We start from the raw sequence: 288,358 nt of genomic DNA, 5'->3' as shown, positions 1-288,358 counted from the left end.
AAATATCTGAGCAGGGCAGTTCAAGATTGATGACATGGTATGCAATCAAATTGCTTTTGCTCCATTAATATTAACACTTCAGTGGCAGAGACCAATTGTTCTACTTCAGCTCTGTCAGTGTTAGGAAAAAGTGAAGACAATGAAGTAATTTTTTTGCAATACTTTGGATTTTTTTATGGATTGTAAATGAAGTCATCTGAATTATTTTGACTAATAAGAACAGATAAATGACCTTCTAAGATGAAAATTTGTAAGATAATGAAATCAAAATAATTATGTGGGTTAAGAACTTTGAGGACCTAACAGTAAGTTTCATTTGTCCACAAAACTGTCTGTATTTGATTGAATGTTTGTTTTGTAATTGAATCTGAATCATGGAATGCAATTAAGAAACTGAACTATTTCACAAGTGATGGAACAGTTGATGATGCCAAAAAAAATCGCTTCTACATGTTTAACTTCTCAGGAATTTAGAGTATTATGAGATTTATTACTGATGAAACACAGCCCTGGTAATCCTTGGTTCGTGAACAATGTCGCACATTGTCTCAGCCTGCGAGGAACTATTCTCAACTGGCATGTGCCAACAATACCATGGATTAACCTCTCTTCTGCAGGCGTTTTCAGCATTATTCTGTTCGCTTCTGGGGAAGTGTGTACACCTGTTATTTTCACCGTTAAATATCCACTGCAGATTACCCACCATCTTATTTTACATGATCTGTGTTAAGAGGTATCCCCTTCAGGAGCATAGGCTCTGTGCCCTTGGTGTAGTTGGATGGGAGTTTTAAAGCTATGTGTTACATGTTGGTGTTACTCATGTTGACTGACAAAACCATGGAGGGTATCTGTTACTGTTGGCTATACCTTGATACAGGGGAACCATGTCAAATATTTACGATGAATGATTGTGTGATTTCTTAGTTTTCTTCAAATCAGTCTGATTTGTAGGATGAGATTGGGGTGAGTGCGTATTGTTTTCAGTGGTTTGGGGAGTCTTACAACAATTTACAAACAAGATAGGCATGTTTTGTTGTTTTAAACCTTAGTGAGCAATATTACAGTGCTGGCCTGTAACATTGTATAAAATTCCACAAAATTTCAGTCTGACAACTGGACTGGCAGCATTGCAAAGTAACTAGACCAGATTAACTACTGCCAGTCGGGAATTATCAAAAGGGTTAACATAAAAATAGTACTGTTTAATGTTAGGTTTCAGAAAATAAAAAAAACCTTGTGGATTGTCAGCGTGTTAATTTGATTAAACTCCCGACATTCGGGCATGCAACTTTTCAAAACTGATCTTCCGTCAGTAAAATAGACCATCTTGGACTGTCGGGCATGTGGATATTTTTAACACTGGCTGTAAAGAAGCTGTTCTGTGTCACACAAACCAGTAGTTGATAGCAGGATCACCATCAAATGCCCTCAGGTCACGATGACACGATCAGCCGAGTCACAGAGCCTGAACTCCTGATTCCCACTCACGTCATTGAGTGAGCTTAGTTTTCACAGTTTCAGCTGGAATCACAACAGTATGCATGACAAGACTGCAGTCGGTGAGACTGGTTTTCACTAGCCTGTTCACACCTGTTTAAATCCAATGGTTTGTCTGCACACGCACTGTTGACTAAAGGGATCGAGGGTATAGCCTAATAATTGGGTTGTTATATAAGAACCTGAACTAATCACCCAGGTACAGTGTGTGCCACCATCTTTTGATGGTTTCACTTGGTTCAGTAGTAACGCTAAAAGTAGTGTAAAAGCATACACAACCAAGAATCATAATCAGGGTGATCTGAGATTGACCCATGATAATAGGATTCTGGTGTGCCTAGGGGACACAACTCTGCACAGTGAATTGTGGTGCCCTAGACGACTGATCCACCCTTGCCTCTTATGAGATATTCACTGAAATATGAATGGCAAAGTATGTTTTAGAGGTGGTTACAATAGCTATGGTTTTCATTTGATATTTATATTTGTCATCAATATATACGATATATATGATATCATAGATGCTGGATAATATAAGAAGTATTACTCATATTCAAGAGATACTAGAATGGTCATGCACGAATGAACATACTGGTATGTTATGTGAACCGACGCTCATGAACGCATCACATGTCACGTCATAGATCCATTACTCGAGATGCGCCAATTTTCTTGTGCATGATTAGCGTGTAAAGTTTGGAAATCACATGCAGCATATCGTGATGAGTCATGATGACTTTGTGGCTGATTGTTAGTTTTGTCATTACTTGGTACACATTAAAGATAGTCCCGTGAAGATCCGGGGTAGAATAGGTCTTCAGCAACCCATGCTTGCCGTAAAAGGTGACTAATAGGATCGGGTGGTCAGACTTGCTGATTTGGTTGATGCGTGTCATTGTATCCCAATCGTGTGGATTGATGCTCATGATATTAATCACTGGATTGTCTGGTCCAGACTTGAATATTAACAGACCACCATCATATAGCCGGTGCGACGTTACACAAAAACAAACATTGGAATCATCTGTTATTAACTAACATACTTCTCCATATGTTTCCATAGTTCACGTTTCTATTGGTGGTGAGTATATTTACCCATAGGCCCCATTGGGTATTCTGGAACAGTATAGGCCCCCAGCAGCCTCTGCTGGTTGTAGAACAATGAAGATCCGGGGTAGAATAGTTCTTCAACAACGAATGCTTGCCGTAAATGCTGACTGTGCTTGTCATAAGAGGCGACTAACGGGATCGGGTGGTCAGGCTCGCTGACTTGGTTGATGCATGTCATCGATCTCAATTGCTCATGATATCAATCACTGGATTGTCTGGGTCAGACTCAATTATTTACAGACGGCCGTCCTATAGCTGGAATATTGCTGAGTGTGGCGTTAAACAACAAACCAACCAACCAACCAACTGCTGGTTGGTACATCTGTACGTACTTGTAGATAAAAGGTCAGGTGAGATTTATCACAGTTATAGATTTGTGTGTCAAAGACCATGGAGAATTCATGACACAATTTGTTTTATTTTTTGGTTGTGAAAATAGACATTCTTGAATACTTTGTGATGTTTATACTGCATTTTAGGTCTTGTGACTAATATATAGTATGCTGGAATTTAGAAAAATATTTACTGACCTAGGCTATTAACTCAACTAAAAGAGCCTTAAAATGCCTTGCATTTTGGTGTTCCATATCTGTATGAACCTTGCAATTGTCACATAACTACAAAACATAAACCTGAACCATTTCTTTACTTGGTATTGTAAATGACTGACAGATGTTGACAGTGACATGGAACAAAAGAGTGACATTTATGTCGTTATAGATGCAGGAATAGCAGGTAACTACACCTGTCTGGGTTCGTCTTCCCCCCCCCAACCCCCCAACCCCCATCACCTCATCTCACCTGTCAACTGAATCGACCCTACATTACTTCAGGGTTCCGTACAGAAGAAACTGTAGGCTTAGCCCATCATTATGTCAACATGCGATGAAATACAGCATCTTGAGTTTGTTTTTTTAAGATATAAAAAACATGATCTTGTTACAAATTGCTACATAAATACAGGGTTTGGGTGTTTATCAGACTTAACATGAGATTTTGGAATTTGATTATTCATTAGGGTAGTGAACCTAAAGATGAGTTTCCCAAAAGATAAGGTTCGGGGATTGTTTTCTAATACTTTTGAAATTTATATCAGCTTTATAAACTTAAGAACTCCACTCTGCAAAGGTTTATTTTTTTCCATTACTAAGCGACCTTGTTTTTGAACTTCATATTTTCTTACAGCTTACACTTGAGTTTGTGTTAAAGATGTTTTCGTGTAAGTGTCGCCATTTTGTAAGAGTAGATTGTGGTGTACATGAAGAATATAGGGAAGAATAAGAGAGGCCTTCTATAATTTTCATTGATACCATTTTGACATGTAACTATGGTCCTCTAACTGATTCAGTGCGTTAAACAAGCGTGAAATCAATATCAATCTCAGATCATGACTAGGCAGACCTATTATCCTCTGTGGGAAAACTGTGTATTTATTGTTAACCTTTCTGAAGGTCAAGTGAGCTTATGTCGTGGCCTACTTCTCCAGTGTCTTCTATTATCTTTGGCGTCTCTAAGCATCTTCTCCTCAAACACCACCTGGCCAAGCTGGAACTTGTTCCTACCAATGATGACCTCTGAATTTCTTCAACAGGTTCAATTCTGAATTTCAATATGGCTGCCATGACAATCATAATAAAACTTGTATATGGTCCTAATTCAGCCATTTTTGTTCAAAACATAGTGAAATTTTGGTATATGTGTATTTAGTCAGGGACTTAACACACGTTATATATTTTGTGATATTTAAAATTTTTTGACTGTGATTTCCTCATGTCTTTTCCAATGAAATTATCAAACTGAGGAGTGAGTGAGTGAGTGAGTGAGTGTGTTTTTACGCTACTTTTCATAATATTCCAGCAACAGCACGGCGGGGAAATCAGAAATAGGCTTCACACATTTTTATCCATGTGGGGAATTGAACCCAGGTCTTTGGCGTGATGAGCGAACGCTTTAACCACCAGGCTACCCCCACTGAACTTTAGCTATGTGTTTGCATGTATGTTTCTTTTGTTTGATGACATCATATTTTGTGGAAATATGTAGAATGTAATGTTAGTTTTTAGTCATTATTTATGCAGGAAATATTTGAACATAAACGCTGATAGCAACTTCTGTTAAGTGGTCTTTGTTTACATGTGAAAGTCTTGACTTCATATCCAGGTGAGCTGCATGGCACTAATGTTTGTTCAAGAGAGAGTATTTTCCTGGTGATTACTTCAATACAAACATTTCAATAACTTATGAGGACAAAATATATTGTTCATCTGTGACTTTTGTTTTCAGCATTTCCCTCCAACCTTTTACTTATTTTCCACAAAGATGTGCAGAAGTATTTTTCGTTTTCCTGTGCCAAAATGCAAAGAAGAAACAAATTATTGGTCAAAATTTGAAAATGTATATAATCCAAAATGTTTCCTTTACTTAGAAAGTAAAAGCAAAGACTACAGTGAATATGAGAATTTTTCACCCAGAACTACCCAAAACTAATTAACATGGAAGGTATTCAACTCCTTTTATAGTTTTTCTTATATCTTGTAGATTATTAAAGAGTTGAGCAGTCAAGTAAGGCTGTTGTGGTTCATCCACTCAAGTTTCCCGGAAGGTCATAATAACTTGATTATTGCACTTTCATCTCCACCAACACCTGCCTCAAATCATGTCCTTGTCCACAAGTCCCGCCATATGAGGGACACTGATATGTACGTGGGTTCCCTGTTTCCTTTACTTTACGATATGCAGCACATACAAAGTTCTACCAAAATTCCATTAATGTACACAGATGCCATGAACAGGTTTTGTTTTTAAGAAAGAAATATCTAAAAAAATATGATATGTACCATGCAGCCTCACATTTTTAGAAATAGTTCATTAAAATCTGAAAATATTTTTTGTAGCCTGACATGTGATTCAGGCATGGTCTAAAATTAAAAATGCTTCCTTGCAGTCTAAGGTCTAAAGAAATTAATTGTTTCATTTCTGTATTTAATTGCAGCTGTCATTTCAAAATGACGACAATATTGTACAGTTGCTAAAATTTAAAAGAAACTTTTGTTTCATATATGATCTACATATTTTTCCAACCTGTATTTTACTACCTGTAACTAGACAAATAACTTTATAAGACCTGATCATTAATGACACAGGTGTATTTATTACATGAGATTAATATTGCACTCAATCATGAGATTAATTATGTTGTATTCAAGTTTATGAGATTAATGACAGTGCATTCTTTCATGGGACTAATAATATTGTACTTGTTAACAATAATTATAATACTGCACTCATTTACAAGATGGATATTATTGCACTCATTCACAAGATGGATATTATTGCACTTATTCACAAGATGGATAATAAAGCAATCATTCACAATATTGATAATACTGCACTCAATCAGAAGATTTTTGACATTGCATTCATTCACAAGATGAATATTATTGCACTCATTCACAAGATGGATGATATTGCACTCATTCACAATATTGATAATACTGCACTCAATCAGAAGATTTTTGACATTGCATTCATTCACAAGATGAATATTATTGCACTCATTCACAAGATGGATATTATTGCACTTATTCACAAGATGGATATTACTGCACTCATTCACAATATTGATAATACTGCACTCAATCAGAAGATTTTTGACATTGCTCTCATTCTCAAGATGGATATTATTGCACTTATTCACAAGATGGATAATATTGCACACATTCACAAGATGGATATTACTGCACTCATTCACGATATTGATAATATTGCACTCATTCTCAAGATGGATATTATTGCACTCATTCTCAAGATGGATATTATTGCACTTATTCACAAGATGGATATTATTGCACTCATTCACGATATTGATAATATTGCACTCATTCTCAAGATGGATATTATTGCACTCATTCACGATATTGATATTATTGCTCTCATTCACAAGATGGATATTATTGCACTCATTCACAAGATGGATATTATTCCACTCCTTCACAAGATGGATATTATTGCACTCATTCACAAGATGGATATTATTGCACTCCTTCACAAGATGGATATTATTCCACTCCTTCACAAGATTGATATTATTCTGCTCATTCACAAGATGGATATTATTCCACTCCTTCACAAGATGGATATTATTCCACTCCTTCACAAGATGGATATTATTCCACTCATTCACAAGATGGATATTATTCCACTCCTTCACAAGATGGATATTATTCCACTCATTCACAAGATGGATATTACTGCACTCATTCACAAGATGGATATTATTCCACTCCTTCACAAGATGGATATTATTCCACTCCTTCACAAGATGGATATTATTCCACTCCTTCACAAGATGGATATTATTGCACTCATTCACAAGATGGATATTACTGCACTCATTCACAAGATGGATATGATTGCACTCATTCACAAGATGGATATTATTGCACTCATTCACAAGATGGATATTATTGCACTCATTCATGAGATCAATAAGTAAGATAGTATGTGAGAGGGAAACTATAGGAAATTCAAGAATGCTGAAGATTTTTAAGAAGGAAATAGAAAATATGTGGGGGTAAACAGAAGCTGGAACAAGTTCCTTCTTTCTTGCAGCCATCCTATGGCAAGTTGTCGCACATCATGTGTGTTTATATACAGAAGGGCAGCTGAAGAACTGAATATGGAGGAATGTAGTGAAAATACATGGCAAGTGGAAGTATAACATGCAGTTTTAATATATACATATATTTGTTGTATTAAATTTATACTGGTGCCATGTGATCTCAATTCTGCACCAGTGTAGACATGCCTTGTACAAACTATTAAACTGAAATCAGATCTTGATTCAAAACGATAAAATATTTGTTTTAAAGGGACCGCTCCTTGATGAGGGATGGGCAGCTCTTGGTGTCATTGCGTACCAATATGTGGGATATATATGGGTTGTTATTGAACACTCGTATGACTAACCTGGGATGGGGGCGAATAGTAATTGTGTATATGACAAATATACGACTGTAGAAATGTTATTGCTTCCACATGTACACCAACATGTTATGTTTCTACATACACACTTTGATGTATTTCATTGGGTATAGATTTCACAGGCAGATGGTTACTTGTGAATGCTTGTCTTGATGTGAGTTGTCCTGGTCGGAACAGATCAGGTACCATCTTATCATGTTATTTCAAAGACTATGGTTTACAGCAGGCAACTATTTAGTAGCTGTCTTTATTTCAAAGAAAACATTTTCTCAATATAAAAATAGTTATTTAATCTTGTTTGGATGTTGGATTTAGAAATCCCCTGAGGTCTCTTGGTAACGTTACATGCTTTTGGGAATATAAACATCAGTCCCCTGGATGGGAGGTTCAGACGTGATGAGGGAGCATCTGGTTCTAGGTGGCTCGGCTCTGTACCACTGTCCTGTACAATCACACACAATCACTCAAGTCAGAGAGGCGGACCACCCAATCCCCACTTCAGCTGGCTCTTGTAGCAAACCTGGGGATCCTAGGTTACACACAACCAAATGTTTTCCCCATAGACTTCTATAGTAACGTTTTATTTTTAAAAAATTAACTAAGCATTCAACAGCTATAATATGTACGTGTGTGCACAGTTTGGCCTTAGAGCAGCAATAAAAACAAAAAGAATAACTAGCTTAGCTAGCTCCTTTTCAGAGTACAGGAAGCTAAACACACCACCCCCAGTTCCGTACCAAATGTCACCAACTTGAAAATAGCTGTGGTCACATTCAGCACAAGTCATCATGTTGAAAAAGACAATACTAAATATAGAAAAACATGGTCAGTTTTAATAACTGAATGGATGTACATTTAAAAGACATCAAAATCTTACACAATATCCTCCAATTACAGCCTGCAGATATCTCTCGATAGGCACTGAAGGCTTCGAATGAAAACGGCACTGTCCCAACTGTTTCTGAATACAAAACCTGCCACAAATCCTGTATTTTGGTTGTCATCACACAATAACAAAATCTTCAGATTTTCAACAGAAGTCCTCTTCACTGACAACTATCCATAATCAGTTGTGCAAGTAATAGTATCTTGCTGCTGAGATCTCTTGCACAGGCGCAAAGCAGGAAACCACACTTCTTTCCAATACATGTATCAGCTAACTAGATGCAGATAATTGGGGAGGTGGGAGGCATGACAAAACCTCTATCACATCACTGCCAGAGTGTACCGGAGGCATTGGTGGGTTTTGATAACTAGTAAACCCTTAGGTAGTTAGTTAACAGTCGTTCCTGTGTATCCATTTGATCCAAATCCCCTCTATACTGGTGTCTTGATCAATAATCGGTATACATATATTTTGTTTGTGTTTTTTGTTTAATGTCACACTCAACAATATTCCAGCTATATAACGGCAGCCCATAAATAATCAAGTCTGGATCAGATGATCCAGTCACTGACATCATGAGCATCGATCCATGCAATTGGGATACGATGATAGACAACTACCAGCGAGCACGATCACCCGATCCTCTTAGTCTCCTCTTACAATAAGCTTGGGTTGCTTAAGACTAATTCTCACCAGGATAGGTATAAGTTGAATTGATGAGTCACCTCAAATGGACTAAATTTGGAAGAGTGTGTGTGTTGGCTGCGTGGAACAGTATTCCAGTTCTATCACGGCGTGTCAGCTTGATGTGGGAGGAAAGCCCAGTGTGTTGCATGGGTATGGTGCTGACAAACCTAGAAATATAATTGGGGTGAACCATGATTCGAACCACAATCATAAGTTTCTCGCATGCCAAAGGGACACAATTCTGCACAGCGATTTGCACTGCCTTAATCGACTGGGCCTCCCGTGCCCCCAAATTCAGAGGAATGTCAAGTCAAGTAGGTCAAGTTGACTAATCAAGTATGTGATAAACTTCTATAGAACTACCATTATATCTGCTTTTATTTCCCTCTTGGGAGATCACCAGGTGCTTCAATTAGTCTGATCGTTTATGACTCACTTCCAACTCTAATGACGTCACTTCCTGTGCTGATGATGTCACTTCCGATGCTTCAATAATTTGTTTTTTTGTTACAGCGTAGGGGCGGTCGGGTAGCCTAGTGGTTAAAACGTTCGCTCGTCACGCCGAAGACCCGGGTTCGATTCCCGACATGGGTACAATGTGTGAAGCCCATTTCTGGTGAGCCCCGCCGTGATATTGCTGGAATATTGCTAAAAACGGCGTAAAACCATACTCACTCACTGTTACAGTATAATGACAACCAAATTACAGGATGTATGGCTGTGATGTAGAGGTAGTATTTTTAGAATTATTAACAATTATAACTATAACCCATATTCATCTTTTCATTTATTCATGCTCTATGTGTACATTCTGTTTCTTGTTTATACTTCTGTTTTGTACAATTTTCAAACTGTTTTGCTGGAAGCATAGCTTAAAAGCTAATGTTCTTTGTACTATGATATTCGATGTTAAATGAAGCTTCTTATCATACCTCCATGTCAGAATGATGTGACATAGCACAAGTGTTAACCTCAGCTCAATCGAACAGCTATTTCCTATCAATTTTGAATTTGAGTTAATTCTTTTACAGTGTCACAGTAAAACATGTTGGTAAGATAAATTTGTTGTAGCAGGATCACGAGGGCTACGTGGGTTTTTATGTGACATTGGGTTTTATGTGGTTTTGTCCAACTTATATTGTATCTTTGGCAGTAGCGTAAATAGTCTCCCTCAAATCTATGGCAGTGGGATAAATAGAAGAGTGAATAGTCTCCCTATAAATATTTGGCAGAAGGGTACATTGGTAAGGTCGGATCTAGAGGGAGGATCCAGGGGGTCCGGACCCCCCCTTTTGAAAACCAAATGTAGTATGTTGTAGGCACTAAAATTAACTGAGAGGGGATTTTGATATTTTGGACCCCTCCCTTTTATAAATGCTAGACCCGCCCTTTATCTTCTCCCTCTTCCACTCTTAAATCCTTTAGTCTTCCTTCATAAGCCTTTAACATTTCAGGTATGTGAGCATCGTAATGAATCCTCTTGTAACAGAATGTATACACCGGTGTATAAACTGTAAACATTGTCAAACATTGTAATCAGTTGCTTGGATAAACTCCTGTCCGGGAGAGATTTTGTATCTGCCATTACTGTCACCATGATACACAAATCTGTGCAGAAAGGACATGTAGATCTGAAGTGGACATATACATCATGTCATAAAAATATTTGTTTCAAATTATAAGTCTGCCTTGTATAGTGATGTGGGCTGATATACCAGCTGTACCATCTGTGAGAAGGTAACTTGTTCCCAGAGGCATATTTGACTTTTGTATGTATTATTTTGATAAAAGGAATGAATGGCATTGCCGTCATAAGCAAGAGCATGTCATGATCTTTGAACGACCATGATTTACAACTATCTAGTTGCTTTATTTCAAGGAAATATTCACCAGTGTCCAGAAGAGGGGTTTCTGGATTAACAGAGTATGAAGGTTTCACTGTATGTAATGGAAGATGACTTGACAAGGCATGGAAGGAGCATGCGTGGGAGCCTCCCTGTTGACAGGGGCACATGCAATTAATTCTGGTTTCAAATAGTGGAGATGCTATTCAGCATGATGAGCCTGTGCTGAATGAGGTGTACATGTGTGTGTCTGTATAATGACTGCAGTGTGCAACATAGAGCCATGTTAGACAATCCAGTGCTAAGGGGGCAGTGGGGTGGCCTAGTGGTTAAAACTTTTGCTTGTCACACCAAAGGCTGGAAGGTCCAAGAATCTCCCCAGGTATACTTTGAAGTGGGGGGGTATACTTTCAGACTTTACACTGGGTTTGATACCCACATGGGTAACGTGTGAAGCCCATTTCTCGTGTCCACTGTGATATTGCTGGAATATTGCTGGAATATTGCTGAAGGCAGCGTAAAACCATACTCACTCTAATGGTAGTATTTTGCACTGATCATAAGAGGGCTGTGGTATTTCACAATACAGAGAGATTATTAGCTAAGTGTGTTTCCATGTCACAAATGTCATAATTATTAGGATAACAATTATATTATGCAAACCTAATACAGATATATTATTCTTTAGGAATGATATTTACAATACAGAAACACACGAGGGTAATAAGCTCTTTTCTCTATGATGTCTTTCTTAAAATAATCAATGTTTAAGACGTAATTTCGCCCAGTGAAGTAACTTGGAGAAACTTTGAGAGTACTGTCCCATGTATCTTACAGTGACAATTGATTTGCTGCCATGTTTGTGTACATAATCACTAACACATCAGGATACCCCATTGTAGACTTATTGGGAACGTTTGTAGCTTATTGAGAAAGGAGACATTGAATAAATGCGAATAAATCACTGAGTGTTCCCTTCTTTCTATGCTGGTGGCGTGGGTGGCCCAGTCGTCTAAGGCGCCGCAATTCGCTGTGCAGAGTTGCATCCCTTGGTTGTGGGTTCGAATCCCGGTTCGCCCTGATTATGTTTCTAGCTTTGTCAGCACCATTCCCCGTGCTCGTGGGTTTCACCGAAGTGGTAAACGTCTGAGACCTGCATCACTTTGTGCTTTCCTCCAAATTAAGCTGACAAGATGTGATATGACTGGAATCCTGTTAAAAGCGGTGTTAAACACAACTCACTCACTCACTCTTTCTATGCTTGATGACATGTACTTTGTTACATACAGTTCTACCAGACATTAATATTTCAGTTGAATCACAACCATGAATTGTTAAGGTGCATTTACTTTGAAAAGTATGTTTGGAAAAGATAAAAAAAGCAATGCCAACACTGCTCACACTTTCAAAGAAATTGTATCAAATCTTTTCTCCTTGTTCTTCCTTTAATTAAGAATTTTTTTTATTCTCATGAAAGAATTTGTGAACACTTTTGAGTTGAGTCATATTTATTTAAATGTGGAACATTTTGTGACTAAAGTCTTGTGTTTTGTTTTGATTTGCTAAGCAAATATTCTTGGTTCTCAGGTATTTCCTGGTTTAGCAAAAAACACCCAACATGAAAGCTAGTATTTCATTGCTTCTGAAAAACATTTTCAAGAGCATTTTTTTCATCTTTAATGAGTGCAGAGAGTTTCAAAACAAAAAAATCAATGTTAGAGAAGTTGGTTGACTTATATGGTAAGGGAAGTTTTATATTTTCAGTTGGTGTTGGTGACTGTAAACTTTCTACAATTTACATTTTTTTTAACCATCTCTTTTGATTGATGTAATTTTATCCGACTTTGTGTATATGTCCCGGGCCATGAATATGTTCATGGCATTAAAGTAATACGATATGCCTACCAGACGGACATCTTTCATTTTCTAAAAGAGTCTTTTTCTTAAAAAGAAAATTCTTGTAGGGTTGAAACTTTGTGTGATGTTTAACAGATGTATTATGTAATTGTTGAATCTTGAAAACAAATATTGCCATTTGTGGCCATTTGGATAACTGCTGCTCTGCTATTGTTAAAAACAGTATAAATCTAGATTAGGCAGTGGTGTCTCTTACTTCTGAAAGATAGCCTCCTTTCCTATGCAAACTTACACCATATGAATAGCTGTATTTCATGACAATATCAATAACATTTGATCAAAATTTGGTTAGCAGCTTGATGATTTCATTGTTTTAGTGCATGATGAGTTATTTTGACGCATTTTTATTAGGTCAGTTGAACAGAATTGGCCTAATTTAAATTTCTCTAATTCCTGTAAATGGGAACCAAAAGGAAATGAAACTTGTCCAATAGCTTTTCTGAGTATAAGTTTATTTACTTATCAATTTGACTTTTTATGATTATTGATGAGATCTGCTTCCTTTTGCCTGGATGGATTTCAAATTTCTGTAGTTCCCATGAATTTACCTGTATATATATAAACTGGCGGCCAAAGGAAACTTTACCATAGTTTTAAATCACTCTAGTTTAAAAACCACAAAAGATAGATGCATGAAGTAAAATGTATTTGAAAAGATGAAAATCTCAATGAAATCAAAATTTAAAATTTCTGTAGTTCCCATGAATTTACATGCATATATTTAAACTGGCAACCAAAAGAAACTTTACCATAGTTTTAAATCACTCTAGTTTAAAAAACACAAAAGATAGATGCATGAAGTAAAATGCATTTGAAAAGATAAAAATCTCAATGAAATCAACATTTAAAATGACAGTAATAGAGCATCCATTATAGGCCTAATGCGGTGGCGTAGCAATAACAAACAAAAACAAAGGGTACACACATCGAAAATCGCTCACGTTTAGTGACACTTCACATTAAAGGCGTGTATGCAAAAACAACCCCTGCTGCAAAAACTTGCCAGAGAACAGAAAAAGTCAGTCTTCTGGTGACGTCATGTGGGATACGTTGCTGTTCTTCTTGGTGGGCCTGGATCAGTTCTTGTCGGTTGGCTGGAGGTTATTGTTGCTGTCAAACATGATGATCCATGACATCTCAGAGGTCTTCTATGGGACACATGTCTGGGGAGTGAGCAGCCCATGGCAACACGGTTGATGTTGTTGGCTGCAGGGAAGTTCTGTACGATTCGGGCTGTATGGGGTCTGGTATTGTCATGCTGATAAAAGAGACCACATGGTAGCTGTTGTAGAAATGGTAGGACAGTACTAGTCAGACAAATAATGTCATCCATGTAACACTGTCAAATTTCCATTAGTGAGGACCAGTGATGTTCTCTCCTGATCACAAAGTCCTCCCAACACCATAACACCCCCTCCACCATGTGGCATGACCTCATGAACGCAACATACAGCCATTCATTCTTCCCTTCTGTGGTAATCATGCTATTTTCCATCAGTTCTGAACCTACAGAACCGGCTTTCATCACTTGAAAGAATGTATAGTCCTGGCCCATCTCAATCTCTGACGACGATGTTGCGCTGTAAATAAATTTCCTCGGTAAGGTCTGTAAACCCTGAGATGCAAAGTATGCAAGTATCGGTCTTCATTGGGCATAGTTACCCTTGGTTCTTGGAATTTCTTATGTCTGTAATGTTGCATGAGGTTAGTTACAGCAACGTGCGCAACCAAAGGTCCTAGCAATGTCCCATTTGTATCATACCCAGGGCCTACTCGCATTGATCAGGTGTTAGTAATGGCATTTCTCTGGTGTTTTTTTATCAGTGAGAGTGTCTGACATGCTGTAAGTATCATTTATGTACCCTTATTGCACATGTAGTATCGGCTGCCCAAGCTGCACATGTTTTTCACTTTTTTGCATTTTCTACAAAAACGTGCCATAGACGTATGTCACTTCCTGCATAGAGCATAGTTGTGTTTTACATTGATGTAGTTTGAATTTGTTGCTTGAAAGAATGAAGTATCCTTTAATTCTTTTCAAATTATTGTTAGTGTCACATGTCCCTTAAGTCTGGATTAGGATGAATCTTAAAGTGACTGACCTTGTATTGATTTTATCCGAAACTCACTTAGGATGTGACAGTTTATTTAAATATTTGAATTTTAAAATATCACATTCTGTTTGACAAAACATAGAAAAAGGAATAATTGGGGATTTCAATTAAACCCAGAGGGGCTAAGGGCAAATTTTTTGTACTTGATTTATGACATCGGTATGAAAAAACATCCTGGAGAGCTTTTAAATAACGGTGAATTAAATGTATGTTAAACAGAGTTAATACAGCGATCAGTATCCTTATCCCTGACACGTGGCAACAGCGATTAATCACTGACGTGTGTCTGGGGACGAACCAGGGGCAGATTAGTGTTTTTGGGACCCCATGTATGGTGGTATGTGTGGTAATCTGTGTGGTAATCTCTCGGTCACCTAGCTGGCTATGGTTTCATCCTGTGCTATAAAAATGTGCTCTATCACATGAACTTTACCAGACTACTGGAGTTGATAGAATGTCAGTTTCGTTTTTATCTTGATATATTTTTTGTAAACTTACAGTTTAACTGGGTGATTGTTTGTGAAAAATAACTTTTATATTTAAGCATTCTAAATTTGAAAACAGAAATTTAAAAAAAATGAAATGAACTCAAATCAGGTCTGACATTAAATAATTTATATTTCTTTGTTTTGTTTCCTGCTTTTTATCCCCCGCCGCGCGAAAGCGCGAAGCGGGGGATATAGTATTCACGACCGTCCGTACGTCCGTCCGTACGTCCCACCTGTTTGTTGCCGCGATATCTCAAGAACTAAACACTGGATTGTCTTCATATTTGGAACTATGGTGTATATACAGACTCCGCAGACACCAGTCGGTTTTGGTGACCTTGACCCCATTTTCAAGGTCACAGCAGGCATATCTGCTTTTGGAGTTGGAAAACGGTGTTGCCGCAATATCTCAAGAACTAATCTCTGGAATGTCTTCATATTTGGAACTATGGTGTATATACAGACTCCGCAGACACCAGTCGGTTTTGGTGACCTTGACCCCATTTTCAAGGTCACAGCAGGCATATCTGCTTTTGGAGTTGGAAAACGGTGTTGCCGCAATATCTCAAGAACTAATCTCTGGATTGTCTTCATATTTGGAACTATGGTGTATATACAGACTCCGCAGACACCAGTTGGTTTTAGTGACCTTGACCCCATTTTCAAGGTCACAGCAGGCATATCTGCTTTTGGAGTTGGAAAACAGTGTTGCCGCAATATCTCAAGAACTAATCTCTGGAATGTCTTCATATTTGGAACTATGGTGTATATACAGACTCCGCAGACACCAGTCAGTTTTGGTGACCTTGACCCCATTTTCAAGGTCACAGCAGGCATATCTGCTTTTGGAGTTGGAAAACAGTGTTGCCGCAATATCTCAAGAACTAATCTCTGGATTGTCTTCATATTTGTAACTATGGTGTATATACAGACTCCGCAGACACCAGTCAGTTTTGGTGACCTTGACCCCATTTTCAAGGTCACAGCAGGCAAATCTGCTTTTGGAGTTGGAAAACAGTGTTGCCGCGATATCTCAAGAACTAATCGCTGGATTGTCTTCATATTTGGTACTATGGTGTATATACAGACTCTGCAGACACCAGTCGGTTTTCGTGACCTTAAATTAATTTTCAAGGTAACATTAACTTAATTTTCAAGGTAACAGACTCCGCAGACACCAGTTGGTTTTGGTGACCTTGACCCCATTTTCAAGGTCACAGCAGGCATATCTGCTTTTGGAGTTGGAAAACGGTGTTGCCGCAATATTGGTGACCTTGACCCCATTTTCAAGGTCACAGCAGGCATATCTGCTTTTGGAGTTGGAAAACGGTGTTGCCGCAATATCTCAAGAACTAATCTCTGGATTGTCTTCATATTTGGAACTATGGTGTATATACAGACTCCGCAGACACCAGTCAGTTTTGGTGACCTTGACCCCATTTTCAAGGTCACAGCAGGCATATCTGCTTTTGGAGTTGGAAAACGGTGTTGCCGCAATATCTCAAGAACTAATCTCTGGAATGTCTTCATATTTGGAACTATGGTGTATATACAGACTCCGCAGACACCAGTCGGTTTTGGTGACCTTGACCCCATTTTCAAGGTCACAGCAGGCATATCTGCTTTTGGAGTTGGAAAACGGTGTTGCCGCAATATCTCAAGAACTAATCTCTGGAATGTCTTCATATTTGGAACTATGGTGTATATACAGACTCCGCAGACACCAGTCGGTTTTGGTGACCTTGACCCCATTTTCAAGGTCACAGCAGGCATATCTGCTTTTGGAGTTGGAAAACGGTGTTGCCGCAATATCTCAAGAACTAATCTCTGGATTGTCTTCATATTTGGAACTATGGTGTATATACAGACTCCGCAGACACCAGTCAGTTTTGGTGACCTTGACCCCATTTTCAAGGTCACAGCAGGCATATCTGCTTTTGGAGTTGGAAAACGGTGTTGCCGCAATATCTCAAGAACTAATCTCTGGAATGTCTTCATATTTGGAACTATGGTGTATATACAGACTCCGCAGACACCAGTCGGTTTTGGTGACCTTGACCCCATTTTCAAGGTCACAGCAGGCATATCTGCTTTTGGAGTTGGAAAACGGTGTTGCCGCAATATCTCAAGAACTAATCTCTGGAATGTCTTCATATTTGGAACTATGGTGTATATACAGACTCCGCAGACACCAGTCGGTTTTGGTGACCTTGACCCCATTTTCAAGGTCACAGCAGGCATATCTGCTTTTGGAGTTGGAAAACGGTGTTGCCACAATATCTCAAGAACTAATCTCTGGAATGTCTTCATATTTGGAACTATGGTGTATATACAGACTCCGCAGACACCAGTCGGTTTTGGTGACCTTGACCCCATTTTCAAGGTCACAGCAGGCATATCTGCTTTTGGAGTTGGAAAACGGTGTTGCCGCAATATCTCAAGAACTAATCTCTGGAATGTCTTCATATTTGGAACTATGGTGTATATACAGACTCCGCAGACACCAGTCGGTTTTGGTGACCTTGACCCCATTTTCAAGGTCACAGCAGGCATATCTGCTTTTGGAGTTGGAAAACGGTGTTGCCACAATATCTCAAGAACTAATCTCTGGAATGTCTTCATATTTGGAACTATGGTGTATATACAGACTCCGCAGACACCAGTCGGTTTTGGTGACCTTGACCCCATTTTCAAGGTCACAGCAGGCATATCTGCTTTTGGAGTTGGAAAACGGTGTTGCCGCAATATCTCAAGAACTAATCTCTGGATTGTCTTCATATTTGGAACTATGGTGTATATACAGACTCCGCAGACACCAGTCGGTTTTGGTGACCTTGACCCCATTTTCAAGGTCACAGCAGGCATATCTGCTTTTGGAGTTGGAAAACGGTGTTGCCGCAATATCTCAAGAACTAATCTCTGGATTGTCTTCATATTTGTAACTATGGTGTATATACAGACTCCGCAGACACCAGTCAGTTTTGGTGACCTTGACCCCATTTTCAAGGTCACAGCAGGCAAATCTGCTTTTGGAGTTAGAAAACAGTGTTGCCGCGATATCTCAAGAACTAATCTCTGGATTGTCTTCATATTTGGAACTATAGTGTATATACAGACACCGCATACACCTGTCAGATTTGGTGACCTTGACCCCATTTTCAAGGTCACAGCAGGCAAATCTGTTTTTGGAGTTGGAAAACGGTGTTGCCACAATATCTCAAGAACTAATCGCTGGATTGTCTTCATATTTGGTACTATGGTGTACAGGCGGGGGATATTTCGTCACTCTGTGACAAATAGTTGTTGGCATTGTGACCAAGGCAGTCTGTAAAAAATGATATTGGAGTGGTCTGGTCAAGGCTGGAGTAGACTAGTGGAGAAGATGTTCATTCCTGCCAAAGGCCTGGGTTTGATTCCCCACATGACTAAAAAATGTGAAGCACATTTTTAGCATCCTGCTTCCCCTATGTATTGCACTCATGAAGTCTTTATGGGTAAGAATCTAGCTGCACATAATATACAATATTTAATTTGTCTTAATATACAACCGGCTTCGTGATCTAGTGGTAGAGCGTCCGCCCGGAGAGCCAAAGGATGGGGGTTCCCGGCTGCGTCATACCACAAGACATTAAAAGATGGTACTTATTGTTACCTTTCCTGGTTCTCAGCATTAAACACCATGATTTTGACATGTGGATATTTTCCACCCAACTAACTTTTCCATTTGTTTTACCACTGCCAGCAAACTATTCATTTTGGGAGTTGTGTCGAACTCGTAGAACCTGGGGCAAAGCTTGAGTTATCTGGGGTTCAAGACCACCAACAAAGTGATTTTTCCAATATCCAACATCATTTTATCAGACATTTTTACTAGGTTTGGACGCAACATTAGATCAGACTTATGTAAATGTAATTCAGTGCCCAGGCTGCACAGGCGAATCTTTCATCTCGCTAGATTACTGTCATTGTTTTAGTCATATATCGAACAATAGATACACTAACATAACCTTAATCCGTTTTACCCATTTGTCATCATATCCCTCTTCAGCAACAGCAGCAACATCTCTGATTCCCCACAAGCCACAGAGGTCATCACATCCCTCTTCAGCAACAGCAGCAACAGCTGTGATTCCCCACAAGACACAGAGGTCATCACATCCCTCTTCAGCAACAGCAGCAACAGATGTGATTCCCCACAAGCCACAGAGTACATCACATTCCTCTTCAGCAACAGCTGTGATTCCCCACAAGCCTCAGAGGTCATCACATCCCTCTGCAGCTACAGCAGCAACAGCTATGATTCCCCACAAGCCTCAGAGGTCATCACATCCCTCTTCAGCAACAGCTATGATTCCCCACAAGCCTCAGAGGTCATCACATCCCTCTTCAGCAACAGCAGCAACAGATGTGATTCCCCACAAGCCACAGAGGTCATCACATCCCTCTTCAGCAACAGCTATGATTCCCCACAAGCCTCAGAGGTCATCACATCCCTCTTCAGCAACAGCTATGATTCCCCACAAGCCTCAGAGGTCATCACATCCCTCTTCAGCAACAGCAGCAACAGATGTGATTCCCCACAAGCCACAGAGGTCATCACATCCCTCTTCAGCAACAGCTATGATTCCCCACAAGCCTCAGAGGTCATCACATCCCTCTTCAGCAACAGCAGCAACAGATGTGATTCCCCACAAGCCACAGAGGTCATCACATCCCTCTTCAGCAACAGCTATGATTCCCCACAAGCCTCAGAGGTCATCACATCCCTCTTCAGCAACAGCTATGATTCCCCACAAGCCTCAGAGGTCATCACATCCCTCTTCAGCAACAGCAGCAACAGATGTGATTCCCCACAAGCCACAGAGGTCATCACATCCCTCTTCAGCAACAGCTATGATTCCCCACAAGCCTCAGAGGTCATCACATCCCTCTTCAGCAACAGCAGCAACAGATGTGATTCCCCACAAGCCACAGAGGTCATCACATCCCTCTTCAGCAACAGCTGTGATTTCCCACAAGCCTCAGAGGTCATCACATCCCTCTTCAGCAACAGCTATGATTCCCCACAAGCCTCAGAGGTTATCACATCCCTCTTCAGCAACAGCAGCAACAGATGTGATTCCCCACAAGCCACAGAGTACATCACATCCTTCTTCAGCTACAGCAGCAAATGCTGCGACTCCCCCCCCCCCCCCCCCACACACACACACACACACAAGTCACAGAGTACATCACATCCCTTTTCATGTTCAATCTTTTATCAAACTAACACTGTGCAAACATTTCACAAATATTTGGAAGCATATGGACTAGACCTTTTCCTCTTCATCATATGAAAAATATCTGCTGCTTGATTTACAGCAAGAATTTCCTGTAGGATTAACTTTTTCTAAAACCATTCCATTTTAAGAATTTTTGTCTCGTGTCTGGGAAGAGGCATTTCATCAAGAATTATTCCTTTATTTGATCTTTACCAAATCAGAAAGGGGTTGACAAATATAAGAACTTTTTCTTTGTTGTGAAATAAACATTGAATTATTTAATTTATTATCCTAGTGAGCATAAGTGGAACCCAAGCGTGTACGTGTAGTTGGAGTCTAGGCCTTGTAGAGGAGTATAGGTGCAATCTCATTAAAATCAGATCTTAGTTCTCGCTACCGCTAAACAAAGATCTGAGGACATCCCATTACGGGTCACGTCAGAATGACCTTTCGCGAATTTTGACCGACCAATGAAGTGACTGACAAGAAATCGACATTAGCCAATCAGAAGGCAGCTTTCTCGAACTTTACGACACTACTGTCAAACATATTTTGACGTATTCTCGATTAAAAAAATTAAAACTGATAAGAAGAACACTCTGGAATGGCTTATAGATGGCCTAGATTGTATGGATATAATCATAAAACCTGTAACTGTTATTTGGAATACCTCGTGTTAAATATTTCGTGGTTGCATGATAAGAAAACACATTCTGACTGTGACTTTCATGACCTGGTAAGCGATGTGCTGATTGGTCGGATGAAAGGTCGTTCTGACGTGACCCCTAATGGGATGTCCTCAGATCTTTGTTTAGCGGTAGCGAGTACAAAGATCTGATTTTAATTCTTGTATGTACGGGTTAGATATTTGAAATTCTATTTATATATTCATCCATTTCCATGTGTTTGTGTGGCGTACATATATGATGCCTTTATATAATAAGCATCATGGCAAGGTATTTTGTTAACAGTTGTGATTTTAAGTCTGCAGCCCTTAAGACATGGGGAACTTATTTTAACCATTCTACTATAATTTGAACCATGCCATTTTCACTCTAATACAAAGAATTTTGAACATGTATTTCAAGCCCATATTTGTTCCACTTGCTAGACCAATTGTTTTCTTTTTACTAAATTTGCATGGAAAATATCTTACTGACGCCAACAAACAGAATAAGATAAATTACTGTTTGAATGAAAGTATGCTTATATGAACCTCTATGATTTAGCAGTTATTTGAGCATTTTTATCCTTGTATTAAATAAACCTTTTCAAAATAAATATCATATTCCTAAGTTATTGCCTTCATAAGCTAGACCAATTTATTTCTTCGTCACAGATTCCGAATTGCTATTCAATACAACCTCTTTCGGCCTACTTTGTGGCAGCTAATCTGAAAACAAAGAAAAGAAAATGATCTGGATCTTACAACATAGTTTCTTTTAGGATATATTCTGTATTGTTTTTAAATATCTATATTCAGCATGTACAAATATTTCAATTTTCAGAGAACCACTCCTTTGAGTATCTAGTTTTACCTGACTTGTCACTCCAAGCCTATCATGTGTCACATGGTGCCTTGCACAGTGATGAAAACACAACTAGTCATTTCCTATCTCTGAATCATTGCAATGTGCTTCCTTTCTGTGGAGTACAAGTGTATGTTTTGCAGCAACTGGAATCTTCCAATAACATTGAGGTGGAAGTTCTCTTGAGACAGTTTAACTTTAGAATTGTAACTAAATGATAATATTTTTTTATAGGTTGTCTTTCCATGTTCCTTGTTTTCTCATTGAAAATTTGGAAAACAATTCATATCCTATGGTTAAGTGTATTTTTTTCTGGTGATGTGTTTTTATGCAAGGACTGTGGTGATACACCTCGTTACTGTGGTGATACACCTCGTTGCTGTGGTGATACTCCTCGTTACTGTGGCGATACACCTCGTTGCTGTGGCGATACACCTTGATACTGTGGCGATACAACTCGTTACTGTGGCGATACACCTCGTTACTGTGGCGATACACCTCGTTACTGTAGGCGATACACCTAGTTACTGTGGCGATACAGCTCGTTACTGTTGTTATACATCTCGTAAATGTGGCGATACACCTCGTTACTGTGGCGGTACACCTCATTACTGTTGTGATACACCTCGTTACTGTGGTGATACACCTCGTTGCTGTGGTGATACACCTCGTTACTGTGGCGGTACACCTCGTTACTGTGGCGATACACCTCATTACAGTGGTGATACACCTCGTTACTGTGGCGATACACCTTGATACTGTGGCGATACAACTCGTTACTGTGGCGATACACCTCGTTACTGTGGCGATACACCTCATTACTGTAGGCGATACACCTAGTTACTGTGGCGATACAGCTCGTTACTGTTGTTATACATCTCGTAAATGTGGCGATACACCTCGTTACTGTGGCGGTACACCTCATTACTGTTGTGATACACCTCGTTACTGTGGCGATACACATCGTTACTGTGGCGATACACCTCGTTACTGTGGTAGTACACCTGGTTACTGTGGCGGTACACCTTGTTACTGTGGCAATACACCTCGTTACTGTGGTGATACACCTCATTACAGTGGTGATACACCTCGTTACTGTGGCGATACACCTCGTTACTGTGGCAGTACACCTCGTTACTGTGGCGATACACCTCGTTACTGTGGCAGTACACCTCGTTACTGTGGCGATACACCTTGTTACTGTGGTGATACACCTTATACTGTGGCGATACACCTCGTCACTGTGGTGATACACCTCGTTACTGTGGCGTTACACCTCGTCACTGTGGTGATACACCTCGTTACAATACAATAGGTATCTTGGTAGGTCATGATATGATACATTAAATTAAGACAGCCTTATCAACCATTTAAGGATTCCAACATCTCTATCTGCCAACTCTGCATCTATATACAGGGATATATAGAACAACACCAGCATCTATATACAGGGATATATAGAACAACACCAGCATCTATATAGAGCAACACCTGCATCTATATACAGGGATATATAGAACAACACCTGCATCTATATACAGGGATATATAGAACAACACCTGCATCTATATTCAGGGATATATAGAACAACACCTGCATCTATATAGAGCAACACCTGCATCTATATACAGGGATATATAGGGCAATGACTGCATCTATATACAGGGATATATAGAGCAATGCCTGCATCTATATAGAGCAACACCAGCATCTATATAGAGCAACACCAGCATCTATATAGAGCAACACCTGCATCTATATACAGGGACATATAGAACAACACCTGCATCTATATACAGGGACATATAGAGTAACACCTGCATCTATATTCAGAGATATATAGAGCAACACCTGCATCTATATACAGGGACATATAGAGCAACACCTGCATCTATATACAGGAACATATATAGTAACACCTGCATCTATATTCAGAGATATATAGAACAACACCTGCATCTATATACAGGGACATATAGAGTAACACCTGCATCTATATTCAGAGATATATAGAGCAACACCTGCATCTATATACAGGGACATATAGAGCAACACCTGCATCTATATACAGGAACATATATAGTAACACCTGCATCTATATTCAGAGATATATAGAACAACACCTGCATCTATATACAGGGACATATAGAGTAACACCTGCATCTATATTCAGAGATATATAGAACAACACCTGCATCTATATACAGGGACATATAGAGCAACACCTGCATCTATATACAGGGACATATACAGTAACACCTGCATCTATATTCAGAGATATATAGAGCAACACCTGCATCTATATACTGGGACATATAGAGGAACACCTACATCTATATTCAGAGATCTATAGAACAACACCTGCATCTGTATGCAGGGACATATAGAGCAACACCTGCATCTATATAAAGCAAAATCTGCAACTATGTACAGGGATATATAGAGCAACACCTGCATCTATATAGAGCAACACCTGCATCTATATACAGGGATATATAGGGCAATGACTGCATCCATATACAGGGATATATAGAGCAACGCCTGCATCTATATAGAGCAACACCAGCATCTATATAGAGCAACACCTGCATCTATATACAGGGACATATAGAACAACACCTGCATCTATATACAGGGATATATAGAACAACACCTGCATCTATATAGAGCAACACCTGCATCTATATACAGGGATATATAGGGCAACACCTGCATCTATATACAGGGACATATACAGCAACACCTGCATTTATATTCAGGGATATATAGAGCAACACCTGCATCTATGTACAGCGATATATAGAGCAACACCTGCATCTATATACAGGGATATATAGAGCAAAGCCTGCATCTATATACAGGGATATATAGAGCAACACCGGCATCTATATAGAGCAACACCTGCATTTATATACAGGGGCATTTAGAGCAAAACCTGCATCTATATACAGGGATATATAGAGAAATGCCTGCATCTATATACAGGGATATATAGGGCAACACCTGCATCTATATACAGGGATATAGAGAGAAATGCCTGCATCTATATACAGGGATATATAGGGCAACACCTGCATCTATATACAGGGATATATAGAGCAAAGCCTGCATCTATATACAGGGATATATAGAGCAACACCTGCATCTATATAGAGCAACACCTGCATCTATATAGAGCAACACCTGCATTTATATACAGGGGCATTTAGAGCAACACCTGCATCTATATACAGGGATATATAGAGCAACACCTGCATCTATATACAGGGATATATAGAGCAACACCTGCATCTATATACAGGGATATATAGAGCAACACCTGCATCTATATAGAGCAACACCTGCATCTATATAGAGCAACACCTGCATTTATATACAGGGGCATTTAGAGCAACACCTGCATCTATATACAGGGACATATACAGCAACACCTGCATCTATTACAGGGGCATGGTGTTTATATATTATGCTATTTGATAAGATGTATCAAGAAGAGATTTGAAACCTGATGAAAGAAATCCTACAACGCAGTGACTTGTTTAGAGCTGATTGTTTAGGAATGGCAGCTGGTAGTCTCAAAACATCATCAGGACTTCATGCATATTATACATCAAATGATTTCTCACAAGGCCATCCCTGCTTGTGTAACCCATAGTTTTGTAAAACACAGATTTCCATAACCCATTCAGCTGTAAATAATGAATTGTACAAGATATTTCATGAAATGTGTTAGTCTTCATTACAGTTAGTTGTGTATTTATTATCAATCATACCCTCACCACTTTCTGAACTATATTGCATAGTTTAAAACTATATTTGATTGATTGTACATACAAGTCATCAAAGGATTATAACCAGGAAGCATATGTAGTGATTTTATAGAATGACTAGAGGTAGTTCCTTCTGTGTCTTATGTGTGTATTTGGCCCAGATTTCGATGTGGGGTAGTGGAGTAGCTTAAGCTGTGGCCTTCTCACTCACTCACTCGTCAACCTTCTCTCTTCCGCGCCTCCCCCATCTCCTGTCTCCCACCTCCTTTCTCCCCCACCCTCTCACTTCCCACCCCCTCACTTCACTACCCCATTTCCCTCACTCATCTCTCCCCCCCACCTTTTGTCTCACCTCCCTTCCTTCCTCCCCCACCCTCCCACTCTCCAGTGAAGATCCGGGGTAGAATAGGTCTTCAGCAACCCATGCTTGCCGTAAAAGGCGACTATGCTTGTCGTAAAAGGTGACTATGCTTGTCGTAAAAGGTGACTAATGGGATCGGGTGGTCAGACTCGCTGACTTGGTTGATGCATGTCATCGATCCCAATTGAGCTGATCGATGCTCATGATGTCAGTCACTGGATTGTCCATTGGATGGTGGTCTGTAAATAATTGAGTCTGGACTAGACAATCCAGTGATTAACATCATGAGCATCAATCCACTGAATTGGAATCGATGCTCATGATGTCAGTCACAGGATTATCCAGTCCAGACTTGATTATTTAAAGATGGCCGTAATATAGCTGTGCAGCATTAAACAACAAACAAAACAAAACACTTTGCCCTCCATCACTCTCTCCCACCCCACCTACCTTTCTCCCTCACTCATCACCCGACCGTCTCTCTTCCTCACCCCCCATCTCCTTTCCAATCTCCTTTCTCACCCACCCTCTCAACCCATTCCACCTCCTTTACCCCCTCCCTCTCACTACCCATCCATCTCTCCCCACCCCGCCCCACCCTTACTGCACCCCCCCATCTCTCCCCCCTTAAAGATACATTAAATACCTTGCATCCAGTTTTAAGATAAGGATGTCATTATAACAAGTTCCACCAGTCCAATGTCCTCTCCTCTCCCCCACCCCCTCCCCAAACTTTGCCTACTGAATGGAATAACTGCGTAGTTGCCCCTCCTCCTCCTGGTCCACCAGCTGTACCCCATGTGCGGAGGAGGCCACCGCGCTGAGCCCCGTCAGCCCCGTCCCTGGGTCGCGCTGACATCCGCTCCTATCTCGCCTTTCAATTGTGCATCATTGGAAATCTGGGGGTCATAACAAAGTAACATGTTTTTATCAACTGTAGATCAACAGCAAAAATAGTTTACCCAAACAGATTTGCTTACTTCACTGATTTTCATGTTTTTAAAGGGATTATGTCAAATTCCAAACATTGTATAGTGTTTTCCTGTCTTGATATGTAGCATATGTCTTGTTTTCTGTAAAGATTTCATAATGCCTAGAATGTGTTTGATTTCACTTTTTAGGAAAAAAATGAAATTTGAGAATAAAGTTTATATTAGACTTTTTGTTTGTTATTGAAACTAACTTCCCTGTGAATATTTTAATGAATTAAGAAGATATGTTTATGTAACACATGTCCATGCTCTGTTTGTTTATATGTCAATTATGTGTTTGACATAATAAATAAACAATGTTGTAGTAATCATGTATATCAAATTTCATGAAAGAAATTAAAAAATATATTCAGTTACATCAAAAACATACAATTCTTTAATTCAACCTTTACATAAGATACCACAGACAAATTCAATAGACAGATTTAAGTTATCAAATGCATCATAAAACTGGTAGAAGATTTTGCGTTATAGGAATCTTTTGTTTCTAAACAAAATAAATTGGGTGAGCAAACTGCATAATGACAAAAGAATGGGATTTGTGATCTAGGCGAAAAACATACTGTGTTTTCAATGCAGAGCAAGGTTACCTGTAGATTTAACAGCATTAATTTGAATTTGGAACTGATTGAACCATGACAAAATTAAGCAGTGTTTCAGCAGTTTAATCTGTGAAGGACAATGATGTGGCAGTGTTTCAGCGGTTTGATCTCTGAGGGACCGTGATGCTGCAGTGTTTCAGCAGTTTCATGTCTGAGGGACTTAGTGATGATGTGGCAGTGTTTCAGCAGTTTGATCTCTGAGGGACCATGATGTGGCAGTGTTTCAGCAGTTTGATCTCTGAGGGACCGTGATGCTGCAGTGTTTCAGCAGTTTGATCTCTGAGGGACAATGATGTGGCAGTGTTTCAGCAGTTTTATCTCAAAGGGACAATGATGCTGCAGTGTTTCTGAAGAAATTATTATTTTATCAGGAATAATATATTCCATTTACTTGTTATTTTAGTTGCAGCTTTCAGAAAAGATATTGAACATCATGAGAACGATAAGCGTAGGAACACTTTGGAACAGTTGATGGCTATTGCTGGATATTTTTCAATTTGACCAGTCCTCCGATACATGTGTTTCGATTGAGAAAATGTTATGTTGACATAGAATTGTCAAATTCCCACAAATATGCCTTTTAACCAGTCAAACTATGGCATTATGATAGATATATCCAATCACTGACAACTAAGGGTCGTGTCAAGGCAACAATAGCAGTAATCTGATCAGGGTTGCTGTAAGTGGGCCTAACAGAAAGTTGAGTCAGTCAGACGATCAGTTCACACTTGATTTCTCCCAAATTAATGTAAACAATATTGAATGAAAATTTGAATCAAATTGATAAAATATGTTTTAAACATAACCCCAGATATTCCATGAATATGTTTTTTTATAACCAGATAGTGTAATAATAGGATTAAATTGTGTACTTGTGTACAATTTAGAATTTGTTGACTGGTATTTCTGGTGTTGTTACATGCTCACAGTTATCAGCTGATAATGTTTTTTTATGATGGGGAAAACAAATTGTGTCAGTGTAAAACTTGAGTTTATTTAAAATGTACATAAATTTTGATAGCCATGCATTGCCGCAAGCAGAAACCTAGTTAGCCTTATATTGAAGGGCGCAATAGCGAGGGAACACTGTAAATCTTGACATATTTTGTAGTATTTGGTTCACAAAATGAAAAACATTGTGTTCAACCATTATTTGATATTTATTATATTAAAGTTAATTGTCAACTTTGTCATATCAAAAATGAAATATTCAGTTTTTTTATCCTTTGTACGAAGAATTATATGTTAGCTTTAAAGATGTAATGATATGTGCTGTTAAATTGGACTTCACTTGCTCTGCAGCACTTTTAGCATGATGCAACACCATTGCTGATGTAATACAGACAGAATTCTTTTTGTTTTGTGATGTCACAATAGTAAAGACATCACAGTGTGCCATTGTTGCCATGTTGACCCTGGTATCTTTTCTACAAGGTTTCAAATACAGAAGATGCTACATTTTCATAAAGATGTGGATAATGAAATATGATTACTTTTGTGTGTGTCCCACTGATTGTACAAATCTCACTTATACATGTATTTACAAAGTGTATCATCACACCTGTAATAATTGACAGACCTTAACTCAGTGATCATCTCACCTGTAATAATTGACAGCTTTTAGCAAGATTCCAGCAATATCACGGCAGGAGACACCAGAAATGGGCTTCACACATTGTACCCATATTGGGAATCTAACCCGGGTCTTCGGCGTGACAAGCAAACACTTTAACCACTAGGCTACCCGACCACCCCTCATCTCACCTGGAATACCTGACCAACCCCAAACTCAGTGTATCATCTCTTTATTATCAGAGACATGGATTGAAAAATGCTTTCAGTCTCTCCATGAACTCCTACACTTGAGTTTGCCCATGTTCAGGAGTAGCATAATCCAATCCTATGCTGTTATGGTTAACATTTCAACATTAAGATGCACCTCCCAAGATTCTTCCGGATACCAAAAAATATGTGAATTTCAGGAATGTGAGATATTACGAGAACCTTTGGCATCTGGCACAATCTCATCCACCTGTAAGGTCTCAATCTTGTGGTTTTCAATTCTCAGAAAGTAGAAAACAATTAATGTCGGAATCCAATTCATGAGCAACAAGATGGCCTGGAGCTGATCTGCTTCAGCTAAAAATATAAAGATGTGTCTGTTTGCGTACATGGTTTTTATCGCCCACTAATTTGTTTGATTTTCTTGGTTTGCCAGCAGATCTACAGGGAAGTGTTAGAAATGGAGGTGGTGTTTGGTGAAATAATGTTTATATCCCGTGCATAAGACTGCTACATGAATCGCATGAGTGGAGCACCGCTCCAATGTGTGTATGTGTTCCTCGTCGTCTCCTCTATACAGAACCATTCTGAAATAAGGGTCCTTGATTGGGTTACTTGACGAGTCATAGAGTATCTAAAACCATTTTTGAAAGTGCTTGATTTTAGGAATCTGCTTTCTTCTTTCAAGTTTGAAGTTGATACCGACACATGTTTATGCATTCACCCTCCTATAAATGTCTAGCCATTGAAGGTACCACTAATGCACCCATTGTTCATTCTATCTTTGCTCCCACCTTACCATCTGTTCTGTTTGTGTTTCAATCTGTCTAACTACTCACCCATCCATTTGTTTGATTGTTGAATACTGTTGAATATACCTTTTGAATTTTATGAGCCAACAAAACCAACGGGTTCCGCTGTAGAATAGGTCCCCAACTTATTCTGGTTGTATAAGGTGACTTAATGGATGAGGTGGTCTGACGGGCTAGGTGACTTGGTTGATGTCAACATACCCTGATGGAGTGAATCATTGCTCACAATATCGATCACTAGATTGTCTCCCCCCAAATGCTGTTTTGTTTGTTTGTAAGTGTCAAGTAAACTGTAATATTTATAAGTGTCAAGTAAACTGTAATGTTTAAAGTGTCAAGTAAACTGTAATGTGTGTAAGTGTCAAGTAAACTGTAATGTTTGTAAGTGTCAAGTAATCTGTAATGTTTATAAGTGTCAAGTAAACTGTAATGTTGATAAGTGTCAAGTAAACTGTAATGTTTGTAAGTGTCAAGTAAACTGTAATGTTTAAAGTGTCAAGTAAACTGTAATGTGTGTAAGTGTCAAGTAAACTGTAATGTTTAAAGTGTCAAGTAAACTGTAATGTTGATAAGTGTCAAGTAAACTGTAATGTTTGTAAGTGTCAAGTAATCTGTAATGTTTATAAGTGTCAAGTAAACTGTAATGTTTATAAGTGTCAAGTAAACTGTAATGTTTATAAGTGTCAAGTAAACTGTAATGTTTGTAAGTGTCAAGTAAACTGTAATGTTTATAAGTGTCAAGTAAACTGTAATGTTTATAAGTGTCAAGTAAACTTTAATGTTTATAAGTGTCAAGTAAACTGTAATGTTTGTAAGTGTCAAGTAAACTGTAATGTTTATAAGTGTCAAGTAAACTGTAATGTTTATAAGTGTCAAGTAAACTGTAATGTTTAAAGTGTCAAGTAAACTGTAATGTTGATAAGTGTCAAGTAAACTGTAATGTTTATAAGTGTCAAGTAAACTGTAATATTTATAAGTGTCAAGTAAACTGTAATGTTTATAAGTGTCAAGTAAACTGTAATGTTTGTAAGTGTCAAGTAAACTGTAATGTTTATAAGTGTCAAGTGAACTGTAATGTTTGTAAGTGTCAAGTAAACTGCAATGTTGATAAGTGTCAAGTAAACTGTAATGTTTATAAGTGTCAAGTAAACTGTAATGTTTATAAGTGTCAAGTAAACTGTAATGTTTATAAGTGTCAAGTAAACTTTAATGTTTATAAGTGTCAAGTAAACTGTAATGTTTATAAGTGTCAAGTAAATTGTAATGTTTGTAAGTGTCAAGTAAACTGCAATGTTTATAAGTTTCAAGTAAACTGTAATGTTTATAAGTGTCAAGTAAACTGTAATGTTTATAAGTGTCAAGTAAACTGTAATGTTTATAAGTGTCAAGTAAACTTACAGTTTCTGTGAGGGAAAGAAACTGTAATTGTTTTGGTATATTATTACAAATAGGGCTCTGTTTCCTAGCTTCACATTCTTGTATATATGGGTCAGCCTACAGAAGTAGAATCTGGTCAGCTGACTGGTCAGTGCGGGGCTATAGCTGCCTGCCTGCCTGCAGCCTGTACCAGTTATTTGACACATTCAGCCAGTCTAGATGACCTTGGCTGAGTTGGGAGTCACATTGAAATCTTTGCCCTTGTAATCCAAAATACATTCCACTTAGTGATGGAGGTGTGGCTGGATTCTATTTTAGTTTTATCTTGTGTAATACCTCAGTTCAACTTCCAATATGTTGTTTTTTGATAGGAGGAAAGTGTCTTTTGACTCTTTGTATTTATCAATGTTGGCAGTTGGTTTTGTTAGTTTGAAGAACAAAATTTGGGATATTTTTGTTGAACAATATTGTATTCTACAGCTTATCAATAATCAATGCGACCTTGGTTTCCTCTGCCTTAGCTGGAATATTGCTAAAATGGTCAAGGACTGCCCTATATACTCTGGTCAGGCACTCTGTGCCTGCAGTGACATGGTCAAGGACTGCTGCATATACTCTGGTCAGACACTCAGTGCCTGTAGTGCCATGGTCAAGGACTGCCCTTTATACTCTGGTCAGATACTCATTGCCTGTAGTGCCATGGTCAAGGACTGCTGTATATACTCTGGTCAGACACTCAGTGCCTGTAGTGCCATGGTCAAGGACTGCCCTTTATACTCTGGTCAGATACTCATTGCCTGTAGTGCCATGGTCAAGGACTGCTGTATATACTCTGGTCAGACATTCAGTGCCTGTAGTGCCATGGTCAAGGACTGCTGCATATACTCTGGTCAGACACTCATTGCCTGTAGTGACATGGTCAAGGACTGCCCTTTATACTCTGGTCAGACACTCAGTGCCTGTAGTGCCATGGTCAAGGACTGCCCTTTATACTCTGGTCAGATACTCATTGCATGTAGTGCCATGGTCAAAGACTGCTGTGTATACTCTGGTCAGACACTCAGTGCCTTTAGTGCCATGGTCAAGGACTGCCCTTTATACTCTGGTCAGACACTCAGTGCCTGCAGTGACATGGTCAAGGACTGCTGCATATACTCTGGTCAGACACTCAGTGCCTGTAGTGCCATGGTCAAGGACTGCTGCATATACTCTGGTCAGACATTCAGTGCCTGTAGTGCCATGGTCAAGGACTGCATTGTATACTCTGGTCAGACACTCAGTGCCTGTAGTGCCATGGTCAAGGACTGCTGTATATACTCTGGTCAGACACTCAGTGCCTGTAGTGCCATGGTCAAGGACTGCCCTTTATACTCTGGTCAGATACTCATTGCCTGTAGTGCCATGGTCAAGGACTGCCCTTTATACTCTGGTCAGACACTCAGTGCCTGTAGTGCCATGGTCAAGGACTGCCCTTTATACTCTGGTCAGATACTCATTGCATGTAGTGCCATGGTCAAAGACTGCTGTGTATACTCTGGTCAGACACTCAGTGCCTGTAGTGCCATGGTCAAGGACTGCTGCATATACTCTGGTCAGACACTCAGTGCCTGTAGTGACATGGTCAAAGACTGCTGTGTATACTCTGGTCAGACACTCATTGCCTGTAGTGCCATGGTAAAGGACTGCTGTATATACTCTGGTCAGACACTCAGTGCCTGTAGTGACATGGTCAAGGACTGCTGTATATACTCTGGTCAGACATTCAGTGCCTGTAGAGCCATGGACAAGGACTGCTGTGTATACTCTGGTCAGACACTCAGTGCCTGTAGTGACGTGGTCAAGGACTGCTGTATATACTCTGGTCAGACACTCATTGCCTGTAGTGCCATGGTCAAGGACTGCTGTATATACTCTGGTCAGACACTCAGTGCCTGTAGTACCATGTCAAGGACTGCTGTATATACTCTGGTCAGACACTCAGTGCCTGTAGTGCCATGGTCAAGGACTGCTGTATATACTCTGGTCAGACACTCATTGCCTGTAGTGCCATGGTCAAGGACTGCTGTATATACTCTGGTCAGACACTCAGTGCCTGTAGTGACATGGTCAAAGACTGCTGTGTATACTCTGGTCAGACACTCATTGCCTGTAGTGCCATGGTCAAAGACTGCTGTATATACTCTGGTCAGACACTCAGTGCCTGTAGTGACATGGTCAAAGACTGCTGTATATACTCTGGTCAGACACTCAGTGCCTGTAGTGACATGGTCAAGGACTGCTGTATTTACTCTGGTCAGACACTCAGTGCCTGTAGTGACATGGTCAAGGACTGCTGTATATACTCTGGTCAGACACTCATTGCCTGTAGTGCCATGGTCAAGGACTGCTCTATTAATGGTAAGGCAATTTCGAGCAGTAGTGACATGGTCAAGTCTCTATGACCTCTCATGTCAACCTGGACTCTACAGTCAGCTTGACAATGATGTGGAGATTTGATCTTTCCCTCTGAGGCCAAGTAGCCAGCCGCTGACTTTGGGTCATGGTGTGTAATTACAGCGGTTCCTGTGGAGCTGCCAACTGCAGGATACAACACACACAAGTAGCTAACAAGAAGTAATTAGATAAAACACTTGGAGGCCACTTCAAGATGTCATGTTTGTTTTTTCTGCTGATTAGTTTGTAAATAAAACATCTTGTTTGTGGGCAACAGCTTCTTCATATCTAATTTCAACTCACTTCAGAAGTGAGCAGGGTTCACCAAGAGGTATCGTTCATTTGTAATGTACTGATGTTGTGCTACAATCATGCAACACCATGCTGAAAAACTGTGGCCCTGCTAATGTGCAGAACAACATTCAAGACAGGTGTTATCACATCAGACATATATGTGATACAATGGGGATACAATAAGATCCTGATTGATGTGTAATGGCATGTCACATTACTTTTCTTGTGCCTACTCTTGTCAGTTTGATTATCTTGGCAAATGTCTGAAAATATCACTCTCATTCAATTCATCTTTCTGTATCAACATTTGTTTGAGACATTTCATAAAATTAGACATTTAAGTGAAGCCAGATCACAGTCTAGGTCTTGACACTGTTATATGCAACTTGTGAGTGCATGACTATGACATTATTTTGTGAAATTGTGATATCAGACTGGTAAACAACATAAAATATGAGTTGCCAGACAGATGGTTTGGAAAGACCTGAATCATTGAAGACAGTCCATTGGCTATGTGTCCCAGTACATTAATCTTTAGTCCTGCACCATGACCGTGGAATTTACTTATTTTATGAAAAAAACCACAATCTAGAAACGCATACAAAAGCAAGTCTAGCCAGCTCTAGCCAGCTCCAGCCAGCTCTAGCCAGCTCTATCTTAAATCAGCATCGGGGGAATTTTTATTTTTTTATTTTTAGAGTCGAGAAGGATTTTGTGTAATATAAAATTTCATAGACTAAATGTTAGTCAAATTAATCTTAAACACATCTGAATATTTTTGTGAGTTAATGTCATGGATGTTTTCCTTCAATCTGTTACTTGTCTGTCATAACCGCTTACCCTATTTCACATTTCTTCTGAAACTCTTGTGAAGACAGGTCACTTTGCTTCTTCAGGATTGAATGATTCTTCCTCATTGACTTACCTGGCTGTGTGTTCACAGGCCAAATATCAGGTGAAGATAACCTGGCTTCTGAGAGTTTTTGGGCCTTCGGTCCTTCTCCACACTGAAGCACATGTAGCACACATGACATCTGGTGTCTCCATGGGCAAGTGACTTTGTTTGAAAGACGCCTCTGTTCACCTGGCAGTGAATGGGTATCCTGTAAAGTGACTGTCAGACTTCTAGCGCCTCACAGGCAGCTGGGGTCTAAGTCTATCTTGGTCTAAGCAAATTTGAGCAGCTAAAAATAGGAAGGTGTACAAAACAAATTCATGATATAATATATATTAATGAATTGCCAAGAGTTGTGTGGCACCACTAAACTCCATGTACCTGAAGAGAAGGGTTGATTGTGCTCTTGTCTCAGGCTTCATACTTTGTACTCCCGTGAATTAGGTTTGCAACAATCCATGCTTGCCGAAAATGGCCACTATGCTTGTCGTTAAAGGCAACTAACGGGATCGGGTGGTCCCAATTGTGTGGATCGATGTTCATGATGTAAATCACTGGATTGTCTGGTCCAGACTCGATTATTTACAGATCGCTGTCATATAGCTGGAATATTGTTGGCTGCTGCGTAAAACAACAAACCAAACCAAAATCCTACTTTGCAGCTTGCCCAAGTGCATGGTTCCCATGTCATGAACTGTTTCTATTTACCGTTGCCCTCCTCGAGTTAAGTATATTAGGGCTGCAACGATACAGTAGGGTCACGATAAGATACATATCTTGATATTCTATTCACGTTACGATGCGTATTTCGATACGCAACGATAAAAAAAACCCAGATAATAGTACTCCAGCTTTTATTATATTTCTCGTATACTAACGCAATAACAAGGGAACACTGTACTTAAGATTTGCGTATCGTAGTGTTGCGTATCGATATATAGGCCCACATGTATCTTTTATCATATCGTGTGTCAAATATTGCAATGCATTGGAATATCAAGGTATGGTTTTGCCCTTAATGTTAATACTGTAAGTCAAACTTACTAAGAGAATTAACATAGAACTCCTGATATGAAATTATGTGTGGTATGTCCACCAAAATTCAATCACTGTATGCTAAGATTTGATCTCCCATGAGGATGGAAGCCATTTTTCTATTCTAACAGGAACTGACTGCTAATACCACAAGGCATGCATCACTAATTTCAAACCAAACATTATCATCTGGAGAGTTTATTAGAAAATATTAATGACTTCTGTTTTGGAAGTATCTTAAAATATACATTATATGTAAATATAGGTTTTCCTTGAACAAACATCCCTTTTGTCAGCTTCCTACCATCGTGTTTGTCAATGCACAAAGGAGAAAGAGGAGGATATTACGGCTATTATTACACTAGAGAGTTTTATCAGATCTTAACTATTGGCTTGTTTTCTCCCCATTCACTGTTAACCCTCTCACTGTTATCAATAGCAGTGTTTCATATATGTTCATTTTGGAAGAGCTTTCTTTACAACAATGATCAAAGCATTCTTGTGTCTGAAACAGTGTTTAACCTGGTTAATCCGTACACCCCACCTCTTAGCGATTTGACAAGCAAAAGCTTCAACCACAAGGCTATACCACTGCCTTATAATCACCTAGAAGGTGGGGTAGCCTAGTGGTTAAAGCGTTTACTCATCACACCGAAGGACCAGATTCACTTCCCCACTTGTGAAGCCATTTCTGGTGTTCAAAAATGTGATATTGCTGGAATGGTGCCAAGAGTGGCATACAATGTTATTCACTCACTGTGGATGATTACTGCTTTGATTATTTACATGCATACAAAGTGACATTAGTCAGTATTTATCAGGAAGTTTGTGTTAGTCCAGTCCATTTCACACGGAACACTACCAGATAAGGACATTTTAGCAATTTTTGATTGACTGTCGTTGCCGGTTAATAAGTGTTTTGTGGAAGGAGGCAAATGATGTAGAATGATGTAAAATCTTCTTTTCATCCTTCGGGTACATGGGTGGTCTGGTTTTCTTACACACCTGTGGGTGAGAAACCCATTTGAGATCACTGGTATCAAACATATACATGTGTGAGATCAAATTCCAGGCCAGTGATTGGCTACTCCATGTTGATGACCTGAGGTCAGATAATAATTGACGACTTTCCAGATCTAAGTCATTGATAAGTTGCTTGTGCTTCTGTCGAATGTCCACCTATGTCTGTGTTGAACGTAATGGTTTAAGAGTGTTAATAGATATATATTCCCGCATTACGGGTTTTTGGATGCTTAAGAAACATTTACTAATCACAAGAACAGTAAAACATCTCATTCACTTATCAAAGACAGCTTTATCTAAAAATAAAACCATGATCTGAGTTTTAACAATGTCTGTCGACACTACAACCCACGTTATAGCAGGAGTAATTCGTGATGAACATGGCCGTCTGAAAACGTTTGATGTTCGAAAACATATGATCAGCTGATATATATATATGTCTCTCCTCTTCAACCCATACTTTGAAGTTGACTAAAATTCAAAATACATCACGCACACTAAACGTTTTGAATTCTGTTGGAAATTCCCTCTTCTGTGATATCATCCACTGTCATTTTAGGCAAAGCAATATTACTGTGTGTTTAGAAATCTAAATATCAGATATTTAGTCGAAGGACTGAATTTCAAAAATAGCATATTAGTATTCGAGTGCCTGTTAGATACCATTTAACTTGTTGTTTCAAAGCATTTCTAACTTACTTTTGCTCGTTAGATATGTTATGAAACAACTCGTAAGATAAATGGTATCTGACAGGCACACGTGTAGTAATCTCTATGACTAAAACACTGCCTATTTCTTAGACTTGCACAGGTCTCTAAGGCAATGATTAGTAGTTGGAATCATGATTTCCAGATTATATATGCAATGTACTATCCGCTTATCCAGACTATTACAAAGATAGATTAAATAGACATCCTTGGACTTGGAGCAAGGCCACATTTAAGTATGCAGTGTTTGGTCCTTACCGATGCCAAGCATTTCTCGTCATGGGTTCAAACCCAAGATTCACCACAATCATGGTCCTTGGTTTGTCGACACATACCCATGCATGCTGATTCATTAAAGTGGTAAGCATGTTCAGCTTGCATCAATCCAGCATTATGTTGTCATGCTTAAATATGTCTAGAGTACCAACCCAATCACTCACTCATGCAATTTTTGAAATCTAATGAGGTAGATGGGGACTAAAATCTAATATATTAAACTTAATTTTATACAAATTTAAAATGATTAAAATATGATTCTGTATATTACCAGCATAGGCAACCCTAAGTATACTCATTGCCAATAGAAATGCGAACCATAGAAGGTGGGATGAAATGGGGTTTAACGTTGAGTCCAAGGTGTGTGTGTGTGTGTGTGTGTGTGTGTGTGTGTGTGTGTCTGCTTGTACTAGTCTGGACTGATGCCAATTTATAGTGCTAGCCCACTGAGATACCATGACGCAGTTTAGCATGAATACCCACTCAGACACTGTATACTGACTCCGAGCCGACCAGTCCTTGTTTTAGCCCCTTAATGCCGAGCGCCAGACAGGGTAACAACAAGAACCATCTTTCAACATCTTTTGTTATGATGCGGCTAGGGGTTGAACCCATGACCTTCCGCTCTCTGGATGGACACTCTACCAAAAGACCACAGATGCGGTTCAAACCATAGAAACATATAGAGAAGTATGAGATGTTTCCAATGTGTACCACTTAATGACAAAACTAACATTCAGTCAAGTGTTACCTCAGAGTGACTTTATTCTTATCACGATATGCTGCACGTGACTTTCATACTTTGCATGCTAATCCTGCACGAGACAAATGGTGCATCTCGAGTCATGGATCTATGATGTCAATTGTGATGCATTCATGAGCATCGGTTCACACAACATGCCAGGATGTTCGTTTGTGATCGAACCAATCTAATATCTCTTAAATATGAGTAAGTCTCCATATATTAACCAACATGTATGGTATTCATGTTTCTTTTGGCTGTGAATACACAATGTCTTGGGTGTCACAATTTGTTGTGTCCCTTGGTCATGCCAGAAACCTAAATGATCATGTGTTTAAATCCCACATTCATCCTGATTGTGTTTCTAGGTTTGTCTGCACCAAAGTGATAAACAACGACCTTTATCACTTAAGGCGTTCTCACACATCAAACTCTGATTCACTGAAATACCGTCCAAGCGGCATTAAACCATACACTCATACTGTTCCATTCCACAATGTTCCACAAAGTTTGACAAAATCAGACAAGGTTCACCCCAAGACTGACTGGTTGATGCTATGTCCTTGCACCAGTAAGGACCAAGGAGTTCACTTAACCACAGAGCATTGGAACAAGTGTTTGTTGAACCGCCATGGAGTGAGTGAGTGAGTTTGGTTTTACGCCGCTTTTAGCAATATTCCAGCGATATCACGGCGGGGGACACCAGAAATGGGCTTCACACATTGTACCCATGTCGGGATTCGAACTCGGGTCTTCGGCGTGACGAGCGAACGCTTTAACCACTAGGCTCCCTGACCGCCCGAACCGCCATGGACGGTGCAAGGGAAGGGAGGTAATCCTCAACAATGGAGATAGAGTTACTTAACGTGCATACCACTAACGATGTTGTATGATAATTCTGTGATGATGTAAGATGGTTCTACAAAGATGTTAAACTAAACACAGTATTGTTTAAAGATATTCATCTTACCTAACACATAAAGGTCAGATTCTGATTGGCTGAGACCCATATAGTATTATTTTCCATGCATTCCGCTTATATGTAAGGAACACTTCTCATGTTCCCGGAATTGCCAAATTGTTGGCATTACATTTGCAACATACAAACCAAAATTTTGTGTCTTGAATTAATGATGTAAGATGCGTTTCTCTAGATATTAATGTTATTTTCCAAATGAAATAGATGAAGGGGGAATCACTCTATGTTTATTTTACGTTGTCTGTTCCTTCAATTAATGTGAAAAATGAACATAGTGGATTTATGCCTCACTGTGGTATTTGATTCAGCCTAAATCATGCGTAAGGCATACCTGCAATACAATTAGGTGTGCGGTTGGATAAATTCATGTCCGGAGGCTAAAGGAACATGAGCTAACATCAAGGGTTCATCAACCCATGTTCCGCTGGCAACTGGTGGACAACTTAAAATGTTCAGGGGAACATGGTTGATCATGATAAAGTTGTTACATATTTTTGTCTTCCTCAAGATAAATTAGATTCTAATCACTAGTTAGAACAAGCAGATCAACATCTGGTTAAAGATAATAAGTATCGTCTCAGTGATGTATGTAAATGTTAAGCAAGGGTGGGAGGTAGTCTGTCTTCCAGACCCAAGAGAATATATTAAAAAAAGTCCAACTCAAGTCTAGAATGTTTGGGCAAGTCTAGATTGCTTTAGCTCTAGGAAATTAAGGATTGTTCTGGGCTCCATTTGAATTTTACTGTTTTTCTTGTGGATATATATTTTTAAATGAGATAACTTTATTTTTCAGGGATGAATGTAAGTCTAGATGGGATGTGCCAGTGCATGTTCCTTGAGATGATGAAGTAGACGTGCCATACAATTGCATGTTATCAGAAGATTGACCCGACATTATTCAAGGTGCACATGGAAATAAAACAATGATTATTTTTCTGTGGATAAACTAAAGAAATGACTGCTGTACTCAACTGTGCATGAACATACATGGACTCCCGATCAGGTTTTGTCATGAAGCTGTCCTCGTTAAGGCGATACTGCATGTCGTGCGTCAGACCTGTTGCACCAATGTCACGGTTCACTTCCAAAATAGATTGTAGCTGCATTATGTTGCAAAGTAATGACTGGCAGATGTTGTGAACATTGTCTCTTTTTGCTTTTGTATATTTTACGATGGCGTTTTTAAGATTTGGTAAATAATTCTTCATGTTCTTATTAGATATAGGGGTAGCGGAGTGGTACAAGCACATCTCGGTGACTACCTGTTTCTGGTGTTCCTCATGGAGACATTGCTTGACCATTCTTGCTATCTCCTGCAGTGACATTGAAAAGTTGGGTAACCAAATTCTCACTCACTCTCATCAAATATATAATGTTTTATGTCGTGTAATGTATTTAAAGTATGAAGTATGAAGGTATCGACCCTGTGAACATTCAGACCTCCAGCTACCTGCAACCCTCAATACAATAGAATGTCAGAGACCGGCCATTTATTGATGAGAGTCAGTGGGCAGAGATTTTTCATCCATTTTTTTTTTTTTTTTTAATTAAGCATTCTAATTTTTGATTAGTTTGTCTACAAAACTGACCAACATTGAATCACTCAACATAGAACAAAATACATTATATATATACTGGTATATATTTCTTTCCCTACTGCCTACATTTTGTTAGCTACCTAACAAAAACTATAAGGTCAAAATGTCAACGTTGTGTGACACTCCTCAGTCACTGTTTTTTCACAACCACTGATCATGCAACATCTTCTTCTCCATGAAAGTAAAATATGTTAATTTATATAATAACAATAAACTCCATGTTTTACTGACTCTCCCCAAAATTGTGCAATTGCTCTCTCAGGGTAATCTCTCCTGGATGGCCCCTTCACCCCCACCTCAATCTCCACCCCCACCCCCAGGAGATGAGTGACCTGTCCCCCATTAGAGCTGAGCATGATTGTATTGGTCGACACAGCCTGATTTGTGTGATGTTCAGTGACATTGTTAACACTTACATACAGGATACATCTCTGCAAGCGTTGCACTTCCTGTTCATTTCCGCTAAAGATTAAATATATATAATTGTTAATGTTTTTTAACTAGTTTATGTTATTTGTAAGCAAAAGGATAATAAATATATCTAATTGTGCATTATGTTATACAGTGTTATAAAAATATAAGTACTGTGGGAGTTTCCTTCCACATGACAGCCTCGGTGGTGTCGCGGACAGAGCATCTGCCCAGAGAGCAAAAGGTCAGTGGTTTGAACCCTGCCACGTCATAAACATATGATCCGGGGTAGAATAGGTCTTCAGCAACCCATGCTTGCCGTAAAAGGCGACTATGCTTGTTGTAAGTGGTGAATAACAGGATTGGGTGGTCAGGCTCACTGACTTGGTTGATGCATGTCATCGTATCCCAATTGCGTGGATTGATGCTGATGATGTCAATCACTGGATTGTCTGGTACAGGTTACACACAACCAAATATTTTCCCATAGACTTCTATAGTAACGTTATATTTTTTTTAAAAATAACTAAGCTTTCAACAGCTATTTTCTGTACGTGTGTGCACGTAAAAAAAAAAAAAATGACTAGCTTAGTCAGCTCCTTTTCCGAGTACCGGAAGCTAAACACAACACCCCCAGTTTCGCACCAAATGTCACCTACTTGAAAATAGCTGTGGTCACATTCAGCATAAGTCATCATGTTGAAAAAGACAGTACTAAATATAGAAAAACATGGTCAGTTTTACTAACTGGATGGATGTACATTTGAAAGACATAAAAATCTTACAGAATATCCTCCAATCACAGCCTGCAGATATCTCTTGATCTGTACTGAAGGCTCCCTACGAAAACCGCACTGTCCAAACTGGTGCTGATTTGGTGTAGTAGAACCTCCAGACACGATTATTTACAGACCGCCATCATATAGCTGGAATATTGCTGAGTGCAGCGTTAAACAACAAACAAACAGAAACAAAAGACTTGGTTATAAGTGGAAGATACAAGGAGTGGTTGGCTCGAAGTTTGTATACTGTGTCTGGGTGGGGTATACATGGTCAACCCCATTTCACCTTACCACCTCACCTCACGGTCATTTCATATCCCAAAACTCACCCTGAAGCAGTGTATTAACCTCTCTCTGTCATAAAGGCTCAGTGTCTTGGCTAATATCGTGTTGTCATATTCGACAGCCTGGCTCATTGCTCATAATATCAACCACTGGTTTATTTACTGCTGCTGTCACAGGGCATACTGCTGAGTGTAGTGTAAATCTAAGAACAAATACAGTCAAGTCTTATTAATCCGACACTCGTTAATCCAACACTCGGCTTTATCCGACACTAATGATGAGAACCGATTAAATCAGTGCCATTTAGACCCGTTAATCCGACAGTCTCGCACTCCGACTCTCATTAATCAGTCTCATTAATCCATCTCAGTGATCAGTGTACTCCGTGGTCATCTCCTTGCGAGTACACAGCCCCCATGTTACTGATTTAAGACGAGGTGGCTGGTAGCTGCATGTTACCATGGCTGCAGAGATAAACTTCCTTAACAATAAAGAATTAAACTTTTAATAAACAAAACAACTGTAATGCTTGGATTACCTCAATCTCTTTAAAATCAGATACAAGTTCTCGCTACCGCTTAGGACGTCCCATTCCAGAAAAACCTTTCGCGATCTTTGTCCGACCAATGAAATAACTAACAAAAAGTCAACAATAGCCACTAAGAAAGCAACTTTCTTGAGCTTTGCAGCACTCGTTTCAAACTGGCGACTTCCATTCCAGACTATGCTTTTTAAAGTATTTTTAATCAGTCATACAGCCCATAACACAAGTTTTGTGTTAAGCTTTAGAGTTTGCATGATTCCAAAACATTTCCGCTAACAATGTAACAATATGAATATTTCATTTTTCATTTTTTATGACGTGTTTGTATTGTTATCTGTTGTGTAGTTGTCTGATTTTCGATCACGAATACTGATATTACTTAATTTTGTTTATCTGCGATACTCGTTAATCCGACATAATTATCTGCAACCAACCATGTCGGATTAACAGGACTTCACTGTATTGGATTATTGCACTGAATGATGTCACTGATTTCGTACTGTTGTCAATAGTTTTATTGTGTTAATGGTTAGATAAGCAGTCTGTGAAGTTATTATTGTTGACATATTTAATTATAAGAATTGACTTCAAGATGAATTTGCTGTTTATGGAGTTCTAAACATAAAAACTGTGCACAAAAACATGTGCTGTCCACATCCACAGTATGCACACCATTTTTTATATTTACACCTCCATAATGCAAACTACTCACATTTTCACAGTTTGTACATCAGTTTTTCTGTTTACACCTCCATAATGCAAACTACTCACATTTTCACAGTTTGTACACCATTCTTTATATTTACACCTCCATAATGCAAACTACTCACATTTTCACAGTTTGTACATCAGTTTTTCTGTTTACACCTCCATAATGCAAACTACTCACATTTTCACAGTTTGTACATCAGTTTTTCTATTTACACCTCCATTAATGCAAACTACTCACATTTTCACAGTTTGTACATCAGTTTTTCTATTTACGCCTCCATAATGCAAACTACTCACATTTTCACAGTTTGTACATCAGTTTTTCTATTTACACCTCCATTAATGCAAACTACTCACATTTTCACAGTTTGTACATCAGTTTTTATATTTACACCTCCATAATGCAAACTACTCACATTTTCACAGTTTGCACATCAGTTTTTCTATTTACACCTCCATAATGCAAACTACTCACATTTTCACAGTTTGCACATCAGTTTTTCTATTTACACCTCCATAATGCAAACTACTCACATTTTCACAGTTTGTACATCAGTTTTTAAGTTCATACCTACATAAAACTCACAGAATATTGAAGTCAATTCTTTAATATAAGACATTATTGGTAGTTTTCTGTAGCACTCTGAGACTTGCAGAGCCTGACTCTGGAATGCTTAGTGATGTCAGGGTACAATGGAGGCTTTCATGTGCTTCAATATCAATTAAATGCAGATATCAACTAGATTGGAATTTTTTACATAAATTGTAATAAAACACAACACATAATGGATGTGATATACCCTTTTCATGCAAAAATGATGATTGTGAGCCCCGAAATCAAGCAATACATATGTTTCATACGTTTCTGCTTAAATGTGTGGGCCACAGATTGAAGTAGGAAAAAATATGATGACACTACTTCTTGGAATGTTTCTGTCAAAGATTTCCACCACTTTAAGGTACCTTGGCAATATTTCGTATTCCTGACATATTTAACAGATTTGAAAGGAATGAAAAAAACTAAAAATTTATTTCCTACATTTGTGAAATTCTTTGAATCGGTAAACCATGTAAGAGAGAGATCATTTTATATTCAGGGGAAGCGGCTGGGATTTTGTTTGGAGACTTGATATTTTTTGGACTACAGATGCAAAACCAGATATATTTTTTTAGTTTAAGGAGCCTAAATAAAAAGAATTTATAGAACACCATGCATCAACATTTCAGCATAATTATTTTATTCAAGCATTTTCTGCGACTATATATTTGATTTGAAAATATCACAGTCCTCCCCTCTCCCCCAGGATATCAAATGGTCAGTCCCTAAGGTTTAATATCCTCAGTAAAAGGCCCAATGTCTCAAAACTAAATCCTCTCCTCAGTATAATGGTATATATAAATTCCATGGTGATGCTGTGGCAGAGTTGTTAGTTCCTCCGTACCCCAGGTCGTAAGAGCCGACTACATACATTAGATGGTTACAATGTGACCCGTATAGATCTTCAGCAACCCGTGCTTGTCATTGAGGCAACTGACGGGATCGGGTGGTCAGGCGTGCTGACTTTGTTGATGTCATCGTATCCCAAGTGTGTAGATCGATGTTAAGGATGTCAATCATTGGATTGTCTGGTCCAGAAATGATAATTTACAGCTGTCATACAGCTGGAATATGGCTGAGTGTGGCGTTAAAAAAACCCCCAAAAAACGAAAGCGACTTGGCTGGTTGTAGGTCATCATACCTCACATGAATGTTGTTGCTCACTCTAAGACTAGTGTTCCTTGGCTTGATTATTTTTAAGGAGTGGCTTCAGTATGTTTTTGCGTTAAAGGAAGTATAACCGTAAAAAGGGGTTGCACACTGCAAGTCTACATAGCATAGCAGTTTTATACAAACATTCACACAAAGTATTACTTTTAGTACTCCATAGACAGTCAATTCTTAGAAGTAAATATGTCAACAATAATAACTTCAGAGACTTCAAATTTAATCATTAACACACAAAACACTGTAGACAACAGTAGTCCATTCGTTTGGCATGGCCTTTTTTGTTATTTGTTTATAGAAACCTAAATGTGACCCGTGAAGATCTGGGGCAGAATAGGTCTTCAGCCACCCATGCTTGCCATAAAAGGCGACTATGCTTGTCGTAAGAGGTGACTTACGGGATTGGGTGGTCAGGCTCGCTGACTTGGTTGATGCATTTCATCGATCCCAATTGCATGGATCGATGCTCATGATATCAGTTACTGGATTGTCTGGTCCAGACTTGATTATTTACAGACTGCCGCCATGTAGGTGGAATATTGCTGAGTGCGGCGTTAAGCAACCAAAGAAACAACCAAAGAAACCTAAATGCAAAAAGAATTGCTTCGTTATCCTGTCAAATGCTATGGAAACAATTTTTTAATTTTCTGGTTGATTTGATAAATCTTGAATAACAGCCACGTGAGGCATAAAACAAAATTCACATCCTCACTGCATATTATATAATAGAATGATATGGATGTTGGATGCTCATCACTGCAAGGGTTAACACATGTGAGGGAAAACACACCCCCACAGTTGTCGCGATCATGTGACCTGATCGAGAGCCCCTTCCTGCAGGTTACCTTGGAGCTGTTATTAATGCATGTTTGTCAAGTGCTTTAATTGTTTAACTAATTGAATTTTGATTTATATCATTTAAGGTTATTGTTAGCTTTAAGTCATGGCTAGATACTCTAATCTTGATTTGCGGAAGTATTTGTGTAATTTGCTTATTTATGTGTTATCTCGCTGTAATTAAGTGTCTGTGTTTGCAGCTGACATGTTTAAATTATGATAGAAATCTTGTTGGAGGAATGAAACACATGCTATCAATGAGATGTTAAATTAATGTATTTTGCAATTATGAGTGAGTATTTCCACTAAATAACACTACAAATGAGTTTCATAAAATGCGGTGAAAGTTTGTTTTTGACATATGAACACACATAAGCTCTTTAATAAAATTTTCAGGACTTAATGCTTCAATGCTTCTTCTATATCATGGCAGCGTGTTAAAAGACAAGTCTGGCTCAGGCAACCCAGTGACTGAAAGTGTGACCAACTGAATCAGCAAAGTCACAGTACTTGACCATCCGATCCCCAGGCGTTAAAGACAAGCATTGGGTACTGGGGATGTACCATCATGAATATGTACATTATGTTTCTGTGTATATATACCGAACAATAATAGTTAGGGATCATAGGGGAATATTTTTATGAAATTGTGTGCTCAGTCTTCACTCCAAAAAAATATCGCCCACAATGTTCATGATTCCTAATGTTTTTGGTACACATCCCCAAAACAGTTTGTCATTGACAGTTGCAAATGTATAGAGGTTATCACGCGAGTGTGTTTGGGGATGGTAAATATCCTGCATTAGGAATAAACATTGTATTTAGCGAGCCTTGGCGAGCTAGATACGTAGTGTTTATTCCTAATACAGGATATTTACCATCCCCAAACACACAAGCGTGATAACCTCTTTATCATATAATGTCATTCTTTAATTCTGTGCTTCAAAATCGCTTTCCCTCTCACAAACATTACCGAAACATTGCGAGTTTTCCTGGAATGCGCGCATTAATATTTATTACGTCACAGGGTAAGTGATGTGTCAGTTGGACAGTGACAATAGCCAATATGGTTCCAACTGAAATCTGTTTCTTATACAATGGTGAAGCAACATATATGCAAAACAACAATTGTTTTTAATTGCCTTTCGCGGCAATCCATTGGTCTGTCCGCTAGAGTAACTGCCCTTTGTCAAAGAGAAGCTACTCTAACCCTAGTCTATGAGACGTCACGGCCACGGTGAGACGTTTTTGACAGTCAGTCTGTCCTGTCATAACGTTAAGAAGTGTAGTCAGATGTACACACAGCGACAAAACGAAACAAGGTAACAATTTAAACATATTTCGGCAAAATCCAACTATTTTAATTTGTGGAGAAGGTTTCAAGCTGCAGAGGTCTACAAGCACAGATATGGCTACTGATCCCGCTTGGCTAGGCCTCGTGCCCTCGCAAAATTGGTTCAAAATTTATATCTCCAAAGTTGCCCAAACCTATAAAATGCCTTAGCTACGTCGCAGTTAGACACTGATTTTCAGGATATTAGACTGTTATTTTGATAATGATAGCAATTATCCCTGTAGTTTATCCAGATTACCGATTGTTAATTCTGACTCGATCGCCGAATGACGAGGGTGACGCCATGTTTGTTTATAAACAGTGAAAGTAGTCCCTACTTGACCTTTGATATTTGCTTCTCTGTCCGCATATGACCCCAAACGGATATCGTTTTTATCCTTTGGCTTTATCCTGCCGAGAAAACTACCCCTTATATGATAAATATATGTATATCCATTATCTGTAATGCAAACTTTAATAAACTTCAATTTGTATTTTGACGATAGAATGACAGAATTGTATTGCTCTGACTTACACTAGGTGTTTAAAGTCATAGGTCAAATTAAGTCTGTTGACTATGTGTTCTCCATCGCAAATTGTCTTAATTCAAAATTTGTTATTTATTTAAACTTTACCATCTAAGAATCATTTTTCTTTCAAATGTAAAATAACAAACTTCCTCCATCAGCAGGCTTGTGTCTCACCAAAATCTCTATCCTTATACCAAATAATTGAAACTCCCAAATCAGGAAAAACTTGTGACAAATCATCCGTACGGACAATATGTGACACAAGCTGATACATCCATAGAGCACCACGCACATTCTTATTATACTTCTCATGATTCCTACTACGACGCTGAGGTCAGGGTCACCTTGGTGTCACATTTTACCGGAAAACCTGTAAAGTAGCCGAAGTGCGGGAGTCGTCACTATCTTGCGTGTTTCATTCACTCCTGATGTCCTATAGTAGCAGCATAAGAGGGCATTTCCTGTCGAGCTGTTATTAGATGCGTAATTGTCGGGAATCGTGTCTGATGACATGACTAACAAGTCCATGTTTGGTTTTAGCCCAGGATGGGACGACAACAGTGTCAAGCCGTTCACATTTAGACCTGATTGAATCATATGAAACAAAGATCACATTGTGACAGCCTGCAAAAGAGATCCTGTTTTTGTATCCATATATTATTAGCTGCATGTGAGACGGATAACCAAGACTTGTGTTTTATCAGTGAGGCTGACAGGATGCATGATTACACTATAGCACATGCATAATGTTTCCTTGTGTGATGATACACTTTATTATTTATGGATACCTATTTTCCAGATTAATTTTTTTTGTTTTAAGCTTTTGCTCAGCTGAGTTGATTAATAGAGTTAATGCAATGTTACAGCGTCTTTTGTCTGCCTTCCTGTTTTCTTATTTGACTTCCGCACAAAATTTGTTGTTATCAAAAGAATCGATTTGTTGCTGTCCCAAATTTAGGAGCTAGAGAAGGAGCGTTAGTGAACTTTATCAGGATATACTGACGGTTGTGAGTAGAAAGGAATGAAACTGGGCCCTATTGTTCCCGGAACTGTTCCTGTTTAACGCCATAAAGTACTGGCTTAGCGTACAGCCAAATACTTGAGTCCTATGAATGCCATATACATAAAGGGACCCGTGAAGATCCGGGTTAGAATAGGTCTTCAGCAACCCTTACTTGCCGTAAAAGGCGACTATGCTTGTCGCAAAAGGCGACACACGGGATTGGGTGGTCAGGCTCGCTGACTAGGTTGATGCATGTCAATTGTATTCCAATTGAGTAGATCGATGCTCATGATGTCAGTCACTGGATTGTCTGGTCCGGATTTCATTTATTCATTTATTTGACCGCTATCATATAGCTGGCATATTGCTGAGTGTGGCGTTAAACAACAAACAAACAGAATGGCCAGTTGCTGCCATTTTGTAGTCATGTGATACAGGGGAGATAACAACGTGTGAGAAAAATCACATCAGTATTTCCACCATGTTGTATATCAATTTGGAAGGGAAACATCATTTGTGAATGAATTTCTGTCTACACTTTAGGTTAAATAATACAAATGATGACAAGACTTGTTATGTATTTTTACCCAATAGACCAGAACACACAAAAATATTGCAATATGTAGTGTTTGAAAGGCGTGTAGCAGTTTCCCTGTAATACCTCCCAGTCCTGACAAGCACTCATTGGACAAAAATCTAATTGGGTTGATTAGGTAGACTTCCAGTAAAATCATCTGGATTAACACATTTCTGGGTGAATGAGCTGTGTTTGAAGTAGCATATCTTTAAGTGTATCAGGACATTACCAACAGTTAACTCTTTAGAAAGACATGCTCTCGTCGCTACGTTGCTGAAATAATTGCGATGCAACGTTAAATTTAAACTCACTCACTCACTCACTCACTCACTCACGCACGCACTCACTCACTCTCTCTCTCTCTCTCTTTAGAAGGAGGGTTCCCAGACTCAGGGGTAATTGAAATCCAAAGATGATCTGTCTGGTTTTTTTAAATGTTATAAGCAAAAAATATAGAAAATGGAGAAGTCATTGCCCTCACTGTTTTGTTAGTGATCACTTGACGTAATGCTGTAGGAAGATGATAGTGATGGAAATGACAAGTCTCCATTCCTCAAATCTGCTGGTGTTCTCTGGGGCTTTGTGTTGTCATATAATGGCACAATTAAGTCAGGAATCGTAACTCAGGGAATAATTTGGCAATCATGGCTCTCAATTAGCGGGAAGAAGAGCTGGTATGAATGCTATCAGGTGTGAGATATGAACATCCATCTCCCACTGTGGTGGGTATATTCCAGCACACAAGTCCATCATTAGTTTCTGAAGCAGGGTTTGAAGTGACAGCACTTCCGGGGAAATGTGGCCAGTGTTAGTCCATATCTTACATAATGGAACATAAAATGAAGCTATATGTTATAATGGCCTTCATCTGTGTAATGGTTGGCAAGCTCTTACTCTGAATGAGAAGGCTGTAGGAATTACAGCAACATGATGATAGCTGTTTCACTGTGGCTTACCTTTATGTTCCTTTGTATTTTAACAGGACAATTTGATTGTACTGTGATGTAGGAGATATTACTGTCATATCGGTGAGCTATTACTGTGATATAGGTGAGATATAACTAACATAAAGGGTGAGCTACTACTGTGACATGGGTGAGATATTATTGCAATATGGGTGAGATTTTACTGTGATGTAGGAGATATTACTGTCATTGATGAGCTATTACTGTGATATGGGTGAGATATAACTGACATAAAGGGTGAGCTATTACTGTGACATGGGTGAGATATTATTGCAATATGGGTGAGATTGTACTGTGATGTAGGAGATATTAATGTCATATCGATGAGCTATTACTGTGATATGGGTGAGATATAACTAACATTAAGGGTGAGATATTACTGCAATATGGGTGAGATATTACTGCAATATGGGTGAGATATAACTATGATATAGGTGAGATATTATTGCAATATGGTGAGATATAACTAACATAAAGGGTGAGATATTACTGTGATATGGATGAGATATTGGTTTAATAAAGGTGAGATATTACATGAAAAACTGCTCACTCACTCACTCACTCACTCACTCACTCACTCACTCACTCACTCACTCACTCACTAGTAGGGTGAGCAGGAAAAGCCTCTTGGCCATGGCAGGTTGTGATTTAACAATATCTCCTTTCATTCAATCAGTGCAGAAACAACTCCTGAAGAGCACAAATTCCAACAAATGGGATCCAGATGCAAAAACATATAGACAGTAGTTTAATTTACTTAATTTGAAGATAAATCTATAGAAAGGTAAATTCTTCCACATAAAATAAACTACATAAATAGGAAAAAGTGTGTTTATTTTTCAAGGCATGTAATATAAGCTAGGAGTAGCAATTGAAGCCGATCTAATCCATGTGAAATGTGTATGATGCTGTACCTGGCTGTTTACATAGGACTCGTTGAGGCGATTTATTTTTGATGGCTTGTCCTTGTACCTTCTTACATGCTTGGTGGATAGCCTTTATCTTCATAGCAGTGCCTTTATGTGCTTTAGTGCTGTAAAACTCTCAACAGAGTTCTCATTAATCTTATGTCAGGATAATGATCACCCACAAAGAAAGCGCATGATCCAAGACTGTTTTTGTGCCGCTAATCGCAGTAGTAAAAATTGTTTTTGAATAATGTCATAATGTATTGGTCCGTCAGGTGTAGTCTTTTCATAAGAAGATGACTTTGATTCTCAGCATTCGCATTAATGGGTGAGTGTGGGTTGGGTTTAATGTCACTTCAGTATTTCAGACATCTCATTGTGTGTTAGCTTGAGGGAAGGAGCTTGAAATGGTGCAGGTCTGTGTCATGTACTTTGATCCACCCCAGGATGGTGTTGTGCTGACAAACCAAGAATTGTTCTCAGGTTGAATCCGGGATTCAAACCCATGCTATGTTCTGTCCAACCATAGGGACACCATTCTGCACAGCTACTTGTGGTACCTTAGATGACTGGGAGACCCATGCTATGTCCTGTCCAACCATAGGGACACCATTCTGCACAGCTACTTGTAGTACTTTAGATGACTGGAGGCCCATGCTATGTCCTGTCCAACCATAGGGACACCACTCTGCACAGCTACTTGTGGTACCTTAGATGACTGGGAGGCCCATGCTATGTTCTGTCCAACCATAGGGACACCACTCTGCACAGCTACTTGTGGTACCTTAGATGACTGGGAGGCCCATGCTATGTCCTGTCCAACCATAGGGACACCATTCTGCACAGCTACTTGCGGTACCTTAGATGACTGGGAGGCCCATGCTATGTCCTGTCCAACCATAGGGACACCACTCTGCACAGCTACTTGCGGTACCTTAGATGACTGGGAGGGGGGATGGGTCTCCCAGTCATCTCGTAGACAAATCATTGTAAATTTAAAAATTGTAATCACACAAAAGATATTGTTCACATCATTATGTGCAAGGCTGGACCTTATTTTCTTACAGTGTTCACTTATTTTCTGAAGTTCATGAAATGTTTCTCTCAGTTTATCCTCGCACCTCCTTTTGGAAAACCAGCTCAAGGCCCCATTCCACAAAGCATTCTTAGCACTAAGATTGTAACTCCCATACTTTAACATAGGCTTACGATAATTGTAGCGCTAAGGTCGCTTTGTGGAATGGGGCCCGCAGACATATTTAAAATCAAATTTAGATAGGTCCTTATGGAGTTAAAACAACATTCTCAGAATAATCCACCATGTTTCAATCAGGTTCCTGGCACAGTGTTGTGGGACAAGGCTTTGCCCAACATCCTGATCACTTGATCCCATCTTTGGTAGGGCGTTATATAAACAGATTAAGGTGCCCTGACCAGTGTGTCCATTTGTACAAGATGGCTATCTTTGTGATAGGCTACTTAGAGCCAGGAGGAGGGGCACTTCAAGGCTATCCATCGGCCTGGTCAGGATGGGGGAACCCAGACAGGCTGCCTCTGTGTTGATTTAAACTGTGGGGGAACAGGTAAGGAGAAGTGGGTTACTGTGTTAAAGAGGAGAGTTTAGACTAACATTTAATCTCTGACATGAAATATTTTAGGATTTTTTTTTGTTATGTTGTCTTTTGATAACGGAGGCCAAAGAATGTCTTCATTTTCAGAAACTGAAGGAAACTAGACTTGTTTGGAAGGTGGATATTGTTTGTTCCAGGGCCTGTTTGAGAGTCTAGGGAGAGACAAACAGATACAAGAAATGGGCTCAGTGTGTGAAATAAAACAATTAGCCAGGCTGCCATTGGGACCCACAGACTTTAAAAACTACTGACCGCCTCCGTGGTCTAGTGGTAGAGCGTCCGCCCAGAGAGCGGAAGGTCAGGGATGCGATCCCCGGCCGCGTCATACCAAAAGATGTTAAAAGTTGGTACTTGTTGTTACCCTGTCTGGCGCTCATCATTAAGGGGCTAAAACAAGGACTGGTCGGCTCGGAGTCAGTATACTGTGTCTGAGTGGGGTATTCATGTGAAACTGCGGCATGGTATCTCAGTGGGCTAGCACTATAAATAGGCATCAGTCCGTACTAGTACAAGCAGCCACACACACACACACGGGCATGCACGTCGCTATATAAATGCAATAATCAGTACACACGCACGCATGCACACACGCACGCACGCACGCACGCACTCACGTGCCTGCTGTATAAGTGCAAGAATATTGGAAGCGACGTTAAACCCCATTTCACCTCACCTCACCTTAAAAGCTACTGGCCCTGACTAAACTCTTCAGGCCTTCATTTAAAAAACAGCAGCTTACTGTAACAAATAAATCCACATGTAAATTATCTGCAGACCAATTGACCCATACACATTTGAAACTACAGGCCCTACGCCAGACCTATCTTCCACAGGCCTTCGAGCAGGTGTTTATTTTGAAAAATGAATGGGCTTGCACACAATGTGCTCTTGTTTGGGATTAAACCCAGACCTGTGGCGTGACGAGTGAACGCTATAACCACTAGGCTTCCCACTACCCTAATGGGTGAGAAAAAAAGAGTTTATAAGGATTGAATACGTTATTGATGATTCAAACCTGGATATTTCGGATTAAACCAGGATGCAGAGACAGGAGGATTCCAGAGTAGAATTGGTATGTAGTGACCCATGAAGTGACTTATTGAGGATTGCTTGATCATCATGGATTCTTCCTATCAACCACTGGCCCAAACTTGATTATTGTCAGGTTGCGTAGTACTGACTGTAGCATCAGGATACTGCAAGGCTTTTATTCAGAGAGTTTTGCCTCATGACTCTGGTGAAGGTCCTATATTTGGAGTGTCAGTGTTTAGAGTAATGAAGGTTAACTTATGAATTTCAACTTTTTTATGCTTGATATTCAGCTATATGATAGCCTTCTGTAAGTAATTAGGTCTGGACCAGACAATCCAATGATTCACATCATGAGCATCAATCCTTGCAGTTGGGATATGATGACATACATCAACCAAGTCAGCGAACCTGACCACCCAATCCCGTTAGTTGTCTCTTATGACAAGGATCCTGTTAGTCGTTTCTTATTACAAGCGTAGTTGCCTATTACAATAAGCATGGGTTGCTGAAGACCTATTCCAACCTGGATTTTCCATTGACCAGTCAATGTATTTATTATCTGTCCAAGTCAGAACTCTTATAGAAACTGATTAAACAAGTACTAATTACATAGCCTTGAAATATTTCTATTATCAGACACATTTTTATTTTACTTTTTGATGAACAAATTAATTGTAGATGTAGACATTGAAATGATACCAGGCATGAATTATTAGAAATCCCGAATCTTACATCGCAAAAATAAGGCATTTTACACCATTACCTTGCTACTAGGAATCACCGTGTATATAAGCGTGACACGTTTGATAGAGATATCGCCCCCCCCCCCCCCCCCCCATGGCTCCACTTTGTGGGTCCTCCATTGAAGCATTTGCACAGCTCCCTAGGGGTCCCAGACAGGGATCAGTCGGGTAGGGGGAAATATGTCAGAAATCCCAACAACTTGACACCCACCCCTCCCAGTTTTTAGGGTGGTACACCCAGGCAGTTTTGTTGACACATTACATAAATGTTTGTAAACATGTGAGGGTAGGTCTCAAAGGCTGGTGTTGACTTTGTGGTAATAGTTACATTGCCTGAGATCTCTGTTCTGCTTGCTGTAGTATGTGCATACAGAGCAGGTGTGTGTTGTAGCTGGGCAGTAATCTCATAGTTTCCCCATCTTTGGCTGAGTGAGTGGGTGAGTGAGTTGGGTTTTATGCAGCTTTGAACAGTATTTAGTTACATCACGGCTTATTGTGGGATGAAAGGCCAAAGGGAGAATGGTTGATGTCTTCAACTTTGATGTAATATTTTGTTTTGTGGTCATCTACACTTAGATGTTTTGTGGTCATCTACACTTTGATGTTTTGTGGTCATCTACACTTAGATGTTTTGGGGTCATCTACACTTAGATGTTTTGTGGTCATCTACACTTAGATGTTTTGTGGTCATCTACTCTTAGATGTTTTGTGGTCATCTACACTTAGATGTTTCGTGGTCATCTACACTTAGATGTTTTGGGGTCATCTACACTTAGATGTTTTGTGGTCATCTACACTTAGATGTTTTGTGGTCATCTACACTTAGATGTTTTGTGGTTATCTACACTTAGATGTTTTGGGGTCATCTACACTTAGATGTTTTGTGGTCATCTACACTTAGATGTTTTGTGGTCATCTACACTTAGATGTTTTGTGGTCATCTACACTTAGATGTTTTGGGGTCATCTACACTTTGATGTTTTGGGGTCATCTACACTTAGATGTTTTGTGGTCATCTACACTTAGATGTTTTGTGGTCATCTACACTTAGATGTTTTGGGGTCATCTACACTTAGATGTTTTGGGGTCATCTACACTTTGATGTTTTGGGGTCATCTACACTTAGATGTTTTGTGGTCATCTACACTTAGATGTTTTGTGGTCATCTACACTTAGATGTTTTGTGGTCATCTACACTTAGATGTTTTGGGGTCATCTACACTTTGATGTTTTGGGGTCATCTACACTTAGATGTTTTGTGGTCATCTACACTTAGATGTTTTGGGTCATCTACACTTAGATGTTTTGTGGTCATCTACACTTAGATGTTTTGGGGTCATCTACACTTTGACATTTTGTGGTTACTCTCACTTATATATGTTTTGCGGTCACACCTTCTTGGATGTTTTGTGGTAAGACCCATTTTGATGTTTTGTGGTCACACCAACTTGGATATTTTCTAAATGGAGAGACAAGTATGGGGTGTTGGGGACCTACGAAGTTGGGGAGGGGGGAGACAAGAATGGGGTGTTCAAGACCTGCTGTGATGGAAACAAGCATAAGACAAGTATGGGGTGTTGGGGACCAATCCCTCCTGGAAATCCTCATTGGATAGAGATAGAGAGACAGAAGTGTCTCACCTGACAGCCTGATTTCATAGGATGGATGATGTTTGTTGAACTTGGAGCTCTTAGGTTGCTTTAGGTCTCCATTTCAGTCAGACTTGCACCGTGGATGGTGGCAGTTTGTGATGGGGGTGGATGTAAACAGAGACCTAATATTTTGAGTGTGCGTCTCCTCAAGTGGCATGAAATTCCCTGAATACATATTCTGATATACCAGCGAGATTGAGACATTTGAGTGACTGATGTGGTGAGTGTTTAAGGAGATACGAGATAATAACCACACAAAAAGCTCTCCTGACAAAGTGGTTGTGGTGGCGGCATTGAGACGTTCCCATGGAAGGCAGTAGGTGTGTTTCCAACACCGCCGACGTCAGATCATATCTCTCCATGATTTGAGAGGAAGAAATGGCCATCACCGTTTGTTAATGAGCAAGGGAATTACCAAACTATAGCTTCTTTGCTGTACGGCAATGTACAAAATGTGCATGTGCCGAGTTTACTGCAAGTGCATCTCGAACACTGAGTCGTGTGATGGGATAGCTTAAGCCATTATTTTTGTATTTGTCGGATCACTTTTTGTCCACAAAAGTCAGATGACAGAGCTTTTCTCAGGAGACTAAAGGATTTATTTTGGGGAAAGTGTGGAAGGACAAGGTTCAGAACTCCAGATAGATATATCATGGATGGAATTAGGACTGATTGATGGGAAAAATGGGAATGACAGTCTTGAGCTTTGCTGAAACCACCGAGAATCCCATAATACTTTTGCATGTGTGATATGTTGGTGAAAATTTTAAATTTATTTTTTCACTTTGGGCAAAATTAGGGAAAAAATAATAAACAAAAACTGGCCCCCCAAGTGGATATACTGTTCAATTGCCGCACAGAACACCAGGGTTTTATTGCCAGTTTGTCCAATTTGTCGAGTTCATTCTTGGGGTCCCTTGATAATTAGATGATAATCAGGGTTAAATGCAGCTTAAAATCTTTTTCACTGCCTCTCTCTCCAGGACCCTCTCTTCATCTCTTTTCCTCTCTGTCCTCCCTTTCTCCCTCATGGTGTTGAAGGTTATAAATTGAGTTTATGTTAATGCAGAGGGTTTTTTTTATTGTTGAACATATGTCTGATTATGGGGAATGCCTTCTTGTTGTGTGAGTCACTGAGAAATGCCCTGTTCAAGCTGCCTTCATTCTTAACCTAACACTCATTCATGATGTTATAACAGTCATCGGTGGATCAAGCTTCATTCAAGGCTGGTTTAGAAAGAAAATGAAAGTTGAAAATTTACATTTTTGACAATATATTATGTAAGTTTTAAGTATTGTTACTATCAATTAATATATTCATGTGTTTCATAGTAAAAGAAAGAATAATAAAAAAAATCCTGTTTTATAAAGTATGATTAAACTGAAATAGAGAAATCTATGTTTCTATTTCAACCCAAATATGTTAACAAAATCTTTGTAAAATAAATAAGCCATTAATCAGTAAGTGAAGGACATCATAATATCTTTCACTCAATAAAATAATAATGAAAACAAATCTGAAATATAATTAGTGTAAAATCTGTGAAATCCATTCAAGTTGTATGGAATGTATGTACTATCTAAAAAAAACCCAAGCAGTGATTTAATTCGTGAGCCATATCCTGTGTAAGTTTACCTCCGACGTTCCATTAGCTGTGCAGGACCCTTCCTCTGAGCAGGGTGTTATATAAGTCGGACCAACGTCCCCTCTCCCTTCAGTGAAACAGAGGCTGACTACACCACTCAAACCACCAACTCTCTGCCTCACTCTACCTAATAGGCCTTTACACTACTCTCTACTCTCGCACTGACACCCTACGCAGAGAGGGAGCCCAATACGCTATAGAAAAGGGACTCTTGACACTGCAGAGGCGAAAGCGTGTTATCCGACTCACTGCTTGTCATAGTTTGGTTTGTAATACATGCTGGAGTCGTGATAGCAGTGATAGTATTGGCTGCTTTGTCCTAAGCTGGATTGCACAAAGTTGGCAATCAGCTGATTGGAGATTTGTGTCAATTGAAATTGGATTTTGTTGTACGGTGAAATTTCTTAGGGCTGTTGATCGTGCTGAGTTAAACATGAGGAGTACTCTGAAAGCTGTCACCTGCCTTTTGTTCTTGCAGGTAAGTTATACTTTATATTGGATTCAATTGTCAACCTGACTTTGATATATACATGTATTCTTTCAGATTTCTACATTCAATTTGTAATAAAAACGGCTCAAAACCATCTCAAAGAAAAGAAAAATACTTTAAAAATTTGTTATGAAATTAAAACTAAAACTACATTGAAATTAAAATGAGAAAAAGACTAAAGGATTTGTGAAATGTTTTGAAATATTGCCCTATGGAGATAGTGATGATTTAAACCTGAACTATCTGATCTGATTTCAGGTATATATATTCATTCATACTGTAATACTGTGTAATCTATCAAAAGTCATGTTGACAAGTCCATCTATTGGCAGATAATCAGTAGGTATATAGACTGGTTTGGGTTTCACCCTGTGTGTATATAAGATGTAGGTGCTTCTTTTTATCTGTCAGCCGTGTGCTGTAGTGGGAGAAGACCTGTGCTAATATTACATAACATCAGCTGATTGTATGGCAGTGGAACGAGGATGACATACACATGTGTATACATGTATACATAGATATAGCCGAACATGTGTCATCAGTGCTTTGCAGGGAGGCAACTTAGTACAGAAAAATAAAACAGGGAAATTACAACCGGTTGAGAATCTCCTAGCAGCGGGATGAGAATAGCTGAGTGTGGGAGCTGATATGTGTACATTATCATTAGTAGGAAGGGGATTTGTATAAACAAATTTTGATTTTGTGGTTCTGTGGTTCTGTGGAGGGATGAATGGATAAATAGACGCATGGACTTGTGAATGAAAGGTTGGCTGGGAGTGAACGAGGGACACAGATTTACCAGGTGATGCTTGAAATTGCAAAGGTGGTCAGCTGCGTGTAGGTATGGTTGACAGAGGAATGAATGAATAAATTTTGAAGTTTCTACCAAGAATTTAAGCTGCATATGCAAATATCTCCATGGCTGTGTGAATGGAACTGAGTTTGGGAATGAATTGGAATGGTTGAATTATATACCGGTTAATTGAGTGGAAGGAAATTGTATGAATGAATTCGTTGGTGATGTTGGCAGAGGAGATGTAAGGAGGTGAGGTTTGATTGTCGAAGCGAAGGCAAGGGGGAGATTTCTTGGTAAAGGGACTTTTTGAAGCATTCTTTTGGGTAAAGAGGATTTTAGAAATTTGCTTGATGTTATTGATTAATTATTAATTATGATATTGTAAGCAAAAGGTGTACTTTTTTTGGAACAAAATCAGATGTGTTCCATGGAGTGGATGACCAGGATGAAGGTGTGAGGGCAGTCATCAGTAGGTTTCCACTGTAATGGAGTGTGGTATGGCCTGGTGAAGTGTCGTGGAGGCCTTGGATAGTCTGTACTCTACAGTAGGCCATGGTTTAGTATGGTGTAGGCTGTCGATAGCTTCCACCAATCAGTAGGCCATGGTTTAGTGTGGAGTAGGCTGTCCATAGCTTCCACTATTCAGTAGGCCATGGTTTAGTGTGGTGTAGGCTGTCCATAGCTTCCACTATTCAGTAGGCCATGGTTTAGTGTGGTGTAGGCTGTCATTAGCATCCACTATTCAGTAGGCCATGGTTTAGTTTGGTGTAGGCTGTAGATAGCTTTCACTATTCAGTAGGCCATGGTTTAGTGTGGTGTAGGCTGTAGATAGCTTTCACTATTCAGTAGGCCATAGTTTAGTGTGGTGTAGGCTGTAGATAGCTTCCGCTATTCACTAGGCCATGGTTTAGTGTGGTGTAGGCTGTAGATAGCTTCCACTATTCAGTAGGCCATGGTTTAGTGTGGTGTAGGCTGTCGATAGCTTCCACTATTCAGTAGGCCATGGTTTAGTGTGATGTAGGGTATGGTTAAATGTGTCATCCAGGTGGCAAAGCAGTCACTCAGAGCTAGTGTTCTGAAGAAGCGATTGGAAAAGTATTTAAAACTATATAACCTTGTGGTATAGATAGTCCTGTACTTGCACCTGGAGAGGCCATCCATGGATAGTCACTTCTCCATCATCACCTAGAGGCCAAGTCCAAGTTAACAAATTATGGTTACTGCTGTAGACAGTTTATATCTCCTTTTGACATGGTCTTCTCACACTAATACTCTCTCCTTTTGACATGGTCTTATACTAATACTCTCTCCTTTTGACATGGTCTTATACTAATACTCTCTCCTTTTGACATGGTCTTATACTAATGCTCTCTCCTTTTGACATGGTCTTATACTAATACTCTCTCCTTTTGACATGGTCTTATACTGATACTCACTCCTTTTGACATGGTTTTCTCATGCCAGATACTCTCTCCTTTTGACTCTTCTCACAATTTAATAATGAGATATCATTTAGGAGGATGGAACGTTAGGATCTGACATGTGGACATGAGTAACTACAGATGACTTGACATCATTTCCGATGGTTGTCTGGACTATAAGTTAACATGGTAAACAATACTCCTTGTTCAGTACCTTTATCTCCTGTGTCTGACATCGGTAATCTCTGTATGTCTGTGTGACGTTACCAGGGTATAGTTTTAACACAATTATACCATGCAGGTAGCGATCATAATCTAATTCTATTACATATGATTGACATGGCTTTGGAACATGACCCATTTGTTCGTATCTTGTCACCAGAAGGTCTTTTCTGAATTTTAACCTCAAATCCGATGTAGTCTCCTGGGCCCCCATTGTTGCACAATAGGGAGTCTGTTTCCTCATTGATTTTCCTCTTGTGAACTCCTACGCAGTGCTTAGAAAGTCAGAACAATGGCTTTATGGGACCATACTTGATATGAAAGAAGCTAAACATGGAGAAGGATTGAAAATCCCTTGGGCATTGTGTCGACAGTTTTTTTAGATTTCTTTTGTTGTGATTTTTCCAAGTCAGGAATCAGTTTCTTAATCACACATGTGATTTGCAATATACGAGGCGGGTGCATGCAGTTAGAGGGGGTATGGAGGGGAGACAATATTGACAGCAACAAATCTCCTTGACATGTGTTACTCAATTGTTGAAGAGATAACAAGAGATTTGTTTTGTAAAGCATAGTAGTAATATGGATTTGATAAAACTGAGGCAGATATTATAGAGGGGTGGTTCAGAATTGTTTCACCCACAGGTACTGAAATACAAGTGACTCCATACCCAGGTGTATTTACTTAAAGTAATCAAATTAAGGTGCAAATTTAGTTATTATAGCATTGGAATATCATGGTAATATTAACACTTTAAAGTATTTGTTTGTATGATAATTCCTCAATTTGTTGATTTGTTCATGTCTCCTACTGAATGTGTTATGTGTTTGCTGACCCTCTCTAGATTCTAACAGATCCCTTAGACCTTTTTTATGACTAGACTTATGGATTTTTTCTTCTCAAAACATGAAAAATAATAATATAAAAATTGCAAAATAATATGTTCTAAGGTTAGTCAATCTTGAACGTGATGTTTAAAGCCACCTCACCTCACCGTTTTTATTTTGGGGTTAAAAATCTTATAATAATTGATTGTGACCTTAATGGATGCAATTTAATGCTGGCTGAATATGAAGCACTTGACCTAATGATCAGCAGGGAAAGATCAACACAGATAATATTTATTTATTACTTCAAGTTGAATCAATCTGTCCTAATATTTTGAACAGTTTAAAATTAAAACAAGTAGCACTAAGGCGTTTTGATTTATGTTCATTTTTAGACAAATGTTCTTTTATTAAGGGCCGGGTATTGTCAAACATTGTTCATGTGGAACTACTGAATACAATGTCAAGGTGAGACGAGAGGAGAAGCATAAGAAATCTTAACCAAAGGAGTAGCATTGTTTGTCATATGTTATTTATGTCAAGTAAATAACACATCAATCAATGTCAAATAAATTTTATTTAATTTTCACAACCGCAGGATCCTTCTAATCATTGATCCTTGTAATTTGACAACATTGACCTTAACATGGCAGGTGTGAGGTAAGATGCAACAGGTAGTGCTATTCATTGACAGAAAAGCTCACTCAATTGACGTTCTATGTAATATGTAAGTTTGAGTAAGTTGAATTTAAAGCTGCTTTCAGTATTTCAGTAATATGCTGACAATAGCCCAGGGTGATGCAGATCTTAGATTATTTACTACTTCGGTGAATCCCACAAGCACAGGTCTTGCACCGAAGGGATGCAACTTTGCACAGAGATTTCCAGAACCTGAGATGACTGGGCCACCCAGGCACCCATTCCTAATATCTTTGCTTGTTTGTTGTTTGACAATGCATTCAGCATTATTATTAGCTATATGATGGCGGTCTGTAAATAATCAAGTCTGGCCCAGACGATCCACTGATTGACATCATGAACATCGATCCACGCAATTGGGATATGATGACATGCATCAACCAAGTCAGCAAGTCTGACCACCCAATCCCGATAGCCACCTCTTATGACAAGCATAGTCACCTCTTATGGTAAGCATGGCTTGCTAAAGACCTATTGTCTACACGGATCTTCAGGGGCCCAGTACACTATTGGGACATGAAGGAAACGATGCCCAAAAGGACATAACACAGAGCCAAGCAGTGTTTTCATGCAGAGGTACTTGTATGTCCCAATAACGTACTGCAGATAGTTCTCTGTCTTCCAGGGTCCTGTTCCACAGAGCTCTCTTAGCGCTACAACTATAGTAAGAGGGAATATGGATCAGTTATGATTACCTTTGCACTAAGATCGCTTTGTGGAACAGGGCCCAGGACAGAACCGCCTCCTTGGTGTAGTGGATAGAGCATCTGCCTGGAGAGCGAAAAGTTGAGGTTCAATCCTTGGCCCGGTGACCCCAGAAGTTAAAAGATGTTATTTGTTGTTCCATTGCCTGGAGCTCAGCATAAGGGGATAAAACAAGGACTGGCTGGCTCAGAGCCTGTATCAGTAGGGTAGCAGGTGGCATTATATCTTAGTGGGCTAGCATTATTAAACTGGTATTAGTGTGGATTAGTACAAGCAGCCACAAACACACATACTTGTATGTCGCTAAATATGTGCAATAAGCTTGAACGCGACGTTAAACCGCATTTCACCTCACGTCTTACTTAAAGGACAACAATATCCCATTTTGCATCAAATATGCATGCAGGACATGTCTTTTGTATCTATTTTTTTCCCTAACGACCATGATTTGGCAGAATAAAAACTGTACGCCAAGAAATAAAAAAATGTCTCGCCCTTAAGGGAGATTTATGTTGTTTACTTCCACATCATCAGCAAGAAGCTGGAACAATGGCGACAGTGAGCTGAGATGTAGGGTGGCTTAGGGGTGGAGAGCATGTAGTCAAGTGAATTAATGACTAATGCAAGTTAATGCGCTGTGCAAAGGAACACTGCTTGTCAGTCTGCATTGTTCATGCTTAATTAGCATCTGTACAAATCTTGTGTCCACACAGCCGATCGGGGATTCAAGAAGCAGCTTATGGTTAGGATAATGAAGTTATTACATGTGTAGACAATCTCATTAAGTTCAGATCTTTTACTCCAATTCCATACCTCACTATGTCAAGATCTGAAAAACCCTCCATTGGATGCGACGTCGGGTGAACCCTGAGCAAACTTTGACCTCCCAAATCAAATGAAGTATGCATGGATTCTTGAGACAATCAGTCAGCTTTAATTACTATATCGTTTCACAAATTTTGATCTGAACACAGGAAAACATGCACAAAATACAAATGTTTCATTGTAAGTACACACTTTTGAGTGTAGATGCCATGTCACTCGAAAATTGCAGGACAATATTCACAACATGTAGACTTCAGTCTTTACTAATCTCCATTCAGAACTGTCCATTTATGTTCATTTCTGTGAAATCATGTATGCTGCTCTGATTGCTTCTCTACCTTGTATCAAGAATTTATAAGGCTTGATGGCTGATTGGATGATACGAAAGTTCACTGATGTAACTTTTAGTTTTTGTCAGACCTTGGTGGTGATAGGCATCAAATCAGAATAAATGATTATATTTTTATGAGATCGATGTGTGTGTAGACAGTTGCAGTTGTAGGTGATTTTATTATCTCCCTTTCTGTCCTGGAATGCTTGAGTGAATGTTGTTTCATGCCACATTCATCATTGTTCCAGCAATATCATGGTGGTCTGTAAATAATCAAGTCTGTACAAGGCAAACTAGTGAAAGGAAGATTAACATTGATGCCCACTATTTAGGGGAAGGATGAAATGCAAACAGCATCCAGCACATTCATTCTACTCCACTCTAAAGACAAGCATGGGTCACTTGGGACCAGTGCTACCACTGGTGGCAGTGAGTAGGTGGATGGGTGACTGCGTCTGACAAGCTTGACTTCTGAGAGTTTCTAGGGTTTTGGTTCTGTCATGCACTGAAACACTGGTTTGCAAATGACTCCTTAGGCAAGTGACTTTGTTCAAAATATACATGTGTTCAACCAGCTGCAGATGGGTACCTAGTAGGATGACATGATATGAATGTCAAAACAGACTGGTTGGGTTGTATATGGCCCAGGGAACTGCATGACGATGACATTGAAATGCATATGTTTTGTGGGGTCTTGTGCTGTATAAGTATTACTATGTGTTATAGAAGTATTACTATGTGTTATATAAGTATTACTATGTGTTATAGAAGTATTACTATGTGTTATAGAAGTATTACTGATTCTATTACTATGAGTCTGGGAAACCTGCATAAGAGGAACTACTCATTATGATAACACAATACTATTGTTTAAGCCACAATAAATTCATTAGTTGATTGTACTTTCAGTTTTCAAACACCTTGCATGTCAGGGGCCCTTATGTAAATTTGTTTTACTTTGTGACCTGGTCTTTGGCTGTGTGCATTATCTCCGCCCCCCTTTTCAAAATCGTTGATCTGTCCTCGAAATATGCATGTGAGTGAGACAAGATATCAACAATTGATGACACTGATATTCACAATACTCAGATAGTTTCAAATGAAATACAAAAATACCAACACTTTTCTTTCGATTTTTGTAGTGGTGTAATGTGTTGGATTTGCTAACCAGAAATACATGTTGTATGCCATAAGGGTCGACAAGGTGGAAAAAATAAATTCAAAAATTGAAATTCTACCATCCCAAAGGATATGTTTTACTTAGGCAAGTTGGCTTGGGATAGCTGGCTGCAGCATTTCTAAAGCATCCCTGCATGGTTTTGTGACTGACATTTCAGTGTTAATTTGTATATTTTTGTTAAAACTGAAAGTGACATTCTACGTCATTAGCTCTCCAGGACAATACAATGGAGCTTGGAAATATCAAACTGAAGAAAAAAAATGGAAACATGAACTTCAAATGGGAATTTTCCCCAACATTTAGAAGGTATCTGACCGCTGCGATTTTATGGCCTGATTTAACGGTAGAGAATGTATACAATATAGGCCCAGAATGATATTTTCACCCAGTATTTGATCAACACCATATTTCAGCTTTGTGCCAATTTCCCCTTAACCTCATTTCAATTTCCTCAGCCATCAGAAAAATGTTGATTGTATTTCTTTCACCTCAGCCATGGGGTAAGTTCAGTGTTTGTGTACAAAAAAACACTGATCCTACTTCAGCCTGCTTGTTTCTGATGTCCATTTCGTTGTACATTTCAAGTATGTCAATTTCTTTATGACATACGATGGCTCTGCCTCCCCGGCCTCCATAGAGACAATAGCAGGGGAACTGTGCCAGCTGGGTCATTCATAACTAGCCAGCTTGTCAATGAAGTCTTCATAGTCGGGGCTTGATTGACAGCTGAGCAATTACTCCAAAATATATCACACTTCATGGACCCTGTTTTGAAGGAATTGAAGAAACTGTGTGACATTTCATTAATCCAGTTTGTCATAGTGGTTTTCAGATTAATTGTCTTTATTCAGGAGGTGGAGTAGTTTTAGATGTTTTTGAAATTATTTCTGTAAAAACTGTCAAAACATGCAATTCCCTGTGCTAAAGCTCGTGCCATTTACATTTCTAGATCAAAGGAATTGTACTGTGGTTAGACAAATTTGACTTTTAATCCTATTTTCTGTAATTTTTGTTGTGAACTTGTCAGTTAACCGATAAACTAATTTTGTACCTTGTTTTTAAAGGGCAATTGAGACTGGGATAATTTGACTCAAATTACTTGTTTAGGAGGCGTAATTACAATTTTCTATCCTGTAAAATGTGAAAAGTGGATAAGGCATTTGTTCGTCAAAGCACCTCATGTCCTCGAGTGCAAAGTGCATCAGAGACTTAAAAGGGAAAATGTTTAATATCACATCAGTAAAATCTTTGATATAGCGTTAAAGGTTAAAAAGCACTGACTTTCAATTTACGTATTATTTCTGTTTTCTGTTAAAATCAAATGCAAGGAACAAAAGTTTAGAAATCATAACTTTATTGTTTAGTTTGAAAACAGTGGTTATGGAAGGAAGGAGTGACGCCTATATTAACTATTGACTTTTACATGTACAGAAAACATGGCCTCCATATTGTTTGAGTGGAGAACTAACCAGACATGGTGAAAGTGTTTCTCCTGCTTCGGTCCTCTGTGTGTTTCCTGCCAGTGACCGGACCAGTGGTGGGGCAGACCAGTTGTTAAAACATCCCTTTGTTACTAGAAGACTTGGGTTTGATTTTCCCAAAAATGCAATAGTTGCTGATATTGTTGAAATATTGCAGTCAGTGCCATGGAATTTGCTCACTCACTCACTCACTCACTCACTCACTCACTCACTCACTCACTCACTCACTCACTCACTCACTCACACACTCACTCACTCACTCACTCACTCACTCACTCACACACTCACAAAGATAATTCATGGTTTATCTTCATGTCGGAATCATTTATTTACTTAATGGGTACTTAATGGGATGGATCTATTGAAAAAAACCCCCTGCATTCTGGTTTGTAGGAGGCATCTACAATGGATCTGGTGGTCCGACTTGTTTGGGAATCATTGCATCCCGATCGAGCAGGCCGCTGCTCAAAATATCAATCCAAAGCAAAAGACTTGGTTATTTACAGACCACCGAGATAAATGAATACATGACACTTTTTATGGATTTCATCTTCTTTTATTATTCTTTGTCACGACGGTTCAGAGCTACTTCCTGCTCCTTCATTAGGTGAATGCTGAGTAAGTGCATAGAGTATACTGGCGCTAGCCAATTAAAACTGTTCAATCTTACTCCACTTACTTAATTATTACTATATATATATATATAGTCAAGTCCCGTTAATCCGACATGGTTGGCTGCAGATGATTATGTCAGATTAATGAGTATGTCGGATAAACGAAATTAAGAAGTATCAACGTTCGTGATCGATAGATAGATAACGATACAAACACATAATAAAAAAATAAAAATGACATATTGTTTTGTTATATTGTTGCGAAATATGTTTTCTAATCATGCAACCTCTAAAGTTCAACACAAAACAACTGTTACAGACAGTATGACTTATTCAAAATACTTTAAAAAGCATAGTCTGGAATGGAAGTTGCAAGTTTGAAATTGGTACCAAAAAGGCTTAAGAAAGCTGCCTTCCAAGCGGCTATTGTTGACTTTCTGTTAGTCATTTTATTTGTCAGTCATTGTTCGTGAAAGGTTGTTCTGACGTGACCTGTAATAGGATGTCCTCGGTGATAGCGAAAACTTGTATCTGATTTTAATGAGATTGAGATAATCTAAGCATGTGATTTATTCTTCTTTTCTTTATTTGAAGCGCTAATTTTTTTTGTTAAGCAAGTTTACCTCTGCAGCTGTTGTAATATGCAGCTACTACTCAAATCGTCTCGCATCAAAACACAGGCAGTGTACTTGCAGGCAGATGACCACGGAGTACGCTGATCACTGTGTCAGATTAACGAGACTGATTAATGAGTGATTTCGGTAATTCATTGCAAATTAAGTATGTCGGAGTGAGAGTGCAAGACTGCCAGATTAATGGGTCTAAATAGCACTAATTTAATCGGTTCCCATCATTAGTGTCGGATAAAGCTGATTGTCGGATTAACGAGACTTGACTGTATATATATATATATATATATATATATATATATATATATATATATATATATAGACACACACAAGGTAGGATGAATGTAAAAAACAACAACAATATAATGGCAAAGTCAATGAATGTACAAAGATAACAAAATAATTCCAAAGCCAGTGAGATAGGATTGATGTATAAAAGTAACAATATAATGACAAGGCCTATGTGATTAACAGGTGAGGATCCAATGAAGCACACCGCAGGTGTAGTGATGATAAGGTGATGGCTTTTGTGATATTTACTCCATGTACTTGCTCAGCATTCACCTAAAGAAGGAGCAAGCAGTAGCTCTGAAACGTCGTCACAAAGAATAAAAGAAGTTGCTATCCATAAAAAGTGTCATGTATTCGTGTTCTTCCAACTTCTAAATGCCTATCAAAGACTTCACCAAGATAAAGCTGAAATACTGCTGAATGTGACATTACACAGCAAAGAAAAAAAAACAGTTGAAGCGCCTCTTATCTGCCATGTCTGTCGTGTAGACTTCACATCAGCTCAAGCTACTGCTTTCTTAATGCAGCCGAAGAAAAGCTGTTCTTTTCTTATTCACATAAAAATAACATTAATTACCTTTGTCTGCAATTAGAATTCTATATATAATTAATCCACATTTTTACCGTAATGACTTTTCGCTTAGTCTACACTGACTCTTAAAGCAGTTAGACAGCCCGTTTGTATGAGAGTTACATTAGACGTTTGTCTACCACAGATACCCTATGTGTCCCTGCAGTCATCACTGCAGTGTTATTTGTGGACCAAGTGAAGTCACAATGATTAACTTTGCTGATAATAAACACATGGGCTGTGCACACAGCATGCAGCTCTAAAGAGCGGCAGCAAGCCCATAATATTGTGATTGGCAAAGGACCCTAAAACCCTTGTAAAAGCTTTATTTTTTGTCCTGATCTTAACCATCTACAAGAGACCCCCTACCTTGCTATATCTGATGCATGGAGTGGTTCTTGCAATGGACTGTTTAACCTTGCAGAGATGAACAAACTTGAGGTTAGGGCTGTAATTATCAGAGGGAATATTAATTTAGGGAGGTGATGGTAATTATGATTTAAATGTTATATTAAGTGTGTTTTTGTTTCAAGAAAATCAGTTACATTTCTTTGCTTGTTTTATAGAGAACATGTGTGTGGTGGTGGAATATGTTTGACTGAATTGTTGCTGCAAAGTTAACATAAAATTCAGGAAATATGTTTTGATGGATTTGGGTACATTTTGGAGGCTACGTAGATAATACCAGGAAAAAGGCAAAGATTTTGGAGGTTTATACATTTGGGCATAATAAATATATTATTAGATTTTCTTCCTTGCACGACTCACATCATTTTATTGGTCCTTAGTCCAATCAAACGAAGAGAATCACTGTGTGTTCCTTCTTTCTCTTTTTGGATGAAATACACCATTCATATTGTAACCAAACATTCATGTGAATCACATCCGGCAACAGCTAATGTTCACACATGAAAATATTAAGAATATGATGCTTCCTGCATCACATTATATAAGAAAATGGATCAAAGGAGAAAGGTCCAGGTTTTGGAGGCTGTGGGGCGTAAGGAGAAAGGACCAGGTTTTGGAGGCTGTGGGGTGTAAGGAGAAAGGTCCAGGTGTTGGAGGCTGTGGGGTGTAAGGAGAAAGGTCCAGGTTTTGGAGGCTGTGGGGTGTAAGGAGAGAGGTCCAGGTGTTGGAGGCTGTGGGGTGTAAGGAGAAAGGTCCAGGTTTTGGAGGCTGTGGGGCGTAAGGAGAGAGGTCCAGGTGTTGGAGGCTGTGGGGTGTAAGGAGAAAGGTCCAGGTTTTGGAGGCTGTGGGGTGTAAGGAGAAAGGTCCAGGTTTTGGAGGTTGTCGGGTGTAAGGAGAAAGGTCCAGGTTTTGGAGGTTGTCGGGTGTAAGGAGAAAGGTCCAGGTGTTGATGGCTGTGGGGTGTAAGGAGAAAGGTTTAGGTTTTGGAGGTTGTCGGGTGTAAGGAGAAAGGTCCAGGTTTTGGAGGCTGTGGGGTGTAAGGAGAAAGGTCCAGGTTTTGGAGGCTGTGGGGTGTAAGGAGAAAGGTTTAGGTTTTGGAGGTTGTCGGGTGTAAGGAGAAAGGTCAAGGTTTTGGAGGCTGTGGGGTGTAAGGAGAAAGGTCGAGGTTTTGGAGGTTGTCGGGTGTAAGGAGAAAGGTTTAGGTTTTGGAGGTTGTCGGGTGTAAGGAGAAAGGTCAAGGTTTTGGAGGCTGTGGGGTGTAAGGAGAAAGGTCCAGGTTTTGGAGGTTGTCGGGTGTAAGGAGAAAGGTCAAGGTTTTGGAGGCTGTGGGGTGTAAGGAGAAAGTTCCAGGTTTGGGAGGTTGTCGGGTGTAAGGAGAAAGGTCCAGGTTTTGGAGGCTGTCGGATGTAAGGAGAAAGATCCAGGTTTTGGAGGTTGTCGGGTATAAGGAGAAAGGTTTAGGTTTTGGAGGTTGTCGGGTATAAGGAGAAAGGTCCAGGTTTTGGAGGTTGTCGGGTGTAAGGAGAAAGGTCGAGGTTTTGGAGGTTGTCGGGTGTAAGGAGAAAGGTCCAGGTGTTGATGGCTGTGGGGTGTAAGGAGAAAGGTTTAGGTTTTGGAGGTTGTCGGGTGTAAGGAGAAAGTTCCAGGTTTTGGAGGTTGTCGGGTGTAAGGAGAAAGGTCCAGGTTTTGGAGGCTGTGGGGTGTAAGGAGAAAGGTTTAGGTTTTGGAGGTTGTCGGGTGTAAGGAGAAAGTTCCAGGTTTTGGAGGTTGTCGGGTGTAAGGAGAAAGGTCCAGGTTTTGGAGGCTGTGGGGTGTAAGGAGAAAGGTCCAGGTTTTGGAGGCTGTGGGGTGTAAGGAGAAAGGTCAAGGTTTTGGAGGCTGTGGGGTGTAAGGAGAAAGGTCCAGGTTTTGGAGGCTGTGGGGTGTAAGGAGAAAGGTCCAGGTTTTGGAGGCTGTGGGGTGTAAGGAGAAAGGTCCAGGTTTTGGAGGCTGTGGGGTGTAAGGAGAAAGGTCCAGGTTTTGGAGGCTGTGGGGTGTAAGGAGAAAGGTTTAGGTTTTGGAGGTTGTCGGGTGTAAGGAGAAAGGTTTAGGTTTTGGAGGTTGTCGGGTGTAAGGAGAAAGGTTTAGGTTTTGGAGGCTGTGGGGTGTAAGGAGAAAGGTCAAGGTTTTGGAGGCTGTGGGGTGTAAGGAGAAAGGTCCAGGTTTTGGAGGCTGTGGGGTGTAAGGAGAAAGGTTTAGGTTTTGGAGGTTGTCGGGTGTAAGGAGAAAGGTTTAGGTTTTGGAGGTTGTCGGGTGTAAGGAGAAAGGTTTAGGTTTTGGAGGCTGTCGGGTGTAAGGAGAAAGGTCAAGGTTTTGGAGGCTGTGGGGTGTAAGGAGAAAGGTCCAGGTTTTGGAGGCTGTGGGGTGTAAGGAGAAAGGTCCAGGTTTTGGAGGCTGTGGGGTGTAAGGAGAAAGGTTTAGGTTTTGGAGGTTGTCGGGTATAAGGAGAAAGGTTTAGGTTTTGGAGGTTGTCGGGTGTAAGGAGAAAGGTTTAGGTTTTGGAGGCTGTGGGGTGTAAGGAGAAAGGTTTAGGTTTTGGAGGTTGTCGGGTGTAAGGAGAAAGGTTTAGGTTTTGGAGGTTGTCGGGTGTAAGGAGAAAGGTTTAGGTATCTTGTATATCTACCCTTGACAAAATATAGAAATTATGTTGAATTAACTTGGGATGAAAGTAGGAAATGGGTGGGGAGGGATGAATGTAGGAATGGGTGGGGAGGGATGATTGTGAGGAGGAATGTAGGAAATAGGTGAGGAAGGATGATTGGGGTAGTGATTGGGGGATGAATGCAGGAATGGGAGGGGAGGGATGATTGAGGGAATTAATGTAAGAAATAGGTGGGGAGGAATGATTGAGGGGAAAGGGGGATGAATGTTGGAGTGGGAGGGGAGCGGATGATTGATGGAATTAATGTAAGAAATAGGTGGGGAGGGCTGATTGAGGGGAGAGGGGGATGAATGTAGGAGTGGGAGGGGAGAGGGGGATGAATGTAGGAGTGGGAGGGGAGAGGGGGATGAATGTAGGAGTGGGAGGGGAGAGGGGGATGAATGTAGGAGTGGGAGGGGAGCGGATGATTGATGGAATTAATGTAAGAAATAGGTTGGGAGGGCTGATTGAGCGGAGAGGGGGATGAATGTAGGAGTGGGAGGGGAGAGGGGGATGAATGTAGGAGTGGGAGGGGAGAGGGGGATGAATGTAGGAGTGGGAGGGGAGAGGGGGATGAATGTAGGAGTGGGAGGGGAGAGGGGGATGAATGTAGGAGTGGGAGGAGAGAGGGGGATGAATGTAGGAGTGGGAGGGGAGAGGGGGATGAATGTAGGAGTGGGAGGGGAGCGGATGATTGAGGGGGATGAATATAAGCATGTGAGTGAGGGGGGGCAGTAAAGGAGACAAGGATGAATATAGAAGATTGTGATTGAGGGGTACAGTGAAGGTGAGAAAGATGAATATAGGAGGGGTGATTGAGGGGTACAGTGAAGGAGAGAAGGATGAATATAGGAGGGGTTGATTGAGTACAGTGAAGGAGAGAAGGATGAATATAGGAAGGGTTGATTGAGGGGGACAGTGAAGGTGAGAAGGATGAATATAGGAGGGGTTGATTGAGGGGGATGGTGAAGGTGAGAAGGATGAATATAGGAGGGGTTGATTGAGGGGGACAGTGAAGGCAGGAAGGATGAATATAGGAGAGGTTGATTGAGGGGGACAGTGAAGGCAGGAAGGATGAATATAGGAGAGGTTGATTGAGGGGGACAGTGAAGGCAGGAATGATGAATATAGGAAGGGTTGATTGAGGGGGACAGTGAAGGCAGGAAGGATGAATATAGGAGGGGTTAATTGAGGGGGACAGTGAAGGCAGGAAGGATGAATATAGGAGGGGTTAATTGAGGGGGACAGTGAAGGCAGGAAGGATGAATATAGGAGAGGTTGATTGAGGGGGACAGTGAAGGCAGGAAGGATGAATATAGGAGAGGTTGATTGAGGGGGACAGTGAAGGCAGGAAGGATGAATATAGGAGGGGTTGATTGAGGGGGACAGTGAAGGTGAGAAGGATGAATATAGGAGGGGTTGATTGAGGGGTACAGTGAAGGTGAGAAGGATGAATATAGGAGGGGTTGATTGAGGGGGACAGTGAAGGCAGGAATGATGAATATAGGAGAGGTTGATTGAGGGGGACAGTGAAGGCAGGAATGATGAATATAGGAAGGGTTGATTGAGGGGGACAGTGAAGGCAGGAAGGATGAATATAGGAGGGGTTAATTGAGGGGGACAGTGTAGGCAGGAAGGATGAATATAGGAGGGGTTGATTGAGGGGTACAGTGAAGGTGAGAAGGATGAATATAGGAGGGGTTGATTGAGGGGGACAGTGAAGGCAGGAAGGATGAATATAGGAGGGGTTGATTGAGGGGGACAGTGAAGGCAGGAACGATGAATATAGGAAGGGTTGATTGAGGGGGACAGTGAAGGCAGGAAGGATGAATATAGGAGCGGTTGATTGAGTACAGTGAAGGCAGGAAGGATGAATATAGGAGGGGTTGATTGAGGGGGACAGTGAAGGGGAGAAGGATGAATATAGGAGGGGTTAATTGAGGGGGACAGTGAAGGGGAGAACGATGAATATAGGAGGGGATGATTGAGGGGGACAGTGAAGGCAGGAAGGATGAATATAGGAGCGGTTGATTGAGGGGGACAGTGAAGGGGAGAACGATGGATATAGGAGAGGTTGATTGAGGGGTACAGTGAAGGAGAGAAGGATGAATATAGGAGAGGTTAATTGAGGGGGACAGTGAAGGAGAGAAGGATGAATATAGGAGGGGTCTGAATGACTGAAGGGACAGGAGGGAATGAAAGAGGGAGGAATGTGGGGAACTAAAGTTGTTTCATTGTTTGAGCTGCACAATGGAACACCAGTCACAGCTAAAAGTCAGTACCCAGGTGTTCGCCTGTTTACTATCCAACTTAAACAGACTTTTTGACCACTCAATCCCTTTTAAGACAATCAAAGAGAACTGTCTGTCTGTAATTCCCCCAAGGCTATACCTAGTGCGTTGTGTTGAAGGAGAACAAAATATTTGGACGTGATAATGGTTGAAGCAGAAAAAATAATTGTGAAAGAAGAACACATTTGAAAGATGACCTTGAAGAAACACTACATTCAATGCATGAGTAGGACAAGTTGCTTTCGACCTGTTTGTGATATTTGAAAGTAGAATTAGATGATGAGTGGCATTAAACAACAAACAAACATTGTCCAGAAGGTGGAGTTTCTGCATCAATAGGGTTTGAGTGGGTTTTCACTGTATTGACTTGAGTAACCGAGTTTGATTTTTTATTTATGCATGTATCCACATTTTGTTTAAAATTTTACAGTTTCCTTATTGAGCTTGTGAAAGTTACCCCTTCATTCATGTATCAGTTTACCTACATTAAGTATGCTAGGCTCATTGTTATGTAATCAAACACTGATTTCAAAGTAAGCCTTGATTCGGATAATTATCCCCATGTGTACATGTGTGCATTTTTTAATCATTTGAAATGCCAAACAATTCCTTGTGAAAGATATTATTGATATTCCTTGAAAGCAATATTCATTAACGTAACCATTGTCAGCGTCATCAATCACACCTTTTAAATTTGGCAGTCTGACATTTTCTCATTTGTCCTTATTTCAACTGAAATATGAAAATAATAACAAGCTTTGAGTGTTTCTCTGATACAATATACACCAATGTTCTTTGCATATTAGTTATCACTTATATAATATAAATTTCACAGTTTGACATTTTTCCATCGTGTATAAGTGCATGTAAGACATGGATCTGTGTATATGAAGCAAATATCAGGACAAATGAGACTCCACTTGTTTATTTGTGCTGGTATTACTGTCTTCTCTGAACATAATGAAGACAATATCTGGAGAATTGTTTGGTATTTGATTATGATTGTAAGGGTATTGACTAACGATGGTGTAAATGTTGAACGTCAATAATACGCTTGTTGGCAAAAACGTCCCCTCATCATGATTGCACTGGAAGGCTTATTGATGCCATGTGTTTCAGCTCAGTGCGACATACACACATGTATTTTCTCTTGATATATACTAGTTGATTTTTATAACATCCCCGTAGATTAAATTTTGGGTATGAAAATATACACCCCGAGTTTTGTAGAGGTAGGCAAGGTGTGTATGCAAGTGTGGTACCTTGATTGCTTCCATATATTTTTGGAGTATGCTGCCAATATGAGAGCTCAGCTGCTCTTCAGATCATGTTGTGATGCTTGTGGTATTATACAGCTTATTTAGTACAGCCACATGTTTACCATTCCAAATGTGTGAAACTTTATGAAGCAATTATAGATTCAAAGAAATCAAATGTGTGACACCAAGCGGTGATGGAATGTTTGACCAAAGCACCAATGCTTTAGATAATTGCAAGATGAAATAAGGCTAAGTGTGTGAAAGTCGAAGTGTAGTATCTCAAGATGTAATCACTCGTGTTAGGATTTTAACTTGCTTCAATGAAGACATCATTCACTAAACTTCACTTCTGATTATTTCAGCTTTGTAGTCAGAAGCAACTCTTTTTAATTACTTATAGCTCAGAAACAACACTTTCAAACACATGAGGTGAGGTGAGGTGAGGTGAGGTGAGGTGAAATGGGGTTTAACGTCGCGTCCAAGATTATTTCACTTATATAGCGACGTGCATGTAAGTGTGTGTGTGTGTGGCTGCTAGTACTAGTCTGGACTGATGCCGATTGATAGTGCTAGCTCACTTAGATACCATGCCGCAGTTTAACATGAATATCCCACTCAGACACAGTATACTGACTCCGAGCACACCAATCCTTGTTTTAGCCCCTCAATGCCGAGTGCCAGACAGGGTAACAACAAGTACCATCTTTTAACGTCTTTTTCCACTCTCCGGGCGGACTCTCTACCATTAGACCATGGAGGCGGTCTCAAACACATGAACAAATGTAAGCGTAAGGTCATACTCATATGTGTGATGTATTCAATTTATGACACTAAAGTGTATGTAAAATGTTATGCTTACATAAACTCCTTTATTAATGAGCACCATCAGTCCTGACATCACCAAATGTAGTATCTGTCACAGATATATGTGTACACGTCACTGATTTGTGTGTATTCATCACTGGTTTACACTCTTCTAAAAACGAAACGCATAGTTAAAAAATATGGATATTTATTAAGTGGATGTAAAAGTATCTACACAGAATATGTGTGAACACAATCAAATGAAATTAGACACAGTGATCGACAAAAGCATTGTCGTCATTGTCAGCAGTTCAGTCATTGCACATGTGTAGCCACAAGGGGCGTCATGGTCAGTACCTGGTCACACCACCTCTTCCAGCTGTCACTGCTCGACACCTCCTTGGCACAGATTGCACAAGTCGTCGGATTTTTGGGGGGGGAATTCTTCACCATTCCTCCTGTAAGGCATTGGTGAGTTGTGCCAGTGTGTGGGGATGCTGGTGACGTTGATGGACGCATCGATAAAGTTCGTCCCAGAAATGTTCAATCGGGGTGAGATCAGGCGATTTGGACGGCCATGGAAGGACATTTTGTTCTCATTAACAAGGAAATAAACTGTTGCACGCGCTGTGTGGGGACGAGCGTTGTCATCTAGGAACAGCTCCCTCTGGCGGTCCAAAGTTGGGAGGAGGTGAGGACGCAGAATTTGGTCTATGTGTCGGTTTGCTGTAAGATTGCCCTGGACAACCACTAACTGTGATCTGCCTGTGTAGGATATGGCTCCCCACACTATGACTTTCCCTCCACCAAATCGGTCCACCTGTCAAACGCAGTTCGGCGCAAAACGTTCATGTCGACGTCGGTATACACGTTGTCTTCCATCCCGTCACTGAAGAAGAAAACGTGACTCATCGCTGAACCAAAATTGTTGCCAGTTCCTGAGATCCCATGCCTATACTCTGTTACACCACCGGACATGTTGTTAATGGTGTAGACGTAGCAAGACAGGTCTAACTTTTGGTCGTCTCGCTCGAATTCCCACTTCGATCAGTCGATTTTTGATGGTTTGGTCGGAAATTCTTCGCATACCAGGCACATGTCCTGCAGTGTCTGTTGCTGTAGCAAATTGATTCCAAAGGTGATGCAACCGGATGTACCGATCCTGAGCAGGGGTGGTCACTCTTGGTCTTCCACTTCTGGGATGATCTTGTGTCGAATTAGTGTGGGTATATGGATCCCATAGTCGAGATATGGCGCTTTGGTGAACGTTGAAGTGTCTTGCAACGGCAGACTGGGACTCCCCTGCTTCCAAACGCCCAATGGCAATATTTCGGTCAGCTGCAGTTAATCTTGGCATTTTTCGATCTCCGTTCACATCAGAAAATTTGTAATGAACTGATGAATTTTGTACGGTCTTTTATAGTCAGTGTCTCTACTCTTGTTTCCAACACTTTGCACGTGCATTGTGCTGAAAACTTTTTCTGAAAGCAATTTCCGTGCATCCTTTGCATTTTTGCTGATAAACGTTTACAAAAAAACATTTTGAAATGTGTTTGCGTGCAATGCACAACAAACATGACATGATTAATGGGAATCAAATATAAGAATTGTCTTTATGACAATTGCTGGGGAACAAAATCTAATTGGAATTCTCAAAACACCTATGCGTTACTTTTTTTGAAGAGTGATGTGTACACATCATGGCTTTATGTGTATTCATCACTGACTTATGTGTATTCATCACTGACTTATGTGGAAGAGGTTTCCCCGAGCTCTGTATGTATCTCATCCCCTTCAGAAAGTGTCCTGCTCTGCAATGAGACATCTCTTTTGGCAAGCTGTTTTAATATTCCTTTTTTGTTCTACACCTGGTATTTCCACACAATGGAGCAAAATAAATGTAATGTTTTAGAAAAAAATTCCAAGATGAAAACATCCTTCTGGATCATGATCTATGGTGGTGAGAATGAAAGATGGCCATCTATCTGTTGGATTCGTAACTCAACTCAACACATATCTATTCATTATGACTGCCGCAACATGTTTTTTGTAGGGATTTTGGATGATATTGACCCTCATGCCTCTGAAATTAATGTACCGTAAGTTCTTTATTAAAGACCAGACCCAAATCTTTGGTGAACAAAGAAGAGCTTGGTCAAATGATTACATTTCAAAACCCCTTGATCTATTTATGGATATATCATTTATCAATAATGTATATCATCAGAGGAATCTGAAGTTGTGATTAAAATAATGAAATTGTATGTCTCTTCACGGCCAACCAGCCCTCTCTCTCACTCTATAAATACAGTGCATCTCCAAATTTGATGCAACAGTCACACATCTTGTATCATATTTCAATGAAAAAATCAATGCAAACGTCAATTAAATGGCCACACCATCTCTGTGTGAATTTAACTCTGCAACTGCTACTTTAAACACCCTCCACACCTCCTAATGGTATTTTTTGCATGATGTTACACCTACAATTACTGTCTTGTCAAAGAATCCTTGACGTGGTGATGTCCCAAGCATATCCGCACTGAACAATTTCTGCTAAACGATTCAACTTTTTTAACATTTGTGAATGCAGTCTATTTAAATGACTTAAAAATACAAATGATGATGGATAAAGAGGATGCCTTTCTAGGAATACATGGTATATATATATATACATAATGCTTTCTGACGTAACTCGGCATTTCAAGGATGAGTGTTTATCATTGGACTGTGTGTTCAGTAATTTCACACTGCTGACATTGTCAAGGAAGATGGAGTGGTGTCAGGCTATCATAGGTGTCATGGTCCTGATTGGAATCAAACTTGGTATGTAGACTGCTGCTATCGAAGTGTCACAGCAGTGGTTGCTAGCATTGTTGGGAACATTCTCAACATACAAGATGTACCATGCTGCCACTATCTGCAATGAGATAATTCCCACGATGCCAATTACGTGTAAAAATAAATGTTGTGGTTCCTATTAGTTCACTGACCCAAATAACTGAGATGACCTTCCTCTCACATATATCAACAAGCAAAATCATTTCCGGCTCATATTTAGTCTGGAATTTGAGAAAACTGCCTGCGGAGCAATCAAGTTAAAATCAGTACTGTCTTTGAAAATTAGAAAGAGTTGACTGACCAGATGATGCCATGTTTTCTTCTTGATGGCTCTGTTGAGAGTCTGACTGTGCAGAAGTTTTGACATGTAAGGGTATGTGATACAATCTAATTGGTTTGGTATGTTGTGAAAATATGTAAATAAATGTGTTTCTTTTTGTTTAATCAATCATGAAACAAATTAAAATCCTCCTGGTACAGCTAATCTCAAACAAATAATATTTCTAGGATGCACAAAGGTTATGGATAGGTAGATGCTGTCATTATTATAAAGCAAGAGTAACAGTGCCTGAGTCCAACATTATTGTCACCAACACAGTGACAGCCTGCAGGCAACCCTAAGAGTAGTTACTGGTTACACATCATCGCTGCCAACAATATCTCATTTGTTTGCATCTGTGAGCTACATGTCTCCTACACATGTCAATACATTGCACAATACAGACCACAATATTTTGCAATACAAAATTCCAGGTGATTCACAGGCCTACAGGCTAGCTAATAATCAGTGGACTTTTTCAAAATGTCATGAGATTACTGGTATTAACATCTCTTGGAGATTTTCCTCAAAGTTATACTGAGCACATACCTACTATGTCTTGTTATACTTGACCAGAGAATACTTGAGTATGGAGGAAAATAGCCTCTGCAGTCTCTAGCTGTCTATGTACAAGAGACCCGTGAAGATTCCTGGGTAGAATAGGTCTTCTGCAACCCATGCTTGCCGTAAAAGGTGACTATGCTTGTCGTCAAAGGCGACTTAACGGGATCGGGTGATCAGGCTCGCTGACTGGGTTGAAGCATGCCATTGATACCAATTGCGTGGATCAATGCTCGTGATATTAATCACTGGATTGTCTGGTCCAGACTCGATTATTTACAGACCGCCGTCATATAGCTGGAATATTGCTGAGTGCGGCGTTAAACAACAAATCAACCAACCAACCATGTACAATATGACAGCTGTAGATGGTTGTAAGGAGTGTTTATTTGAATTAAGCGCTAAAAAGAGATACATTTTTTACAGTACAAAAAATCCATGAAATGACACTGTAAATGCCTTTGACACTCCAAAGTAAACATGACACATCATAAATGTAGACGACACAACAGAATAACCACCAAAATGATACAAATTAAATATCCACAACACTACGGAAATATCTACATGACAAAATGTCTGTCAGAAGGTTCAAAATCTCTGATACGACAAGATGATGCTACAAAAGTTGAGCTAAACAACAGTTTCGTCAATGTAGAGCATTGTACACACATATAAGCCATCTAAGTTTATAAAGTTGCTTTGTGGAATATTTAGGCTCCATTTCTGACTCATCAAACTCAAGTGTTGAAATGCAACTTGACAACCCACTGAAAGCACTGCTATTGCATCCTACAGGTTAGAAGGTTTATGTAAGTACCAAGGGGAGAGCATTTAACACATTCCCGTTTTAGATGTGACAATTAGTTCTCTAACTTGTAAAATTTACATAACAGAACTAAACTCTACTGTCATGAGGATTGTTTTTTCAAGTGATTGGAACTTAAATGGCACAATTATCACATTTGCAGCTTGTATACTCTAAAACATCAATGAAATGAAAGAAACTCAAAAGTCTGAAAAGTACCCATTATATTTGTCAGATGTATTGACCGACAGCAATACTTGAAGTTTTTCAGTAGATTACCTTTTGTTTGAAGTTACATGAAAAGATTAACGCTTAACTTCCAAATGAATTCTGGATATTCAGCTGTTCACAGACACAGTAGAATGCTCACGTGTCGTCTTAACGTTTAACAAAATTACATTCACTTAGACGCCATTATGAAGAGGAAACCGCCAACAATGATGACGGAGGATACACTTTGCATACATAATACCTTGAAGGGATTTGTGCTGTCAAGAATAAATAGGGACCTATCAGTGGAGAACGCTAGATGTATTTACCAAGGTAATTGAAAAGACGCTTCACTGATAGTAGTTTAACTTCTTGTTCGCCTCCTGCCTCAAACGTTCAAGAGTGAGTCGTAATGAACAAGATGTGTACTCCAACACTTTGTCAGTTGGAAGTAAGGTCTTCTTGTAATCCACTCCTTTCCCAAATAGCTTTTAATGTTTCTTTTCAGGAAATCTGGTAGTCTGTCAATCTCCATGGTCATATGATGAAATTAAGTTTACTATTTATGACGTATGAGGCAAAGGTTTATGCACAAATGCTAGTTTTTTCCCAAATAGACTTATGTTAGATTAATAATGTATGTATATAATTATTGTACTTTAGTGCTATCAGATGCAAATTAGGATTTTGAAACATTTATTTATTGGTTTCGTGTTCACACATGTGGAATAAGATTAAAATTATGAGGACAGTCATTTTTTTATTCCTGCCAAGTCTGTTTATATGTTTAACTTCACAAAAAATACAGTTTCATGAAAGAGTATGTTTCATATGTGTGTAATAATTATTGCTAAGTGGTTTGGGACTTTTTTGCTTTGAAACATGGAAACTGGTCATGTATTATATCTTTTAAGCCTCCTGATCATACCTTGAAGTGACCTTTAATAATGTTTTTGCAATTTATTTTGATTTTGACCAGTGACTGTTTTTAAAAAAATAATCTTTAAACCAAACTTATATTAAAAACAAAGAGGCCCAAAGTGTTATGTATTTAGTGAGAGTTAGTAAAATTGTCAGGGAAGGCAAACAAACTAGGCTCTCAACAACAGCATGAACCACAGTGTTACAAAGTGTTATTTTTAATATCTAGATAGTTGTGAACATTTCACAACTTCATCAGTGGGAAGAATCAGGTCCTACTGCCTGTGGACGTTGGTAATAGTCTATATTTACAATGCGGTAAAGGTGCACTTCATTCACAACCACAGGAGTGAGCAATTAAGAGAACAATTTGTGGAATTTAGGCCCATTCTAGAGATGTACTTTGATTTAGTGAATGCCTTTGGCTGTTGACGTCCCAGAGGGCGCACTATCATGTCATTAATCCCTGCTGTGGCCGGCACACTTACAGCCAGGTACCTGACATGCACATCAATTGCTACCTAACTGTCAGGTGCAAACTAATCAAATAAATACTTTGGGGAACTTTTTTCCATTAACACAAAAGGATTTAAATTCCGATACATTAGTTAGCTGAATGATAATTAAGCATTTTATTGTACATGGATTTGTTGAGGGTAACATATGCTTTGTACAACAATCAAAAGAAGAATATGTTTGTAAGTACCGCCAAGCTTTGCTATAATTAAAGAGGAAACAAACATATGTACGATTTGTTCTGCTGAAAATCTATGAAATTCCATGGCAAATTTGACTTAATTCTGCAGCAAGATTTATGAAATTCTGTATAGAGTATTCTGAAATTTGAGATTTAAATTATGGAAGTAAGAGACAGTGTCTAGAGCAAATTGTGCATGTCATGCATAATTTAACTTATCAAGTATCCAAGATATTTGATTCATGCATGTATCAAAAACAGACATGTATATCCCTCTGTATTAATGGTTTCTTGACAGCAGGAAATCTCACAAATATTTTAAAGATTTTGAGCATACAATTTAAACATTTTTGTTACAAGCTTTCCTGAAATTGAATTAGTATTTCATTAAACTTCCTTTGTGCCAACCACCCATCCCACATCTGGCATCCTCCATCAGTCTCCATGTGTCCCACCTCCATCAGTTAACTGTCTCCATGTGTCCCACCTCCATCAGTTCACTGTCTCCATGTGGCCCACCTCCATCAGTTCACTGTCTCCATGTGTCCCACCTCCATCAGTCAGTTCACTGTCTCCATGTGTCCCACCTCCATCAGTTGCCTGTCTCCATGTGTCCCACCACCATCAGTTCAATGTCTCCATGTGTCCCACCTCCATCAGTTCAATGTCTCCATGTGTCCCGCCGCCATCAGTTCACTGTCTCCATGTGTCCCACCACCATCAGTTCAATGTCTCCATGTGTCCCACCTCCATCAGTTGCCTGTCTCCATGTGTCCCACCTCCATCAGTTCACTGTCTCCATGTGGTCCACCTCTATTAGTTCACTGTCTCCATGTGTCCCACCTCCATCAGTTGCCTGTCTCCATGTGTCCCACCTCCATCAGTTGCCTGTCTCCATGTGTCCCATCCTCCACCAGTTCACTGTCTCCATGTGGCCCACCTCCACTAGTTCACTGTCTCCATGTGTCCCACTTCCATCAGTTGCCTGTCTCCATGTGTCCCACCTCCATCAGTTGCCTGTCTCCATGTGTCCCATCCTCCACCAGTTCACTGTCTCCATGTGTCATACCTCCATCAGTTGCCTGTCTCCATGTGTCCCATCCTCCATCAGTTCACTGTCTCCATGTGTCCCACCTCCATCAGTTGCCTGTCTCCATGTGTCCCATCCTCCATCAGTTCACTGTCTCCATGTGTCCCACCTCCATCAGTTGCCTGTCTCCACGTGTCCCACCTCCATCAGTTAACTGTCTCCATGTGTCTCATCCTCCACCAGTTCACTGTCTCCATGTGTCCCACCTCCACTAGTTCACTGTCTCCATGTGTCCCATCCTCCATCAGTTCACTGTCTCCATGTGTCCCACCTCCATCAGTTGCCTGTCTCCATGTGTCCCATCCTCCACCAGTTCACTGTCTCCATGTGTCCCACCTCCATCAGTTCACTGTCTCCATGTGTCCCACCTCCATCAGTTGCCTGTCTCTATGTGTCCCACCTCCATCAGTTGCCTGTCTCCATGTGGCCCACCTCCATCAGTTGCCTGTCTCCATGTGTCCCATCCTCCACCAGTTCACTGTCTCCATGTGGCCCACCTACATCAGTTGCCTGTCTCCATGTGTCCCACCTCCATCAGTTAACTGTCTCCATGTGTCCCACCTCCATCAGTTGCCTGTCTCCATGTGTCCCACCTCCATCAGTTGCCTGTCTCCATGTGTCCCATCCTCCACCAGTTCACTGTCTCCATGTGGCCCACCTCCATCAGTTGCCTGTCTCCACGTGTCCCACCTCCATCAGTTGCCTGTCTCCATGTGTCCCATCCTCCACCAGTTCACTGTCTCCATGTGTCCCACCTCCATCAGTTCACTGTCTCCATGTGTCCCACCTCCATCAGTTGCCTGTCTCCATGTGTCCCACCTCCATCAGTTGCCTGTCTCCATGTGGCCCACCTCCATCAGTTGCCTGTCTCCATGTGTCCCATCCTCCACCAGTTCACTGTCTCCATGTGTCCCACCTACATCAGTTGCCTGTCTCCATGTGTCCCACCTCCATCAGTTAACTGTCTCCATGTGTCCCACCTCCATCAGTTGCCTGTCTCCATGTGTCCCACCTCCATCAGTTGCCTGTCTCCATGTGTCCCATCCTCCACCAGTTCACTGTCTCCATGTGGCCCACCTCCATCAGTTGCCTGTCTCCACGTGTCCCACCTCCATCAGTTGCCTGTCTCCATGTGTCCCATCCTCCACCAGTTCACTGTCTCCATGTGTCCCACCTCCACTAGTTCACTGTCTCCATGTGTCCCACCTCCATCAGTTGCCTGTCTCCATGTGTCCCACCTCCATCAGTTGCCTGTCTCCATGTGTCCCATCCTCCATCAGTTAACTGTCTCCATGTAACCCACCTCCATCAGTTGCCTGTCTCCATGTGTCCCACCTCCATCAGTTGCCTGTCTCCATGTGTCCCATCCTCCACCAGTTCACTGTCTCCATGTGTCCCACCTCCACTAGTTCACTGTCTCAATGTGTCCCACCTCCATCAGTTGCCTGTCTCCATGTGTCCCACCTCCATCAGTTGCCTGTCTCCATGTGTCCCATCCTCCACCAGTTCACTGTCTCCATGTGGCCCACCTCCATCAGTTGCCTGTCTCCATGTGTCCCACCTCCATCAGTTGCCTGTCTCCATGTGTCCCACCTACATCAGTTGCCTGTCTCCATGTGTCCCACCTCCATCAGTTGCCTGTCTCCATGTGTCCCATCCTCCACCAGTTCACTGTCTCCATGTGTCCCACCTCCATCAGTTGCCTGTCTCCATGTGTCCCATCCTCCATCAGTTCACTGTCTCCATGTGTCCCACCTCCATCAGTTGCCTGTCTCCACGTGTCCCACCTCCATCAGTTAACTGTCTCCATGTGTCCCATCCTCCACCAGTTCACTGTCTCCATGTGTCCCACCTCCACTAGTTCACTGTCTCCATGTGTCCCACCTCCATCAGTTGCCTGTCTCCATGTGTCCCACCTCCATCAGTTGCCTGTCTCCATGTGTCCCATCCTCCACCAGTTCACTGTCTCCATGTGTCATACCTCCATCAGTTGCCTGTCTCCATGTGTCCCATCCTCCATCAGTTCACTGTCTCCATGTGTCCCACCTCCATCAGTTGCCTGTCTCCATGTGTCCCATCCTCCATCAGTTCACTGTCTCCATGTGTCCCACCTCCATCAGTTGCCTGTCTCCACGTGTCCCACCTCCATCAGTTAACTGTCTCCATGTGTCTCATCCTCCACCAGTTCACTGTCTCCATGTGTCCCACCTCCACTAGTTCACTGTCTCCATGTGTCCCACCTCCATCAGTTGCCTGTCTCCATGTGTCCCACCTCCATCAGTTGCCTGTCTCCATGTGTCCCATCCTCCACCAGTTCACTGTCTCCATGTGTCCCACCTCCATCAGTTGCCTGTCTCTATGTGTCCCACCTCCATCAGTTGCCTGTCTCCATGTGGCCCACCTCCATCAGTTGCCTGTCTCCATGTGTCCCATCCTCCACCAGTTCACTGTCTCCATGTGGCCCACCTACATCAGTTGCCTGTCTCCATGTGTCCCACCTCCATCAGTTGCCTGTCTCCATGTGTCCCACCTCCATCAGTTGCCTGTCTCCATGTGTCCCACCTCCATCAGTTGCCTGTCTCCATGTGTCCCATCCTCCACCAGTTCACTGTCTCCATGTGGCCCACCTTCATCAGTTGCCTGTCTCCACGTGTCCCACCTCCATCAGTTGCCTGTCTCCATGTGTCCCATCCTCCACCAGTTCACTGTCTCCATGTGTCCCACCTCCATCAGTTCACTGTCTCCATGTGTCCCACCTCCATCAGTTGCCTGTCTCCATGTGTCCCACCTCCATCAGTTGCCTGTCTCCATGTGGCCCACCTCCATCAGTTGCCTGTCTCCATGTGTCCCATCCTCCACCAGTTCACTGTCTCCATGTGGCCCACCTACATCAGTTGCCTGTCTCCATGTGTCCCACCTCCATCAGTTAACTGTCTCCATGTGTCCCACCTCCATCAGTTGCCTGTCTCCATGTGTCCCACCTCCATCAGTTGCCAGTCTCCATGTGTCCCATCCTCCACCAGTTCACTGTCTCCATGTGGCCCACCTCCACCAGTTCACTGTCTCCACGTGTCCCACCTCCATCAGTTGCCTGTCTCCATGTGTCCCATCCTCCACCAGTTCACTGTCTCCATGTGTCCCATCCTCCACCAGTTCACTGTCTCCATGTGGCCCACCTCCATCAGTTGCCTGTCTCCATGTGTCCCACCTCCATCAGTTGCCTGTCTCCATGTGTCCCATCCTCCATCAGTTAACTGTCTCCATGTAACCCACCTCCATCAGTTGCCTGTCTCCACGTGTCCCACCTCCATCAGTTGCCTGTCTCCATGTGTCCCATCCTCCACCAGTTCACTGTCTCCATGTGTCCCACCTCCACTAGTTCACTGTCTCAATGTGTCCCACCTCCATCAGTTGCCTGTCTCCATGTGTCCCACCTCCATCAGTTGCCTGTCTCCATGTGTCCCATCCTCCACCAGTTCACTGTCTCCATGTGGCCCACCTCCATCAGTTGCCTGTCTCCATGTGTCCCACCTCCATCAGTTGCCTGTCTCCATGTGTCCCACCTACATCAGTTGCCTGTCTCCATGTGTCCCACCTCCATCAGTTGCCTGTCTCCATGTGTCCCATCCTCCACCAGTTCACTGTCTCCATGTGGCCCACCTCCATCAGTTGCCTGTCTCCATGTGGCCCACCTCCATCAGTTGCCTGTCTCCATGTGTCCCATCCTCCACCAGTTCACTGTCTCCATGTGGCCCACCTCCATCAGTTGCCTGTCTCCATGTGGCCCACCTCCATCAGTTGCCTGTCTCCATGTGTCCCACCTCCATCAGTTCACTGTCTCCATGTGTCCCACCTCCATCAGTTGCCTGTCTCCATGTGTCCCATCCTCCACCAGTTCACTGTCTCCATGTGGCCCACCTCCATCAGTTAACTGTCTCCATGTAACCCACCTCCATCAGTTGCCTGTCTCCACGTGTCCCACCTCCATCAGTTGCCTGTCTCCATGTGTCCCATCCTCCACCAGTTCACTGTCTCCATGTGGCCCACCTCCATCAGTTGCCTGTCTCCATGTGTCCCACCTCCATCAGTTGCCTGTCTCCATGTGTCCCACCTCCATCAGTTGCCTGTCTCCATGTGTCCCACCTCCATCAGTTGCCTGTCTCCATGTGTCCCATCCTCCACCAGTTCACTGTCTCCATGTGTCCCACCTCCATCAGTTGCCTGTCTCCATGTGTCCCATCCTCCATCAGTTCACTGTCTCCATGTGTCCCACCTCCATCAGTTGCCTGTCTCCACGTGTCCCACCTCCATCAGTTAACTGTCTCCATGTGTCCCATCCTCCACCAGTTCACTGTCTCCATGTGTCCCACCTCCACTAGTTCACTGTCTCCATGTGTCCCACCTCCATCAGTTGCCTGTCTCCATGTGTCCCATCCTCCACCAGTTCACTGTCTCCATGTGTCATACCTCCATCAGTTGCCTGTCTCCATGTGTCCCATCCTCCATCAGTTCACTGTCTCCATGTGTCCCACCTCCATCAGTTGCCTGTCTCCATGTGTCCCATCCTCCATCAGTTCACTGTCTCCATGTGTCCCACCTCCATCAGTTGCCTGTCTCCACGTGTCCCACCTCCATCAGTTAACTGTCTCCATGTGTCTCATCCTCCACCAGTTCACTGTCTCCATGTGTCCCACCTCCACTAGTTCACTGTCTCCATGTGTCCCACCTCCATCAGTTGCCTGTCTCCATGTGTCCCACCTCCATCAGTTGCCTGTCTCCATGTGTCCCATCCTCCACCAGTTCACTGTCTCCATGTGTCCCACCTCCATCAGTTCACTGTCTCCATGTGTCCCACCTCCATCAGTTGCCTGTCTCTATGTGTCCCACCTCCATCAGTTGCCTGTCTCCATGTGGCCCACCTCCATCAGTTGCCTGTCTCCATGTGTCCCATCCTCCACCAGTTCACTGTCTCCATGTGTCCCACCTACATCAGTTGCCTGTCTCCATGTGTCCCACCTCCATCAGTTAACTGTCTCCATGTGTCCCATCTCCATCAGTTGCCTGTCTCCATGTGTCCCACCTCCATCAGTTGCCTGTCTCCATGTGTCCCATCCTCCACCAGTTCACTGTCTCCATGTGGCCCACCTCCATCAGTTGCCTGTCTCCACGTGTCCCACCTCCATCAGTTGCCTGTCTCCATGTGTCCCATCCTCCACCAGTTCACTGTCTCCATGTGTCCCACCTCCACTAGTTCACTGTCTCCATGTGTCCCACCTCCATCAGTTGCCTGTCTCCATGTGTCCCACCTCCATCAGTTGCCTGTCTCCATGTGTCCCATCCTCCATCAGTTAACTGTCTCCATGTAACCCACCTCCATCAGTTGCCTGTCTCCACGTGTCCCACCTCCATCAGTTGCCTGTCTCCATGTGTCCCATCCTCCACCAGTTCACTGTCTCCATGTGTCCCACCTCCACTAGTTCACTGTCTCAATGTGTCCCACCTCCATCAGTTGCCTGTCTCCATGTGTCCCACCTCCATCAGTTGCCTGTCTCCATGTGTCCCATCCTCCACCAGTTCACTGTCTCCATGTGGCCCACCTCCATCAGTTGCCTGTCTCCATGTGTCCCACCTCCATCAGTTGCCTGTCTCCATGTGTCCCACCTACATCAGTTGCCTGTCTCCATGTGTCCCACCTCCATCAGTTGCCTGTCTCCATGTGTCCCATCCTCCACCAGTTCACTGTCTCCATGTGGCCCACCTCCATCAGTTGCCTGTCTCCATGTGGCCCACCTCCATCAGTTGCCTGTCTCCATGTGTCCCATCCTCCACCAGTTCACTGTCTCCATGTGGCCCACCTCCATCAGTTGCCTGTCTCCATGTGTCCCATCCTCCACCAGTTCACTGTCTCCATGTGGCCCACCTCCATCAGTTGCCTGTCTCCATGTGTCCCACCTCCATCAGTTCACTGTCTCCATGTGTCATACCTCCATCAGTTGCCTGTCTCCATGTGTCCCATCCTCCACCAGTTCACTGTCTCCATGTGGCCCACCTCCATCAGTTCACTGTCTCCATGTGTCATACCTCCATCAGTTGCCTGTCTCCATGTGTCCCATCCTCCACCAGTTCACTGTCTCCATGTGTCCCACCTCCATCAGTTCACTGTCTCCATGTGTCCCACCTCCATCAGTTGCCTGTCTCCATGTGTCCCATCCTCCACCAGTTCACTGTCTCCATGTGGCCCACCTCCATCAGTTGCCTGTCTCCATGTGGCCCACCTCCATCAGTTGCCTGTCTCCATGTGTCCCATCCTCCACCAGTTCACTGTCTCCATGTGGCCCACCTCCATCAGTTGCCTGTCTCCATGTGGCCCACCTCCATCAGTTGCCTGTCTCCATGTGTCCCACCTCCATCAGTTCACTGTCTCCATGTGTCCCACCTCCATCAGTTGCCTGTCTCCATGTGTCCCACCTCCATCAGTTGCCTGTCTCCATGTGTCCCATCCTCCACCAGTTCACTGTCTCCATGTGTCATACCTCCATCAGTTGCCTGTCTCCATGTGTCCCATCCTCCATCAGTTCACTGTCTCCATGTGTCCCACCTCCATCAGTTGCCTGTCTCCATGTGTCCCATCCTCCATCAGTTCACTGTCTCCATGTGTCCCACCTCCATCAGTTGCCTGTCTCCACGTGTCCCACCTCCATCAGTTAACTGTCTCCATGTGTCTCATCCTCCACCAGTTCACTGTCTCCATGTGTCCCACCTCCACTAGTTCACTGTCTCCATGTGTCCCACCTCCATCAGTTGCCTGTCTCCATGTGTCCCACCTCCATCAGTTGCCTGTCTCCATGTGTCCCATCCTCCACCAGTTCACTGTCTCCATGTGTCCCACCTCCATCAGTTCACTGTCTCCATGTGTCCCACCTCCATCAGTTGCCTGTCTCTATGTGTCCCACCTCCATCAGTTGCCTGTCTCCATGTGGCCCACCTCCATCAGTTGCCTGTCTCCATGTGTCCCATCCTCCACCAGTTCACTGTCTCCATGTGGCCCACCTACATCAGTTGCCTGTCTCCATGTGTCCCACCTCCATCAGTTAACTGTCTCCATGTGTCCCACCTCCATCAGTTGCCTGTCTCCATGTGTCCCACCTCCATCAGTTGCCTGTCTCCATGTGTCCCATCCTCCACCAGTTCACTGTCTCCATGTGGCACACCTCCATCAGTTGCCTGTCTCCACGTGTCCCACCTCCATCAGTTGCCTGTCTCCATGTGTCCCATCCTCCACCAGTTCACTGTCTCCATGTGTCCCACCTCCATCAGTTCACTGTCTCCATGTGTCCCACCTCCATCAGTTGCCTGTCTCCATGTGTCCCACCTCCATCAGTTGCCTGTCTCCATGTGGCCCACCTCCATCAGTTGCCTGTCTCCATGTGTCCCATCCTCCACCAGTTCACTGTCTCCATGTGTCCCACCTACATCAGTTGCCTGTCTCCATGTGTCCCACCTCCATCAGTTAACTGTCTCCATGTGTCCCACCTCCATCAGTTGCCTGTCTCCATGTGTCCCACCTCCATCAGTTGCCTGTCTCCATGTGTCCCATCCTCCACCAGTTCACTGTCTCCATGTGGCCCACCTCCATCAGTTGCCTGTCTCCACGTGTCCCACCTCCATCAGTTGCCTGTCTCCATGTGTCCCATCCTCCACCAGTTCACTGTCTCCATGTGTCCCACCTCCACTAGTTCACTGTCTCCATGTGTCCCACCTCCATCAGTTGCCTGTCTCCATGTGTCCCACCTCCATCAGTTGCCTGTCTCCATGTGTCCCATCCTCCATCAGTTAACTGTCTCCATGTAACCCACCTCCATCAGTTGCCTGTCTCCACGTGTCCCACCTCCATCAGTTGCCTGTCTCCATGTGTCCCATCCTCCACCAGTTCACTGTCTCCATGTGTCCCACCTCCACTAGTTCACTGTCTCAATGTGTCCCACCTCCATCAGTTGCCTGTCTCCATGTGTCCCACCTCCATCAGTTGCCTGTCTCCATGTGTCCCATCCTCCACCAGTTCACTGTCTCCATGTGGCCCACCTCCATCAGTTGCCTGTCTCCATGTGTCCCACCTCCATCAGTTGCCTGTCTCCATGTGTCCCACCTACATCAGTTGCCTGTCTCCATGTGTCCCACCTCCATCAGTTGCCTGTCTCCATGTGTCCCATCCTCCACCAGTTCACTGTCTCCATGTGGCCCACCTCCATCAGTTGCCTGTCTCCATGTGGCCCACCTCCATCAGTTGCCTGTCTCCATGTGTCCCATCCTCCACCAGTTCACTGTCTCCATGTGGCCCACCTCCATCAGTTGCCTGTCTCCATGTGTCCCATCCTCCACCAGTTCACTGTCTCCATGTGGCCCACCTCCATCAGTTGCCTGTCTCCATGTGTCCCACCTCCATCAGTTCACTGTCTCCATGTGTCATACCTCCATCAGTTGCCTGTCTCCATGTGTCCCATCCTCCACCAGTTCACTGTCTCCATGTGGCCCACCTCCATCAGTTGCCTGTCTCCATGTGTCCCATCCTCCACCAGTTCACTGTCTCCATGTGGCCCACCTCCATCAGTTGCCTGTCTCCATGTGTCCCACCTCCATCAGTTCACTGTCTCCATGTGTCATACCTCCATCAGTTGCCTGTCTCCATGTGTCCCATCCTCCACCAGTTCACTGTCTCCATGTGTCCCACCTCCATCAGTTCACTGTCTCCATGTGTCCCACCTCCATCAGTTGCCTGTCTCCATGTGTCCCATCCTCCACCAGTTCACTGTCTCCATGTGGCCCACTTCCATCAGTTGCCTGTCTCCATGTGGCCCACCTCCATCAGTTGCCTGTCTCCATGTGTCCCATCCTCCACCAGTTCACTGTCTCCATGTGGCCCACCTCCATCAGTTGCCTGTCTCCATGTGTCCCACCTCCATCAGTTGCCTGTCTCCATGTGTCCCACCTCCATCAGTTCACTGTCTCCATGTGTCCCACCTCCATCAGTTGCCTGTCTCCATGTGTCCCATCCTCCACCAGTTGCCTGTCTCCATGTGGCCCACCTGCATCAGTTGCCTGTCTCCATGTGTCCCACCTCCATCAGTTCACTGTCTCCATGTGTCATACCTCCATCAGTTGCCTGTCTCCATGTGTCCCATCCTCCACCAGTTCACTGTCTCCATGTGTCCCACCTCCATCAGTTCACTGTCTCCATGTGTCATACCTCCATCAGTTGCCTGTCTCCATGTGTCCCATCCTCCACCAGTTCACTGTCTCCATGTGTCCCACCTCCATCAGTTCACTGTCTCCATGTGGCCCACCTCCATCAGTTGCCTGTCTCCATGTGTCCCACCTCCATCAGTTCACTGTCTCCATGTGTCCCACCTCCATCAGTTGCCTGTCTCCATGTGTCCCACCTCCATCAGTTCAATGTCTCCATGTGTCCCACCTCCATCAGTTGCCTGTCTCCATGTGTCATACCTCCATCAGTTGCCTGTCTCCATGTGTCCCACCTCCATCAGTTGCCTGTCTCCATGTGTCCCACCTCCATCAGTTGCCTGTCTCCATGTGTCATACCTCCATCAGTTGCCTGTCTCCATGTGTCCCACCTCCATCAGTTGCCTGTCTCCATGTGTCATACCTCCATCAGTTGCCTGTCTCCATGTGTCCCACCTCCATCAGTTGCCTGTCTCCATGTGTCATACCTCCATCAGTTGCCTGTCTCCATGTGTCCCACCTCCATCAGTTGCCTGTCTCCATGTGTCATACCTCCATCAGTTGCCTGTCTCCATGTGTCATACCTCCATCAGTTGCCTGTCTCCATGTGTAATACCTCCATCAGTTGCCTGTCTCCATGTGTCATACCTCCATCAGTTGCCTGTATCCATGTGTCCCACCTCCATCAGTTGCCTGTCTCCATGTGTCATACCTCCATCAGTTGCCTGTCTCCATGTGTCCCATCCTCCACCAGTTCACTGTGTCCAAACCACTTGGTACAGTTGTGCATGTAGCCTGGATATTGGTTTCACATTCACATGTCAAGTAGTTCCTCTATCAACATAGGCGTCAATAGTAATACATACTATTTCATAACAATATTTATTCAACAATTCTGAGGGGAGATACAAGCGACCTGGCTTTATTGCTCACATGCTGACGTTACATGCAACTACACAGTTCAATTATGGAGCATTTCAAACTCATGATTAAAAGCCCCGACAACTCTCCTAATTATAATCAACACTAAAATGTGTCTGTTTGATCAGATTCCGGTTCTGTATTTACACAAGAAAACTGATAAACTCTGACAGGACACCTTCACGATGTAAATTGTCAGTTGGAAGTGTGATTACATGGTCAGATGTAAATCTTATGTCAAAATCTATTATTAGGCTATTGAATGTGGATTTAAAGTAGTTTTTATCCGTCATTGTTGGCATGTCAATTCACAGCTAAACATACTTGAGTTTGTGTTTATGTTGGCGTAGGAGCTAGACACCTGGCATGGATGTTGCGAGCCTTGGAAATCAACCTGTATATTCCCATTCATGATAGAGCACCCTGTCTCTAATTGCCTGTCATTTAATAACATGCCAAGGTTGGGGTGGTCATGGTCTCAGGGAAGATAATTCTTCATGGAACTCATGCCTGTTTGTCTAAGAACTTAATATGTGATATGTCATAGGGGATATTTTTTGTTTTGATGTGGTAATTGCACTTTTACCGTTCATGCCTGCCATAAAAGGTGACTATGCCCTTCGTAAGAGGCGACTAATGGGATCTGGGGAACAGGCTCGCTGACTCGGTTGAAGCATGTCATCATATCCCAATTGCGTAGATTGATGCTCATGATGTCAATCAGTGCATTGTCTGGTTCAGACTCAACTATTTACAGACCGCCATCATATGGCTTGAATATTGCTGAGTGCGGTGTTATACAACAAACAAACAAATTCAGAGTTGCATTCCCTGGCGTGCCAGGAACCTATATCACTGGTTCAATCCCGATTCACCCCTGATTATATTTCTGGGTTTGTCAGACCCATACTTGTTCACAATGAAGACTTGATCCATCACCCATATGGGTACAGTGTGTGAGACCCCTGAACATCCAGGTTAGAATAGGTCTGCATTAACCCATGCTTATTGTGAAAGGTGACTAATGGTTTTGAGTGGTCAGACTCGCTGATTCGGTTGATGCATGTCATCGTATCCCAATTGTGTGGATTGATGCTCATGATATCAATCATTGGATTGTCTGGTCCATACTCATTATATACAGACTGCCCTCATTTAGCTGTGATGTTGCTGAGTCCAGTGATAAACAGACAAACAAACAAACAATACAGTGTGTGAAACTAATTCTTGGTGTCACCCTCCCCCCCATCATTATATATCACTGGAATATAATTTAAATGACATAAACACAAGCGTACACTCTTCCTTCTTCCCACAGTCTTGCTTCTAGAATTCTAGAATTCAACCAACCTGGGGAGATTCTGGGTATGAATATAGGGCCCCGGCAACCCATGCTTGTCATAAGAAGCGCTGTCATGGATCGGTTGTCAGACTTGATGACCAGGTTCATTGCCTGTTATTGTATCCCACTTGTGTGGATCGATGTTCATTATGTCATTCACTGACTGGATTGTCTGGTCCAGACACAGTTATAACTGACTGCTGTCCTATAGGTGGAATATTGCTGGGATGGGAGTGAAATAAATCAACAAACTGAATTCAAATAAAGGTTCTTATCTGATGACATCACCATTTGATTATGAAATGAATGCAGTGCAGATGATATACTTTTGGAACTTGTGCATTTCATGCAACAGTGTGGTATATTGCTGTGTTTGAAGCAAGATTGAAAATATCCATGACAATGTCAATACCTGGCCGTGGAGCCTTCTTGGTCAATACCTGCCCTTGGTGCCTTCTTGGTCAATACCTGCCCTTGGTGCCTTCTTGGTCAATATCTGCCCTTGGTGCTTTCTTGGTCAATATCTGCCCTTGGTGCCTTCTTGGTCAATATCTGCCCTTGGTGCCTTCTTGGTCAGTATCTGCCCTTGGTGCTTTCTTGGTCAATATCTGCCCTTGGTGTTTTCAAGGTCAATACCTGCCCTTGGTACTTTCATAGTCAATTCTATATTGTACTTCAACGGGTCTAACCTCGCGAAGTGCATCAAATCACTTGAGCAAGTAGATTAAACATGAAAAGATAAGGGCAAATATCTGTCGATGCACAGTTGACGGTACACATGCTTTGCAAATCCTGCAGTTGACAGAAATCATTTTGTTTATGAGCACGACGTTGATTCCGTTATGTGATATTAATTGGACTATGCATAGGTTCATTAGGCCAGCCAATACAGGCCAGCTCAGAAATTCCAGCATCGTTCGGCAAGGGTGGAAATTGAATATTTATAGTCAGGTAGCTCCCTTGCTTCAGGAAGATGTGATTTAGGTGATAATGATTATATTCAATGGTTTTATATATATATATGGCTATACAACTATAGCTGTGTGTGACTGAACAGGTATATATATTCTGAAACACGCTGAAAACGTGTAATCAACTTTAACTCGAAATGAATAATGTGGTACAAATTTGGCGGTACATCTTGAAACACATCGAATGAGATTCAAACCCATACAACAACATTTTTGTGTTTCATTATCTCATGCCTAAATACCCAAAACAACTTAATTATCCCCCGCCCCAACGAAGTTTGCGGGGGATATAGAAAAATGGGTTCCGTCCGTGTGTGCGTGCGTGCGTGTGTGCGTCCCGAAATTGTTTCTGGAGCATATCTCAGAAACCGTTAAATATTTCTCTACGAAACTTTTCATGTCTATCAGACTCATGCTGAACTGGTGCCTTTTGCTATTTAGGAATTTTATGAATTTTTATTTTTACGTTTCCATGGCAACAAGTTGGACTTAGGTTCTTTAAGGGTGCTGTTCGTTTCCGGAGTGTAACTCAAAAACCGTTAAATAATTTTTTACAAAACTTTGCATGTTTACCAGACACATACTGAGCTGGTGCCTTTTGCTATTTAGGAGTTTTATAAATTTTTATGTTTTACGTTTCCATGGCAACAAGTTGGACTTGTTCTATAAGGGGGATGTTCGTTTCCGGAGCATAACTCAAAAACTGTTAAATATTACCTTGTCAAACATTGCATGTCCAGATATAAAGCACATACTGAACTGGTGCCATTTGATATTAAGGAGTTTTATAAATGTTTATTTTAGAATTTCCATTGCAGCTATTTTGTCATGGCCTAAGAGAAATGTTGGGTCAGTTACCTGGTTTGTGACCATAACGTGTTAAAATGGCGGGGTATATAGGGGGATATAGATGACTTCGTCGACTATATGCTTGTTTAAATTTGTGTCTGTTTTGCCAAATATGGCATTTTCAAAGTGTGTCAGTATGTCTGTAAACATATTTATGTCGGGCCATAATGTGTGGCTATTAGAGCTGATTTACTTTAACATATGATCACAACACATGGCCTCAGTATATGGCTATAGTATGGTCGTAATGCATGGCTAGGTGTCCCACAGTGACATTACCAGGACAATATTTTGGAACCAGGGGGAACCCACATGTTAAAGACTAGCAGAGTATTATTAGCTTTTTCTCCTTTAAGTAGTGTGGTACCGGAAGTCTCCGCCTGTGTCCTTCAGATTGGGTCGCCGTGACCCACATACTTACTGTGCAACATGACTAGCTAGCTCCAGAAGCAGTATATATATAAGATAAGCACCTATATATATAACTGGAATCTCCCCCACAAGTTATAAATTTTCATCACATTACTGGGGCTGAGAGCAGGGAGTGTGAAGCAGTGATAACTGCCGTGCTAATTGGCCATGTTGAAGCCATAATTAGTTCCTCATGCTCATGATGGAATTATTCTCCCACTTCAAGGGTATACAGTCTCTCCAGAATGCTTCCTAACCTGCTCCCCTACTTTAGATAACGCACATCACTTAGCTGGCTAATCACGTAAGGGAGGCAATCACGGCTATGCCCTCTTTTGTGTTAAGGGCACAAAAAGAGGATTTCATGTGGCCCAAGATGGCCCTGAATTCAGTACTATTATTATTTGTTATGTTATGTCTACCTCCTGGGTTCGGGGGCAAGAAAGGCCACTGTACCCCCTCTGTTGTCGATACAGCCAGCTAGAATGAGGATTGGATGGTTACAATGAGTTGCCTGGCTGATGATGTGTCATGTTACCTAGACACTGTGGATCAGTGATCATTCCATCGATAACTGGTTTGCATGGCCCAGACCTGTATTATTTAGAAGTAGCAGGATGTTGAGACCCACCAGTTGATATTCTGGGGGTTGGGATCATGGTGTTCACATTTATCAAGTGTTTGTGTTCTCATTTATCAAGTCATTGTGTTCACATTCAATAAGTCATTGTGTTAACATTCATCAAGGCATTGTGTTCACATTTTTCAATCATTTATGTTCACATTCATCAAGTCATTGTGTTTACATTCATCAAGTCATAGTATTCACATTCATCAAGGCATTGTGTTCACATTTTTCAATCATTTATGTTCACATTCATCAAGTCATTGTGTTCACATTCATCAAGTCATAGTATTCACATTCATCAAGGCATTATGTTCACATTCATCAAGTCATTGTGTTCACATTCATCAAGTCATAGTATTCACATTCATCAAGGCATTGTGTTCACATTCAACAAGTTATTGTGTTCACATTCTTCAGGCATTTGTGTTCACATTCATCAAGTCATTGTGTTCACATTCAACAAGGCATTGTGTTCACATTCAACAAGGCATTGTGTTCACATTCAACAAGGCATTGTGTTCACATTCAACAAGTCATTGTGTTCACTTTAATCAAGTCATTGTGTTCACATTCATGTCCACATTCATCAAGTGATTGTGTTCACATTCATGTCCACATTCATCAAGTGATTGTGTTCACATTCATGTCCACATTCATCAAGTGATTGTGTTCACATTTATGTCCACATTCATCAAGTGATTTTGTTCACATTCATGTCCACATTCATCAAGTGATTGTGTTCACATTCATCAAGTCATTGTGTTCACATTCATGTCCACATTCATTAAGTGATTGTGTTCACATTCATCAAGTCATTGTGTTCACTTTCATCAAGTCATTGAGTTCACATTCATCACATCATGGTGTTTCCCATCTACAGCTGATAGACTGCTGATGTGGCAATAAACAGTAGTCACCATTCAGTTGTGTACAGTTTTCGCTGAAAGAGCTTCAGTGACAACAAAATCCCCCCTACCTGACATGTTGTAGTTTGCACACTGATGCCCCTGTGTCATACAGTCTATGCTTGAAATAATAATTCAGTACAAGTGCTGGTTTCCAGTGATCAAAGTAGGATTTAGGTCTGTCTCACTAATGGCTATCCAGGAATATCATGAAGAGAACAACCACATATTTCCCTTCACAACTGACCTGGCCATTATCACAGTTCAGAAATATGTTGGTCAGATGACAAGAAAAACATCATGGCAGTATCACAGTAGCTCTGTCTATTCAAGCATAAATGACCTGTACATTAACAAAGTTCAAGAATGTGTTGATAAGATAACCAAAATAATCGGACAGTTTCATAAAAAAATATAAGTTGATGGTGTCAAATTGAGCTGAACAATTTCATATCTGTACTGGTCCTGCCTGGGTTGTAAACCCCTCCCGCCACTAAGCTAGAGTCTGTATGCTGGAGCATATGCCCCCCACCGACTACAGCTGCGAGGATAACAACCTCGGGCCGCGGCTTACCTTCAAGACATTAATGCAGTCCAGAGAGTCCCCATCACTCCTGGCTTGAAAAAAACTCCCCATCCTAAATCATGCAAATTACTCGTTATAATGGCCGAGGTGGTGTTGACGCATGCCGTACATTCACAGCATTTTAAAGCAATTTTCTTATCATGTTTCTTTGACAATAGGGAGAGATGTCAGAAAGAGATTTCAGCAGTCTCATTGCATGTGCCTTGCACACAAAGGGTATGACTAGCTCGGTGCACACTTTTCTGCATACACTGATTTTACCAGATAGTGTTGTCACTGCAGGAAACATTTTCTCACATAACAATGAAAGATTATAGCTGCACATATATCAGTGTGTTGCCCTCACTGAATTGTCAGTTTTATGTTATTCTAATAAATGTAGTTAAAGAAGAAATGTTGATTTTTATTTTTAAAAACGTTGCTTTACATATAAATTATCTTTTGCAGCCAAGTTCTGTTCATTTAAAGCAATCTCATGCATGTTGAGTTTTTAGAAAGTGTTGATCTTCATCCTGATACGGTTGTTGTCTATAGGATATGATCTAAATCCTGATGCTGTTGTCTATAGGATATGATCTTCATCCTGATGTTGTTGTTGTATATAGGCTATGATCTTCATCCTGAAGTTATCATATGTAGACTATGATCTTCATCCTGATGTTATCACCTGTAGAATATGATCTTGCACATGCACATTTACATATATCCATTTCTCAGATTGTTTTGATTTGTTTTTAAATCATTGTGTAGAGTAGTGATTTAATGTCATTACATAGTTGTTTTAGTCATGGTCTGACATAATGGCTCTCAGTAGACTGGGCCTCGGCATCATCATATTGGCCCAAGCAGAATGACTTGGCCCTCAGTGTTGCCTTGGGCCAATACAGCCTACAAAGGGCCGGGACAGACCAAGCACCTATCCCAAGGTCATTCTGTAAACGACCATATAACAACATTATGGTAGAGCACTTTGTCCTTAACAAGATATAGAAACACTGCTCCCTAGCAAGTCTTGAGTAGCATACCTGTAGCTCCTGCCAATGGAGAGTATTGCTTTACCTTGTTGCATGCTTCATTAACACACATGGAAGATCGACAGCTTATATATGCATGAGGGGAGAACAAGTACTTGAAATGAGCCAAGCAATATATAATCATTATCAAAATGTGAGAAAAGAATTGGCAAGAGACTCAGAATAGATTTGTAATGAGAAAGACTACCCTACAGGTCCTGCTACAAGGCTGTGATGCTCCATTGGGGGGTGTTTCAATGGGTGATTGATGGTAGAGTTGAAGGTTTATATGAAAAATGAAGAAAACAGATTATATGCCTTGACATATCAATTGACAAGCATAGCTTTGTAATACGTTTCTGTCATTCGTCTGAAACCTAGTTGTTAGCCTTTCTCCAAGTCTCTACTAAATTGATGGAAAGCACATGTTACACAGTTTTACTAGCTTGGTAATAAGCAAGTCTAGGTAAGCAGACAATAAAAATACCAGTCTTTTACGGGGAAAATTAAGTACATAAAAAAATATTAACTGTTAATTTTTGTAATGAAATACTTATATTGTTTTAGGCTTATTCAAGTCTAGCTGATGTCGTATACCTATGAGATGCATGTTTCTCTGCCAATGGCTTATGCTGTGGAAATTCCGCTTTGTTATATTCTGAAAGAATTCACACATTCCTTGGCTGATCTTTAAACCGATATATCGACTGACATCTGGAGAAGACAATTATTTCTTATAGCGGAAGTCCTTGCTGTCTGTATAAAATTCCACATATCTGATGCTCTGGCGCTTGTGCCAAGCTAGCTTATCTAGACCAGCAATTCCTTCTCCATGAACACATCGGAAAGTTTGGAATTCAGATATGGACAAAATTGAAAAGAAACAAACTTGACATTTGAAAGCAGGATGGAGCGATTCAAATTTCACAATATTGGCTTTATTTCTTCTTGCAGGAAATGATTTAAATCTTACGTTAACATTCCATTATGTAAAAACATGCCACTTTGTTTTCAACTATACAACATGTTTGAGATATTGTTTGAAAGTGTTTCATTGTTATTCTTTATTACATTTCATGGTAGAAAACTTGTTTTTAGTCTATGATATAGTTTGTGCTTATATTGAGATGAGACCAAAATGGAACCTTTACTTGATTCCATCTTCAAAGAGTTATATATGGAGAGTTGAAAGAAATATTGCGTTAATTGGTGGAAATGTAGACTGGACGTTTGTTTGAAATCTCAGAGGCGTTTTGAAAAACTAACAGTAAAGTGATAATTTCCTGTGCGATGATGTCATTGGATTGGTGCAGACGGCCCAATGAGGTTATTAAAAAAGTAGGAATCAGGATATTGAAAAATAGAACCTGCCTTGTTCCTTTGAAGTTAAATATATGAAACAAAACAAAATAATGACTTGTGCTGTGAAGGAGATATCTGTTGAGCTACATGGAAAGGTAGTTTATCAGTTTTTTTTGTTTTTTTTGTGTATTTGAAAACCTCCTCATTTATGCTTAGGACTGTTAAACCCAAAGGAAGAGTGTTTACAATCCTCAGCATAAATGAGGAAGAGTCTTTTATCTAACTTAGATATCAGCATGTAATGGACAAATATTTCCAAATAAATTGAGAAAATATGTCAAACATTATATTTCACACAAGCAGCATGTTTTTCGTGACATGGACCATCTCCATGGTCTAGTGGAGAGCGGACGGCTCGGGTTCGATCCCCAGCCGAGTCATACCAAAAGACATTAAAAGATGGTACTTGTTGTTTCCGTGTCTGGCGTTCGGCATTAAGGGGCTAAAACAAGGACACACATACATGCATGCATGTCGCTATATAAGTGCAATAGTCTGGGATGCAGCGTTAAGCCCCATTTCACCTCACGCCACCTTTTCGTGACAAGTGTGCAGCTATTTCCTTTATAAATATAGAAGTTAATTGGTATTTTTATGAAATCATTCACAAGTGATTGTACATTTCAGTTTATAATCAATTTACAAGCACAATCAAAAATCAGATTTTATTACATGTTCCAAATAATGATTTGTAATGTCTTCAAAGCACGACTTCAAAATAATTTTCTTCAAAGTGTAAGTCCACAAAGGCCAAATAGGTATTGAGCTCTGGATGAGTTACGATATGCCAGGGACAGGAGGTTTCCAAAGGGAGATAGACACAATCTTCAAAAGTCAAATGTTTCTAGTGTACATCCTTGCCATAGCTTTTTGTAAAGAATACTTACTATTATTGAACACTGATATGGGATGTGGATGGTCCAGTTGCCAGGTCCTGTCATTCACTATGCTGAGTTGCATCTCTTAGGCATTCCACCATCTGATGACTGGGAGTTCAAATCCCAGATCACCCTGATAATGATCACTTATATACCAATTCTTGTGGATTCACCTATGTGCTAAAAGACTAAGACTTGCAGAGAGTTGGAGGACCCCCTTCATTGAGCTGACATGCTGTGATACAAGTGAAATAATATTCAAAGCGGTCGATTGCTCACACACTCTCATGGTGTTGGAATATTCAGCAAGAGTTGAACTTACAGATTTACTCTGGCCCTAATTTATGTTTTTTAATTTTCATGTCTCATTACCAAACACCCAGCCTCACAACTTACCTACAAATGAAGAACATTGCTACACACGTTCCCTTCTTTCTTTACTTGATCAAATACACCATATACATAGTGCTACCAAGCTTTATACCATCACCCTCTTTGGGGAACACCCTCTTTGTGGGAACACCCTCTTTTGGGGAAGACCCTCTTTGGGGGAAGACACTCTTTGGGGGAAGATCCTCTTTGGGGGAACACCCTCTTTGGGGGGAAGACGCTCTTTGGGGAAGACCCTCTTTGGGAAAACACCCTCTTTGGGGAAGACCCTCTTTGTGGGAACACCCTCTTTGGGAGAACACCCTCTTTTGGGGAAGACCCTCTTTGGGGGGAAGACGCTCTTTGGGGGAACACCCTCTTTGGGGGAACACCCTCTTTGGGGGAACACCCTCTTTGGGGGAACACCCTCTTTGGGGAAGACCTTCTTTGGGGGAAGACCCTCTTTTGGGGAAGACCCTCTTTGGGAAAGACCTTCTTTGGGGGAAGACCCTCTTTGGGGGAAGATCCTCTTTGGGGGAAGACCCTCTTTGTGGGAAGACCCTCTTTGGGAGAACACCCTCTTTGGGAGAACACCCTCTTTGGGGGGAAGACGCTCTTTGGGGAAGACCCTCTTTGGGTAAACACCCTCTTTGGGAAAGACCCTCTTTGCAGGAACACCCTCTTTGGGAGAACACCCTCTTTGGGGAACACCCTCTTTGGGGTAACACCCTCTTTGGGGGGAAGACCCTCTTTGGGGAACACCCTCTTTGGGGGAACGCCCTCTTTGGGGAACACCCTCTTTGGGGGAACACCCTCTTTGAGGAACACCCTCTTAGGGTCTACCAGAGGCTGCTGATCATGTTTGAGCCTTGGTATATACTGGGTCATATACCCATGGTGCCATAAATCGATGCTCATGCCCTCGACCACAGTTTGTCTGCTCTGGGCCAAACACACACAGTCGATACATGACTATACTATTACAGCATTGCTATAAACTTCAAGTATCTTCTTAGCCTCTGCTGAACAAGCTGATTTAGAAACACAGTTGGTTCAGCCCTTACTAAGAACAGAAATTCCTTGACAAAACAAGTTAAAAACTCTATTCATAAAGCAGTATTTCATCTGGGAGGAATTCTTGTTCCTAAGTGCTGTCTTCTGCAAGGGGAATAATTAACTAGTTTAGGTAGAGAATTTGACAAAGGGTGTTGCAGGTAGTATAAAGAATGATGTCGAGTTGAATACCACCAGGCGGGTTTCATAAACAACCAAAGATGTTTTTTTATTAGGAGATGATTTCATGTTAAGATCCCTTTGGCAAACTGACACTTCTGTTGCAAAAACTTCTGAATTTTTTCATAATATATAAGTTGTCAAAAAAAAAATCTTCTTGTCTTCTCAACTTAACCTTGATTGATGTTATGGAGAGAAAACATCTCCGAGGTGAAATATTATATTGCTTGTCACAACTTTAACTCTGAAAAAGCTTTTAAACCAAATTGAATATGGTTTACAAATCAGTAGATAGTACACAAGATGCCTCTTCTGTGATGACAAATGGCTGTGTAGTGTGATGTAGTGGGCTAAGAGAAAACAAATACGTCAATATCTGCCCAAGCAGTGACAATGGAGAATTTATTTATAACTACTAAATTTCTTACTGAAACAAAAACACACAAAAATTATTGCTAATACTGTGTTTAAAGAATCTTTTAGAAAAACGTTCCGTAAGTTGCAATAAAAGAAGATGGAAATAAGAAATTGTGCTGTTTGGGTTGCTTTGAAGTAGTCCATCTCCCTTCCTGTGAGGATCAAATTTGGAGTGATTTTAGCTCACCTGGTCTTAAGATCTAAGTATACTTATGGTATAACATAACTGCATCACTTTGGATTTTCTTCCTACATCAAACTGAAATACTGTTCAAAGCATCGTTAAACCAAACACACTCAAAGAGCAACATGGGAATTCAGAGCAACATGGGAATTCCAGAGCAGAGTAATTTTGCGATGTACCATGCTTGTCCCCGCGTGAAGATCCAGGTTAGAATAGGTCTTCAGCAACCCATGCTTGCTGTAAGAGGTGACCATGCTTGTCCCTGCATGAAGATCAAGGTTAGAATAGGTCTTCAGCAACCCATGCTTGCTCACAGTAAGAGGTGACCATGCTTGTCCCTGCGTGAAGACGTGATCATTTACAAACTGTTGTCATATAGCTGGAATATTGTTGAGTGTGGCTTTACACAACAAACCAACCATGCTTGTCACAGGAGCTGACAATTGAGGATTGGATGAATACACAATATAATCACTCTTTTTGTCGTGATGCCCCAGAACCATGGATTGGTGCTCATGCAGTCAGTCACTGGTTGACCATGATACAGTTGAAACATTGCATGAAACAACATTCACTCACTCACACACTGGCTTATTTCATCTGCTTACATGACAGACGTGTGACCTGAACATCTCTACACATGATCCATATATATGAGGGATCTCTGTACACCTGCATACACAGGATCTATTCACAGGATCTGTACACAAGATCTGTACATGCAATCTGTATCTGTACACACAATCAGTACACACGATCTGTAAAGTTTGTCATATCCTCAGGTCATCAGTGAAACCTTGGCACTATGTGCACTGCATGGCATCGTTAACATTTACATATTTGATCATCCGACATTCACAATAATAGCTGTACCTTGGATACATATACATATTTCTCTTCCTGCCATCGACAAGTTTGGCCCTTACTCTGCATCATGTAGCAAATCCATCATATCTACGCACAACTTTCCCTTTGCAGTGTATGGAGGGCGTTATGTTGCTACACCTTCCTGCCACACCTAGGGGAAATATGCAAACCCTCGCCAGCTTTCGCAGCAGAGTGTTTGTTGCACATTTTGAATGAGATATCTATATATTTATGTTACTTTGTGTGTTTATGAATGAAGTGTGGCAATCTGTTGGGTGGTCTCAATATATGTCAGGCTGTTCATTCGAGGTTCAGTTTCTATGTTTACGAACTCCATGTGGAAATTCCAGCCCTGTTCTCTCGGTTTAGAGGCTATGTTTTTGAAGTATTTCTCTGTGTCATGCTGTACATGGTTTGTAAGTGTAGACGTGACAATGGGGTCATTGTTGGGTTTGAAATGTGAGATTGAAATTGTTTTGTATGTGTGGAGTATTTGAACGAAAGGAGTTTTGGAGAGTCATAGTTCTGACAATCTGGAGTTCTGATTTCATGATAACATTTGTCATGAAAACCCCAAATAGTGCAACTATTGAAAGCTTTGTTTAAAAAGTGGGAAGGTTTTGTGAGCAATTAACGTTATCTCCAAAGGCTAGATGAATGTATTTTTAGTTTATGGTGTCTTCCTTACCAGAAGGCCAAAATGCAGAGGCAAAATTAAAAATAATGCATAAACAATTGCCAGAGAGGATTTGAGATGAATTTCTAATGATTCTTGAAATTCAAATAAAAAGCTGATCTTTCAAATGCATTCAAAAGAATGTACTTCAAGAAAATATGTTTTCAATAGGATAAACTGCATGACAATAGATTTTCAATAGGATAAATTGCAAGACAATGGATAACAATAGGATAAACTGCAAGATATGGGTTTCAATAGGATAAACTGCAAGACAATGGGTTACAATAGGATAAACTGCAAGATATGAGTTTCAAAAGGATAAACTGCAAGACAATGGGTTACAATAGGATAAACTGCAAGATATGGGTTTCAATAGGAAAACTGCAAGACAATTGATTACAATAGGATAAACTGCCAGACAATGGATTACATGTAACAGGATAAACTGCAAGATATGGGTGTCAATAGGAAAACAGCAAGGCAATGGATTACAAAAGGAAAACTGCAAGACAATGGATTACAATAGGATAAACTGCAAGACAATGGATTACAATAGGATAAACTGCAAGACAATGGATTACAATAGGATAAACTGCAAGATATGGGTTTCAATAGGAAAACTGCAAGACAATGGATTACAATAGGATAAACTGCAAGATATGGGTTTCAATAGGAAAACTGCAAGACAATGGATTACATGTAACAGGATAAACTGCAAGACAATGGATTACAATAGGATAAACAGCAAGAAAATTGATTACAATAGGATAAACTTGAAGACATTGGGTTACACCAGGATAAACTGCAAGACAATAGGTTTTCAAAAGGATAAACTGCAATTTTGTTTTTGCTGATGGAAGGAGTTCCGTTAAAGGTGTTTTGTTTTAAACTGACAGTCTGGTTTCAGTGCCCTGCAAACAGTTTTCAAGTTGGAGAAAGAGAGTGAGACAAGAAATCAGGAGAATTACTATTTTATTAATTATTTTTTTTGGTTAAAAATTTGTGTAATATTTAATGTTAAGTGGATTGTTCATCATTTCTTATTTAGTTCCTTGTTTTCGGACAAATAATTATTTGCAAAACAGATGTTGCATTTCATTTTGAACTAAAAAGCACTAATCTGCGGCTTGCAGAAATTCTTGGAAAAATTTGAAATGGCACATTTTGATATAATTTGTCTTGGAATTTAAAGGATTTTACAGCACAATATATTTAAAATGATAAATAGAACACTATCTAACCCATCAACTTTTGATGGTCTTAACAGGGTGTCTGTATTTGGGCAGGATTTGGAGGGTGCTACATGGAGTGGATGATCGGAACAGTTGGTTAATCTCTGTACTGATGGAAATGAAAATAAGGGAACACTCAGTTGTAGACACAGTGAAATGATGTGCAGTCACGGGTTCCCAGCCTTGTCTACCAAATATGTGTTGGAAACAATGCACACAAGCAGATCTAAACATTTTATTCTGACGTGTTGAATTTGTATTCACATACGTTATTTCAGATGTACTGTCAGTAAACTTAATTCCCAATATTTTTCATTGTACCATCAGTACTACCGGTATTGACTGATGTTGCCTTGTGTACATTGTTATGAATGGGGTTGTGTTTTGTTTGTTTTTTCAGTCCGTGCTGCCTGCCGTGATTGGTCAGTCTGATACCTGCCTGGCATGCGACCGCAAGCCCAGCTCCTGTCGGAAGATTGCCGGAATCTTCATGGTGACCGTTCTGTCTGAGGGAAGCTACAACCCAGTGGTGGAGATTCCAACTGGAGCGTGTCGCATCAATATCACAGAGTTGGCGCTGTCCGAGAATTATTTAGGTAGGTGTCAAACAATATCACAGAGAATTGTTTACTTAGGTGACCAACAGTATCACAGAGAATTGTTTACATAGGTGATCAACAATATCACAGAGAATTGTTTACTTTGGTGACCAACAATATCACAGAGAATTGTTTACTTTGGTGACCAACAATATCACAGAGAATTGTTTATGTAGGTGACCAACAGCATCACAGAGAATTGTTTATGTAGGTGACCAACAATATCACAGAGAATTGTTTATGTAGGTGACCAACAATATCACAGAGAATTGTTTATGTAGGTGACCAACAATATCACAGAGAATTATTTAGGTAGGTGTGAGAAATTATCTAGTCAGGTGTCAAACAATATCAGACAACTGCATAAGACAGTATTGCATAAGTCTATGTCGGTAGGTGTCTTGATAATATGAAAAAGAATTATCTTGGTAGGTGTCAAGACAGTATTACATAAATCTGTCTTGGTAGGTCTCAGACAATATGACGTAGAACTATCTAGGTCTCAGACAATATTTAGAGACTAGTATCTAGGTAGGTGTCAGTCAGTATTTAGAGACAAGTATCTAGGTAGGTGTCAAGACAATATTTAGAGACAAGTATCTAGGTTGGTGTCAGACAGTATTTAGAGACAAGTATCTAGGTTGGTGTCAGTCAGTCTTTAGAGACAAGTATCTAGGTTGGTGTCAGTCAGTATTTAGAGATAAGTATCTAGGTAGGTGTCAAGACAATATTTAGAGACAAGTATCTAGGTTGGTGTCAGACAGTATTTAGAGACAAGTATCTAGGTTGGTGTCAGTCAGTCTTTAGAGACAAGTATCTAGGTTGGTGTCAGACAGTATTTCATAGAGCTATGATAAAGACTGCGTTTTACACAGAAATGCTCTTTGTGATTTCTAAAGCCTGAATGAGTTTAATGTTACTTTCAAAAGTATTCCAGTTGTATGACAGTGTGTCAGATGTTAGCTGGATACACCAATGGACACAGTGAGGTGTGGCACGGTCAGACCAAGGATCATCAATTGGTGGAGTCATGGCCAGGACCAAACCCAGTAGCATGGCCAGACCATGTGGTGGAGTTCAGGACCATACCCAGCACCATGGCCAGATCATGTGGTAGTGTTCAGGACCATGCCCAGCAGCATGGCCAGATCATGTGGTGGAGTTCAGGACCATACCTAGTAGCATGGCCAGATCATGTGGTGGAGTCCAGGACCATACCCAGCACCATGGCCAGATCATGTGGTGGTGTTCAGGACCATACCCAGCAGCATGGCCAGATCATGTGGTGGAGTCCAGGACCATACCCAGCAGCATGGCCAGATCATGTGGTGGTGTCCAGGACCATACCCAGCAGCATGGCCAGATCATGTGGTGGAGTCCAGGACTCACCCCAGCAGCATGGCCAGATCATGTGGTGGAGTCCAGGACTCACTCCAGCAGCATGGCCAGATCATGTGGTTGAGTTCAGGACCATACCCAGCACCATGGCCAGATCATGTGGTGGAGTCCATGACCATACCCAGCAGCATGGCCAGATCATGTGGTGGAGTCCAGGACTCACTCCAGCAGCATGGCCAGATCATGTGGTTGAGTTCAGGACCATACCCAGCACCATGGCCAGATCATGTGGTGGAGTCCAGGACCATACCCAGCAGCATGGCCAGATCATGTGGTGGAGTCCAGGACCATACCCAGCAGCATGGCCAGATCATGTGGTGGAGTCCAGGACTCACCCCAGCAGCATGGCCAGATCATGTGGTGGAGTCCAGGACCATGCCCAGCAGCATGGCCAGATCATGTGGTGGAGTCCAGGACCATACCCAGCAGCATGGCCAGATCATGTGGTGGAGTCCAGGACCATACCCAGCAGCATGGCCAGATCATGTGGTGGAGTCCAGGACCATACCCAGCAGCATGGCCAGATCATGTGGTGGTGTCCAGGACCATACCCAGCAGCATGGCCAGATCATGTGGTGGAGTCCAGGACCATGCCCAGCAGCATGGCCAGATCATGTGGTGGAGTCCATGACCATACCCAGCAGCATGGCCAGATCATGTGGTGGAGTCCAGGACCATACCCAGCACCATGGCCAGATCATGTGGTGGTGTCCAGGACCATACCCAGCAGCATGGCCAGATCATCTGGTGGAGTCCAGGACTCACCCCAGCAGCATGGCCAGATCATGTGGTGGTGTTCAGGACCATACCCAGCAGCATGGCCAGATCATGTGGTGGAGTCCAGGACCATACCCAGCAGCATGGCCAGATCATGTGGTGGTGTCCAGGACCATACCCAGCAGCATGGCCAGATCATCTGGTGGAGTCCAGGACTCACCCCAGCAGCATGGCCAGATCATGTGGTGGTGTTCAGGACCATACCCAGCAGCATGGCCAGATCATGTGGTGGAGTCCAGGACCATACCCAGCAGCATGGCCAGATCATGTGGTGGAGTCCAGGACTCACCCCAGCACCATGGCCAGATAATGTGGTGGAGTCCAGGACTCACTCCAGCAGCATGGCCAGATCATGTGGTTGAGTTCAGGACCATACCCAGCACCATGGCCAGACCATGTGGTGGAGTCCAGGACCATACCCAGCACCATGGCCAGATCATGTGGTGGAGTCCAGGACCATACCCAGCACCATGGCCAGATCATGTGGTGGAGTCCTGACCACTGTGACACCGTGCCCCTATTTTGTAGGAATAACGATGACTGAACATGTAGATTTCTTATACAGATCCTTTTTTCTGAGCTGTAAGAAACATCTCTGTAAAGTATTACAGATTCTTGACCTAAAGCTTCCCTATGATATTTTGAAGACAGAATGAAACCTTACAGTTACACATGCAGAAGACATCTTCTTGATCTACATCTTTGTTACATGCAAGGCAATAGTGCGCCATAAAGGTTCCCCCAACAATAGATGCTGGTGAAGGGTCTGCTCCGGGAAACAAGACGAGCAGATCGGAGTGTCCCCCAGGACCCTGTCTACACCATGTCTACACATGTTCATTTTTCCACATCAAAGAAGGGTGTTGCGATGTTGCACAGCTACAGATGTATTGTTGCAATATGTGCAACTCTTTACATCAAATAGCGGGATCACAAAGTTAAATGGTTCTCTGTTTGATTTGTTGATTTGAAACAAAATATCAATACAATGTGTGTCCTTTAGGGATTTGGTCCATGTTACAGATGTCTGAACAAGACACAGAGCACACTTCAACTTAACCCTGAGTGTATGTAAAAGGGACCAGAGGTGTATGTTCCGGGGCTTTGCCTCTTGTTTCCCATGTTCACCCAGGTTTCGAGGATGTTGTCAGCCTAGCTAGGTGTTCCAGCTCATGGGAGTTCCATTTTCCCAGCACTTACAGAGGCCTGCAGCTAACATCTAGTTGCACATAAGATGCAAGAGGATAGACGCTAAACTTTAGAGGCTAGATACTACATGCTAGATGCAAGAGACTAAATGCTAGATGTAAGATAATTGATGAAAGAGGCTAGATACTGGATGAAAGATGCTAGATATGTATGCAAAAGACTAAATGCTAGATGCAAGAGGTTAAATGCTAGATGCAACAGGTTAAATGCTAAATGCTAAATAGAAGAGGCTTGATACCAGATGCAAGAGGCTAGATACTGGATGAAAGATGCTAGATATGTATGCAAGAGACTAAATGCTAGATGCAAGAGGTTAAATGCTAGATGCAAGAGGTTAAATGCTAAATGCTAGATAGAAGAGGCTTAATACCAGATGCAAGAGGCTAGATACTGGATTAAAGATGCTAGATATGGATGCAAGAGACTAAATGAGCAGTGAAATACATATTTTCATCCATTGTGACTCTGCCAACTGTATATCGTCAGTGTGCCAGGTATTTGGCCATCCTGTCCATGAAAAAGATGGCCTACACACCACAGAGAATAGCAAGTATGCAAGTATCATGATATGTATCAGATAGTGAGCCAGGTATCATGAAATGTATCAGATAGTGAGCAAGGTATCGTGATATGTATCGGATCGCACATTTGGTGTATTGTCCCAGCCCTACAAGATACTAGATGGAAGAGGTCAAATGCTAGATGCAAGAGGCTAACTACTAGAACATTGATGTAAGATGTTAAATGCTAGTTGCAAAATGCTAAATACTACCGGATAGTAATTAGATGCAAAATGTTAGGTGAAAGAGGCTAGATACTAAATACAAGAGACTAGGTTCAAGAGGCTTCATACTAGATGAAAGAGGCTAGATACTAGATGTATGAGGCTAAATGTGAGAGGTTACATGCTAGATGTAAGATGGTAGATCCAAGAGGCTAAATCAAATGCTAGATGTAAGAATCTAAATGCTAGATGCAAGAGGCTAAATGCTAGATGTAAGAAGATAAATGTTAGATGCTGGATGATAAATGCTAGACATAAGAGGAAAAATGCTAGATGAAAGAGGCTAGATACTGTAGAGGCAAAATGTGAGAGGTTACATGCTAGATGTAAGATGGTAGATCCAAGAGGCAAAATGCAAGATGTAAGGAGATAAATGTTAGATGCTAGATGATAAATGCTTGATATAAGAGGGAAAATGCTAGATAAAAGAGGCTACATGCTAAATGTAAGAGGCTAGATGCTAGATGCAAAAGGCTAAATGCTAGCTGTAAGAGGCTAAATGCAAGATGTAAGAGGCTAAATGGTTGGTGTAACAGGCAAAATGTTTGATGCAAGAGGCTAAATGCCAAATGAAGATGCTAGATGTAAGAGGCTAACTGTTAGGTGCAAGAGGCTTTATGCTAGAAACACAAGGCTAAATGCCAAATGAAAGAGTATAAATGCTAGATAAGAGGCTAGATGTAAGATGCTAGATGCAGGAGGCTAACTGCCAAATGAAAGTTGCTAGATGAAAGAGGGTAAATGCTAGATATAAGAGTTTAGATGTAAGAGGCAACAGGCTAAATTAGATGCAACAGGTTAAACACCACAGACTAAATGCGAACTGTAACAGTCTAAATGGTAGATGCTAGTTTATAGTTCTACATCAGCAGCTTGGGATGTAAATATAACACATCAGTGCCAGAGAATAATCAGATTAATGGCCAAAACTAAGATGCACATGCAGAGCCAGTGCCATCACAACTCCAATACCTAAGGCTACACATAGCGCTATAACAATGAGGAGATCCATACAAGAAGCTGAATGTATACTTTGTTGGTTAAAATTTACACTGGACAGATTTAGGCATCCGAGGAAAATACATTTTATGATTAGTCAGCAACGTCTTGAGGAAATGTCTCATTATATTTTATAATGAATGAGAATAAGATACGTAACCAGCTCTTAATACGAATAAGTGTCAGTGGGCAGATTGTCAGGAAGGCTATTCCTGATACAGGACAATGAGTGGACAAAATTAATGGCGTTGCAAGTAGGATTGGCAAGTTAACATGTATCAATTATAGTAATGGAAACTGTTGCGCGTGGTGTGCATCCTTGAGCAAGGTAGGAACTCACCACACATAGTTTGGCTGCAGGGCGACGTAACACTCCGAAGGCTATTAGTTCTATGTGGTCACAATTATTATCTTTATTAATTACCACATGTCAGCTCATTACTGGTAGGAGGTCACAGTATGATCGATGTGTGTATTGCAGGACTGTTTCATAGCAGACATGTTGGGGAGATTCCTGGACATTACAGTGTTGGGATGGTGGGTGTTGGTAGTAGACTGACAAACTCCTTCTTGCTGACACTTGCACATAGGATTGTGCGACTAGGGTTAGCTGGTTTTTTCACAGATCTTTTACTTGTTCTTTTTATTGTCAATCAGATTAAGAAAATATTTGTTCTCTCTACTTATGATCAAAGTAAGAAAGAGGTATAAAGATAAAGCAAACCTAACTATTACAAAAAAACAAAAACAAAACGAAAGCCTAACACAATATACAAGGAAACACAAAACCTCTGTACTTATTTGAAATTTGGTTGATCAATCTGTTGATATGCTTTGTAATTTGAAAATGTATGTTTTGTCAATAGAAGTGATGTTTTCCGTTTATTTCAGCTGTGAAAACTAAAAGGTCAAAGAGCATATTCAACAGCTACTGGTCCATTGTGCCGACTGGGTTGTACGGTGGTGCTGGGACAATATTCCGATACGCTAAACAGAGTGGGCCACACTGCCCTGGACAGTGTATCTTTACTGATGGATCTCTCAATGAAACCGTCGTGGTACAGGTGAGTGAGTGGGTGGGTGAGTGAGTGAGTGGGTGGGTGGGTGGGTGAGTGAGTGAGTGAGTGAGTGGGTGGGTGGGTGGGTGGGTGTTTGGGTGAGTGGGTGAGTGGGTGTGTGAGTGAGTGGGTGGGTGGGTGGGTGAGAGTGAGTGAGTGAGTGGGTGGGTGGGTGGTTGGGTGTGTGAGTGAGCGAGTGGGTGGGTGGGTGGTTTGAGTGAGTGAGTGAGTGAGTGGGTGGGTGGTTGGGTGGGTGAGTGAGTGAGTGAGTGAGTGGGTGGTTGGGTGAGTGGGTGGGTGGGTGGTTGGGTGGGTGAGTGAGTGAGTGAGTGAGTGGGTGGTTGGGTGAGTGAGTGGGTGGGTGGGTGGGTGAGTGAGTGAGTGAGTGAGTGGTAGGTTGGGTGGGTGGTTGGGTGAGTGAGTGGGTGGGTGGTTGGGTGGGTGAGTGGGTGGGTGGGTGAGTGAGTGAGTGAGTGAGTGAGTGAGTGGAGGGTTGGATGGGTGAGTGAGTGGGTGTGTAGGTGGGTGAGTGAGTGAGTGAGTGAGTGGTCTCTCAAAGAAACTGACATGTTGACACTCAATCAAGTCACTAAATCTGACCATCTGATCAATTTAGTCACCTCTTACGACAGGCCATCTTCCTGAGGCAAAGGAGTTAACTGACTGTAAAAGTCTAGTTTCCCCCTTTGTTGAACTTGACTGGAATTTCTGGGTTCCATAGTAGCGCTTGAAGTGGCTCTCACGAGTTATGGCTCTCCTATGTCCCTCTTATTGATTAAGGTCTATATGGTAATAAAACAGGTCTTACTTTGCGAAGTGCATCAAATCATGTGAGCACCTTGTTTAAGAGCATGAAAAGATAAAATATCTGTTGACAGCATGTAGACGGTACACAAATCCTGCAATTAACCGAAATCTGCATGGCAGTTTACGAAACAGATGTCGACTTTGTTATGTGATTTTGATAGGACTGTGCGCAGACTCGTTAGTGCAGCCAAAATAGCACTTCCTTATTTCATCCTAGTTCAGCAAGCGTGGAAACTGGACTTTTATAGTCAGTTAACTCCCTTGCCTTGGGAAGATGATGACAAGCAGAAGTTGCTAAGGACCTGTTCTTACCCGGAATCCCCACTGTGGAATCTTTATCTAGGATCCATTTGAAACAAGTATGCGCGCACTATGTGCGGATATCAGGTGCTACATGACAGGGCAAGCCCAGCATGAGTCTCTTCTAAATATAGATTAATTAGAATAGATTGCAAAAACACTCTGTATTTTTATAATTAAGCTGTTGGAGTGCAAACAGATGTTGAATACGTCTATATTTGAGGGAGGCTTCATTGGCAGCTGGTCTTATTTCCTAAACCCTTTGTATAGAACAGATGCTATGGTTGGATGTACTTGGATTTGTCTGTGAGGAGGATGGGTTTTACGATGCTTTTAGCAATATTCCAGCAATACATTTACAGCCGTAGCAAGAAGGTTTAGGGTTAGGGTATGAGTTTGTAGGGGTAGGGTTCACAGGCTGTTTGTTTGTTTGTTTGTTGTTTTACTGCCACACTCAGCAAAATTCCAGCTATATGATGGCGGTCTGTAGGTAATCGAGTCTGGACCAAATAGTCCTTGGATTGACATCATGAGTATCAATCTACACAATTGGGATATGATGACATGCATCAACCAAGTCAGCAGGCTGACTACTACCAGAACCTGTTAGTTGACTCTATGACAAGCATGGGTTGCTGAAGACCAACTCTAGTCGGGATCTTTCAGTGGCTTTTCCTATATTGGGCCGACCAATGAAAGTTTGCATTTGGTTTCAGAATGTATGTTTGTGCCCCATAATTGCCCATTCCATACAAGTTTGTTTGTTTGTTGTTTAATGCCACACTCAGCAATATTCCAGCTATATGATGGTGGTCTGTAAATAATAGAGTCTAAACCAGACAATCCAGTGATTGACATCATGAGCATCGATCCATGCAATTGTGATCGATAACAAGCTTCAACCAAGTCAGCGAGTCTGACCACCCTATCCCATTAGTCATCTCTTACGACAAGCCTTTTATGGCAAGCATGGGTTGCTGAAGATCTATTCTACATCATATCTTCACGGATCAAAATGTATGATTTGTGCCCCATAATTGCGTATTGCATATAATGTACTCTTGAAAAGTATCAATATTTGTAGATTTTGAACTCATATTTTTCTGTCTGAGTAAAAAGACATGATGTTATTCAGAAATATGTGATGAAGCAAACGACCATCTGTTTACATAGGTCTCAAAACCTAACTGAGCTGTTTAATGTAATTATGTGGTTTGAAACTTTTAGCACTGTAACCACTAGACTATGAGAAAGCCATGTGAAGATCAGGATTGTTAGCATTAGCCAGTTTAGCATCAGAGTAAACATAACATATTGCTGTATTAAGCACCCTGCGCCATTACGCCCTCGAATCTTTCTGTATGTAATCTCAGTCAGCACCCCCTAGTGAGTCACACACACCCTTCCCCTTGTGAAGAGTCTGGGGACACTTATTATGGGGAAGATGGGACTTTTGGTACCAAATAATGAAAGGTGTAAGCAATATATATATAGTTCTCAAAAGATTAAAAGATCTTTAAGATTTATAATTGTCATTGCAATAATGAATTAAATCTATAGATTGGCTTTTTCAAGATTAAAGAGATTGGCCTTTGTTGCAAATCAAAAGCTTTTATGAGGGTTAAGAGAAAGATATTGTTTTCCTTTATATAAAGACTTTAATAGGCATTCAATATTTCAATATATAAGATAGCTACGCGATAAAGCGCAAAGAACAATAATCAATTTTTTTTAAACTGATACATGTTTCAGAAATTCTTAATTCTATGTTTTTGTTTTCCTATTGTTTGTTTCCATGTTCCATTGTATTTTGATGTTTTTCTTTGTTCTTTTTCAGATGTTATTTTACAGCAAAAACCCAGGCATTTCATATGAGTTTCTACTACCAAACTATATTGCATTTACACCTTTTGAAGGTACATACATTCCCCAAACACCACACACAGTCCATCACAGACATCGCCACAGATCACAAACACAGAGACGAGGACAAGGACGTCACCACTCCCGAACAACTCCCCACTTTGAAGGCGAATTCAACCCTAGTTACAACAGCAGATCAGAGGGGCAGTCCTCATCGGAATACAACAGACGGACTGAAGAATTACGTGCTGGAAGGAGTTCAGCATATGATAGAAGGTACCCACAGGAGCCACACCACAGTTCAAGGTCAGGGACACAGAGAAATTATCAGTCAGGTTCGCGAACAGATACCACCCCTCGTAGGTATGGGTATGACACGTTGGGCGGTCAAGGATTAAGTTACACGCAGCAAAACAGAAAAACAGAATCATCTCAAACTGGAATTCCCATCCAAGTGGCACCAAGGCCAAGATATGTTTCCCCATATGACCGCAATGGGCGCTTCACTGGCCATAAGACCCTTGATTTCAACGCGGCGCTGACGGACAGGCGATACGTGCGGGGTCCAGGGGATGCCCAAGCGAGAAGTGTGGACAATGAGATCGGGACTCGATACAGTGGACAGCACACTGTTCCGAATCGGGGTGCTGTGGACAGGGACAGTTCTGCGAGTCACTACATGTGGAGAATATCAGGATTCACGGACTGTTCCACAACTTGCGGAGGAGGTGAGCTATCACTTGTGCAACTCTCCCTAGCTGCCGTTCCATAAAGCGATCTTAGCTCCACGACTGTGGGTCAATTACTGGGTATTATTTGATATTGGGTTGGAAGATGCGGGTGAAATTTTATTCTTTTAGATAATGAAAATACACGGGAAAAACTATTTGGCGTTAGGTTTTACACACAAATTTGTTTTTGCTGGACATGTTAGATGTACAGGGGAAAAAAGGGTTTTTTGAAAAAAAATAAAATTGTTTGGTCCTCCTTGATAATAAATAAATACCTGTAATAAGCAGTGACCCCCCAAAATATTATTCTGAAACAAAAATGCCAGGACCCCCTTTAATATTAAACTATTGGTTTCTTAGTCAGTGTTAAGGTAGAGGAGTTGTAATGGTTGTCATAGCGCTACAGTCACTTTGTGGAACCAGGTCTGTAGCCCTCCCTGCTTGGAGAAGTAACATTAACTCACTACTAACCTGTCAAGGTCTGGGTTAGATTTGGCCTTCAGCTACCCATGCTTGTCAAAAGAGGCGACTAACAGGATAGGGTGGTCAGACTTGGTTGATGTTTGTCATCATATTTTAATTGAGTAGATTGATGCTGGTCAATCACTGGATTGTCTGGTCCAGACTTGATTATTTACAGACCGTCTTGAAGCTGGAATATTGCTAAGTGCAGCGTTAGACAACAAACAAAACTCATTACAATAACAATGCAGCATGTATTGTAATTTTGTCGACTTTTTTTCGCACCCTTGACATAAGTGACAGGTTCTTGCCAAATAAGAGAGTGTATTCAAGTTTTAGGGACAGCAGAGCTTGAAACTTTGGACTACTTTATCTCCAACTGTGACATATCTTTTGAATCACAATGAGTGGTCAGACATAAGATGATATGTGTTTTAGAACTAATTCTACAAAGGATTGCTTCTTTTTGTGTTAGGGTGTCCACTCATATCATGTTGGATTATGAAGTAGTCTAGATGTGCTACACTCAAAGGCTGGGATGAGTCCAAATTTACTACCGGGATACCCGACCCCCTATTACCAAACCCTACCCAGATCTCAAGAGTTGGGTACAAAATGTCTGATTGGGAATTGTTTTACAGGATCCTTAGAACCGCCTCTGTGGTCTAGAGGCAGAGCGTCTGCCCGGAGATAGGAAGGTCTGGGGTTGGATCCCTGGCTGTGTCATACCAAAAGACAATTCTTCAGCAACCCATGCTTGTTGTAAGAGGCCGGCTAGCAGGTTTTGTTAAAAAGGCCTGTAGGGTGCATTAATGATAGCTGTTTGTTAATGGCATCCTTGCTTGTATTTATACATGGTTTGTTTGAATATTCTCAATGATTCCATTATAACAGTATAGGATATTTTTTCATCATTGATTATTTCCCGGTTAAACAGGGGCAAAATGTGTATATTCGCCATGCGGGAGAGTGCTAAAGATTGACATGCCATACCCTTTCAACAAGTTAAAAACAGTTTGCAAACCTTGTGTTTTCCCTCCACAGTTGTCTCCTCCCCCAACAATGGAATGTTTGAGCGTAGTGTATTTTAACGTTTCAATCAGATAAAAGTCTAGATTAGCATTAACAGGTTCCAACAGAGGCTGGGTAATGTAGATTTCCGCCTGCAAATAAAGAAAGGAAGTCATCAAATGAGTTTTCTCCAACGTTCAACACACACGGGAGATAGAGTTTCTTCCCAGTCTCCCCAACTGCATGTGAAATGCAATCAGACATGTGTTGTCGTATATATTTTAATATTTCATAGAAGAATAGACATGGCATCTGAGGAGGTTTGGTTACATAAAAGGCATTATTTCTTTCCTCTAGAGGTTTTGTTAAAAAGTCACTGAGTTTGTAGAAATATAAATTTGTGTTTTTACAAGTTAGATCCTTTTAGTTGGAATACATAGAACATATCAATGTTTTGGTTGCAATGGCCACATTTGTTCCCTGTCAGATGGTGTGTTTTTCATGACAACATTGATGATTGTGTTACCAGAAAGGGGGGAGGGGGCTTGTCATGTTAAAAAGGCGGTTTTTTTCCAAGTATTAAGTTATTAATTTGAACTATTTAGGGTCCTTAAAGAAATGACATGGTTTTTTTATTGAGTAGGGGCATAGAGGGATGGTTAGTATTACATAAAATAGGGAAGGGGCAGCAATATAGGATCCATTCCCTTCCCCCCTTATAATGAAAGACCTGTCTCAGAGATATGAATTTCTTATACCCTGCTGGGAAATGCAGAACTTCCTATTAATGCGATCACAATAATATGATTATGTTATATTGAAACTGATTACCTAGCAAATGCGGTTTAAACTTTACCGAGCATCTATTGATTGTAAGACAATGGTTATAATTCTAAAAGGGTGTTTATTTTGTGTGGCAGCTGTCAATATGTACATGAAATGGTTTGCTATCCATACTGATTAAGACAGTTCAGATAATAGGTGAAAAACTATGCCGGTAAGATAAATTCTTTGAAAGCCAATCCTTTGGGGTATATGGTGTGATGTACCCCGTGAGCGAGTCTATTGGCTGGTGTGCTTGAGAGATATATGGTGTGACGTACCTTGTGTGTGAGTCTACTGGCTGGTGTACTTGAGAGGTATATGGTGTGATGTACCCTGTGTGTGAGTCTACTGGCTGGCGTGCTTGAGGGGTGTATGGTGTGACGTACCCCACAAGTACAGTTGACAACTAATATAATTACCCTGCACTGTACAAAAGTTATTTTGGGTAAAACAAATGGGTATCTCAAGCATGTCAGGAGGAAGTGTCGGAAATGGCTGTCGGTCCTTTGTCATACATCCTTTGTCACATATTCGCAGGGCAGTAAGTTAATAAATTATTGTCCTTTTTTCCTCATATATTATCATGTGGCTTGTAGATTCATCTTAGTTCCATGTCAAGTCTTTCTGGCTTTCGTCGCTCCATGGCTGAAATAATGCTGATGTGACATTAAATTTTAACTCACTCACTTCCTGACTTTCATGTTAAAGTGTTTGAATTTGAATAGAAAGATGTGATTTTGTGTAGATAACCAGTTTTGCATCATTTGACACAAACATGGAACCAGCGAGTGCACCTGCCATTGCTGGCTAGTGACTTATGTTGCCGGCCAGTACTATTGGGAGCTTGTTGTGTTTCTGACTAGACACCATCTGTGTCCCAAACATAGTACTTTGTATGTACCCTCAGGTCACCAGGAGACCAAGATTGTGTGTGTGTTGAAGAGCTCCCAGACTCAGGTGATAGTGACAGAGGACAACTGCAACAACGCCATCAAGCCGCAGCAACAACGTGTACCGTGCAACACCAACCCATGTGGACCAGAGTGAGTCAAGAGATTTTATGAGTGTTTCATTAGGTTATTGAACAGCTGTGCTGGCTCATGAACCATCACCATGGCATGGAGATTTCTGTTGTGTTGTCGCTGGGAGACGGTATTACTGAGACAGATGACTAGAGTGTGTCATGGTGTTTTGTGTTGTAGCTGGGAGACAGATGACTGGAGTGTGTCATGGTGTTTTGTGTTGTAGCTGGGAGACGGATGACTGGAGTGTGTCATGGTGTTTTGTGTTGTAGCTGGGAGACGGATGACTGGAGTGTGTCATGGTGTTTTGTGTTGTAGCTGGGAGACGGATGACTGGAGTGTGTCATGGTGTTTTGTGTTGTAGCTGGGAGACAGATGACTGGAGTGTGTCATGGTGTTTTGTGTTGTAGCTGGGAGACAGATGACTGGAGTGTGTCATGGTGTTTTGTGTTGTAGCTAGGAGACGGATGACTAGAGTGTGTCATGGTGTTTTGTGTTGTAGCTGGGAGACGGATGACTGGAGTGTGTCATGGTGTTTTGTGTTGTAGCTGGGAGACAGATGACTGGAGTGTGTCATGGTGTTTTGTGTTGTAGCTGGGAGACAGATGACTGGAGTGTGTCATGGTGTTTTGTGTTGTAGCTGGGAGATGGATGACTGGAGTGTGTCATGGTGTTTTGTGTTGTAGCTGGGAGACGGATGACTGGAGTGTGTCATGGTGTTTTGTGTTGTAGCTGGGAGACGGATGACTGGAGTACCTGCAGTGTGACCTGTGGCTCAGGGACACAGACCCGCCGCGTGGAGTGTAAACAACGCATGTCCCCCACCTCCCACCTGAGTGTGTCGGCCAGCAAGTGTGACGCGGGCCGCAGGCCAGCAGTGGCCCAGCAATGTGAGAAGGGTCCCTGTGCCAAGTGGAAAACCAGCAAGTGGGGCAAGGTATGTTCAGTCTGGAGTAGAGTTCAACCTCTATCAAATTAGGGAAAAGTGGACACTGTTCAATAGACTACTTTCCTACCAAATTGTGCCAAATGAAATGTCCAGGCAATAACACCCGAAAATCTAAAAAACACATAACATTCATCTCCTAAATTAAGTCATGGACTGTGTTGCGCAATTTAGCCACTTATATGCTAGTCCAGAGGCAAGTGAAATCTAGGAATTTCTGATGTGTGTTACTTGTAAAGTTTGAGTCTGTAATGAACTTTGGAGTAGCTGCAAGTAACTCATGGTCTGACTTGTGAAAAGGCCATGAATTTGGCAACTCTGCTGTTATATATAGTTTAATGTATTTTCTCTCTCAAAATGCCTTGTGACATGTAACACTTATTTATTAATAACATTGAAACACTTGTATGTGGACTTTAATAGTCTCTTGGATGTACAGGGGTACCAGTCAGTAAACTAAAGTTGACCTTGTTTGAAGGCACACTTGGTCTAACTATTTGCTTTGAAAAGGCCTTTACTTGTTGCTGAAAGTTTGCATGACCCCTGATTATAAGCCTGTTGACATGTTGTCCTCGCTGTCCCCAGTGTTCCGTGAGCTGTGGGGTGGGAGAACAGCGCAGGAAGGTGAAGTGTGTGGACCACCAGGCCACCCAGATACCCGACCGCTTCTGTGACGCCACCCCACCCACTGGCGTCAAGAAGTGTAACCAGGGCACCTGCCAGAAACAGTGGTGGACCTCCAAATGGTCAAACCAGGTCAGTTTATCTCATGTGGCAGTGAGGGAATCAGTTTGGTTTAGTGTCTCCTTTAAGAGTATTTCTGATAGAATACCGAGTGCTGAATGTGGAAATCCCTAAAATATTGCACAACACTGGTATGGTGCTGAGAAACTAAGTAATGGTATTATCACGTCGCATCTGGGATTCGAACCCCCTAGAATACTGATTGCTGAATGTGGAAATCCAAAAAATATTGCACAACACTGGTATGGTGCTGAGAAACTAGTTATGACATCATCACGTCGCATCTGGGATTGAGACCCACTATCATCGGGACACAAGTCTCTACAGCAGTATCAAATAGCAGAATGGATACGCGTATGTATGTGTATAGTCTTGTATCACTGAAATACAAACATCAGTCTAAACCCTACATCCATGTTTGTCTCATTGAAGATACTGCAAGTACTTAGATTGCGAGCCCCACCAGTTCCTAAAGGTGAAATTGCCCAGTTGTTGTGTGTGAGGTGATGCAGGGGAACATGAGGCTCAAGTCCTAGGTCTGCCTGTATACACTTTGTGTTGCAGTGTTCCAATGAGTGTGGGTCAGGAGTGAAGACCAGGAACGTCATGTGTGGCAATCCCAACGGTGTGAAGCTGGAGGACTCCGTGTGTGAAGACATCAGGAAGCCTCAAGCCCGTGCCTCCTGCCGCAGCCAGTCAGCCTGTGGAGGCAAGTGGTTCACCGGACCCTGGGGAAAGGTGGGCTAAACTAGACAACATACCATTCACAGGGTCTTGTAAGACAGAAATTAGCAGCTACAAGTACTATATAAATGATACACTAGTTGCGACAATATATATCTTGTAACTGCTATTTTTTTGCATCACAAGCCCCTGTGACACTGTTATTATTATATAATGAGAAGAAATTCAATGAAACAAGTGAGTCAGATTAAATTATGCTTCAGTGAGCAATATTATATACTTGTCCGGACAAGACCAACCAGTGGTTGTTGATAGCAAACATGCTGTGAAGGTGTGATGACACATGGTCTGGCAGGTCACCAAGGCAACATCAGTCAGACTGTATGACAAGCATGTGGAACTAAGGACCTGTTCTATCCCAGAATCCTGAAAGGATGCTTTGTTTCAGAAGGCCCTGGACATGCATGCATGATGATTATGCTACAACATACTCCAGCATGGACTTGCTCTTGGGACCTGTCAGTTTAGTGTAGTCTAGCTGTATGAATGAGTGCTTTCTTGTGAAGTCTTTCCAATATACCAAGTAATCTGAATGTGGAAGAGAAAAGGATACCACAGAAGATGTCTCTCACTCCTTTTTTTGATACATTAGTTCAAGTTGCTACTGTAAATGTGTTTGCAAATCCGAAAAACTAATAGCAAATCATAGACTGGAAAGATAATGGTTTTCATGCTGAAATGTTCATTAGCTGTAGAGATTTGGCAGGAAGCAAACGCTACTTGTTTGAGACCAAGTCCAAATGAAAAATTGAAAAATATGTAAAGGCAATAGTTGAATATGTGGTCATTTCATGTAAAGTTTCATGCAAAAATATTTATTAGTTTGAGAGTTATGTCTCAGAAATGAAGCCTTGAGTTGTTTGAGACCAAATTGTTCACTTTGAAATATAACAAAATATAATTTGGAAACATTTCAAAATGGCACATGGCACCAGTTTAACTTATGAGCAATGCATATTCCAAGTTTCATTGAAATATGTTGAATGGTTTTCAGTTATGGACTGGAAGCGAACCCTACCCTTATTTAAGACAAAGTTGAAGTTGTTTCCATGGAAGTGTAAACAATAAAATTTGGAAAAAAATTGTAACAGCAAAAGGCACCAGTTCAGCTGATGAATTATGCATATGCCCAGTTCCATGTGATATGTTGAACAAATTTCAAGTTATGGCATGGAAACAAAGTCTTAAGTCGAAAAATAAAAATTGAAAAAATAGCAAAAGGCATGATAATTGTAAAGTGTACTACAGATTGAAAATCTATACATTGTATGTGAGCGCTAGATTTGTTTGAGAATGATGACATGACCTTTAAGTATATCATATACTTGTGTACCTGACAAACGCAAGATTTACACTGTTGTAAGAATATCGAATGTAAGAATATTGTTTTTTATCACTGATCCCAGTTATTGAGATTGTCCTGTGCCCTTGGTAAACAGTCCATATAACCTTCCACCTGCAGTGTTCTGCTGAATGTGGGCATGGAGAGCGCCGGCGAGATGTTGTGTGCATGAAGGTTGTTGGCAGCGCCATGTCTATAACACTGGAGGAGAACTGTGCAGCAGATGAGAAGCCCACGGCTGAAGAGAAGTGCCGCACCGAGTCCTGCGGGTCTGAGTGGTACATGTCACAGTGGAGCGAGGTAAGCAGCAAGTATCAGTATGATCTACCAGTGGAGCGAGGTAAGCAGCAAATATAAGTATGATCTACCAGTGGAGTGAGGTAAGCAGCAAATATCAGTATGATCTACCAGTGGAGCGAGGTAAGCAGCAAATATAAGTATGATCTACCAGTGGAGCGAGGTAAGCAGCAAATATAAGTATGATCTACCAGTGGAGTGAGGTAAGCAGCAAATATCAGTATGATCTACCAGTGGAGCGAGGTAAGCAGCAAATATAAGTATGATCTACCAGTGGAGCGAGGTAAGCAGCAAATATAAGTATGATCTACCAGTGGAGCGAGGTAAGCAGCAAATATAAGTATGATCTACCAGTGGAGCGAGGTAAGCAGCAAATATAAGTATGATCTACCAGTGGAGCGAGGTAAGCAGCAAATATAAGTATGATCTACCAGTGGAGCGAGGTACGCAGCAAATATCAGTATGATCTACCAGTGGAGCGAGGTAAGCAGCAAATATAAGTATGATCTACCAGTGGAGCGAGGTAAGCAGCAAATATAAGTATGATCTACCAGTGGAGCGAGGTAAGCAGCAAATATAAGTATGATCTACCAGTGAAGCGAGGTAAGCAGCAAATATAAGTATATACCAGTGGAGCGAGGTTAGCAGCAAATGTAAGTATGATCTACCAGTGAAGCGAGGTAAGCAGCAAAGTATGATCTACCAGTGAAGCGAGGTAAGCAGCAAAGTATGATCTACCAGTGGAGCGAGGTAAGCAGCAAATATCAGTATGATCTACCAGTGGAGCGAGGTAAGCAGCAAATATAAGTATATACCAGTGGAGCGAGGTAAGCAGCAAATATAAGTATATACCAGTGGAGCGAGGTAAGCAGCAAATATAAGTATGATCTACCAGTGGAGCGAGGTAAGCAGCAAATATAAGTATGATCTACCAGTGGAGCGAGGTAAGCAGCAAATATAAGTATGATCTACCAGTGGAGTGAGGTAAGCAGCAAATATAAGTATATACCAGTGGAGCGAGGTAAGCAGCAAATATAAGTATATACCAGTGGAGCGAGGTAAGCAGCAAATATAAGTATATACCAGTGGAGCGAGGTAAGCAGCAAATGTAAGTATGATCTACCAGTGGAGCGAGGTAAGCAGCAAATGTAAGTATGATCTACCAGTGGAGCGAGGTTAGCAGCAAATATAAGTATGATCTACCAGTGGAGTGAGGTTAGCAGCAAATGTAAGTATGATCTACCAGTGGAGCGAGGTTAGCAGCAAATGTAAGTATGATCTACCAGTGGAGCGAGGTAAGCAGCAAATATAAGTATGATCTACCAGTGGAGCGAGGTAAGCAGCAAATAAAAGTATGATCTACCAGTGGACCGAGGTAAGCAGCAAATATAAGTATGATCTACCAGTGGAGTGAGGTAAGCAGCAAATATAAGTATATACCAGTGGAGCGAGGTAAGCAGCAAATATAAGTATATACCAGTGGAGCGAGGTAAGCAGCAAATGTAAGTATGATCTACCAGTGGAGCGAGGTTAGCAGCAAATATAAGTATGATCTACCAGTGGAGCGAGGTTAGCAGCAAATATAAGTATGATCTACCAGTGGAGCGAGGTAAGCAGCAAATATAAGTATGATCTACCAGTGGAGCGAGGTTAGCAGCAAATATAAGTATGATCTACCAGTGGAGCGAGGTTAGCAGCAAATATAAGTATGATCTACCAGTGGAGCGAGGTTAGCAGAAAATATAAGTATGTTCTACCAGTGGAGCGAGGTTAGCAGCAAATATAAGTATGATCTACCAGTGGAGCGAGGTTAGCAGCAAATGTAAGTATGATCTACCAGTGGAGCGAGGTTAGCAGCAAATATAAGTATGATCTACCAGTGGAGCGAGGTTAGCAGCAAATATAAGTATGATCTACCAGTGGAGCGAGGTTAGCAGCAAATATAAGTATGATCTACCAGTGGAGCGAGGTTAGCAGCAAATATAAGTATGATCTACCAGTGGAGCGAGGTTAGCAGCAAATATCAGTATGATCTACCAGTGGAGCGAGGTTAGCAGCAAATATCAGTATGATCTACCAGTGGAGCGAGGTTAGCAGCAAATATAAGTATGATCTACCAGTGGAGCGAGGTTAGCAGCAAATATAAGTATGATCTACCAGTGGAGTGAGGTAAGCAGCAAATATAAGTATGATCTACCAGTGGAGCGAGGTTAGCAGCAAATATAAGTATGATCTACCAGTGGCGCAAGGTTAGCAGCAAATATAAGTATATACCAGTGGAGCGAGGTAAGCAGCAAATGTAAGTATGATCTACCAGTGGAGCGAGGTAAGCAGCAAATATCAGTATGATCTACCAGTGGAGCGAGGTTAGCAGCAAATATAAGTATGATCTACCAGTGGAGCGAGGTTAGCAGCAAATATAAGTATGATCTACCAGTGGAGCGAGGTTAGCAGCAAATATAAGTATGATCTACCAGTGGAGCGAGGTTAGCAGAAAATATAAGTATGTTCTACCAGTGGAGCGAGGTTAGCAGCAAATATAAGTATGATCTACCAGTGGAGCAAGGTTAGCAGCAAATGTAAGTATGATCTACCAGTGGAGCGAGGTTAGCAGCAAATATAAGTATGATCTACCAGTGGAGCGAGGTTAGCAGCAAATATAAGTATGATCTACCAGTGGAGCGAGGTTAGCAGCAAATATAAGTATGATCTACCAGTGGAGTGAGGTTAGCAGCAAATATAAGTATGATCTACCAGTGGAGCAAGGTTAGCAGCAAATATAAGTATGATCTACCAGTGGAGCGAGGTTAGCAGCAAATATAAGTATGATCTACCAGTGGAGCGAGGTTAGCAGCAAATATAAGTATGATCTACCAGTGGAGCGAGGTTAGCAGCAAATATCAGTATGATCTACCAGTGGAGCGAGGTTAGCAGCAAATATCAGTATGATCTACCAGTGGAGCGAGGTTAGCAGCAAATATAAGTATGATCTACCAGTGGAGCGAGGTAAGCAGCAAATATAAGTATGATCTACCAGTGGAGCGAGGTTAGCAGCAAATATAAGTATGATCTACCAGTGGAGTGAGGTAAGCAGCAAATATAAGTATGATCTACCAGTGGAGCGAGGTTAGCAGCAAATATAAGTATGATCTACCAGTGGAGTGAGGTAAGCAGCAAATATAAGTATGATCTACCAGTGGAGCGAGGTTAGCAGCAAATATAAGTATGATCTACCAGTGGCGCAAGGTTAGCAGCAAATATAAGTATATACCAGTGGAGCGAGGTAAGCAGCAAATGTAAGTATGATCTACCAGTGGAGCGAGGTAAGCAGCAAATATCAGTATGATCTACCAGTGGAGCGAGGTACGCAGCAAATATCAGTATGATCTACCAGTGGAGCGAGGTAAGCAGCAAATATAAGTATGATCTACCAGTGGAGCGAGGTAAGCAGCAAATATCAGTATGATCTACCAGTGGAACGAGGTAAGCAGCAAATATCAGTATGATCTACCAGTGGAGCGAGGTAAGCAGCAAATATAAGTATGATCTACCAGTGAAGCGAGGTAAACAACAAATATAAGTATGATCTACCAGTGGAGTGAGGTAAGCAGCAAATATAAGTATGATCTACCAGTGGAGCGAGGTAAGCAGCAAATATCTGTTGATCTACCAGTGGAGCGAGGTAAGCAGAAGTACAGTTGAATGGAACAGATTTCACCCATCAGTAAAACATCATTCTTGCACACTGACATAACAAGACTTTGCAGTATTTACAGAATTAATGTAGTAATTCAGAACCCTTGTTGTGTGGCAGTGTTCTGTGACATGTGGAGCGGGCATGAAGTCTCGACAGGTCAAGTGTCTGGACCAACAGCAGAGGAGGGCAAGGTCATGTGACCGCTCCCAGAAGCCCCCTGCACGAGAGAACTGTCAGATGAGAGACTGCCGACTACCCCAGGCTACCAGAGCAAGTAGGTCCAAACTTCTTAAATGTTTCTTCTTGCCAACTCTGTTAAGTTAAAACTCTCCAAAGTTGATTTGGAAGCAAAGGATAATGATTGGTCTTGTCCTTCACAGAAACAATCTAAACCGCGTCTACGTTCATTTCATGTTTTCCTATTTCACACATGGGATTTCTGGAGTCAGTGCCCATGTTTTTAGAAATTGAGGATTGGTCGGTCACAATGTGTGACCTGGCTGATAATGTTATCACACCCCAATCAAAGGATTGTCTGGCCCAGACTGAATTATTTACAGGCATATTTCTAACTGTGGTGTGAAACAACATTCCGTCTTGAACTGGGTTGATGTTGCTGGTGGACTGAAGTCCCGAGCTTCATCATTAGCCCAGGAGCATGTATCTAGGCTGAGTCAGCTGCAAAAGAAATGTTTGGACCAAGAGATTAAAACTACACCCACTGTGATGCAAAACAAATGTTTTTCTAAGATGTTTATCTTTGCTTATGAAGAAGCAGAATCTCTGCACTTGTACACATCATCCGTAATTTCTAATTTACACATCATGTCAATACATTTCAACAAAATCAGTAAATGCACTATCGTGTCACTGGATTTTCTAGTTCATCAATCACTTGTCTGGTTTGTTTACAGGCTGCCGTCGCATGTCAGGTATACTGCTGTGTGGCATTGGACAATAAACACTTACTTTTTATACAAATTGTAGGAATGGCAGGTGCTGTCAGTAGAGCAGGACATGCTTACTCTTTTCGCAGCCACCTGGTGTCATCACTGATTTTCAATGGTCAATTTATATAATTTTCAGTTATTTTGTCCTTCACGCCAATTGGAATCTCTTTTGGAAGATAATCTAGAGTGGTTATTCACTTGCACTGACAATCTATATTCATATTCGCTTTGTATTCACTTTATATATATTACTGCTCTCAGAAATATGACACATTGAAATGGCAGCCAATTCAAGCATATCCCTGTTTCCAGGCCCCACCTGTCGTGACCAGTACCGCAGCTGCCAGGTCGTCCTGCAGGCCCGTCTGTGCACATACTCCTACTACCGCAAGATCTGCTGTTCCTCCTGCAAGTCTGCCCACTCATGAAGAATGGAGCCACAGTAGTCGAGTCACTTCATGACAGATCCAACCTTCCGCCAGAGCAGTTTCTCCCTGGACGACGGTTTGGGTCATAATACTCCAAGTGTAGCTAATATTCCGAACAGGAAGTACAATTTCATACTCCACTTCATGTGATTTAACAGCTAAGATCAGACCAAGTTATTTTCTTGTTTTATGGCATATTTAGAAAAGTATACCAATAATTCATTAAAATATATTTTATAATACTTTTGTATATTTTTCAAAATTCATTCAGGACATACCCTTGAAAACTTTTTTTCTCTTTCTAATTTGTACATTTTGTCATAAAATAACTTGTATAACGAGTAAATGGTTCAAAGTTATAAGTAACACTGACTGAACCAGCAGAATAATTATTATGACTATGACAGTTTTCACATCTCAAGTAATTGTTCATGGTACAAGACTAAGTATAAATGTGCAGATGTTTCCTTATTTACTACTGCCTGAAACTGTCGGAATATTTAAAAATACTGTTGAGTGTACTGCAACTGTGTACTCCTAAAGGAGTCATAGACTGACACGTGTTATACGATTGCAATATCAAGTCATTGTGAATACTGTACATACATATTCTGCATGATGTATATGATTGAAACCAGTTGATGCAATCTCATTAATATTAGATCTTTTACTCCAACACAATATCTCTCTGCGTGAAGATCGGAGGACATCCCCATAGGAGATTGTCTCAGGTGAACTTCTGATCAGCCAATCAGTGTTTAGGCTTATAAATTCTTGGCAAGAGTGAGCAAAGCTTTGAATAATCATATCTGATATCCGTATCTTGAAAATGAATATAATTGGGGAGATCCAAATGCAAATTAATAAAGCAGATAATTATGTTGTTGTGCACACTTTCTACATCTTGTCGTTTCTGAGTGCCACGGCATCTACAGCCAAAACGTGGAATACCAGCAGCATATGTTTGTGCTCTGTGTTGGTTTTCTTTTGCCAAGATTAAAATTTCTGAATGAAGATGGTAAGGAAATGAAACTGAATCGTTTTAAAAAGCTGACATCTGATTGGCTCAAGAACCCACGCATCCTTCATGGATTGGGTGGTCAAAGTTCACTTGGGGTTCATCTGATTTTAATGAGATTGGAGTGATGTGACTCAGATAGACCGGTGATCACTTGTAGGTGTTTGTCAAGAAGAATTATATACATGGCAGCACATGAAAAAAGCCATTTCTTCTTTTATAGTTTGTGTGCCAGGACACAGAAAATCTTTGTCGTTTTTAAAAAACGACAACATGTCATGATAAAAAACAATCAAAATCAACAAAATGATAAATTTATACATTAATGTATATGGTTGCAACACATGATACCATGTTTCCTCATTTTGTTTAAAAATGGGGTCAGACATAGGTATAGGTTCTAAACAACCGGCTGCCACAAGTTCTACCCCATCCTCCACCATGACAGATAACTCGATAAGCCCATGGTCCTATACTGCACTCAAGGAACAGTCTGTCATCATTACCATCTTCAGGATGTGCGGTAGTGTAGACATACAGGGTGTGATATGATAGTAAGCGAGCCATGTTTCTCTGTGCTTACAAATTCCCTCAAGGGAATGCATTTATTGTTTATAGTCAACATTTACCAAAGATTTTATGTACAGTCTATATTTATAGATTTCTCATTTCATGCGATTCATGTCCATTTAAGTGCTTGCCAATCACTCATGATTTACTGTTAGACATTGACATAACGCTTCTTATGTCTAGGAAGATAGATTGTATATTTTGAAATTTGATTGTTGGGTACACGATGTACATGATCTTAAAGTAACAGCAGGTTACAACTGACAACACTTGTGATTCTGATAACAGTGGCTATCATGTTTACAGAGTTTGAATTATTGGAGGTTTGCTTAAGTAAAGCACAATCATTTTAGAGCCTATGTATGTATGTATGTAGCGTCTGTGGAGCTGATAACTCCAGGCTTGCATGGGTCCTCCAAAAGCCTGTTCTTTCAATTCTCTTGTTGAGAGGTCAGTTAGCATACATCATTTTGAAACGTGATCTGAAATACCAGGTGGAAGTGTTTCTGTAAAACTGTGAAGTCCTGTGGTGTAATTTATAGTTAAATGTGTTCAGTGAGTATCATGCTCCTGCTGTGACACGTAAATTTGCTATGTGTTCTTGTCATTCATTAGGTTCACAAATCTACTACATAAACCTGTATTGGTAAGATTAAGAACTTATTCATCAGAACCTGTACCACCTCCTTTTAGTGGAGATTCGGGAATAGTCTAGTTCATAAATATTCTTCACCAAGGTTCCAGGAGACTGACAAAAAGCTGTAAGCTGTAAATGTCTATTCATAGTTAGCATTGTTCCAGCAAGTGTAAGAGCTGCAACTGGGAGAAGTAAGGACTTGTTATACAAGGAATTTATTATTATCAAAAATCAACATCTGGTAAAACAATCTGACTAACAAAATAATCAGTTTCTTGTGGTCTAACTATAAACACTCTACAAAGAAGGAAGTGTGATTAATAAATCAATATGGTGGAGGCTATTGATTTCATCAGTGAACAAGAGATGACAATTGGTACTCAAATGTCAAGGACACCACTCCTGCCTACATTGTTTCACAAATATACATCACAACACAGGTTCCAGAGAGGTGAAGTCTGTCCTTGTGCCTGGTCTCCGGTATAGGGTGTGTTCACTGTTACTGGCTAGGTCCCAGTGGCACTGCTGACAACCCTCAAAGGCAGATTATTCCATTTGTCCTTGAGACTTCTCTAGTTGCATCAGGATATCTTCTGAATAACCAACTCCTGCATGTTGAGGTAAGTTTGACCCAAACCGGATATGCCAGCCCAAACCATGATGCTTTCTCCCCTGAACCTACACATTTACATGCTGCAGAATTCATGAAACTTTCGCTGACCCAACAGTCAACTCGGAGGTGACCATTTGCAACGTTCAGAATGATTTGATTTGTCTGTGAAAAGCAATGTTGAGCCATCTGTTCCAGATGCTGAGGTACCGGTACTCAATCAAGGCACACTTTGGCCAGAATAGTCCTTAAGGGCAAGGAGCTCTGATGTTAGGTTGTATGTATAATCTGTGAGGAGTCATGGGACTGGTGTGGCCAAAACAAACCAGTGGTTGATATCATGAGCATCATCCTATGCTGCGATGACATGCACCAAGACACCAAGCCTGACCACTCGATCCATTAAGTAGCTTCTGAGACAAGCATGGGTTGCTGAGGATCAATTCTAATCCAAAATCCACACAGGGGGAACCATTTGCAAGGTTTGGTTTCGGATATAGTGTTCCGGTGCCAGAGGGGGCACAGTCGTCCAAGGTGCCACAATTTGCTGTGCCCGAAACCTATGGATGTGGCTTCAAATCCCTGTTCGCACTGATTGTTTCTATGTTTGTCAGCACCATACCTGTGCTCATGGATGTCACCAAACTGGTTAACGTCTAAGACCTGCACCACTTTGGGCTTTCCTCCACATTAAGCTGAAACGCCATAATATAACTGGAATACTGTTAAAAGTGGCTTTAAACTAAACTCACTCCTGTGCCAGACTAGTCCTTGACCTGCCACAATGAGAACTCTGTTCGTTAATGGATCGATGCTCTGTTCTGCAGTAACAGGTTGTTCCCAGTAAGCATGCCATTGGTGCTAAGTAGCACATATTCAGCTATTAAATTCAGTAATTCAAAATGATTTTTTTTTTTGACAGTAAAGTACATAAGTGTCAGGTTTAATATCTCCTTTAATGCCTGTGTGGTTGGTTTTGGCAAGTTGGAAACATGAGTTCCACTGTCTACAATAAAATCATGTTGCCAAAATACAAGCAATGTGCATGCATGTGTTGTAGTGGCTCGGTCTCACTATGTTATATGTGTAGAATAAAGCATGTCCGAGGGATTTTATGATATTTGAAAGGGAGTGTTTTATCTAACTTATACGCCGGAAAAAGAACATCTTGTTTTACTACTGTACAAGAATTCTGTCACAAATTATAGTTCAACTCATTTACCTATGGGCCAGTGACTACATGTCTCTAATGGTCATAAATTATTACCTTGGTTCCTTCAAATCTTCCAGGGGTGGTGGGATAGCCTAGTGGTTAAAGCATTCCCTTGTCACATCGAAGACCCGGGTTCGATTCCCCACATGGTTGGTGTGTGAAGCTTTGACATTGCTGGAATATTGCTGAAAGTGGCGTTGAACCATACTCACTTAACTCAAATCTTCCAAATATTCATCAATATATCCCCAAGATTAATGTAAAAATTACTTTGGGAAAAACCTGCAAATATATCCACTTTCCTTTAGAAAGAAAAAGACAGCTATTCAGAATTTTAATATCTCCTCTTAAAGATCTAACTTGTAGAAGTTCAACTGTCAAAAACTCTTAGTTTGATATTTGTTTGTATTTGTTATACAAGATGCTTTGTGAGTTGCAAAGGAGCAAAAAGGCTCTTATTGATACACATAACTTAATAAGTTTGTTTTATTGTCTGGTATGAATAGTCAAAGTTTTGTTTCTGTAGGTTACCAAAGTCTCCAATTCAACTCTAATACATTTTTCTATTGGTGCTATCAGAGTGTATGTTTTATATGTTTATAATCATTTGTAAATATCAGCATTCCCAAATAAATGTGCTTCTTACTGTTAAAATATGACACAATTTGTTTGTTATATGATTTCACAAAGGTAAAGACTTAATCTCTAGCATAATCATTATGAAAATCTGCCACCTGGGAAACGGAATCATATTAACGGAGTTCCGTGTGTCACTAGCAGGAGTTTTAGGAGCTGAATGTTTGTTCTCACCCCTTGGCCTTCAGTTTGTGGTGTACAAGCCTTGACCTTGTTGCATTCAGGCCCATTCAGCTCGTAAACTCCTGTACACTCGTCCAGTGACACATGCATCAAATTCACCATGAAGAGTTCATGAGTTAAGCAGTTCTCACACTTTGCCGAGCTCTCCCGAGCCTAACTCGGTTAGGACTTGGGAAGAGACTACATATATACGAGTATCATACGAGTACGCTACGTGTGTTAGGAGCCCCAAATAGGAGTCTATTAAGAGTTGCATATGAGCACAACGATCTCGATACGAGCTGTACGAGTTTGGTACGAGGTGGCACACTCCTATAGCTCGTATTACACTCGGTAATAAATTTTGCAGATGATTCTCATACGAGTTCTTTACGAGCATCACAAGGTCACCACGAGGGTACTACAAGTAGGACGTGTGTGTTATGAGTTTGTTACGAGTTGGCTGGCGGCCCGAGTGTTTTGAGCAGTTCCCAAAGTCTCGTAGATCGGTACAAGGTATCCCGAGTTACCCCGAGTTTAGTATGACTTTGATACGAGCTCCCCCGAGTCAGCTCGGGTCCATACTGGGGATGCAACTCGGCAAAGTGTGAGAGCCCCTTTACAAGACTTATGTTTGGTGAATACTTGGTGTGACAATTATATCTATCTTGTCACTGCCATTAGACAGCATATAACTCGAATGGAAACAGTATTGACTGTAACATGACATCAAACATGATGACGTCAAGGTATCCGTACAGGCCAGCCAACCGACTTGTATTGGATTTTCTGCTAGATGTCGACTAGCCAGACAACCAGGTTCCGTAACGAAAAATGATAAAGTTTGTTCTCATCCATTTAAGTGATTTAGCGAGTGGATGTGGTTAATGCCACATTGAATAATCAAGTCTGGACCAGGCAAACCAGTGATCAACATCCACGTCACGGGGCAGGATGCCATGCAATCAGCCAAGCCCCCCATTCCTTTTTAGGCGGCTCTTGCAACCTTGGGATACTGGGACCTATCCCCCCTGGCATCCTCACAGCCACTTCCTTTTAAGAACATCTTCATGTTGTAGTGATCTAGTTAAAGCAAAGTAAGAGTGAGTTGGGTTTAACACCGCTTTTAACAGTATTCCAGCTATATCATGGGGTGTCAGCTTAATGTGGGAGGAAAGCCCGAAGTGATGCAAGTCTCAGCCGTTTACCACTTCGATGAAAACCACGAGCACGGGTATGGTGCTGCCAAACATAGAAACATTATCAGGGTGAACAGGGATTCGAACCCACAATCATAGGTTTCTGGCGTGCCCAAGGGAAGCAACTCTGCACAGTGAATTGTGGCGCTTTAGATAACTGGGCCATCAGTGCCCTAGCAAATTAAGACAACTTTGAGCCGTTCACTAGTCATCTATAGTTGCTGGGTTGGAAAGCACCTGAATAAATGTATTCAAATGGAAAAATGTAACTGTGCTTCATATAAAATTTAATAAAAATATATTTATTTTGAAATAAAATAATGCATCTTTTAATATTTATTTAAGGTCCTGTTTCACAGTTTGCATTGTACATGACGCAGAGTTTGGATGTTTGCGTGTTTTCAATGTTCATCGAAACACTATATTATCTCTTTGGAGACATTATCTACATCAGGGAAACACTCATGACTGGCCACGGGCAGGTCGTCCACGTGATGTAACTTCAACAGGACAACCATATTCGGTTGGTGCATGTATGGAATCAATACCAAACTGCCACATTAACAGCTTGAACAATTTCTAGGTTGAGACCACTTACTGGCAGAACCATAAACGACTGGTTGAGGGAGCACAACATCCGGCCTAAACGTCTAGTGATGGGCCCAATATTGCTTCCATGGGCTGCCACAGTATCGATGCAAGTGGTGGTCACACCAAATATTGACATTGTTAATTGAGTTGTTACTCCACTCCTCTTTTAGAGCATGTCTGTGTCTCTTGTAACCAGATATAGGTTTCGTCAATGAAATTGTTATGAAAAAACATTGATCAGATGAATGACCAAATATTAAGTTGTTATTTTCAAAAACATTTACACCACTTTATAAGAAGCACAGTTACTTTTTCCCATTAGTATACATCATATTATTCCATTCCAAATGCATTGTGTATATACATATATACAACAAATGATTGGTTTCGGGAACAAAATAGTATAGTATAGTATACTTGTCACCTAACGAAAACATTTATTTCAAATACATGATTCAGTAAATTCAACATTTGGAACTACATGTATAATAACTTTGCACCACTATTTGTGTTACATGTGACAAGCATGATAATTCTGAATTTGTCTCAAACTTGATTTGCATTGCACAACAAGCATCAAAAGTGTCACCTACTGATCTGATTGCTATATATACCAAAACAGACAAGTATCAACAGTTTCATTCGCTGATCCGATGGCTTCAGGCCACAACAGACAAGCATCAACAGTTTCATTTAGCTGATCTGATGGATTCAGGCCAAGTATCAACAGTTTCTTTTGCTGATCCGATGGCTTCAGGCCACAACAGACAAGTATCAACAGTTTCATTAGCTGATCCGATGGCTTTAGGCCACAATAGACAAGCATCAACAGTTTCATTAGCTGATCCGATGGATTCAGGCCAAGTATCAACAGTTTCATTCGCTGATCCGATGGCTTCAGGCCACAATAGACAAGCATCAACAGTTTCATTAGCTGATCCGATGGATTCAGGCCAAGTATCAACAGTTTCATTCGCTGATCCGATTGCTTCAGGCCACAACAGACAAGTATCAACAGTTTCATTAGCTGATCCGATGGCTTTAGGCCACAACAGACAAGTATCAACAGTTTCATTCGCTGATCCGATGGATTCAGGCCACAACAGACAAGTATCAACAGTTTCATTAGCTGATCCCATGGCTTCAGGCCACAACAGACAAGTATCAACAGTTTCATTAACTGATCCAATGACTTCAGGCCAAATATCAACAGTTTCATTCGCTGATCCGATGGTAAGGCCACAACTGACAAGTATCAACAGTTTCATTTAGCTGATCCAATGACTTCAGGCCACAACAGACAAGCATCAACAGTTTCATTAGCTGATCCGATGGATTCAGGCCAAGTATCAACAGTTTCATTCGCTGATCCGATTGCTTCAGGCCACAACAGACAAGTATCAACAGTTTCATTCGCTGATCCGATGGCTTCAGGCCACAATAGACAAGCATCAACAGTTTCATTAGCTGATCCGATGGATTCAGGCCAAGTATCAACAGTTTCATTCGCTGATCCGATTGCTTCAGGCCACAACAGACAAGTATCAACAGTTTCATTAGCTGATCCGATGGCTTTAGGCCACAACAGACAAGTATCAACAGTTTCATTCGCTGATCCGATGGATTCAGGCCACAACAGACAAGTATCAACAGTTTCATTAGCTGATCCCATGGCTTCAGGCCACAACAGACAAGTATCAACAGTTTCATTAACTGATCCAATGACTTCAGGCCAAATATCAACAGTTTCATTCGCTGATCCGATGGTAAGGCCACAACTGACAAGTATCAACAGTTTCATTTAGCTGATCCAATGACTTCAGGCCACAACAGACAAGCATCAACAGTTTCATTAGCTGATCCGATGGATTCAGGCCAAGTATCAACAGTTTCATTCGCTGATCCGATTGCTTCAGGCCACAACAGACAAGTATCAACAGTTTCATTAGCTGATCCGATGGCTTTAGGCCACAACAGACAAGTATCAACAGTTTCATTCGCTGATCCGATGGATTCAGGCCACAACAGACAAGTATCAACAGTTTCATTAGCTGATCCCATGGCTTCAGGCCACAACAGACAAGTATCAACAGTTTCATTAACTGATCCAATGACTTCAGGCCAAATATCAACAGTTTCATTCGCTGATCCGATGGTAAGGCCACAACTGACAAGTATCAACAGTTTCATTTAGCTGATCCAATGACTTCAGGCCACAACAGACAAGTATCAACAGTTTCATTTAGCTGATCCGATGGCTTCAGGCCAAGTATCAACAGTTTTATGCGCTGATCCGATGGCTTCAGACCACAACTGACCAGTATCAACAGGTTCACCTTCTGGTCTTGATTTTATAAAGGTCTCTCTGGTAGATGTTCTTCTTCTTCTTGTTTGTCATGGTGTAGAGCTTGATCTTCCTCCTGATAAACTCTAACATGTGTACCTCTGTGTGCAGTGAGCGAACATGCTCTACCATAGAAGCATAGCCATCCATGACAATCGAAATGAAAATACTGATCAGTAGGAACTGAAATAGGAAGGAAAACATGAAGAAGAACGCAGGCCCTAGGGTCCTACTTGCCGATTCAAGTCCAAAATAATCCGATGCTCCCAAGGCAAAATTGAACAATGTTATTAAACTTTGACCAAAGCTACTGTACTCCTGAAGCTCAGTGGCAAACACTAACAGACTAAAACAAGCAAAGGCCATTGTGTACAAGAAAATTTTGATGAAGAACTGAAACAAGATGCCTTTGCAGCGTTTTAAACTCCCAGCTAAGATGGACATTCTTAAGTTGAATCGGAGTAGTTTGAAGACTTTGAGAATTATGAAAACTGAAAGTGCTGCCATGACGTACTGAAGGATGATGTCGGACGAAGCTGCAGGGTAGAAACTGACGAAGGATTGTCCCATGGACTCTTTGTAGAGTTTGATGGAATAGTCCACTGTGACAATCCTCTGTATGAACAGCCCGAAGACAGTGTAGGACAGAGCAAGGATGATAATCTCAACATAACTCCAGGTGTCCTCGAAATATTCAGAGGTTGACATCTGTCTGTACTTTTTGATTTCCAGGTATGTGAAAATAATTACATATATGAGGAATATGGCTTCACACGCTGCCACAAACTGTTCAAACTCCCCTCTGTAGTGATACAGCTTTGATGTGAAGATCTGGTAGTAAGGAAACACACCTCCCAAGTTGGTGAATTCGAACACCAGGATGACGACACTCAGCAGGTTAACATTTGGGTTATACAGACTGAATTCCACAAACAGGGCCCGAGTGTACTGATCGATCCAGTCCGAACTTTGGATATTGTCCATGACACCTCTGGCACTGTCTGGTAACCTGGGCAGCTCCTGGACGTAGCCGCCACCCGAGTAGGTGGCATGCAGGCCAACAAATGGTATGGTGACCAACTGGAATGAAGACTGGTAGGTGTACATAGTGGTTGTGGCAGGGGTGGACACAGCCTGGGACCAGGAGGTGTTGTAGTGACCAGTGTCTTCATCTGATAGCCAATAAGGGCCCGTACAGGAGACGGATGAAAACCTTTTCATAATGGCTGGATAGGAACATGTACCTGCAACAAACATAACAGAGTAAGACATTACTTTTTATATACCAATCTGAAGGTGATCCAGGTGCCCCAGACATATAGTCCATAGTTTATTGTGTATATAACAGATGTTTAACAGAAAACATATATAATTGCCTTGTAAGTAACTATTATTAAAAAAATAATTTAGTTTTGCAACTTTTGAACAAAGCTTGTTCACTACCACTCAGTGTCTGAAATTTGTTTAACTTGTGTATGGTATTGATAGTCACCCTTATTCATCAATCTTCTAACTGCCCAACGAAACTTATTATGGCAAATATTGTTATAATCCACATCCTGACTGTGGAACTTAAATTGACATCAAAGTTTCATTACCAGATCACGACTCTTATTTTTTTAACTCCTACACTTGTATTAAACCTTAGTTCCTATGGCAACACAGGTGACATTGACATTGACTTGTTATACAATTTTTTAGAATATCTGTGCCAGCTCCCTATGACATTAAGCAATTTAGGATTGAATAACCTGAGGTTCCCAAAGTGTGTGGTCTCTATTTAAACATACTGTCTATGGAGCCTGTAATTTCTGTGCTATTTTAACCATAGATAATGTTTTGCTTTACTACAATATGGAATTCACTGTAGTTAATTTTAGGTCTTCCATTTTGAAAGGGTGGCTACATGTCACCGTCTATTAACTGTGCTGCCCTTCAAGTGAAGGATATATAGAGAATCTCACACAAGTGTCTTTTTATATCAAATATATCAACACGAGTTGATAAAAGTGGAAAAATTCCGAGGCTTGCCGAGGATTTTTGCCACTTTTATCAACGAGTGTTGATATATTTGATATCAACAGACACGAGGGTGAGATTTTATTTATCATCCAACATCATTCTTCCAACTTTTTCAATTTGTAGACAGTAATTAGCAGTGTCTTTAGTGAAAAAAGTACTGCTAACAGCTTCAGTAGCAGAGCCATTAGTGATGTCATTTGATTGTGACGTCACAATGGTCTGCAAAGCATTGTGATGTAATTTCATTGCAGCGATATCTACAGTGTAGATATCGCTTGATCTCATCCAAGCGATATCTCCTGTGGGAGCCAGTTTTGGATGATAAATATCTTACCAGGATTCAATCTCAGCTGCCTCAGTCGAGCTTTTCCCACAAGGTACGAAGCTTGGCAAGATGTTGGGGATGAAGCATCAGTGCCTGACACAAGGTTGTCCAGAAAGTTCCCCTGCAGGTACTTCCACATGGAGTCCACTGTGGACACCTGCAACAGCATACTCATTCATGTCACTCTCTACATCTAACTAGTGGGGACTCTGGATAAGAACAGGTCCCCAGCAACCTATGCCTGTTGAAGAGACGACTAAATGTATTGGGACTCAGGCTCAGGTATTGGGACACGATTGATTACATGTCATCGTATCCCAATTACGTGGATTGACACTCATGATGTCAGTCCCTGGATTGACTAATGTAGACTTGGTTATTTACAGGACACTGCCATGTGGCTGGAATATTGCTGAGTGCAGTGTTAAATGACAAGTAAACAAGACAAAATAGGGCTCATTAATACCCCCAACTTTGACTCCAACCTATTTCTATGTTCGGAACATGAAAAAAGCAATATTTTCTCAGAAAATCAACTTATCAAAATCAAACGTTGCACTGCACATTTCTTATGCATATAATAAGTGTTCCCCAAGTTGGAAAAGAATATATTCAGTCGTTTTCAAGTTATAGGTTGCACACAAAAAATGTCCCTGACGGACGAAATACCTTGGTATAACTATATACACCCACCCTTTTAGGTCAGGGGTATAACAAACAAATGGAAGCCTTTTAGGGCCATTTGTTTTTTTAATTTTTTCGATACTCTCTTGAAATTTCAAGATACTAAGTTGAAATTTCACGATACTATCTTGAAATTTCAAGATAGAGAAGTTGAAATTTCAAGATACTAAGTTGAAATTTCAAGATGCTAAGTTGCAATTTCAAGATACTAAGTTGATATTTCAAGATTATTCACTTCAAATGTATTTTTAAATCTTAGGATGTTAAAAACTTATTAACTTCAAATTTCAACCTAGTATCGAAAAAAAACCCAAAAAACAAATGGCCCTAAAAGGCTTCCGTACAAACAAACAATAGCTAGCACTATAAAAATTGACATAATTCTGTACTAGTACAAGCAGCCGCACAGAGGTGCATATAGCTACAGAAGTGCAATAATCTTGGACACAGCACTAAACCTCATTTGACCTCACATCAGCTACAAGCATAGGTTACAAGGGACCCATCCTAACCCGCAATCCCTGCGCGGGCTACCACTACATACTAATTTTAAACTATATAACATTTGAGTAACCGTATCAAGGTATATGGACACTGTTCTTTCACATCTGATAATCCTAGAAGTTATTGTCTTGTAATCATGTACATGTTTTATTGTAAGATGTTCTTAGTTACCTTGGGTCTTCTCATGGGCCTAAAACGGTCTGATTGTTATGAAACTATAACACTCAGAACCAATGTTAAGTTGTTGAAAGTGAAGTCAGTTTAGTTGGTCTGAAACTTAGCAAATCTACACTGATTGTCAATTTATAGAAATGACAAGCACAATATAGTCATGGAAGATGTTTTCTCAGCAGACGACTATGCTTGTCGTAAGAGGCGACTAACGGGATCAGGTGGTCAGGCTAGCTGACTCTGTTGATGCTGTCATCGTATCCCAATTGCGTGGATCGATGCTCATGACGACAATCACTGGACTGTCTGGCCCAGACTCGATTATTTACAGACTGCCGTCATATAGCTGGAATATTGCTGAGTGCAGCATTAAACAAAAAGAACAAAACAAACATACTTCCAATACCAAATACCTGGGCAGGGGAGATAACTCACATCGTCACTTCTTTGCAGACATGGAAGAGGATGTCTGGATGCATCTAATATTGTATAAATGCACTGTGTGGCATTGTCGGTGAAATCAGATTGGGGGTGGGTGGGGATACACAATGACTCAAGTCAGTTTGGCTCCAACCATCAATAATTATACTAAAACATGAATAGCCTAGTTCAAAATCCTGGAAGGAGTGAGTTCTGCAGCTGTAGTATTTTAATTTAGAGTGTGTGAGTAAGTGGGTATGAATTTACGCCACTTTTAGCCACTTTTAGCAATATTCCAGCAATATCTCGGTGGGGGATACCAAAAATGGGCTTCACACATCGCACCCATGTGGTAATTGAACCTGGGTCTTTGGCGTGATGAGCAAACACTTTAACCACTAGGCTACCCCTCACCAGTTTTTAATTGAGAGACCTTTATCATTAACATTTTATGTTAGGTTTAAGATAAGGCTCCCTTGACATTTGGAACATAGACAAACACTGAAACAAAACCACATGAGACACAGAAATAATTTCTACATAGTCCACCTCACTAAATCCTGTGCCCTCTGTGAACATAATCTCTGTGGTGTGGGTGACCCTGTACGCCAGGTTGATGTCCCTGTGACCATAGATCATCAGTAGAAATATCGCCACAAAGGTGAAATACAGCACAATCTCATACAGTATCATCCTGGCTTTGTTATCAAGTTGGATTCTTTTACAAATTTCCTGCAGCACTTGAGTGGACAGTGGGGGGACGTAATAATGCTGGTGATCAGTCACTTGAGATTTAACTTGTGTCACTTTCTCTCTCAACATCTCCACCTCCTCCTCTGTAACAGTAGCAGAAGAATCCAAGTAACAATCAGGCTGGCAATAAATGTAACTTACGTCTATAATTATAGTACAATCGTTACAGTGCACTCTCTGGGTTAACAAGATTCATACAGATGAGAAACACTAAATTCAAGGCTTTTCAATATTCAACTGTTATTTTCAAGGCTTTTTGGATGGGTTATTAGCCTTAATCTGTCAATATTTCTTTTTTAAATCCAGCATACCATATATTAGTCATACGACCTAAAAAGCAGTATAAACAACAAATATTCTAAGATATATTTTAACAAACAACACATAAAATTAATTAAGTATCATGAGTTTTGACACTTTTAAAAATATGTCATTTTGTTCAAATTCAAGGCTTTTCAGGCTGTTTTTGTGATTTTCAAGGCTTTTCAAGGCTAACATTAAAATTCAAGGTCTTTTCAAGCCTGTATGAACCTTGAATCTTTACAGTGCAATCTCTTGGTTAAAGTGTTTTTCAAGAAAGTGTGGCAGTGGGTTAGTTAAAGTATTTACTCATCATAAGGAAGACTCAGTTTCGATTTCAACATTGTTTGATGTACTCTGAAGTGATACTGCATAAAGTGGTGTCACTCTGCCACCAGCCTGAAGCACAAGTCTAGTCAAATTCTATTCAGTCTTGTAAACTCAGCTAATTGTAGTCCATATGAAAACACTAACATGTAATGAAAATGATGAGAGCCATGTTCGGGCTGGTAGATTCAAACAGGTTTTGGCCCAGACTTTTAGATAACAGACTTTTAGATCTATTGCTGTCTTGTCAGCATCAATTTTGAATGCTTGTTATTAGTGATGGATTAAAAGGATGCTTGTTTACAGTCGAATTTGTTCATGATGGTATCTGTAGCTAATGTTACCAGAATCATTTGCCTTTTGGAACTGTAGCCAACATGGCACAAACGTTGACATTCACATCTAAACGGACAGAGATTAAGCCTTCGATTTCTGTAATAATACAGACAAACTTTAAGTCGTATTTGTTATTTTCCTTATATAACCAGAACATCAATAATTTAAAGAAGTTACCATAAAAAAACAGTACCAACAATACAGTTTTAAATCTGAAAAACAAGTGATAAAAAAACAGGCTGTACTATACTTTTCAGTTTCTGACATTTAAATTTATTTTTCTCGGGAGCACAATTCATAAAATCCTAGTAGCTTCTATGTCTGAGTAGAGATCATCAACCCCAGAACCCATATCATGCAATGTTGCTGAGAAATACTCGGTATCACAAATCACATGCACTACACATGCCTGCACCTTCAGTAGGCGTCCAGCTGTCGTAATTCACTGGTCGCTTGAGTATTTGTGTGAGGAGCACTGCCAGGACGACCACCTTGATTGGCTGAGTGACAGTGGCGCTCTGCGTGAAGGCAGTTAAGAAAGACACAAGCCATTCCACACTCTTCTGGTAGCCGTACTTGAGGCCGTACAGCATCACGAAGAAGGAGCAGATGATACAGGTAGCCAGGCACAGTGTCCAGGTAATGTACAGGAACCACCAGGGGAACCTGCAGCAACACAAACACAGGAACCGTGTTAGGGACTCACCATTTCATATCCATGAGAGTGGGGCTGGGATTTTGTATGGAAACTCCATATTTTTTTCAACTACAGTAGCAAAATGAGATATTTCGAACTAAGAGCCTAATTTCTTTTTTTTAAACCATCTTGCAGCAATGTATTTTTTGTGGCAGGCAATTTCTTTTTCCCCAACAGTTGGAAGCATAATTATTTTTTAGAAGCATTTATTTTTTCTACAGTTTATCTTGTGAGTGTGGGGGAGTCAGTGTGCGCACTTACTTAAAATATTGCAAATAATTTGGGAAACAATTTACGCTTAATTCTTTCATTGTTGGTTCTGTTGTAATCCCTTCAGATCCATGTATACCAAATTGTTTGTTTTTTTTCCTTTGAGGCAGCAACAAAGCACTATCTAACTACCAACCATAAGACCTAAAATATGTATGGTTTATAGGTCGATGTTTATAGACACCAAAGACTTAAAACATTAGATATCCCCAACATTACATAAAAAATGAAGTACAGCCATATGGGTTAAAAAATTGCATACCTGAATGACTTTTTCACTTTTTTCTTTGCGTCATCTGTCTGTGTTGTACTGCTTTTTCTTCTTGCACGTGACATTGCCAAATCCATTTCATCCGTGCCAACTGTTACTGAATCCCCACCACAAGTGTCTGCTTTTACAAAATCCACCTTATACCTCCTTTTTGCTTTTACTGAAGGTTTATCTGCGTTAGATCCAGTTGCCTCAGAATCACTGACCACTTCAGAAGAATTCCTTGAAACACAGCACTTCAGATCTTTGCATTTAGCTTTCCGTGTTCCTGACTCTGTTTTTGTAATACAAATAGAAATCTCTATATCTTCTTCACATACCTCATCCTTTCCAGTCTTACTTGTAGCATCCCTATTTCCCTCCCCCGGCAATGATTCCGAACTTGGAACTTCTTTAGGAGCTGTCCGAGTAAAGAGCTCGGGGAAGATAGTATTGATAGGAAACATAATCAAGCCACTCTGGATTCCTATGACAATTCCACTGAGAGACAGAGCCACCGTGCCACTCTGGACCTGGTCCTCCGGGGCGTCGGTGGGCACCCCATGGAACATGATGTTGGTCAACATGGTGGTAAGGAGCAGACACAGGCCGCACGTCAGCCGCTGGGCTCGCGTGAACTGGTTGTAGGCTGGCTTGGAGAAGATGCTGATCCACAGATGACTGTTTCGGAAGTCTTGACTGGACCTGAGCATTAATTGGTACAGGCGATGATCATCCATGTTGGTCTGACTAAGAGATGGGATTTCCACCTGGATGAAGCCAGGTCCTTTGTCGACAGCCAGCCAGTCATCATACACACAGTGCCATACTTCTTTAGTCTGGATGTCAAGGACTACCACCTCCTTCAAGTACCTGCAACACATGTACAGGATATCTTGGAATTATGCCTAGCAGTAGATTCAATGATTTTATGACCATTTGTAGATAACAGAAGAGAGAAAGGAAACAAGCTAGGTCTTTGATTTATCTTAATTAATGAACAATATGTCAAGGCAATACATCTTCGACCTGGCATTGTCTTACAAAGGTTCTGTCTGCTTTAACTGTATGGTGGTCAAAACATCATTGTTAGATATATTCAACAATATTAAGTCCATACATGTTAATTATGTATGTACATGGTGTGATGAAATAATGAGTCAATAAATAAATATCAAATCATGTCAATGACACAATGGTTTTTAGTATGAGATCATGAAGATCACGAAGAAATACATTTTAAGTAGAACATTTGTAGTACATCACTCATGCATAAACATATTATTTGACAACATAGTTAAACATCCCTAAATGTCTATGTTTTGAAACATAAACGTTCCCTAGCTGTCATGATCAACTGGCCGATGATCCCAATACCAGATTTCTCCAATAATAATCCTTGGTACGGTTTAAGATGTTGGTTAGCTGTCATGATTAACTGGCCCATGATCCCAATACCAGATTTCTCCAATGATAATCCTAGGTACGGTTTAAGACGTCGCTTAGCTGTCATGATCCACTGTCTGATGATCCCAATACCAGATTTCTCCAATAATAATCCTTGGTACGGTTTAAGACGTTGGTTAGCTGTCATGATTAACTGGCCCATGATCCCAATACCAGATTTCTCCAATGATAATCCTAGGTACGGTTTAAGACGTCGCTTAGCTGTCATGATCCACTGTCCGATGATCCCAATACCAGATTTCTCAAATAATAATCCTTGGTACGGTTTAAGACGTCGCTTAGCTGTCATGATCCACTGTCTGATGATCCCAATACCAGATTTCTCCAATAATAATCCTTGGTACGGTTTAAGACGTTGCTTAGCTGTCATGATCAACTGTCCGACAATCCCAATACCAGATTTCTCAAATAATAATCCTTGATACAATTTAAGACGTTGGTTAGCTGTCATGATCCACTGTCCGATGATCCCAATACCAGATTTCTCAAATAATAATCCTCGGTACGGTTTAAGACGTCGCTTAGCTATCATGATCAACTGTCTGACGATCCCAATACCAGATTTCTCCAATAATAATCCTTGATACGATTTAAGACGTTGGTTAGCTGTCATGATCCATTGTCCGATGATCCCAATACCAGATTTCTCCAATAATAATCCTTGGTACGGTCTAAGACGACACTTAGCTGTCATGATCCACTGTCTGATGAACCCAATACCAGATTTCACCAATTATAATCCTCAGTACACTTTAAGACTTCGCTTAGCTGTCATGATCCACTGTTCGATGATCCCAATACCAGATTTCTCCAATAATAATCCTTCATACGATTTAAGACGTTGGTTAGCCGTCATGATCCACCAATGATCCAATTACCAGATTTCTCCACTAATAATCCTTGATACGGCTTAAGACGTCGCTTAGCTGTCATGATCCACTGGCCGATGATCCAATTACCAGATTTTGCCAATAATAATCCTCAGTATGGTTTAAGATGGCACTTAATACTCCTCAGCATGGGCAAAGGTAGCCCATACAGCTTAGGTGCTGCAATGGTCCATATTGTGGTCTGTGAGATCTCCCTAGATTTTAACTGGACATAGGAAAAGCTATGTTTACAAAATGGCCTCCATTCTGTATAGCAGACGCAGGAAGATCTGGTTAGATACATTGCAAACCATTTGCACAACACGCGACTAGTAGTCTCATTCTGTCAGAAACCAGCAGGTAATGGGGGATATAGGCTTTGTATACTTGTATCAAGATGTTACCTTGATATACTCGATGAGCCATATTTACCTTCACTGAACGGAGTGGAATATCCAGTATTAGCTATGCAGTGTTGCATCCTATAGGTGTGCCAGAAACATGGGTTCAAATCCTGGTTTGCTCTGACTGTATCTTGGTTTGTTAGCACCGTACCTGTCCTCTGGGTTTCACCAAAGTGGTACATAATCTAAGACCTACAACACTTCGGAATTTCCTCCCATACCTAGCTGACTTGTAATAGTTACATATCCGAGACCGAGAATTTCAAGTTAGATGAACACTCGGGTACGTGTACAATGCATGTGTACAATGCAGGTACTCGAGTGTCCATCCAACTTGAACCTCAAGGTCAAGCTGAGTTACTACTTCACATACTGGCAGAGAAGAATAAACTTTTATGTTTCATTTGATGCACAAGCAACTTCTATTGTGATTCACAAACATCAACCTCTATTTACATACAACACAGCATGAACGTAAAATGTGATATGACTGAAATCCTATCCTACCAAGATGGGTTCTTCCCCTTGTTGTCATGCCAGACAACAACAGATTTCAATTTGCCGAGTCTCCTGCTGGTGGTGAGGACAAACCAATTCTCTGCCCCGGGAGTGAACAGCTTCCGTTGTGGGTCTGCCAGGATGTGACGAGCACTCTGCCTGTAGCGTGCCCGGAGGTAGAGGAAGATATTGGCGGTGGTACCGGCCTGGGGCCACCAGCTAGTCACCACACAGATCAGGTACACATACTTGTCACTGGGGTCATTGTCAGCCAGTACTGTGGTTCCTACCTGTAATGATTTCTTAATGTAAACATTTAAGCTTTAAAATTTGAGAAGCTAGTTGCCAGTCACATGACCGATGTTCAAAAAAAGCCTTAATCAGCATTACCTCGTTCAAGAATACTGCAAAACAGTTTATAATAAATTGAATTAACGTAACAACAGTATTTTCAATTCAGATGTCTTGAACAAACACACAAAAATTAGAGGCTATGGGGTAGCCTAGTGGTTAAAATGTTCGCTCGTCAGGCTGAAGACCCGGGTTTAATTCCCCACATGGGTACAATGTGAGAAGCCCATTTCTGGTGTCCCGCCGCCATGATATTGCTGGAATATTGCTTAAAACAGCGTAAAAAACCATACTCACTCACTCACAAAAATTGACAAGTTCAATTCAATCTGGAATGCTAGCCACAACATATTCTCAAAGGACGGCATGCCAAAAACATTTCTAGATATTTGTAATGTTACAAAGGGCTCACCTTTTTGGCATCTTCCTTATCCTTCTGTCTTGCCCAGGACAGAACAAGAAGGTAAACTCCCCACAGGGCAATGACAGCTGACACAACAACAGGGTTGTCAAAGAATTGTAGGAAGAGACCAATATCTGTGATGGGATTGACAGTGTTGGGAGCCACAAAGATACCTCCCGAAAACACCGACAGATGGCCGCACAGACAATGAAGGCTCTCCTGTGTCGTGAATGGACTAACCTGAAATGAAAACAATTAAAATCACTCTTGAACAGTGAACCGTAGTTGGAACATTTACTTTCATCTTAAAAGTTGTTCATAAATAATCAAGTCTTGATCAGACTTTTTAATTAAGCCATCTGTGTACATTAACTGTAGATAGATGTTATCAATTTGGAGCATGAAGCATCAGTCTGTTTTAGCCCGGCACTCAACAATAGTCCTGCTATATGACGGCGGTCTGTAAATAATCAAGACAATCCAGTGATTAATATCAAGAGCATCAATCTATGCAATTGGGATACGATGACATGTATCAAAGTGTCAAATCAGTGAGCTTGACCACCCGATCCCATTAGTCGCCTCTTACGCCAAGCATGGGTTGTTGAAGATCAATTCTACCCTTGATCTTCATGGGTCTGTTTGGTAGGACTATGTATATCAAGTAAAAAGACAACATACAAAGCAATTATCTTTAATTGTACTTACCTTGCGACAATAAAATGAAGTGATGGCTTCGGATGAAAATCTAAAAAATTATTTATTATATCCTTTCAGTCATTCTGAACATTCACATCCCTTACCAGACAGCCCCTGGTGCTCCACATCTCCAGGCCTTCGTCCCAGTAGGAGCAGGTCAAACTGTAGGTCTGAACACTCACATTCACCAGTGTTCCATTCTGTAGCCCTTCTGTGTCCAGACTCTGGCCAGGCTTGATTGTGAAACCGACAGTATAGGTGGAGTCACTGCCCTCTATTTTGGGCAGGACCACCTGGTCCGGGGCCTGGGTTAAGTTCCCTGACCGCAGTAACATGTTGGGGGAGAGTGGCATGTCAAATCCAAAGTCTACTACCTCACTGGTGGAGGGGACGCGGTTAATTTGGACAAATACCTTTAGTGTGAGAGAAGTATTTACACTATTAAGTTTGACCAGCAATGAGCTGTTGCTGGCGATTTTGATGGCTTTGCTGTCTGAGGAGATGATGGTGCTGTTGCTGTCAACAGTCACGTTTAGCTCATGGTTCTCCCAGGCATGCACAGAGACTGTTGCTGAAGTTAAAGAGCAAGTCAAAATTATTAATATGCAATATATTTTATATTTAAATACTTAGAGACCGATCATTTATCATAGGGTGGACGGGTCAGAGGGAACCAGGGGAAGGTCCCCCAAAAATATGAAAGTCTCTAGGGGAGGGTCACAATGGTGAGGTACAATGATAGTAAGATGAGATAACTACTTTCCATGAGCCTCTACACACTTTAGCCTTGTTTTTCTGCATTTGCTGTTGTAAGATGTCCAAAAGTCACCCTAAAAGTGTTGGAAATCTAATACTCACTGATAAAAAAATTCAGATAACTTAATTACTTAAAAAAAGTCATTTCTTTAATCATAAAAGCCTATAGTTGGGCCCTTATAATAAACAGCAGCTTTTTCTGTCTTGGTTCATATACAATTGCTAACGACATAATAGAATGGCCTTCAATTCTACTTGTTAACAGATGGCAGCCACAATATACAACAGCCTCTACCTATGTGGCAGGGGGTAATATAGACAGAAAAACAAACAAAAGCAGGAAGGAGATCTTCTAAAATACTGATAAAATTCTCAAAATGTCCAAAATATACCATTTGATCTTAGACCATTTATCTATAGTCAGAAATGAGATTGTTTTTGATTTTTTTAAAAACACACTGAAAATTAGGTAAAATATTGCTTACCGGACATTTAAATTTATCTGTCCGGACATTATAAAAAGTATTGTCCGGACATTCTTAAATTTTGACCGGACATGATCAACAGTTAGGACTGAGCAGTTTCTGTCTGCAGTTGTAACACAATGAAGATTATCTACACTGACAAGCTTTGTTTGTTTTGATTGCTGTAAATACATCGTACCTAGAATGATAGTCCAATCGGTCAATCACTGTAATAGGCAATAAACTGAGTTGACACTGATTAATCGAGGATTTATTACTGAGAACATCTTGTTAATTTGAGTAAAATGTGTTTACAACTGTACATAAATACCTTGCATTATCGATGTACCTCATTATCCTCACAATGCTACGATACGATGCAACCTCAGACAAGAAGCGAAAGCGTGACGACAGCCAGTCGACCGATGCAGATCAGTCGAGCGGATCTGCCAAACCCTCAAAGTCTGAATGATCATTTTGTAAGTCGTGGCTAACGACTTTCACTTGGTTGACATACAACGAGGATTTGCAGATTTTATTGTTTTCAGTAGCTAGTCGTATATTGAATCTTGATTGACCGCCATTTTGCTTTCTGTGACGATCGATATCAAATTTTTTTATGGTCAATAATTAAGTACAGATGAAAAAGTATTCAAATAACTATTGCTATCAACGATAGTTTAGGATTTATGATTATATTATCTGTCTTGTTTTTAAATAATCTTTAGTTTAAAAAAAAACACTTTTCCCGTGAGGTCACATGATAACCAAATATGGGATAACAGTCTCGATCCAAATGTTACAACGCGTACACTTGAGCAGACTCATGAATATTAATTAGACCGTTCACAACTTTGACAGATCGTTATTATAACAGAAACAAACGTATGTTTTCCATATATATCTAAAATGATATTATTTGTTATTAATTGTCCGGTGAATTAAACAATATAAATTGAAACAATTCATAATTCATCATATTATGAATACGTAACAACTTGTAATTTGTGTGTAAAAAGTCGTACTAAAACACGCTGTTTGAAGGGGGCATGGCATAAATGTAAATGTCCGATTGGGATTTTAAATTTTCCGGACCCCTGGGTGAACCATATGATGAACGCATACACTGTACTGGTACAAAAGTGACCCTTGATGTAAAGAAATATTTGATGTTGCAGATCAGAGGAAAATTCTCACAGACATTGTATAGTGAAAGAGGACAGGGTAGCATCCAGCCCTTGTGTTTGTAGGATGCTACAAGGAGTGACCTACTGTTATCAGTGATGATGATGTCAGCGGGCCTCAGCAGGTGCTCCAGCTTCAGCTTCCTTCCATCCAGCCCTCGGCTCTTCATGATGATGTTGACAATCGGGAAGTTGATGCTCTCAGATGAGTCATCCCAAACAAAAGGATTGCTTGACATCACCTGGACCTGTTCCACAAAGAGAAAAAAGTCTTCTGAACTCCTTGCTGATGTAAAGACAAAGTCAACATGAAAACACAATTGTGAACGCCTTGCTGAAGTTAGAGCTCCTTGCTCATGGCATCAATGTACATTAAGTGTCTACTGATATTGATGTTTTCTTCATCTGTACTCAGGATATTAACTTTATGTGAGACTGGGTGTCTGTTAGCGACACTGACTTGGATAAACAGTAACAATTAATTTATTATGCCATTAATAATAATATAATGAAATGACCTCACAAAGTCACAAAGTCATATGAATGGTCTTTGATGACCGTTCAAGGATACACAATTTTCCCAGGTTTGCTATATTGATTAACACATTAGTTCAAGAATGTCAATAATATAAAATCCACATACATCTTCACAAAAATTCATGCTTCAACATTTTCACCTGAACATTGACTGCTTCAACATCAGTGCTGATTGTAGGGTTTTTTAGTAGACTTGTCTTGATTGGAATCCTAATTTGTCCCGCCTGTCCATTGTCCTGCAGTTTAGCAGTCAGCTCCATGTCACTGTCGTCATCTGCCTTAGTCCACGCAAGTGCCAGAGACGTCTTCTTAGACTCTATATGTAGTGGTTCCTCAGAGGAAAACTGTATTCCTCGCAACATGGCGTCTCCAATTTTCTCGTACACATCTAGAATCGGCTTTGTCTTTTCTTCCATCTTCTATTGGAACAATTATTGGTAACAGTTAGCCAGAATGTGCAATCATTATGATAACAAGTGCACACTGATGTAAACGAATGAAACTGATCCAAGACAATGTAACTTTGCATCAAAGCGCCTGAAACTAAGCACTAATTGATTGCTTATTAATTTCTATCATGCTACATTCATGTTATGTTCAAACTGCAAAATTTAATTTGCATAATTGTACATTTAGGTTAATACTGACCAAAGAATTATTACCTTGGTAGTTTATTGCTCTCAGTAAACATCCTCATCAATTAATTCAAGGATAAGGTGCACCACCTACTGTCTTGGTTGTTGGTGGGATGCTGGTTCCTGAGCCCGGGGCTGGAGTCGTCTCTGCCACTGGGTTAACAGTCAGCTCTATGAGGTTCTCCAGGATGAGGAGCTGCTTCCTGCAATGAAACACAAGAGCACATCCAGGGCCACCTTGTCAACTTCCACCATCACATACATGTTTGATGCAGCAGGGATCATAAGGTTACATCAGCTGTTGACAAGTGAAAGTGCGCTTTTGCGCAAGATTGCAACTGATACTGGGTAGGTCTGATTCTCAGGAGAACTTGGTTGCGTCCTCAATGACTTTGACCTGGTCTTTTCATGCTTTGAGTCAGCCATGAAGCCAACCTATGCTTGTTGTTAGAGGCGACTAACAGAATCGGGTGGTCAGGCTCACTGACTTGGTTGATGCATCGTATCCCAATTGCGTATATCGATGCTCATGATGTCAATCACTGGGTTGTCTGGTCCAGACTTGATTATTTACACACTGCCATCATATAGCTATAATAACGGTGAGTGCGACAGTAAACAATAAAACCAGCCATATGGTACATTAGAAAGTAAGAAAAAAAAGAAATAAAAACAAAACCCACCCTACAGTCAGTATTGAAAAAAATCACGAGAAACAAGACTATTATTGTGACTGGGCTAATGTACCGGTATACAAAAGTGGATCCAACTTACATAGCTATGGATTTGGCCACTGTGGGTGCAGTTTCTGCTACATCTCCCAAGCTCTCAGTCAGACGGGCACTAACATTGACAGCAATTACCTACAATGATGGAAACATCAGATTTGGGTTAAACTACACAGTAGATACAATTTATGGATAACAACTTCTTTAACATACTATTTTAGCCACATCATGGTATAGATCTGAACCAAAACATTGCTGCAATAGTACATTAAAGAAGGTGCTGTCCATGAATTGTGTCTACTTTGTCATCTGAAAAAAACCTTGAAAAATAAGCCTATAGGTTAAACTACATAATACTGGATTGTCTGGTCCAGACTTGATTATTTACAGACCGCCGTCATATAGCTGGAACGCTGCTGAGTGTGGCGTTAAACAACAAACAAACAAACAAAACATTTCTCACTAAAGTACAGTATACACCATATGGTCTCCCACCTATAACACTGATTTAAGTGATGTGAGGGATTCTATTCAACTTGTATTGGGGGGCACGGGTGGCCCAGTCGTCTAAGGCGCCGCGATTCGCTGTGCAGAGTTGCGTCCCTTGGGCACGCCAGAAACATATGATTGCGGGTTCGAATCCCGGTTCGCCCTGATTATGTTTCTAGGTTTGTCAGCACCACACCTGTGCTCTTGGGTTTCACCGAAGTGGTAAACGTCTGAGACCTGCATCACTTCGGGCTTTCCTCACACATTAAGCTGACACACCATGATATAACTGGAATACTGTTAAAAACGAAGTTAAACCCAACTCACACACTCACTCAACTTGTATAGAAATGTCCATATCCAATGTCTGTCTTGTTACAGGAAGGGGCTAATGGGATATAGCCTGGTGGTTATGTGTCACCACATCTGGATTGAAATTCCCCAAAGTGTACTACATATCAAGCCCATTTCGGGAGACCTCTGTCGTGACATCACTGTTCTTTTGATAAACGTTTACATTTATCGTTATTTCTTCAGGGTCAAATTTTATGCTGGTCCATAGATGGTTGAATGATGAATGATGCTTGTTTGGAGTCCAGGTTAAACATCATGATCAATATTATCATTAGAGTTTACAAGATGGACTATCAAAGAATATAAAGAGCAGTGGGATCATTCTTGTCAGACCTGCATAGTATCTGTAACTTCTACAGTTGTTGTGGTGAGTTCTCCGATAATGTTGGTCATCTGCTCAAGGGAGTCTTGACTTTGTATTTCAACATCGGACAGTTTCGTCAGAAGAATCTCGCGAGTCTAAAACATATTTTACTTTGCTTATAAAAGGGTTACAATACGTCATAGAGGGGTGGAAGAAAAAGACACAGAGAGAGGCCCTGGCATGTTGTATGGAGACTAGGTCATTTTTCAGCTATATATTTAAATTCGGATATTTTTGAAAACTGGAGAAACGAGCCAGAAACACCTAGCAACAATGTAATTTTTGTGGCAGAAATGTTTTTTACTAGTGTGAACTAAAAATGTTTTTTTCAAGATGTTATGATAGTTATGATAAATCAAGCAATAGTTATCATTGTGCGACAATATTCTTGCAATTTGGTTAACATCACACCAAAAAGATCTTCAACAGACTACTCTTCACTGTCAGCCATCCTAAGCAGTTGTTAGGAATACCATATTGGTTGAATGCCTCAGCGCATGTGCAGAGCGGGAGATACATGATTTATTTCCAATAAACTACATCCACTAGATGCAGATAGGTGAGCAAAGCTGATAATTGGAGCCATTATCCGAGTGGATAGCCATGGTGCGATTGATATACCGAGTGGGAGAACTTGAAACATGTATCTCCTTTCGTTGGCTGCGAATCGGAGGTATTTTTGGCACTCAGACTGGAACATAGGTGTCCTGTAGGTCTAAGGTGACTAACCAGTCTCCAAGTCAGAGAGCGGTTTGTACCTTCTTGATCGATTCCATCTGGAACATGGGCAGATGTACAAGGTAGTCTTTGTTGAGGAGCTTCAGGCCGATGATCATACACATATCTGATATACCTGTGACGATACGGGTTAGAATAGGTCTTCAGCAACCCATGCTTGCCATTAAGAACGACTAACAGGGTCAGGTGGTCAGGTTTGCTGACTTGGTTGATGCATGTCATTGTATAACAATTGTGTAGATTGATGTTATGATGTCAATCACTGGATTTTCTGATCCAGACTCAATTACATACAGACCGCCATCATATAGCTGGAATATTGCTGAGTGCAGCGTTAAACAACAAACAAACAACATCTCTGACATATTCTTCTTTGACACGAGGAATACCAGAGAACAGAAACCGCCGCTGGTATCCGAGTTGGCAAGTGCTCAAATTTCTCCCTTCTCAAGTAGAGTCTTGATGGCTAAAGTACGCATTTGCCAACTTGGTCATTCCACGATGGAATCAAGGACCTGTAGGGTGGGATACACGTGTTGGACTGATGGAAGTGCAGCTTGTACCCAGTTCAAATCATGTAAAAAATCCGGCAGTCAGATGTGAGAAGCTGCCAATTGTTGATGTAATCTCTGATCCGTTCCCCCACTTGTCATGGGGATGGGGATAGATTGAAACCTGGTCGGCATCCAGTGACAAAACAAGGTTGATAGGGTTGGTTGATGTAGAGTTACACCTAGAAAGTCATGAACAGCACCCTCCCATGACCTTAGGGATTAACGACTGAGGAAAGAGGGCATGGCGTAACAAAAAGAATATCGGACCAAAGCAACATGTTTCATCTAGGGTGGATCTTAGGGATGAGGAGGCGAGTTGACAGGCCTCTTGTGAGGTGTTGCCGCGAGGTTGATGGTAGACATTCCGTTTTGTCCTGAGGCACCTCGTTGATGATTTTGTGCAACTTCTGATTAAACAGCACTGCAGCTGTGATGGGCTGTGCGAGCAGACTTCTTGAAGGGCTCAGAGATAAGAGGTGTTGTCTCCAGGTGAGCTGAAGCTGACTAACATCTTCATCTGCACCAAGATAAGATCTTCCTGCATTTTCAAAATCCTCTCCTGCACAGAGTGTACAAAGCCCATCTAGTCCAGTCGTATCTCCATCAGAGTATCCTCTGTCAATTACTTAAATGACTTGCGGAGAGGAAGCATTACGTGACAAACTCTGGCAGCAATCCAACTTATGTAAGTATCTTATTTATGCATGAAGGCCAAGGCAGAGAGTTGAAACTAGGTTCTGGTGAAGGTGTGTCGACAAACTCTTGCCGTTCAGGCTTGTGGGTTGACAGGTCAGGTGCAGCAGGTGGCCGTAAGTTAGGCAGCAGGTGATAGATTTCTTCTATCAGTTCAACAAAGGTGTAATCGTGTCGTAATATACTGACAGCTGCTGCTTCCTCTACACTACTGCCAACCCATGTAAGATGTTGGGATCCATAGCCGACCTGTCTGTAGCATACTGTTGACTGTCAACTGGGTGTGAGCCACGGTCACGTGGAAGGAGTAGGTTCCCTGTTGTAATCCTGCTGATCTCGTGCAGGGCTAGATGTAACGGTCAGCCTCAGCAGAGGGTTTGTCTCAGGAACATATGCCCACCCCTTGCTTAACTGTTGAGGACAGTTGTCGCCACAGATGCAGAAGGTTTTGCTTCTGATCGTCTTGCCGATACGCTAGTGGTAGCTGCTAATCATGTGGACGAGGAGGGGTATCTGTTATGTTAAGTTAAGGATCGCGCTGTACACGAGTTGTATGCCTATCTGCCAACATGTCGCCTATACCAACCTCCATACTGACGACAGTGGTTGGTGAGGGTGAGTCCATGGTCCAAAATTACGTCAAAAATACTACCTATACAATTTTTACACCCAAATAGCACAGACACAGACACAGACACAGACACACAAACACACAAACACACACACACGTATGATTAGGATTGCTGACAGTGAAGAGGATGTTTGTTGAAATTCTACAGATGTTGCAAGAACATTGGCTATGATGTAATAGAGGCAGTGTATTCAAAGGAATATAACTTTGTTCATTCCAACAATGGCACAGGTGAGAATAAAATATGCAATTGGCATATTTTAGAGGTTTAAATGAAACATTTTTCTAGTATGTGACCCCAATTGATTTTCCTTGGAGATGTAAATAAAGACATAACAATTCATCTTGAGTCACAGACTTGCTCATACTTAGTTTTTCAACTAAACATCTGCCTTTTCATGCCTTTGTCTGATAATTTTCATTACAATATTTCAAATTATTTTGCAACATTATCACTTGACATTTTCAGAGAGCTAAAAAGGCTATCCCGTATTAGTACTACGATTTCATTGTTACCAGCGAACAGGACAATTCATTATGTATTATTGAGGCCACAACTTACCTCTGATCGTTTAACTTTACTTTCTTCTGCTGCGTCACCAACTTCGTCATTGAGACTAGTAGCAATATTTTCAGCCAATCGTAGAATATCTGTATCACAGCACATGATATACGGTAGTGAATAGAACTGTTGAAATCACACAGAAATAAACAAATATTTGGAGAAAAAAAAATCTTCTGATTCTACCTATACCTACCTTGATCGCCTGCCTGACTGTTTGTTGTTACTGACAAGTTTTGGACCATGTCCCGCAGTACTCCACTCACAGACTCAGTCCCTGTCTGAAGGTTGAGCACCTGGCAGCCACAACAGAAGCGATTCATAGAGTTGTGTTGAGGTAACAACAAATATTTAAGCATGTTTTTCGTTTCCCAACCAACGTTAATTCGGAGGCTTGACTATAAACCCTTTTCTTGTTCTTTCTCCGAGTTGCACCACACTTAAAATCATCATTCTAATATTGTCCATAGTTTATGTCACAAGCATAATTTTGTTGAGCTTCACCATAGATATACCAGTCATTATCTTATATATGTGACAAGCAGGCCATCAACTGGAAGGGTTGTTGAACTGGAAATAACTGTTTTTCATAGAAATAAATAAAAGAGAGTTAAAAAACAATAATAAAAACAACCTGGATGAGCTGAATAAGAAAACAAAGCTATTTCATTTCAATGAGCTGAATAAGGAAACAGCTATTTCATTTCGATGAGCTGAATAATCAAACAGCTATTTCGTTTCGATGAGCTCAAAAAGGAAATACAGCTATTTCAGCAACTCTGCACAACTAATCATAGCATCATAAACCACAAGGCCACCTTGTGAATAGGAAGGTGTCTTGTATGCAGTAGTGCCAATCATATCTCTCTGCACATTCATAGCAACAACTGAACTTCTGCCATTGATTTGTTATCCATTTTGATTATTCTGTATCTCCTTATGAAATAATAGCATTTAGTGATTAGAACTAAATGCCTTTATGTTAGGCTTGGCACAGTTGCTAATATTATTACAGCGAAATACCTTCATTCCGTGCGGCTACGTGCCGTTTTGCATGGTGCCATCGTCTCTGGCCTAGATCCGCTCTTGGCACGTCCGGTAAAGGAGCGTTTGTTTATATTTTCTATGACCTGTTGTAGCGTGACATCAGCTCACGCAGCACTTGCTCTCCAGCTTTCAGCCGTACAACACATAGTTATATTCGCGCGTTCATCTAGAGTTCGTTGCAATTACCATTAAGAATGCCACCAAAAAGACAGGCCGCCTTAAATCACCGCCTCGTAAGGAGCGGGAAAATAGCCAGGAGGGAACCAAGTGTCCGGCAAGCGACATCGGCTACTGGTAAGTCACGGAGATCAGCTAGATCTCCATTGCACGGACCCCCCTTGCCAAGTGTACAAATAGCTGCTAACTTGCTAGTTGAAGCAGATGATTCGGACAATTCAAACGTTCTCCCGCGAGTCGATCACGGAGACATCGAAGAGCCTCAACAAGTGGTGTCGCCCGTTCCGTCGATGCTAGCTATATCGAGCCAACTCAACAGCATACTGGATATGCTAGGCAAACAGATGGCCCAAGATACTTCTCGGAGCTTTACTGGCATGCGAGGGGTAAGTACAAATGATCTGAGGGTAACGGGGTCGGTGGTGTCAAGAAATCCCGATGTGTTGTCATTTAGCAGTGCACACTCGGGCGAGCCGGGAGTTTCCCGTGACGTCACACCACGTGCAGTGTCAGGAGCGGGGTCAACCAATCAGGGAACAGGGGATTCCCTGACCTTCCAGGCGGATGCTATCAGCGCTCACGTCCGTCAAGTTGTACGGGAGAGAGTATGGAGAGGAGAGTTTGTGGAGTTGACTACATTGTTGCCAGGCGCACAGTCGCATGACGATGACGATGCATTTAAGATGCAGATGGATTCGTCGGGTAATCTGCGATTCTCGCCTGCCAAGCCGGCTAACGCCAGGGCATTAAGCATAGGCCAATGGACGTCAGCTTTCCACATATATATGAGCATTTACGTGGTGAAACATTTTTGTCAGTCCACCATACAGGGCATGTTGGCATACATGGAAACAATCCGTAATGCCGCAGTCCGCTCCGGGGGTTTTGGCTGGTCAAACTACGACCAGCAATTCCGACACCGTATGGCGCGAGACCCAATTCGGGAGTGGGGCAAGATAGACGGTGAATTGTGGTTGAAGCACATGACACCGACTATGTCCCGTGTTCAAGAAAATAAGACTGAACGCTTTACAGTGCCTTTCAGCAGGGGCCGTGACTTTACAGTCAACGCATGCTGGGACTACAACAGGTCAAGGTGCGCCAGGCCAGAATGCAAGTTTATTCATAAATGCTCCAATTGAGGCGAGCAACATCCCCCCTATTCTTGCTTTCGCGCAAAGGGGGGTCGTAGACCCTCCAAACAACTTAACTCCACACAGGCAACCCATGACAAAGGCACTGGCCCCAACTTCACTCATACTCACTAGATTAAAGCGACATTTGTAACTGTACAAGCATTCTAACCATGCCCATGCCATTTATTTATTACAAGGTTTGGAATCAGGTTTTCAACTGGAATATAGTGGGGCACGCCTAAGTCGTTGGTCTGAGAATCTACGCTCAGCCAGGGATCCCATTTTACAAGAGATAGTAGCTGCCAAATTGAAAAAGGAAGTAAAATTAGGTAGGGTGGCAGGTCCTTTTGAAACGCCGCCCCTGCTGAACCTACAAGTTTCACCCATCGGTCTCGTACCCAAAAAGCAAACGGGTAAGAGTCAGTCCTTGCTGGGGACAGACGATTTTCGTTTAATACACCACCTTTCTTATCCTCAAGGCAGATCAATCAACGACAACATAGACAGCGAAGCATGCTCCGTGTCATATGCACGGTTCGACGAGGCTGTCAGTATGGTACAGCAACTTGGTCCAAATGCTCTACTTGCAAAATTTGATGTGAAATCGGCTTTCAGGATTATGCCGGTACACCCTCAGGACTTTGAGTTGCTAGGCTTGTGCTTTCAAGGTAAATACTACTTTGATAAATGCTTGCCGTTTGGCTGTTCCATATCATGCTCAGTGTTTGAAAAATTCAGCACCTTTTTGCAATGAACGGCCAACTCATGCATTACCTTGATGATTTTCTCACAGGCGGAACTGCAGGAACGAAAGACTGTGGTGACAACCTTGATACATGTCTCAGTACTTTCCAGGAGCTGGGAGAGCACATGAGAAGACAGTAGGTCCTGCATCCTGCTTAACATTCCTAGGTCTTGAAATCGACACAGTCAGGATGCAGGTTAGAATACCACAGGAAAAGATTGTAAATATCAACGCCATCATACACGATATGCTGGCCTCAGGTAAGCACAAAGTGACCCGTAAAGCTTTGCAGTCTCTGGTGGGTATAAGCTAAACTTCATGTGCCGGGCAATACCCATGGGTAGACCGTTTTGCCGCAGACTGATTGACGCCTATACAAAGGTAAGTCATCAAGCACACCGTGTTCGCATCACGCGGGGAGTTCGGGAGGACCTAGAGGTTTGGCTCGGGTTCTTGGGGGAATTTCAGGGTGTGTCGGTTTTTCAGAATAAAGAGTGGGCTGACAATACATGTCTGCAGCTGTTTACTGACGCAGCCAGCACTGTGGGGTTCGGCGCATACTATAACGGGAACTGGGCAAACGGGCTCTGGCCCCGTGAGTGGGTGGAGGACGGTTCGACTCGTGACATGACACTGCTGGAGTTGTTTCCGATTGTGCTGTCAGTTTGTCTGTGGGGGACAGCCTTTGCTAACAGGAAAGTACTTTTCTTTTGTGATAACCAAGCTGTAGTGTCAATAATAAATAAACAGTCTTCAAAGGCACCCAGAATCATGTCACTGATTAGGCAGCTAGTGCTGCAGTGCCTCAAACACAACATTTTGTTCAAGGCCAGATATATAACAACACACGACAATATTATCGCAGATGCACTGTCGAGATTTCAGTGGGAACGATTCCGCAATGCAGCTCCATCAGCCAATCTGCATCCCACACCACTTCCAGACAATCTCTGGCAGGGCTAACAATCGAGGCAGAGAGGCTCCTTCAGCGATCATTGGCGGTAAACACGTGGGCAACTTACCAGGCAGGAACCCAAGCATTGCAAGCATTCAGGGCATCACAAAACCTGGGAGATGTCTGGCCGGTTCCAATAACTCATCTGGTACATTTCATTGCTCACCTGTCAGTGTCAGGACATGCACCGAGTACGGTAAGAACGTATATGGCCGGTATCTCAACGTACCATAGGCTACACAGCATGGAAGACCGCACCGGCCACTTTGTTATTACTAAAATGATTACGGGGATGCAAAAGTGTCAGGGGAGGCAGGATCACAGAAAACCAATAACAATAGACCTGCTCAAAGTAATTGTAAACAACCTGCAATTTGTCTGCTCTTCTACCTATGAAGTAAGATTGTTCAAAGCAGTATATTGCTTGGCCTTCTTTGGTTTCTTTCGGGTGAGTGAACTCGTGCAAACCAAACTTTCTCAGCCAGGGTGCGCTTTCTTGGACCTAGAAGTCCAAGACACGACTAAGACAGTAACTGTCGCTCTAAGGCATTCAAAAACGGACAGGCACTCACATGGCATAGTTGTTTCCATTTCCGCCATACCTGGCCACAATCTGTGTCCAGTGGCTGCAGTTAAAGCATACCTAACAGTTCGATCACAGGGTCAGACTCAAGCTTTCGTACACTTTGATAAATCTCCCCTGACCAGGTATCAATTTCAGGCCGTGCTAAAAAGAGCACTGGCGCATAGCGGCATCTGCACAGCAGCATACTCTTTGCATTCCTTCAGGATTGGCGCAGCAACGACAGCAGCCGGTAATGGAGTGAGTTCAGATTTGATACAGCACTTTGGCAGGTGGGGGTCAGAATGTTATAAAAGCTATATACGCATACCTGCAAACATTTAAATCGCCAACCATACAAGAACAGTTTTCTTCCTAATGATTCATGTTTTCAGTATGGTTGATTGGGCCCAGCTTCCTGACCCGGGCGAGAGAGCACCTACAGGACAGTGACTTCGGTATTCCAGGGGGATGTCTCTGGTTGGCAAGGAGCGGCATGAGGTGGGAGGAGCTGACCGAGCTGATAGATGCCCAGGTCAAAGCAATGCAGACACCACCAAAGGCGGTGGTGATTCACCTTGGTTCGAACGACCTGGGTAAGGTAACCACGTGTCAGCTATATCATGAGATCAAGCTGGCACTCCTGAGGATACACCTCCTCCTACCTGGTGCGGTCATTCTGTGGTCAGACATGCTGCCACGGAGGTACTGGCATGTAGCCAGCCGTGCCCGGGACCTGGACGGGGCCAGGCAGAAGCTGAACAGACGAGTGGGGAACAGGGCCCGTGAGCTTGGGGGGATACGGGTTCCCCACACAGTGTTCAACCGGCAGGAGCAGCAACTGTACCTGCGTGACGGGATTCATTTGTCACCGGCCGGACTTGATCTTTTCACACAAAACATTGGCAGCTCCCTTTCCGCAGTATGCTTGTAGGAAACATTTTCAGTATAGGATAACACGGTGGGTGTACATGAGCGCGAATGGTTGTGGGGAAGCACCTTGGTGCTTGTGGCGGGGTGCTGGTGGACTGCATTACAAGTTACATTTGGCGTCTTGGGATACATCCCAAATTATAAATTATTTAGGATAGGGTTACCCGCTTTACAGCAGGAACCAATTTATCCATTCTGCTTTACAGCAGATGGCTTAGTGTCCGCTTTACAACGGATGGTCAGCTTGGCAACAATAGTTGCCCTCGCTCATGGTTTGGCAATGGTACTTGCCTGGCAGCGATAGCTGCATAGCAACATGGGTTGCTTGGCAACGGTAGTTGCAGGGCAGCGGGCGCTGCATTGGTAAGCAACATGGGTTGCTTGGCAACGGTAGTTGCGGGGCAGCGGAAGCTGCATCGGTAAGCAACATGGGTTGCTTGGCAACGGTTGTTGCAGGGCAGCGGTTGCTGCAGTTGGGGTTGCTTAACAGGGGTTAAGCTCATTGCCGTAGTCCACCAGTACCTCCACATCCGCGACCATTTCATCCAATAATATCTCGTCTTAATTTGAAGCTCCGCTATCATGCATGATGGCGGAGCCTGTCATAATGGAGCCATGTCCTTATATAATTACATTACATAATGCTACTGTAGTAGTACTAGTACCATAAGAAGAATTACAGCATTCAGAATTAGATCTGGACAACAATCATACATAGCTCCGAACTAACCTGTACCGAGACAGTGACAGAGGTGCTTGTGTCATAAGAATCAAACACCAGGATGGACACATTGCGTGTGTAGTTCCTGCTCTCCAGCCCTGCAGGAAGTGTCAGGTGGGAGGTTGACGACTCCTGGCCATAGTACAGCAGCATGTCTGCAAGACAACCCTTGAATATAGGACTGCACCACTAAAGGAAGGGCAAGGACCACCTGATTCTTTCATATTGCTATAGTTAATCTGGCATGCCATGACAATAGCAATATGAAAGAACCAGGGGGTCCTCAAAAAAGTGTTAAGTACAGAATACATCTAGCCATCAATCACCACTAGCTGACAAGTTAAATTGCATTTAGTTAATGTCATCACAAATCGATATAATGAAGTCTCATATAATTGGATAGAATGAAATTATGGGTTTTGCTCCGCAGTAAACACTATCTAACTACAGCAAACCAGTGACCATGTGTTTGATTATCCTTACAAGGGCCCACTTGCACAAAGCAATCTAAGCGCTACGACAATTGTAAGCCTATGTTAAAGTATGGGAGTTATGATCATCATAGCGCTAAGATCGCTTTGTGCAAGTCTGCCAAGGGCACAGTGCTACTGGCTAGCTTTAATTTCATTACGCCTGTCAGGAAAATTCAGAACTGTCTTATCTCTACAACCACCCGCTGACTATATTTGATGCATTACTTATTTTGAACAATATTTGAGTTATATCAGTTAAGGTGAGGTGAAACGGGAATTAATGTCGTATTCATGATTAGTGTACTTCTATAGTGATGTGCATGCATGTGTGTGTTTGTGTTTTAAATGACTGAGCCCACCAGTCCTTGTTTCATTCCCTTAATGCCATGCAGGGTGACAACAAGCAGAGGCAGGTTATATGTATCAACCAAATCTGGGAGGAAAACCCAAAGAGATGTTGGTTGTAGGATTTGAACACTTTGTTGAAACCAAACAAATAGTCACGTAACAAATGTTATACTTAGGATAACACTTTCAAATTCTAGCACTTTTGGGGGTTCCGTCCAATCCGTGATTCAAACCCACAATCTCAGAGTCTGGCTGAGTGAGTTAGATACCTGACTTTGCATGGTAGCGATTAGGTGCCTCACTCTGAGAGTGTGGGTTAAAATCCTGGATGGGACTCAACCCCAAAAAGTACTAGAATCTGTACTTTACTAAGAAAGTGTTATCCCAAGTATAACATTTGTTACATTTGACCAATGTACTCATGAAATGTCACACCAAATAATAAAGTTGCTATCCCTAAAATGTTTCATGTTATTGACATATTCAAAGAAATGGAGAAAGTGTTACCATTTTGCCCGGCTTCATTCTGCAGATACATCCGATACAGCAAGGGCGAGTCTTCATCTACGAAGTTGGTGCACGTGGCAGTGAACTGGGTGATGATGGCCTGGCCTGACAGGGGGGAGATGCTGCAGGACCCGGGGACAGGGGGGCTGTTGGTGATCACAGTGTAAACTGTGCTGCCTTCCTCAGACTTGCTGTTGGTTGCTAGGAGAGTCATTGTAGTGACAGTAATATCATGAAGAGAGATCTATATACAAACTAAATACAGGCTGCTGGTTGCTAGGATAGTCATTACCTTGAAGTGACAGTTATATCATGAAGGGAGATCTATACAAACTAAATACAGGCTGTTGGTTGCTAGGATAGTCATTACCTTGAAGTGACAGTTATATCATGAAGGGAGATCTATACAAACTAAATACAGGCTGTTGGTTGCTAGGATAGTCATTACCTTGAAGTGACAGTAATATCATGAAGGAAGATCTATATACAAACTAAATACAGGCTGTTGGTTGCTAGGATAGTCATTACCTTGAAGTGACAGTTATATCATGAAGGGAGATCTATACAAACTAAATACAGGCTGTTGGTTGCTAGGATAGTCATTACCTTGAAGTGACAGTAATATGAAGGGAGATCTATATACAAACTAAATACAGGCTGTTGGTTGCTAGGATAGTCATTACCTTGAAGTGACAGTAATATCATGAAGGGAGATCTATACAAACTAAATACAGGCTGTTGGTTGCTAGGATAGTCATTACCTTGAAGTGACAGTAATATCATGAAGGAAGATCTATACAAACTAAATACAGGCTGTTGGTTGCTAGGATAGTCATTACCTTATAGTGACAGTAATATCATGAAGGGAGATCTATATACAAACTAAATACAGGCTGTTGGTTGCTAGGATAGTCATTACCTTGAAGTGACAGTAATATCATGAAGGAAGATCTATACAAACTAAATACAGGCTGTTGGTTGCTAGGATAGTCATTACCTTATAGTGACAGTAATATCATGAAGGGAGATCTATATACAAACTAAATACAGGCTGTTGGTTGCTAGGATAGTCATTACCTTGAAGTGACAGTAATATCATGAAGGGAGATCTATACAAACTAAATACAGGCTGTTGGTTGCTAGGATAGTCATTACCTTGAAGTGACAGTAATATCATGAAGGAAGACCTATACAAATTACATACAGGCTGTTGGTTGCTAGGATAGTCATTACCTTGAAGTGACAGTAATATCACGAAGGGAGATCTATATACAAACTAAATACAGGCTGTTGGTTGCTAGGATAGTCATTACCTTGAAGTGACAGTAATATCATGAAGGAAGATCTATATACAAACTAAATACAGGCTGTTGGTTGCTAGGATAGTCATTACCTTGAAGTGACAGTTATATCATGAAGGGAGATCTATACAAACTAAATACAGGCTGTTGGTTGCTAGGATAGTCATTACCTTGAAGTGACAGTAATATGAAGGGAGATCTATATACAAACTAAATACAGGCTGTTGGTTGCTAGGATAGTCATTACCTTGAAGTGACAGTAATATCATGAAGGGAGATCTATACAAACTAAATACAGGCTGTTGGTTGCTAGGATAGTCATTACCTTGAAGTGACAGTAATATGAAGTGAGATCTATATACAAACTAAATACAGGCTGTTGGTTGCTAGGATAGTCATTACCTTTAAGTGACAGTAATATCATGAAGGGAGATCTATACAAACTAAATACAGGCTGTTGGTTGCTAGGATAGTCATTACCTTGAAGTGACAGTAATATCATGAAGGAAGATCTATACAAACTAAATACAGGCTGTTGGTTGCTAGGATAGTCATTACCTTATAGTGACAGTAATATCATGAAGGGAGATCTATATACAAACTAAATACAGGCTGTTGGTTGCTAGGATAGTCATTACCTTGAAGTGACAGTAATATCATGAAGGAAGACCTATACAAATTACATACAGGCTGTTGGTTGCTAGGATAGTCATTACCTTGAAGTGACAGTAATATCACGAAGGGAGATCTATATACAAACTAAATACAGGCTGTTGGTTGCTAGGATAGTCATTACCTTGAAGTGACAGTAATATCATGAAGGAAGATCTATATACAAACTAAATACAGGCTGTTGGTTGCTAGGATAGTCATTACCTTGAAGTGACAGTTATATCATGAAGGGAGATCTATACAAACTAAATACAGGCTGTTGGTTGCTAGGATAGTCATTACCTTGAAGTGACAGTTATATCATGAAGGGAGATCTATACAAACTAAATACAGGCTGTTGGTTGCTAGGATAGTCATTACCTTGAAGTGACAGTAATATGAAGGGAGATCTATATACAAACTAAATACAGGCTGTTGGTTGCTAGGATAGTCATTACCTTGAAGTGACAGTTATATCATGAAGGGAGATCTATACAAACTAAATACAGGCTGTTGGTTGCTAGGATAGTCATTACCTTGAAGTGACAGTAATATGAAGGGAGATCTATATACAAACTAAATACAGGCTGTTGGTTGCTAGGATAGTCATTACCTTGAAGTGACAGTTATATCATGAAGGGAGATCTATACAAACTAAATACAGGCTGTTGGTTGCTAGGATAGTCATTACCTTGAAGTGACAGTAATATCATGAAGGAAGATCGATACAAACTAAATACAGGCTGTCGGCACCTAGGATAGTCATTACCTTGAAGTGACAGTAATATCATGAAGGGAGATCTATACGAACTAAATACAGCCTGTTGGCACCTAGGGACCATCTTCCAGCGGCAAGAGAGTTAACTGACTATAAAAGTACAGTTTCCACCCTTGCCAAACTAGGCTGGTATTATGGAGTTACATTTTGGCTGGACTAACGAGTCTATGCATAGTCCAATCAAAACCGCACACTGAAATCGAAATCCAGTTCGTAAACTGTCATCCAGATTTCGGTCGATTGCAGGATTTGCAAAGCATGTTCACTGCCAACTCGTTGTCAGCAGATATTTTCCAAATCTTTTCATGTTTTTAATCAAGGTGCTCACGTGATTTGATGCATTTCGCGTTGTAAGACCCGTTTTATCACAATATAGGTCTTGATTATCGAACAGATTGTCCTAACTCGGCGACACCATTTTGTGTGAAACAAACGCAAGTGATATGATAGGTGGAATCTGGTTGGTCTATAGGAGAGGCTTAGAAGAACATAACCGGTAATAGCCACTGGTTGCGCTACGATCGAGTCAAGGAATTCCAGGCTAGTTCGGCAAGGGTGGAAACTGGAATTTTAAAGTCAGTTAACTCTCTTGCCTCGGGAAGATGCCTAGGGACTGACTTATTCATCTTTGAATGGTGAGTGAGTGAGTGAGTGAGTGAGTGAGTGAGTGAGTGAGTGAGTATGTTTTACGCCGCTTTTAGCAATATTCCAGCAATATCATGATGGGGGACACCAGAAATTGGCTTCACACATTGTACCCATGTCGGGAATCGAACTTGGGTCTTCAGCGTGACGAGCGAACGCTTTAACCCCAAGGCTACCTGACCGCCCCTCTTTGAATGGTGGAAGACAGGCTCTGGTGCCGCTGTGATTTAAAAAAAATTTTTTTTTGGCCTCATGGTTTATCACACAAAAGGCCAAGTTTGATGGTCATGCTCGACTTCATAAAAAAACCAATTACTTGTTTGCTTCTCTACAGACAATAGTGCGTCTTGAAGCAGTGACTGACACATATCCTGTCTCTATACAAAATCCCAGTTTCCCCCAAAAATATTAAAAAACTTTTTATTTTGACACATATTGTTACTTTAGGCTTATGCTATCACCTCCCTTTGAGCATGTTGGATAATTAACATACTAGTACTCTGTGTATATTGTTCATTACAGAAGAAAGAGGTCTATCATTAGAGTAACCATGTCAATCATTACAGAGCAAACATATCAATCATTATAGAGCAACCATGTCAATCATTATAAAGTAACCATGTCGATCACTATAGAGTAACCATGTCAATCATTGCAGAGTAACCATGTCAATCACTATAGAGTAACCATGTCAATCATTAGAGTAGTGAGGTCAATTGTTACACAGTAACATTCAATCAGAGTAAAACATCAATCGCTACAAAGTAAACATGTCAATCATCATATGCAGTCATAGGAACATTGTTAAATGAAACAACAGTTACATTATATTGGTAATGCAATGTGTAGGTACTATTTATTGTGATATGCAATACTATTAGATGAAGAGATTCACAGCCTGTATGGTAGATAGTTATGCCAGATAGTTACCTTTAACCCTGATGTCATAAACATTGGAGACCTCAAAGAAGTTGGCCGACAGTACAAACACTGACTGACGAATGCCGGTAGTTGTTCCAACAGCAAGCTCGGCTGCATCTATAGGCAGGTTTGTGGAGGAGCGGGTGACGGACCACTCATAGGTCTGTATGGACAGTCCACTCTCATCACAGTTGACACACACAGCTTCCAAAGCCAGGAGCTCGGACGGGTTCAGCTTCACCCCACAACCCAACTTACACCTGCAGTCAACAACACGTCAGTAGGATCCACCATGCAGAGATCACCTTCATTGTAACTGTTTAACTTAACCATATACTTTCCAGCTTGCTTCAACAATAAAGCTGTAAATACCCAAGTTTTAAAGATATGAAGAAATGATTGGATTTTACAGCAGCTTCAGACAATAATGTCAGTTTCATTCACAAGAAAAGAGTGAGTGAGTAAGATTCTAAGCAAGAGTCCAGGAAAATCTAATCAGGGAATGGGCTTCTCACGTAGTAGATATGTTGACAATCAGGACCAACAAATACTTTAACCATTCGGCAACCCCACAGCCCCAATAGAAAAGTATACCAAAGTATTACTATCTGTCCTGCTTCCGCTCTACTGAACAATCAACATAGAGAGGACTTATAATAAATTAATTAGATTAATTAGATTTTTAACATGATTAGAATCTATAAGGTGGTGTGGGGCAGCGGTCTGATTAGATTCACATGAAGTATGAATGTTTGGTAGCATTGCCTACCTATATGGTATTGTTCATTAAGAACAGTCAATATGGCTGAAATACTGCCGATGCGTCATTAAATATGACCTCACTCATCAACAACAGGAACTGTCACAGCACCGTAGGGAACACATAAGCACATGTACGTAGCGTCTCCTTGGGCAAGTGACTTTGTTTGAAAAATGCCTCTTTTCACCAAGCAGTGAATGGGTACCCAGTAGGATGAGACTGTTGTGGCTGATAACCTAGTGCCTCACAGGAAGCTTGAGTTGAGAATGAAACTCAAGTGCACACTGATTCATTAACCAGGGTAATAATACAGTGCTTTGAACGCTTTAGTGCATCGTAAATATGATCATTATTAGGTATCATTTTGATACAGATTTCAATTTAATACCTCGGCTTAACTATGAGATGGACTTACTTCTGTGATATAGTACATACCTGGTAGAAATACATTAAAGGATTACCTCACAAGGAGTGATGGTGTCGTTGGGTTGGTGATGAGGACACTGATATTTGCAGCTGATCCTTCCAATCCTGACTTTGACAGTCTAATACTCAGTCTGTATGTTTGCTCAAGTGTGAGCAGATCTGATGGTATTGTCAAAACTGCTCCTGCAATACCAGACAAATATGGGTACACCCAATATGTAAAGAGTCACCAGCTCAGTCAATGTTTTATCATATCAATATGAAGACTATGGATCAGTCCCAGACGAATTCTGCGATTTGCAGAAAATGTAACTTACCACAGAATTGTAGAAAAATTGCAGAATTTGCCCCTTTTTTTTATCAACAATACAGTAATTTTCATTATCTTCAAGCTTTGTTGCACTCAAATGATGCCAAAATAATTAACATGTGATTCAAAAATACAAAATATGAATCCTGCTCTAACACAAAATTTGAAATAAATAATTCTCACTTCTAAACATTCTTGTGGTATTATGACTAGATAAACTGTTTACATTTAAACATGAATAAATATCAGTGACACTATACATGTCTATTTGCATCATTTAATGTCTTGAAATGTTTAAATGTAAGAGATTAAATTCTGTCAACGAAAAAATGAGTTTGTATTAATTTTCAGATAGAAAAATGTTTTTACTGCAGAAATGTGCAATTTTAGCCGAAGTTATTTGCAAAAATAGCATTGAAAGCATTGATATAGACCTCTTCAACAATCAATTCCAATGCCTAGATATAGGCGTGAGTTACCCAATCACTCATATTTTCAGTGAGAGTGATATTTTGAGGGGGGGGGGGGGGGGGGGGGGGTGGCGCGGGGGAGAGAAATGATCTTAAATCACCTTCTTTTGCTGCTGAAGCCCTAGGCATACTCAACAGCCTCCATGGTAATAGAAGTTAAACCATTGTTTTTGTTGTTACCCTGTCTGGCGCTCAGCATTGAGAGGCTATAACAAGGACTGGTCCGCTTGGAGTGGGGTATTCATGTTAAACTGCGGCATGGTATCTCAGTGAGCTAGCACTATAAATCAGCATTAGTCCAGAATAGTACAAGCAGACATACACACGTCGCTATATAAGTGCAATAATCTTGGACTCGACATTAAACCTTATTTCACCTCACCTCACCTAGCCATACTCTCTAATGTACAAATAAAGATATGCAGCTAGTCTACCTGAAACTGGTAGAATGCTGTCAGCACTCTGTCCCGGCCACATAGTGTTGAAGAAGTCACATAACCCTCCATTCTGCGCACAGGACCAGGCAAAACTACAACAAACAATTCATTATTGCAATGAAGCCTTTCTGATTCATCACTTCAAACTGTTAAGACCACTGACAATATCACAACTGTATCCTATGTTATATAAAGTCACCACAGCCTAAGGAGAAATACAAATTCAAGACTTTTCAAACTAGTTTGGTGATTTTCAAGGCTTGTCAAGGTTATGAACACACAATGCCATTTAGAAAGTGGTCAAATGAAATAAATGTTATATGTGGGATAGCACTTTCTGAGTAAAGTATAGATTCCCGTACTCTTTTGGGGTTGTGTCCTGTCCGGGATTTGAACCCACACTGCCAAAGTGAGGCACCTAATCGCAGCACACAAAGTCAGCAATCTAACCCACTCAGCCAGCGAGGCTTTCACAAAAATGCAAGTCTGACACTTTCTAAATGGCATTGTGTGTTCATAGCTTTTGGCCATGGGAGCCATGCCAATTTAGGCTACCAGTTGTGATCCAGACTACCAGTTTGTTTTTTTCCAATCATTTTTATTCCAGTTTCAGTGGTTACATACACAGTGATATATATATATATATAGCATTATTAACAATTTGACACAGCATATTTGTCTAAGCGTAAAAAATTGGATAGGCCTTGATCATGTAGGATCAAGCAAGATGTTCTGGCATGAAAGTTGTTAACACCATATTTATGAGCAATCATAGAAAGATAAGCTAATAATAAAAGAATAAACAATACCAAACTATAATATTGTAATCATTATATTGGAGAAACACTGTAGTTTTTCTTTGGCAATAAAGTCAAAGTGATTGGAAATAATCAATAATAACACACAGTCAGCAATCTATGTAAGATTCAAGGCATCATGTAAACCAAAATACAATTTCCACTTTCTGTTATAAGTACAAAGCTTATTATTAATTTTTGCTGACAGATATTCCAAATAAATAGCATCTTTCAATACTTGTTTGAAAAATGTCCATTGAGGGTTTCCTTTTCTTTAAACTAGAAATAAAAATGTGTCTCTTAGCTAACATAATAATATGATTATTTGCAGATTTTGCACTTATTTCACCCAAACATACATTAAATCTTGTAAAAGACTACTAGTTGTCGGACCTTCATTTTTGTGGAAGCCTCAGTGGCTGAGCGGGTTAGATCACTGACTTTGTGTGCTGGCGATTAGGTGCCTCACTTTGGCATTGTGAGTTCGAATCCCGGGTGGGACTCAACCCAAAAGTGAACGAGAATCTGTACTTTATTCGGAAAGTGTTATCCCACATATAACATTTGTTGTGAAGTGTGACAATAAAAATCCAAGCTTTTCAAGAGGGACTTCAAATTCAGGGCTTTTTCAAGCCTGTACGAACCCTGAGCTCCAACATAATAAACATCATGGGGCTATAGCCAGTTTGTACCTGATGTTTGACTGGTCATCTGAGTTGGGGCTATAGCCAGTTTGTACCTGATGTTTGACTGGTCATCAGAGTTGGGGCTATAGCCAGTTTGTACCTGATGTTTGACCTGTCATAAGAGTTGGGGCTATAGTTTGTACCTGATTTTTGACTGGTCATCAGAGTTGGGGTTATAGCCACTTTGTACCTGATGTTTGACTGGTCATCAGAGTTGGGGTTATAGCCAGTTTGTACCTGATGTTTGACTGGTCATCTGAGTTGGGGTTATAGCCAGTTTGTACCTGATGTTTGACTGGTCATCTGAGTTGGGGTTATAGCCAGTTTGTACCTGATGTTTGACTGGTCATCTGAGTTGGGGTTATAGCCACTTTCTACCTGATGTTTGACTGGTCATCTGAGTTGGGGTTATAGCCACTTTGTACCTGATGTTTGACTGGTCATCTGAGTTGGGGTTATAGCCACTTTGTACCTGATGTTTGACTGGTCATCTGAGTTGGGGTTATAGCCAGTTTGTACCTGATGTTTGACTGGTCATTAGAGTTGTGGTTATAGCTACTTTGTACCTGATGTTTGACAGGTCATCTGAGTTGGGTATATAGCCAGTTTGTACCTGATGTTGGACTGGTCATTAGAGTTGTGGTTATAGCTACTTTGTACCTGATGTTTGACAGGTCATCTGAGTTGGGTATATAGCCAGTTTGTACCTGATGTTTGACAGGTCATCTGAGTTGGGTATATAGCCAGTTTGTACCTGATGTTTGACAGGTCATCTGAGTTGGGGTTATAGCCAGTTTGTACCTGATGTTTGACTGGTCATCAGAGTTGGGGCTATAGTTTGTACCTGATGTTTGAATGGTCATCTGAGTTGGGGTTATAGCCAGTTTGTACCTGATGTTTGACTGGTAATCAGAGTTGGGGTAATAGCCAGTTTGTACCTGATGTTTGACTGGTCATCAGAGTTGGGGTTATAGCCAGTTTGTACCTGATGTTTGACTGGTCATCTGAGTTGGGGTTATAGCCAGTTTGTACCTGATGTTTGACCTGTCATAAGAGTTGGGGTTATAGCCACTTTGTACCTGATGTTTGACTGGTCATCTGAGTTGGGGTTATAGCTAGTGCTGGCATTCAGCACCAGGGGGCGATTTCTGGGCAGTGTCAGGAAAGATGCAGAAGGAGACAGTGATGTCACTAATGGACCTGGGAGCATTTTCAAATAACCCTGAAACAACAAGGGAGGGTTTATGAACATTTCAATCTATACACGATTAGACTTTCTCATGTCAAAGTTAATCTGTTGCCAGAGCAGGATTACATAATACTGCCAGCAACAATCAGTGAGAAATAGTCATCCAAATATATGGCATATGTAAGGACTTATTCATGTGTTTCACACCATTAGGGACCATACCAAATGTTGCCCATCATTGTGTGTATTAATATGTCTAGATGTGAACTGTCGCGAGAACAAAGGGCTAGGTCATCGCACTGGCACAAGTTCTCTATGTATCTTGGGGCACAGGCAAATACTCGAGTTTCACAGACTATACAATGCAGAACTCCACCATTCAAATTCGAAATAGACAGCACAAAGCACAAACAGTATGGTTCATGTCGTCAATAATTTTATGTTTTTAAAGGCATGTCATGCTGAAATGTAGATTCATGAAACACGAGTGTTTAATACCTGCATAAACTGTATACTTCACAGTACTTCATCAGCATACAAATGTACTCCACCTGACTGAAGAAGTGACCACCCATACAGCCTGTGCTCTAACACTTTCACTTTGATAAAAGTGAGGTTTGAAGCTGTCTGACGAACTGGCATATTCTGTATCACTGTTGACTCCTGATTGGTCATTCATTATAGCTGGGAGGAGTCCAAATTTACTACCCGGGTACCCACCCCATTATTACCCTACCCCAGGTATACCCGCTGTTGGTTTCAAGAGATAGGTACAAATGTCTGTTTAGGAATAGTTTGACCGTAGCCCTGGCAAAATGTATTTAGACACTTATACAAAACAATCTGGTCATTCATACACTGAAGTTTGACTGAAGTTTTATCTTTATTGAAACATATAAAAGTCAGAAGGAATGTGTGCATAGTCGGAAAGAAATGCGAACATAAGTCACTTATAGTGTAACCGTGGAAGTTCTAGATACGTTTTGCCATTAAACAATATATCACATGACTAACCACAGGTCTGTTGTCACGTGGGTATCCGGGTCCTACTCAGGAACCACCCGACCCGAGTACCCGTGTTACCTGACCCAGCCCTATCATTCATGTTGTTTGATTGACAGGTGGCAATAGATTAACTCTATCTGTTGTTTTCAATAAGCAGCTTATTAATGAACAAAAAAAGAAGATTGTACTCACACATGCTCGACTCTGGTATTCAACAGATCCTGTCCTGAAGACGATCACCAAACACAGCCTGTTGTAGCCAAGAGGCAGCATCTTTTTGCCGATATGAAACGACTCACTTGACACTACCGCAGAGGTCAAAGGCAGGGTCACCTCTTGAAAATCATCTTCAAATCTGCATCTATGTGGATCACCGATCAAGTCTTGGGATACTGTCCAGTTGTATGACAAAATGGTCAAGTCCTCGCACACAGACGAGTATGTGGATGTAAAATGGATGTCATGGCCCAAAGTGTACTCTGTAGCCGCCAGTAAACTATCCCCAACACCCAGGATTTCAACGTTCATTGAACAATTGTTTGCATTTTGTACAGTGACTGTTACTATCGAAGAGAAGAATTTACCATTGACATAGGTGTTCCCCCAGATGCTATATATGCCTGGTACTGTAAACTGCTGACTGACGACTTGGTACTCCTGACTGTCAGTCTGTTCTGTCAGGTTGAAGAACGATAGAGGATAGGTGGCTCTTCTTGCTGGTGTTATTACTGACAAGTTGGATGTACACAGGTATTTGTCAAGAAACCGAAGGTGTATTTCAGCTTCAGAGGAATAAAGGTTCCTCAGTATAAGGAACAGGAGAGGGCTCCCTGTGGATACACTGACAATTTGGGGCATGAGGAACACGTAAAATTCTGAAATCAGAGAACTTCTGTGTACTCCTCAGTTTTACATTTATTATCATCATCATCATCATCATCATCATCATCATTTAAACATGTTAGTCTTACAGACAAACAGATAGACATTGTACAAATTCTGATCATCGTCATCATCATTTAAACATGTTAGTCTTACAAACAAAGATAGACTTTGTACATTAAAACATGTTAGTCTTACAGAAAGATAGACATTATACAAATTCTAGTCATCATCATCATTTAAACAAGTTAGTCTTACAGACAAACAGATAGACATTGTACAAATTATGATCATATGAACTCCAAGTTTCTATGACCAGGTGAGCACTGAAATCTATATCATGCGGTAAAATAGTTCACACTCACGATAAGGGTCAATAGCATAGGATGCCTCGCCTGAAGGGTTGATTGTGCCTTTCAAGAAAAACAAAAGCATAGAAAGATAACCATGATGACATTAAAAGGTTTTCTCACAGTTTCGACTTTGTGTGCCATCCCATACAAACTAATAACTGAGATACATCTTCAGTTGTATACTTTTTAGGGAGCTGAGAATGTAATTTGAAAGTTTGTTTATTGTTTAACACCGCACTAAGCAATATTCCACCTTTAGAAGGTGGCCTGTAAATAGCCGAGTTTGGACCAGACAATCCAGTGATTTACATCATGAGCATTGATCCACACAATTGGGATATGATGACATGCATCAACCAAGTGAGCGAGCCTGATCACCCGCTCCAAATGGTTGCCTCTTACGACAAGCATAGTCGCCTTTTACGATAAACATTGGTTGCTGAACACCTATTATAACCCGGATCTTCATGGGTGTAATTTGAAAGCATAACCCTTAAGAATGTTGACCCAGGGTAATATTATGTACTGTGATTTTTATAGATCTTGTGTGAAATATATCTATATCAAATAACTAGCTTGAATATATAAAATACATACTAAAGAAAATCCTCTGAGCTCCCATCTTCCTGAGGCAAGGGCGTTAACTGACTATGTTTCTTTGCTTGATCGTAGGGCGACCAGTGGCTATTGCGAGTTATGCCCCTTCTATGTCCCTCCTACTGCCCAATCAGATTCCACCTAACATATCACTTGGATTTGCTCCAAACACAATGGTGATGCCCAGTCAAGACGATCTGAGCAATAATCAAAGTCAATATTTTAATAAAACGTGTCTTACCCCCTGAAATGCATCAAATCACGTGAGCAACTTGATTAAAAACATAAAAACATTTGGAAAATATCCGTAGAGTCCGAGCTGACGGTACACATTTTGCACATTCTGCAGTCAACCTACATCTGTACTTTGAAATCCATGTTGTTTACCAACCGAATGTATAGTTCGTTAGGTTTTTCGTTTTTGATTGGACTATGCATTGACTCGTTAGTCCAGCCAAAATGTAACTCTGGAACACCAGCCTTGTTCGGCTAGGGTGGAAACTGGACTTTTATAGTCAGTTAACGCCCTTGCCTCAGGAAGATGCTGAGCTCCAGGTAACCATGACAAACTCCAAATTGAGACAATTAGGAATATCTAGGATAATTTGGTCTAAAATAAGTAAATTTAAAAAACCCTCTAATAATAACTATTAGCATGACTGACAGTATCGAATGTTACTCTGTATAATATGACAACAAATCACACTGCTACTATATAAAAAACATTGCTAACTAAAACCAGCGTGTCAAAGTTGATTTATCCAGTCTATGTACTGGTGCTGTATTTTGGCACACTTGTAATACAGTTAATTGAATGGCTTGATTTGGAGCAAAATATTGTCATGATTCCACCAAACTCGGTGGTCTGAGGCAAGCGGAATAACAATATCAGTCAGTGTTAGAAACCACAGGGGTCCTGGAGGTCTTTTCCTATGGCATTTATACAATATCTAAGGACCCTTTAAATCTTTAACTCTTAATATTAGGGTTATCTAGATAAGGAAGGTAAAGTTGTCTTATTTTGCATGCATATTTTTATGAAGGTAAAGTTAATGAGGTTTGTATTGTATAAAGGAATGTTATCTTCAGGTGCTCATTTTGTATTGGTTATTCTTTCCCTGTTGACAGATACAGTATCAATTTCAAATACCCCGCAGGGAATGCCGAACTCTTACCAATGCCACTACAATGATATGATTATATTATCCCAAAACTGAACACCTACCAAATCCAGTTTAGCAAACATACCTGATCACATCTGATTGTAATGCGACCAACTCAGTGGTCTGGTGGTAGAGCATCCACCCGGAGAACGGAAGGTCCAGGTTTGATCCCTGGCCTCATCATACCAAAAGATGTTAAAAGATGGTACTTGTTGTTACCCTGCCTGTCGATTGTCATTAAGGGGCTAAAAGAAGGACTGGTTGGCTTGGAGCCAGTATACTGTGTCTGAACGGGGTATTCATGCTAAACTGTATCAATGTTGCACAGTGGGCAAGCACATTAAAATCAGCATCACTGCGGACTAGTACAAGCAGCCACACACAAACACATGCATGCACGTCGCTTTATAAGTACAATGATCTTGCACGCAATGTCAAACCCCTTTTAACCCCTCACCTGATTGTAATGCAAGGATGATAACTCTGTTAAGATGTCTGTGAAACAGTTCGCTGGCCAAAAGACATGAAGACATGTTAGATACCGATACTAGTAAATGGGCACAGTTTATGCCAGTGAGATATATTTGTTGTTAACCGGTGCCTGATGTGAAGTACCCTGCTGGCACTGGGTACACAGGCTCACACACAGGTACATCCCATCATGTACCCCTGAAGACTGGTCGACGATTAACTCACAGTATGATTTCTTACCTCGGACAATGAAGTTGTATGACTGCCATGGTATTAAGGTGCCGGGAGGCACAGTGAGAGATCCGTCACTGCCAACCACAGCATTTGGAGCCCATGAGCTGACTGGGAGGCCCTCCAAGCCGTTCCGCTCAACCCTCCACGAGTAAGTGACTGTTCCAAAACAGTCAAGGCAGCTCACTTCGAAGGAAAGAGCGTCTGTATGCTCATATGTCCCACCACACCCACTTACACAGCTGAAACATAGATACAAGGCCACTGACAGAGCTGAAACATAGGTACAAGGCTACTGACACAGTTGAAACATAGATACAAGGCCACTGACACAGTTGAAACATGGATACAAGGCTACAGACACAGTTGAAACATAGATACAAGGCTACAGACACAGTTGAAACATAGATACAAGGCTACAGACACAGTTGAAACATAGATACAAGGCTACAGACACAGTTGAAACATAGATACAAGGCTACAGACACAGCTGAAACATAGATACAAGGCTACAGACACAGCTGAAACAAAGATATAAGGCTACAGACACAGTTGAAACATAGATACAAGGCTACAGACACAGTTGAAACATAGATACAAGGCTACAGACACAGTTGAAACATAGATACAAGGCTACAGACACAGTTGAAACATAGATACAAGGCTACAGACACAGTTGAAACATAGATACAAGGCTACAGACACAGTTGAAACATAGATACAAGGCTACAGACACAGCTGAAACAAAGATATAAGGCTACAGACACAGTTGAAACATAGATACAAGGCTACAGACATAGTTGAAACATAGGTACAAGGCTACAGACACAGTTGAAACATAGATACAAGGCTACTGACACAGTTGAAACATAGATACAAGGCTACAGACACAGTTGAAACATAGATACAAGGCTACTGACACAGTTGAAACATAGATACAAGGCTACTGACACAGCTGAAACATAGATACAAGGCTACTGACACAGTTGAAACATAGATACAAGGTGGGTGAGTGGGGTGAGTCGGGTTTAACGCCGCTTTTAACAGTATTCCAGTTATATCGCGGCGTGTCAGCTTAGTGTGGGAGGAATGCCCGAAGTGATGCAGGTCTTAGACGTTTACCACTTTGGTGAAACCAACGAGCACGGGTATGGTGCTGACAAACCTAGAAACATAATCGGGGCGAACCGGGATTCGAACCCACAATCATAGGTTTCTGGCGTGCCCAAGGGACACAACTCTGCACAGCGAATCGCGGCGCCTTAGACGACTGGGCCACCCGTGCCCCCCATAGATACAAGGCTACAGATACAGCTGAAACATAGATACAAGGCTACAGACACAGCTGAAACATAGATACAAGGCTACAGACATAGTTGAAACATAGGTACAAGGCTACAGACACAGCTGAAACATAGATACATGGCTACAGACACAGTTGAAACATAGATACAAGGCTACAGACACAGTTGAAACATAGATACAAGGCTACAGACACAGCTGAAACATAGATACAAGGCTACAGACACAGCTGAAACATAGATACAAGGCTACAGACACAGTTGAAACATAGATACAAGGCTACAGACACAGCTGAAACATAGATACAAGGCTACAGACACAGCTGAAACATAGATACAAGGCTACAGACACAGCTGAAACATAGATACAAGGCTACAGACACAGTTGAAACATAGATACAAGGCTACAGACACAGTTGAAACATAGATACAAGGCTACAGACACAGTTGAAACATAGATACAAGGCTACAGACACAGTTGAAACATAGATACAAGGCTACTGACACAGTTGAAACATAGATACAAGGCTACAGACACAGTTGAAACATAGATACAAGGCTACAGACACAGCTGAAACATAGATACAAGGCTACAGACACAGCTGAAACATAGATACAAGGCTACAGACACAGCTGAAACATAGATACAAGGCTACAGACACAGTTGAAACATAGATACAAGGCTACAGACACAGCTGAAACATAGATACAAGGCTACTGACTCAGTTGAAACATAGATACAAGGCTACAGACACAGTTGAAACATAGATACAAGGCTACAGACACAGCTGAAACATAGATACAAAGACTACGGACACAGTTGAAACATAGATACAAAGACTGCGGAGATAAGAAAATACACATATATCAAAATCAAACTTTGCACTGCTTCTCTTTTGTTCCCTAAATTAGAAAAGAATCCATGCAATAGTTTCCAAGTCATAGATTGCACATATGTTTAAGTTAAAAAAAAATGAAAATAGCTGTACTTTCTCAGAAAATTGAAATATTGAAAACAAACTTTGCACTATTGGTATAGAAAGTGTTCACCAATTTTGAAAAGAATCTTTTTGGATGTTTTCAAGTTGTAGGTCGCACAAAAAAATGTCCTTGGAAGAATGGAGACTGAATTCCTTGACATAACTATACTGAGAGGCATTAGAAACGCATACTCAATTTTAAGATATAATTTTTTAAGAACATATGAGGTCCGTTTACATTTTACCTTGTTGACATTGTCTATTGTTTGTTATGACTGTAAACATGTCATGTGGGTTGCAAACTTTAACTGTTTCTGGAAACGAAGCCAATCACCAAAACGCAACACACCACTTGGAATGCTGCTATCGATGCACATTTTGTGAAAGGCATGATGCACGTGCAAACCTCAAAGGTAGGCCCTATAAATGCACACAATAACATTTTGCCATCACTTGCCTACACAATGCCACGGTTAACGCAAGATCAGCATAATGAAGCAATGGGGTTGTTAAATGCTGGTCGTACCTAAGAGCAAGTTGCTGCTCATTTCCATTGCCATCAAACGACAATATCGAGATTACATGAGCGGTTGAGAACCACAGGCAGCGTAAGGGACCGTCCTCAACCAGGTGCACCGCCTGTGACGTCACAGAGACAAGATTGTCAAATTGTAAACAGCCATCTCAGAAATCGCTTCACGTCTGCCAGGTAAAGGGCATCATCAGTGACCGTACAGTGCGTCGTCGTCTTGCTGCCAGGAATTTGAGGTGTCGACAACCCTACTGTGGACAAATCGTGACTCGGCAGCCATGAGCAGCTGGTGGAGGTAATCTCGATGGTACAGATTGGAGACAAGTTTTTTTTTCTGATGAATCACGTTTCACAGTCAGCTACCCTGATGGACGTTTAGTGTATACCGACGCCAACATGAACGATTTACACAACCATGTGTTATTGAACGTGATCGGTTAGGAGGTGGAGGTGTTATGGTTTGGGAAGCAATCAATGCAAATTTCCGCTCGGATCTTGTTGTTATTCAGGGGAACCTTAATGCCAGACGTTACATCGACAACGTTCTACAGCCTGTTCTGCTGCCAATACTGACTCAACGTGGTTTACGTCGCCATGTCTTTCAACATGCAAGGCCTCACACTGCCAGGATAACAAATGCCTTCTTGCAACAGAACAACGTTAATGTGTTGGACTGGCCTTCAAGGTCCCCAGATTTGAACCCTATAGAACATTTGTGGGATGAACTTGGCCGCCGTGTCCGACGTCAACAAAATCCTCCACAGACGGTTCCACAACTGACTCAAGCTCTTCTCCATCATTGGAGACGTATTCCTCAGGCTGCAATTCGTCTACTGTGTCTCTCAATGCCTCGCCGGCTTCAAGCATGCATTGCTGCACAAGGAGGACACACACCTTATTGACACCACTCGCCTTTGATGTCATTTACATAGACATTAATTCTGTGTAATCTTTAATTAGTCATTTGTATATTTCATTTCAGTAAAAAATTATTTACACTTAAATTTGAGTATGCGTTATTTGTGCCTCTCAGTATATATACCCTCTCACTTTTAGGACGGCGGTATAATAAAGAGAATTCTCTGGAATCCAGTATTTTTCAATAGAAAGGATTCTAATGAGCAACTACTTCCCCCTCGGATACAAACCTGATGTTGAAATGCAGACTGACAACACCGCTGACCACCACCAGGACAGTGTGGTTGCTGCCGGTCACATTGTCCGAGTCTAGGGTCACAGTGAAGGAGTAGTTCTGACCTGCAGTCAAATGTCGGCCTTCAATTGTCAGTACTGGTTCTGAACAGAAAGCAAACATGGTGTATTACTAATGTGTTTTAATATTTATTTCACGCCTCAAACATTTTGGGCATAATAGCGTGTTTTTCAATTTAATATTGTTTCAATTTCTTTACATTCTAAATCGACATCTTGAAAAAAAGATACACTTTTCTAATTTCATAAGTGATCTGACCTTGAAAACAGGATAATTTATCCTGAAAAACTACTTAATATTCACACTTGTCACCAGAGTCTAAACATTGTTTGGCACATCCTACCTGTGAAAGGAATTATTTGAGTGTCATTTCCGACAGCAGGCCACATCTTAGGCACACAGTCACATGGCTGACCGTCCATTTGGCAATGCCAGGAATACCTGAAGTAAAGCAGTCGCAGATCAAGCCATCACTGAAATATCTTCGACATACACAATTAGGAGATCAACATACTGTTTTCAATGTAGAGCTAGGTAACCTGCACTAAATGGAATTTGCGTAATGTGAGGTTTCAAATGTTATTTTTAGCGTGGTCGATCAGAATTTATGGAACAACCCAAAAAAGCCTTTAAATACGATATGGTGCTTTATAGGCTCAAGCAGTTTGTTTACACTGTAATACTTCACTTAAACACATGACAGGTCCTGAAAGCATGTAGCAAGGCAACTTTGTAAGCTATAATGAGATGGGCACCCAAAACATTTCTAAGCAAGCTTTGCAAAGGTTTCGTTCTACACCGCACGTCACTATTATGACGTCATATCGCTCAATGTGACGTAAAAGATATCATGCCACAGTTGAATATAGAAAACACCTAATAGGTGTCTCTGGTGTCCTCAAAACTTGAAATACATTCTTTATGTAGATTTCTATCATGTTTTCTGCATGATATCCATTGCCACACATCCTTTGGATATTGTAGTAACCACAACTTTACATTTTGTAGCCTATAATTTGTGCATATACATTAGTACATTAGTAGTATGTCTTTCGTAAATCAGTGAGGTAGCCTTGTTTATGTATTGACACAATCACACACACTGCTAATGAGTGTCCAAAGAAAGAAGTGAAAAGAAGGACAGGAAGACCATCTTTCTAAGACGTGATAAATGACACTGTACATGCTGGAGCTTCAACTTACGTTACCTCTCTATATCTTTCACATATAGTTTGTGTTTTCTTATTCAGGTGAAATAAGTAATCAACCAAAAGTGATGCATCTTCACATACTGTGTTTGACAAAGTTGTGTACAAAGAACAATACCTGATTGTAGTGGGAAGGCCCACGTTGGGGTTGTAGCTGGCACTGGCATTAAGGACAAGGGGGAGATTTCTATCATGGGCCAGATGTGTGACGCTGGGGGACATCACGACAACAAGGGGCTCATTTACAACCTGCAGAAAACCCTGGAATGAAGAAAATTCAAAGTAATTACGCCATCAATATTCAACTTACATTAGGAAGCAATCAAACAGAAAGCCATCAACATTCAACTTATATCATGAAAGAAACAGGAAGCCATCAACATTCAACTCACATCAGGAAGCTAACAGACAGGAATTAAGCCAGGAACATTCAACTTACATTACGAAGCAAACAGGATGCCATGAACATTCAACTTACATTGCGAAGCTAACAGACAGGATGCCATGAACATTCAACTTACATTAGGAAGCTAACAGACAGGAAGCCATCAACATTCATCTTACATTACGAGTGAGTGAGTAGCACACCAGAAATCAGCTGCACACCATGTACCCATGTGGGGAATCAAACCTGGGTCTTCAGTGTGACAATCGAGAAAAAACTGCAACGGTAACCATTTGGCGGCCCCACCACCCCACTTACATTACGAAGCAAACAGCCAGGAAGCCATCAACATTCAACTTAAATTACGAAGCAAACAGCCAGGAAGCCATCAACATTCAACTTACATAATGAAGCAAACAGACAGGAAGCCATTAACATTCAACTTACATAATGAAGCAAACAGCCAGGTAGCCATCAACATTCAACTTACATTACGAAGCAAACAGCCAGGAAGTCATCAACATTCAACTTACATAATGAAGCAAACAGACAGGAAGCCATCAACATTCAACTTACATAATGAAGCAAACAGACAGGAAGCCATTAACATTCAACTTACATAATGAAGCAAACAGCCAGGAAGCCATCAACATTCAACTTACATTACGAAGCAAACAGCCAGGAAGCCATCAACATTCAACTTACATTACGAAGCAAACAGCCAGGAAGTCATCAACATTCAACTTACATAATGAAGCAAACAGACAGGAAGCCATCAACATTCAACTTAAATAATGAAGGAAACAGGAAGCCATCAACATTCAACTTACATTAGGAAGCTAACAGACAGGAAGCCATCAATATTCAACTTACTTTAGCAAACAGGAAGCCATCAACATTCAAGTTACATTACAAAGCAAATAAGCAGGGAGTCATCAGCATTCAATGACATTCACATGACAAGCTACTTTCCAATGTTGAGAAAAAGTTTGGCAACATTTGAACATTATGGTCTGGTACTTTGCTTCTGATGTTCAATCACATTAACAGGTTCATCAGGTCTAGCTTATTTGAAAGAATTACTAGCAGCCATGTAAAAACAATCATGGCTATCTTAACAGTCCTCCATACAGAATATACAAAGAAACATGCATTTTGTGACAAGAAAACTACTCACATACAGAGTTCTGCTGCCCACAGAGGAATGGGAGTCATGATTTTCATAGCTCACGCCTACTCTGTAATAACCCTGAGGTAAAGCCCCTGCAGGGATGTAAAGAATCTCACTGTTCCCAATGCCAGCAGCCAAGGTGACAGATTCAAAATCTTCCTCCCTATAACACATGCTGGTATCCTCCTCTTTGTAAGACACCACTGTCCAGTGGTAGTTCTGGAAGGTCAACACACAGGACTCTGTTCCGTACAGACTTAAGTACAAATCACTGCTTCTAAAGTACACTGGGGCAGCTTGAATACTTCTGGATGCTCCATTCACAAAGATGTCATTAGTACACTGTCCCACATCAATCTTCTCATACACTACATCCAGTGATGTTAGGGACTGGCTGGGTGTGGGGCTAGCTGTTGATGCATTGATGATGAAGTTGCCAGCCCTTCCCAAATGTGTCCCAAACAAGGCATATGTCAGTCCCTCTGTGGATGAAGACAGCAGAAAGGTAGAAAGAGGGTAGCTACTTCTGACTGCTGGTGTAAGAGTCTGAAGGCTGGGGATGCAGGAGTCCTGTCCACCAATGTCCACCGACACTGAAGAGGAGGAATCATTGACCAGCAGCAGGAATGTTATGTAGCTGTCTACAGGGACTGAGGTGGTGTTGCTGTTGGACGTTATGTACACTTTGTCCTCTGGAATGAAAATATCATGCCAATATGGATGCTATGAGATCATAATCAATGTGGGAAAACATTTATTTCTTTAGTTTTGAGACATACGCCCACACATCCCCTAAAACTTACAGAGCTTTGCGAAAAGAACAAACAAATCATACAACCATTACATCAATGCTAATGAAACAGCAAAACAGAAGTTGTGGAACCCAACCAACACACAATGCAAGGACATGTTTCGAACCGGCGTGACCTTCCTTGTATTTCACAGGGATAGAAATTAGCACTATCTGGCTGGCGAGTCTGGACCAGTTTGCTAATGTTAAAGGTATCCTAAGGGATACATCTTCAATTCCTGCCTGTCTGGGAAAGTGAATGTTGTTTTGTGATGTGTTCAGCATTATTCCAGGCAGTCTTGGTCAGGTAAACAAGTGGTTGATAGCATCAACAATTAACTCAGGGGATGGTGATACCCTACCAACAAGGTTATACTGTAACCCCTCCATATCAAGTCAGCTCTGGGGACCTACCCTGCCCTGGTACCCCACTGGGTACATGCCAAGATGGCACTGATCGACACCTACCCCTGACTGGCATCATGTGGAAAGCAGACCCCTCAGATGAAGCATTGGTTAGGGCTGAAATAAAAGTTTCATTAATAGATAATTAACAAACATGTGTCACAGTTTCTCTGATAAACAGGATAAATACACTGATAAAGTTTCATATATTTAGTCAACGAGAGTTTGGTTTAACACAGCCTTACATAGTATTTCACTTATTTTGGGGTTATGAGAGCAGGGAGGAAAGCCTGAAGTGATCCAGGCCTAACATATATTCCACTTTTGTAGAACTCAAGGTTACAGGATCAGGGAGAATCTGGGATTCAAACTCGTGATCCTAGCTTTCTGGCATGCCAAAGTGAGGCAGGGAATTGCAGCACCTTAGCTTAGGAGTCACATGTGTCCCTTAGTCAGCATGAACATGTTTGACATGAAGCTTTACACATCTCTTGTGAGACTACATTGAATAATATGTTGCCTGTTCCAACATCAACAGATACTGTTTTCACCTGTGACGCTGATGTTGTAGAGCTCAAATGGGTTGAAGAAGTGTCCAGGTAAAGTCAGTGTTGTTTTGTCGCTGTTCAACACAGCATGACCCTCCCACATCTGAGGAGGCAGCACCCCGACTTGGCCTTTGTGTATGTCCCATGTGTAGCTGACACTGCCCAGTCCGTCACAGTCAGTGCAGGTTACTGTCAGGGTCACAGGCTCTGTAGAATCGTCCCCACACCCTGATGTACAGCTGAAGTGGAAATGAATATATTTTCCAACAAATCTGCAGACAACCCACCAGAAATAGTAGACCTATTAAATGTTTACAGTGCTAAAGCTTATTTTGTTGTATTAGTCAATCTCAGCTTAACATGAAACATGGTACGTTTGTGCATGCCATTATTCAATGACAACCCATTAGTGGCACATCTGTACTTACTTGATCTCCAGTTGCATGCTGACAACACCGCTGACCGCCACCAGGACAGTGTGGTTGCTGCCGGTCACATCGTCCGAGTCTAAGGCCACAGTGAAGGAGTAGTTCTGACCTGCAGTCAAATATCGTCCATTCATCCCCAGTACTGATTCTGAACAGAAAGCAAACAGGATGTATTACAAATGTGTATTAATATTTATTTCACGCCTCACACCTTTTGGGCATGATTGTTAATATACTCTGAGAAAAGCTGTTTTCTTTTTTAATCAAATAATGTTATAATTTCAATATTTCCTAAATTGAAATCTTGAACAAAACTACACCTCCTTATGGCTGGGAAAATCTGCAAACAATGTAGTTTATCATGCCATCTTAGGTTCCAGATCTGAAGAGGAGAATTTTCAGAGCCTTTCTGGAAGACAACAAGTTTATAAGTGATGTGACTTTGAAAATTGGGTAATTTATCCTGAAAAAAATACTACTAAATATTTAAACTTGTCACCAAAGTATAAACAATGTTTATCACATCTTACCTGTGAGAGGAATTATTTGAGTGTCATTTCCGACAGCAGGCCACATCTTAGGCACACAGTCACATGGCTGACCGTCCATTTGGCAATGCCAGGAATACCTGAAGTAAAACAGTCGCAGATCAAGCCATCACTGAAATATCTTTGGCATACCCAATTAGTATATAAACATACTGTTTTCAATGTAGAGCTAGGTTACCTGTAGATTTAACAGCACTAAATGGAATTTGGAATCAAAAGCGCAGTGTGAGGTTTCAAATGTTAAATTTAGTGCGGTCGATCAGAATTTATGGAATAACTGACAACAGCCATACAAAATACAAAATAAACATAACTGAAATATCTTAAGCATACAGAATTAATTTCATACAGATTTAAATTCAGATTAATATGTAAAGGGAGTTCAAAGGAATTCTACCAAAAGTAAAAATGTCTCTTCAAAATATCAGATGTGAAAGTAAACATCAGAATAATAATTTCACCACAAGATGCAGACACTGAATAAGGGTTACTTAACGCTTCTTGCCATTAGTAGTTTGTCTTTCGTAAATCAGTGAGGTAGCCTTGTTTATGTATTGACACAATCACACACACTGCTAATGAGTGTCCAAAGAAAGAAGTGAAAAGAAGGACAGGAAGGCCATCTTTCTAAGACGTGATAAATGACACTGTACATGCTGGAGCTTCAACTTACGTTACCTCTCTATATCTTTCACATATAGTTTGTGTTTTCTTATTCAGGTGAAATAAGTAATCAACCAAAAGTGATGCATCTTCACATAGCTGTGTTTGACAAAGTTGTGTACAAAGAACAATACCTGATTGTAGTGGGAAGGCCCACGTTGGGGTTGTAGCTGGCACTGGCATTAAGGACAAGGGGGAGATTTCTATCATGGGCCAGATGTGTGACGCTGGGGGACATCACGACAACAAGGGGCTCATTAACAAACTGCAGAAAACCCTGGAATGAAGAAAATTCAAAGCAATTACGCCATCAATATTCAACTTACATTAGGAAGCAATCAAACAGAAAGCCATCAACATTCAACTTATATCATGAAAGAAACAGGAAGCCATCAACATTCAACTCACATCAGGAAGCTAACAGACAGGAATTAAGCCAGGAACATTCAACTTACATTGCAAAGCAAACAGGATGCCATCAACATTCAACTTACATTAGGAAGCTAACAGACAGGATGCCATCAACATTCAACTTACATTAGGAAGCTAACAGACAGGAAGCCATCATCATTCAACTTACATTAGGAAGCTAACAGACAGGAAGCCATCAACATTCAAGTTACATTACAAAGCAAATAAGCAGGGAGTCATCAGCATTCAATGACATTCACATGACAAGCTACTTTCCAATGTTGAGAAAAAGTTTGGCAACATTTGAACATTATGGTCTGGTACTTTGCTTCTGATGTTCAATCACATTAACAGGTTCATCAGGTCTAGCTTATTTGAAAGAATTACTAGCAGCCATGTAAAAACAATCATGGCTATCTTAACAGTCCTCCATACAGAATATACAAAGAAACATGCATTTTGTGACAAGAAAACTACTCACATACAGAGTTCTGCTGCCCACAGAGGAATGGGAGTCATGATTTTCATAGCTCACGCCTACTCTGTAATAACCCTGAGGTAAAGCCCCTGCAGGGATGTAAAGAATCTCACTGTTCCCAATGCCAGCAGGCAAGGTGACAGATTCAAAATCTTCCTCCCTATAACACATGCTGGTATCCTCCTCTTTGTAAGACACCACTGTCCAGTGGTAGTTCTGGAAGGTCAACACACAGGACTCTGTTCCGTACAGAATTAAGTACAAATCACTGCTTCTAAAGTACACTGGGGCAGCTTGAATACTTCTGGATGCTCCATTCACAAAGATGTCATTAGTACACTGTCCCACATCAATCTTCTCATACACTACATCCAGTGATGTTAGGGACTGGCTGGGTGTGGGGCTAGCTGTTGATGCATTGATGATGAAGTTGCCAGCCCTTCCCAAATGTGTCCCAAACAAGGCATATGTCAGTCCCTCTGTGGATGAAGACAGCAGAAAGGTAGAAAGAGGGTAGCTACTTCTGACTGCTGGTGTAAGAGTCTGAAGGCTGGGGATGCAGGAGTCCTGTCCACCAATGTCCACCGACACTGAAGAGGAGGAATCATTGACCAGCAGCAGGAATGTTATGTAGCTGTCTACAGGGACTGAGGTGGTGTTGCTGTTGGACGTTATGTACACTTTGTCCTCTGGAATGAAAATATCATGCCAATATGGATGCTATGAGATCATAATCAATGTGGGAAAACATTTATTTCTTTAGTTTTGAGACATACGCCCACACATCCCCTAAAACTTACAGAGCTTTGCGAAAAGAACAAACAAATCATACAACCATTACATCAATGCTAATGAAACAGCAAAACAGAAGTTGTGGAACCCAACCAACACACAATGCAAGGACATGTTTCGAACCGGCGTGACCTTCCTTGTATTTCACAGGGATAGAAATTAGCACTATCTGGCTGGCGAGTCTGGACCAGTTTGCTAATGTTAAAGGTATCCTAAGGGATACATCTTCAATTCCTGCCTGTCTGGGAAAGTGAATGTTGTTTTGTGATGTGTTCAGCATTATTCCAGGCAGTCTTGGTCAGGTAAACAAGTGGTTGATAGCATCAACAATTAACTCAGGGGATGGTGATACCCTACCAACAAGGTTATACTGTAACCCCTCCATATCAAGTCAGCTCTGGGGACCTACCCTGCCCTGGTACCCCACTGGGTACATGCCAAGATGGCACTGATCGACACCTACCCCTGACTGGCATCATGTGGAAAGCAGACCCCTCAGATGAAGCATTGGTTAGGGCTGAAATAAAAGTTTCATTAATAGATAATTAACAAACATGTGTCACAGTTTCTCTGATAAACAGGATAAATACACTGATAAAGTTTCATATATTTAGTCAACGAGAGTTTGGTTTAACACAGCCTTACATAGTATTTCACTTATTTTGGGGTTATGAGAGCAGGGAGGAAAGCCTGAAGTGATCCAGGCCTAACATATATTCCACTTTTGTAGAACTCAAGGTTACAGGATCAGGGAGAATCTGGGATTCAAACTCGTGATCCTAGCTTTCTGGCATGCCAAAGTGAGGCAGGGAATTGCAGCACCTTAGCTTAGGAGTCACATGTGTCCCTTAGTCAGCATGAACATGTTTGACATGAAGCTTTACACATCTCTTGTGAGACTACATTGAATAATATGTTGCCTGTTCCAACATCAACAGATACTGTTTTCACCTGTGACGCTGATGTTGTAGAGCTCAAATGGGTTGAAGAAGTGTCCAGGTAAAGTCAGTGTTGTTTTGTCGCTGTTCAACACAGCATGACCCTCCCACATCTGAGGAGGCAGCACCCCGACTTGGCCTTTGTGTATGTCCCATGTGTAGCTGACACTGCCCAGTCCGTCACAGTCAGTGCAGGTTACTGTCAGGGTCACAGGCTCTGTAGAATCGTCCCCACACCCTGATGTACAGCTGAAGTGGAAATGAATATATTTTCCAACAAATCTGCAGACAACCCACCAGAAATAGTAGACCTATTAAATGTTTACAGTGCTAAAGCTTATTTTGTTGTATTAGTCAATCTCAGCTTAACATGAAACATGGTACGTTTGTGCATGCCATTATTCAATGACAACCCATTAGTGGCACATCTGTACTTACTTGATCTCCAGTTGCATGCTGACAACACCGCTGACCGCCACCAGGACAGTGTGGTTGCTGCCGGTCACATCGTCCGAGTCTAAGGCCACAGTGAAGGAGTAGTTCTGACCTGCAGTCAAATATCGTCCATTCATCCCCAGTACTGATTCTGAACAGAAAGCAAACAGGATGTATTACAAATGTGTATTAATATTTATTTCACGCCTCACACCTTTTGGGCATGATTGTTAATATACTCTGAGAAAAGCTGTTTTCTTTTTTAATCAAATAATGTTATAATTTCAATATTTCCTAAATTGAAATCTTGAACAAAACTACACCTCCTTATGGCTGGGAAAATCTGCAAACAATGTAGTTTATCATGCCATCTTAGGTTCCAGATCTGAAGAGGAGAATTTTCAGAGCCTTTCTGGAAGACAACAAGTTTATAAGTGATGTGACTTTGAAAATTGGGTAATTTATCCTGAAAAACTACTAAATATTTAAACTTGTCACCAAAGTATAAATATAGAATACTAAACGAGCTCCCGTGTAATACCAATTTTATGAAACGAATGAATAGTTCTGGTATCTGACGAGCGAAAGCGAGTCAGATACCACAACTATTCACGAGTTTCATAAAATTGGTTTTACACGGGAGCGAGTTTAGTATTTTATTTATTACTGGCCATTTATAACGTTTTTAGAATTATACTGTTGAGTGTGAATAGGCTGACACCTACACGATACACGGCATAATCCAACTGAGTATAACACAGTAATACTTCAAATACGTCAAAAGTTGAAACGTATGAATTTAATACCATCCAACGGTCCACCTTTAGAATTCAGGCGTCCGTTCCACAAAATTATCGTAGCGTTAAGGTTATTGCAACTCATATACTTTAACTTAGACCAACGACTGTCGTTGCGCTACCGTACGATCGCCTTGTGGAACGGGGCCTTGCACCTCAAAGTTTACAATCACGTCACAATACCCGATGACGTAATTTGTGGAATTTTGTTGCAAGATCCTTCGGCGAAACAATGCCATGTGACGTCAGCCTAGCAACAAGGTTGCTGGGGTCATCGAGCTCCTCTCAGTGATCTATCATCTCCACACACAACGTCGTTGAATAAGCCAAGGGATGTTGAGAGCTTTCAATATTTGTTCGTGAAACGTGTTCCGAGAGTACATAAGCACGCGTTTTGGTATTACACAATGTGTAATACCGCTGTATGTTTATTAAACGGGTGATCTCTTCACGGGCAAGTAATAAACAATGTTTATCACATCTTACCTGTGAGAGGAATTATTTGAGTGTCATTTCCGACAGCAGGCCACATCTTAGGCACACAGTCACATGGCTGACCGTCCATTTGGCAATGCCAGGAATACCTGAAGTAAAACAGTCGCAGATCAAGCCATCACTGAAATATCTTTGGCATACCCAATTAGTATATAAACATACTGTTTTCAATGTAGAGCTAGGTTACCTGTAGATTTAACAGCACTAAATGGAATTTGGAATCAAAAGCGCAGTGTGAGGTTTCAAATGTTAAATTTAGTGCGGTCGATCAGAATTTATGGAATAACTGACAACAGCCATACAAAATACAAAATAAACATAACTGAAATATCTTAAGCATACAGAATTAATTTCATACAGATTTAAATTCAGATTAATATGTAAAGGGAGTTCAAAGGAATTCTACCAAAAGTAAAAATGTCTCTTCAAAATATCAGATGTGAAAGTAAACATCAGAATAATAATTTCACCACAAGATGCAGACACTGAATAAGGGTTACTTAACGCTTCTTGCCATTAGTAGTTTGTCTTTCGTAAATCAGTGAGGTAGCCTTGTTTATGTATTGACACAATCACACACACTGCTAATGAGTGTCCAAAGAAAGAAGTGAAAAGAAGGACAGGAAGGCCATCTTTCTAAGACGTGATAAATGACACTGTACATGCTGGAGCTTCAACTTACGTTACCTCTCTATATCTTTCACATATAGTTTGTGTTTTCTTATTCAGGTGAAATAAGTAATCAACCAAAAGTGATGCATCTTCACATAGCTGTGTTTGACAAAGTTGTGTACAAAGAACAATACCTGATTGTAGTGGGAAGGCCCACGTTGGGGTTGTAGCTGGCACTGGCATTAAGGACAAGGGGGAGATTTCTATCATGGGCCAGATGTGTGACGCTGGGGGACATCACGACAACAAGGGGCTCATTAACAAACTGCAGAAAACCCTGGAATGAAGAAAATTCAAAGCAATTACGCCATCAATATTCAACTTACATTAGGAAGCAATCAAACAGAAACCCATCAACATTCAACTTATATCATGAAAGAAACAGGAAGCCATCAACATTCAACTCACATCAGGAAGCTAACAGACAGGAATTAAGCCAGGAACATTCAACTTACATTGCAAAGCAAACAGGATGCCATCAACATTCAACTTACATTAGGAAGCTAACAGAGAGGATGCCATCAACATTCAACTTACATTAGGAAGCTAACAGACAGGAAGCCATCATCATTCAACTTACATTAGGAAGCTAACAGACAGGAAGCCATCAACATTCAAGTTACATTACAAAGCAAATAAGCAGGGAGTCATCAGCATTCAATGACATTCACATGACAAGCTACTTTCCAATGTTGAGAAAAAGTTTGGCAACATTTGAACATTATGGTCTGGTACTTTGCTTCTGATGTTCAATCACATTAACAGGTTCATCAGGTCTAGCTTATTTGAAAGAATTACTAGCAGCCATGTAAAAACAATCATGGCTATCTTAACAGTCCTCCATACAGAATATACAAAGAAACATGCATTTTGTGACAAGAAAACTACTCACATACAGAGTTCTGCTGCCCACAGAGGAATGGGAGTCATGATTTTCATAGCTCACGCCTACTCTGTAATAACCCTGAGGTAAAGCCCCTGCAGGGATGTAAAGAATCTCACTGTTCCCAATGCCAGCAGGCAAGGTGACAGATTCAAAATCTTCCTCCCTATAACACATGCTGGTATCCTCCTCTTTGTAAGACACCACTGTCCAGTGGTAGTTCTGGAAGGTCAACACACAGGACTCTGTTCCGTACAGAATTAAGTACAAATCACTGCTTCTAAAGTACACTGGGGCAGCTTGAATACTTCTGGATGCTCCATTCACAAAGATGTCATTAGTACACTGTCCCACATCAATCTTCTCATACACTACATCCAGTGATGTTAGGGACTGGCTGGGTGTGGGGCTAGCTGTTGATGCATTGATGATGAAGTTGCCAGCCCTTCCCAAATGTGTCCCAAACAAGGCATATGTCAGTCCCTCTGTGGATGAAGACAGCAGAAAGGTAGAAAGAGGGTAGCTACTTCTGACTGCTGGTGTAAGAGTCTGAAGGCTGGGGATGCAGGAGTCCTGTCCACCAATGTCCACCGACACTGAAGAGGAGGAATCATTGACCAGCAGCAGGAATGTTATGTAGCTGTCTACAGGGACTGAGGTGGTGTTGCTGTTGGACGTTATGTACACTTTGTCCTCTGGAATGAAAATATCATGCCAATATGGATGCTATGAGATCATAATCAATGTGGGAAAACATTTATTTCTTTAGTTTTGAGACATACGCCCACACATCCCCTAAAACTTACAGAGCTTTGCGAAAAGAACAAACAAATCATACAACCATTACATCAATGCTAATGAAACAGCAAAACAGAAGTTGTGGAACCCAACCAACACACAATGCAAGGACATGTTTCGAACCGGCGTGACCTTCCTTGTATTTCACAGGGATAGAAATTAGCACTATCTGGCTGGCGAGTCTGGACCAGTTTGCTAATGTTAAAGGTATCCTAAGGGATACATCTTCAATTCCTGCCTGTCTGGGAAAGTGAATGTTGTTTTGTGATGTGTTCAGCATTATTCCAGGCAGTCTTGGTCAGGTAAACAAGTGGTTGATAGCATCAACAATTAACTCAGGGGATGGTGATACCCTACCAACAAGGTTATACTGTAACCACTCCATATCAAGTCAGCTCTGGGGACCTACCCTGCCCTGGTACCCCACTGGGTACATGCCAAGATGGCACTGATCGACACCTACCCCTGACTGGCATCATGTGGAAAGCAGACCCCTCAGATGAAGCATTGGTTAGGGCTGAAATAAAAGTTTCATTAATAGATAATTAACAAACATGTGTCACAGTTTCTCTGATAAACAGGATAAATACACTGATAAAGTTTCATATATTTAGTCAACGAGAGTTTGGTTTAACACAGCCTTACATAGTATTTCACTTATTTTGGGGTTATGAGAGCAGGGAGGAAAGCCTGAAGTGATCCAGGCCTAACATATATTCCACTTTTGTAGAACTCAAGGTTACAGGATCAGGGAGAATCTGGGATTCAAACTCGTGATCCTAGCTTTCTGGCATGCCAAAGTGAGGCAGGGAATTGCAGCACCTTAGCTTAGGAGTCACATGTGTCCCTTAGTCAGCATGAACATGTTTGACATGAAGCTTTACACATCTCTTGTGAGACTACATTGAATAATATGTTGCCTGTTCCAACATCAACAGATACTGTTTTCACCTGTGACGCTGATGTTGTAGAGCTCAAATGGGTTGAAGAAGTGTCCAGGTAAAGTCAGTGTTGTTTTGTCGCTGTTCAACACAGCATGACCCTCCCACATCTGAGGAGGCAGCACCCCGACTTGGCCTTTGTGTATGTCCCATGTGTAGCTGACACTGCCCAGTCCGTCACAGTCAGTGCAGGTTACTGTCAGGGTCACAGGCTCTGTAGAATCGTCCCCACACCCTGATGTACAGCTGAAGTGGAAATGAATATATTTTCCAACAAATCTGCAGACAACCCACCAGAAATAGTAGACCTATTAAATGTTTACAGTGCTAAAGCTTATTTTGTTGTATTAGTCAATCTCAGCTTAACATGAAACATGGTACGTTTGTGCATGCCATTATTCAATGACAACCCATTAGTGGCACATCTGTACTTACTTGATCTCCAGTTGCATGCTGACAACACCGCTGACCGCCACCAGGACAGTGTGGTTGCTGCCGGTCACATCGTCCGAGTCTAAGGCCACAGTGAAGGAGTAGTTCTGACCTGCAGTCAAATATCGTCCATTCATCCCCAGTACTGATTCTGAACAGAAAGCAAACAGGATGTATTACAAATGTGTATTAATATTTATTTCACGCCTCACACCTTTTGGGCATGATTGTTAATATACTCTGAGAAAAGCTGTTTTCTTTTTTAATCAAATAATGTTATAATTTCAATATTTCCTAAATTGAAATCTTGAACAAAACTACACCTCCTTATGGCTGGGAAAATCTGCAAACAATGTAGTTTATCATGCCATCTTAGGTTCCAGATCTGAAGAGGAGAATTTTCAGAGCCTTTCTGGAAGACAACAAGTTTATAAGTGATGTGACTTTGAAAATTGGGTAATTTATCCTGAAAAAAATACTACTAAATATTTAAACTTGTCACCAAAGTATAAACAATGTTTATCACATCTTACCTGTGAGAGGAATTATTTGAGTGTCATTTCCGACAGCAGGCCACATCTTAGGCACACAGTCACATGGCTGACCGTCCATTTGGCAATGCCAGGAATACCTGAAGTAAAACAGTCGCAGATCAAGCCATCACTGAAATATCTTTGGCATACCCAATTAGTATATAAACATACTGTTTTCAATGTAGAGCTAGGTTACCTGTAGATTTAACAGCACTAAATGGAATTTGGAATCAAAAGCGCAGTGTGAGGTTTCAAATGTTAAATTTAGTGCGGTCGATCAGAATTTATGGAATAACTGACAACAGCCATACAAAATACAAAATAAACATAACTGAAATATCTTAAGCATACAGAATTAATTTCATACAGATTTAAATTCAGATTAATATGTAAAGGGAGTTCAAAGGAATTCTACCAAAAGTAAAAATGTCTCTTCAAAATATCAGATGTGAAAGTAAACATCAGAATAATAATTTCACCACAAGATGCAGACACTGAATAAGGGTTACTTAACGCTTCTTGCCATTAGTAGTTTGTCTTTCGTAAATCAGTGAGGTAGCCTTGTTTATGTATTGACACAATCACACACACTGCTAATGAGTGTCCAAAGAAAGAAGTGAAAAGAAGGACAGGAAGGCCATCTTTCTAAGACGTGATAAATGACACTGTACATGCTGGAGCTTCAACTTACGTTACCTCTCTATATCTTTCACATATAGTTTGTGTTTTCTTATTCAGGTGAAATAAGTAATCAACCAAAAGTGATGCATCTTCACATAGCTGTGTTTGACAAAGTTGTGTACAAAGAACAATACCTGATTGTAGTGGGAAGGCCCACGTTGGGGTTGTAGCTGGCACTGGCATTAAGGACAAGGGGGAGATTTCTATCATGGGCCAGATGTGTGACGCTGGGGGACATCACGACAACAAGGGGCTCATTAACAAACTGCAGAAAACCCTGGAATGAAGAAAATTCAAAGCAATTACGCCATCAATATTCAACTTACATTAGGAAGCAATCAAACAGAAAGCCATCAACATTCAACTTATATCATGAAAGAAACAGGAAGCCATCAACATTCAACTCACATCAGGAAGCTAACAGACAGGAATTAAGCCAGGAACATTCAACTTACATTGCAAAGCAAACAGGATGCCATCAACATTCAACTTACATTAGGAAGCTAACAGACAGGATGCCATCAACATTCAACTTACATTAGGAAGCTAACAGACAGGAAGCCATCATCATTCAACTTACATTAGGAAGCTAACAGACAGGAAGCCATCAACATTCAAGTTACATTACAAAGCAAATAAGCAGGGAGTCATCAGCATTCAATGACATTCACATGACAAGCTACTTTCCAATGTTGAGAAAAAGTTTGGCAACATTTGAACATTATGGTCTGGTACTTTGCTTCTGATGTTCAATCACATTAACAGGTTCATCAGGTCTAGCTTATTTGAAAGAATTACTAGCAGCCATGTAAAAACAATCATGGCTATCTTAACAGTCCTCCATACAGAATATACAAAGAAACATGCATTTTGTGACAAGAAAACTACTCACATACAGAGTTCTGCTGCCCACAGAGGAATGGGAGTCATGATTTTCATAGCTCACGCCTACTCTGTAATAACCCTGAGGTAAAGCCCCTGCAGGGATGTAAAGAATCTCACTGTTCCCAATGCCAGCAGGCAAGGTGACAGATTCAAAATCTTCCTCCCTATAACACATGCTGGTATCCTCCTCTTTGTAAGACACCACTGTCCAGTGGTAGTTCTGGAAGGTCAACACACAGGACTCTGTTCCGTACAGAATTAAGTACAAATCACTGCTTCTAAAGTACACTGGGGCAGCTTGAATACTTCTGGATGCTCCATTCACAAAGATGTCATTAGTACACTGTCCCACATCAATCTTCTCATACACTACATCCAGTGATGTTAGGGACTGGCTGGGTGTGGGGCTAGCTGTTGATGCATTGATGATGAAGTTGCCAGCCCTTCCCAAATGTGTCCCAAACAAGGCATATGTCAGTCCCTCTGTGGATGAAGACAGCAGAAAGGTAGAAAGAGGGTAGCTACTTCTGACTGCTGGTGTAAGAGTCTGAAGGCTGGGGATGCAGGAGTCCTGTCCACCAATGTCCACCGACACTGAAGAGGAGGAATCATTGACCAGCAGCAGGAATGTTATGTAGCTGTCTACAGGGACTGAGGTGGTGTTGCTGTTGGACGTTATGTACACTTTGTCCTCTGGAATGAAAATATCATGCCAATATGGATGCTATGAGATCATAATCAATGTGGGAAAACATTTATTTCTTTAGTTTTGAGACATACGCCCACACATCCCCTAAAACTTACAGAGCTTTGCGAAAAGAACAAACAAATCATACAACCATTACATCAATGCTAATGAAACAGCAAAACAGAAGTTGTGGAACCCAACCAACACACAATGCAAGGACATGTTTCGAACCGGCGTGACCTTCCTTGTATTTCACAGGGATAGAAATTAGCACTATCTGGCTGGCGAGTCTGGACCAGTTTGCTAATGTTAAAGGTATCCTAAGGGATACATCTTCAATTCCTGCCTGTCTGGGAAAGTGAATGTTGTTTTGTGATGTGTTCAGCATTATTCCAGGCAGTCTTGGTCAGGTAAACAAGTGGTTGATAGCATCAACAATTAACTCAGGGGATGGTGATACCCTACCAACAAGGTTATACTGTAACCCCTCCATATCAAGTCAGCTCTGGGGACCTACCCTGCCCTGGTACCCCACTGGGTACATGCCAAGATGGCACTGATCGACACCTACCCCTGACTGGCATCATGTGGAAAGCAGACCCCTCAGATGAAGCATTGGTTAGGGCTGAAATAAAAGTTTCATTAATAGATAATTAACAAACATGTGTCACAGTTTCTCTGATAAACAGGATAAATACACTGATAAAGTTTCATATATTTAGTCAACGAGAGTTTGGTTTAACACAGCCTTACATAGTATTTCACTTATTTTGGGGTTATGAGAGCAGGGAGGAAAGCCTGAAGTGATCCAGGCCTAACATATATTCCACTTTTGTAGAACTCAAGGTTACAGGATCAGGGAGAATCTGGGATTCAAACTCGTGATCCTAGCTTTCTGGCATGCCAAAGTGAGGCAGGGAATTGCAGCACCTTAGCTTAGGAGTCACATGTGTCCCTTAGTCAGCATGAACATGTTTGACATGAAGCTTTACACATCTCTTGTGAGACTACATTGAATAATATGTTGCCTGTTCCAACATCAACAGATACTGTTTTCACCTGTGACGCTGATGTTGTAGAGCTCAAATGGGTTGAAGAAGTGTCCAGGTAAAGTCAGTGTTGTTTTGTCGCTGTTCAACACAGCATGACCCTCCCACATCTGAGGAGGCAGCACCCCGACTTGGCCTTTGTGTATGTCCCATGTGTAGCTGACACTGCCCAGTCCGTCACAGTCAGTGCAGGTTACTGTCAGGGTCACAGGCTCTGTAGAATCGTCTCCACACCCTGATGTACAGCTGAAGTGGAAATGAATATATTTTCCAACAAATCTGCAGACAACCCACCAGAAATAGTAGACCTATTAAATGTTTACAGTGCTAAAGCTTATTTTGTTGTATTAGTCAATCTCAGCTTAACATGAAACATGGTACGTTTGTGCATGCCATTATTCAATGACAACCCATTAGTGGCACATCTGTACTTACTTGATCTCCAGTTGCATGCTGACAACACCGCTGACCGCCACCAGGACAGTGTGGTTGCTGCCGGTCACATCGTCCGAGTCTAAGGCCACAGTGAAGGAGTAGTTCTGACCTGCAGTCAAATATCGTCCATTCATCCCCAGTACTGATTCTGAACAGAAAGCAAACAGGATGTATTACAAATGTGTATTAATATTTATTTCACGCCTCACACCTTTTGGGCATGATTGTTAATATACTCTGAGAAAAGCTGTTTTCTTTTTTAATCAAATAATGTTATAATTTCAATATTTCCTAAATTGAAATCTTGAACAAAACTACACCTCCTTATGGCTGGGAAAATCTGCAAACAATGTAGTTTATCATGCCATCTTAGGTTCCAGATCTGAAGAGGAGAATTTTCAGAGCCTTTCTGGAAGACAACAAGTTTATAAGTGATGTGACTTTGAAAATTGGGTAATTTATCCTGAAAAAAATACTACTAAATATTTAAACTTGTCACCAAAGTATAAACAATGTTTATCACATCTTACCTGTGAGAGGAATTATTTGAGTGTCATTTCCGACAGCAGGCCACATCTTAGGCACACAGTCACATGGCTGACCGTCCATTTGGCAATGCCAGGAATACCTGAAGTAAAACAGTCGCAGATCAAGCCATCACTGAAATATCTTTGGCATACCCAATTAGTATATAAACATACTGTTTTCAATGTAGAGCTAGGTTACCTGTAGATTTAACAGCACTAAATGGAATTTGGAATCAAAAGCGCAGTGTGAGGTTTCAAATGTTAAATTTAGTGCGGTCGATCAGAATTTATGGAATAACTGACAACAGCCATACAAAATACAAAATAAACATAACTGAAATATCTTAAGCATACAGAATTAATTTCATACAGATTTAAATTCAGATTAATATGTAAAGGGAGTTCAAAGGAATTCTACCAAAAGTAAAAATGTCTCTTCAAAATATCAGATGTGAAAGTAAACATCAGAATAATAATTTCACCACAAGATGCAGACACTGAATAAGGGTTACTTAACGCTTCTTGCCATTAGTAGTTTGTCTTTCGTAAATCAGTGAGGTAGCCTTGTTTATGTATTGACACAATCACACACACTGCTAATGAGTGTCCAAAGAAAGAAGTGAAAAGAAGGACAGGAAGGCCATCTTTCTAAGACGTGATAAATGACACTGTACATGCTGGAGCTTCAACTTACGTTACCTCTCTATATCTTTCACATATAGTTTGTGTTTTCTTATTCAGGTGAAATAAGTAATCAACCAAAAGTGATGCATCTTCACATAGCTGTGTTTGACAAAGTTGTGTACAAAGAACAATACCTGATTGTAGTGGGAAGGCCCACGTTGGGGTTGTAGCTGGCACTGGCATTAAGGACAAGGGGGAGATTTCTATCATGGGCCAGATGTGTGACGCTGGGGGACATCACGACAACAAGGGGCTCATTAACAAACTGCAGAAAACCCTGGAATGAAGAAAATTCAAAGCAATTACGCCATCAATATTCAACTTACATTAGGAAGCAATCAAACAGAAAGCCATCAACATTCAACTTATATCATGAAAGAAACAGGAAGCCATCAACATTCAACTCACATCAGGAAGCTAACAGACAGGAATTAAGCCAGGAACATTCAACTTACATTGCAAAGCAAACAGGATGCCATCAACATTCAACTTACATTAGGAAGCTAACAGACAGGATGCCATCAACATTCAACTTACATTAGGAAGCTAACAGACAGGAAGCCATCATCATTCAACTTACATTAGGAAGCTAACAGACAGGAAGCCATCAACATTCAAGTTACATTACAAAGCAAATAAGCAGGGAGTCATCAGCATTCAATGACATTCACATGACAAGCTACTTTCCAATGTTGAGAAAAAGTTTGGCAACATTTGAACATTATGGTCTGGTACTTTGCTTCTGATGTTCAATCACATTAACAGGTTCATCAGGTCTAGCTTATTTGAAAGAATTACTAGCAGCCATGTAAAAACAATCATGGCTATCTTAACAGTCCTCCATACAGAATATACAAAGAAACATGCATTTTGTGACAAGAAAACTACTCACATACAGAGTTCTGCTGCCCACAGAGGAATGGGAGTCATGATTTTCATAGCTCACGCCTACTCTGTAATAACCCTGAGGTAAAGCCCCTGCAGGGATGTAAAGAATCTCACTGTTCCCAATGCCAGCAGGCAAGGTGACAGATTCAAAATCTTCCTCCCTATAACACATGCTGGTATCCTCCTCTTTGTAAGACACCACTGTCCAGTGGTAGTTCTGGAAGGTCAACACACAGGACTCTGTTCCGTACAGAATTAAGTACAAATCACTGCTTCTAAAGTACACTGGGGCAGCTTGAATACTTCTGGATGCTCCATTCACAAAGATGTCATTAGTACACTGTCCCACATCAATCTTCTCATACACTACATCCAGTGATGTTAGGGACTGGCTGGGTGTGGGGCTAGCTGTTGATGCATTGATGATGAAGTTGCCAGCCCTTCCCAAATGTGTCCCAAACAAGGCATATGTCAGTCCCTCTGTGGATGAAGACAGCAGAAAGGTAGAAAGAGGGTAGCTACTTCTGACTGCTGGTGTAAGAGTCTGAAGGCTGGGGATGCAGGAGTCCTGTCCACCAATGTCCACCGACACTGAAGAGGAGGAATCATTGACCAGCAGCAGGAATGTTATGTAGCTGTCTACAGGGACTGAGGTGGTGTTGCTGTTGGACGTTATGTACACTTTGTCCTCTGGAATGAAAATATCATGCCAATATGGATGCTATGAGATCATAATCAATGTGGGAAAACATTTATTTCTTTAGTTTTGAGACATACGCCCACACATCCCCTAAAACTTACAGAGCTTTGCGAAAAGAACAAACAAATCATACAACCATTACATCAATGCTAATGAAACAGCAAAACAGAAGTTGTGGAACCCAACCAACACACAATGCAAGGACATGTTTCGAACCGGCGTGACCTTCCTTGTATTTCACAGGGATAGAAATTAGCACTATCTGGCGAGTCTGGACCAGTTTGCTAATGTTAAAGGTATCCTAAGGGATACATCTTCAATTCCTGCCTGTCTGGGAAAGTGAATGTTGTTTTGTGATGTGTTCAGCATTATTCCAGGCAGTCTTGGTCAGGTAAACAAGTGGTTGATAGCATCAACAATTAACTCAGGGGATGGTGATACCCTACCAACAAGGTTATACTGTAACCCCTCCATATCAAGTCAGCTCTGGGGACCTACCCTGCCCTGGTACCCCACTGGGTACATGCCAAGATGGCACTGATCGACACCTACCCCTGACTGGCATCATGTGGAAAGCAGACCCCTCAGATGAAGCATTGGTTAGGGCTGAAATAAAAGTTTCATTAATAGATAATTAACAAACATGTGTCACAGTTTCTCTGATAAACAGGATAAATACACTGATAAAGTTTCATATATTTAGTCAACGAGAGTTTGGTTTAACACAGCCTTACATATTATTTCACTTATTTTGGGGTTATGAGAGCAGGGAGGAAAGCCTGAAGTGATCCAGGCCTAACATATATTCCACTTTTGTAGAACTCAAGGTTACAGGATCAGGGAGAATCTGGGATTCAAACTCGTGATCCTAGCTTTCTGGCATGCCAAAGTGAGGCAGGGAATTGCAGCACCTTAGCTTAGGAGTCACATGTGTCCCTTAGTCAGCATGAACATGTTTGACATGAAGCTTTACACATCTCTTGTGAGACTACATTGAATAATATGTTGCCTGTTCCAACATCAACAGATACTGTTTTCACCTGTGACGCTGATGTTGTAGAGCTCAAATGGGTTGAAGAAGTGTCCAGGTAAAGTCAGTGTTGTTTTGTCGCTGTTCAACACAGCATGACCCTCCCACATCTGAGGAGGCAGCACCCCGACTTGGCCTTTGTGTATGTCCCATGTGTAGCTGACACTGCCCAGTCCGTCACAGTCAGTGCAGGTTACTGTCAGGGTCACAGGCTCTGTAGAATCGTCTCCACACCCTGATGTACAGCTGAAGTGGAAATGAATATATTTTCCAACAAATCTGCAGACAACCCACCAGAAATAGTAGACCTATTAAATGTTTACAGTGCTAAAGCTTATTTTGTTGTATTAGTCAATCTCAGCTTAACATGAAACATGGTACGTTTGTGCATGCCATTATTCAATGACAACCCATTAGTGGCACATCTGTACTTACTTGATCTCCAGTTGCATGCTGACAACACCGCTGACCGCCACCAGGACAGTGTGGTTGCTGCCGGTCACATCGTCCGAGTCTAAGGCCACAGTGAAGGAGTAGTTCTGACCTGCAGTCAAATATCGTCCATTCATCCCCAGTACTGATTCTGAACAGAAAGCAAACAGGATGTATTACAAATGTGTATTAATATTTATTTCACGCCTCACACCTTTTGGGCATGATTGTTAATATACTCTGAGAAAAGCTGTTTTCTTTTTTAATCAAATAATGTTATAATTTCAATATTTCCTAAATTGAAATCTTGAACAAAACTACACCTCCTTATGGCTGGGAAAATCTGCAAACAATGTAGTTTATCATGCCATCTTAGGTTCCAGATCTGAAGAGGAGAATTTTCAGAGCCTTTCTGGAAGACAACAAGTTTATAAGTGATGTGACTTTGAAAATTGGGTAATTTATCCTGAAAAAAATACTACTAAATATTTAAACTTGTCACCAAAGTATAAACAATGTTTATCACATCTTACCTGTGAGAGGAATTATTTGAGTGTCATTTCCGACAGCAGGCCACATCTTAGGCACACAGTCACATGGCTGACCGTCCATTTGGCAATGCCAGGAATACCTGAAGTAAAACAGTCGCAGATCAAGCCATCACTGAAATATCTTTGGCATACCCAATTAGTATATAAACATACTGTTTTCAATGTAGAGCTAGGTTACCTGTAGATTTAACAGCACTAAATGGAATTTGGAATCAAAAGCGCAGTGTGAGGTTTCAAATGTTAAATTTAGTGCGGTCGATCAGAATTTATGGAATAACTGACAACAGCCATACAAAATACAAAATAAACATAACTGAAATATCTTAAGCATACAGAATTAATTTCATACAGATTTAAATTCAGATTAATATGTAAAGGGAGTTCAAAGGAATTCTACCAAAAGTAAAAATGTCTCTTCAAAATATCAGATGTGAAAGTAAACATCAGAATAATAATTTCACCACAAGATGCAGACACTGAATAAGGGTTACTTAACGCTTCTTGCCATTAGTAGTTTGTCTTTCGTAAATCAGTGAGGTAGCCTTGTTTATGTATTGACACAATCACACACACTGCTAATGAGTGTCCAAAGAAAGAAGTGAAAAGAAGGACAGGAAGGCCATCTTTCTAAGACGTGATAAATGACACTGTACATGCTGGAGCTTCAACTTACGTTACCTCTCTATATCTTTCACATATAGTTTGTGTTTTCTTATTCAGGTGAAATAAGTAATCAACCAAAAGTGATGCATCTTCACATAGCTGTGTTTGACAAAGTTGTGTACAAAGAACAATACCTGATTGTAGTGGGAAGGCCCACGTTGGGGTTGTAGCTGGCACTGGCATTAAGGACAAGGGGGAGATTTCTATCATGGGCCAGATGTGTGACGCTGGGGGACATCACGACAACAAGGGGCTCATTAACAAACTGCAGAAAACCCTGGAATGAAGAAAATTCAAAGCAATTACGCCATCAATATTCAACTTACATTAGGAAGCAATCAAACAGAAAGCCATCAACATTCAACTTATATCATGAAAGAAACAGGAAGCCATCAACATTCAACTCACATCAGGAAGCTAACAGACAGGAATTAAGCCAGGAACATTCAACTTACATTGCAAAGCAAACAGGATGCCATCAACATTCAACTTACATTAGGAAGCTAACAGACAGGATGCCATCAACATTCAACTTACATTAGGAAGCTAACAGACAGGAAGCCATCATCATTCAACTTACATTAGGAAGCTAACAGACAGGAAGCCATCAACATTCAAGTTACATTACAAAGCAAATAAGCAGGGAGTCATCAGCATTCAATGACATTCACATGACAAGCTACTTTCCAATGTTGAGAAAAAGTTTGGCAACATTTGAACATTATGGTCTGGTACTTTGCTTCTGATGTTCAATCACATTAACAGGTTCATCAGGTCTAGCTTATTTGAAAGAATTACTAGCAGCCATGTAAAAACAATCATGGCTATCTTAACAGTCCTCCATACAGAATATACAAAGAAACATGCATTTTGTGACAAGAAAACTACTCACATACAGAGTTCTGCTGCCCACAGAGGAATGGGAGTCATGATTTTCATAGCTCACGCCTACTCTGTAATAACCCTGAGGTAAAGCCCCTGCAGGGATGTAAAGAATCTCACTGTTCCCAATGCCAGCAGGCAAGGTGACAGATTCAAAATCTTCCTCCCTATAACACATGCTGGTATCCTCCTCTTTGTAAGACACCACTGTCCAGTGGTAGTTCTGGAAGGTCAACACACAGGACTCTGTTCCGTACAGAATTAAGTACAAATCACTGCTTCTAAAGTACACTGGGGCAGCTTGAATACTTCTGGATGCTCCATTCACAAAGATGTCATTAGTACACTGTCCCACATCAATCTTCTCATACACTACATCCAGTGATGTTAGGGACTGGCTGGGTGTGGGGCTAGCTGTTGATGCATTGATGATGAAGTTGCCAGCCCTTCCCAAATGTGTCCCAAACAAGGCATATGTCAGTCCCTCTGTGGATGAAGACAGCAGAAAGGTAGAAAGAGGGTAGCTACTTCTGACTGCTGGTGTAAGAGTCTGAAGGCTGGGGATGCAGGAGTCCTGTCCACCAATGTCCACCGACACTGAAGAGGAGGAATCATTGACCAGCAGCAGGAATGTTATGTAGCTGTCTACAGGGACTGAGGTGGTGTTGCTGTTGGACGTTATGTACACTTTGTCCTCTGGAATGAAAATATCATGCCAATATGGATGCTATGAGATCATAATCAATGTGGGAAAACATTTATTTCTTTAGTTTTGAGACATACGCCCACACATCCCCTAAAACTTACAGAGCTTTGCGAAAAGAACAAACAAATCATACAACCATTACATCAATGCTAATGAAACAGCAAAACAGAAGTTGTGGAACCCAACCAACACACAATGCAAGGACATGTTTCGAACCGGCGTGACCTTCCTTGTATTTCACAGGGATAGAAATTAGCACTATCTGGCGAGTCTGGACCAGTTTGCTAATGTTAAAGGTATCCTAAGGGATACATCTTCAATTCCTGCCTGTCTGGGAAAGTGAATGTTGTTTTGTGATGTGTTCAGCATTATTCCAGGCAGTCTTGGTCAGGTAAACAAGTGGTTGATAGCATCAACAATTAACTCAGGGGATGGTGATACCCTACCAACAAGGTTATACTGTAACCCCTCCATATCAAGTCAGCTCTGGGGACCTACCCTGCCCTGGTACCCCACTGGGTACATGCCAAGATGGCACTGATCGACACCTACCCCTGACTGGCATCATGTGGAAAGCAGACCCCTCAGATGAAGCATTGGTTAGGGCTGAAATAAAAGTTTCATTAATAGATAATTAACAAACATGTGTCACAGTTTCTCTGATAAACAGGATAAATACACTGATAAAGTTTCATATATTTAGTCAACGAGAGTTTGGTTTAACACAGCCTTACATATTATTTCACTTATTTTGGGGTTATGAGAGCAGGGAGGAAAGCCTGAAGTGATCCAGGCCTAACATATATTCCACTTTTGTAGAACTCAAGGTTACAGGATCAGGGAGAATCTGGGATTCAAACTCGTGATCCTAGCTTTCTGGCATGCCAAAGTGAGGCAGGGAATTGCAGCACCTTAGCTTAGGAGTCACATGTGTCCCTTAGTCAGCATGAACATGTTTGACATGAAGCTTTACACATCTCTTGTGAGACTACATTGAATAATATGTTGCCTGTTCCAACATCAACAGATACTGTTTTCACCTGTGACGCTGATGTTGTAGAGCTCAAATGGGTTGAAGAAGTGTCCAGGTAAAGTCAGTGTTGTTTTGTCGCTGTTCAACACAGCATGACCCTCCCACATCTGAGGAGGCAGCACCCCGACTTGGCCTTTGTGTATGTCCCATGTGTAGCTGACACTGCCCAGTCCGTCACAGTCAGTGCAGGTTACTGTCAGGGTCACAGGCTCTGTAGAATCGTCTCCACACCCTGATGTACAGCTGAAGTGGAAATGAATATATTTTCCAACAAATCTGCAGACAACCCACCAGAAATAGTAGACCTATTAAATGTTTACAGTGCTAAAGCTTATTTTGTTGTATTAGTCAATCTCAGCTTAACATGAAACATGGTACGTTTGTGCATGCCATTATTCAATGACAACCCATTAGTGGCACATCTGTACTTACTTGATCTCCAGTTGCATGCTGACAACACCGCTGACCGCCACCAGGACAGTGTGGTTGCTGCCGGTCACATCGTCCGAGTCTAAGGCCACAGTGAAGGAGTAGTTCTGACCTGCAGTCAAATATCGTCCATTCATCCCCAGTACTGATTCTGAACAGAAAGCAAACAGGATGTATTACAAATGTGTATTAATATTTATTTCACGCCTCACACCTTTTGGGCATGATTGTTAATATACTCTGAGAAAAGCTGTTTTCTTTTTTAATCAAATAATGTTATAATTTCAATATTTCCTAAATTGAAATCTTGAACAAAACTACACCTCCTTATGGCTGGGAAAATCTGCAAACAATGTAGTTTATCATGCCATCTTAGGTTCCAGATCTGAAGAGGAGAATTTTCAGAGCCTTTCTGGAAGACAACAAGTTTATAAGTGATGTGACTTTGAAAATTGGGTAATTTATCCTGAAAAACTACTAAATATTTAAACTTGTCACCAAAGTATAAACAATGTTTATCACATCTTACCTGTGAGAGGAATTATTTGAGTGTCATTTCCGACAGCAGGCCACATCTTAGGCACACAGTCACATGGCTGACCGTCCATTTGGCAATGCCAGGAATACCTGAAGTAAAACAGTCGCAGATCAAGCCATCACTGAAATATCTTTGGCATACCCAATTAGTATATAAACATACTGTTTTCAATGTAGAGCTAGGTTACCTGTAGATTTAACAGCACTAAATGGAATTTGGAATCAAAAGCGCAGTGTGAGGTTTCAAATGTTAAATTTAGTGCGGTCGATCAGAATTTATGGAATAACTGACAACAGCCATACAAAATACAAAATAAACATAACTGAAATATCTTAAGCATACAGAATTAATTTCATACAGATTTAAATTCAGATTAATATGTAAAGGGAGTTCAAAGGAATTCTACCAAAAGTAAAAATGTCTCTTCAAAATATCAGATGTGAAAGTAAACATCAGAATAATAATTTCACCACAAGATGCAGACACTGAATAAGGGTTACTTAACGCTTCTTGCCATTAGTAGTTTGTCTTTCGTAAATCAGTGAGGTAGCCTTGTTTATGTATTGACACAATCACACACACTGCTAATGAGTGTCCAAAGAAAGAAGTGAAAAGAAGGACAGGAAGGCCATCTTTCTAAGACGTGATAAATGACACTGTACATGCTGGAGCTTCAACTTACGTTACCTCTCTATATCTTTCACATATAGTTTGTGTTTTCTTATTCAGGTGAAATAAGTAATCAACCAAAAGTGATGCATCTTCACATAGCTGTGTTTGACAAAGTTGTGTACAAAGAACAATACCTGATTGTAGTGGGAAGGCCCACGTTGGGGTTGTAGCTGGCACTGGCATTAAGGACAAGGGGGAGATTTCTATCATGGGCCAGATGTGTGACGCTGGGGGACATCACGACAACAAGGGGCTCATTAACAAACTGCAGAAAACCCTGGAATGAAGAAAATTCAAAGCAATTACGCCATCAATATTCAACTTACATTAGGAAGCAATCAAACAGAAAGCCATCAACATTCAACTTATATCATGAAAGAAACAGGAAGCCATCAACATTCAACTCACATCAGGAAGCTAACAGACAGGAATTAAGCCAGGAACATTCAACTTACATTGCAAAGCAAACAGGATGCCATCAACATTCAACTTACATTAGGAAGCTAACAGACAGGATGCCATCAACATTCAACTTACATTAGGAAGCTAACAGACAGGAAGCCATCATCATTCAACTTACATTAGGAAGCTAACAGACAGGAAGCCATCAACATTCAAGTTACATTACAAAGCAAATAAGCAGGGAGTCATCAGCATTCAATGACATTCACATGACAAGCTACTTTCCAATGTTGAGAAAAAGTTTGGCAACATTTGAACATTATGGTCTGGTACTTTGCTTCTGATGTTCAATCACATTAACAGGTTCATCAGGTCTAGCTTATTTGAAAGAATTACTAGCAGCCATGTAAAAACAATCATGGCTATCTTAACAGTCCTCCATACAGAATATACAAAGAAACATGCATTTTGTGACAAGAAAACTACTCACATACAGAGTTCTGCTGCCCACAGAGGAATGGGAGTCATGATTTTCATAGCTCACGCCTACTCTGTAATAACCCTGAGGTAAAGCCCCTGCAGGGATGTAAAGAATCTCACTGTTCCCAATGCCAGCAGGCAAGGTGACAGATTCAAAATCTTCCTCCCTATAACACATGCTGGTATCCTCCTCTTTGTAAGACACCACTGTCCAGTGGTAGTTCTGGAAGGTCAACACACAGGACTCTGTTCCGTACAGAATTAAGTACAAATCACTGCTTCTAAAGTACACTGGGGCAGCTTGAATACTTCTGGATGCTCCATTCACAAAGATGTCATTAGTACACTGTCCCACATCAATCTTCTCATACACTACATCCAGTGATGTTAGGGACTGGCTGGGTGTGGGGCTAGCTGTTGATGCATTGATGATGAAGTTGCCAGCCCTTCCCAAATGTGTCCCAAACAAGGCATATGTCAGTCCCTCTGTGGATGAAGACAGCAGAAAGGTAGAAAGAGGGTAGCTACTTCTGACTGCTGGTGTAAGAGTCTGAAGGCTGGGGATGCAGGAGTCCTGTCCACCAATGTCCACCGACACTGAAGAGGAGGAATCATTGACCAGCAGCAGGAATGTTATGTAGCTGTCTACAGGGACTGAGGTGGTGTTGCTGTTGGACGTTATGTACACTTTGTTGTCTGGAATGAAATTTAAAAAAGCCAATTTAAATATATTAAGTAAATATATTAAGGTTTGCTTAAAACATAAATAAAAGAAAGCCTATAGATTGCAATTTAAATTAACTTAAATTTTAACTTGCATATTGCATACTGAATTATTTTCAGCAGATTTTAGTCTTTGTATACAGAATAGAATAAGCTGATCTTTTTCTAAGACATTTTACTATCCCTTGGCTTCAGGCTACAGTTGCTGTTACAGACATGTAAGATACAAAACTTCATACCATTTGATGAAATGAAGCAAACTGCTTCCATAGTAAACCACGAAGTTGAACCTGCAACAGGATTGATTACTAAATATAGTTCAAATTGGTTAAAATATTACATCAACACCAAGGAATATTATTTCTCTGCCGAAACAGATTCCATTGGGCCTAAAATGCAAAATAATAGTGAAAATTATATTGATGGATCACCGAAAATCAGGAACAGGAACAGATGCTGTTTGACAATGATACCAGGTGTTTGAGGAAGGGTAAGCAAGCCACGCCCTACACCGCCACTCACACAATTTCAACAAAAAGAAAAGGTTTGTTGCCTGATGCTGCACAGTACTCTTGCCATGCAACACTGGCCTATAAACTGTTATCATGGTGTAACTATCAGCATCACAAGTCAGATGCAGCCGACCTCGCCATCACAGCCTTATTAGACAAACGGAAGTTTCGATGAAAAATGTTGACTATTTTTTAGTTCTGCTCTGGAGACGACACCAACCTCCGTTTCAGCTAAACGGAAAAATATTAAATTTTGAAAATTCCTAAATAGCAAAAGGCACCACTGCAGCCCTTGGTTAATACATGACGAGGTTTCGATGAAAGTCTTTCATGGTTTTCAAGATGTGCTCTGGAAACAAAATGCACCCCCTAATGAGACTAAGTACAAATTGTTTCCATGGAAATCGAAAAAAATAAAAATGCCAAAAATCCATAAATAGCAAAAGCCACCACTTCAGGAGATCTGTTTGATATATCTGCAAATTATTTAAAAACAATTTTTTAGCAGTCTTCGAGTTGTGCTCCGGAAACAAAATGACTACAGATGGACAGACGAGGTGACAACTATATCGGGGTCAAAATAAACTAAAGATGTCTTAGAACGACCCAAGACAATCATAAGACAATCATCAATATAACATTATTTAAAGAGAAGGCATCACATATTGATTGAATATTCTACTGCAAGATTTAGTATGATAAAAGTCTACTGGATTTACTGTCAATGATACAAGAAGTGTACTTGAGGCAGAACCAACCTTTCCCATTGGTGTATAGAGGTAGTATTCTTAGAATTATTAACAATGATAACTATTGTTCTGTTAACATAGGAATATGTAGATATATAATATATCTAATTATTCATACTTACAGTGCCATGCAGTATCGTTAGCACTTCAGGATGCACTGATAATAATGATTAATGACATGACATGCTTCTAAGCATCCTTGACTATTTTCTTTCACAGGAAAAGTGCCTTTGACCAATAACATCACAATAAATGAATTACTTTCATACCTGCAAGCCTTAGACTTTTATTGCTTTTAGTTTGTTACAGATCCAACGATGTGCTGTACAATACTATGCGGTACAGAGAGAATAAATGTGTGGTATCTTTCAATTTAATATCAGTTTAAAAGAATAACTTCCATTGTCCAAGTTATAAAGGGCCCCATATATCCCATGTCAGAATTCCCACCACCAAACTGAATTTATTTTGGAAAATTCCATAAATCCTTTGTAAACCTACTTAAAAAAAGATGTCGTGTCAGATTTTTTTATATACCCCTGTCGAATTGATTTTTTTTGGTGTGTGTGTGTCGGGGAAATCCGTAAACCTACTAATGAAAACAAAAGGCCTACCAAACACCAACCTCACATTATTCCGATTCACGTCAGATAAAGATATCTGCTACGTATGTTACCTTCTTTCTTTACTTGATGCAACACGCCATCTATATTTCAAGTTTCATTTGAATCACTTCCCTCAACAGTTACTTTACACAGATCATTTGAACATCATAGTTTAAATATTGGAAAAATAAAATTTTTGCAGTACAGTTTTTTTCATTTTTGATGAAAATCTAATTTATACCTTAAGACTACACTTGTTTAATTTAATGTTTAACAGATTTATTCCAGGTTTCCCACACACTGTAAAAATGAAAATAAAAATAAATGTCAATGATTTATTTATTTATATGAAAGTCATTCTACTTTTGTGGAGTTACAACTGCAGGTTGAATCACTGATAGTGATATGGACATAGAATTAATATATAACACTGTTTATTGTAGAAGAGGGATATTACTAGAGGGAGACATAATAAAAAAACATATTTTTATGTTTAATTTATTTCTTAGACCGGCTGCTTTTCAGTAGGGGTGGTGGGCCTGTGAAACAAAAGTAGAAAAATGTTGGGCCTTACAAGAGAGGCCACATGATAAGTACATGACTTCTGTCTCTTTGTAAAAGGTTCCAAAACTTATCCAGATAAATATTTTCATGTTTTCCTAAACAAGCAATTGTCTTAACTGTTGATGTAGGTTGCCTTGGTCGTGAGTAATTTTGGACGTCCGCCCATTGAGACTTGTGCGTGAGAATGAAAAAAAATGAAAAAATGAAGTAAGATTTTAATTGAGTACACCTTTGATCTCGTTGGAGTAGGTTCACATGCTTCTCTGGGGTGACATTGATGTTATTTCTATTACATTTTGATGAAATCATCTTTTTTCACATTGATATGATTTCTTTGTCTATATCAAAAATGCTGCTATTCTTTAGATACGATCCAGCAGTTCTTTCATCTTTCAGAAATTTGTCAAGTTTTATCTAGATATGATCCAACCTTTACATAGTAAAGCCAACCTGAGACAATGATTCTGTAGTTTTCAAAAGGGTTGAAGAAGTCAGCAGGAAGAGTCAGTGTTGAGTTGTTGCTGAAGAACATAGCACGATTCTCCCACACCTGCTGAGGGAGCAGTCCATAGCCTATTTTGTGAATGTTCCAACTGTAGCTGCCCTGACAGTGTGGGCATGATGCCGTCAGGGACACGGACTCGGTGCAGCCCCCAGGACACTCATGGGTACAGCTGGAACAGGGAGCTTCTTTATATATATAAGACCACAGCCCCATAAATAGGCATAATAAATCACAAGGAGCCAACTAAATTTCAAAAACATATAGAGAATCTCACCCGAGTGTCTTTTGATATCAAATATAACAACACGAGTTGATAAAAGTGGGAAAACTCTGAGGCTTGCCGAGGATTTTTTTCCACTGTTATCAACGAGTGTTGATATATTTGATATCAAAAGACACTCGGGTGAGATTCTCTATGTGATGTCATTTGATTGTGACGTCATGGTAACCAATGACGTCACAATGGTCTGCAAAGCATTGTGATGCATATTCTTTGCAGTGATATCTACAGAATAGATATCGCTTGATCTCACCCAAGCGATATCTCTTGTGGGAGCCAGTTTTGAATGATAATATAGTATTCTAATGCTGTGTGTAATTACCTAATGTGGCATTTTCATCTTTACTCATCTTTACTTACCGATCAAATGCAGGCATCAACTATCCATAAACTCCACAGCAGTGAATAATGCACAAAAGTCTAATTCTCTCATTTTGTAACTGACACATATCGCTGTTGTTAGCCTATTCGACATCTGACATATTCAGGGGAGCACTTGAACAGAAGAATATTAAAGTTACCTAAAAACAGTATTTAAACAGAATTGTTTACACAATGTCTATTCATTGGCGTTAAAATACCCAGAAGAGTGGATCCAAGGAAGCAAAATTTATTCATTATGCAAAGAAAAAAATGCAATACCCAATGTGAGTAAATGACACAAAAAATGAACTGAAAAACCAAGAGGCATTTACATGGACAAGATTTCGCCAGATTACTATACTTAATTGAAGCTTTATCATCACATTTCCAAAAGTTTTTACCGAGATATGAACTCACTCTGCTACCCAGAGTTCCATGCCACAGGCCAGCACGAAGCGACAATTAGTCACATCTCACAAAGTCCATTGAAGATATTGCATGTGTTTCATCAGTGTCATTTTTAAACATATGTCATAGAATGGTTAACTTTCAATGAGAAAAAATCCTTAAATGTGGTATACTATTTCCATTTCTGTCGTTGTTTACTGTGCCTATACGGCTCCATGTGCTGTCATCAAAGCCCAGCTGGAGCTAGTGATATGGCTTCTTTGATGCATAAAGATATATTGTCATGCACCTCACTGTCGTAGTTGTAGTAGCATATCTATATAATTATGCAAAACAATATGTAAAGTGCACTGAAAACCTTGCATTGGACCATTAATTCTGCTGTGATTTCAGAATAAGCACGTTTGTTTACAAACAAGAGAAAAGTCTGATCACGTGATGTAGCCTGTGGCACAGTTGTTATGAATGTCCCCACTGTGCCGGAGTGTGGTCTGAACAGACTGTACTGCCACAAGTGGTACGTTTAGTAGAAAGGTTTGCATAGTGATAAATGGGGTCCCATTTGGGCCAGTTGTCTGAGGCAGCACAATTTGATTGTGAGTTGTTATCATCATGGTGTTGAATCCCAGATTCACCCTGATGTATCAGCATGGTTATAGGCCTATTGTGGCTATCCTCAGGTGCCCGTGCAGACCTCGAGGAGACAGATAACTTCTGAGTCTCTCTGGTCTTTTACACTTGACCCCATTTCAGTCTGTCCACCTTGTAGTCTCTTGGCCCAGGGATGCTTCTCGGTCTGCTGTGAAACATGTTTGCTGCTTGATTAAGTCGATTCTCCAACATTGACTGCATGCCTGCCTGTTGCCTCTTCAAAAGCTGTTCCAAGATGCTGATGATGATCATCGGGGAAGCATTATTTTGAGGATGGAGACTCCAAGACATGTTAAAGACTCCATTGACGACTAGGAACTAGTGGACAGTGAAGTCAGGGCTTCAACTGTCTTCTTCGGCGCCACATTCCTCTTTGCTTTCTTCCATGATTCCGCCATCTTGATGAAAAGCCCCTGGGAGAGGAGCAGTGTGAGCACACAGCATTCTCAGAGCACTTCACATCTCTGCACTTCAAGCTAACTAAATTGCGGTTCCCATCAACCACAAGATGGATGCACTTCTTGCAGGTAGAGGACCATGACAGAGACTACATCCTGGTCCCACATCACATCCCCTAACTACTTATGTGAATAAAAATCTATAACTTCTCAACAGGAACTACTAGTGACGAGTAAACAACTGAAGATAAGTCAATTACAGTGTGATAACTACCAATAAGTGCTGGACAAAATATTTTGATGTTGTTGCTAACACACAGAAAAGAAATGAGGTTACCAGCCTTGTGCATGCACAAGAGACTTGGTCAGCAACATACTTTGACTTCTACAACTAATTATGGATTGTTGACAGTAGAGAGGACTTCTGTACCAAATATGAAGATTTTTTAGTGTGGAGACAGGCAAATTAAGGATTTATGGCAATGATGTACTGTATTCGACGTAATAAGCACCCTGATCTAATAAGCGCCCATGGCGATATTTTTTAATATATTGACTAGTGAACAATCCCAATTAGCACCCCTTCCGATTGATCAATGTACACAAGACTTATTTATTCGCGTATAATATGCGCTCGTGTGTTAGATGCGACCTTAAGTATGGGCAATTAAATTCTGGAAAATATATGTCGTGTATAATATGCACAGACATTTCTTTTGTATCATTTCAGACTGAGCATAAACCACGAAATTTATGATCTTTCAACTCTGTTCTTTGCTCACTAAAATCATTTTCTAATCAATGCTAATAAGAGCCCCTTATTTCTAATTTTGAGAGCACCCTGGGCGCTTATTACGTCGAATACGGTAATAGACGTTTTGTATTTCCCACATGTAACATCTTTGTGTCATAACTCCTATTTCCAGCGCGGGTAAAAACATTTGGAGCCGAAACAATATATTTATAATACATGCTAATTACACTTCTAGATATACATCTGTCAACACATTAACAACTAAAAACAAAAACATATTTCAGTCATAATTGCTGTTGTATAGCAGTGTTTGAAAATAAGGGGAAACTGTGGCTTATGATTTGACTGATAGGGGCCCGATAAATGACTATATTTTAACAACAGGGCCCCTTGACTTTAATAATAATGTTGAACAGGATAACACTTTTAGTTACAAGCAATTAAGTTGTGTACAGCATATGAACCATTTGAAAGCCAGGAAATAATAAACATGATAATGATAAAAATTATCACGGATTTGATCGTCATATTTAATATCAAACACTGATATATCTCAGATTTTTCATTATACTTTCCAATATATATTAGAAAAAGGGACTGCTTCCAGTCTAGGCATCCTACCTGATATACTCTTCACCATAATCATCATCCTCCGCTAACTCAATAAAGCCCTGAAATAAATCCAGTATACGTTAAATGGACGCCAAAAAGAAGGACAAGATGCACTCAGGAATATTCCAGCTTTGTGGACCAAACGAGTGATTGACCTAATAGTTGGTTGGTTGGTTTGTGAAACTCCACACTAGCAATATTCCAGCTATACAACGGCGGTCTGTAAATAATAGAGTCTGGACAAGACAATCCAGTGATTGATATCATGAGCGTCGATCCACACAATTGGGATCAATGACATGTTTCAAGCAAGTCAGCAAGCTTGACCAGTCGCCTGTTAGTCGCCTCTTAGGACAAGCATAGTCGCCTTTTAATGCAAGCATGGGTTGCCTAAGACCTGCTCTACCCCGGATCTTCACGGGTCGATTGACCAAATAAGTAACCTACCCAGCATGGTATTCAATCATTCAATCAATCAATCAATCAAGTTATTGTGCCTCACCATTTGATCCATCAATTTTTTTACCAGCACAGCAAGGTTACAATATTTTTTAATTTTCACTACTCTGCAAAAAGTATTTGTTACGTAACGGATAAAACACGACAAGGTCTTGTTCAGTATTGTAAAACCAGTCACTGGTACCGAGTTTGTAAAAGCAAAATCTGAGTTTTACTTGTCAGGGCTGTCCTACCCATGCAGGTAAGGAGTATTCCCACTTACGGTATCGATTTTAATAACCAATGAAATGCTCTCATAAAGTTCGGTGTCAATTGAGAGAATGACCAGTAGACATATAGTCCTGTTTTCGATCAGAGCTTTCAGCATCATATATGCCTTTATTATTATTCATGACACAATACAATTATCGTCGGATCACAGGTTTTCGGACATCTGATGATCACACGTTTTCTATCACGAACACTTACACTATGACGAGAGGTGTGGTGTCACACAGAAATTGTAAATACCCAGATGATGGCTTGTTTTTAAGATAAAGTTGTCCTATATAAGTGAATGAGAAGTTTTACGGGTAGCCGGGTAAGCTATGCCCCACTTTTTTAAAGGAATGATTTAACTTCAAAATTTTACTGCATATGCCATCTTTGTTTATTTGACTTATTGATTTTTGCCATTGACTTATTGTATTTCTTGGGTCCAAGTCTTTGATCTGTATACAGCCTTTTGTGTTAAAATCACTGCAGTGCCATGGGTTCTCATTATACAGTAATTGTCTGTATTCGGAACATGGTGTAATATCGAGGTGCCCCTCGACCCATAATAACTCTGCTTGATTGTGCCAACTGACATGACAGCAGGAAAGTCCATACAGTAACTTAGATGACTTCAGTGCATTTTGTGAACCGTGTACAGATGAAATTGGGTTACCTTAAGAATTTATCATTTAATACTCCCTTTCTTCAAAACCTCAGTTTCTATGTTTGCGCTGTAGCATGCCCTTCAGTGATGGGAATTTAGCGTGGTAGAAACGTATATTGCGGCACTGTAGCTCACCTGAATATGTGACATTCAAATAATTACTACCTCGCCCACATGGATTGTGGTCAACACAAACACAAAGACTGAGTGAGCCACTGAACATAAATATGTCATCACAAGGTGAATCATACATGCTGGATGGTTGGTTGGTTTGTTGTTTAACGCAGCACTCAGCAATATTCCAGCTATATGACGGCGGTCTGTAAATAATCGAGTCTGGACCAGACAATCCAGTGCTTAATATCATGAGCATCGATCCACGTAATTGGGATCGATGACATGCATCAACCAAGTCAGCGAACCTGACCTAATTTATATGAAGCATGACTGCAATCTAGTCGTCGGAACTGCTGGTACCTGAACCGACTGCCACTATTATAGGTTGGACTGTTGCAGGCTGTAGTCCATGTCGTGACCAATAACGTGGCTCTATCTTGTCAACCACTGTGGCCACACTACGCCTCCATGTTTCTACTGTTACCTGAAAAAGGGATTCCTTTACGAGTTGTTCAATGTCTCGTAATTTGAACTTTGTGTTTGATCGTCCAATGTCACCCTTGATGATGTCCCAACTCGATTGGATTCAGGTCGCAGTGATAAGGTGGCAGTCGTAAGACAGCGTGACCCTGACCCTTGATGTAACCGTCAACTTTATACATGGGATCAGGTATCATAGTTTTGATGATTTCATAGAGCTGTGGTTTCGTAGCTCGAGAAGGAAAGGTAATGTTCCTCCGTTGCAGCCAAGTAACCATGTCTCCTTTACGGTTATTAGAGGTTGGAGTCTTGCTTTCTGGATCCTGCACACTATGCTACGGTGCATTGTCCATGACAATGAGAGACTTGGTAGGCAAAGCAGGGACTAATTTATCTTTCACCCACTCCAGAAATACATTGCCATTAATTTCTGTGTGGTAGTCCCTGTTGTCTTTGGCCTGGGCTCTAAAGACGAGGTCACAGTCTGGGAGAAAACCCTGACTAGCAGAACCAGCATGGAGAACTATGAGTCTTTCACCCTTTCACCACTTTCTACCAGACTCCTTACAGTCACCACTGGGTACCCACTGACTGCTGGCTGTGTGTGACGCATTTACCCATGTCTCATCTAAGAAGACGGGCTCATATCCTTCTTCACGTTTCTGCTTGATGGTACAAAGGTAATGATTTCGGAGACGAACAATGTCAGACCGTTCCCACAACACAGCCCTATTTTCTCCAGTTATCTTTTTGTATTTGTACCCAAATGAATGCAATAGCTGCCATAGTTTGTACTTTGTAACACGCAAATCATGGTCAGTTTCAAGGTGTTTCTTCAAAATTCTTAGGGACAGGTACTTATTTTCTGAGTGCAGTTTAACAATTGCACTTCTGACTTTATCCCTCTGAAAACTGTCTAATTTATCAAACTTGCATGGTTTTGACATGTTCCCTACCTCCTCGGCCTGACTATTTGTATCTCGTCGACTAACAACATTTTTAAGTTTCTGAGGGGACATACCAAGAGCTTTTGAAGCTCGTTTCAAGAATTTATCAATTGCATCAAAAGGCTTTGCTCTTTCTGCTTCACTTCTAAAGAAATCATACACATTCAACATCAACTGTTTAACATCTGCTGAATAGCGCATGCAGTGTAGCAGGTGCAGACCATTTGGGCTACAATCACATGCAATCAACCAGCCACTGACCCTGACCACGTGATCTATTTAGTTGCCTCTTACAACAAGCATAGGTTGCTGGAGACCTATATTCTTACCTGACATCACCATGGGTTGTGGCAGAGACCATAAATCTAATTTATTGTCTCTGGTCATGGATAAAAGAAATAGCAAGGTTATTTATTTGACATAAAATGTAATTATGTACTTCTGTAAATATCTCCTCAGAAGTTCAAATGCATATATCAACTGAGAGATTGCACGGTCAGTTGGTCATCTTGGCCCAACCTTATGAAAGTATGTAATTTGTAACATGCTAAATATTTCCAAAACAGATGAATTACCGGTAATTGCAATGCAGTGTTCAAATTAAGAGGGTTCCAAGGTTCAAATTCAATTTAGCCCGGTTAAATCTACAGGTTCATAGAGTGTCTCCCTCTTGTCATTGTGGCAAATTGTCTTTATACGAGTACATACACAAATAATTTCACACCCCTGGATGCCACAGGGACATATATGTCCTTCCTCTATAACGCTCACTTTGAAGTCGAATAAAATTAAAAATTCATCACCCACACAAATACACTTCACAGTTTTGAATAAGGTGGCAAATTCCCTGTTCTGTGATATCATCCACTGGCATTTCAGGCCAACCAAAAGTACTGAAAATGACCTGAAAATTAGGTACATTGTAAATGTCGCAATGTTTTACACATTACTAAATTGCCACTCACAGCATAATTTACAGCATGTTTGGAAATCTAAATTTTGGATATTTCCTCGGAGAAATGAATTTCAAAAATAGCATATTAGTGATCACTGGTATCTGTCTTTTATCAAATCACCAATGATCATTCCAAAATGTCTCCGATAACCCTAGAATCGTTTTGAATGTTTTGGAACGAACGCCGAAGTGAACTTTCCGCCATATTGGATAGTGTTTACAAAATCATGTTTCAGGTCGCCGGTTATGAGACGCCTGTAACATCACGTACATTTCAAACTTAGCTGCCATACATACATCCTTGAATTCCTCATACATTTTAGTATCAAATGACCAATTGTCTTTGTCACCAATACAAAGTGGCTAAATGAAATCAAGCAAATAAGTTAGGTGTGAAAACGAACGGTGTGCTCGAATAAACGGCACTTTTTTTAAATGTAAACAATGCAAAATTCAGATTTTACACAGTGTAGTATTTTCTCCTATTTTGAGCTTTCCATTCAACTATTCGTTCAATAGATACATTGCCATGATTTGATCGTTTCAACAGAAATTGTCAAAGTTACGGTCCTGTGTGACGCCATGACTGACGCTAAATCCCGCACAACGACAATGGTATTTATCGCAATTCCTGACTATTTTCGTTGGTTTCAATGAAAATTATAACAACAAATTACAGTACATAGAGTGTCAGAATGTTTCTGATTACTCACATGTCACATTTATGTATATACGATCCCTGAATCAACGAAAGTCCCCTCGTAAAATCCTGCGTACTGATGACAGTGAACACGCAATTTTATAAAAGTCAATCACCGGTAGTGATATCATACGTCAACATTGTTGTACATATTTGGTAATTTCTTTAAGGTGAAGGTCCTTGAATGAGAGTGCACACAATCATTGTATCATGCTGTTTACAGTTTCAGTTATGATGTAGATTTTGCATATCTTTTATACATTTTTTCACACAATTATTTTCACTTTGGATTTTTGTCAATGTTCAAAATGGTATCATACGTATATATAGGCCACAACATGTATGAACGAACCTTTGATAATCTCCTTTTTGTTTGAACATAGTTTACATAAAAATTGATAGGTTTATAGTGTCGAATACTATATTTCTTTCCTTTGGACAGCATGTACATATTTCTTGTGATGTGTCATAGTCAATATCATAAGTTCATATAACAAATGTCCATGAATAGCCGTTTCATTTTATTTTATAACTAAAACTTAATATATTACTTTAACAATATGGATAATATTATTCATTAAAATATATGCACACATTGCTGAAAGAATTGTCTTGGTCTTGGAATTGTTTTTTATGTCGTTTGATACACAGAACAGTGATATCCAACAATTCACCAGGTGTGCGTTAGTCACAAACAATTTACGAATTATTCCTCTCGTTTTGCATTAAATAATCAATGGGTTCATTCTTTTTTCAATGTTATGATCACAGGATATTAAACTGTTTACTTTATTTCTCCAGGAATTGTAAAAAGTATAAAAACAAAACAAATATATGTCCAATATTGTATATTATTTTGGTTGTTTTGAAATATTCTTTTGGGTATTTCATTACGTAAATTTATGCCAAACAGGTGCGTGTCTTGTCCAATTAAGATACACAATAAACTATCTAATTGTTTACATATTCAAGACTTTATTTACTTAGTGAAAGCAGTCATTTTATGCTGTGTCTAAAAAGCGTCAAATTCTGTTTTACACATTGAGATTTTCCATACCATGAACGAAAATTAGGGGAGATATATATTAATCAAAATACCAGTGTTGTCTTTCTCTGAAGTTATCAAAGACATAAAACCAGCCTTGACGTCAAAAGGAATGGTGTTATATTTGGGGTATTTCATTACAGTTGATGATAAGGCTGGTGCTCCATTAATAATGGTGCAACATTGGTCAAATTACACTTACACAATCAGGAGAATGTTGGAATCTAAGGACTAAGTTATAGGTTAGATAGGGCCATCCATTTCTCTATTACCTCTTTTTTATGAAGAATGACTTCATCATTTCTTATGGGTTTTTTTTATAACTAAACCTATACAGTTTCAATATCGATATTTTTGTTGGAATAGTTTGGTTTCACCACGAAAATATATTGTCCTTACCCACAGCTAATTCTCACCAAGTGACCTGAGTTACAATAAACTAGTACTAAGCATAGCAGAGTTATGCCCCCTTTTCTTTGTACGCGTGTAACCTCTCTGTCGCGTTTTGAGGTCATAGAGAAAAATCAGTTTCCGTCATTTACGGCATGCAATTTTTGGTATTGAATGTATGTCGTTAAACATACGCATATAACTCCATTTGATATGTAGTTATGTCGTTCAGATATTAGGCAGTATTTTGTTCGCTCAGTTTCCATAAAGCTTCTAAATAAATAAATCGTGGCGCAGTACTTTTATCGGTGTACGATAAAAAGCGGAGAAATATACCGTTTTTCAACGCAAAATATATTCTCAGACAACACTTAGACGTGTCTTTTTTTAAAAACGGTTTAATATTTGCAGTTATATTAACACCATCAAATAGAAAACTTAATATTCTCCACCTCTGCGTAATTTTATAGCCAGAAGTAGATCCAGTGCCGTGTGAGCGCAATTCTCGCACAACCTTCAGTTTTCCAATCTTCGGAAAATGTGTGTCAGAAAAAAACTCGGCATCCAGAGGGTTAAACCAAAAGAAAATAACACACACCCTTAACAAATTTAATTACCCATAAGTCCCAAAGTCTAAAATCATCATCGACAAAGACTAGCCACTTCAGGTGGCAAGGTGTTAAATTTGTTTCATGGCATTCTCCAACTTCGGGGTTGTTTTTGTTGTTGTTGTTGTTGCAATTCTGACATGATATATACCTGTGTCTGGACTTTAAAACTGTGATAATGGACCTTGTTCTTGTAATCTGTGACTAAGAGATATATGGAGGTATGACAAATGCCTGTTTTGATGGCAAAGTTGTCTTGTTACTGTATTGCAAGATTCTGGGAAATAGGTTTCTTTCTTTTATTTATTTATTCGGCTTGGCAGTGATTATATTAAACATAATTTTGGGGTGGCTTTTTTCCTTCCATCTCCTCAGTATTTGGGGATGGCAGATCCATAAACTAACTTAAACAAACAGGGCTAGAAAATGAAGACACATACTTACACAAACAGTCCTTGTGCCAAGTAAGACTGAGTTATTATGCTTATCCAAAGCCAGACAAAGCTTGTAATGGCCATCAGATAAATGTCCAGATGGAATAAACAGCACTTGATTATGTGTAGTGTTCAAAAGTAGAGCTTCAAAGTCCTTCTCGGAAGTGCATTTACTCACGCTGCCAGCCGTGTAACGTTGAAGAGACCATGAATAGCTTTCAGTAAGAGAAGGACATGCATCGCCCCCGATGGTTTTGAAGTACAAGTCGTCTGAGAGGCCCCATATTTCAGCATTCTGAATAGACGTTGAAGCATTGATCATCTCGGTATTATTAGTGCACATACCAACTTCCATCTTCTCATACACTACTGAAACAGAGACTTCAGAGGAACTGGATGGGAAGGCGGTTGTTGTCGCAGAGATGATGAAGTTGCCATCAGTATGAAACTGAGTGTCGAAAACTGCATATTTTAACCCCTTTGTGTAATTTGACAGTAAAAACATGGAGAGTGGGTATGTCCTTCTCGTCGTATTTGAAACGGTGGCGAAGTCGGGTGTGCAGCTGTCGTATTCTCCAATGCTGACGACTATGTCTGGGTCGGAACTGTTCAGCAGCACTAAGAAAGTCACACGGCTGTCAACTGAGGCGGAGGTTGTATTGATGCTGGAGGTGATGTATAATGTGTGTTCTGAAATAGATACATGTAACGTATATCAACTCATGTCTATAGTCAGTATGTTTTGAAAGAAAGATCAGCATCTAAGATTAATGAATGACCTTTTTAAAACCTTAAAGACATGAGATTGGCACTTAAGCTTACAAAGGATCAAATCTTTATTATTATGGTATACATACAGAGAATCAACATGAGTTGATAAATGTTTAAACTCCAAGGCTTGCCTAGGATTTTTAAACTTTTATCAACGAGTGGTTGATCATATATTTGATATTAAAAGACAAGAGGTTGAGATTCTATTTATCATGCAAAATCATTCATCCAAGTTTTCATGTTTGTAAAAAGTAATAACCAGTGTTTAAAAGGTACAGTTGACCAGTTTCAGTAACAGTTAGATTAGTGATATCATTTTATTGTGATATCATAGTAACAAATAACATTGCAATGGTCTATACAGATTTTTGTATCAAGTTTATTTGTTGTTGTCTAAAGCCATATGCAACAATATTCCAGCTATATGACGGTGGCCTGTAAATAATCAAGTCTGGACAAGATCATTCAGTGATCAATATTGTGAACAACGATCCACGTTCTAGAGTCTGAAAACTGATCCATTAAGTTGCGACTTACAAGCATAGGTTGCTGGGGACATATTCTAACACAGAATCCCCACACTGTGATTTTTATAAAGAAGTGAGCTTGTATTGTCATAACCGAAACAAACAAATGTGTGAATACAAATACTTAATATATTTAAAGCCTATTCTCATAACACTATGTTATTGGGGAAAGAATAAATGCTAAATCTGTTTCAAGTACATAATGTGTACGATCTTTAAAGTGACCAGTACCTCTGTCAGAAAATCGTTCTCTTTAAGGTGTTAAGGTCTTTGTGGTCATAGACTAGCCTATACTACGCTCGATTTAGCAACATAAAACATGCACAAATGCAACCTATAATTGAAATATGAAACCTTATATCTTTTTCTACAAAATGTTAGTTTGATTAACCCTTACTTGTTCACACAACATCAATCTTTGAACACCCTTACTTCAATCCAGCAATACAGTGAACACACTCAATGCCTCTTAGCTTTATGTACCATGCTACATCACTAGTTGACCCGTGAAGATCCGGGGTAGAATAGGTTTTCATCAACCCATGCTTGCTGTACAAGTCGGCTAAGCTTATCGTAAGATCGACTAACGGGATCGGGTGGTCAGGCTTGCTGACTTGGTTGATGCATGTCATCGACCCCAATTACACTGATCGATGCTCATGATATTAATCACTGGAATGTCTGGTCCAGACTCGATTATTTACAGACCGCCATCATATAGCTGGAATATTGCTGAGTGAGTTGTTAAACAACAAACAAATCAACCACCAACACTACTCCCTGTGTTATGCGTAAATTGTCATGCTTTCTTGGGATTGACATTATCAAACTTGATACTTCCAGATTATGTGCTCATTCCTGTTATAATTTACAGCCATGTCATTAACTTATTTAAAATCATGACACAGTCATCAGAGATCTGGGATTTTATTCATTAAGACTAGTTTATGCATCTGTTCGATAAATTAATGGGACCAGGATGCCACCTGTGTTATGTCAGGTGCAACTAGGTTTTCATGTCAATATGCACCTTGTGCAAGTTAAATCAAGTCCCATAAATCGAGCCCTGCTTTACATTTGACAACATACTGTTATGTAAAGTACTTTTTTTGCAATATTTAGTAGTCTCATGAGTTTGTTTTCTTCTACATCAATAATGAAGCAGAGAGACAAATAGCAATAAATACGGCTGTTGCTTCCAGCTTGGCTGTGGTAATCCTATTTCTGTGCTGCTCCTATAAATGATTTTGATATCGACTTGTCGCTGCACAGAGCTACGGGCTGTTCCGTTGTGTTTTCCTAATAGATTCCTTAGTCGGAACATACCTCACTTACAATCCTGCCCTAATGTAATTAAAATGTATTGCCTCAAAAATGGCAACACATTTCGCTTCCTTGTCTTCAAATATGTGTACTATGGGAAAGGTGGTAGCTCTTTATAGTGGCAAGTCAATCTAAATCGTGTATAGAGAGCAGAGAAATGGCTACCGCAGCTTGCTGGAGGTGGTTGTATTTACTGAGAAAGGTTCTGTATCTCACCTTTGGCTGGGATGGTATAGTTGGCTGTCCCTTCTGTCACTGAGCTGGTACCTGGAGATATACAAACATCTCATAAGGCCACAATAAATTAATTGGCACATTTTTATCCATTTGTTTTAAAAATGTTAAGCGGGAGGCATATATATTTTTTCAAGGCATCTCTGTACACTAACTGTGGATGGAACTGCTGGTTGGTTGGTTTGTTGTTAACACTGCACTCAGCAATATTCCAGCTATTTGACGGGGGTCTGTAAATAATCGAGTCTCTACCAGACAATCCAGTGCTTAATATCATGTAATTGGGATCGATGACATGCATCAACCAAGTCAGCGAGCCTGACCTGATTCATATGAAGCATGACTGTTTGTCATGACTATGTATATGGCTTATTTCAGAAGTACAAAAGTACGGAACAAGTAGAGATTTTCTTCATCTGTACAGCGTACAGTGTACAATGATGTGAAGCAGGATGTTTGGAAGTGAGGCAGGAAGGAAGGTTAATCGAACACTATGTCTTGCTTAAACTGAAGCTGATGATGGCTAAAAGTTTGGCTGGCTGTTGCTTAAATCTGGCTTTAGCAATATTTCTGCTATATGGCAGTCTCTAAACAATCAAATAATAATCAGACCAAACAATCCAGTGATTGACATGAGCATTGATCCAAGCAATTGGAATACAATCACATGCAATCAACCAGCCACTGACCCTGACCACGTGATCTATTTAGTTGCCTCTTACAACAAGCATAGGTTGCTGGAGACCTATATTCTTACCTGACATCACCATGGGTTGTGGCAGAGACCATAAATCTAATTTATTGTCTCTGGTCATGGATAAAAGAAATAGCAAGGTTATTTATTTGATATAAAATGTAATTATGTACTTCTGTAGATATCTCCTCAGCAGTTCAAATGCATATATCAACTGAGAGATTGCACGGTCATTTGGTCATCTTGGCCCAACCTTATGAAAGTATTTAATTTGTAACATGCTAAATATTTCCAAAACAGATGAATTACCGGTAATTGCAATGCAGTGTTCAAATTAAGAGGGTTCCAAGGTTTTACCTTGACCTACAAAACTCGGGGTCCAGAGGACCCCCAACTACTAATTTCAATTTTTCTGCATCCATTCTATACATTTGTGTGCACTGGATGTGTAAAACAGGCGGTTCCTGGTTTGCTCCTATAAGACTTGTATCTACCTTCCAAATGATTAACATTTATATGGGGCGGTCAGGTAGCCTAGTGGCTAAAGTGTTCGCTCGTTACACTGAAGACCTGGGTTCAATTCCCGACACGGGTACAATGTGTGAGGCCCATTTCTGGAGTCCCCCGCCATGATATTGCTGGAATATTGCTAAAAGTGGCATAAAATAATAATCACTCACTCTATCACTTTGACTTTTATGCCAAGGTTATTACTTTCAGATACTGCAATGGAACCACTGAGTAATGACCCATAATGCACAGCCTCTACCGTGCAGAGAAATCACAGTACAGTAAAGTACGGTTATAACGAACTCAAAGGGACTACTAATTTTAGTTCGTTATAACCGTAGTTTGTTATAAGCATATATACAGCATAACTACAGCAAATAGTTGGGACCAAAAAAGTAAGTTCGTTATATCCGTCAGTTCATTATAAGCATGTTCGTTATAACCATAGTTTACTGTAACTCCAAAACACCTATACTGCCGTGGGATAAACATCTTGCTGCCGTGCTACAGAGGACTCATCTTCCCAAGGCAAGAGAGTTAACTGACTTTAAAAGTCCAGTTTCCACTCTTGCCGAACTAGGCTGGAATTCCTGGGCTCGATCGTAGCACCACCAGAGGCTATTATGAGTTAAGTCCTTTCTATGCCTCTCCTATTGACCTATCAGATTCAACCTCTCATATCACTTGCATTTGCTTCAAACAAAACGATGGTGCCCAGTCAAGACAGTCTGATCGATAATGAAGATCTATATTGTGATAAAACGAGTCTTACAACGCAAAGTACATCAAATCACGTGAGAACTTTGATTAAAAACATGGAAAGATTTAGAAAATATCTGTTGACAACGAGTTAGCGGTGCACATGCTTTGAAAATCCTGCAGTCGACCGAAATCTGCATGACACTTTACGAACCGGATTTCGATTTCGGTGAGCGATTTTGATTGGACTATGCATAGACTCGTTAGTCCAGCCAAAATGTAACTCCATAATACCAGCCTAGTTCGGCAAGGGTGGAAACTGGACTTTTATAGTCAGTTAACTCTCTTGCCTCGGGAAGATGCAGAGGACTGGGAGTGAACTTGTTTCAGGTGACAGTCAGCACTAGTCCACCTTTATCGCACTGTCAATAATCTGTTTGCTTGATGTTAAATGGCATACTCATTCCATTCAATATTCCATCTAAATGATCGTGGCCTGTGAACAACTGAGTCTATACAATACAGTGTGATATTGTGGGCAACAATCCACAGCAATGGGGCTACAATCAGATGAAATCCACTATGTCACTGAGTCTGACCACCTGGCCCATTTGTGGGCTTATAGGAACCAGGTGCTGGAGATCAGTTCCAACCTGGAATCCCCAAGTAATCAAGCCAAGGCCTGGGAAACCAGAAGTTGACTGACCAACATGGGTACCATGACACACACTCAGCCAAGTCACATGTTATAACCATGCACTTCTCATTTTAGAAGATTCATAAGAAGGTGGGTTCTGATGGGAGTCTTGGGTAAATGTTTTAGTTTGCCATCATCCCTGCAAACCAGGTACATTTCTAAAGGCTAAGTTACCTAAAAGTGATTTGACAGTTCCAATGTACATTCCTGTCTGGTAAGCTAAAACGTAGGACTACCTGAGACACTGACTACGTAGGACTCAAAAGGGTTGAAGAATCTGCCTGGCAAGGTAAGCGCTGTATTATCACTGCTAAACCCGGCTCGATCCTCCCAAACCTCTCGTGGCAGGTCTTCCAGTTGTACTATCTGTATATCCCATGTGTAGCTGACACTGCCCAGTCCGTCACAGTTGCTGCAGGTTACTGTCAGGGTCACAGGCTCACTAGAGTCCCCTCCACACCCTGAGGTACAGCTGTGGACCAGAGATATCATCTTAGGATTTGTGTAACATTATGGCTATCATGAATGATTCAGACGTCAATAGGAAACAAAAAAATGGTGCTATGTGAAAGGATTCCTGGGATGCACTACCTTGAAATGGCAACCATATTGCAAAAATATAAAATAGACAAAGTTTTTTAACATTTAGAAAATCACAAAATATTGTCCATGTATGAATATATCATTTTCCATTATGCCAGTTACACTCTGTCGATGAAAACAGTGATTTTGCATACAGGTCAAAGACTTGGACCTAAGAAATTTAATAAGTCAATGGCAAAAGTCAATAAGTCAAATAAACAAAGATGGCGTATGAAGTAATATCAGTACTTTAAAAAAATTGGGGCATAGCTTCAGTCACCCGGCTGCCCGTACAACATCTCATTCACTTATATAGGACAACTTTATCTTAAAAACAAGCCATCATCTGGGTATTTACAATTTCTGTGTGACACCACACCTCTCTTCATAGTGTAAGTGTTCGTGATAGAAAACGTGTGATCATCAGATGTCCGAAAACCTGTGATCCGACGATAATTGTATTGTGTCATGAATAATAATAAAGGCATATATGATGCTGAAAGCTCTGATCGAAAACAGGTATATGTCTACAGGTCACTCTCTCGATTGACACCGAACTTTATGAGAGCATTTCATTGGTCATTAAAATCGATACCGTAAGTGGGAATACTCCTTACTATTTACTTTTTTATCATGAAATTATGACATGTGTGACCCCTTGCTTAGCATTTCTATCGGATAAAAGTCTGACAACTGAAACAAACCATCGGTCAAATTGAAATTTTATCGGTCAATGACCTGTGACAGACGGCCATCTGAAACCCTGGATATCTATACACTATAGAATTTTTTATACTATGTGAGTAATTACCCGATGTAGCCTTTACAACTTGCGTACATGGATGTCTTGACAGATGTATAACTACTGATTGAAGGCAGGCATGAGACATACATCAACTCTACTGCTGTGAATAATGACTAAAAAAGGCAGATAAATACCCATTAGACCAGACCCAAAGGAGTAAAATATATTATACCAAAAAACTATGAATAACCATTGTTAATGATAACTTTTGATTAAATACTCAATGGCTCAAAATCTCTGGAGCCCCTGAAGCAGCCCCTGCATACCAATGTCAAGCTCTACCATTCTACCGGAATAAATACACTACCTCGTATTTGATACGGGTATCATACAGTAGTTGTGTTTGGGACTTTAAGTTTGCAGTGTTTCAGCAACTATTTTCAGCCTCAAGGACTTATCTAGATTCCGAAACTAAGTGCCTTGACACGCAAATTGGGAAAAAAAATCATGATATTAATAAAAATTAGATTTTTTTTAAAGTTATGGTTTTCATACTTTGTGAGGAAATGGGAAAGTTTTAATTAAAACTGTGAATTTGTACTGTTGTTTGCTTCAGACTTGGGACTGAATATCTGTCTCTGATCAGGTCTAGATGAATCCCTGAGCCTAGTAATGTCTTATGTTTGTAAGTTTTTGGTCAAATCCAATTTTCAAGTGTATACTTTCTTTTGCACAGCAGTTTCTTCTGCCCCAAAAAACAGTGTTTATGTATCTCATATCGCAGTTCCTAGTTTTCAGATAATGCTTAATTTGTTCCCAGAGCGCTAAAAAGAGCCAAAACCTACTTGACTGAAAGTAAATACACCAGGGTCAGGCACTTCAGTGATGTAATTTCTGCACCCTGCATCTTGTACACAAATGCTTATTATTACACATCAAGAGATAAGACACAATAACATTGATACTAATAATGAGTTACTAACACGCCCAATGTGAAAGGCATTGTAGTTAAAAGTAATAGGTAAGGCGAAATGGGGTTTAGAGTCGCGTTCAAGATTATTGCACTTCAAAAGCGACGTTCATGCCTGTGTATGTCTGAGTGTGGCTGCTTGTATTGGTCTGGACTTATGCCTATTTTACAGTGTTAGCAGACTGAGATACTGCAGGTGCTGCAGTAACATGAATACCCCACTCAGACACAGTATACTGACTCTGAGCCAACCAGTCCTTGTTTTAGCCTCTTAATGCCAAGTACTAGGCAGGGTAATAACAAGTACCATCTTTTAATGTCTTTTGGTATGACGCAGCCAGGGATCAAACTCACGACCTTCAGCTCTCTGGGCAGACACTCTACCAGACCACGGAGGCGGTCCGAAATGTGACAGGTCTCTATTATAATACTGCTCACCTTAAAACCAATGATAGTTCTGAGATTTGTAGTAGTGTCCGTCCTATTGACAAGTGATGTGTTGATGCTCTGAAAGAAGTACATACCAACTTGAATGTCTTTATCAGATATTTCTTTACTACCATGTGTACAGTTATATTCAGGCTATTTTCTAGTGGTCTATACGTTATCCCTTCGTATTCCACACAATACCTCTGGTTTCCTTTGACACTTGACGATTGTTTATATTCTCATTATATCGTTACATTGTTGTGTTGTGTATGTATATAGATTCTATGAGATTGTGATGTAATTATGTGATGTAGATGGGGAGTTTTGAGTAACAGTGGAGAGAGATGGCGTGTTACGGGGGGCTGAACTGATTGTGTCTGTGTGTGTGTGCTATGGCTGTTATGATTCACTTGCATATTCGATGAATCAAACCGTATCCCTTCATGAATTGAATTCGTTATTTGTGGTCACCTGAATCTAATAATTACAACTTAAAATTTAAAAGAGAGTTTTTTAACTTCAAGTTGTCTGTTATTTATAAACCAAGCCGTGCAGTAGTCTGTTGTGTTGGTCATCTACTACTCCACCCTGGTTAAACGGCTGATTGTCTATAACGCTCATCAATTATTTGCACCCCAAAGGTAGCATCACTGTATATTTGTGTAACCATGGTTATGCAGTCATGTGCATTTACATCATTTTTCTAAAAATATACATAAGAACTTATTATATGCATACGTAGACAACACTCTTATATATTAATTTGATAGTAATGTCGTCACTGGTCACTGTCGCATTTGAGCAGATACTAGTCCCTGGATAAGTGCAGTATATAAATGTATGATTGTATTTGTTACCCTATATTCGTGATACGTATCATATTTGCCTCATAGTGTATTTGTTCCAGCCTTAGTGTGTCCTAATGTCAGTTGGGTCCATCGATTGCACCACGGACTTAAATATGTCAAATACATGATTAGATTATTCCTGGTGTAATTTCTACACATGTAATAGTTAGACGAGGGATATTACCTACAATAAGGGCTCATAATAGGTACTGTTTCCCAACACAACGCTAAGTCTATTATATAAGTGTAGAGCTGCAATGTCTCGAAGTTAGCTTGGAAGTTCTCTATTATGTTAGGATTTACCAAGATCTATCTACTTTGGTACCAGTAGGCTATCACTGGAAGTCCAAGTCTAGTGTCAACCTGACCCTAGAGTTTAAATTAAAAACGAATCCAACTAAAGTCTAGAATGATTAAGCATTGTTCTGGACACCTTTGGATTTTCCGTTTCATTTACCAATTTACATATTATAATAAGATGACTTCATTTCTGGGACTAAATCTTAGTGTAGTCCAAGGCATGAACAATGGAGTTCCAGGCTGATATGTGGCATTATTCAATTATTGTCCAAGACTGATGTGTGTTGTCTTATTATGGCACATGTCTTGGATTCCTTAAGCCTAATACAGATGGAGATTTCAATGTGAGAGCAAAGAAAATCAACCACTGAAGTTTACTTCTTACCAGAATAAAGATATATTATATGCATAATGCAACATGCAATTTTGATAAATTTAATGATCCAAAGAGCTAAACTTTTTTTTTACGTCTCACAAGTCAAAGTTGTTGCCTTGGAAACTGGAACAATTTTTTTATATATTAAAATCGCAAACTATCAAAAGGCATCAGTTCTCCACTAGACCTATCTATGTACCAAGTTTGAAGAACTATAGTACAGTTTTCAAGATCAGCTCCAGAATGACATCTCACATGGATGGACAGTCTGATGGTGTCTATTTTGTACGCCCCATAAAACGGGTTGCGGGGCATAATTATTTGCAACCACTGTGTGAGTATGGGAAACAATATCTTGCATCCAGTAAAACCCTGTATTATCCATGGTGAGGAATGGGGACAGTATATTGTCAGGAGCTGCTGCCGAATCAGACGCGATGACACCAAGCATATTACTCTTGTCAATTCTTCTTCAATTATGATATGTATGTCATAAGCTGCAGTTTAAGGATAGTAATATATCAATGCATCCCCTTGATTAAAATTATTATCTTCGATTGGACGTGTTGCTGTAGAGCTTGGTCAAAATGCAGACCTAGCTCTACATTGAATGCACAGTATGCCTATCTCCATTTTTACCATTGAATATAATGCAAACACTTTGGTGTCAGGAAATACGTTGAGTGAAGCCGCATGAGTCCTGTGTTTCGATGTGGGTTGTCGATAAGAATTTATGGAATCACGGACAGCCTTTAAACAAAATATGGGGCTCTTTATGCTCCAGCAGTGTGTTTACACAGTAATACTTCATATGAACTTATGACAGGAACTAAAAGCATGTAACAGGCCAGCTTTGTAAGCTAACATGAGGCTGGCACCGCTAAAGGAAAATAAGCAAGCCTTGAAAAGGTTTCGTAGGTATATAGAAAAGCACCAAATAGCAAGCTCTCTGTCAGCAGGGTTAGAAGCTAACAGTTTTTGTCCACTAGTCCTTATAATGATAACATATAGCAAAACCCTTAAAATGGGCCAATTTCTACTAGTCCTTAGGATACCTTTACTACTGGGCAGTTTGGTAAGGACTACAGGACTAGTGCCAATTTCTAACGCTGCTGTGGTCATCAAAACTTGAAATACCGGTACATTCTTTTTGTAGATTTCTATCGTATTTTCTGCACAAAATATATTGTCACACATCCTTTTAATATTGTAGTCACAGCAGCTTTACATCTTGTAACCTATTATTGTTCATATAATTATTTAAATGACTGTAAAAGAAGTTCTATTCTAAAAATATTAGCTTCCGTGGTGATGCAGCCGTCAAATCATCTGTTTCAATCAGAAGGGCTTTATTGTGACTTGATACCTCTGATTGACCAATCAAAATCAAGTATTTTACAAATTCATGGTAGATTGGAAAATGAACTACTGGGTTGATATGTTTCATGAAAAAATGTTTGACAAGTTTCAAAATACTTATTATGCTCTGGAAATTGAAATAGTTAGACTGACAGATAGACAGACATACATGTGAGTCTCTCTATCACCCAGTAATCTACCGAGGTCATTAGAAGTAGTACATCAGTGTCATTACATGAGTGAATGAGATAGATGAGTCTCACCTGGTATGTGGCTTCCTTGTGTTGATGGTGTTGATGCTAGAGGGCTGATAGAGAGCAGTAAAGATGTAGGTCTCTCCTCCACTCTCAGGCATCACTGATACAGCATCTGCAGGAGTAATCATGTACAACAGAACATGGGTATAAGGTAACATTTTTCAATTTTTGTGGGACATTATTTTTCCTTTTAAAATCATTGTGCTCAACGTTCCAATGTTATTTCTAATCCTTGTCGACAGATGTTGATATTAGTGCCTGAATTGTGTACAACTGAGATGGATTCTTTCTGTGGGGACAAAAAGGTAATAAATGACATCTGGATTTCTTTTACTCTTTGTCAAGACGTTTCAGGGCCACTTTTAGCTCCTTCATCAGGTGACTGCTGTGTAAATGCATAGAGTTAATAAATATATATGAATCATGATACGTTTACACAACACAAGGTGGGCTGAATGTATAAAGATAACTTATAATATCATGATTTGTATATTATTTCTGGGCACTTACTCAGCATTCATGTGATGAAGGAGCAAGAAGTATCCCTGAAACATCACAACAGAGGAGAAAAGAAGTTGCTATCCATAAAAATGTCATGTATTCATGTTCTTCCAACTTCTAAATAGCTATCAAAGACTCCAATAGCAGGGTGGCGATATGGTGCAACTCAACAGGACCGAGAAAAAAGGTTTCGAGGCAGAGACTACCAATGAGGGTCTGCTAAACCAATCATTATTAACTTTCAAGCTTAATGTTGAACACTATTGACTCAATCCTTACTTTGTTCCACAAGGCTGAAGTGGAGACATGTTCTGTTACTCTTGCTCTCAGCCAGTAGATCAACCTGCAGGTGTTTGGCGGTAAAGTGGCAGGGGATGGTGAACATCGGGGCAGCAGCAGCTGCAGATTTACCTCTTGTATCCTGTACAATAGTAAGCCAGTGAGTGAGTGAGTGAGTGAGTAAGTTGGGTTTAACGCCGCTTTTAACAGTATTCCAGTTATATCGCGGCGTGTCAGCTTAATGTGGGAGGAAAGCCCGAAGCGATGCAGGTCTCAAAACGTTTACCACTTCGGTGAAACCCACGAGCACGGTATGGTGCTGACAAACCTAGAAACATAATCGGGGCGAACCGGGATTTGAACCCACAATCATAGGTTTCTGGCGTGTCCAAGGGACGCAACTGGGCACAGCGAATCGCGGCACCTTAGACGACTGTGCCACCCGTGCCCCTAGTAAGCCAGTGAGTGAGTGTGGTTTAATTCCGCTTGTTATATCCCATTAGAGGTCTATGATGTTTACTACTTCAGTGAAACCGATGATAAGTTGTGGTGATGACAAACCCAGAAACATAAATAATCAGGGTGAACTGGGATTCCAAATCCACGACTACAAGTTTATGGTAAGCATAATTTTTTAAGGTATGAAACTCTGAACAGCATAGCGGCCTACTAGTTTGACTACTAGTATATATTATAATAATTCAACCAGAACTGAAAAATGTAATTGTCCCTTCACACATTTATGCTTTTAAATAATGGTTTGAATTCAGAATATGTATTTTAGTATTGAATACCTTCTTAATTTCCTTTTTGAGGGTTTTTGGTTTAAGATACTTCCAGGTCAAAGCATCATGGGAATAACTTATTTTGAATGCTTTCAATGCATCCAAGTCTTTGTTTAGTCCATCTGCAGCCAGTCTGACTCCTGTGAAGAGCACGGGTTCCATGACAGATGCTTGTATCCATGGGTGACAGTTTCCAGGAGAAGTGACACAGCGGAGTGCAGAGGAGTCGGATGTGCTGGTAGTGTGGATGCAAGAGGGGTCATGGGACATGGTGAAGGAAGCTGTCAAGGAATACTGGAAGATGCCGCTGCCTCCAATCAGCAACAACACTGAAAAGATACAGAAATACAATTTAGTTTCTCTAAGCTTTGGCCATACCGGAAATAATTAAGTTATTTAGATGTTCATCTCTGTCCGCCTCACTACCAAAAACCCTACCAAACATTCATTCTTCTTGTGAATCACCATCTTCCTGAGTCAAGGGAGTAAACTGACCATAAAAGTTCAGTTTCGAACCTTGCTGAACTAGGCTGGAATTTCTGGGCTTGATCTTAGCACCACCAGTGGCTATTATGAATTATGTCCTTTCTATGCCTCTCCTATTTACCAACCAGATTCAACCTCTCATATTACTTGCATTTACTTGAAACAAAATGGGGGCGCCCAGTAAAGATGATCTCATCGATAATCAAGAACTATATTGTGATAAAACGGGTCTTACTTCATGACTTGCATCATATCACGTCAGCACCTTGATAAAAAACATGAAAAGATTTGGAAAATATCTGTTGATGAAAAAACAACAACCAAGCAATGACAATATCGCCTTCTTCCTGTGTTCTTGTAAAATTGGATGAAAATATATTCATGTTAATAAAGATATTGTGGCTTCATTAGCTTAATTCACTTTCATGCATAGCCAGCCAAATGCCGGACTAGATTTAAGGAACTTGATTTAACCTGCACCAAGTGCATGCTGACATGAAGAGCTTCTCCAGACAAAACCAGGTTGCACCCTGGTCCCACAAATTTATCAAACTTGAAATGTAAATGCAAAACCTATATGTCTAAAAAAATAAAATCTCAGATTTCTTATGACCAGTTGTCATGTGTCATGAATTACATACAACACAACGTTTAGTAATGTAGTATGGTAAAAAAAGCTGATAGGTAATGAATGTGTTGTGTTGAAAAGATCAATGTAGTGTGGACAAGTAAGGAAAGTCATTCAAAAAGTTAAATATTTTTTAATTGCACCATGTGCATGTAGACATAAATATAAGGTTGCATTTTTCAATAATAGATAGCACTGGTGCATGTTTTATATACAGTGATCCTGTGATGTAGTTAAATCGAGCCCTGAAATGATATTATTTCTTTGATTCACCAAAATGTTTGAAATTCTACTTGCCCTGACATCTTTCATATCAGCGAGTGAATGTTCTTTTAAGGCACAGTCACCAATAGTCCAACATGCTTCTAGAAAACACGAAGCCAACATTTCTGATACTGTAATAGAGGAACTTACCTGAGACAATAACCAGCAGCGATCGAACCCAGAACATGGTTGCTGATCACAGATATACCATCATTTAAACTGAAGGAAAATGTAAAAGGTATTTCATTATAACAGAACATTCACAGAATCACAGCAGAAAGCCAGCAATGAACTATATGATCATAATGAATCACAAAATGAAGAATCATAATATGTAGGCTATTTACTTTGACAAGTGTTATAATATTGTGGTGCTCACATCTATATTTTTACTAAAATTATTGCAATTAAGCATGTAAACTAACAGAATTTTTAGGGCTGGGACGATACACCAACTGTGCGATCCAATACATATCACGATACCTTGCTAAAGATCTGATACGTATCACGATACTTGCATGTGGACTTTTCTGTGGTGAGTGAGCCATGTTTTTTTTCATAGACAGGATGGCCTAATACATAGTACACTAACGATTTACAGATGGCAGTGTTAAGTATGGAGCAATGGATGGAAATATTTATGTTTTCACTACTTATTTTCACTAGTAATTAGTGTTTGGTGTACCATTTATTGAAGAATACATTTAAGGTAAGAATCAATACTTTTTACTTTGTGTGCAATTGTGATTGATGCTCGTATCAAGAAGTAAAAAATTGCGATCCACTGAGGCATAGGTGTATCGTCCCACTAAGAATTTTTACATTCATTTTAAAAAATTCATGCATAACATATTATATTTATAATTCTTTTACACACTCTTAACAAGAAAGATATCTACCAAAATCAATATTAATAGTAAAGTATATGCAGACAGATTAAGTTCATCCCAGACTTGTTCAGTGCCATGACTGTTGTTAATACACACTCAATCAGCAGTCATGGTCATTATCTTATAGAGGTTCTACAATTCCTCAATGTTTTTGTGCAATTGGTTATTCTTTCAAAGGGAAATACTTAATTACCAAATAGCACATTCATATATATTATAAAACACGTTGGCGCATGTATCGAATTGATGTGTGCTTGTCACAGGCTGTCAGAAATTCTGGGGGAAATTACCTACTATAGAAGTTGTATGGTACTGGCTTAAAAGGTTTGTGTTCAAAAAGTATTTTAAACATTTGTTTTCAATATTTTTCTGTACATTAATTTCCTGGCAGTTTATCACATATTCGCCAAAATGAAGTCATTGTGGCGAATGGTTGCAGGGTATTTCAAACATTTGGACCTGTAAAGATCCGGAGTAGAACAGGTCTTCAGCAACCCATGCTTGCCATTAAAGGCGACTATGCTTGTCGTAAGAGGTGACTAGGGGATCGAGTGGTCAGGCTTTCTGACTTGGTTGATGCATGTTACGATCCCAATTGCATGGATCGATGCTCATGACGTCAATCACTGGATTGTCTGGTCCAGACTCGATTATTTACAGACTGCCGTCATATAGCTGGAATATTGCTGAGTGTGGCGTTAAACAACAAACAAACAAACATTTGAAGTTGTGGGGTAGAGTATTGCTATGTTATCACTATTCAGGCTAGTAGTTCTTGTTTCATTTCCATCCCTGCGAGACCCCCACCTACATCATCAATATTAAGACACTGGAGTATGAAGGAAGGACATACAGAATTAGGCTGTTATGCTCTCTCTCAACTTTATTCTCTTGAATATATCATGAGACAAACTTTATCAGGGTACTGGCCTTCCACAGCCTGATCTGAGCTGAACGCTTTTCAAGGACAAATCCTTCATTGTTTTCTATTCATCCCAAAGTAGATCAACTAGGCCTAGTCACTTGAAAGTTCAGATGAAACACTGTCAACTGCAACAGTTTTAAGCTGTAAGTTTTCCTTGACAGTTAGTTAGCTACCTTCCCCAATCAATTGTCAGACATGAACTCAATTGCAATGTTGCTCAAAGTTGTATCAGGGAAGTAAACAAAGCATTGAATTAAAATTAAAGAGCCTACATAATTCTCTGAAATGTTCTAGTGGACAACATTTTTCAAGACTGTTAATACAATTTCAAGAACCTTTCAAGCACACTGTTTAAACTAAATTCATAAAATTAGTGAAGGATAAATTCAAGCACTTATTTCTATGGACCCTGCATTCACACCTTTCAGATTTATTAGTCTATGCAAAACATTTGTTTGTCAAACATTTTTCGTGAACACATCGACCTGTAGGACTATCGTCTTTTCTGATTATTTCAGACCATCATCCCTGTTGGTATACTATTTTAATGACGTAGAACGCATCAGGGTTACATACAAAAGTAAGAATGTGTGCAGTTATGACGGAAAGGATTACTCTCGTAACATCCCCCTTTTCTTCCAAAAGTTAAGTAATATTAAAATACTGGTATATTGTGGCAGATAGGTTGAGAATAATGTACAGATTACTTTATAAGCTGCTTTATGAAACTTAAAATGTTAACTTAGTAAAGTCTCTTTGGAATGTCTCTGAAATTCCTATAGACAAAATACCATACTGAGAACACAACAAAGAAATTAAAACAATGCTCTTTTTTGCGTTTGAAGTCAAAATGAAACAGTTCACAAATCGTGCTCATTCCTTGGCACAATTAGTAGGTAACAAAGTCTTTCAGTCTGGTTGGTGGTTTGACTGCTCTTGTCCTGGTGGTCTTGATGTTTTCCTTAGGAAACTCTAGAGAGGCTGGTACTGGGGGCGATGAAGGAGGTGGTTTCACAACAGGCGATGTCTTGGTAGCAGTTGTCTTTTTCGCTGTTATGTGAGAATCTGGTTCAATCTCACTGGTAACTTCCGGCAACTGTTTTGGTGGTGTAGTTTCAGACGTTGATCTAAGAAACTTGCGATTGCGCCTGTACTCTTTACCATCAATGTCAACAATGTATGACCTTGTCGACACTTGTCTGATGCAAGTCCCGTGATGCCATTTACCCGTTGTGTCTGAAGGCACTGGTTGAACACGTACTGGTTGACCAACTGTGAGTTCAGGTAGCTCCTTAGCATGACTGTCATAATAGAGTTTAGCCTTTCTGTGCTTGAGGGCTTTCTTGGCACTGACACTGTCAACAAGCTCAGGTTTCAGAAGTTGTGTAGCAACTGGGAGAGTTGTGCGTGTTCGACGCGACATAATTCTTTGTACAGGGCTACTGTCCATACCTTCAGTAGGGGTATTACGCCATTCCAGGATTGCTTTCCATGGGTCTTTGCCTTCTCTTTGTGACTTTTTGATCAGCTTCTTTGCAATCTTTACAGCTGATTCGGCCTTGCCGTTTGACTGACTGTGATAAGGCGATGTTGTGACATGGCTGAATTCCCAGTCTTTGGCAAACTGAGCAAACTCTCGTGATGTGAATTGTGGACCGTTATCCGACACTACGGTATCTGGTATGACATGTCTGCTAAACTGTGCCTTCATACACTCAACAATAGATGTGGAAGTTGTGTCTGTCAGCTTGTCAACTTCCCAGTAGTCTGAATGATAGTCTTCTTGAACAAGATATTTCCATTATGTAGGGTGAAAAGATCCACACCAATCTTACTCCACGGACTTTCAGGCACTTCATGTGACACTAAGGTTTCCTTCTGCTGTTTGGGCCTCATTTCTGAACACACTGTGCATTGACCAACATGGTCTTTAATGTCTACAGTCATGTTTGGCCAATATACAACATGCTTCGGCTCCGAGATGGCTTCCATGAAGGCGCTGAAGCATTTCACTTTGCATTGATGGCGGAATCACAATTCGTGATCCTTTGAAGAGAACACCATTCTGAACACTCATTTCCTCTCGGAAAGTCCAGTAGTCTCTGACACACACTGGAGTGTCCTTACGTTGTTCTGGCCAGCCGACTATGATGGTGGACTTGAGAGTCTGGAGATTGACGTCTTGTTGAGTGAGACGCTGAATTTGATCGAGAAGCTGATCTGTGACAGTGATGCATTCTGCAGCGTTAATATTCTCCAGTTCGCTGATGAAGGAAGTGTCCTACGAAACAGCAAAGATTTCATAGTCTTTCAAAGTCGGCTCTATCTTCCTGTGGAAGTGAGGCTCGCGACAGGAAATCTGCAATGTACATCTCTGTGCCCTTCTTGTAGTGGACATCAAGGTGGTACTTTTGCAGACGTAGTATCATTCTCTGTAGCCTTCTGGGAGAAGAGAGAAGAGATTTCTTGAAGATAGTCTCAAGTGGCTTATGATCGGTTTGTACATTGATCAGCTCACGACCGTACACGTATTGATCAAAGCGTTCACAGGCGAACACCACAGCTAAGCATTCTTTTTCAATTTGTGTGTATCTCTGCTCTGTAGGAGTAAGTGATCTGGATGCGAAGCACACAGGTTGACCATTTTGAAGCAAGGTTGCACCTAGCCCTACTTCACTTGCATCTGCTTGTATAGTCACTTCTTCACGCACATCATAGTATCTGAGCACAGGAGTGTTAGTCACTAAAGTCTTGATGTGCTCAAATGCAGCCTCATGCTGTGTTTGCCAACACCACACTGCGTCCATGTCCAGGAGATGTCGCAGTGGTTCACAGGCATCTGACAAACAAGGTAAGAATTTCGCCAGATAATTGATGAAACCAATGAAGCGTTGAACAGCTTTCTTGTCAGTTGGCTGGGGCATCTCTGTGATAGCACACACTTTTTCAGGGCCAGGTTTGAGACCTTGTGCTGTAAGAAGATGACCAAGGTAAGGTATTGCTGACCTCCGAAGTCGTAGTTTTGTTTTGTTCAACTTCAGGTTGATCGATCTGGCTCTTTGCAGTAGACTGATGAGATTCTGGTCATGATCTCGTGTGGCCTCTTCAATTGTGTCTCCACAGCCAAACACAAGAATGTCATCATGAATTACATCTACACCAGGTAAACCTTCCAGAACTTCATGCTGACGTCTCTGATATTCTTCTGGAGCTGTTGCGATGCCAAAGGGCATTCGTAGCCACCTGTATCGTCCTAGAGGAGTCCAGAAGGTAGTTAGGTAGCTACTTGTTTCATCCAGTTCTACTTGCCAAAATCCATCTTTGGCATCCAAAGTCGAGAAGACTTTGGCTGTTCCAAGACGAGGAAGCACTTCATCAATTGTAGGAATTTGGTAGTAAGAACGTTTCAATGCCTTATTCAAGTCTTTTGGATCCAGGCATATGCGAATCTTGTTTGGCTTCTTCACAACAACCATACTGCTGATCCAGTCGGTTGGTTGAGTCACTTTTGCCAACACACCTTTGTCAACAAGTTCATTGATTTTTTTCTTCACTTCACTTTTCATAGCAACGGCCATTCGATGAGGTTGATGCTGTACAGGTTTAACTGTTGGATCTACATCAAGATGGTAGGTTCCTGGCAAGCAGCCCAGTCCTTGAAACACATCACCATACCGGTTCATGACTTGTTCAAAGGTCAGAGGAGTAGCTTCACTGCTCACACTGTGAATGCTGTCATCAACTGTGACTGTCATCAATCCTAAAGACTCACAAGTTTCAGCTGATAGCAGTGGCTTCTGTGCACCCTCAAGGACTTGAAATTCCAGCACATGAACCTTGGCTATTACCTTGCACTGAAGTGACACTTTACCAAGAGGTTTCATCGATGAACCATTATATAACTTGAGCTTTGCGTTGCTCTCTTCGATTACAGGATTTCTATCTTGAGCAATGTAGCTCAAATCTTTGTAGCTGACAAGATTACATGTGGAACCTTAATCTAGTTGACATTCAATGTCTTGAATCAACTTGGACCCTGGATAGTGTAAGTTCAGAGAGACAAACCACTGCTTGCCCTTGGATTTCACTGAGCCAACAAAGTGTTCATTGTAGAACACAGCCTCATCAGAACTCTCTTCACTGTCCTGATACTCCGAATCATCTGTGTCAACATACCGCACAGTCTCTCGTTTTCTGAACTTACACACACTGGCAAAATGGGAGCACCTTTAGAATACCACAGAATACAGTACCACAACTTCTCGTGAGGACGATCTCTGCCGAAGGTCACATGTCACAAGACAAGCAACCAGTTTTAGTGAGAATCCGTCGGACGCGAACCCGCGACCTTCGGATTATTAGCCTGACAGCTAACCAACTGAGCTACGTCCACACTGTTAAACTTAGTGCAAATCTACCTAGAAATGCCTATGACGTTACGGAACTGAACGAAAAGGGTCGAATAGGTGACGGACACTTACGAAGGTTACGGGTGGGCATGGTGTCTAGTGTCTAGTCTACGGACACTTACGAATGATCCCGTGCCATTTGGCACACTCGTCACATTCCGTAATCTACAAGATACCGGGTGGTGAGGAATGAGCCGATATGCCGCGAACTGAAAACGGCTCGCGAGTGCGCATGAATGATATGGTATTTAATAATTCGTCGGGTGATTTTTGTGACAGAAAAGTGTGGTAGGGAACACTGTAAGGATGATGTGGATAAAAGTAAGGAACGATTGAGGAAAAAGCATGACTAGTGCCGACACAACGGTGAGTTCGCTTTTGAATCAGTACTGAAAAATGTAGCCGGTGAAAGTGGCTTGTGTGAATGTTCCGGGACAGTTTCCAGTTGCCAAAATATTCGACACAAAACCATTTCATCCTTTTTACTCGACGTTTTTGTGGGAAGAATATAAGGAGCCTCTATATAATCTATAATAGCCACTAAACGAGTACCTAGCCCCTAACCCTAATGATCGTAAAAGGGGATCCAAGGGTTAAGGATAGACTTAGGGTAATCTAATAGCCACTAAACGGGTTCCTAACCCTAATGATCGTAAAGGGGTGAATTATCGTAAAGGGGATCCAAGGGCTAAGGATAGACTTCGGGGTAACCTACCCTAACACTGGCGACATTTGGATGTGTTCAGCACACTAAATATCCCTAACAAACTACATTCTTTTGCATAATAATGAAAATTAATGCACCGAAAAAATAATATGTGTATCCCCCCATTTATAACCCTTTTAGCCACTTGAATTACGAGAAAAACGAAATAAAAAATAAATAAAAAATAAAAGTGCTTTCGTAAACTAGCGCTTGCTATAAAATGCGCCGCCGCAGGCTATATTCAGTAAACAAATATTCAAAACTCTCCACAGCGCTTGGCATATTCAATGACATTTCGTGTAGAGAAGATAGATCACCGGGAGGAGCTTATGCACACTCGATGACCCCTGACGTCACAGGGCATTGTATCGCTGGTGTGACTGGCAACAAATTACGTCATAGGGTATGATCAAGTGTTTGAAAAGTTTGTGGTACTGTATTCTAAAGGTAGGCCGCAAAATGGTGTAATTTCTTACAGTTAGAACACTGTTTATCATAGGCAGGACACTTGGTTCTGTCTTTCTCGTGTTCCTTTGCACAGAATTTACACTTGATCAGGTCCATTTTCATTTTAGGCTCAGCAGACCTTGACACCTTGTGTGACTTGCTGCGTTTGTCAAACTTGCTGTGTTTTCTATGATTTAACCTTTAGCCTGCTGAATTATTTTTACACTTCTTACCCCTGGCTGCTGGATTAATTTTAGCATTGGGCGCTCTAAAGAGGGTGGGTGATTTCAAACATTCGGTGCCTCATTAAACAAGGGCCAATTGAAGAAATATTTTGCACATTTATTCCTGATAGAAAACTACACAATTCTATATAAAAATATCCTGGTATTTTCAATCACACCAAGGTTAAGAACAAAGCGAACACAAAATTTGTAAATTTTCTTGAACTTACCTGAATTGCGTTATTGAAGGTGGTTTGCATTTCATGCTAGGAACCCTCTAATATCGTAACATTTGTGCAAATTGATTTCAATAATCAAATCTCCGATATCTTCATTTTAATTGAGTAAAAATTCGGCTTTTATAATCGGCATACATCAGCGCGATGGTAAATTATGAACCATTTCAGTGAATTTATTATCTAAACGTTAAACAGAAAAATAACTTAATTTTCGAGGTCATCATGTCGGTTGCAGAAATACGAATATTCGGGTTAATCTGACGTGTCATGTTATAAAATTTGCAGGAAACAATTAATTACTTATAAATATTCACTAATCCTAATTTCAAGCGTTTTGGTTGAATATTTACGATATACAAAAATAAACAACACGTGTCATGATGCTAGCAGACGTCCTAAAATCAAACATGGCGCGCTTCGCCCGACCTCCGCATAACTTATTGCTATTTTAATATCAACAAAGTTTACATTGCCTTTATAAATATAACTTGGCGAAAGTTGACGATCTTCTCAATCGAAGAATGTTTTATTCGTCATATTCCAATAAATATGACGAGAGAAAAAGAAAAATAAAGATCGTGACATTCTGACAGCACTATTTCAATAAGTGCAAAGGTCACCGGATGTGATGTCACAGACAGGGGTAGTCTGCTGATAAGCTTTCGAAACAAAACAATTACAGTAAATTTTGAAATAGTTCGCCTATCACTTAGAGCAAAATTATAAGTCGATACACAGTATCAGTAATCACCACTAACATGAAATAAAAATGTGACTTTGACGATATAATTCGCGTATTAGTTAATCCGTTTGACCTTGCATGCTCCCGTGACCCGGAAACGGTAGACGATAAATCAACATGCCACATGCAAGTTTCTATGTATCTTTTATTTGAACTTCTGTTGATATTTAAGAATCACCATTCAATGTTGTGAATATATATGGGACATGATTCATATTTCTGGGATGTACACGCTGATAAGATTCACTACAAAAAGTGTATCCCACGTAATACGTCTATGGTTATCTTCGATCAGCAAGATCACCCTCAATAACAGGTGCGCGAAAATGGGCTTGACAAAACGTGTTTCAAAATAACATCCCCGCGTTGCTGAATATGATAGGGTATATATATAAGCAATAAAATGCTACGTACATATTTTCGGTGTTAGTTCCACATTACATTAAGGATAGTTTTCCTTTCGGGAATACATTCATAGATTCTAGCATATTCTAGAACAGTTACACGAAGGATTTCTAAATTTATTCCAAAAATATGAAGACCTGATTGTGTATGGATGATAGATTTGTAATTGTTTAATTATTTACAGCTGTTTACAGGTTTTAAAATTTTAAGTTATATTTAATAGTTATTTTTCCCACAATGATGGTGTGTGGGGACAGTAAATATTAATCTTTGCATCAGCACAGTGTAACTGATCAAACTTCAATTATTATCTTTAGTTTAAACATATTTATTCAACAATTATTATCTTGCACTCTGAAAATCAACTATGTGAATAAGTAACTCTCTGATGTCATCATTTTAATTTTAGTATTCCATGAATAATGAATAAATCAGATCCTTAACATAAACATACTAAACTCATATGGACATTAATCTTGTGCATTATGTGGTTTCTTTCCAAATAAAACAATTCTGAAATATAATTTAATAGGAATTAATTTAATTTAATTACAGTAACAGTACTTGTAACAGTACATGACATTTTTGTTTGTTTAAACACAAGAACCATGGTGGCACATGGGCTGGTAAGTTTGCCATAGGTTTCTTAGAAAATGCTATCTCAGTCTTCTGGTTGGAATGAAAAGAAACATGCCTGTGTACATGTTTACCCTTGCCAGATGTATTTTTCCAGTCAGCCAATCCATTACTTTTGTTCACCTTATGTGGTCTATTTTATACATACAGGTACTGCTTCCAACCTGTTTTTTCTTTGTATGCAATCACAGTATCACAACTTCCTCAGCTGGTGTGTATAAAAGTTCCCCTGTCATCATGAAAAACGAATTATAAAGGAAAGTAATATTTTCATTCAAAAACATATGTCTTTCCTTGAATACTCTTTGTACATGTGCCAGAAATGTCAGTGTCATAAAAAAATTAAAAAAGATTTTCATAAGGACTTTTCTTAGATAGACCTAGATCTAAGTCAAACCATGTGACTCGTTAGGTAGAATTATACTTATAAGCCTTCATTTCTGAGGTGTCCATATTTTTCACATTTTTAGGACTAATCGTGATCTGTGTAGATCTGCCTGTTTTGTTATGTAAAACAAATTCTTGTCTTAAAAAATGAGAAAAGGAATCATTCAGACGAATTTTTTTATCCCATTGATTCACGAAAATCAGTTGAAATGTACAGTGGTGACTTTTGTACCCAAAATTTTTAGTAATTTGTTACGCAAATGGGTATGTGATATTGTAGATCTACCTAGAATTATTTCAAAGATATACATTAATTTGGTGTCTTAAACTTAACATAATATCACTTTCCTATCAAAACAATTCATTCTAACTTAGGTTTAACCAACTTAACTGGCCTCTCCTTCAGTGACAAGACGTCAATTTTCTCTCAACACTAAACAATCAATTTCAAGGATCACAGTCATAATCATATTTGGAACTTGATGAAATATTTTATCATGTGTTCTGTTCATCTACATGAAAACATAAATATAATTATAGATCTTTTGTCTTACTTTCTTAGTTACAAATTCACAAAGTATTTTGGGTACAATTTAATTTATTTTGGGTACAAAATCACATATATAGGAGCCTAGAATCTATATATATTTACACTAGCCTACCTCGTTGTGTAACAAAATTTTATCGGTTCAGAGGACGGGAGGTTCTCAGAAAGTTTTCAACAACATCTTTAATATTTAAATTGTTCTTTTTGTAATGTTAGACCAATAACAATATTATGTTATTATTATGGCATATCAATATACGTTGTATCGCTCTCCGTTGCGTTCGTTTTTAGAAAATATTTGTAAAATTAAAATCATCGAGCGTGAAATCCATTACGGTTTCGGATTTAGACTTACACATTTGATGGCGACAATCAAGAAGAAACATGAAACAAATAGGAGTGAAGACTGCTCTCCAGATCAATAAATAGTAAATAGTTGACGAAAAAATAGTAAATTATGTATTTTCTTTTGAATTTGAATCTATTTCGGAATTTCTTTATGATAGCTTACCATCTTTTGCATATTTTGCTTCCATGTGTCACATGCGGCACGTGCTTCCGGTTTCAGAAATGATAGCTAAAATTGCAAGTATTTTGATTATTTCTCGTAAAATGCATTATTTTGCTATTGAATGGTTTACCTAGAATATATATCAGTTCAGATTTTGCGTATCATCCAATATTTGTCATTTTTCGCAGTGTTTGTTGACTTTGTTCAACTCAACAAATCGCGAGTTAGGCCACGCCCAAACGTATCTCTGACGTTTGTCGGCTTGTCAATGTGTCGGAAAGTTTATCGAACGAAATCATTTGCAAACTCTTTAAAAATGAAATACTTTTTACTAAGATTTATACATATGTGTCAATAATTCTAGAAAATTAAGTTAGATGTAACAAAATGATTGTAATAGTCTAACGGGATAACTATGCATGTGGAGTTGTTTGTTTACCGCCGTTGCCATGATCGTACAAGTTCCATCCAATCGATGATGTTACGATTCAGATTGTTTTTGTTTACAATTAGTTACACCGAAAGTTGCTAATTTTTAGAAATAAAGGAACATGAGTGTTTTCCTTTCGTCAGCAAACAAAAAATGATGATCGAATAGAAAAAATGATGAAATAATAAAGAAAATATCGGACTGCATGCCGCTCAACGTGACGTGCCAAAAGTCAACAATGGCCGTTTCTGGTAGTTGTGTGCCGAGAAGTTTGGCCGAAACATTTTTAACTCGCGATTTTTTCTTTTTGAGGTAAATAAATGACTGAACGTTTTGATATTGAGCAAGCTGAGCATTTATGCATGTCATACCAGAGACCATATAATATATGGTCTCTGGTCATACGTAATTTAAATGTTACGCAAAGCCTTCTTGGTAAATAGATATGGCGAGTTTTATTTTGGGGTGTTGTTATGCTATTCGCCTGTCGAATGGGTTCGACATCAGATGCAAGGGGATGGACACCTCTGTCGAATGGGTTCGACGTTAGCGTGCAGAGCTTTAAGGCATGGACTGTTTCTTCTTTATTTGTAGTATGCAATGTAGTCTGCATGGCTTGTAACTGTCTTTTAGAAACTTCACTGGCTCTACATGTGTCTATAGAATGTTTCAAATCAAGTCCAGATTCACGAAGCATTCTGGCTCTAGCACCACTATCTTTAGTAACTAGAACTATTCTATTTCTCAAAAGATCATCACGTAATTGTTCCATTGAGATCGGAAAAATGTCCAGTTTCCAGATAAATCACCCTTAAATCCATAGGAGCGGGCACAGGGAAATGACTGGCTGCCATAGTGTCTCAAACGTACACTTTAAACTTTGAATTCAAGTTTAGGACTTGTTTAACGTGGAGCGTTCAAAACATCAATGTTTTATAACTTTTAAACCACGTGACTCGTTAGTATGAACGACGAAGTCTAACTGTTCAACTGACGAGTGCTTCGAAGTTTTTCTTCAATGCAACTGGCCCTCAACAGGCTTATTATTGATAAATGTTACACTCACGAGTCAGTAAAGTCATTGACAATGGAGTTTCAACCCGAAATTAGCGTTTTGTTTCTGGCAAAATCGCTCCACTTCTGACACCATGTTGGTATACTATTTTAATGACGTAAAACGCATCAGGGTTACATACAAAAGTAAGAATGTGTGCCGTTATGACGGAAAAGGATTACTCTCGTAACAATCCCGTTTGCCTTATTTCGCTGCGTTGAAGTCATAGAAACTGTAAAATTTAATGAGTTAAGTGGTAATATCCACATTAGTATATGACTATATAACGTTTACCTAAGCAGACAGTAGATCAATGAGGAACTGATATAAGGGAAGGGTATATAACTTAAACATTTAAAACGCAGGAACTGGACTCAGCATTGTGCTAGGCTTTCAGACCGGACGTCGGGGCTTTACTTTCATCATTGAAATTCTAACTACGCTTACAGTTAATGTAAATATTTTCACAATGGCTTTAACCCCGACAACATGTATCGTATCATTTACCTTACTGCAAGTAACTCGTGTCCAGTGTTTCTGCAGGTAAACTATTTCATGCTACATTTACCGCCATATTTATCTACGCACTGACGCCATCTTGGATTAGACGGGCCGGTCAAAATAACTCGGCTATTTACGCGCATTTTTTCACGTTGGCACTTCCGATTGTATAAGGCTCGGATATATATATATATACATATTATTTTTCACAATGGCGAAGGCAAACCAAAAAAAACAACAGGAAATCATATGGTAAATCCATATGTATATATTTTTCCTCGCCATTATGTTTGACCCACCAAATTCTTTTTTAATGGGGGGATATAGAAAGCACGCTTTTAGTAATTTGCGTAAAAAAAGTCGTCGCACTTGAAATAGAATCACTATACAGTATCGGATTATTCTACACACGTGCATTTATGACACAAACTATCAACATATTAAGAAATAGTCGATTCTCACCTGAGTTGTTTATTTCACTAGTCTTGCCAAAAGACGTTAAAAGACTTGTTCTTACCCTGCCTGGCGCTCGGCATTAAGGGCTCAGTCACACATTCAGGATTTTTACTGCCGTCATTGATAGGACCAATCTCGATTAAAATTTGTCAAAAGTCTGATCAAGATCCTATGATTCGTGGCGGGAAATTTACAAACAATCAGATATTGTCCGGATTCAGCCGTTTCCAGTCGAATTCGTACCGAGCCTCCCGTTCTCAGTCCAAATCTGATCCGATTTGTATCTTCCGCATGGTAAAAAACGACCGAACCTGTCCCGACAGAGTCCAGATTCTCCCGATCCGACAGAGATCAGACAGTGACGGGACAGTGAACCGACAAAAAGGTAAGATGCATGCCCGTTCTTCACGACAGCATCCCGATACAAAGGACATCGTCTAGACAACACAGGACATCGTTACGATTGTGATTCCGATACAGCAGAATCTGTCACGACAGTCACGATTGTAATCCGGCGAGACAAAATCGGCTGAGTTCCCGTTTGTTACGGGATGCACCATACTGTCGGGAGTGCTTGCCCGACCTCTCTGGACCTTTAAGTCTCTCCTACGAACATATACGACTGTGTTCAGACAATGATAGGACATTCCAGATCATTGAGGATAGTCCTCCGACTCTTTCACTTTTCGTGTCGTAGCGCTGTCTGATCTCAAACGGGAGCCATAATGGACACTGTGCCCCCCTGTCACGACGACCACGAATATCCCGAATCATCCCGAATCGGAAACTTTCGAAATTCGTGTTGATTCTGCAAATAATGCAAACTTTCGTGGCTAATCGGGTTGAAAAATATGAAGAATGCCAGGAATTGGTATAGAAACACGCACGAATTACAAAATTCATGTACGGATCATGCACGAATTGTAAGAATCACCTACGACTAAGTTACGAATATGCCGAATGTTGTTCCTACTTAATTTTACATGATTCGTAGTTGACTCGTGACATTTTCGGGTTGAGGACAAGAAATTTTGGGAGCCACGAATCGCTAAGAATAGCCAAGAATGCAAAAGAATCGCTTACGAAGCTGTTACGAAACATAAGAATTAATTACGAATGGATTACGATACAGCCACGAAATTGCAATTCGGGGACCCTTCATTTAAGAAATGATTGAGATTTATCTACGAACATGAAAAAATGTCCGATTCGGGGTGATTCGGGATATTCGTGGTCGTAGTGACATGGGAGCTTAAGGGGCTAAAACAAGGACTGGTCAGCTCGGAGTCAGTATACTGTGTCTGAGAGGGGTATTCATGTTAAACTGTGTCATGGTATCTCAGAGGGCTAGCACTATAAAACTGGCATTAGTCCGGACTAGTACAAACACATACACAAGTAAAGAGTGAGTGAGTTGGGTTTAACGCCGCTTTTAACAGTATTCCAGTTATATCGCAGCGTGTCAGCTTAATGTGGGAGGAAAGCCCGAAGTGATGCAGGTGACCACGATCACGGTATGGTGCTAACAAACCTAGAAACATAATCGGGGCGAACCGGGATTCGAACCCACAATCATAGGTTTCTGGCGTGCCCAACTCTGCACTGCGAATCGCGGCGCCTTAGACGACTGGGCCACCCGTGCCCCCTACACAAGTCAAGAGACAAGAGACAAGTGTATTTCTGCGAAAAGGCCCCATGGCCAAAAGCACATGCTTGTATAACACCATTCAAATAATATTTAATGTAAGCAATATTTTTTTGCCAATAGTTGGTACAATTTATTCTTAAGAAGATATATGTTGAAGTAATTCTTGACTAGGTTACGACATGCGAGAACATATATGCATAGATGCAGGCACGCAAACAATTGTAATGGCTACATTGTTATAATACTGATTAAAAAAAATAAAATTCATATGTCATTTTGATACCTGAATTAGATTATTAAATAAAGATATGTTACGAAATACAGATACGCAAAAAGTTGAAAACACTACCTTAGGTAATTACGCGCTGTAGTGTTGTATTACTGGCTTTTTGACGTTTTTCATGTGACTTTGTACGCAAGTTGCTCAAATCAAGTAACGGTGTTTTATGTTGAGTGTTTTACACAGATACACAGCGTTAGAAATTTGCACTTGTCATGTAGTCCTTGCCAAACTGCCCAATATAGTTGAGGTATAATAAGGATTAGCAGTAATTTGCCCTTTTTAACGGTTTTGCTATATGATATCACTGTAAGGACTATCGGACGGGGGCGTTCGGGTAGCCTAGTGGTTAAAGCGTTCGCTCGTCACGCCGAAGACCCGAGTTCGATTCCCGACATGGGTGCAATGTGTGAAGCCCATTTCTGACGTCTCCCGCCGTGATATTGCTGGAATATTGCTAAAAGCGACGTAAAACCATACTCACTCACACTAGTGGACGAAAACTTAGTTTCTACCGCTGATAAACATCTTATCTGGAGCTGTGCAAGTCACTCAAACACTTCACTACAGTCGTGTCCATCGAGAATGAAGCGTCTGTATAATCCATTCTTCAACGGCAGTGACCATGTATCGTTATAGAATTTTGGATGGAGTTATTTCCCTTAGACTGGAGTCTAAGTCTGGATTTTTTTCACGAGGGCTTCACATTGGCTTCGACCTGTAGTCCCAATGCCAATTGTAATTGAAAAGGCAATGAAACAAACTATCCATGCAGTGCAACTAAGTTTGAAATAACACAAATATGTATGTATAATAATAAACTACACTCAAACGTTGAGGGTTTGCAGGTAAAATTGAAATGTCCAATTTCAGTCGAATTTTTAAGAAATGAAAGTTGCGCCCGTCACAGAAAGTGCATATTCCATCCCTATTAACCTGTTCACATTTCAGACGCTAGTTATTGTATGTTGAAAATGAAAATGACCTCTGTTATTTTGAAACTCAAATTCTCATAAATCTAAGTCTATTTTGATAAACTGTCAGAGGAAGTGGCGGAGATGTGTAACAGCCATTATCAGTCAAAGCGTGCGTGTGTCACTTTTTTCTCACAATAATAAACACGCGAGTCTGGATAATTAAAAGGTCAAAAGGAAAGGTCAGTCAACACATGTGTTCACAAATGGTTTGAAAATGACGGTCGCACACATTCCTCGCTTATGACAAATACTGAATTAGTCATATCCCTTGCCGCGTGCACAGGTGGATGGAGGGGTTGGTTGTGTGTACAGGGAGATAGAGAGACGCTGTTTCGTACAGTTAGATATCGCATATATGTAATCTGTATATCCACTTCTCTCTTTAATCCTGTTTGTAATTGTAGTATTGGCGTTACCGACAGTCATAGTACTAGTAGTTGCATTAAGACGAAGAATGGCCGTCATGACGGGCGTACATGCTTTGGTGAGTGAGGTTGGTTTAACGCCGCTTTGAACAATATTAGGATATTTGGCGTGTCAACTTGATGAGGGAGGAATGCCCGTAGTAGTAGTAGTAGTAGTAGTAGTATAGTAGTAGTAGTAGTAGTAGTAGGAGTAGTAGTAGATGCTTGCAGCAGTAGTGGTTGTGGGTTGTGTCCAAGCAGTGGTTCATATTGAGGTTACACTTTCTGCCGACTGTCAACGTTATACTGTTACGGAGTTTGTTTGTATGTCATGACATACCGAGAAGATTAATGGTCACAAGTAAGGATAGTTTCCCTTCACATGTCCCTTCTTAATAACAATAATAATAATAATAACAACAACAACAACTAAAACAACAACAATGATAATAATAATAATGATGACGATGATGACAACGACGACGACGATGATGACGATGAAGATGATTATGACGATGACGATGATTATGGTAATGAAGATGATTATGGTGATGATGATGATTACAAGTTTTACCCGATCACCGGATCAGCATACGTCACTTTGCATTCTCAGCACCCTGGGGAGTATGCAACCCAAGCTGACCCTTGTGAAGCGACCACAAAAAGACTAACACTGATGAAATCTTGCCCAACGACTGGCTTATCCGCAGTCATCATACAGTCGTGTCTCACAGGGGACCAGACTTGTGCTCCGCCTTTAATGGACGCCAGATATGACTGCAGATACTACAGTACTGAATCTGGAACTTCAACACGCCATCCGGAAACAACCATTCTCGTCACAAGGAGACGTTAATCCGTTAATCTTTGCCAACGTTTCTGTCAACATAGAACTGCCAGCTGTGATCTAATTAAACTAACAGTTAATGCTTGAAATAAAGTTCTATTAGGAAGGTCACTGGGATTGGATTTTGTAAATAAGATATTTAATCTGGAATCTGTAAGAGACAGTGTGATCTGAACAACATTCGGTTTCGCCGAAGACATGCATTGTCTGTGCACCCTAGGGATAGGGTAACAGAGCGCAGTATCGACTGTATTGGAAAACCCGAAATTACACGAGTCATGTCTCAATGCCATACCCGACACTTGACCGAGAGAGTTCATTGGGTAATCCAGTCCTTGTGGGTATTTATCAGCACAGATTGTTTTGGTGTACGGTCCATGGATTGCTCCCGACGGAGTATGACACGTATATATCTGCCGCAGGATATACGAGTTGTGCAGTAGACACAGGCATGTGTATGTTAATGTACCCCAGGGGAGCTATTTAAACAACAACCAAGACTCTGTTGTGTAGTGAGTGAGTGAGTGAGGTTTTACGCTGCTGTTACCAATATTCCGCATTATCACTGCGGGGAACACCAGAAATGGGCTTCACATTGTTCCCATTTGGGAGCTTTAAACACTAGGCTACCCTTGAGTGAGTGAAAGAGTGAGTGAATGACTGAAGTGTACGCTACTTTGATGTTGGGCGGAAATCCCGAAGTGATATACATATTCCGTAAAGATATTCCAAGTAATATATATTCAGTGACGACAGAAGGCTTATAGTGATATTGTACCAGTTTTAAACCATTGTTCATAATATCAGGGAAAGTTGCATTACTGAAACTGAAATATTCTAATCAGCGTTAAACCAAACTCACTCACTCATTCTCCCAAAGGAGCAGATTTTCATGACACGGTATAGCAGTAGTTTAAAGCAACACCATTCCATGATCAGAGTGAACATTTAACTCGATATCATATTGTTAACACGTAAGTTAGTTTAAGCAAGGTCCGTTTTATGAGCCACGAGCACAGAATTGGAACCAAAACAATAATGAAGCGACATGTATGTCTGTGAATGTTATTGCCGATTTAAAGCCGACTGTTGTCTGGAATTCGTATATAAGATTTGAAAATCATTTTAAATAACGATACATATTCTCAAACATACACTTAATACGCAAGCCACGTTCTATGATTATATTTTTCTAATTTAAACCGTTGGCATAATATCAGTGAGAGCTGACCATATTTCAAGAGGAACACAAGTGTTAAACAACGCATCTTTCACCGACTCCAGACATATTACAGAACGTCTTTCATCTCGCGTTCCTCCTCTGTATGTTTTCAATTCTTACAAATTAAAGAACTCTCAAGAAGATACACCCCCCATGCTTTATAAGGTGAAGGGATAAACTTATTTACACAATAAATCTTTCTGTTAAGCAAACAGACGAAGTGACGCCAAAAATATTATCAATAAAATGCATTTAAGAACTTCCGAAGTCGAGAAAATTAGCTGTTGATCTCGGTTTATTCTTTGGCCAACCGAACAAAAGACGTTCGCAGTGTTAAAACAACCACTGGACCAGCGCGTGCCGACCATTTTCACTGACCGTTTTATCACGGATGAAAAATAAACAGTCCTAAATCATATTTGGATATAGTTTCGTTTGCGGAATCATTCTTTAATTAAACAAATAGCTTACAAAATGCGTTGCTTTCCTCGCACGGCTGACATTCAACTATGTGGTTTTAGGAAGAGTATAAGGTCTTGGTGTGTGACCTTAGAGGGCCCTTGTCGTGCTCTTCTCCCCAATATCCAAGTTATTTTGTCCACGAAGCGTTCGTTATCACAAATAAAAAAGATTAATATGGCCTTGTGGTTTGAGAGCGCAGCTGGTTCGAACTCTCCTCTACGGCGGCGCAAAATTAGCCAACGCGATAAGATTTCCTCTGTCAACGTTGTACGAGCGAGGCGATAGCCAAATACACGTCGGTGGCACTTGGTTTATCCTGGAACGAGGCGATCAAATGATAGACAATGGGTAGCAGCCATTTTTGTATTGTTGGGTGCTACATTATCTCCGTAGCATGTGTATAGCCAGAGGGGGTTTATAGCAATCGCGATATGGCGAACAGTCAGGGCGATCGGACCTCACTATCAGCGCAGGAACATCACGAGCAATTTGTCAAAAACGTTGTTGTCTCTTGATGAATCGGACCATTCCATCATCGCGCCAATCCTCGGAAGATGCGAACTAAGTTGTTGGGGGGATTTTTTACGATCAGAAGCTAGAGTCCAGCTTTGGCAACAGCCAGAATCTGATCAGTATCGGTGGATGGTTCCTGGTTTTCACGTCATAACACTGACGCCCTGAATCCCCAATGTCAGAATCGTGATAAGAGCCGCTATCGCGCCATACACCAAGCAACTTGGGTTTTAGACCCTGGCTTTTGTGGCAAACCGGCAGGAAAAAAGAGCCTTTGTGTGTAAGCAATCTGATCATGAGATCTCCCTCCTGTAGTAAGTGCACACATTGGAGAGAGTGTGAAAGATGCAATTTTGCCGTCTTTTGATATGGCCGACACTTCAAAGGGCGTGCAAGTCGCCTATTCTCAATGAATCGTGAGCCGCAATAGATAACGATGTAATTTTACTGCCTTTGGTTCAAATAAACTGAGTATTAAATTATGATAGCCGGGAAAAATTCCATTAGAAATGATATAGAAGTTATGGATCGCGACTTTTTAAAAGTCAGCAGATATTCTTGAAATCGACCCCATGTCATCTCATGGTGCTTAACATTGATCTATTTCACGTTGCTTTTCAAAGTTTATTCTTCGGTTTCCAAATAAAAATCTATAGTCCCCTTCTCATCCGGATTGCAAAGCATTACTGATAAAAGAGACAGATTAACAGCACTGGGGACAACAATGTTTACGCTCAGTCATAAATACCGCATCGTTAACATGATGCAGAAACTTGTGCGAAAATCAATCCGGAGGTTCAAAGCCACCAAAAACAATATTAACAACTGGATCTTAAAAATCTTTATCGTTGATCTGCAGGAAGGGAACATCGTTGGAAATCAGCCTTGGCTTAAGGGGTACTCGCGAACTTTATGGGGCGGTACAAATGCGTCCTTATTCATTGACCATAATTACAGTCAAACTTGAGTTGTAGAGATGCATGACTGAATACGTATTGGTTAAGCAGAGTATGTGAGTATAGTTTTATGCCGTTTCTAGCCTTGCTGTTTGCCGTTGTGGTTAGTATCACACATTGTAACCAGGTGGAGAGTCCAACTCGGGCCTTCGGAGTGACGACCTACCGGTTTAACCACCTGGTAACCCCACCGCCATTCTGGGCCCTCGGGGTGACGAGCCATCGGTTTAACCACTTGGCTATACCCCATCGCGGTGACGAGTCACTGATTTAACCACTTTGCTATACCCCATCGGGGTGACGAGTCACCGATTTAACCACTAGGCTATACCCCATCGGGGTGACGAGTCACCGATTTAACCACTAGGCTATACCCCACCGCTGTGACGAGTCACCGATTTAACCACTAGGCTATACCCCATTGGGGTGACGAGTCACCGATTTAACCACTAGGCTATACCCCACCGCTGTGACGAGTCACCGATTTAACCACCAGGCTATACCCCATCGCGGTGAAGTGTCACCGATTTAACCACTAGGCTATACCCCATTGGGGTGACGAGTCACTGATTTAACCACCAGGCTATACCCCACCGCTGTGACGAGTCACCGATTTAACCACCAGGCTATACCCCATCGCTGTGACGAGTCACCGATTTAACCACTAGGCTATACCCCATTGGGGTGACGAGTCACTGATTTAACCACCAGGCTATACCCCACCGCTGTGACGAGTCACCGATTTAACCACCAGGCTATACCCCATCGCTGTGACGAGTCACCGATTTAACCACCAGGCTATACCCCATCGAGGTGACGAGTCACCGATTTAACCACTAGGCTATACCCCATTGGGGTGACGAGTCACCGATTTAACCACTAGGCTATACCCCACCGCTGTGACGAGTCACCGATTTAACCACCAGGCTATACCCCATCGCGGTGAAGTGTCACCGATTTAACCACTAGGCTATACCCCATTGGGGTGACGAGTCACTGATTTAACCACCAGGCTATACCCCACCGCTGTGACGAGTCACCGATTTAACCACTAGGCTATACCCCATCGCGGTGAAGTGTCACCGATTTAACCACTAGGCTATACTCCATTGGGGTGACGAGTCACTGATTTAACCACCAGGCTATACCCCATCGGGGTGACGTGTCACCGATTTAACCACTAGGCTATACCCCATTGGGGTGACGAGTCACCGATTTAACCACTTTGCTATACCCCATCGCGGTGACGAGTCACCGATTTAACCACTAGGCTATACCCCACCGCTGTGACGAGTAACCGATTTAACCACTAGGCTATACCCCACCGCTGTGACGAGTCACCGATTTAACCACTAGGCTATACCCCATCGCGGTGAAGTGTCACCGATTTAACCACTAGGCTATACCCCATTGGGGTGACGAGTAACCGATTTAACCACTAGGCTATACCCCACCGCTGTGACGAGTCACCGATTTAACCACCAGGCTATACCCCATTGGGGTGACGAGTCACTGATTTAACCACTAGGCTATACCCCATTGGGGTGACGAGTAACCGATTTAACCACTAGGCTATACCCCACCGATGTGACGAGTCACCGATTTAACCACTAGGCTATACCCCATCGCGGTGAAGTGTCACCGATTTAACCACTAGGCTATACCCCACCGCTGTGACGAGTCACCGATTTAACCACTAGGCTATACCCCACCGCTGTGACGAGTCACCGATTTAACCACTAGGCTATACCCCATCGCGGTGAAGTGTCACCGATTTAACCACTAGGCTATACCCCACCGCTGTGACGAGTCACCGATTTAACCACTAGGCTATACCCCATTGGGGTGACGAGTAACTGATTTAACCACCAGGCTATACCTCATTGGGGTGACGAGTAACTGATTTAACCACTAGGCTATACCCCACCGCTGTGACGAGTAACTGATTTAACCACTAGGCTATACCCCATCGGGGTGACGTGTCACCGATTTAACCACCAGGCTATACCCCATCGCGGTGACGAGTCACCGATTTAACCACTAGGCTATACCCCACCGCTGTGACGAGTCACCGATTTAACCACTAGACTTTACCCCACCGCTATCCTGGGCCTTCGGGTGACGAAGCATCGATTTAACCACTCAGCTGATACTGGGCCATCTGTGCCACTCGTCCGACGAACGTCATGGGCATGGCTCATTGCCACAGGATATATACATGTACATACAAGCGTTCCCAGAACTACACGCACGGAATGAGGGGGTTCCCGATTAACGAGGTTCGGATTAACAAGGTTGTACTGTATTCTTCTATCTTTACCTGGCACGGGTGGCCCAGTCGCCTAAAGTGCCTCAATATCGCTGTGCTGTTCGAATCCCAGTTCTCCCCGATTATGTTTCATAGGTTTGTCAGCACCATACCCGTGCTCATGGGTTTCAGTGGTAAACGTCTGAGACCTGCCTCACTTAGGGCTTTCCTCCTACATCAAGCTGACACGCCGTGATATAACTGGAATACTGTTTAAAGAGGCGTGGAACCTAATTCACTCACTCACGCTAAAATAGGACTACAAAGGGTGCTACGAAGTGGGATATAATTGCAATCTTTGGCTATCAGAAGCTAATGAGACAAGAGCATTCTGCGTACTTTGTCAAGCCAAAAACCGAGTTCGTTTCCTCACATGTATGGATACAATTAGTGAAGCCTATTCCTAGATTACTGGAATAGCGCTACAGATGAAATAAATCTGACTGACTGACTCATACGTTCATATTACACATAAAAAGCATTTGCAGTTACTATATTGAACAGAACGGTTCTGATGAAGGAAATCGCAAGTTTTGAGGTCTGGGATAACAATGTAAATCTAAAATTGGAATTGGCTTTAGGGTTAGATGCACAACACATTACCTACATGCATGGTATAATATAAATGATATCTGGCGATTGCATTTGATATTAACTTATTAAAAATAACAATTGCACTTGTCCTTGTGGGGTCATGGAGCACTCGCCTCCAGGCTGTAATGTACAGGCGCAAGTCGCTATCGATCGCGTTTTGATAAAGGGAGGTAACTCCTGCTACCGTAATTTCTACAACGCTTCTGTTGCACCGTGATTCTCACGGCAACGTTCTTATAACCGTCTTGATACATATTATATGCATATTTCACCCCAATCCCAACTCATTTATCATATTTTTAGAAAAAAATAAATTACATACTGCAGACAGTATTTTTTAGACTCTCTGCACTATTGACATGTTTATCTATTAAGCAGCATGCCTGGATATGGCGTGTTCATTTAGATGCCCAAACAATTGTGATGATTTTTTTGGGGTAATGTTTATCGAAGTTCGTTACTACTGGTTTTATGGACATTTTGTTTTCTTGAGTAAATAATATTTATAAAATTGATACTATACACGTCAGCCTTCACAACGAAGGGTTGTGAAATACTTCTCGAATGTCTTTTGAAAGTCTGGGATAAGTCTGTTCGCAACAAGGAGAGGAACAGTTGGCGAGGAAAATAACGGTAAAATAAACAACAAAAAAGAAAACCATTCTACAGCCAGGGTTTCTTTAAGTGTGTATACAGTTTCGTTTTTTGTCATCATCATTAAATTGTTCATGGTTATCAAATTTTCATACAATATTCTTTGTGTTTTTTCCACAGACAGTTGCAGATCTACGAGGGCGTGAACTAAACACTGAAGAAGCTAATGCGTCTACCAGCCAGTTTGATCGTTATAAAGCTGTGGAGAAAACTGATAGCAGAATGCATGATCATATTGAGATCTACATCAAGAGAGTATCACTCAACGGTCCCTTTTACCTCTTTTTGTCAAAAATATTTTGATTTGATTTAAACGTTTTGTTTCTTTAAGTGAAGTACACGGGGTACGTGTTATTTCAACTTGAACGCCCCATACTTGCGTGTAGTCGTGTAAGTTTTGAAGCCGTTATAAAACATTTTGAAATAAATAAAATTTCTACAGACGCCTTTTAAAACCGATTTTGAATGTTGTAATACTCTATAAGCGCAGAAATGTTCTTTAAAAGGACTCATTTCTCAGAATTCCTCGCCTTCGAATATATAAGACATTTGTCTTCTCAGTAGAACTATTTAGCGTTCATTTATTCTAGATAACTAAAAAGAAAATTTACACCTTCTGATTGGATTTGACCAAAAAGTAACAAACGTTATCAAAATGTTACCAGGCTCACAACAGTCGCCAAAACACTGCAAACTAAGGCCCAAAACACAACTATGAAGCGGTATCAAATGTTTTACCAACGAATAAACATTTCTTATTTGTTTAAATTTATAGCAACCATCAAACATGGGGGTATACTTTCTTTTTCCCCGCAGTTTAGAAGATTTATTCTTTCAGATACGTGTGAGTTTTCTCCTAAACAATTTCAAGACATATTCACCCATCCCCAATCCTTTAACCCTGTTACGATTTTATCATGATAGGATTTTTCATCGCCAAGATATATATCTCAGAACACCCGTTGTCTCACTAGTCTCACTCCAAAAGCTACAACACACATATCTCGTAACTTAGGGGTCACAATGTGTTTACTTTAATATCAATAGATATTATTTTGATAAACAACTGGCTATGGTCATTGGAAAAGGATTTACTGTGAAAGCGAACATTCAGTGACCGGAATAATCGAATCTATTTTTTTGGTCAAAATTCTACACTTGTCACCATCAAGAAGTAATCTAACAATGGCAAAACCTGGGACTACGACATATTACTGTGATATACAGCTGGATGAAGATGAGGTTTAAAGGGGAACAGTTTCACTGTGAGGGATGCCCTCTTTCTGAAACAACAATCTGATCAATCAGTTATTGGAATAATCGATTTTTCTTTTCTTTTTAATCCAGATACTACACAAGTCACTGTTATCAAGATGTAGCATAACAATATAAGTCAGAGTTGCGGAGAATTAATTTTTCTCCGGACTTAACAGTTTAGAGTATACAGAAGCCACTCTATCATTGGGATGTCACAACGTGATGGGAGACTCGCATTCTGTGACGCGAAATAGCAACCTCTGGTCATTTTTTGTCGTTTCTCAGGTCGTGATGTGTGATGGATGCCCCCCATCAAAGAAAGTGATTATGATATGAATTAAGATACGTTAAGGTCTGTGACCTCACAAGATGCCAGTTGTAAAACACATGGCGACTAAATGGAAACTTAGAATATAGATTAGGTTGGAAGTATATTTTCTCACTTAACTGCAAATAGAGTGTAAAACACATGGTATAGAGCATTGGCGGATAGTGGAAGACAGAGGGGGTTATTTTCAGGATTTAACCTATTGTGAACTATTCGTTTGAAGATTGAAGTGGTTATAGTCAATAGGCACCATGCACCGACAGCGTGAACAGCATTGATAAATGTAACAGGACGTTGCATGAAACAAATGCAATTTTCAAATTAGGGGGAGAAAATATAAAGTTTAATGAGCCTCTTTGATCAGACAGTTTTGTTTATGGAAAAAAATTATGGATTGTTAGGTGTTCGGACAAAGAAAACACATTGATGAGGTTGAAAGTGATTTTTTGTTTGCTCTTTACCTAACGTTAATGTTCTCGGATTCGAATTAAGCTGGTTTACTCTATATGCAGGTGCTTTCTAAACTGACTTGGTGCCGGCCGGTTTAACAAGGTTACTCCTCTATGTATATTCCACTGTATAGGAGTGCAAGGTACATTAGATATTTACTTTTACAGGGTCTGTGAGTCATACGCCGGTAGTACAGCTACTAGACAACAGTTTTTGACCTCTATTGTTTCGTTTTAACACGGTATTATGCACAGTTAGAGTTAATCATTTAGGGCATGTGTATTAACTAGGTGAGACTGTCACAGACCGGATAAGAAGGTTTAATCTATATACAGGTAACTGTAGCCTCCCACCCAGACCCTAGTGAATAAAATTTATAAAGGAGTCCAACTAAAATCTGAATGATTTGGCAAGTCTAGATTGCCCAGGTCTGTATTAATGATTGTTCTGGGCTCCATTTGGTTTTTATTTTGCAGATATATATTTTTAAATAAGTCACTTTATTTCTTGCACTTAATGTCAGTCTAATGTAACTGCTATCCTGACAAGGAGAATGATTGGCCCGGACAGGATTAATAAGGTTTAATCTATATTCAGGTGATATATATATACCTGTGAATATTGCCCGGTGGTCTGAATCAATCAGGTTCACTCCATGCTAACTTCAGGTACAATGAACAATTTTAAGACAACTGTGGGTTATGGTGTGACGATTGTTCAGCACTTTCTCTTATTACTATTACAGCATAATCATTGGAATGAACAATGGTCGCCTTTTCGTGATAGTGATCCATCAACACATGCTAATGATATAGTCCAAATTGTGCAATGGACTCTGCTTTTGGTAGAGATTTTCTTATATTTATAGAAATGTTTTCTGTCGCGGTTATTTGAACATTTCACAAAAACCCTAAATTATTTTGTTTAATGCTTCCTTGCAGAGTTGAACAACAGCCATGTAGGATTACAACATTGAAAAAAATGTTCCCTTTTGCCATAACGAATAATCCCATAATTTACGACCGACCCTAAAGCCATGACATTTCGTTGACATGTGATGTGCCTCAATGTTCATTTACTTCTCTTCTTATCATTGGCACTGTCTCTCTATCTTGCTGACACTTTTATACGTCCTCTCTCTCCCACTGAGGGCTTTCCCGCTGTTGATAAAGAGCCAGTATGAATGCCTCACACTGCCGATCTGACTCGCATGTCGCGGAACACTGACATCTTTACTGTTATGTAAGAGATCGATAATATACAGCAATATTTCCACACTGAAGTTATAACTAAGACAGCAGGAAATCATAGTAGTTATTAAGAGCCAAAGATGTCTTAACAATATTCGCTTGAGAAATGCTCATTTTTTTCAATACGCCTGCATTTGGCTGGTTTCGATTTGCAAACTATCGTAGGGTGCTTGGAAGCCGAGGAAATCTGAACGTACTCTTCTTAGGTAATGTATGTCGCCGACGTAACGATAGGTCAGGGGTTACTTCCGGGGTCAATGGTCATGACCCGGGACTACTTTTCTCTGCTGCAGGATATTACAAGTAGGGAGTGAGCCGGTTGGGGGCGTGGGGTGATTAACATGATGGCATTTAGCCCCACCCTCCCCCTGCGATCATGCCATCACGTGACCTAGAGCATGGTGTATGCTCCTGTGGCACGGGGAAGGCCACTGATAGGGCCTACGTAGGCCGGTTTGTGTGTAGGTCGTATGTTGTCTGCAGATATGTCAAGCCCTTATTGCTCCATGCACCACTCACTGCAGAACACATGCTAGCAGTAATCTACATTACATGCCAAAACAGGCCGTTTCACTTACATAGGGCAAACTCGTTCCTACATAGCGTAAGGAAAATAAAAAATAAAAAAGTGACATTAAGCTTTTAACATTTGGAAAGTTTATCATAACAGACCCACGTGTTGGCCAAACGCTGGTTCCAAATCATACTTCTATATTCCCTGATCCTAACATAAAAACGTAATAAGAAAAAAATGAATTTTATTCCAAATGCCAAAAGTGATCATTCCGAACACTTGTCTTGCAGTTGTTAAGATTTAGTTACGAGAAAAAACAGAAATGGATTTAATGTTTTGGTTATCAATATAATCTTATATTTTTTATTTGTGACACGAGACAGACTATCTTGAAACTGGGATCTGAAAACGTGATCATGGCGATAAGGCAAAACATGCATGCAGTGTCGGGGAGAAGGAACGGACTGCCGCAAACAGCTGGTATGATCTATTCCCAACATAGGACGCAAACAACTCATTAATCTTACAACTGCAAAACAATGAAATGTTCTTTTTCCCATAGTAAGTACACGTATTACGTGAAGAGTACAGTGGGGGAGGACGTGCATGGTCGTTAGACCTATGCAGGGTTACGTGTAGATTACCGCGATATCGACAACAATCGGTATGAGTTTAGGTGGCCTGCACCATCCTATGGTAAAGTTTGGATAGTTTGACGATCGTGTTCTGGGGCATAATGACAACCTGTCAAGATTTGTTCACGGTTTGTTAAAGTTATCTGACATATTGTACATGTATATTAATGTGTCGTCGTATCTTGGATCTTCCGTGTCGGCTTGTGCTCCACACAGTGACTCGCCCAGACAACCACCTACGATAGCTGGTGCATGAGCACTGATTAGCATGTTATCGGAGAGGCTCGACATAAAAATGCAATGAAAAGCGGTACTGTGTTTTTCTTAAATTTTTGTTGAATGAAGTTGTTTATTAGGTAAATACTGGTTGTTGTTTACCCTAGTTTAATTAATTGTTGAATGAATGTCAGTATTTGCAGTGATTCGTTTGGGATATATTTTGACATTTGTCGCTGATAATTTTATATGTGCATTTATACCTAACTCGAAGACACGTGTGGGCGTTTCGAGTAATCAGTCGCGTTAAGAATTTGATAGGCTAAATTCAGCTTGGTGTGGTTAATGGCTCAAGGTACGCGATGAATAAAATCTTGTCTGTGAATAAATCACAAAAAATCCTATTAAGGGTCTTGCAAGGAACCATCTTATCAGAGTTAAGTGGGACGTGGGTGTTGGGGTTGGTAATATGTCAAGGGGATAGGGTCATGTGGGCCGCTGAGTTTCACCCACGGGTGTATCAGAGACCCCACCCACACGCTTGTCCATTCCACAACCCCTCCCTCACGTACCGTCACACCAGGGTAGTTGTTGCTTATGGAAATCCTAAATATATTACCAATACATAACAGTATTGTTTCCATTTCATACGGCTTTTGAGAATAGTATTATCTTTTTGGTGGCACTTCCACGACCCCACCTCCTGCCCACCCCCCACCCCCCACCAGACCCCACCCCCAACCCCCATCAGCTATAACAAAAAAACAGACATGTTTCTAGTTAAGTAGTATTTTAAAATATCTGCATCTCCGTATCGAGATGATTGTTCAGATACACGATGCACATGATGAAGCGCCCCATGCTTCTTTCACGTGGCGCCATAATGATGGCTTCATTGATATGGTTTATACAACAATTCTTGTATCTTGTTTGTAGATTGTATACATATCAGACAGCAGAATCCCCTTTTCATGATAAGAATAAATATCCGAGGAGACATAAAGAAGTAAACCCTGTCTCAGTATGATCTTTAATATTAAAAACAATACTAAGATCCATACAATCGGACAATCCTTTCCATATCAGAAAAGGATAACTGTTGTGACAATTGGCGGCCATCTTGAAATATATCATCCATTTTTATATATTTGGGTGCTTGACGTTTTGTAACGCAATAAACACACTAAATTGAATATTTACGAACAGTTTTTCGGGTGGGTAGTGTTATGTTTCGTAATGAACATACTGACATGAATATTTCGTACCGCTTTATCCTAGTGTCGTCATTTGAAAGACGTCCCATGTTGTATGTTGGCTGGCCCTCTAGGTACACAAGAATATGTTTGTAGGTAGAGAGTGGTTAATCCCTCAAGAAGTAAAATATGCAATATAATAGTTCCTGTCAAATCGTTTTCATTAACAAATATCTATGTCATATATGATATCGTGGGCAAGTTATGCAATGTTATTCGGAACTATATTTTACTGTGCCAGAAAGGCTATAAAGGCGAAAAACGAACTCACGCCCTTGAACGCTCCTTGTCGAATCTGGTAAATTTACTTCTATAAAAATGAACTGTGCCCAATATAAAATGATCTAATCACGACTTCAGTTCATTTGGCAATTTAATTTGGTAAGCATAAAACATCCAAGGATAACATGTAAGCTCGGTCCAGAATCAAGTTGTTTGTTTCACATTAAGTCTTCAGTTGCACAGATTACCTGCCTCCTAACGGGTGGCGTTTCATGTGTTAACGACCAGCAAGTACTGGATAGGCATTTCTTCAATAGGCCGCGATGCTTTTTGATTTTGCCATAAAAGCGTAATAACTCCTCATAAACTTGACGAAGTACTTTCACAAGACAAACTAATTAATTCAACAAGAAGCTTTATTCACGGTGAAACAAAGCAAAAATCAATTTACCGGGAAAGTGGCTTTTTAAAATCGCAGCAAGACGTTGAAAGGTATGAGCGTCGAGAGACCTATGTTAGGGGGTGGAGAGGGGTGGGCCCCAATGCCGCGAAATGCTCAAAAAATGAATATGCATGACATATGTTTTCTTTGTACTTTGTATATGTGAATACGTTTTAAAATATAAATATTTTCAAAGCGGGTATATACGCTGGTTAAATTAAAAGAAATCATTTTTTTATATATTCTGACAATTTCGAAATATAGCCTCTTAGATGATGTTTTGATATCTCACAAAAATGATGGATTATCATGCATATTTCTGAAGATAATTTTTAGTATTTTCCATTGTTCTGTTATTGCCCTGCGGCAAGTATGGTACATATACTGAATTATCTTAATACGCTGCTGGACAAAAGAAAGTACACACCCATGTTTGATTGTGGCTGAAAATGAAACAAACAAGAAATGGTTATTTGATGGTCATGTATGCCCTACGGATATCATAGTTTTGGACCTTAAGTTTGAAATGTTTCGGCGACTGTTTCCAACCTAGTAACGTTTCTCATAACGTATGTTATTTTTTTCGTCAAATCCAATTTTTAAGTGTATACTTCTTTTGCCCGACAGTATAGTAAACCTGTATGTGATCCGCACAAACCCCCCATGTTGGTTTTATTTTCCCCTGTAAGGTATGTATCTTATATCCTTTATTGAAAATCACCACTAATATTTGAAATAAAATAAATGGGAAAACAGGATAATCGGATTCAGAAGAACAAAGAATGATATTTTTACGCAAAACGGTTTTACCAACTAAATGACATGTTTTACATAAAAATCGAATACACACACTCGGTCCCAGTGACAAACAAAATGATATCTTTTCTCATAAAGCCAAACATTTATTCTGAATTTCGTGATTAATCAAACACTATATTCAGAACAAAATTATATTCAGACCAAATCAAAGTCATTAAATTCCAAGAGCGTGAACACAAAATTAATCTCGGAGGATTCCAGCCAAATACATCATTATAATCCCGATTGAATCATCTATGGGTTTTCTGGTGCATTATTCATATAAGAATGAATCTGGCCGTCGGCGCCATCATTCAAGCCCCTCAACAGGACCTCATCCGGCACCAACAGCCCTTGTCATGTGTTTCTTTGATTTCCATCATATAGAGACATGATTGTTTCCAATGGTCGGGTAACTAAACAGTTTTCTGCCGATGCTTCGCTTGGTAAACAATAAGCATCGTTAAACTTTCACGCCTCTATAGCTGTCGTGTTACCTTCCATCTCCTACTGTTTTGTACCTGCGTGCGGTGTTGTTTCACCGTATTCCCGACTCCGAGTCTGGCGGAGTTAAAAAGAGCATGCCCTGTATTGTTTAACTAATCCCATGGTTAATATTTGCAGATTGGACACAAATAGGCTTGTATTGATAAAAGCGACATTGTAATAGATTCTTTTTACTGTGCACGGCAGGTTCCAATTGCACCGTCTCCGGTAGTTTTCCGAGCTGCGACTTCACGTCGGACCGGATTTCATTGATTGATACAACGTTGAAGCTTAATTGGATCATGTTCGCGGGTTTATCAGAGAGGATATATTCTCCTGTTTGTCACTTCCATTTCAAGATCTTTTCCGGAATATACACTGTTTCTTTTCTGTTTTAATGACGTGATTAGTAGTGTGTCTTTATGTATGAGTTACATTGTCCTCGGGATGAATTTGAGGTACCTGTTCTAGCAAAGAGTGGACAGAGGATGTTGTTCTCTGTTCTTGATGTTCCGGAAGTCACACACCCCTACCAACTTTCAGCATAGAACTTCAACTTAACATTCTTTGCATAGAGTTGTTTTACATTCAACCATATGACCCTTTACATAGAATGGTTAAACACAGAACATAGAACGGTGGTCTAGCGGATAAAGCGCTTACCCGAAGAGCGTAAGGACGGTGGTTCGATCCCACGGCATAAAATACGTTATATGATGGGCCTTGTTGTTACTCTGCCTGACGCTCGGTATTATGGGATAAAACAAGGACTAGTCCACTCGAGGTCAGTATACTGCGTCTGATAAGGGTATCCATGTTATCTCAGTGGGCAAGCAATATAAAACCGTCATTAGTCCGGACTAGTGCAAGCAGCCACACACGCGCACTCACGCACGTACACACACACACACACACACACACACACACACACACACACACACACACACACACACACACACACACACACACACACACACACACACACACACACACACACATTAAACCTCATTTTACCTTATCACATCTTTCATTTAATCTTCACATAGGATGGGTAAAATACTCACTCGCCAACTCTTTACATGGAATGGTTAAACACTCACTCGCCAACTCTTTACATAGAATGGTTAAAACACTCACTCACTCGCCAACTCTTTACATAGAATGGTTAAACACTCACTCACTCGCCAACTCTTTACATAGAATGGTTAAACACTCACTCACTCGCCAACTTTTTACATTGAATGGTTAAACACTCAATCACTCGCCAGCTCTTTACATTGAATGGTTAAACACACACTCACTCGCCAACTCTTTACATAGAATGGTTAAACACTCACTCACTCGCCAACTCTTTACATAGAATGGTTAAACACTCACTCACTCGCCAACTCTTTACATAGAATGGCTAATCACTCACTCACTCAACAACTCTTTACATAGAACGGTTAAACACTCACTCGGCAACCCTTTACACAGAATGGTTAAACACCCACTCTCTCCCCAACTCTTTACACAGAATGGTTAAACACTGACTCACTCGCAAACTCTGTACACAGAATGGTTAAACACTCGCTCAGTCACCAACTCTTTAAATGGAATGGCTAAACACTCACTCACTCGACAGCTCTTTACACAGAATGGTTAAACACTCACTCACCCGCCAACTCTTTACACAGAACGGCTATAAATGCACTCGCCAACCCTTTACATAGAATGGTTAAACACCCACTCACTCTCCAACTCTTTACACCGAATGGTTAAACACCCACTCTCTCACCAACTCTTCACACAGAATGGTTAAACACTCACTCTCCAACTCTTTACATGGAATGGCTAAACACTCAGTCACTCGCCAACTCTTTACACAGAATGGTTAAACACTCATTCACTCACCAACTCTTTACATGGAATGGTTAAACACTCACTCACTAACCAACTCCTTACATGGAAAGGTTAAACACTCACTCACTCACCAACTCTTTACATAGAACGGTTAAACACTCACTCACCAACTCTTTACATGGAATGGCTAAACACTCACTCACTCACCAACTCTTTACATGGAATGGCTAAACACTCACTCACTCGTCAACTCTTTACATGGAATGGTTAAACACTCACTCACTCGACAATTCTTTACATGGAATGGCTAAACACTCACTCACTCACCAACTCTTTACATAGAATAGTTATACACACACTCACACGCCAACTCTTTACATGGAATGCCTAAACACTCACTCACTCGTCAACTCTTTACATGGAATGGTTCAACACACAATCACTCTTCAAATCGTTTTATAGAATGGTTAAACACTCATTCACTCGACAGCTCTTTACATAGAATGGTTTAAACACTCACCCACTCACCAAATCTTAACATAGAATGGTTAAAACACTCACTCACTCGTCAACTCTTTACATAGAATGGTTAAACACTCACTCGTCAACCCTATAAATATAATGGCTAAACACTCACTCACTCTCCAACTCTTTAAACAGAATGGTTAAACACTCACTCACTCGACAGTTCTTTGAATAGAATGGTTAAAACACACACTCACTCACCAAATCTTTACATAGAATAGTTAAACACTCACTCACTCGACAGCTCTTTACATGGAATAGTTAAAACACTCACTCACCAAATCTTTACATAGAATGGTTAAACACTCACTCACTCGACAGCTCTTTACATAGAACGGTTATACATGCACTCGCCAACTCTTTACATAGAATGGCTAAACACCCACTCACTCTCCAACTCTTTACACAGAATGGTTAAACACCCACTCACTCTCCAACTCTTTACACCGAATGGTTAAACACCAACTCTCTCACCAAATCTTTACATAGAATGGTTAAAACACTCACTCACTCGTCAACTCTTTACATGGAACGGTTATACATGCACTCGCCAACCCTTTACATAGAATGGCTAAACACCCACTCACTCACCAACTCTTTACACAGAATGGTTAAACACCCACTCACTCTCCAACTCTTTACACCGAATGGTTAAACACCCACTCTCTCACCAACTCATCAAACAGAATGGTTAAACACTCACTCACCAACTCTTTACATGGAATGGCTAAACACTCACTCACTCGCCAACTCTTTACACAGAATGGTTAAACACTCATTCACTCGCCAACTCTTTACATGGAATGGTTAAACACTCACTCACTCACCAACTCTTTACATAGAACGGTTAAACACTCACTCACTCACCAACTCTTTACATAGAATAGTTATACACACACTCACACGCCAACTCTTTAAACAGAATGGCTAAAAACTTACTCACTCGTCAACTCTTTACATGGAATGGTTAAACACACAATCACTCTTCAAATCGTTTTATAGAATGGTTAAACACTCACTCACTCGACAACTCTTTACATAGAATGGTTAAAACACCCACTCACTCACCAAATCTTTACATAGAATGGTTAAAACACTCACTCACTCGTCAACTTTTTACATAGAACGGTTAAACACTCACTCGCCAACCCTTTACATAGAATGGCTAAACACCCACTCACTCTCCAACTCTTTACACAGAATGGTAAAACACTCATTCACTCGCCAACTCTTTACATAGAATTGTTAATCACTCACTCACTCACCAACTCCTCACACAGAATGGTTAAACACTCACTCACCAACTCTTTACATGGAATGGCTAAACACTCACTCACTCACCAACTCTTTACATAGAACGGTTAAACACTCACTCACTCACCAACTCTTTACATAGAATAGTTATACACACACTCACACGCCAACTCTTTAAACAGAATGGCTAAAAACTTACTCACTCGTCAACTCTTTACATGGAATGGTTAAACACACAATCACTCTTCAAATCGTTTTATAGAATGGTTAAACACTCACTCACTCGACAACTCTTTACATAGAATGGTTAAAACACCCACTCACTCACCAAATCTTTACATAGAATGGTTAAAACACTCACTCACTCGTCAACTTTTTACATAGAACGGTTAAACACTCACTCGCCAACCCTTTACATAGAATGGCTAAACACCCACTCACTCTCCAACTCTTTACACAGAATGGTAAAACACTCACTCACTCGCCAACTCTTTACACAGAATGGTTAAACACTCATTCACTCGCCAACTCTTTACATAGAATTGTTAATCACTCACTCACTCACCAACTCCTCACACAGAATGGTTAAACACTCACTCACCAACTCTTTACATGGAATGGCTAAACACTCACTCACTCGCCAACTCTTTACACAGAATGGTTAAACACTCACTCACTCGCCAACTCTTTACATGGAATGATTAAACACTCACTCACTCGCAAACTCTGTACACAGAATGGTTAAACACTCGCTCAGTCACCAACTCTTTACATAGAATGGCTAAACACTCACTCACTCGACAGCTCTTTACATAGAATGGTTAAACACTCACTCACCCGCCAACTCTTTACACAAAACCGCTATAAATGCACTCGCCAACCCTTTACATAGAATGGTTAAACACCCACTCACTCTCCAACTCTTTACACCGAATGGTTAAACACCCACTCTCTCACCAACTCTTCACACAGAATGGTTAAACACTCATTCACTCACCAACTCTTTACATGGAATGGTTAAACACTCAGTCACTCGCCAACTCTTTACATAGAATGGTTAAACACTCATTCACTCACCAACTCTTTGCATGGAATGGTTAAACACTCACTCACTAACCAACTCTTTACATGGACAGGTTAAACACTCACTCACTTACCAACTCTTTACATAGAACGGTTAAACACTCACTCACCAGCTCTTTACATGGAATGGCTAAACACTCACTCACTCACCAACTCTTTACATGGAATGGCTAAACACTCACTCACTCGTCAACTCTTTACATGGGATGGTTAAACACTCACTCACTCACCAACTCTTTACATGGAATGGCTAAACACTCACTCACTCGCCAACTCTTTACACAGAATGGTTAAACACTCATTCACTCGCCAGCTCTTTACACAAAATGGTTAAACACTCACTCACTCTCCAACTCTTTACCAAGAATAGTTAAACACTCATTCACTCGCCAACTCTTTACACAGAACTGTTAAACACTCATTCACTCGCCAACTCTTTACATAGAACGGTTAAACACTCACTCACTCGCCAATTCTTTACATAGAACGGTTAAACACTCATTCACTCGCCAACTTTTTACATGGAATGTCTAAACACTCACTCACTCACCAGCTCTTTACATGGGATGGTTAAACACTCACTCACTCACTCACCAACTCTTTACATAGCATGGCTAAACACGCACTCACTCGCCAACACTTTACATGGAATGGTTTTACACACAATCACTCTCCAAATCGTTTTATAGAATGGTTAAACTCTCACTCACTCGCGAACTCTTTACATGGAATGGTTCAAAACTCACTCACTCGACAACTCTTTACTTGGATTGGTTAAACACTCACTCACTCGTCAACTCTTTACATGGAATGGTTAAACACTCACTCACTCACCAACTCTTTACATGGAATGGCTAAACACTCACTCACTCGCCAACTCTTTACACAGAATGGTTAAACACTCATTCACTCGCCAGCTCTTTACACAGAATAGTTAAACACTCATTCACTCGCCAACTCTTTACACAGAACTGTTAAACACTCATTCACTCGCCAACTCTTTACATAGAACGGTTAAACACTCACTCACTCGCCAATTCTTTACATAGAACGGTTAAACACTCATTCACTCGCCAACTTTTTACATGGAATGTCTAAACACTCACTCACTCACCAACTCTTTACATGGGATGGTTAAACACTCACTCACTCACTCACCAACTCTTTACATAGCATGGCTAAACACGCACTCACTCGCCAACTCTTTACATGGAATGGTTTTACACACAATCACTCTCCAAATCGTTTTATAGAATGGTTAAACTCTCACTCACTCGCGAACTCTTTACATGGAATGGTTCAAAACTCACTCACTCGACAACTCTTTACTTGGATTGGTTAAACACTCACTCACTCGCCAACTCTTTACAGGGAATGGTTTAACACTCACTCACTCGCCAACTCTTTACATATAACGGTTAAACATTCACTCACTCGCCAACTTTTTACATGGAATGTCTAAACACTCACTCACTCACCAACTCTTTACATAAAATGGCTAAACACGCACTCACTCGCCAACTCTTTACATGGAATGGTTCAAAACTCACTCACTCGACAACTCTTTATATTGAATGATTTAACACTTAGTCACACGCCAACCCTTTACATAGAATGTGTCTCACTCGTTTTCACTATAGCCCATGAAATAGACAGAGGTCTAACCCTGTCTTTACCATCAATACAGTGCATACAATAGGCAGTGGTGTCTCACTCACCATCAATACAGTGCATACAATAGGCAGTGGTGTCTCACTCACCATCAATACAGTGCATACAATAGGCAGTGGTGTCTCACTCACCATCAATACAGTGCATACAATAGGCAGAGGTGTCTCACTCACCATCAATACAGTGCATACAATAGGCAGTGGTGTCTCACTCACCATCAATACAGTGTATACAATAGGCAGTGGTGTCTCACTCACCATCAATACAGTGCATACAATAGGCAGTGGTGTCTCATTCACCATCAATACAGTGCATACAATAGACAGTGGTGTCTCACTCACCATCAATACAGTGCATACAATAGGCAGTGGTGTCTCACTCACCATCAATACAGTGCATACAATAGGCAGAGGTGTCTCACTCACCATCAATACAGTGCATACAATAGGCAGTGGTGTCTCATTCACCATCAATACAGTGCATACAATAGGCAGTGGTGTCTCACTCACCATCAATACAGTGCATACAATAGGCAGTGGTGTCTCACTCACCTTCAATATAGTACATTTAATAGACAGAGGTGTCTCACTCACCATCAATACAGTGAAAACAATAGACAGAGGTGTCTTATTCACCATCAATACAGTGCATACAGTATACAGAGGTTTCTCACCCACTCACCATCAATATAGTGCATACAATGGACAGAGGTGTCTCACTCACCATCAGTTTAGTTCCTACAGTATACAAAGGTGTCTTACTCACTAACCTCAATATAATTCATACAGTATACAGAGGTGTCTTACTCACTAACCTCAATATAATTCATACAGTATACAGAGGTGTCTTACTCACTAACCTCAATATAATTCATACAGTACACAGAGGTGTCTTACTCACTAATCTCAATATAATTCATACAGTATACAGAGGTGTCTTACTCACTAACCTCAATATAATTCATACAGTATACAGAGGTGTCTTACTCACTAACCTCAATATAATTCATACAGTATACAAAGGTGTCTTACTCACTAACCTCAATATAATTCATACAGTACACAGAGGTGTCTTACTCACTAACCTCAATATAATTCATACAGTATACAGAAGTGTCTCACTCACTAACCTCAATATAATTCATACAGTATACAGAGGTGTCTTACTCACTAACCTCAATATAATTCATACAGTATACAGAGGTGTCTTACTCACTAACCTCAATATAATTCATACAGTACACAGAGGTGTCTTACTCACTAATCTCAATATAATTCATACAGTATACAGAGGTGTCTTACTCACTAACCTCAATATAATTCATACAGTATACAGAGGTGTCTTACTCACTAACCTCAATATAATTCATACAGTATACAAAGGTGTCTTACTCACTAACCTCAATATAATTCATACAGTATACAGAGGTGTCTTACTCACTAACCTCAATATAATTCATACAGTATACAAAGGTGTCTTACTCACTAACCTCAATATAATTCATACAGTACACAGAGGTGTCTTACTCACTAACCTCAATATAATTCATACAGTATACAGAGGTGTCTCACTCACTAACCTCAATATAATTCATACAGTACACAGAGGTGTCTCACTCACTAACCTCAATATAATTCATACAGTACACAGAGGTGTCTTACTCACTAACCTCAATATAATTCATACAGTATACAGAGGTGTCTTACTCACTAACCTCAATATAATTCATACAGTATACAGAGGTGTCTTACTCACTAACCTCAATATAATTCATACATTACACAGAGGTGTCTTATTCACTAACCTCAATATAATTCATACAGTATACAGAGGTGTCTTATTCACTAACCTCAATATAATTCATACAGTATACAGAGGTGTCTTACTCACTAACCTCAATATAATTCATACAGTATACAGAGGTGTCTTACTCACTAACCTCAATATAATTCATACAGTATACAGAGGTGTCTTATTCACTAACCTCAATATAATTCATACAGTATACAGAGGTGTCTTATTCACTAACCTCAATATAATTCATACAGTATACAGAGGTGTCTTACTCACTAACCTCAATATAATTCATACAGTACACAGAGGTGTCTTACTCACTAACCTCAATATAATTCATACAGTATACAGAGGTGTCTTACTCACTAACCTCAATATAATTCATACAGTACACAGAGGTGTCTTACTCACTAACCTCAATATAATTCATACAGTATACAGAGGTGTCTTACTCACTAACTTCAATATAATTCATACAGTATACAGAGGTGTCTCAGTTCATTCCACAGGACCCGTGAAGACCCGGGGTAGAATAGATCTTCAGCAACCCATGCTTGCTACAAAAGGCGGCTATGCTTGTCGTAAGAGGCGTCTAACATTATCGGGTGGTCAGGCTCGCTGACTTGGTTGATGCATGTCATCGTATACCAACTGCGTGGATCGATGCTCATGGTTTCAGTAGTTCAGTGGTACCCCACTGGTACTGGTTAAAGTGGGTAAGAAATAAAAATGTTACAAGGATTTCACCTGCAGCTGCTGCGTCAGTAACGTAAAAACCTCCATTGTCGGTAACATTTTACATTGAACCCTCACTAGTCAGATAGACCCCACGTGCTGATGAAGTGTTTTGTGTGTTTGTTTGTTTGTTTGTTTGTTTGTTTTTTAACACAGCACTCAGCAATATTCCAGCTATATGACGTCGGTCTGTAAAATAATCGAGGCTGGGCCAGACAATCCAGTGATTGACATCATGAGCATCGATCCACGCATTTGTATCAACCAAGTCAGCGAGCCTGATCACCCGATCCCGTTAGTCGCCTATTACGACAAGCATAGTCGCCTTTTACGGCAAGTATGGGTTCCTGAAGACCTATTCTACCCCGGAATCTTCACGGGTTGCTGATGAAGTGACACTATATATCAATAACTCGTTAAATCGGCACCGTCCAGATTTACTGGGTTTTACTGTTACGTCAAAGCTACACAATGAACGTTAGGGGAATCCCCGTTCAGTAGACGGTAGAAGTTCGCGACTGGGAAGAAGAAATATTTCAAAGTGATGATTTGTTTTGTTAGTAAGTTTAAAATAATAATACTCCCGGTTAGTTGGAACCTTTGTCAACAGGATTAATAATACTCGATTGCGACAACACTAAAAATGTTAAAAATATGATAATAACAATGTTTTAAAGACCTATTCCACACCGGCTCTCCAAGGGTCAAAATTGCTTGTAATGAAAATACATGACACTGAACGTTTTTCTGATATAAATGTGCTATGTTACATCTTCAACAAAAAAACAAAACAAAAAAAACAACAAAAAAACCCCAATGTTTTAAGGCTCCCTATGACAATTTTATGATTTCCCTGAACTGTGTTTTTTCTTCCAGCTTTTGTTTGAAATTTATCATCCAGAGACTCAGTCGTGCCTGCATGAATACGATAGCGGCTTCATTTATTCAGCTAAATATTAAAATCAGGGCCGACTTTTCCATCCGTTTACCCGTGAACATGAATTTTAATTTTTAATTTTTTATACCGTTATCGGCTGATACTGTGTTGCACATAGTCCTGCCGAAGTGGATAACTACTAACGGACGAATATCTGTACATTATACTTCGTGGTAAAGTACAATATGTTACATACCATTCAATGAATAATTATCATCTCAACGACACATCTACAATCAGGATGATCTAAGCGACAGTTGTCAATGACGTGCGACCAAACTTTTAGGGAATGAAACCGTCGAGTACAAGTCGGAAGCAGTCCTTTGTGGTCGTATTCCCCCATACCCAATGGAGCTGTTACATGCGTCTTTATTGAATTTCAAATTCGTTATTCCATTATGCGTTCACTTTTCATAAACGTTTTGCCTTATGGCAATACAAACTCATTGGGTGTATCTTTACCATCTGTCAAAAATCAACCGAAATATGCACGGTTTCAAACTAGTTTCAAATGTAGTCGCGTCGATCGCTCCGGAACAATTATTCTTTTGTTCGATCTGTGAGTCATTCATTTGTACAATATGCCCAAAATCAAATGTCAGTGTTTTAAAAAATGAAACGAAAAACTTTGACTCGGTAAAAATAAGAAACATAAAGTTTTCGATTGTATTATTAATGGGATTAGATCCGCGTGCCTGATAATATGAACGGGCTTCTACGCAGAAACACATGCGATACTAGTGTAGCTAATTTTTCTTGGCTTGATCTTTAAACTTTTAATTAAGAAACGTAATTAGTTCAGCATTATTCATTACTATGACGTGATATAAAACTAACCAATCTGTGGTCTCCAGATTAATCGATCGCCTACAAATGAGAGTCATTATTTGGGGAAACTCTTCTGGATTTCCAACCTCTTCAGATTCTAAAACGCGGAACCGTTAAGGATTAAAACGTCATGATAAAACATTTTAAATTTTGTATTAACTGTTCCTGTAAAAATGTAGCACTTATTATTTAAACCCAACCCATTGTGTTACAACGTGTTTAAATTTCATTTATTCAAATCTACCGCTATCTTATTCAGGTGATAAAAACAACGAGAAGATTTTATTCTCAGATTCATTTAATGAGCGACCATGCACGCATGTGTCATTTTCACTCCATTTGGTTTTGATTAATATCTAAATTTTGAAGTAAAACCACTATCGGAAAGTGTTGAC

The 288,358-nt window shown here is 40.5% G+C and overlaps 5 protein-coding genes and 1 pseudogene across 6 annotated transcripts; 4 read left to right on the top strand and 2 right to left on the bottom strand.

The window, feature by feature from the left end:
* The first annotated feature begins 19,120 nt into the window (after window positions 1-19,120).
* LOC139456198 (dentin sialophosphoprotein-like) lies at window positions 19,121-22,502 on the top strand. The gene is made up of 3 exons (XM_071237755.1): window positions 19,121-19,164; window positions 19,575-20,663; window positions 22,460-22,502. The coding sequence occupies exons 1-3, from the start codon at window positions 19,121-19,123 to the stop codon at window positions 22,500-22,502; spliced, it is 1,176 nt and encodes a 391-aa protein (XP_071093856.1).
* A 334-nt stretch (window positions 22,503-22,836) lies between these two features.
* On the bottom strand, window positions 22,837-27,306 carry LOC139456188 (eukaryotic translation initiation factor 2-alpha kinase 2-like). Its single transcript, XM_071237746.1, has 3 exons — window positions 27,190-27,306; window positions 23,245-23,536; window positions 22,837-23,159 (listed from the first exon to the last, which is right to left on the bottom strand). Exons 1-3 carry the CDS (start codon window positions 27,304-27,306, stop codon window positions 22,837-22,839), a joined length of 732 nt encoding a protein of 243 aa, XP_071093847.1.
* A 5,243-nt stretch (window positions 27,307-32,549) lies between these two features.
* LOC139456177 (G surface protein, allelic form 168-like) lies at window positions 32,550-35,750 on the top strand. Its single transcript, XM_071237739.1, has 2 exons — window positions 32,550-33,927; window positions 35,683-35,750. The coding sequence occupies exons 1-2, from the start codon at window positions 32,550-32,552 to the stop codon at window positions 35,748-35,750; spliced, it is 1,446 nt and encodes a 481-aa protein (XP_071093840.1).
* Window positions 35,751-59,440: 23,690 nt separating this feature from the next.
* LOC139479078 (thrombospondin type-1 domain-containing protein 4-like) lies at window positions 59,441-137,088 on the top strand. Of its 2 annotated transcripts, none has more exons than XR_011654342.1 (11): window positions 59,441-59,828; window positions 109,807-110,002; window positions 116,064-116,236; window positions 119,175-119,928; window positions 123,137-123,272; window positions 123,984-124,188; window positions 124,783-124,953; window positions 125,506-125,679; window positions 127,148-127,327; window positions 131,120-131,295; window positions 132,284-132,374. XR_011654342.1 is itself a non-coding variant. In XM_071261835.1 (11 exons), exons 1-11 carry the CDS (start codon window positions 59,784-59,786, stop codon window positions 132,397-132,399), a joined length of 2,307 nt encoding a protein of 768 aa, XP_071117936.1. In that variant the 5' UTR covers window positions 59,441-59,783; the 3' UTR covers window positions 132,400-137,088. The 2 variants fall into 2 exon arrangements, 1 of the variants encoding a protein (XP_071117936.1); XM_071261835.1 differs by having other exon boundaries at window positions 131,139-131,295; window positions 132,284-137,088.
* Window positions 137,089-141,367: 4,279 nt separating this feature from the next.
* Window positions 141,368-245,256, bottom strand: LOC139479059 (uncharacterized). Its single transcript, XM_071261813.1, has 69 exons — window positions 245,220-245,256; window positions 243,701-244,020; window positions 242,907-243,048; window positions 242,133-242,238; window positions 238,996-239,064; window positions 236,497-236,732; window positions 233,643-233,693; window positions 230,816-231,495; window positions 223,761-223,810; window positions 220,231-220,454; window positions 217,590-217,640; window positions 216,638-217,323; window positions 215,880-216,022; window positions 215,065-215,162; window positions 214,539-214,686; window positions 214,114-214,349; window positions 213,626-213,679; window positions 212,378-213,063; window positions 211,620-211,762; window positions 210,805-210,902; window positions 210,275-210,422; window positions 209,850-210,085; window positions 209,362-209,415; window positions 208,114-208,799; window positions 207,356-207,498; window positions 206,541-206,638; window positions 206,011-206,158; window positions 205,586-205,821; window positions 205,098-205,151; window positions 203,846-204,531; window positions 203,088-203,230; window positions 202,273-202,370; window positions 201,743-201,890; window positions 201,318-201,553; window positions 200,830-200,883; window positions 199,578-200,263; window positions 198,820-198,962; window positions 198,005-198,102; window positions 196,725-196,872; window positions 196,300-196,535; window positions 195,812-195,865; window positions 190,292-190,977; window positions 188,848-188,990; window positions 187,865-187,962; window positions 187,457-187,604; window positions 183,505-183,737; window positions 181,046-181,093; window positions 179,991-180,673; window positions 178,684-178,826; window positions 176,119-176,213; window positions 174,940-175,087; window positions 173,728-173,978; window positions 169,423-169,623; window positions 168,104-168,249; window positions 162,015-162,114; window positions 161,819-161,907; window positions 158,610-158,735; window positions 157,480-157,568; window positions 156,800-156,908; window positions 156,211-156,489; window positions 155,622-155,781; window positions 153,234-153,700; window positions 152,440-152,670; window positions 151,686-151,978; window positions 148,451-149,311; window positions 147,637-147,887; window positions 146,055-146,341; window positions 143,736-143,883; window positions 141,368-142,623 (listed from the first exon to the last, which is right to left on the bottom strand). Exons 1-69 carry the CDS (start codon window positions 245,254-245,256, stop codon window positions 141,368-141,370), a joined length of 16,560 nt encoding a protein of 5,519 aa, XP_071117914.1.
* On the top strand, window positions 164,270-166,112 carry LOC139479069 (uncharacterized; annotated as a pseudogene).
* Window positions 245,257-288,358: the final 43,102 nt, after the last annotated feature.

This window comes from Haliotis cracherodii, unplaced genomic scaffold (assembly GCF_022045235.1).
Source record: "Haliotis cracherodii isolate W230 unplaced genomic scaffold, xgHalCrac1.p SCAF_1, whole genome shotgun sequence".
NCBI lineage: Eukaryota > Metazoa > Mollusca > Gastropoda > Lepetellida > Haliotidae > Haliotis > Haliotis cracherodii.
This window is presented reverse-complemented; position numbering and strand designations above follow the sequence as displayed.

Coding starts and splice junctions, on each gene's coding strand:
- LOC139456188 (XM_071237746.1), bottom strand. CDS start 27,306: ATGTCAGCGCGACCCAGGGACGGGGCTGACGGGGCTCAGCGCGGTGGC. Junction 23,537..27,189: donor CTACGCAGTTATTCCATTCA/GTAGGCAAAGTT, acceptor GTATCGCCACAG/TATAAGGTGTATCACCACAG. Junction 23,160..23,244: donor TAACGAGGTGTATCACAACA/GTAATGAGGTGT, acceptor GTATCGCCACAG/TAACTAGGTGTATCGCCTAC.
- LOC139456177 (XM_071237739.1), top strand. CDS start 32,550: ATGGTCAAGGACTGCCCTATATACTCTGGTCAGGCACTCTGTGCCTGC. Junction 33,928..35,682: donor GGACTGCTGTATATACTCTG/GTCAGACACTCA, acceptor GTGTGTTCACAG/GCCAAATATCAGGTGAAGAT.
- LOC139479059 (XM_071261813.1), bottom strand. CDS start 245,256: ATGTTCTGGGTTCGATCGCTGCTGGTTATTGTCTCAG. Junction 198,963..199,577: donor TGGGCAGCAGAACTCTGTAT/GTGAGTAGTTTT, acceptor TCTTCATTCCAG/GGTTTTCTGCAGTTTGTTAA. Junction 173,979..174,939: donor ACACCATCACTCCTTGTGAG/GTAATCCTTTAA, acceptor TGTTGACTGCAG/GTGTAAGTTGGGTTGTGGGG.
- LOC139456198 (XM_071237755.1), top strand. CDS start 19,121: ATGGGGGTTCCCGGCTGCGTCATACCACAAGACATTAAAAGATG. Junction 19,165..19,574: donor CCACAAGACATTAAAAGATG/GTACTTATTGTT, acceptor ATCCCTCTTCAG/CAACAGCAGCAACATCTCTG. Junction 20,664..22,459: donor GATTCCCCACAAGCCACAGA/GTACATCACATC, acceptor TATGTTTTGCAG/CAACTGGAATCTTCCAATAA.
- LOC139479078 (XM_071261835.1), top strand. CDS start 59,784: ATGAGGAGTACTCTGAAAGCTGTCACCTGCCTTTTGTTCTTGCAG. Junction 116,237..119,174: donor ATGAAACCGTCGTGGTACAG/GTGAGTGAGTGG, acceptor GTTCTTTTTCAG/ATGTTATTTTACAGCAAAAA. Junction 124,954..125,505: donor CCTCCAAATGGTCAAACCAG/GTCAGTTTATCT, acceptor TTTGTGTTGCAG/TGTTCCAATGAGTGTGGGTC.